Genomic DNA, 205,533 nt, shown 5'->3' with positions numbered 1-205,533 from the left:
TAGTTATAGCTCTCAATGCATGACCTCACAGGGCTCAGGCCCTTCACTGAACTGTCTTGAGGCTTTGTGACCTCTAGGTGCAGTGGCACTTCCTAAAAGCTGGAGTCTAGTCTCCAAACACTTTACCGATGGAAGTGTTAAATGCCCATTTGTACAACTAAAGCTTTTATTGTTTTCTGTTCAGAAACTTCTAGAATGTTCAAAAATTCTCCTATGTTACTGGTTTGTTTAAAAGTCAAACCTAGATTGCAACTGATTTGTAGACCAAGGGTAATGGATACCCTTCATGGTGGTATTAAAGTTTACCCATCATAGTCCTACACTTTGATATTACTTTAACCATGCAATAATAACAAGGTATTCAGAGATATTAGTGCCTCCAAGAGAAAGAGGATGGCTCTTCTCTCAGTTAGGGGTTGACTTCAGCTATATGTAACAGAAAAGTTGTACAACAGTGGTTTAAACAAATTAGATAACACAGAAATACTATGAAGGTCCCAAGTCAACAAGACTCCAACTTTAGGATGAGGACTTGTTCTCAGATTGTCAACATTTTAGCCAGAGCTCCAGCTATAAGGTCTACAAATTTCAGGCAAGAAAAAGAAGGGAACAGGATTAAAGCGCTACATCTAGCTGAGTTAGCACTGTTCAAAGAACCTTTCTGGAAGATCCATTCAGTGACTTCATGTGTATTATTGGCCAGGACAGTGTCACATGACCACCCCTACCTGCTTGAAACCTGCAAAATGCATGCTGCACAAAATAAAATTAAAGCTGTTAAATGTAAGACAGGAAGAAAGAAAGAGTGTTAGCCAGGGAACCAGCAGCCTCTGCCACAGATGAGATAAAATGATCACGGTAATCTACATTTTTCCCTGCAATCAACAAAGATCTCCATCTCCTTTTTATAGGATATACTTGCTGGTACTTTCCCCCAGACCATTGTCTTTACATAGGTTTAAAGATGGTTACATAGGCTCAAAGATGGTTCCCAGGAAGTTAGTGGAGTGAAGGGAAATGCTAGGAGTGTCCTCTTTCTAAAATAACCATGACATGATCTCAAAAGAAAAATAGCAAATCCTTTGCAGTTACCCACACAAACAATAGTACTTGAAAACATTGTAGATTTTAATAAGATTTTGGGCAGTCCTCATATGCACAGCAGAAGTGATCAACACTCCACACCATTCTCTGCTCCTTTCCTGGTTTGTGTCTTTTCCATTCAGGTGCATATAGGAGATGGGATTATCTATGATGTGGAGCAGATGGTCCTCTGGTCGGCTCTTCCAGTAGAATGCAGTCTATTTCTGGAGCTCCGCCTCCAGATAGTGCTCTCTGAAAACATTTGCATTTCCTAAACTGAAAGGGTGGCCTGCATTTCTACGAGATCTGCCTTCTACTTGTAGATGTGGCTGACACATTTACTGGTTCCCATATTCTCTTGTCTTATAGTATACATCTCTCTCTACATTCAAATGGATTCTGAGAATATATCCCATCAGAACTTAAAGCACCACCGACAAAGTGGAGCTAGTCAACATCAAGAATGAGTAAACAGCAACGACAACACTTGAGATCTTTTAACAATCTGAAGCGAAGTAGAAAAGGAATGAAGATGTAAGAGTTCAAAGAAAAAGTCTTCACTTTATATTCTTAATGAGTTAAAAGGAGATGTGGAAGCTATATTAAAAAGTTGAGATAAAAAGGGACGGTGGCGGGGGGAGGAAAAACATAACAGTCAGGCAGGCCTTGGTGGCTCACGCCTGTAATCCCAGAGCTTTGGGAAGCTGAGGTGGGTGGATCACCTGAAGCCAGGAGTTTGAGACCAGCCTGGCCAACATGGTGAAACCCTGTCTCTACTAAAAATATGAAAATTAGCCAGGGAATTCTAAACTTAAATTCCCTGGCACGGCCTTTTCTCCTCTGTCTTGCTTTGAAATAAACATAAACATTGTATTGGTTTTCTACCAATGCCAGAAAAAACCTTAGTGGCTGAAAACAACACATAATTTTTATCTTACAGTTCCGAAGGTCAGAAGTCGGAAGTGGACCTCCGTGGGCTAAAATCCAGGTATTGATAGGGCTGTGTTCCTTTTGGAGTCATTAAGGAGGGTCTGTTTCCTCACTTTTCCCAGTGTGGTTCTTGGAAGCCACTGTATTCCTTAGTTTGAGGTCTTCTCCTTTATCTTGAAATCCAGCAACATCTGGAGTGCAGTGGCGCAGTCTGGGCTCACTGCAAGCTCCGCCTGTCGGGTTCACACCATTCTCCTGCCTCAGCCTCCCGAGTAGCTGGAACTATAGGCGCCGGCCACCACGCCCGGCTAATTTTTTGTATTTTTAGTGGAGACGGGGTTTCACCGTGTTAGCCAACATGGTCTCGATCTACTGACCTCGTGATCCGCCCACCTCGGCCTCCCAAAGTGCTGGGATTACAGACGTGAGCCACTGCGCCCGGCCTCTTCTTCCGCTTTTAAGGACTTGTGTGATTATATCGGGTCCCCCGGGATAATCCAGGGTTATCTCCCCATCTCAAGGTTAGCTGATTAGCAACCTTCATTTTCCTTTGCCATGTAAATGAGCGTATCAACAGGTCCCAATGATTAGGATGTGGACATCTTTGGGACCAATATTCTGCCTACCACAGACGTGAGGGTTGGAGTTCCAGCACCGTATTGGCATCTGAGCCAAAGCTAGTGACCATATACCTCTAGACTTCTTGTTGCATGAGGAAAATAAACACCTGTGATTGCAATTTGTGTTACTTGCAACTTCACACATCTCTAAAAGATATAGACTCAAACATTAGATCTTTAGCCAAGGGCTAGTTATTTTCAAAAGGCAAGATGAGGCCATTTTCAAATCTGCAATTCTTAGAAAATTTGCCACTCAAGTCTGTTTTCCAGCAAGACGCATTACAAATGTGCGCTGAACAATTAGGAGATGAATAAGCAATTGCATTCTTCATTAGGGAAGATGTGATTGAGAAAAAGTGGTTATAATCGCTTAAACTATCTAAAATTGTAGGATAAATAAAACACAAAACAAAATATAAACTTGCAAATCATGAATCAATAGTAAGAGGAAAATTAAGTAATTGAGGGTAATTATGACGACAAAAGTAAAATATCATATGTAAGTATAATAAGAAAGTCTGTTTTTAAAAGAACATTTTAAATATCCAGGTTGACATAATGCAAAATACAAAAGAGAAATAGCAAAGACAGGGATGTCATCAGTGAAAAATTCCTTGACATCCATCAGAGGAAGTCAATAGTTATTGCAGACATAATTAGGTAAAAGAATTTTAATGTTCTAAGATAATCATGAAAGATTATCTTTAAAATAGGGTGTTAGCCTCACAAGTCATGGATAAAAGATGCAAGCAAATGGACATGGTTCCTTCATCCAAAAGCAAAATAGATAAAAGATAACAAGAAAGCCTGAAAATGTAGAAAGCATAATTAAAGTGACAGATGTCAAACCAAGTACAAGGTCTTAATAAGCATAATATTCCAAAACAATTCTATGGTAAGTCATTGGAATAAGTACATCCTGAAATTTCTTCATGTAGCAAAAAATTTCTCTCCCATTTCATAATATACATAAATGTTGTCTATTGTATTTCTGGAAACATTTATGTAAAAGAAAACACAATTTTTTTGTGCCTTATATAAAAGAGACACAATATTTTGGGGGCACTTGACCATTTCACTTTTCAAATAGCAATGCAACCATCAGTGACAGTACAAATGAATGCTGCTAAAATTAAGTGTATAATTTTGAAATATTTAAATCATGGAGTTTAAATAAACATACCCACACACATAATTGGAGGGAGGGAATTGCCATCCCTACCCTGTTTCCCACCTTTTCTCTTCTCCTCCTCTTCCCAAGGAGAGACAGGAAGGTGATGCTGACTTGTCTATAAAATTGATTAGGCTCTTACAAGCAATAATTTCAAACTTCATCTGAGTCTTGAAATCATGAAAAGGCATATAACTTGGAAATAAGCCCACTTTTTATTTATTAGAAACTTAAGAAAATGCAGTTTGAAAGTGGGACACCATTTTAAAAATCATGGTATATTCATATTCAAATTCAACAAAAATATAGGCATAAAATTTTAATCACTTTAAGTGAAGACATGAAATTATTTATTTTCATATTGGAAAATAGAGTAAATTCCTTAACTGGATATATTCCTTCCTTCAAAGTAAATTAATGAAGAAGAGACATTTGATAGATAATAAAAATCTAAAATATAATTAGTGTAAATTACAGAAATTTCCCCTGTTAACTCTCATTAAATCCCCACTGACAACTCCAACTCCCCTTCCCTTCTCCTGCCACAAATCTTTTAATTGCCTGGAAGAAGTTTTTCTGATACTGCTCTTGATTATAGCGTAAATTACTAATCTTATTGTGGGCAAGGTGGGCTTCACTAATTGTTAGATAATTAGGTTCCTCTTCCTTGCAACTTTATTCTGTACTATTTATGAGAATTAATAGGTGGACTTGGGAGTTGTGCTTTTCTGAATCATCATGACCTGTTGGATACTAGAAAGAATAAAAACTGGCATATTTATGACTCACATTGGTTGCAGGACGAGGAAGAAGAATGGATTTAGTGTCACCCTATATTATTCTGCTGGAAAACCAGAGTAAATTGAATAACTCAGAATTACCCCAAACAGACTTTAAATGCCAGACTAATTTAACTCCGGTCCATCCTTAAAACATCAGTTATCAGCCCAGAAGTTAACCATCACATACACGGTCAATTGATTTTCTACAAGTGTGCCAAGACTATTCAGTGGCAAAGGACAATCTTTTCAACAAATCTTTTCCAGGGAAAACTGGATATTCACATGCAAAAGACCAAAGTTGACCCTTATTTTATAGCATATACAAAAATGAACTCCATTTTGGAGTTCACAAAAATAATCCATTTTGAAATGGATTAAAAAACCAGAACTTTAGAGCTAAAACTATAAAACTCTTAGAAGAAAGCAATTAGGAAAAATCCTCAATAGATTGGATTTAGCAACACTTTTATGAATATTATGCCAAAAGCACAGGGCACAAAACAAAAAGTAGATAAATTGAACTTCATCAAGATTAAAAAAATTTTGTGCATCAAAGGATATTATTAAGAAAGCAAAAACACGATCTAACAAATAGGAGAAAATAATTGCAAATTATGTATCTGCTAAGGAATTAATATCCAGAATATAAAATGAACTCCCAAAACTCAACAACAAAACACAAAGTGATTCAAAAGTGGTCAAAAACTTTAATAGACACTTTTGCAAAGCAGATATACAGTCCAATAAGTATGTGAAAAGATGCTCAGCCTCATTAGTGAAATGAAAATTAAAACCATGGGGTACCACTTTATGCTTCCTAGGATATAATAGCCATTATATATAAAAAATATATAATGACTATTATATAATATACACGATATATAATATAGTATTACATATATAATAGATATTATTATATTGTATATAATATATAATAGCTATTATACAATATATTGTATATAATAAAATATAATTTTTAAAAAAATAATATAATTAAAATGTTTTTAAATATAATAGCCATCATATTTAAAAAAACAGGAAGTAGAAAGTGTTGGTGAGGATGTGGAGAAATTGGAACTCTTGTACATCACTGGAGGGAAATGTAAAATGATGCAGCTACTGTGGAGAACAGCATGGCAGTTTCTCAAAAAATTGAACACAGAATTGCTATATGATCTAGCAATTCTATTTCTAGGTGTATACCCAAAGAAATTGAAAATAAGGACTAGAACAGATATTTGTACACCCATCGTCATGGCAGCATTATTCACAATGGCCTAGAGGTGGAAACAATCCATGCCCATCAACAGATAAATAGATAAAATGTTGTATACAAGCACAATGGAATATTATTCACTCATAAAAAGAATGTAATTTATTTATTTATTTATGTTTATTTATTTATTTTTGAGATGGAGTCTCGCTGTGTCACCCAGACTGGAGCGCAGTGGCATGATCTCAGCTCACTGCAAGCTCTGCCTCCCGGATTCACACCATTCTCTGGCCACAGCCTCCCGAGTAGCTGGGACTATAGGAGCCCGCCACCAAGCCCAGCTAATTTTATTTTTGTATTTTTAGCAGGAACGGGGTTTCACCGTGTTAGCCAGAATGGTATGTGTTCTGTATTAGTCTGTTCTGTGTCACTATAAAGGAATACCTGAGGCTGGGTAATTTATAAAGAAAAGAGGTTTATTTGGCTCACAGTTCTGCAGGCTGTACATGAAGCATAGTGTCCACATCTGCTTCTGGTGAGAGCCACAAGAAGCTTCCAGTCATGGTGGAAGATGAATAGGAGCCAGCAGAGAGAATGGGAGGAAATGCCAGGTTCTTTTCAACAACCAGATCTCGCATGAACTGACAGACTGAGAACTCACTCATTACTGCAAGGACAGCATGAAGCCATTCATGAGAGATTTGCCTCCATGATCCAAACACTCCCCACTAGGCCCACCTCCAGCATTGAAGGATTACATTTCCAAATGAGATTTGCAGGGGAAAAAGCATCCAAACTGTATCATGCTACAAGATGGATGGACCTTGAAAACATACTTAGTGAAATAAGTCACAGACAGAAGGACAAATACTGTGTGATTCCAGTTGTATCAGTGTCTTAGTCTGTTTAGGCTCCTAGAACAAAATACCATAAATTGGTATTAACAACAGAAATTTATTAACAACAAAAATTTATTTATCACAGTTCTGGAGGATGAGAAGTCCAAGATGAAGACACCAACAGCTTCAGTGTCTGATAAGGGCTCACTCCCTGGTTCACAGATGGTCATCTTTTTGCTGCATCCTCATGTGGCAGAAGGGTAAGAGGTCTTTCTTGGGCCTCTTTTATAAGGCCACTAGTCTAATATATGAAGTCGCTGACTACATGACCTAATTACTTCCCAAAGGCCCTACCTCTTATTAGCATCCACTTGGGGGCTGGAATTTCAACATACAAAACTTCAGGGGACACAAACATTCAGACTGTAGTGATCAGGTAGCAAGAGTAGGCAAATCTGTAGCAATAGAAAATAGAAGATACCAGGGGCAGAAGGAGGAGTTACTGTTTTATCTGTAGAGAATTTTTGTTGAGGATGCTGAAAAAATTTTGGGTGTAGATGGTGGCAATGGTTGTACAACATTGTGAATATATTTATGTCAGTGGATTGTGGTTAAAATGATAAATATTAAGTCATGTATATTTTACCGCAATAAAAAAATCTTAGTTCACAGGTTGCTGTTTCAATCACACTCACTCACAGAAGACTGTTTTTTCTTTCATCATGTTTCTAATTGTAAATCTGTATTTATTTGTGTGGTTTTTGACGATTGTCTTTCTCCTCCCCAGGACTGATGTTCCATAATGATTTCCAAGTCAGATTTGCTTACTTATCTACTAATAGTATCTAGCACATTGAAATAATTCAGTATAAAACATTTTTATTGAAATTAATATTTTTAGTAATAAGAAAGGAAAATAAAATACAATCTTGAGTAACACATCCATTGCAATTATCTAAATCTTTTCTAGCAGTTACATTTATAGAGTTGAATAATTTTAATAGGTCATTTAAAAATATAATTTGGCAAACGTGGCATGACTAGGCCACACACAAACACAGATAGAGAAATAAGTCTAATTATTCTATTGTTACATCACATAATTATCCACGATCAAATTATGGATTGTAGAAAGGATAATTATTCCTAATGGTCTCCAAAATCCATCATTTTCTTTAATTTTAATTTGGTGGCAATTGAGCAAGGCAGCTGATTACAAAGGGGCATAGCAATGCATTCCGATTTTACGTAATTCATTCTGAAGACTAATAGCGATGGTAAGTTAAAAAGTTTCCTACAAGAATCTATACATATCTTGTAATAGACTTCAAATAAGCTAAGTGAGTGGGAAGCATTATGAACTTTTATATCTTATAATTAGAAATAACTTTGTATGCAACTGACTGTTCTAAGAGGTCAACAAGAAAAAAAGGATGAGGTCTGCTCCTATTTTTAGTTTTCTTTTCTTATTTAAAACTAGACAATTTAAGATTTTAGAATAGCTTCCTTGGTGAATGCTTTAAACTCTGAACACTCAGAAGGATATTGACAAAATTTTATTCTGTAAGCATTTTTATAAAACAATTCTGCTTCCAGTTAAACACCTTTTTCTTTTTTAGTGTTAGTGGTAGTGGTAATGGTGGTGGTGGTGGTAGGGATGGTGGATTCAACACTCCTAAAAATGGGAACTTTCTGTAGTTTACATTAATTATATTGAAGTTGTTTTATTATATGTCAAATGTCTACTTTTGCTTCGTCTGTTTTATGAGTAATAAGTGTGTTCTCCAGTTACGTCACTCAGTCTATTTTTCCAAATGGAAACAAATAATTTCTTGCGTTTATAAATAAGTGACTAGGGCCTTTAAGACTTTTTGTTGGAACTCAGGTAAGTTTGTGTATGATTACAATTTGAGTCTTTCTCTGTGATCTAGGGTTTTTCCGTCTGCTAAATGCCATTGAATAGTAATAATAATAAAAAGGCTGCTAAGAAACTAGTTGGCAGAGAGATAAGCTGGTTTGTGAGACATTCAAGAAGTAGAAGTTAGTATAAAATGATAAAGAATGTTGTTGGTTTTTTCCTCTTAGTAGCTGGTTTGAAAGTTCTCCTTGGGGAGTGTTGTTTTATTTCATTTTGTTTTATTTGGAGGAAATGTGTTGGTAAAACATTTGGGGCAAGGGAGATTCCAGTGTGCATGCTTAAGTACTGCAAAATGCTCTCAAGTTGCCCTTTAAATCCAGGGACTACATCAGGTTGACTCACCTTTGTGCGTGTGTGTGTGTGTGTGTGTGTGGCCTGCATATATAAATGTGGGTATAATTGCTTAGGCAGAGCTGAGTTGCTTTACCTAATAATGGGGTGAGTCTTTAAGGTTTTGTGTTTAATTATTTTAAGGTTTTGTGTTTAATTATTTTTTAAATAGCAATTAGATGTGTATTTCATTATATCAAAAAAGTGAGGGCAGTCAAAGGGGATCACTCTTTTTTCTCAGTAAAATTTACTGATCAAAGGAGATCCAGCTATCAGCTATGCTACTTCAGGTCTCTGTGCTTCATCAGTAATTCTGGTGGGGACAGAGTGAGTGCTGACAACAGGAGAGTCATTGGTGGCCTTAAGCTGGGTTTCTGCAGGCTCTTATTCTACCAACCAAGAGGTCATTATGGTCATTAGTGTCACTCTTCCTGGAGTAGAACCCTGATGTGTGCTTCCTCAGGTGTCTTGTAGCAAAATCCATTAGCAATTATTTTTGCCTTGAGATATTAAAAGGCAACTTTCTTTGTAATCAATAAGGAAGCAAAAGTGTAAGCAAACAAGATTCCTGAACAAAGTATTGGTGGGTAAGGCTCACTTTTGTTTTCAGTACAGACAGGCATGCATTTTTAAGGAAAAGGTTCAGATAACCCTGGGTTATCTTTGTTTGGATAATGGTCATAATCTGTCATAATTAGTCATAATCATGTACCTCTGTTCATTTTCCCTAAGACAGCAAAATCACAATATGGCTTTGCCTGGAGGGCCACTTGGAAGTTTTCGTATGGGCTCTGAGATAGAGGGAGGAGGATCCGGGGCAGTGCAAAAGATGCAGTAAAGCTGGAAGATGAGGGAGGAGAAAAAGAGAGAAAAAGAGAGAGAGAGAGAGAGATATCTCCAGGGGTTCAGGTGACTAGTTCTCCCTGGTGTTTGCAGTCACAGATAACCTGTGTCACTTCCAGACCAAACAGCTCAATAGACAGGTGTGCTTTATCTTTGTTTTCTTTTCTTTTTACTCACTTGATACAAATGAGCAGAAGGATCTCAGAAGTTACATTTTTAAAATGACATATGGGAACAACCATCACAACTCCTTAGTCTATGAATTACTCCTTGGAGAGGCAACTCCCGTCAACCAAGAACAACCATTTAGCACTCTACATGAGCAAGAAATAAACTTCCATCATGACTGTGCCACTATGTAGCTTGGAGTTTGCTTATTACAGCAGCTAATGTTACCCTAACGAATATACCCTGTGTGCAAACTGATGTATGGAGGAAACAGAAACTGTAAATGTGGATTTAGGAGTATAGGGATCAAGGAAAGCAGATGTCTGAGTTGCCTTAAGAAGCCAGGAGATTGAACAGAGGCTTGAGTTGGATCCTCCTAAAACCTAAAGCTTTAGCCACTATTCCAGGACTCGTCCCATAATGTGTGCCTTGTAGGGATGGGAGGAAAAGAAAGCATGAAATGACACAAAACATGGCTGCCCCAGTCCTTGAAATGACGCAAAACATGGCTGCCCCAGTCCTTGCTTCTGTAGCTGATCATGAGTACTAAATTAATAATCAAAACGACCTTATTCCACCTCCTATGCCCTGTGTCCTCCACCAGCACCTTAGCAGGCCAGAGTTCTTTTCTAGTAGGGTGAATCATATCTTCATTCCCAGAGGATCTGAGTCCTTGGTCCTTGGGATCCTGGCTTCATTGAGTTGCTGCCGTGTTTACTATCTAGATACATTGAACAAGGGATGCTAAGAGGCACTCCAGGGAATTCTCTGGGTTCCAGGCATTGTTCTGCTTGTCACTATTATGGAACAGACACTGAATTTCCCATGAATGGTCATGGGGATCATTCATTCAAGCCCGTGAACACCTTTGCTGCCTGTTATTTTAGTAGCATGAGGAGCTCCAAATGCCAGAAGGCAATCTCAGCTTCCCATTTAATAGAACAATGACTTTATTTCTTAGTGGAAAAATTTCACCCTTGGACAGAAATTAATACAAGGTATGGGAAAGGAAGCAAAATTCCTTAAGTGGTCCACTTAAGGTGTGATAGAAAGAATCTATCCCTATCTCCACTCTTTGTTTCCTGGGCCTGAGTGTTCTGGCAATGAGAGATAAAGCAATACATTGTCCACTAGGTTAGGGCATATAACACTACTATAGAACAGTGCCTCAACCTCTCAGAGGGTGGTCTCCTCACTAGCCCATTGGCAGGCCATTCTGTCTTTCTACCAATCAAGCTGCTTCTAGGTGGTGTGGCACATGATATAACCAGACAATTCTATGGGCGTAAGTCTACGTCTGCACTTACAACACCATAAAATATATTCTTTGGTCAGAGATGATACCAAAATGATGAATAAGTCATTCAATAAGTCCAAGAATGATGGTGCTGGCAGAAACATTGTGGGTAAGAAGGAAAATTCTTCTTGAGAATATGTACATACTCCTGTGAAATTAAGTTATGTCTCCCTAATGATAGAAGGGATTCAAAGTAATCAGGCTTCTGGGAGATCTCCTTAAACACCTGAGTAATGGTGCTGTGATGGGGACTAAACTTCAGTATCTCCTTTTGCTGGTGCTGATAACCTCCGATTAGCCATGCAAAGGAAGTCCATGTCACTGAGCCCACGTAGCACTTCCATTGATGTCTTTGGAGCGGCCCTGCACATGGGCTCATGGAGAAAGTCCTGGGATGGAGCATCCATTCACTTTCTCACTAAGATCATTCATCCTCCTCAGCATGCTATTTCTTCCCCCCAAATTTTATTTTCTTCCTTAAGATATTCTAGCAGAATGCTCTTACTTCTTGTTCTAATATGAGCTTCTTATTCCCTGGTTTTACCACAGAACCAACATCCTGGCCATCCTGAGATTTAATTTTACTGAATTTTGGAGTTTGTTTCACTGTACTTTGATTTCTTATCTTCATCTTTTTTTTCCTTAGGACTACATTTTTTGTGTGTGCTGGAATTCATATTTTAATACATTTTATAGAAAAACTTTCATCTCTGCATGTATTAAATGGCTTTATTCTGTCTTAATGCTTTATTAATATTTCGGTTAGTTATAGTATTTGAGATGTAAAACATTTTCTTTTATAGCCTGACTGAAGTCCTGACTTCATTTACTTCTAGTACCTAATGTTGCTGGTATGAAGTCAGCTGCCAATCTGATTCAATTCTGCCCATGATAATTTGTTTTATTTATTTTTTCTGCAGTTTTTAGGATTTTCTTTTTATCATTTCTATTCTGAAGTTGTATAAGAATATGTAAAAAATATTTATCTACTGTGGTTACCTTTCCCCTGAATGCTTTTCATCCTTTTTTTTGTTTGTGATTTATATGTTTGCTATTAATAGCTTTCCTCCTGAAATTATCATTTAAGCAATAATTTTTAACTTATGTCAACTGTCCCTTATTCTTTTTCTTTTTCATTTTACTCTTTTTGTAAATAAATAAATACAATGTTTTCTCCATTTTTTTTTTTTTTTTTTTGAGACGGAATTTTGCTCTGTTGCCCAGGCTGGAGTGCAGTGGCACGACCTCAGCTCACAGCAACCTCCACCTAGGGTTCAAGTGATTCTCCTACCTCAGCCTCCCAAGTAGCTGGGATTACAGGCATGCGCCACCAAGCCCGGCTAATTTTTTTTTTTTTTGTATTTAGTAGAGATGGGGTTTCACCATGTTGGTCAGGCTGATTTTAAACTCCTGACCTTAGGTGATCTGCCTGCCTCCGCCTCCCAAAGTGCTGGGATTACAGGTGTGAGCCACTTCACCCAGCCTCAAAATTTTAAAAAAGAAAAATTAGACTTATAATTAAAGTTTTTGTCTTTTCCCAAAATTATATATGTTTCCTCTGGAGTCAATATTCTGTTTAATTATGTTGGTGTTTCTCTTTTATTTTGCTATATTAGTAAGGATAATTAATGCTACCTGCTATTACAAATAATCTCAAAATTCTTAGTGCCTTAATCCAATGTAAGTTTTCTTGTTTTGCTTTCACCTCACATAAAGGCCAATGCATGTCATCCTGGTCAGAGAGTTCTCCGGGGCAACTTTCCTATAAGGGATAACTCAGAGATGCAGGGCACCACTACTCTAGGATTCCCATTATTGCTGCAAAAAGTGAGAGAGGAGTATCACATGTAGGAGATTTTGTGTTTCTGGCCAAGCCTGGGTGGCTTATGTTTCTACTGCATTCCCCTATTTAGAATTGGTCATCAGGCCCAATCTAGATGCAAGGATACTGGGAAATGTAGTTTTTCTGTACTCCCCAGAGGATGATAAAATGGCTTGATAAATCTATAGAATTGTCTTTGCCAGAGCCTTTTGCTTTTCTTTTTAATCAAATGTCTGCAGATACTCAGTTGTCCAAGATGATTATGAATTTAGAAATGTTGATTATTACCTGTAACTGACTAACATTTCTTCTGATAGTAGTTTCCTTTTCCCTGCATACAAAGACTGCAAGATTTCTGTTTGTGGGTGTGGTTTGTGGACAGGCAGGCTGTGCTCTAAGATAAGCAAGCTGGCAGCCTGTACTCTGAAAGCCATTGCCCGTCTTAGGCTGATAGTTTATTCAGCCTCACTTTATAGGCACTTTCTTTACACGTACTCATGTGTGCAATGTGTGAATCAGCAGCCATTGGACATACAGTTCTTCAATCAGTTGTCTTACTTTAAGCACTTTCTCATGCTTTGACTACATCTCTAAGGGCTTATAGAATGCTGTAAAAATGACCCTGCCTCACCTGCTGCTTTCTCTTCTACCTGCATTGAGCTAGGCTCTTTTCGCTCTGATTTATATTAAATCACCTTGGCCATAGCCATCTCCGGTCTTTCAGAAACTCATAAAATCGTATTTATTTATTTATTTATTTTTTTTGAGACTGATTCTCGCTGTGTCACCCAGGCTGGAGTGCAGTGGCGCGATCTCGGCTCACGGCAAGCTCTGCCTCCTGGGTTCAAGGGATTCTCCTGCCTCAGCCTCCCGAATAGCCGGGACTACAGGTGCCTACCACCACGCCTGGTTAATTTTTTTGTATTTTTATTAGAGACAAGGTTTCACTGTGTTAGCCAGGATGGTCTCAATCTCCTGACCTCGTGATCTGCCCGCCTGAGCCTTAAAATCTTATTTTGTTAATATTCTCCATCCAGTATTTGACAATTATGTTCTTTTCTTCTCTTTTATACTTTTTCCTATAACATATTTCTATACTTTATTGCTTTTATTTTGGAGTGAGGGGAGATAAATGAGTTTTTCTCAGTCTATGATCTTGAACTTAAATTTTTCACTTAGCATAATATGATGTTCCATCCAATAAAACTATTTTGTATATCATTAAATAATATTCTAAAGTAAGTTTTGAAATATAAAAAATATTCCATTTTATAATTTACTATAATTTACCTACTAATTTCCTCTGGTTGAATATTTATTTCAGTATTTTCTTTCTTTCTTTCTTTCTTTCTTTCTTTCTTTCTCTTTCTTTCTTTTCTTTCTTTCTTCCTTCCTTCCCTGCTCTCTCTCCCCTTCCTTCCTTCCTTCCCTTCCCTTTCCTTTCCTTTCTCTTTCTTTCTTTCTTTCTTTTCTTTCTTTCTTCCTTCCTTCCCTGCTCTCTCTCCCCTTCCTTCCTTCCTTCCCTTCCCTTTCCTTTCCTTTCTCTTTCTTTCTTTCTTTCTTTCCTTCCTTCCTTCCTTCCTTCCTTCCTTCCTTCTTTCTTTCTTTCTTTCTTTCTTTCTTTCTTTTTTTCTTCCTTTCTTCCTTTCTTCTTTTCTTCCTTTCTTCCTTTCTTTCTTTCTTTCTTTTCTTTTTCTTTCTTTCTTTCCTTTTGATGGAGTCTTTCTCTGTCGCCCATGCTGGAGTGTAGTGGCGTGATCTCGGCTCACTGCAACCTCTGCCTCCCGGGTTCAAGCGATTCTCCTGCCTCAGCCTCCCGAGTAGCTGGGATTACAGGCATGCGCTGTCACGTCCAGCTGATTTTTATATTTTTAGTAGAGACGGGGTTTCACCATGTTGGCCAGACTGGTCTTGAACCCCTGACCTCAGGTGATCCACCCACCTCGGCCTCCCAAGGTGCTGGATTACAGGTGTGAGCCATCACGCCCAGCCAGTATTGTTTTTCACAATTAAAAAACTCTGCAATGGATATTCTTGTACTTGAGGTGTTAGATGTCTAATTATTTTCTTGGATCAAATTCTTTGAAGCAAGTTTGCCAAGTCAGAAAATATTTGCTTTTTTATGACTTCATGTACGTATAGCAAATTGCTCTACAGAAATACACACCCTACTGCCTCACAGGCCATCAGCAGTAGGCATTAGCATTTTAAAAAATCATTAACAATTTATTTATATACCAGTAGCACTTACTAACTGGGTGCCCTGGTTGACTCAACTGTAAAACATGGTCTAGGTGTTGGGCTGTTGTAAAGATTAAACATATACCTCATACATGCCTATCATAAACTAAATATACAGTACATTTTATTTTTAAAATGACAAATTACTTTTAAAATGAACCACCTGCCTGTCTCTCAGGTTGGTTGGGAGGAATATATTAGATAATATATGTAAAAATACACAGAAGTGGTATATAAGTAGAGTATAATTGTTGAGTATTATTATCCTTTCTCCCAATAAAGGCCTCTTAAATGCGAGAGTAACCTAAATCCCAAGGCTCTGGCTAGGACACAGTGACAGCAAGCAAATCATGTGGACAGCATCTAAGCTTCGGGGCAGGTGGTCTGATTGACCCATTACTGAACAGGATCAAAGAGAACAACAAAGGACTGACCTCAGGGAATTTACTTCTCCTTGGCCAAGCATTCAGATTTCCATTTCATTGCAGATTTCCTTTTCATTACAGATTCAGCTGAGCATCTGCATGTAAGCAATTTATCCATAAGACTGCTGTCCTCTCTTTCCTGTACACCATCGCTGTGGCTAAGTGGTTTTCTACTCACCCCCACTCCCACTGTGTCTATATATGAATATGACAAAGGTACACAGAGGCCAGATTTCTGGTCTACTCAAGCGCTCTGAGGATTTTGATCTCAAGCTGGCAGGGAGGAAGGACAGAGCTTTGAAAAGAATAAAGTGAGCAGAAGTAGGGTGATATTGTGGGTAAAGGGATAATCTTGGATACGGAAAGGTGAATGTAAAATTAAAAAGTTAGGTCCAGAAATTGGAGGAAAATGGAGAACTTGGGTTGAATAAGTGGATTGATTGTCCAGCTGTGCCTCTGCTTTGACCTTTTCTGTGACCTCAAGATCTTTGGGATAAAATATTGACTACATGGATAATTTTATATTAAAACCCTTATTTTTTTCCTCCTTTCTTCTTTATCCTTCTGATTTTTGTGTCCTGAAGTCCACCCTAGCCAGTTAAATGAAGCCATAGTTTTCCATTGACGTCCAGTCTAAAATACATTTGATTAGGAGTATGTGTCACTAGACTCACTCCAGCCGTCCTTGTGTCTTACTTATTTTCCTACATCTGTGCCCCAAAATAAACTCTGAACATCCTCCATGTATTGCTTTATGAAGTAAATGAGTCAAGCACTTGTTCAAAGCAATGATGTTCTTTCTGAGTTTATGTCAGTTAGGTTATAATTTTTCTGCTAGGAAGAGATGTTAAATAATTGCAGCTCAAACAACCTCCCCCCAAAAAAGGTTTTGTTTTTTTTTTTCTTTTTTGTCACATGAAAGAAGCCCAGAGTGAGGCAGTCTTGAGCTGTTAGGAAGGCTGCAGGGCAGTTTTGGCAAGGTGGAAGTTTATTTTCTGTTCACATAAAAGCCTGAGTGTAAGTACTTCAAGTAGCTGTAGCAGCTACATCAAAATCTAGGACCCAGAACAACGGTCTGCTTTGCTCTCCTTGGAGTACTAATAGCAGCCCAAGGCTGAGTGCAAGCTATCCCTCTAAGATACCAGAAAGCGGAATAGAGGAAGAGAAAAAGAATGGACACACCGTACTAAAAGATTCTTTTTAGGACTCTTAGTGAAAGTTGCACACAACACTGAACCTTATATTCCTTGATCAGAACTAAGTCAATGACTACACCTGAATATAAGCAAATCTGAAAAAAAGTGTTATCATTTTTTTATTCCAAATGTCCCTGTCCAAGCTAAATTTAATTTTGGTTTATTAGAGCAGAAATTGGAGAACAGATACTGGGGGGGACAAGTAGCAGGTTTTTGCCACGACAGGATATTTTACTTGGTAGATAGCGTAAAAAATAAATTGAAGATGTGATAAAGTCGACTGTTTTAAGAAAAGCAGAATTTTATTCCAGGGGAAAAAAATCAAATTATAAAAGAGAGTAACTGTAATTATATCTGTATGACCTTGTGGTGAACAGTTATTTATGAAGTCCTAATAACGTAAACACAATTTGTTTCAACTTTTAGAATCAATTTATAGACAAGGCATGAAAATACTTGATTATGCTACCTAATAGAATGTAAATATTATCAACCTTGACAATGTGAAAGTAAAATTGCAGATGACGAATTTATTGCATGGAAGGAAATAAAAGAAACAAAGGAAAGGTTGAGGATACCAATATCATCATATTGTGAAGTGAAGAGTCAAGAGATACTACGGATTTTTAAAGGATCAAAGAATAAAGATGTAAGGATATATGAAGTATGAATATTGCTTAGAGGTACACAGCCAATTAAAAGTGAATCTTATGAATAGTGATATAATTGTGTGGTAGCATTGAGGCTTAGTTAGAAGAAGGGATAAGTAAACTAAATAATTATCTATTAAGGCTATCCCAACAAACTCTGTCCCCCTTCCCAGGGGAGGTGACACCCCATTGTTCAATATGGGAGTGAAGAGGATAGTTCTGTGGATTGGTGATGGCTTCATTTAACTGGCTAGAGTGGACTCCAGGACATGAAAATCAGAGGGAGAAAGAAGAGAAGAGGAAAAAGAACAAGGCTCTTAATATAAAATTTTCCATGTAGTCAATATTTTATCCCAAAGATCTTAAGGTCACACAAAATGTCAAAGCACAGGCACATCTGGAAAATCAATCCACTTATTCAACCCAAAGTTCTCCATTATTCTATAATTTTTGGACCTGATTTTTAAATTTTACATTCATCCTCTTAGTTAAGAGGATGTCACTGTGATCTAATTAGATAATATAAAAGGTGTACTATAGAGGTATAGATAAACACATGAATAAATAAATAGTATTTAATGCAGGAGAATTCCTCTTGTTCAAGTATTCATAGCGGATTAAGCCAGGCTAATGTAACAAATCATTTGAACCACCCAAACTTACAAAATGACCTTCCAGTTATCATTTGTCTCCCTACACGTCTCTACTCCAGGAAAATAATGTGCTGACTGAAGAGCCCATCCCCAGAATCAGTGGAAATAATATTTTTCATTATGGAATTTTAAATTTATAAATTGACAGTCTAGTTTATACAGCAACCTTTTCTTTGAGCTTGAATAGACGATGAGAAACTGATCAAGTGAGGAAAATTGCTTAACAACTTTAGGGCTCATTACTTTAACCCACAAATGTAATGAGTTGACCTTAATGAACTATGAAGACCTTTCATTGTGAGAATGAATGAATCTATGGACTCATGGTGAACTGGAACGATTTAACTAGAACAATGCTTCCTAATATAATCAACCAAAGAGATGATTTTACTTTTTATGTAAATATAATTCAAAGGCTCCCAGATGGTAATTGTTTTACTTATTCAGTCTAGAAAAACAGTGGCTAATGCTTTGTAATAATGTCCTGTGTTAAGAGCCAAGTGTCCTCCCGCCTGCAGGCCCTGTTGATGAGTGCCACTCCTTTAATGAGATTCTCATCATGACTCATCCTCTCTGTGTCTACCACTCTGCCTTCAGTTGGAGCCTGCTCCCAAGGTTCTCTCCCTTGCCTATGTGATCAGTCTCACTTGTACCGACTGCTTTTTTTCTGTTCTTTTTTTTTTTTTTTTTTTTGCTTTTTTTATTCTTTTCTATGTTTGGCACATTCAGATGACATTTTATCTGGTCATATGTGTCCCAGAGGTTACAAACTTACTTATCCATCCTTAGCACATCTCATGAATTCTGCCCATGTCTCACAAGCTATTTGCCTCTGCACTTGTTTCTTTACCCTCCTTATTTGCCTTCTTGTCTCTGTAACAGGTTCTAACACCGCAGGATGGGCCCTGGTAGGTGTTGGGGGACTGACGTGCTTTTGGCCATAGCTACCACCCTATCTCTGCTTGTCATTCTTTGAGGTCTGTGCCTTTAATGTCTACAGACCCCTTGAAATCTATGACTTAACAGTCTCTGTCGACCTATTTTGTCATCCAAAGATGATTCAGTAACTGATACGTGTTCTTTTCTCTTTCCTTAATCCTTATCTTCTGATCCTTCACTTTTTCCATTATCCCAATTAACCACACCCAGAGGCAGTGCACTGGACCCCCATCCTGGCTGTTTTGACTTGGTTCTTTTGAGCCATCCTGTTGGTTGCACCCAGTCTCATCTGTATTGTGGATCCCATTATGCAGTTAATGTCTGCTGTGTTGCACACGGTGTTCTCTTGTTTTCTCAGTGTTTTTCTAGATTCACATCCTTGCCGTATCTAAACCATGATTTTTCTTTTTGGATACTAAAATTTCTACTTTTCTCTACCACTGAAAGCTTTGGAGTCAGACTCCTGGCTTGGTAGCTTGGTTCAAATACTAATCTTGTTGACCATGGGCAGAATCCTCAAACTCATCTCTGACTCAGCTTTCTTATCTGTGGGGTAGAGGTGATAACATAAGCACCTATAGCAAAGGGCCTTTATCAGGATAAAGTTGAATTAAACACACACAACACTAAGAACAGTGCCTGGGAACAAGAAGAACTAATAGATTTCAGAGAAACTGCAGTGTCTCTGCACAGTTGTGACGCAAATCCCTGCTGCTCTTGCTGTATGATGGGAAATAATAGTGTGTAGATTAAACACACGAACTTTGTAGTCAGTCAGCATTAGATTGGACCCAGATGCTGCCTGTGTGGTGTGACTCTGGGCAAGTAATTTAGTCTCTCCAAGCTTCAGTGCCTTCAAGTGTTAAGTGGGACAAATAACAACTGCCTCTCAGGATTATGTAGCTTTATTTTAAGGGTGATAATGTTAAAAACAACTAGATGGCACCTGGACACAGCAAGTATTCATAATATAATGTTATCTGTTAAGAATAAAAGAAATTATCCATCCTTTATGTCTCTTTAGTCTACTAATTTTTTCTTTTTTCTATTTATTTATTTATTTATTTTTTTTTTTTTTGAGAGGGAGTCTCTCTGTTGCCAGGCTGGAGTGCAGTGGTGCGATCTCGGCTCACGGCAACCTCTACCTCCCGGGTTCAAACGATTCTCCTGCCTCAGCCTTCCGAGTAGCTGGGATTACAGGCACGTGCCACCACGCCCAGCTAATTTTTGTATTTTTAGTAGAGATAGGGTTTCACCATGTTGGCCAGGCTGGTCTACTAATTTCAAAACTGATTTGGAACTTTCTTTGTCATTTATTTTCAATTTGCACATAAACTTTGTTGTTTTTCATAAGACACCTCTTTTGTAACTCCTTACTTTCCTAAATTTTTTTCCACATTTCTTTTGTCTCAACATCCCTTAGTCAGTGACAATTCAATTATAATATAGCACATTACTTTTAACAGAGCACAGCAGGATTTTAAGCAGAGATATGAAGTAAAACTTTCTCACATCCTCATTTCTCTTCATAACATAGTCACAAATAAACATACCTGACAGGTCAAGTGATTGTTGCTGCTGGTATGACTCACTGCAATCCTTACGTTTGGATTCTTAGGGTGCATGTATGAGAGAAAGTGTGCATATGTGTGTGTATGTAGGGGTGTGTGTGTGTGTTTGTGTTTGTGCACACGTATGCTGACCTCTTGCTCCTTGAACTTGATTTTCCTTCTTTGATGTATCTTGCTCTGGGAGTGACAGCAACCAGACACCTCAGTCCTTATTCTGACTTTCCTCTGAATGGTTCCTCTTTTTGCTGCCCCAATGTTTCCGTTATCCCAATTAACCACTCCCAGAGGCAGTGCACTGGACCCCCATCCTGGCTGTTTTAACTTGGTTCTTTTGAGCCATCCTGTTGGTCACATCCAGTCTCATCCCTATTGTGGATCACATTATGCAGTTAATGTCTGCTGTGTTGTACACGCTGTTCTCTTGTTTCTTCAGTGTTTTTCTAGATTTACATCCTTTCCCTATCCAAACCATAATTTTTCTCTTTGGATACTAAAATTTCTACTTTTCTCCACCAATGGGCTCTCCGAAACCAACACCGCAGGACAGGCCCTGGTGGGTGGTGGGGGACTGATGTGCTTTTGGCCATCTCCACCACCCTATCTCTGCTTGTCATTCTTTGAGGTCTTTGCCTTTAATGTCTACAGACCCCTTGAAATCTATGACTTAACATTCTCTGTTGACCTATTTTCACATCCAAAGATGATTCAGTAACTGATTAATGTTCTTTTCTCATTTCTCTTTCTCTGGTGTTTATTTATGAGGACAGCCTATCTATTGAGTAACGCTTTAGGATCTTAAATGTTACACCACATGGGACAAAAACTGCATGCCTTTGTCTCACAAGACAGATCTTTTTCGACATTTAAAAAAAATTTCCAGCATATTCAATCCACATAGTATCACTCTTTCTGGGATCATCCATTCACATCATTCTTTCTTTTTCTTTCCTCTCATTCTGACTGCTTTTTGGTGCTATTCTCAATAGGTATTTACTATAGACTGAAGCAAAGGAATTGGAGTTTGAGCCTAATGTTCTGAATTCTCTTATTTACCTGCTCAAATAAGTAAAGTGGAGTGCAAGTTGGACTCATAATTGGTGGTTCTCAATACATAGTCTAAAAATACATGTACCTCAAAAATATAAACACTGCAGATCAAAGATTATCTTGACACTTCTCTTTCTTGCTGTCTTTTCCAGAAATAACCATTGTTATCAATCTTGTGTGCATTTTCCGGTCCCTTTTCTCTCTACGTATTTGCATTCTCTACTAAAATAAACTTCATGGAAATGGATAGTTGGCACCCCATTACTCTTGGTTAAAAGAATGAATGTGTATCTGTGTGTATGTGTGTGTGGGCACATACATATATATATACACACACACACACACACATATATATACACACACGTATGCTAACTGCTTTGTGTATGTTTTGAATGTGTTTTGATATAAACCATATTGCTTTGTACATATTACTTGGCAACTTACTTTTTTCACTGAACAACATACCTTGGGGATATTTCCATGTTACCACATCTTGTTCTATTTCGTTCATTTTAACTGTTGTTAAAATGTATGTTATGGATATTTATCTGTCCACTTCTCTACTGATGGATATTTACATATTGCCTATATTTTGCCCTTTATAAGGCTATAACAGAAGTCCTGGCAAAATTTTCTGCCCACCTATGCGTGTATTTTTATGGAATTGTTTCTTGGAAGTAAGTTGTTGAGTCAAATGTTATGTGCAGGTTTTTTTGTTTGTTTGTTTGTTTGTTTGTTTTTTGAGATGTAGTCTCGCACTGTCGCCAGGCTGGAGTGCAGTGGCACGATCTCGTCTCACTGCAACCTCCACCTCCCGGGTTCAAGCAATTCTCCTGACTCAGCCTCCTGAGTAGCTGGGACGACAGGCATGCGCCACAATGCCCAGCTAATGTTTGTATTTTTTTTTTTTTAATAGAGACGCGGTTTCACCATGTTGGCCAGGATTGTCTCGATCTCTTGACCTCGTGATCCACCCGCCTTGGCCTCCTAAAGTGCTGGGATTACAGGTGTGAGCCCCCGCACCCGGCCATGTGCAGTTTTAATAAACATTGCCAAATTACCCTCCACAAAGACTGTTGCAGTTTACTTTCCAGCTGTGCATGAGAGCATGTTATTTCCCTACATGCTTGCCAACATCAGATATTATTGATTCTTTTAATTATGCCAATCTGGTGGGTGAATTGGTGGGTTTTTAAAAACATTACATTCAACCGATCATTAGATCTAGCCTCTTTCTGTATGTATGTTGGCCTTCCTCAGTGCAAGTCTATCTTTTATGCATTTTCTCTTCTTTTCCTATTTCAGAGGAAAAAAGTTCCCCTTTCTTGATTTCCAGTAATTAATCCTCATGCCTCTTTGTTTCTCAAATATCTTCTTTCTTTAGCATCTTCAATTTTCCTGTCTTTATATAGTTCTTCCTCTTGGCTTTCTGTATAATCAGACTATAAATATGTTGGAATAAAAGACTGTATTCAACTCTACCATTCCCTTTAACCTCTCCCTTGCTCACACTGCTCCTAAACTTGTCAAGTGAGTGCTCTGAATCTGCTACTCTCACCTCTCTAGTCAATGACATCGGTGAGGTCATTCAGTCCTAATTTTACTGAATTTTTAAAGTTCTTTTAAATCCTGCTGCCACTTCTTTGTACCCACAGTCTTCTCTGAACTTCCAAGATACCATCCCATTTCTTGTCTTCCCTCTAGAACTACTTTCTTAATTTCTTAAGCTTACTTTTCCCCTCCTTTTACCTATAAGTGTGGATGTTCAACAGTTTTTATTTTTGGATCTTTGTTCCTTTTTCTTCACTTGTTGCTTTGGAGATCTCATCCATTCCAAACATTTCAACTATTTTCTCTCTGCGGATGACCCCTGAAGTCAGTATTTCTAGTCCTGGTGTCTCATTAAAAATCCAGTTTTTCACTTGCACTTTTCTGATTGAATTGGACTCAATGCGACTTCAAGGTCAGAACGCCAAATGACATTTAGTATCTTCCTCTCTCTCAAACTGAATTCTGTGATTTTATCAACTTTTTTTTTTTGTATGTAATGAGAAAGAGAACATCTTACTTTTCAAGTAGTGAATTCTCCCTGGATAGAGACTAATTTTGTCTACCGAATACTTTGATGAGTCACTTTTGATGTAGGGGAATAGGTGAGAGGGCAACCTCAGGAAGGACTGAGCTTGTAGAGAAACAGGTGGCTATGCAACTGCTTTCCAAGTGGGGCTGATTTGCTGTTACACTTTTGTTTCACTGGATACACTTTCAGGAGCTGAATTGTCTGGGGCTATAATGAGGATGGCAGTGGCTGTGGAAAGAAAGAGGAGGAAAAAGGTAGCTGGCAACCAGAATGGAAATTTGGCAAAAGAACAGACACGTTTAAGAGGAATTTTATGAGGCTCTGCCCTGCTCCACTGCATGCATGATATACTTGCTTACATATCTCTCTGGAAAATCTTCAGCACAAAACCTTTTCTTACTGATTGATTGTGATTAATTGTGGTTAATTAGTTAAAATGTGACATTAATTATTGACATTCTCTTGCTTAAATTTTCTCAGTGGTTTTCTATTGTCCAAACACTGTATTAAAAATAATTCTTTCTTTTAGGCCTTTATTAAAATGCACCTGACAAACAATAGACATCTTTAAAATGTACAATTTGGTAAGCTTTGACATACACAAACACCTGGGAAACCATCATAAAACTTAATGTAATGAACTTACACATCACCTCCAAAAGTTTTGTTGTGGCCTGCTATTTATTTATTTATTTAAATTTCAACTTTTATTTTAGATACAGGGAGAACATGTGCAGATTTGTTACATGGGAATATTGCCTAATACTGAGGTTTTACTGAGGTTTGTACTGAGGTTTGAAGTACAGATCTTGTCACCCAGGTACAGAAGATAGTGCCTGATAGGCAGTTTTTCAAAACGCTTCCCCTTGTCTCTCTCCCCCTTCTGGTAGTTCACAATGTCTGTTGTTCCATTGTTTATATCCATGTATGCTCAATGTTTAGTTCCCACTTTTAAGTGAGAACATGCGATATTTGGTTTTCCGTTCCTGGATTAATTTGCTTAGGATTATGGCCTCTAACTGCATCCATTTTGCTGCATAATTTCATTTTTTTAAGGCTGCATACCATCCCATGGTGTATATGTACTATATTTTCTTGATCCAGTCTACCATCGATGGGCACCTGGTTTGATTCCATGTCTTTGCTATTGTGAATAGCCTTGTGGCCTTTTATAATTCCATCCTTCTCTCCATGCTATTCCCAGACAAACACTGGTAGAGTGCTTCTTCTATTACTATAGGTTTCTTTGTGTTTTCTAGAATTTAATATAATGCAATTATAAAGTATGTACTCTTTTTTGTTTCTTTACTTTTATTCATCATATTATTTTGAGATTTATCTATATTGTCTTAAATTTAAATAGTTCATTCTTTTTATTGCTAATTTTCCTTTGTGTGGATACATGACAATTTCATCATTTGTTCACTCATTAACTGGCAATTAGATTTTTTCCAAATTTTGACTATTACAAATAAAATTGTTATGAAAATTTGTGTCTTTGTGTGGACCTGTGCCTTTCTTTTTTTCTTTTTTTTTAGACGGAGTCTCTCTCTGTCTCCCAGGCTGGAGTGTAATGGCACAATCTCGGCTCACCATAACCTCCACCTCCCGGGTTCAAGCAATTTTCCTGCCTCAGCCTCCCGAGCAGCTGGGACCACAGGCATGCGCCACCACGCCCGGCCAATTTTGTATTTTTCCTAGAGATGGGGTTTCTCCATGTTGGACAGGCTTGTCTTGTATTCCCTACCTCCAGTGATCCTCCCGCCTTGGCCTCCCAAAGTGCTGGGATTACAGGCGTGAGCCACTGCACCCAGCAAACATTTCATTCCTTTAGTGTTATCTTTTCACCATCTAGTTTTAAATGTTGATGAAATTCAGCTTTTTTCTTTTATGCTTCATGCTTTTTGTGTTCTATTTAAGAATCACTAATAAGCCCAACATTATTGAGATTTTCTCTCATGTCTTCTTCTAGAAACTTTATAGTTTTAGCAAATCTGCTTAAATGTATAATCCATTTTGAGTGAGTATGTGTTGGTGGTATAAGGCAAGGTTGAGGTTTATTATTGTTATTTTGCATATGGTTAGCTAACTGCTCCAGAACCACTTACTGAAAAACTATTCTTTCCCCAGTGAACTGCCTTTTCAGCTTTGTTGAAAGTCAGTTGTCCAAATATGTGTGGATCTACTTTTGGATTCTCCATTCTGCTCAAAATTTTTTGACATAAAGTTGTTTATAATATTCCTTTAACATTCTTTTAATACCTGTAGATTTTGTAGCAGTACCTTCTCTCTCATTCCTAATATGAGTAATTTATATTTTCTCTCTTTTTTCCTGATTAGTCTGCTAGCACCCTATCGATTTTACTGATCTTCTCAAATAACAAATTTTTGGTTACTTTGGTTTTTCTTTACTGGTTTTGTGTTCTCCATTTCACTAATTTCTCCTGTGATATTTATCACCTTCTTTCTTCAGCTTAATTTTAGGCTTAATTTGCTCTTCTTTTTCTAGTTTATAAGGTGGAATCTGAGGTCACTGATTTGAGAACTTTCATTTTCTAGTGGCAAATTCAAGAGGGCTCCACTAAATCACTCCTGTTTAGTGATTCACTGGAAGGACTCAAAGAATTCAAGAAGGCCACAATACTCACAGTTTATTAGAGTGGAAATACAGATTAAAGACAGTGAAGGGAAGAGGCTCATAGAGCAGGGTTCAAGACAGCGTAGGCATGCAGCTTCCAGTTGTCCCCAGTAGAGTTGTGCAAACAGCATTTATTTCTCTCAGCAATGATGTGTCACAGTATGCATAAAGTATTTACTTTTTTTTTCTCAATATTACTTTAGTTATTGGTGGTTTCACACAAATTTTGAATTTTTAAAACTAGCCTGAGCTTTGTGTCCAGAGTTTTTATTGGAGGTTTGTCCAGAGCTTTTTACAGGGGTTTGGATACATTAATACACTGTGTAGCCTAAGGTCCCCACCATAAATCATTGTTAGCATAGGCTGTCTGGTATGGCCCAAACCCTCCCAGATAAACAAAGTTATTTTAATCAGGCAGGACATTCCAAGTGTTTAAAAGTTATGATCCAAAGCCTAGGGAAAAGGGAGGACCAAAACTTTCTTTGGGCAAGGTTAATCCTTTACTGTACACTAATGTAAATATTTTAGTGCTATGAGTTCTCCTCTGTGTACTGAATTAGCTGCATTTCAAAAATTTTTGATATATTGTGTTTTTATCCTGATTTACTTCAAAATACTCTATAATTCCTCCTTTGATTTATTCTTTGACCCATAGGTAGTTCATATACATGTATTTATTTTCCAAGTATTTGGAGATTTCCCAGATTTTTCTACTATTAATTTCTAATATAATCCCACTGGAGAGAGACAACGTAACTTGTACTACTTGATTCTTTTTTTATTAAAATCGAAAATGAAAGAGAAGATATTACAACTGATACCACAGAAATACAAAGAATTGTGAGACTACTATGAACAATTATACACCAACAAATTGGAGAACCTAGAAGAAATGGATAAATTCCTAGACACATACAACCTACTAAGACTGAATCATGAAGAAAAAAATCTGAACAGATCAATGATTGAGGAGATTAAATTAGTAATACAATTTTTCCCATCAAATAATAGCCAAGGACCTGATGGCTTCACTGCCAGATTCTATCAAACATTTAAAGAGAACTTGTGCTAATTGTTCTCAAATGTTTCCAAAAAATTGGAGAAGAGGGAGACCTTTTAAACTCATTTTATGAAGCTAGCAGTACCTGATCCCAAAACCAGACAGGGATACTACAAGAAAAGAGAATTACAGGACAATATTTCCGATGAATATAGTTGTTAAAATTCTCAACAAAATACCAGCAAACTGAATTTGACATCACATTAAAATGATCATACATTATAATCAAGTGGGATTTATCCCTGAGATGCAAGCACGGCTCAACATATACAAATCAATAAATACGATACACCATATTAACAGAGTGAAGAACAAAAACCATATAATCATCTCAACGGATGCAGAAAAAGCATTTGACAATTTCAACATCCCTTCATGACAAAAACCCTCAACAAATTAGGTATAAAAGAAATATACTTTAACACAATAAAGGTAATATATTACAAGCCCACAGCTAACATCGTTTTCAACAGTAAAAAGTTGAAAGCCTTTTCTCTAAGATCAAGATCAAGACAAATATGCCATCTTGTTACCTTTATTCTACATAGTACTGGAATTCCTAGTTAGAGCAATTATTAAAGAAAAAGAGATAAAAGGTGTCTAAATTACTATAAAAGTAAAACTATCTCTGTTTGCAGATGATATGATCTTAAATTATATAAAACTGTAAAGACTCTAGCAAAAAACTATTAGAACTAATAAACAAATTTATTAAATTTGCAGAATACAAAATCAACATACAAAAATCAATTCCATTTATGTACACTAACAATGAACTATGTAAAAGAGAAATTTAGAAAATGATCCTATTTACAAACACCAAAAGGAATAAAACACCTTGAGAAATAAATTTAACCAAGGAGGTGAAAGATCTGTATACTAAAAACTGTAAAACAATGATGAAAGAAATTGAAGAAGATACAAATACATGGAAATCTATCCTATCTTCATAGATCGGAAGGGTCAATATTGTGAAAATGTCCACACTACCCAAAGTCATCTACAGATTGAATGCAATGTCTATGAAATTTCCAGTGGCATTTTCACAGATTAAATATTGCTTTAGATAGCTAAAGCAATATTAAGAAGACAGAAGAAAGCTGAAGGCATCACATTTTCCAGTCTCAAGTTATATTACAAAGCTATAGTAATCAAAACAGTATGATATTGGCTTAAAAACAGACATATAGAATAAAGGAACTGAACAGAAAGCCCAGAAATAAACCCACACATATATGGTCAACTAATCTTTGACAAAAGCACCAAGAGTATGCAATGGGGAAAGGGTAGCCTCTTCAATAAATGGTGCTGGGGAAATTGAATATCCATATCCAAAAAAATAAAATAAAATAAAACTGAACCCTTATGTTACACTATATACAGAAAATCAACTTTAAATGGATTAAATATTTAAATGTAAGATCTGAAACTTCAAAAATTTTATAAGAAAACATAAAAAAAGCTCCATGACATTGGTCTTGGCAATTTTTTTGATGTAACAACAAAAGAACAGATAACAAAACTAAAAATAAACAAATGGTAACACATCAAACTAAAAAAGCTTCTGCATGACAAAAGAAACAATCAACAAAATGAAAAAGCAAACCATGAAATGGAAGAAAATTTTGTAAACCATATGTCTGATAAACGGTTAATATCCATTTAAAAAAATGGGCAAACAGCCTGTTTTCAAAGAACATATGTGTTTTCATTTTTTCACTTTTCCAAAGAGGATAATTAGGTATATGAAAAGGTGCTGAACATCACTAATCATCTTTTTTGACTATTCAACATTTTTCTAAAGTAGACACTCAAATGACCAAAAGGTATATGAAAAGGTATTCAACATCATTAATCATTAGGGAAATGAAAATCAAAACCACAATAAAATATTACCTCACATTTGTTAGGCTGGGCATTATCAAAAAGACAGTATTTTTCTTTCAGTATTTTAAAGATGTTGCTTTATTGTGTTCTCACTTGCTTTGTTTTCACCGAGAAATCTTCTGTCATCTTTATCTTGTTCTACTGTACAAAACATGTTTTTATCCTGTGGCTGCTTTTAAGATTTTCTCTTTAACACTAATTTTCAGAAATCTGATTATGATATTCTTTGGTATATTTTGTGTATGTGTGCTTGAGTTTTGTCAGGCTTCTTGGATATGTGAGGTTTGAGTTTTATTGACTTTAGAAACTTTTCAGTCATGATTTCTTCTAACAGTTTTTTCTTTCTTCCCATCTTGCTTCTCTTCTTTTAAAACCCCAGTTATGTTAGTTCACTTGAAGTTGTCCTGTAACAATTAATTGTCTGTTTCCTTTCAAAAATTATTTTATTTCCTCTATTCTCCATTTTTGGTTTGCCTTTGTTGCTATATCTTCCTAGGTTACTAGTATTTTCTTCTACATTGTCTAATCTATCATTAATCTCATCCAGCGTATTCATCTCAGATATTGTCATTTTCATCTCCAGAAGCTGGATTTGGGGCTTTTAAAAATATCTTCTATGTCTGCTTAACATTTCTAGCTTAACTTTTTTACTTTTAAATTAATTTTTTTTTTTTTTTTACTAATTCTAATATCTGTGTCAGTTTTTCCTTTCATTATATATTGCATTTTTCTGCTATTTTTGTATGCCTGGTAATTTTTTAATTTTATTCCATACATTGAGTTTTAATTTTGTGTTGGACTTTTTATTTTTCTATAAATATTTTTGAGCTCTGTTTTAGAATACAGTTACATTTCTCAAAATAATCTGATGCTTTTGTACCTGGCTTTAATCATTTGTTAGACGACAGCAGAGCAGCATTTAGTTTAGAGATCATTATTCTCCACTTCTGAGCACAAACACTTCTGAGCTCTTGTCCCAGTGCCCCATGAATTTTAATGTTTTTGAGTTTGGCTGGTGAAACTATACACTATTCCTGGCCCTACATGAAATTCAGTTACTGTTTTCTTTAATCCTTTGTGTTGTTATTTTCCCAATCTCAGGTGGTTTTTTCGCACTCATGCTCTTGTTAATACCCTACTGAATACTGAGGGTGGGCCCTCTGACAACCTCACAACTTCTCTCTTTGCCCACTTCTCTGCTCTGCTATCCTCAGCCCTGTGAACTCTACCTGCCTTATTCTCCTCTCAGCTGTGTCTCCTTGACTCGAGGAGTTTGATGGTTTCCTCCTGGATTTCCCCTCTGTGTGCCATGGCCTGGAAATTGTCTCAAGGTGGTAAGCTTGGTTTATTATAAAACTCACCTAATTTTTTCTTGTCCTTCCTTGCCTGATGTCTAATGTCTTGAAAACTGGTGCTTTATATATTTTGTCCCTTACTTTGTTTTCACTGGAAATAGAAAGTCAATTATTTTTAAAGAGATTTTTTAAATGGCACAAATACTGTTTTTTATATTTATTACATATTTACTAATGATATTCTATCTGTAATAGTCTGTAGTTGGTTTGTATCAGCTCATAGGACCCAGTTGTTAAATATCCAGAAATTCTGTGAACCAGTTGTTAGAAATTGTTGTTTGCTTGAATTTGGCCATGGTGGGAATATTTATATTCATAAAAGTGGTCAAAATGCTATAAATCCAGGCTTTTCCCTTTTTTCCTTTTTATCCCTCACAGGGAGCTGGCTTACCAATTCCATCTGGACTTTTTTTCATTTTGTCTGAAAGACATCCTTTAACATTTCTTATAGTGTGTGTGTCTCCTGGCGAAGAATTATTTTAGTTTTTGTATGTCTGAGAAGTTTGTTGTGCCAATGTTTTTGAAAGATATTTTCACTGGATATAGAGTACTAGGTTAAAAGGATTTTTTTTCTTTAAATAATTTAAAGATGTTTCTCCACACTCTTTTGCCTGAATTGTTTCTAGTGAGATGACTACAGTCATTCTTAACTGTATTCGTTTGTACATAGTGTGTCTTTTATTCTCTGGCTGCTTTTCAAGATTTTTATTTATTAGTTTTAAGCAATCCAATGATAATATATCTTGTTAAAGTGTTCTTCATGTTACTTGTGCTTGGAGTTCATAAAACTTCTTCAATCTGTGGCTTTTCCTTTCCATTAAATTTAAAGCTGCTTCAGCTATTAGTTATTCAATTTCTTTTTTCTGCATTAGTCCTCCAGTTTTATAGGACTCTCAATATTAGGCTGCTTAATGCTGTTCTACAGCTCACTGATGCTCTGCTCACTTTTTTTAAGTCAGTTTCTTTCTGTTTTCATCCTAGGTGATTTCTATTACCTTATCTTTAAGTTCGACTTGAGATATCTAATCTGCTGCTAATCCCATCCAGTATATTATAAAATCACATTCATTGTATTTTGCATCGAAAGAAGTTTTATTTCAGTCTTTTTTAGATCTTCCATGTCTCTTCTTAACATAGGTACACTCTCTTCTATCCTGCCGAACATATTGAATATATATTTAATAACCTTGTCTGCTAGCTCCGTCATTAATATCATTTCTGGATCTGTTTCTATTGAGTGTTTTTCTCCTTCTTATGACCCATATTTTTCTTTTTCTTTGCATATATGACTTTTTAAAATTGGATATCAGATATTTGAATTTTATGTTTCTAGCTACTGGATTATTTGTATCCCTTAAATTTGGGACTTTATTTTGTGATGCAGATAGATTATATAGAAACAATTTGATATTTCTGAATCTTGTTTTGAAGCTTTGTAAGTTGTATCTAGGACTGCCTTTAGTGTACAGCAAATTTGCCCCTCCCCACTGGGGTGATCCGCTTCTGAGAATTCTCCTCAATGCCCTCTGTGTTAGGAGGTCTCCCACTCTGGTTGATGGAAGCACCATCTTTTCCTGGCCCCGTGTGTACTTTGAGATGGTTCTGCTTGATCCATCAAGTGGTCTTTCCCTCCTCAGGTTGTTTTCTTGTACTCACTGGTCAGAGGAGTTGAAAAGTCACTGGGAGTCCAATGCACATTCCAGAGCTCTTCCCACCCACCGCTTTCTCCTCCCTGGGTCTCTTCCCTGGAATTTTAGCCATTTTGGCCTCCTCAAACCCCGAACACAAGTCTCCTTAACTCAGAGAGACTGCCAGGTGCTGTTTGGGCTTCTTCTCCCTATAATACCACCTGAAAAAGATCTCCAGGCTATAAACTGAGGCCATTACAGGGTTCACTTTATTCATTTCACTTCCCTCAGGGATCACGGTCTTGAGCCATCTGTTGTCCAGTGTTTCATATATTTTGTGCATTTTAATTGTTTCAGGTTTGAGGGTAAATTCAGCCTCTGTTACCCCATCATAGAATTCCCTCAGACACGGACGTGTTAAGCTTTAGGAAATTCTACTGTACCCTATCTTCATGGATTCTCTTCCTCTCCCTTTAGGTTCATCTTACTACTATTCTTCACCGATGTCCTGTACTTTCAGCCTCTGTACCTTTGGTCATTTCCATACCATTCATTCTTTCTTGCCTTTTAATGTCATTTTTATCAGTCTAAAACCCTATGACTTCTCAAGGACCATCTCAGAGTCTGTCTCTTATGTGAAAGTTACACTGAGCCTCGTACCTGAAAGTAATCTCTTTCATAAACAAACTTTTTTGGGCTTATCCTGCTTGGGTTTTGCTAAGCTTCCTGGATCTGTAGGTGGATATTATTTATCATGTATGAAACATTTTGCTACTATTTTAAAAATTATTGTTTTCTGCCACCACTTTCTCTCCTCTATATTGAAGACTCCAGTGATATGTGTACTAGGTGGCTTGATATTTTTTGAGAGTTCCCTGAAACCTCTTCCAGTTTTGGTAGTTGTTCAGCATTATTTTCCTCTCTCTTGTTTTGACAGTTTCTGTTGTCCTGATTTCATGTGCATAGACATTTTTCCTATAGTGTCTACTCCAATTTAAGCTCATCTAGCAAAATTTTCATTTCAGGTATTTTTCAGATCTAGAAGTTCTATTTAGCTTTTTTATAGTTTCTGTTTCATTCTTCACTATGTTGTGTTTTACTATAAATCCTTGAACATATTTAATAATAACCATTTTAATATATTAGCCATTTATAAGTCCCATTATTTTAATTCACCATCTCTGCCATTTCTGGGTTGATTTCAATTGCCTAATATTACTACTTAGCATAGACACATATTCCAGCTTTTAAGTATATCCAGTAATTTCTGACTGGATGCTCAACATTATGAATGTTACTTTTTTATTATCTGAATTTTGTTTTCTTCTCTCAAAGAGTGTTGAGCTTTATTCTAGTGGGCAGTTGACTTGCTTGCAGGTCAACTTGTCTGCTTTTCCTTTCAAGGGCTCTTCTAAGCTTTGTTAGGGTTAATGTATGGTAGACTTATTCTATGCCATTTGAGTCCCACTCTAAGTTATGGGCTTCCTGGGATACCTGTTAAATGTTCCAGGTATTCAACAAAGCTATTCTGATGGCTCAGAGCTGTATCTCTCTCAGCCTTGACCAAGATTTAGTAATTATTCATACTGTAGTTCACCAGCAGTTGTTAATTCCCTAGTATTTATTCTTTGCCTGCCTCTGTGGAGTTTCACCCAATGGATGCCAGCTTAGTATTTACCCAAAGACTCAATGAGACCGCACGAACACTGCGGGGCTCTTTCCGTGCATGGCCTCCTCTTCTCTGAGCTGTGTCCTCAGCTCAGTAAGAATTTCAGGGTGCCATGCTCTGCTTGGGTCCCTCTTGTCTGTAAAGTAACCCAGGAAATTCTGGGTAGAAAACGGAAATGATCACAGCACGCACCTCGTTTGTCTCCTTTCTCTTATGGATCACAGTTTTGTGCCATCTATTGTCCAATATTAGAAAACAATTATCTCATGTATATTGCCCAGTTTTCTAGGTGTTTATTATTGGAGGGTATAATGGATTGAATTATACCTGCCATCCCCCCAGAAAAAGATATGTTGACATCCCAACACTCAGTACCTCAGAATGTGACTCTGTTAGAAAATAGGGTCATTGCAAGTGTGACTAGTTAAGATGAGGTCATACTGGAGTACTGTGGACTCCTAATATGACTGATGTACTTGTAAGAAGACAGCCGTGGGAAGACAGAAACACACAGGGAAAATGCCATGTAATGCCAAAGGCAGAGTTTAAAGTTATGTAGCTGCAAGCTAAGGAATGTCAAAAATTGCCAGCAAATCACCAGAAGCTAGGAATAGGCAAGGAAGAATTTCCTTCCGGGTTTCAGAGGAAGCATAGCTCTGCTGATACCTTGATTTTAGACTTCTAGGCTCCAGAACCATGAGACAATAAATTCTGTTGTTTTAAGTCACCCTGTTTGTGGTACTTTATTACAGCAGCTCAAGGAAAATTACGAAGTGGACGGATTGAGTACAAATTCCTTCATCATAAGTGGAAGCAGAAGTTCCTAACTCTTTTAGTATTTGTCATCTGAACTACTTTTCTATCTTTTACCTCCTCCAATAGATAAGTTATTAGAAGGCAAATATTACTTCTTGATTTTTTGTTTTCCATCTATCTAAGCTTGAATTTTATATACATGTAAGGTAGATGTGAAATTCATGGGCATCAAATATGGGTGGGTAAAATATAATTTTGTTTTCTATAATTAAAATTATTCTATATCTAGATCCCTGTTGCATTGGGGTATACATGATTAATTCAGGGATTTCTCAGACAATTCATGCTTTTCTCCCTTTCCTTTTCTCCCCGGGTGGTGTCTAAATTCCAGGGTGCTTATAAAAGTGCTTATCAAAGCATTGTGAGGAGGTACTTGGTCTTTGGTCATCGTTTAACTTTCCTTCATGCCTCTTATTTGCACCGTCATCAGCACCTGTCCCCACTGATATCTGCTGATCCTCGGTGTGTCTGTCTGTCCTTCTGGTTGTTTTGATCCACGGCGGGTACATTGTGCCTTACACATTTCAAACACGATGCCTCTTCAGGATTGATGGCTTCTCTCAGTTAATCTCTTTTCCTGCGAATGAGAAAATGACTATTCCTGATCTATCCTGAGATCTTTGGGGATTCTTGGAGACTACCTCAGGTCCCTCTGTTAAGACAGATTCTAGAGCCATGTGTTTTTTCCACTGCTGCTCTAATAAATTACTACAGACTTAGTGGCTTAAAACAACACAAACTTATTATCTTATAGTTCTATAACTCCGAAGTCTGACACAGGTTTCACCAAGTTAAAATCAAGATGTCAGCTAGGCTGCATTCTTCCCTGAGGCCTCTAGAAGAGAACCCATTTCCTTGCCTTTTCTAGCTTCTAGAGGCCACCTTCATTCCTTAGCTCATGCCCCCTTCTACCTCCAGGGCCAGCAGCATGGCATCTCTCTTGCCTGCTTCCATGTCCACATCTCTTTCTTTGACTCTCTTCTGCTTCCCTCTTTCATGTTGAAGGACGCTTGTGATTGTATGGGGCACACCTGATTAATTCTGACTACTCTCCCTGTTTTAAGGACACCCAACCTTAATTCCCCTTCGACCTTAATTCCCCTTTGCCATGTAATCTAACACATGCACAGATTCTGGGGATTAGAATGTGGACATCCTTGGGAGCCATTATTCTGCTGACCACAAGTCATTTCTACTTACCAGTCTCTAGCCAGTATGACATGTAGGGACCCAGGACCTTGTTCATCTCATTCTGGAAATAAGCGCAATTTTCCTCTGCCATCAAAACATTTGAATTTCCATTTCTTCTCTTTCCACCTCTCTCATCCCTTTCCTTGATCAGGATGTGGATAAGAAGAGTTAAGTCACAATTCAGGGCATTCAGGAGCATCTCATTGGCTGACTCTCCCTTCTTTCCATTAGCCCAGGTAATTTTTAACTCTTTTGTAGAGGAACAAATAAGCTTTGCAAGTATCTTCCATTCCTATTATATAGGACTATATACCAGTTTTAAAATTAAAAAGACAAGTTAGTTCTTATTGCCATTCTCTTCATGTATAAAGCTTTCTCTTGTTGGCAGCGATTCATTAAGAATCTAGTATGGAGGGAAAAAGCTGAGGACGGTAACAAAAAGATTTTAAAAGAGGCTTGCCAGATAGGTGGACACGTTAAGATGACCAGGACATGTGAAGATGACAGTTTCAGCCAGCTTTCAATTCCGTAGGGCACCTCCAGACCTAGGCCAGAGGTACGGCCAGGATTCTCCCATTTGTAGATCTACTGCCACAGAGCAGAGGGATCATATCCCCACCCTCTTTTCCATACATGAATGACTTAAATGATTGAATAACTAAACAGTCTTGCAGATGGGGATGGAGACTGAGGAGATTTTTTTAAAGGCATCAGCCATATGGAAGGAGCTTCCAGCTACTGAGCTGTGACAATGATCAGGAGCCAGGAGCCAGCTGGTTACTCTGATCTGACTGATACATCTCTTCACCCTCCAATCTGCTGCAACATCTCTAAGAAGGAGGATTACATTGATGTCTACATGTGGTAATGACACTGAGCTGATGCAGCTGATGAGTGAAGTCAGGTCTCATAGGATATGCTGGTGTTAAAGACTGCCAGCCAAAGGAAAACATGATGTGGTACCCTTGAGAGCAGGAGCAATTCTCATTCTTTCTCCCTGTATCTCCCACCACCCCCGGTCCACTTTCTCTCCACCCCATCCCCACTCAGGACTAAATAAAAATTTCAAAAGCAGAGAGGAAAGAGAACAGAAATGGAAAGAAAGGGAGGAATAGGCTGTGTGCACATGTTTATTTTGGCCTCACTCTCTGCAATCCTAACATGCACAGATACTATATTATCAGATTTATTAAAAACTGAGATTGAACAACTGTTCAATGAAAACTGCTCTTGCGTTGGCTATAGCTATTTTTCATCATATGTTCCAAATGTTCACTGCAAGCAAACTACATTTACCACTTGATTTATCATTTAAATAAATGTTATAAGAGGATTAATTACATTTTGAAATGATAAAAAGCAAAACATTCCCCTATACATATGGTGTATTCAAATGCAAACAAAAAAATGTGCTACAGCCAAAACTGTCAGAAGCAAGAACCCCAACATTAACTTGGAATTGTGTTACTGTAGCATCAGCAATAACAACAAACATATGACATCACTAGGCCCTGATGAAATGGGAAAGTGTTACAAATGCTTTCTTTGCTTAAAGCTTATTCTCCCTGTTCAGCCACTTTTACAGCTTTCTTTCCTGGGTTCTCATCTCAAACCGCTCCACCACATCCAACCCAAACTGAGTAATTGTTCTGAATATGAATCCTTCAGAGTACACAACATGGCAAAGACAGAGGGAGGAGGAGTTTCCAAGGGTGTGCTGGTGTCCTCCAGGCATCTGAAGGTCCTATGTCCCATTTTAGCAGAATGACATTTTAGCAGCTACCTAGCAGAGTCCCATGCTTAGCTATTATGAATCCTTACTATTATGAATTGGTGGCTTGACTGTGTTTTTTGTGGCTCTGTGGTCCCTTCAGACCCCACCTTCCACCCCATCCCATTGTAAATCTCCCAATCTTTGCTGCAGACATAGGAAGTCAAAAAAGAAAGAAAAAAAAAAAGCCAACACTTGTAAGAGTGCCTGCCTGCAGTGCACCAGGCAAAATGCATCTTTCAACAATTTTTAGATATTGTCATCATTATTTTCACTTTATAGATAAGAAAATTGAGAATCAGGGTTTGCTTGAGAGTTCCCAAGCCAGCAAGAAGCAGAGCTGTGAAATGAACCCAAATCTATATGATTCCAAGGCTCTGTGATGTTTCCTATTACTCATGTTGCATTTAGAGGATAAATTAGATCTAGTTGGGCCATTAGAGACATGTGGAACAGATTCTAACTTTGATCAGTTCAGGAGTTAATTCTGCCTGTCCAGGTCTCAAAACCTGTCTGCCAAGGATGAAGATTATGCAGGTGATCCCTCTGGCTGTCATAGAAGCTTCCTGCCCTCAGAACTGAGCATTTCTGCTTTGATTACCCCAAAATACCTGAATCTCTTGAGCCCTATCCTTTCATCTCCCAGGTAACATGTCTAGCTCTAGTTTCCAATTTCAGATAAACTAAAATCCTTTTTCATCCTTCTATCAGTATCACAGTTTCTCTGAAGCTTTCCCAGGCTTCTGATGTCTCCTGGGGGAGCTAGAGAGTTACCTCTAGTTTACAGGTAAATAATGAGTCATTAAATATATTTACATACCAGGATGTCAGCAGGAATGCAAAGAAGATAACAAGTGCAGAGTATAGCTGGTTCCCAGGGAGGCTGGGGGTGATTCACCACACTCTTAAAAGAAGACTAGCCTAATTTCCTCCCCAGCTCATGGGGTAGGATTCCTCTGCTCTGGCAGCAGATCTCCCAGAGGGAGCAGCCTGACCACATCACTGGCCCAGAAGAGGAGGCGTCTGTCCCCAGACTAGCTGAAGGAAAGCCTGGCTTGGATGATGCTCTGCTCTCCCCTTGCTCTTCTCCTGGGCACTTTCTTCGGTGGGTGCCCTCCTGTCTGGCAAGCCTCTTTTCTCATCCTCACCCTCACCCCAATCCCATGAATGCAGAGTCTGAGCTGTTGGTTTGACACTCTTTAGTCTATTCCTCTGATTGTCTGGAACAGATATGGGAATTTAGCCTTAGGGGCTGATCTGATGATTCTTGGTTCTCTCTGTCTCCTGGGAAGGAGTTTGTTCTGTTGGTCTTCCCTGGCCCAGGGATGCTTTGCATCCTTGGCTCCCCCAGTCTGCTCCCCATGATGGATTCCAGGTGCCTGTGCCATGCAAGAGCTTGAGCTGCCCCTCTTTCTGGGGAAGGCAAGCCAGGCTAGGGTGCTCCTCTGTAAATGGCACTTTGTCTTTCCCACAGGGGTCAGATCTCAGACTATTCATCAATGGCCAGCGACCCTGGTGCAGCCTGTGGGCAGCCCGCTCTCTCTGGAGTGCACTGTGGAGGGAAGATCAAACCCCGAACTATACTGGTACCGACAGGCTGCAGGCGGGGGCCTCCAGCTGCTCTTCTACTCTGTTGGTGTTGACCAGGTCAGCTCTGAGGTGCCCCAGAATCTCTCAGCCTCCAGACCCCAGGACCGGCAGTTCATCCTGAGTTCTAAGAAGCTCCTCCTCAGTGACTCTGGCTTCTATCTCTGTGCCTGGAGTGTCACACTGAGCTGGGTGGGGCAGACATCTGTGCAAAAACCCCACCCTCTCCTGAGCCCTAACCATGCTCCCCAGGAGCCCTCACTCAGGGACTGGGTGGAGGATATTTGTAACTAGGTTTCTGACTGCTGGCCAATGTGAAAGCAATGGAATAAAGCTAGAATTCTACAAAAGACTCTACTAAGTTCTCAGGGAGAACAAAAAATTGTATGTGTGCAGAACCTGTGATTTGCCTGCACATAGTCAAGTTCTCAATGTATGGATGTCCCGGCCTAGGCTACCATACTCCAGCCCTCAAGGTGTGCTATACCTTGCCTGATTTTCTAGTCTTCCAAATTCCTCTATGTGTGCCCTGGGGAGGGGGTTAGTGCATATATGGCTGAGAGAAATAGGATATACCTGTGGCAGGAGGTGAACTGGTGAACAAACAGGAGGATGCCAACTCAGGTTACTTAATGGGTTAATTTCATCACCTGTCATTGATCTTTCTGCTGAGACTAGAAATTCTGGGGAGGCTGAGACCTGAGGCTTTGAGTCAGGCAAAGAGGCAAGATGTTCAGGAGACTGCTCTCATTCGAGGCAGAAGTGTGGTTTTGTTAGTATAGGTAACATGCACTTAGGCCGGACATGGTAGCTCACGCCTGTAATCCCAGCACTTTGGGAGGCCGAGGCAGGAGGATCACCTGAGGTCAGGAGTTCAAGACCAGCCTGGCGAATGTGGTGAAATCTGTCTCTACTAAAAGTACAAAAATTAACCAGGCGTGGTGGCAGGCATCTGTAATCCCAGCTGCTTGGGAGGCTGAGGCAGGAGAATCACTTGAACCTGAGAGGTAGAGGTTGTAGTGAGCCAAGATCATGCCACTGCACTCTAGCCTGGGTGACAGAGTGAGACTCTGTCTCAAAAAAAAAAGTAAAATAAAATAAAAATAAACATGCACTTAGAAATTTTGGTGATGCTTTAGGTTTTAAAAAATGTCATGTTGTACTATCTTAGAGCCCTTCCTTTGTAGCAAAGACGGACAGATGGTGATCCAAGAGATACGCAAGAAGAGGACCGTGTGTGTAATGGTTGAGCTCTAAAAAAGAGAAATCACTTGGATGGAAATGAAGGAGAGGAAAGGGCTGATGTGGATGGCTGGGAAGAGGTTCGATGGTTACCTTGGCAACCGAGCTTCCTTCCTCATCCCCATCCTTCCCTAGTCCTTGTTCTTAAAAAGATTTTCTTTCTAATGTCCCTTCCCCTCCACAAGGGGGCACAAGATGTCTTAAAACACTCCATTCCGGGCATCATTTAACCTAGATCAATCCAGACACGTGTATATTTCTAGTATCATTTAATCTGAAGTCGAAAATCTGAGATGTAGACACAGAGTGATCAAGAACATATGGAATAATGCCCAAGGGTCCCTACTGAACTTTAAGGATCACCTATGTATTAAGCAGCTATTATGTGCTGGACACAGTGAGCCATTTTGAGGATTAAAAAGAAAAATAAAATATACTCGAGATGGTGTTGGGCATAGTCATAGCATGATTTAGTCAAAGCACTTGATTTTTTTAGTCTAAATTTGCTAGTTGTTATGAACTGGACCTAGTTATTTAATCTTACTAGCTTTCAAGTTTTTCCCCACCTATAAAACTTGCCTCATTGAATTGTTAAGTATATTAAATGAGATGGTGTTTATAAAGCCCTATTACAAGCTCTAATTTTCAACAGGTATTATTTTCCGCTCCTTAAGCTTACAAGATTTTTTCATTACAACTTACCCAAGGGGAAGACTTAGTTAAAAAATTTCAAATCATAAACTACAAGTATGTAATCAATATTAATATTTAAAATGCTAAACATGCTTGGATGGCAAAACTATGAAACTTGAACCCTATGCTGTGCCTATTCAGATGCTGATTCTCTAGGGGCTTTATACAGCTTCAGAATCCTCATTAATAGAGAAATGTCTCAGGCAATCACCCCTAGTCAAGCAGAATTAGTAGAGACTCGAGGCAGATTTTTCCTTCCTGTAATATACTGCAAAAATTCTGGAAAACTTCACAAAGGACATAAAATTGTAGCTAAGTTTAGCTCTTTAGGAGGCTAATAGTTATATAAGCAAAATGACATTGCAAGCAGGAGAGTCAGTTTGTGTAGAAATATGCAGGTCTACGTGAATATTGTAAGTTTTAGAGAATCTGAAGGAAAAAAAGTCCTGATCATTGCACAGAGCATCCTAGAGGCAGGTGAGCATTGAAGGAGAGGCTTGAAAGCCACCCAAATTCAGCAGAACAAATTAACATCCTCCATGTTATCTGCTCTTATTCATGCAAGACTGTTCATTCCCATAACTGTTTCCATACCATCTAGGACTCAGAAATCCACAGTCATTATAATTCCAGGGGACAAAGGAAAGCAGTTTAGGATGACCGATCCTGTTCAGACATGCCGTCTCTTGCCAAGAATTCATCAAACTCACTTGCCCCTTTAATCAGATGAGGCTGTCTCTTTTCTAGGAGAGCTTCCAGGATTTGCATCTGATTTTGCAGATGTGCCAGGATGACTATTTCCATATATCTCCTTCCCTAGCCAGTTGCACATGGAAGATTCGGGGCCACACGCTGGTGGCCAGAGGCACTCTCCCCAAGATGCTTCACATAGATCTCAGCCACCCACAGGACTCATAAGGAGATACCCTTGTGCCTCTAAATAGATCTCAGCCACCCATGGGACTTATAGGGAGTCACCCTGGGGCCTCTGGACAGCTTGAGTAAGATGAAGAATGCCCGGGGTTGGGAAGCTGGTAACACTAAAATTAGGCGACTTCTTATTTTTGCCCAGGATTCAGTGGTTTGGGATAAGAATGCTACAATCTCTTGAGCTCCTGCAGAGCAGGCTTGACCTATTATATACCTGGTAATTTCCCACTCCCTACTTTGGGGGTTTCTGCCTCTCTAGTTTTTCGTTCTGTCTTGCATTATGTTCTTCTAAGATGTGTTAGAAAATATTCATCACACAGACCTTACAGGCTTTAGCAACTAGAGGATAAAACTACGAGGAGCCAGTCAATGCCGTGCACAAACACTGGCTCAGACATCCAGGGACTGTCCGTTTTGCAGTCTGTTGGTTATCTAGGGCTACCTGTCCTGTGACTCATCAGCACCTCTCATTACATGAGTGGAAGGAAGTAGGAGGATACATGTGGAGGGGGTGGAAGGGAGTTTGTGGGGAAGGTGGGAAGAGAGAGTTGCCTGAGTGATGTGGGACCAGAAGGGATCCCAACTGGGTCAGAGCAGTTATTGCAGCTGTTTTTCATTCTCCACTATCTTCATGGTGCTCACTGTGGCCTTTGATCTTGTGCATAACCTCCAGCAGGTGTACAGATGTGTTGGGGGAGGGGAGGCCTGCACATGGATCTGGGATACCTAGATTCCCCTCTAGAGACCCTGTCCCCTCCCCTCTGAAGTTCTATTTCTACTGCCAGGATGCTAACCAGGGGCCCAGGTAGAAAGAGCAGCATAGGAGGGGGTTGGGTGCCGGATGCGGTGAGGTGAGTGTGGTTCTCATGATGCTCTGAAGGTGGGTGGGTGGAGGGAGCGACTTTCACAGGCACCCCAGATGTAGGACCCAGTAAATGTCAAACCACATCCTGTTGTGACTCTAAGAGATGGAGCTAGGGCAGGTGGCTGTTGTGGCTTGGTGCTGATGTTACTCAGAGATTAACAGCAGATGTTACTCAGAACCCCCATTCCTACCCCAGTTGTCAGCTATTACCTAAAAGACCCCGACTTACGTCTCATTACTTCCCACCTTTTGATTCAGGGCCACTCTTCTTTTTAACACAATTTTCTTGTCATTCATGGTCCTAGACCTCTTTGCTGGAGGAGGGCCAGGGAACAGGTGTCAGGGCTCCAGGTGACTCTTGTTAACTGTGGGACTCCAGTGCCAGTGCTGTCCCCTTCTACCATCAGACTGTCTGAGACTATGTCACAGAGAGGTATGATTTGAGGCCAGGAAGAGCTTAGCTTCTCTGAGTTCCCATCCTCTTGGTACTTCAGAGACTGCAGGCTTTGAAGCAGAGAATCTGAAAAGCAGAGTTTGAAGATTCTTAGAGATCACTTTACCCAATGTCCTCATATCACAGAGGTGGACATATAAGCCCAGAGAATAAAAATGAGTTGTTCAGAGCCATGCAGCTGGGGCCAGAGGAGGACCAGAAGCTAATTCTCTGTGTTTTAGCAGCTCCTGGACTTCAGACAAGGCTTGGGGAATGTGGGGTCTATGTTGAGCTGTGATCTTCCTATGAATTTCATGAATCACTCGTATAATAATAAATCAGGCAAGATGATCATATCTGAGATGGCATGAGGATAGAAGGATAAATATAATGAATCACAAAATTAGAATCCTGCAGAATCTTGATAGGTTGGAGAGATAAACTGAATAAACATGATAAACATTCTCTCTCTCCCTCCTCCCCCATCAAACAGAGAAAACCAACTATATGAACACAGGAAGGGGAACATGAGAAAGAAGGATATGTGAAAAAACACCCAGGGGGTGAGTCAAAGTGAGCTCTGTGAGTCAACGGGATGGTGAGCATACAAAAAGTAGATAAATTGTCCTAATGGAACCAACTAACGTATAAGATGTTGAGAAAGAGGAGGCAAAGTTCCCCCTTTACTCTTTGTAGGTCAGAACCCACCTGGTGCTAGATCAGGTCCTGTACAACACATTTTTAAAAAGATAGAAGGATAAAAACAAACTTTAATGTTTTCAGAAGGGAGTGGTTGGGCTATGGAAAGTAGGACATGCTCAAAACTGTGCCCTACAATAATAAAATTGAGAAAACTGAAAATGTTTTGCCTGAAAAAATCTTCAGGTTGGTAGTAGTTATAATAACACCTAATACTTACTGATATTGTTCTAAAAGCTTTACATGTTGTGTGGGTTAAATGAGATAAAACCGTCTTATGAAGTTGGGTTTGTAATTGAGCTCATTTTACAGCAAGGAAAACTGTGTCTCAGAGGTGATCACTTGCCCAGGGTCACATAGTTGATAAATGGCAGAACTAAGGCTTAAACCCAGGTCTCTGCATTACAACATCTTCTTTGCTATGATAATGTTTTCATCCATCCACTACATGCTTTTTTTCCATTCTGAAAACTCAAGTTTTAAAGTTGCTAATGATTCTGTCTCGCATAGATTTATGGGTTCTTGCCAGAATATGGGCACTCTGTTGCATGTAGACACCTGAGAGGGCTTTTGGGGGAATATGGGGTCCCAGAGATAAGTGAATAGCAACTGTAGGTTGGCAAAAAGGAGCTGAGAATTAGCTTTACATGTTGTGTGGATTAAATGCTCATATTCACAGAGGGCAGTTGAGATCATTGCAGAGCAAGCTGATAAAAATACGTTGGAAATAGTCACAGGTGTAGGCTTATTTTCAGATCCTCTTTGCTGACCTACAGAAGCCATTCACTCATTTTTGGGGCCCCATATTCCCCAAGAAGCCCTCTCAGGAGTCCACCGGCAACAGAGATAAGGACTATGGATAGAGATGGGACAGAAAGGCATGTAGTTGAGTCTATAGGAGAGGGGGATGGTGAATAGAAAATATCATGTCTGTTGGAGGGAGATGATTCATAAGTTCTGCCACAGTAAAAAAAATAAAAGGACAGGCAGAGATGTAGGGATGTTAAGGAACCCAGGAACTTCAAATTCACAAACACAGAGAGCAAGAAAAGAAAGGCTTCCAGATAGGAGGAAAGAATATTCAACCCTAGAATAAGGCAGGGAATATGTTGTGTTTCGAGTCTAGGTGGGTTGGGTAAAGTCTTAGGTTATGGGGTCCCAAGCCTCAGAAATCAGCTTTTTGGGAGCCATGGGAGTTTGCCACAAGCAATGGAAATGAACTGTGATTAAAACTGTTGGCCATGCTTCATGCCATTCTGTACTATGAGTCTTCTTATATAGCATAGGGGAGTTTCTAGGACATGGTGAAAGTGAACCTGGTGATGGGTCTAAGATGTCAGTAGAGAAGCAGAAAATGGATTCACTCATGGGTCCGTGGCAAAGCTGAGTTCACCTGTGGGTTTTAGCCATTCCCATTATCTCCACCAGCATCTCCCAACACCCCTAAATGAAAATACGGCTAGACATCTTTGCTCAGTGTTACCTGAGGAAGAAGCAAAAACACATTTTTGTTTTCACTATGCAGCTTCAACAGAGGTCTCAAAGCACCAATATTCCATTCCCACATTCATTTATAACCAGAGAAACCTCACAAAGATTCTCCTATATAGGACATTTGGGGCTGTGTGTCACACAGACTGTTAGGGGCTTATGTCAGTCTATCCCCACCCCTCCTTTCTGGGACATACAGAAGAAAAATGAGGCAATGGCTCAGGGAAGGAAATAGAGACTTTAATATCTATTAGGATCCGTTGCCCTTATCTCAAACTCTTATTATGAAATCACTCCCTTGAGAGAGAAAAAGCCTTTTTCTCTTGGATGGTCCCAGCAGCTCCCGACCATCCCCACTCCCCAACCTTATGTAGCCCAGCAATGAGCCTAGTAGTAGGAAAATCTCTATGGGTACTGGTGCTGATGGGAAGATTCTTCCTCTCAGGAAGTGATGGTGACTGGAGCTCTGGGATGCTCACGGGAATCCCATTTCCCCCACAAAGAATTTATTTTATTATGCGACCAGTTGGATGACCCCCTTTTTCTTCCAATGTCCCAAATAAATCTGTAAAGATCACAGGTGAAGTTCTTCTCTTTAAGAGCTACCCCATGGTAAGTTCAGCAAGAACTTGGGTACCCTGGACATTCTTCCAGAGGTGCTTTTTTTGTAACTCTTTTCAATAAGTAAGCATGCTTTGCTCTGCACTGGGTGTCACCTGTGTAGGATGCTGTTGTCCCTGCCTTGCCCTATATTCCATCCACATGGTTTCTTCATAGGATGATGCTTAGGTCAGCCCTGAGGTTTGAACCAGTCAACAAGTCCAGGTTGGTGTGGAGTCCCTTTAGTACCTCCCTTTGCAGGAATAATGCTGCACTCAGAAACTCCCTCAGAGCCTCTCCACTGGAGGGGCCTTGTGACCATTCCTGGTTTACTCCTCTTGTTCCAGCATCCCATGTGGCTAGTGGCCCCTTTCATTCTCAATGGTGTCTCAATTCTTACAGTAAGTGATATGATTGCCCCACATCCAACTCATCTTTTCTCAGTGTTACCTGAGGAAGAATGGAGAGGATACCCAGAATTGGCCCAGAAGAATCCACTTCGATTCTAGAGAAAGAGGCAGGTAGAGGCAGAAGAGATTCACTTCCCAGTGCATGCGTGCTGAATGTTGGGGGTGTTGTTTGAGAGAGACAAGGAAATGGCTGTAAAAACTTGGGAAGAGGAACCTTCCCTGGGTCAAGTAGGGTGTCGGGAGGACCAGATGGAGCTTGAAGCTCTCTCCATCTCTGTCAAGTCCCCTGGACTGAGAGGGTAAAATTCACATGGCCTTTTATCCTCCAGAGGAGAATTCATTCACCTTGGTCTGGTTGCAAACTCTAGGTACCAACAAGAAACTCTTCCCACATCCTCCTACCTGCTAATGCCTCCATTTTCCACGTCCCCAAGATGATGGCCACCAAACTAGCAGACACCATCTTTCTTCTACAAGGTGTTTCCCCCTCCCCACCTCCACTCTGATCTTGCACTACAGCTGCTCAGCCCCTCACAGCTCTGCCCACACAAACCACTATCCTCCAATACCCCAGTCCTAGCCTGCGCCCTCTAGCCCCTACAGCTCTGCTGTCTCTGAAGTGCTTCCTTGTTCCCTCAGCTGCTCATCTTCCTATCCTACCTTTGTGAAGAGCCACAAGGATATGCTTGCTGCCTCCACGCAGGTCTAAGGAGTGGGAAGCATGCTTTGTGAATGGTGGTCTAGGGCCTGAAGCCTGTCCCCTTTGTTTTAGGCTTTTCTTAGCCAATATAAAAACAAACCAGCACATATGTAACAACAATAGCCAACAAAATACTATACTGCATTTTGAGCAGTCTAGAGATAGTTACGACTGATGGAAATGACCGGCATGTGATGAGTTTCCTGGGTCCCATCCCTGCCGTGGGCACATCCTTTCCTGGTCTTTGCAAGCTGCCACCAGAGAACCCTCTTCTCCAGTTCCAAGATCCCCAGTGTAGTGGGAAGAAGAGTGTTCCCCCAGAATTCAAGCCCACACAGAAACTCAGAATGCGACCTTATTTGGAAATAGGGACTCTGCAGGTATAATTGGTCAAGATCTCTCAATAAAATTGTTCTGGATTTAGGGTGGGCCCTAAGTCCTAAGACCATGCCTCGAAAAGAGAAAGGAGAGGGGAGCTTAAATGCAGAGACACAGGGAAAATGCCATGTGAAGACAGAGGCAGAGATTGCTGCGATGCTGGCACAAGCCAAGGAGTGCCAGAAGCCACCAGAAATGGGAAGAAGCAAGAAAGGATTCTCCCCTAGAACTGTCATACAGGATGACCCGCTGACATCTTGGTGTTGTATCTTTGGCCTCCAGAACTGTGAGAGAATAAGTTTTTATTGTTTTAAGCCCACCAGTGGTACTTTGTTACGGCAGCCCTGGGAAACAAAGACACCAAGACATTAAGGTGTCTTCAGTGTGTTACCGTGGGCCCTGCCTGGAGTTTGGGAGAAGCTGCTCTAGGATCACCCAGATACCAGGAGCAAGCCCACCATCCTGGCCACTACTTGGAAAAAGTTTCCAGAATTTCCATCTTCAGCAGAACATGCCACAGTTTCACCACTTATAAGTAATTTGAACTGTAATCTTCAGTTTCCACATCTATAACATGGGGAAAATAATACCTGCTCCTGGGATCATTGTGCAGATGCAGACAGCACAGGTAGCAGCATCCAGCCTGAGGCCTGAAGCAAGCAGGCTCTCAACAAAGGGCTCCCTCCTCTTTCCCATCCTTTCTCTGCTTTCAGACTTCACTTCTCTATCCTGACAGTCTTCCTCAACTAACTTCGACTGGCCTCTCTCAGCCCCTCTCACTGTTCTAGGCCTCCTTTTCTTTAATCCCATTCCTCCTCTTCCTCCATGTAGTGTTTTACCACAATGCATTCAGCCTGTATGCAGAATTTACCTTAGCAGGATAACTGTCTTTGCCCAAGTAGGAGCAGCTAACACCTTGTGTTTGGAGTGGTTTGGTTTCCATTCAGCAAACGAAGAAGCCCATTGGAAGGGCTACTCTGAACATAGCACTTCAGCCCCCACTGGGCCCTATGTCCCATTGCTCCTGACTTGGTGTGTCTCGCTCCTGGGAAATCACCCATTGCCAGGCTTTACATATCAGTTGTCTCAACTCTGCCTTCTCTAGTATTTCAACCTAGACATGCAGAGTAGCACTCAATTTTAAGCTCAAATCCTGAAACAAGATAAGCTGGAGGTGTTAAGACTACACACTAATAAAACTAAAGGTATAACAGGTAACACTTTAATCTGGAATTGGGAAATGACAAGACATTGTAACCCATAGGTCTGCCCGCATCCTCTGTCCTGCACTGGGTAAGGGCTTATGGTTTGCTGTGTGCCTTCCTCTCTGTCCTCATCTTGCTGGTTTTCCAAAGCCCAGACATTGCCCTTCAGACTAACCCTCCAGTGGGGACCCACAATGCCTGGGTATGGAAATGGTGTTTGAGGACTTCCATCAGGATGAACAGGAGAAAGCAGCATTGGGTGTAGAGAAAGAGGGCTAGTAACTTCAGATACCCAAGGGAATGCTGCTTTCCCTAAATCAGAAGGTAGGTCAGTGATGAGCAGAACTCCACAGACACTCCTGAAATGCAACCAGGCCCAACACACCATTTTTTATTGGTTTAGCCTATTTCATACTTGGGGGTTGGGAGCTCAATCTTCAGGGAAACAGAAAAAAGAGGGAAGTATTCATGTAAGTAGGAGATGAAAAGCAGAGTGAGAATCACTTTTAGGAACACAGATTGGGAGCAGGTACAGGAGAATCCTGGGTGAGGATGAAGAATGATCCGGGATGGTTTTGGAGCTAGCCTCAGGAATCCTTTCTCTTGACCTGCGGAAGAGAGAACATTTTCAGGGTTTCAGAGGCTATGGCACAGCAGGAGTAGGGCAGGGGAGGTGGGCTCTGGGGCCTGATTTGAGTAGGGCTCGCTGGCTGTCTCCACCCTCCCATGATGCATTCTGTGATATTCCCTGCATTTTCTCCCCAGTCTGGCTTCATTATGGTTTCATTGAGATGATAGGATATATTAGGCTGTGCTCTGGCTCTGAGATTCCTTTATGCCCATGTGTGATATTCCATCCCCTGCCCCCATCATCTGCCCTATCCCACCCTTCTCCTTACCATGGCCATCAGCACGAGGGCACTGACCAGCACGGCATACAAGGTGGCCTTCCCTAGCAAGATCTCATAGAGGATGGTGGCAGACAGGACCCCTTGCTGGTAAGACTCTGTTGACAAGAACAGAGAGCATGTAGGTACCTGTGCACAGGTGGCTCTGGCCTCCCTCACGCCCCTGTATCTGTGGATTCTCCATGCCCTGGTTCCAGAGCAGAGACGGCGAAAGATAGAGAGAAAAAGGAGAGACTCACTTACCGGAGGTGAAGCCACAGTCTGAAAGAAAACAGGGGGAGAAAAATGGATGAGAGAATGCTGCTTTGTAAGGACACTGAGCCTTATATCACAGACTCACAGGCCACAAACACATGCATATCAGATAGTACAAAGTCAGCCTCCTTTGATAGCCCTGGTTCTGTCTCCCTCATGCTGCTCCAGTGCCAGCGACGTAGTCACTGTGATCTTAGGAAACCAGGACCCCAGAAGGGAATGGGACGCACACCACTCAGATGATGAGCTGTATGGCTGTTCCTCAGGGACACCTGAAAGCTGAGCTCTAAGGTGTCAGGATCTGAAGGAAGAATGAGCTTGAGGTGCTCCATTCAGCCTCTATGCTTCTTGGGGAGGAAGTGCACACCGTGCTTTGCTGACCCTGTGAACCTTGATCGTCCCACCTTGTCCACTCTGGCTTTCTTCTGGATCTAGTCTTGTCCACTACCTGGATCTTTCCATTTCCCCTGGTAGCTGGTCTCACCTAATCTCCTCCAGGCATCTCCCCAGGCCCCACTCACCTGCTCTACCCCAGGCCTCAGCGCTGACGATCTGGGTGACGGGCCTGTCCCTGGCCTCGGTCCACTCGTCATCCTCCGAGAGCCCGTAGAACTGGACTTGACAGCGGAAGTGGTTGCGGGGGTTCTGCCAGAAGGTGGCCGAGACCCTCAGGCGGCTGCTCAGGCAGTATCTGGAGTTATTGAGGGCGGGCTGCTCCTTGAGGGGCTGTGGGTCTGTGCTGACCCCACTGTGCACCTCCTTCCCATTCACCCACCAGCTCAGCTCCACGTGGTCGGGGTAGAAGCCTGTGGCCAGGCACACCAGCGTGGCCTTTTGGGTGTGGGAGATCTCTGCTTCTGATGGCTCAAACACAGTGACCTCGGGTGGGAACACGTTTTTCAGGTCCTCTGGAAAGGGAAGAGGGAATGGGGCTAGGGTTGCTCTGAGAGCTGTCTGGTCCTGGTAGGGGCTCTGTGTGTGTGTGTGAGAGAGAGAGGGCCGGGAAAGGACCATAATGAAGCACAGTTATGTTACTAGGTCCTCCTTGCTTTGGGGTCACCAGCCTATTCCTCTTTGATGGTTCTACCCTTTCCTTGCCTGTCTTTTGTATCCACCCTGTGAGTTGGCACTGCCCATTGTCTGTCCATCCCCCAATTAGGCACTGCCTAACATTCCAGGTGATGTCTCCTCATTGCCATTATTTGATTTCCTCTCTATAAATAAAAACTTGCCTACCTACTTCTCACCATTTTATGTGGTAGTTTTTTAACTGGAGCAAAGGGATTGGAACCAAAAAAACAAGATCCAAATCCTAGAACTTCCTTTGTCCACCAACGAGATTTTAAGACAGAAATTCCTATCACTTTTTTCTGCTTGTGAAGTAATAATCACCATTCTGACTTTGCAGAAACTGTGTGAAGGTTAAATTATGTACGAATTCAAAAAGCCACCTCCCAAGCAGGTTATTTATACCAAGTCTAAGGTGCTCAGGAATGAAGGGGAATCTGGGATGAGGGAGACATTTTGGAACTGGGGGCTTTCTTTAGATTTACAGATGGCCTATTTTTTGCATTCACATGAGGACATCCTTTGGTTTTACAGTGAGTTCATGAGAATGTGAGGTTTTTTCTTTTTGTGGTGCATGAAGTCATCTTATTCATTCCTCTGCCTCCAGATACCCCTGAGTTTTCTCAGCTCAGACAGATAGTCATCTTTCCTTATTTCAAAATTAGGGACTCTTCAACCTTCTGTGTCCCTTTGCATCCAAATATTATATGTAGCTTTCTCTACTAGCAAGTTTCCCAAATAAACATCTGATATCATCAGAGTAACTTCTTGCTACTAGTTGTGTTGATACAGTTTCTGTCCTGAGCATCTCCTTTGTAGATTCTTAGGGATGACATGTAAATACATCCCCTTTAATCCCTGAGGACCCTTTACATTTGGCTGAATCACTTCTTTTGGACCTGCCCTCCTATTCATCTTATCTTGTTTTTTTTTTCTTTTTCTTCCTATTGATTATTTTTCATTTCTGAGCAACTCTATTAAAATGAAGAAATATCAGTCTTAGAGGAACCTATTCCGAATCTCCTGGACAATGGAGAAAATTTACTCTGACATTTCTTCACATTTGTATGGATGTGACCTCTTTCCTGGATCCCCATGGGGCCTCCTGCTAGAAGGGCCCCCTTGCTTGGTTTAGTGCTCTGCTGTCACCATGTTGAAATCCTAAGTCATTTTTTAATAAGAGCCCCCGCATTTTCATTTTGAGCTGGTCCTGCTTCCCATCATGTCAGTTTCCCTTCCTCCCCACAACGCCTACCTTGCTAATTACTACTATGCTTCTAAGTCTTTACTGGCTGGGCTGGGGCTGAGGTGGTAATATCCTAACTTCTATCTGCAGAACTTTCTTTCTTTCTGCTCTCAGCCTGCTTATTTTCACTCTCATCTCAAAAACCCTGGCTCTGGGAGTCTACCAGCCCTCCAGAATGTACTCCTTTGATTTCTTCATTTAGCAAACACTCAGTCCTCATTGTAAAAATTAAAAATGTTCCTTGACCATGCATGCTGTTCTGTAGAATAGTTATTGATGCAACAGGCATGGCGAACACCAGCCGCCTCTCACTACACATCAACACACTGTCTGTGCATGAGGGCAGGGTCAACTCTTCTTCTGCATTTGTGAGTCCCTGTGGTGTGGGGCTTGTCTCTGTGGGTGTAAGTGTGTGTACTAGTGAGCTTCTGGTGTAAGTATGTATACTAGTGAGCTTCTGGTGTAAGTGTGTGTACTAGCAAGCTGAGGGTGTGTGTGTACTAATGAGCTTCTGGTGTGAGTGTGTGCTAGTGAGCTTCTGGTGTAAGTGTGTGTACTAGTGAGCTGCTGGTGTAAGTGTGTGTACTAGTGAGCTGCTGTTGGCCTGTGCTCTACTTGTGGGTTGGATTCACCTTAGGCAAAATTGTGATATTTGTCTCACATCTTCCCAACCCACCTCTGACACAGACACAGCCTTACTCCATTTCCACACTTCAGATCAGGCCCATCTTTTGGCACTGGGCTGACGCTGCCCCCTGCCTCCCCAGTGACCTCCTAGGAGGATGGGGAAAAGAAAAGCCTCCCCAGTGACCTCCTAGGAGGATGGGGAAAAGAAGAGCCTCCCCAGTGACCTCCTAGGAGGATGGGGAAAAGAAGAGCCTCCCCAGTGACCTCCTAGGAGGATGGGGAAAAGAAGAGCCTCCCCAGTGACCTCCTAGGAGGATGGGGAAAAGAAGAGCCTCCCCAGTGACCTCCTAGGAGGACGGGGAAAAGAAGAGCCTCCCCAGTGACCTCCTAGGAGGACGGGGAAAAGAAGCATTGAATTACATCAATAATCTGTGCACTCTACATGGTGATTCTCTTTTCTTCTTCACAACAATAGTAAGTGGTAGGTATTGTTCATTATATTTTACAGTTGAGGAAACTGAGGTTCACACATTAATTTGCCCAAGGTCACCACATCACAAAAGAACCAGAGGTTCGAACTCAGCCTTTATCTGGTTCTAAAGTCTGGGTCTTTTCTGTGCCCCAGCTGACTGCAGAAACCCCACATGTCCTCTGGATAGGCTTCACTGTAGCTGAGTCCCATTACACCCAGCTTAATGACAGCCTAACTAGAAATGGTACAGGTTAATATACCGATATTGTGAGTTCTCTTCTCTGGCCTCAGGGCAGTTGTCACCAGGTAATGTTTAGGGTCCCTTTTCAGCTCTCAGGGCCTAAATCTTCCAGAGAATTTTCCTCATCTCACAGGCAAAAATGTCTGCATTTTAATATGTGTTTGTGGCGAATGAACTCCCTGAACATCTGGGCTGTTTAACCTAGAATACTTAGTGTGCTAAGGGAGATTTCAGGATAGTGGAGGGAGCTACATGGGGGCAGGGGTGGTAAGTGTACCCCAGTGGCTGAGGTTATGTGCCCTACTCTCAGGTCAGCACCTCTTTGCTGACCAGCCCGTGGGCAAGCATGAATGCCGTGCCCTCACTCTGGATCCAGGGATCTCTCGCTTAGGAGGAACAGGAACCAGGAACAAGGAGTTTTAAGTCGGATTAGAGATCCACACTGCTGAACAGTAAACTTTCATTCTTTTCTTTACTGACTCATGTTCATCTCCCTTTTTGGCTTCTCTGTTCCACTTTTGTTTGGCAGGCTTTTTCTTCTGTGTTCTACTGCACCCTCGGCTGCAGGATTTCTGCCCCCTAACACCCACCCGCCTGCCTGCAGTGCTGACCCTTGCCCACCCGCGCTGTTGCCAGCCCGCTCAGCTCTTTTTGTCTACGAACTCCTACCCATTCCCCAAACCAGGATTTCCCTTCGTCCTCTCCAGTCTCGCCTCTCCCAGAGTCCTAACAAATCCTCTCCTTCTCCATCGTTCACCTTCTCTCTAAACACCCCAGAAAAAAGATTAAAAGTGGCCTCGCCCTCTGCTCAGCTTCCCGGACTCTTTGAGCACCTCCCCACCCCCTCCCTCTTCCCCAGTCTTTTCCCAGGAGCGGGGAGGTGACGTTGCAGAGCTGACCCCGGACACCCAGCTCCTCCAGCTCCGGTCCACCCTCCGACTCTGGGGACCGAGGGGCTGGAAGGTGGGGAGACGCCCGAATCTCACCTGTGACCGTGAGCCTGGTGCCCGGCCCGAAGTACTGCTCGTAGGAGCACGGAGGTGCACCCCCGCATGCAAACCTCTAAGGCTCCCCGAGCTCCTGCCCACCCTGGGGACCCAGCGCAGGTCTCCCAGCACAGGGCGGGACCGGGTGCCGCGAAGCAGCAGCCGCCTTCCACCTGAATCCCGCCGCCCGGGTGGTCCCGCGAAAACTCACCCAGCACGGTCAGCCGGCTGCCGGCCCCGAAAGTCAGGACGTTGGCCCCAGAGCACAGCTCGGGGACTCCCCACAAAAACCGGACCCAAGCCGCCCGCGCCCGCGCCCCTGCAGACCGCACTCACCGAGCACCAGGAGCCGCGTGCCTGGCCCGAAGTACTGGGTCTCCTGGTCACGGCCCCCGAGCCCCGCACAAAAACCCGAGCGCAGTCTCGCCCCAGGTCCCCCGGCGGCCCCAGCTTACCCAGCACTGAGAGCCGGGTCCCGGCGCCGAAGTACTGAATGTTTTGGCTCACAGCCCCGAGACGCAGCACAAAAACTGGCCCTGCGATGTCCCCGGCGTCCCGGAGCCCCCTCCCCGGTTCCCGGGCTTCTGCGGGAGCCCCTGCTTACCGAGCACTGTCAGCCGGGTGCCTGGGCCAAAATACTGCGTATCTGTGCTCACAGCCTGGAGGCCCAGGACAAAAACCGGTGCTGCCCGCTCTGCTGTCCCAGACTCAGCTCGGGTCCTTCCCACCGCTGAGAGCCCCATCGCTCTCCCAGCACCCAGAACCAGGAGTCCTCGGCCCAGACGCCCAGAAGCGCCTCTCAGCACAGCCCCTCTCGGAGTGGGGCAGCTGCTCACCTCTGCCCATCCCGCCCTCTCGGAGCGCTCCGGAGCCCCAACCGCCTCCTTACCCAGCACGGTCAGCCTAGAGCCTTCTCCAAAGAACAGCTCCCCGGTGTTCGCACAGCCCTGGGGACCCTGGTGCAAACCCCGCTTTCCTCGAGGAGGGCCCTGGATGGCCCAGTGTCCACTCCCCTAAGAACAGAGTTCTGGGGTCGTCCAGGCTGTGCAGCCCACCCTCTCTCCCACCTGGAGCCCCCTTCTTACCTAGCACGGTGAGCCGTGTCCCTGGCCCGAAGAACTGCTCACTGTAGGAGCACAGTGGGAAGGGGCTGCCCAGAATTCCTTTTCCTTCCCCACCTCCCTTAGCACAGACAGAGGGCACACCCTCCCTCTCTTTCCTGAACCTCTCTCTTCCTGTCTGGAGTTAGCAGGACACGATAATCTGGATCTTGCATGAGGTCACCACCAATTTGCAGAGGAGAATCCACTTGGCTTGGGGACAACACAGTGGATTTGAAATCTGAAGGGGCATTGGTGGTACTGAAACGGCTGGAGCTGGGCGATGTTGCAGGCTAGACCTTGCCTCTTCCTAGTTATATGACCTGTAACCTCTCTGATCTCAGTTTCCTCATTGGAAAGATGGGACAATATCTTTCCCTCAGGGTTTTCGTCAGTTCTTAATAAATAATGCATGTGCAAGTACTTTGTCAAGAACAAGTTTTATTAAAAGTGCTGAGTGATAATTCCACTTTGCTGTCTTGGCCTTCTTATTTCTAGGAAGCTGAGTCTGGACAGGGAGATGGACAGGTGCTTGCTGGGTTGGGGGACCCTGCAAGACCACAGCTGGTACCAGCCCCAGAGACCTCTTCCCACCTGGTAGCTGCATTCCCTGGGCTGGGTGGGGATGCTTACTGCAGCAGGGTTTTTTGTAAAAGCACCTCCTCTACCTGAATCATCGTGCCCGCCCCCCCACTAGTCCCCACAATGTTACACCATGATACAAAAATGTTTCCTCCCTGCTAGTCCCCCTCCCCCAACCACTGGGCAGAGGCAGGAAGCACAGGTGGCAGAGGTTAGTCTGATTGTGTGGAGCTTGGAAAAGACAAAGGCAGTGAATTAAAATGGGAAGGGCTTGGGGAAAGTCACAGTGATGGTAATGGTGGGGGGCAGAGAGGTCCCTTCTTGGAACATGCATCACCCTGAGCAGACCATCTATGTCACTGGGTCTCCCTGGTGGGGCTCACTGTGCCCACCTGCTCAGACTGGCATTTATAGTGAAGTGGGTGGGAGGAGCGAGGGGTGGCAGGCAGCTCATAGGAAAATCCACAGAGCAGTTGATGGCACCTTATGACAGGAGGACAAACAATCCAGAAACGTCTATAATTTCCCTTTGTTCCATTGCTTCCTGAACAAAGTCTGAACTCCATATTCTTCATTTACTCCACAGGTGTTTAGTGAACATCCACCATGTGCAGGCTCCAGGCTGGTTACATGGAGGTAAGTTTATTCCCAGAGTGGCATGCACCAACCTGCCTTTCCAGCGCCAATTTTGATCACTCCCATTTCTGAACCTTGCAACCAGCTAAACGGGCCTACCCAGAGGTACCTAGCCATGTCATTAGGGCTTTTGTTCATGCCTCTGACCAGCATGGCCATTCTCTAGAGCGAACAACTGAGACCAATTCTTCCTTTGAAGAGATTGCCACCTTCTCAGACTCTTTCCTGATTATCCCAGTGAGAAATTGAGGGCCACTCTCTGACTGCATTTTACTAAGCAGTTCATGTTGCTCTTTCAAAGCATGGACTTGCATTTGGCCCTTTCTGTTCATAATTGAGTTGCTCTGTAAATAGATAAGCTTCTTGGGGCCTTTAATTTGGGTATCTTAATTTTCTTGGAAGTTGATAACAACACGTCGCATGGATACGTGTTTAATGAGTGGATGTGTGTACATGCGTGTAAATATAAACGTATATATACACACGTGTGCATACATGCACACATGCATCTTTGAATGCATGTATGTGTTGCAATAAAGAGGGAAGACTATGTGGTGTAGTCCTATAAATGGAAGGGTAATGACTATTTCAGGCAGGACTTATGGTGATGATTGCCCTGGATTGGGTCATTTTGGGCTCACTCATTTATTCATTTATTTATTCGTACATACCTACGTGGTGTCTACACTAAACTGAGGTACTATACTATAGCCCTGGGATACTATCTTAAAATGCATCCTTGTTAACAAGGAATTCATAGTCCCTGGGGGTGTCAGACAAATAAAGAGGTAGTTTCCAGCAAGTGTGATGTATCACAAAGAAGGTTATGCACAAGGCACTGTGATAGCAAAATAAAGGTGTATTTAATCCAGCCTCAAGGGAGGAAGAGGTAAGGAAGGGGCAAGAAAGGGCCAGAGAAAGCTTTTTGGAGGGGAAGACATTGGAGCTAAATCTTTAAGTCTAAACAGGAGTTATCGTGGGGAGAAGAGTACTTTGTCACCCCAGGAGGAAGAGCATGTGCAAAGTGGCCTCAAAGAAGAAGCTCAGGGGCTTCAGGGATGAGAGAAGTGAGGAGAGTGTGGAAGGAGACAAGGATAATCATCGGGTCTTCTGTGCCACCTTTAGGATTTGGGACTCCATCACCGTGGTGACAGTGAGACAACAGAGAGCTTTTGAAGGAATTCTAGAAGTAGGAATGGGGCTGATTCTCAGTTTTAGATACCTTTATTTTCTAACCTTCCAGGAATGATTAGGGGACATTTTCATTCTGGTTTAATTCACTAGAGAGAGATTTATAAACAGATTGGTAACTTAAACTGGAAGACACATCTTCCATTGAAAATAAGTTTGCAAGTCAGAGCCTCTCTTCTTCGGAGCTGGGAAATCAACTTGGTGAACCAATGAAGATGAATGGAGTGCTCAATAAGAAAGCTGCAAGGAAGGTGGGTGATGCATATGGAATCCAGCTTTGTTAGTCACGGGGACATGGCCAGCTGGAGGGTGAACACACCTGTATAGGTTGGCTTTTCCTCTGAGCACGTCTTTCCTGGGCAGAACAGTATAGTTGGATATAGAAAATTCCTATACTCAACATCTGTGTCTCCCTAGACTGTTCTAGAAGTAACCTCTTCAGCTCCTATCACTGCCTTTCACATTGAATTAACCTCTGCTGTTGATCTCAAGGTGGGCCCCTCATCCCTCTTATGTGGAGTCTGCATTTTCCTTGAATGCCTCTTGTTTCTATCCTGTCTGAATGGGGAGAGTCACAGGGAGTTCAGAGACAGCCAAGGAGCTATCCAGACATTCACAAGTCAGAGTCAGGCCAGACCAGAACACTTTTATTGGTTTAGTCACTTAGGTATGCTAAGGTCCCCCTGGGTTAGGGAGATTTCAGCCGTGAGCGTGCAGGTGTGCATGCACATAGGGGGTATCTATTGGGATGCAGAGAGGTGAGAGCCGGTCTTCAGAAGCACTGGCAAAAGAAGAATGTGTATTGAAACCACGATGGGTTAGAAGCTCCTAACTCCACTTCCAGGGCTGCCTTCAGAAATCCTTTCTCTTGACCTGCAGAAGAGAAAGTTTTGGGGGTTATTAAGAGCCAGGAGTTGTGAGGATTGAGAGGAAGTAGTATGGCCCATTGACCACACAAATAGTAAGGCTCGTCACAACATCCATTGGGTTTTCAGGTGACTCCAGCTTCTCCTTCCCAGCATGACCCTTCCACTGTGATCCTACAGAGGTGCAAGTTATCTTCTGAGGCACCTGAATGAAACCTCTTCCCTCCCTACTGCCCAGCTCCAATCCTGGCAGGGACTCTACACTTCTGGGCCTGAGATGCTTGGTGTCAATGTGTCACCTCCAGCCTGCTGGCCCCATCCTGCCCTCCTGCTTACCATGGCCATCAACACAAGGGCGCTGACCAGCACAGCATACAGGGTGGCCTTCCCCAGCAGGATCTCATAGAGGATGGTGGCAGACAGGACCCCTTGCTGGTAGGACACTGTTGGCAGGGAGGAAGGACAGGTGGGTACCTGTGCACAGGTAGCTCTGGTCTCTCCCACCCTCCACCCTCCAGTGTCTGTGAGTTCTTCATGCCTTGATTCTAGGTCAAGAACCACGAGAGAGGGAGAGGAAAAGGAAGGGCTTACTTACCCGAGGTGAAGCCACAGTCTGAAAGAAAGCAGGGCGAGGAAAATAAATGAGAGAACTTATTTTCATAGGCAATTAAAAGTAAAGTCAGATTTGCAGTTGGCACAGACTCCAAGCCCAGACCAGCTTCCTCTGACAGCCCAGCACCTCCTTTCCTCTGCCATGCCGATGTCAGCCACATTGTCCTTGCAATCTATGGCATGTGGCAGCACTGAGGGGACTGGGGGGCACCACCCAGATGAGAGTTACACAGGCCACATAGAAAGAGGACCCAGCTGCTTGGCTCTGTTGGGCTGAGAATCTGGGAGAAGAATGAACCACAGGTGCCCAGTTCTCCTTCATGGTGTGCGCTGGTTCCTTTCTTTTTGGATCTAGCCTTGTCAGCTACCTGGATCTTTCCATTTTCCCTGGTAGCTGGTCTCACCTAATCTCCTCCAGGCATCTCCCCAGGCCCCACTCACCTGCTCTACCCCAGGCCTCAGCGCTGACGATCTGGGTGACGGGCCTGTCCCTGGCCTCGGTCCACTCGTCATCCTCCGAGAGCCCGTAGAACTGGACTTGACAGCGGAAGTGGTTGCGAGGGTTCTGCCAGAAGGTGGCCGAGACCCTCAGGCGGCTGCTCAGGCAGTATCTGGAGTCGTTGAGAGCGGGCTGCTCCTTGAGGGGCTGCGGGTCCGTGCTGACCCCACTGTGCACCTCCTTCCCATTCACCCACCAGCTCAGCTCCACGTGGTCGGGGTAGAAGCCTGTGGCCAGGCACACCAGCGTGGCCTTTTGGGTGTGGGAGATCTCTGCTTCTGATGGCTCAAACACAGCAACCTTGGGTGGGAACACCTTGTTCAGGTCCTCTGGAAAGGGAAGAGGGGTTGGAGCCAGGCTTGCTCTGAGAGATGTCTGGTTCTGGTAGGGGCTCTGTTTGTGTGAGAGAGAGAGGACTGGGAATGGGCCGTAATGAAGCACAACTATGTCATTCTAGGCCCTCATTGTTTTGGGGTCACCATCCTAGTGTCTGTTGCTCTCTCTCCACTTTGCCCCTTCTTTCTATGCTGTCCCATGGATGCACATTGCCTACTGTCTCCCCAGCTTCCTATGGTCACATTATATCCTGATTGTCTTGGCTGTTTTTACTGAGGTTTGTCTGATCATCTATCCAAATAATTTATCTGTGTATCTTTATTTTTCAAAGCCTTGCTTGGTGCATGGCTATGTAATCCTGAAACTTGAGGTAGGAAACTCTCATTAGTGGTATAATTACAATAACTAAATTGATTTTTTCTAATTATAATTTTCCTTTTTTAAATCAAGATGTATATATTTGTCTCGTGGGGTAGTGACACATATTAGAATTAGCTTTTCTTTTCTAGAAAAGACACTTTTCCATTACATCTGACTCCCCCACCTGCCCAGCACCTTTTTAAAAAATTTTATTTTCTTGCATGTAACCCTCTTTAAAGAGTCAAAGCTGGTCAATATCTGATGGGATGGTCCACATTTCCTCCTCCCCTGGGGCACAGGAGGGTGTGGTAGCTTGTCCAGGATGGCTGAAATCCCATGGAAGCTGATGGTCATGGGATTAACCCTTTCTTCTCTCAGAGTGTCCAGCAACCCTGCCTGGCCAGGATTGGAATCTGTCCACAGTTAAGCTTTGCGTTCTCAAAAGTAGTACAGGGTAGACCACTGAGTATGAATGAACCACAAAGTCCAAGGGCCATTTCAGTAGAAAGCTCACACTGCAGAGCTCTGGACCCTTTCACGTGCTTGACAGAGGAGAGGAAGAATTTCTGGGATTATTGGAATGAATGATTTCATCTGAAGACACATGAGGAGTGGAAGAAACCACAGTTTACCATGTCCTTTGCTTGGCTCTGTTCCAACCATGAGAGTGAGCTTTTGGTGCAGAAATGTGGCAAGTCTAGATATGGGTTCTTTATCCAAATTTGGGAAATGTTTTTGATGGGAAAATTGAGATGCAGTTTTGGAAAAAGGCAAACCCTGTGACCTAGTGATCATAAACAACAGGAATGAAAAGGATTGTCACCACAAGTTGAATCCTTTACAAAATCCTTTACAAAGGATTTTCATATAAGTTAGTCCCTTCTGTTTCTATGTCTTAGAGAGAAGGACACAGCTTAAGTTGCTTTTCAAATTGCACACCTCTCCCACCACAGCCCCTTGAACCCAGGCCTTTGAATCTGGTGATTTGTACTTTCCACTCAACATCTTGGTGTGTGTCCCCACCTACGTGAATGTCTGCCCAAGCCCCTAAACTTTGGTAGACCCTATGAGTCCCATTCCTCCACCCTTGTCTATGTCTCCATCCTAGACCTCATGCCATCCCAACCCCGCTCCACCGCCTGTCTGCTTCCTCCCCAGCATGGGGAAGGTTGTACTAGGGCTTCCTGGTGGGGCCTTTACCCTATTATTCTAGCATAGATTCTGAGGCTTAAGAAAATGGAGTCTCGGCCGGGTGCGGTGGCTCACATTTGTAATCCCAGCACTTTGGGAGGCCGAGGCGGGCGGATCACAAGGTCAGGAGTTTGAGACCAGCCTGGCGAACACAGTGAAACCCCATCTCTACTAAAAATGCAAAAAGTAGCTGGGTGTGGTGGCAGGCACCTGTAATCCCAGCTACTTGGGAGGCCAAGGGAGAATCACTCAAACCCAGGAGGCGGAGGTTGCAGTGAGCCGAGATCGTGCCACTGCACTCCAGCCTGGGCGACAGAGCTAGACACCATCTCAGTAAAAAAGAAAATAGAGTCTCCTACCCATTTTGTCTTCTTTATACCTTATCTGTTGCTAAGATAATGTCAGTTTCCAGTTGTAACACTCTCTTCAGACCTATCTCCCAAACACCTGCCAAGCACAGGCACCTCAGAGACTCCCTGCAGCTCTCCCAATGCTGTGACAGGGACTTCTGCCCTCAGGCCTCAAGAGCAGCCCTGAAACCACCCGTCTCCCCAGCCTGGTCCTGCCTGGCTCATGAACCTTCAAATTACCTCAGGAAGACATAGATGCACCTTTTAAGACTGGTAGAGAAAGAAAGAAGGAGGGAGATAAAGACATGAGCAGAGTTCTGTGCTGGAGGCTGGCAGGGGGGAGAAAACATAGAAGACAGAGCTAGTCACCAAATGGAGTCAACAATGCAGTAGTGGAGTTAGAATCAGAAGGAAAAAAATGGAGAAGATGCAATTTAAAAAAGGGAAAGTAAAACAATACATCCACTAAGAAAGTAGAGATGAGAAGAGTCCTAGAAAACAATGAAAAGAAGAGTGAAGAAACACACAGCCCTGAAGACTAAGCAAGGAGCTCTACAGCTAAGGAGCTGCAGGCAACACAGCAGAGCAACAAGCTGGAAGAGCTCCGGGGAAGGGAGGAGAGGGCACAGCGCTCCAGGTAAGAAGGGGTGACCCTGACCTCCATTCTTACACCCAATTCCCTTCCCAGCAACTGATCATTTCAGTCAAACCCAGGCACCCCTGAGTCAAGAGTGGAGCCCCCATACCTGTCACAGTGAGCCTGGTTCCATTCCCAAAGTGGAGGGGTGAATTATAGGAGCACAGCTGCAGAAGCTTAGATAAAACCCACCTGGAGATCTCCAGCCAGAGGGCAAGTCTTAGCTCCCTGACAGCAGGATGGCTGCTTTTCTCTGCCTGGACCAAAGGGATTCTGTTAGGAAAAAGGCCTAAGCATACTGTGCAGCATAAGGCACAAGAGGAAGAGGCTTAGGAGAGGCAGAGCCATGCACATAAGAGGGAGGATGAGCCGAGAAGGGAGTGAGGAGGCAGATTATGGACTGAAGACTTAGAGAAGACAAATAGAGGAGTCAACCAAGACACACCAAAGGGAAACGCAGGCACAGACACAGCTCTTACCCCACGGGGTAAAAGATTTTACTCAATCCGCCTCACCAGCACCGGGAGGAGAAGCAGAGAACTCTGCCTTCAAGGGACAATGGCCATACCACCCTGATTCTGCAACTTACCTAGGATGAAGAGTCGAGTCCCATCACCAAAATGCTGGGGCTGATTGCTACACAGTGCATCATGAGTGTGGCAAACCCCAGAGATGCTGGTGTGGGCCCTTCCTTCCAGAAGCTGCTTCCACACAGAACTCTTGGTGCCCCACCACACACTCCACTGACCCACATTTTATGAGCTTTTCTTGGCTGTGTTCTCAGTCTCTGCCCTCCCCAAGGGGTCCTCCTGGAACTCCGACCTTATGATACACTATCCCGAAAGAAGCCTTTTACATACCCAAGACAGACAGCTGGGTTCCACTGCCAAAAAACAGTTTTTCATTAGTTGCACAACATTAAAGACTAGGAGGAAAACTGCCACCTGCTGCCTTCCACTCCTGCCTCCCCAAGTCCACTTGCCAGGTCCTCTCCTGTTCCTTAGTAGATTTTTAACCCTGGTGGGTAGAGGGGTAGACAATGGTACAACCCAAAATGCAGTGGTCAGCAGACCAATTAGGCCCCGTGTGATCCCCCAAGTTCCCTCTTCTGTGACCTTCTCCTTTCTGTGTAAGGGAGAGAAATGGCAGGACCGTGGTGGTAAGGTCAGAGGCTCTTTTATCTGTCATGGCCATGACCGGCACCCTTCAAGGAGACAGGAGATGTTCAAGGTGACCTCTTCCAAGCTGAGTCTACCCATGTCTCAGTAGGGGAACCTAACTTGGCACAGGCAGTCTACAAAATAGTGGAGAGGAGAGGGAGGCTATCCCCTCATCATCTGCCTCATAGGTCTTCCTGATAAAAATACATTTTAACCTAAGCACCAGAGACAAAGGCTCCGTCTGGATTCCAGCCCCTTTTTGCAAGTTCCCAGCTGTCCAGCCTCAACTTACTCACCTACAACAGTAAGCCGACTTCCCTCTCCAAAATATACGGTGTTTCCAGAACACAGCCTCCCAGGGCCACTTCAAAACCTCCCAGTCTCTGCTGAGCACAGCTGGGATTCAGGCAGAGATTGGGAAATCATGGAACTCTTCCCTCACAGGGACAGCAGCTCTGCTTCCAGTACTCTGTGTTCCCTTCCAGAACTTGCCCAAGACCCGGGCAGGTGACAAAAGGAGACACAGAGTGGCCTCCTATAAAATCCAGCACAGGAATATACGAAGAATCTACAGAGAACCTCTGTCAGTGAAGCAGATAGATGGAGAGGTTTCGTGGCTCATTAATTACCCACCGGGCTTTCTCTGGGCTTTCCTATCTCAGGGAACTATGAGAAGAGGCACCCTTCCCTTCCCTCTTCTGCTCCATCACCCTGAGCTCAGCTCTGACTCTGCTCAGAGCCTCTGGGAAGCCTGGGTGGATTCGCCCTCACAGGGAGCCTCCCCTGAACTCAATCCCGGGACATGAGATGATGTCTCCCTTAGTCTGGCCCCAGGAGCTGGGATCTCTGTTCTCTTTGACATTTCCCAGGACAGAGTCCTCCCTCATCGCACCCCTCCTAGAGACCCCCAGCCTTACCTACAACGGTTAACCTGGTCCCCGAACCGAAGGTGTAGTCATAGTTAGCACATAAGAATACAGCCACTCTAAAAGGGACACTGTGGACCCCACTTTTCGCTATGACGGATCTGCAAAAGTACCTGAAAGATGTCTTACCTACAACTGTGAGTCTGGTGCCTTGTCAAAAGAAAGCTTCAGTGTTCACACAGTGACAGGGGTCAAGGTGAAAATCACATTCAAGGCATAGAGAGGGGAGAGGGCCCTGGCTAGGGTGGAGGACAGTGAGCTAAGAAATCTCCTCCTGTGCTTCATGGGTATTGCACAGAAGAACATTTTGACTTTTGCTTTTTAGGACCATGGACCATGGAGAACGACAGAGTCCATCCACAGGGTCCTAGGTCCCTTTCTCAAAGGATGCCCCATTCAAATGCTCCCTCTGTGAGGGTCCATCGAAACGGAAAGTACGTGGCCTGCAGAGGACGGCAGGGGCCCAGAACGTATGATTCCATCTACAGATACCCCTGACTTCTTCCCGAGTCCTCTCGAGAGGTGGTCACCTCCGATGAAACTTCCACCTGACTTTGTCTCAATTTTGTGGGGATCGGGACCCTCCCTGAGTCCTCCACTTGCGAGGTTCCTGAGGCAGTCTTCTTATGTCTGAGCTCTCTCTGCCTGGGAAGCTTTAGTTCTCAACTGGGCCTGTCCTTGTCCATGGTCTTGGTCTGACATGTGATCAGGAGTGAGGCAGAGGCATTCTGAACCAAATTGCATTAAGACTTGTGACCCAGGAGGAAAGAAGAGGGACTCTGGGAGTTGGGACCGCCAGAGATGTTTTTGTAAAGGTTTCCCATAGAGTTGAATCATTGTGGCCCCCTGTCCCCACAATGTTACAGCTTTGTACAAAAACAGCCCCTCCCATGGGCCCGCCCCCAGAGCCTGGGAGAAACCACCAGAGCAGCTGCTCCTTTGAGGGGAGTGGAGGGTGGGTGACATCACCCCCCATTATGCAAGTTTGTGGTGGGGTATGGACCAGGCCGGGGGCTTCCTTCTGACCTCCAGGCACTGTCCTCAGGATGTTTTGAGCTCCTTAGAGTTGGGTGTTTTTGTAAGGCTGTTTGGCAAAGGGACTGGTCTTCTCTAGTACCCACCCCTCTCCAAGCTGTCGTCACGTTGGGGCACCTCCTTGTAGAGAAGCCACAGCCCCGTCACTAACCTGGCCCTGCCCTGAGGCTGTGTGTCACTCGGAGGGTTTTAAGCTATGACTTAAAATCCAGAAAAAAAAAAAAGACAAACTTAACTACATAATGATGACACACTTGCATGGTAAAATATAAACAGAATCAAAATATACGTAACAATCTGGGAAAAATATTCCCAGTTCTCACCATCAGGGCTAATCTCCTCAACATACAGTGAACTCCTAAAAATCAATAAGAAAATAATCCAGCAGCCCAATAAAAATAGGCAAAGAGTAAATTGTTCAGAGAAAAATAAATCCAAATGGTACCTAACTATCAGGGGAAAAAAAAATCACAATAAGAAATATAAAATAAAAAAACTTCATCAACATACACTGTTTACAAATTTGACTGACAAAATTGAATTATATGCCCATCAGTAAGGGACTGGATAAACTGTGATATGTTCACACAATGGAGTAATATTCAATGCTAAAAAAGAATCAAAATATTTTATATTGCTATGGAAAATTCTCCAAGATACGATATTAACCCGGAAAAGAGAAAGTCTCAGAATAGCATAACTAGATGCCACCTTTGTCTAACAGAGGGGGGAAAAGAAGAATTATACTTTTGTATTTACTTTATTTTGTATACATTTTGTATACAGAAACACTGTAAAGATACAACAGAAACTGACAAGAGTGATGACCTATTAAGAATGAGTGGAGTAGGCCGGGTGCGGTGGCTCACCCCTGTAATCCCAGCACTTTGGAAGGCCAAGGCAGGCGGATCGCCTGAGGCCAGGAGTTCGAGACCAGGCTGACCAACATAGCAAAACCCCATCTTCACTGAAGGTACAAAAAAAAAAAAAAAAAAATTAGCTGGGCGTGGTGGCAGGTGCCTGTAATCCCAGCTACTTGGGAGGCTGCTGAGGTAGGAGAATCACTTGAACCCAGGAGGCGGAGGTTCCAGTGAGCCAAGATCGCGCCACTGTACTCCAGCCTGGGCAACACAGTGAGACTCTGTCAAAAAAAAAAAAAAAAAAAAATCAAAAGAAAGAAAGAATGGGTGGCGTAGACAGAAACAGAGCGGAAGTAAAAGTTACATTTCCCAGTGTCAACGTTACTGGGTTGTTTCCATTTTAGCGTCATATAGCTCTATTGTCTACTGAAAGTCAAACTTAAGTTAACAATTTTAAAAATCAAGAAAATTTGGATTTAAATAAAATATGCTACTTTAAAAACCTACTTGTGCACTTTACAAAGTCATTTTTTTTGCCAAAGAAGTTCATGTATGAAGTTGTGTACGAAGTTATGTAGTTATGTAGTTATGAAGTTATGTAGTTATGTAGTTGTGTATGAAGTTATGTAGAATTTATGTAGAAGTTGTTTTCTTGTCCTGAATTTGCTCAGTGGGGACTTAATCACTTGGACAACTGTGAAAAATGCAGATTTCTGAGTAGTCTTCATGACCTATTGAGTTAAAATCTCCGAGACTGAGTTTACTTATTTATTTATTTAAATAAACAACCAAACAGAAAATTACCCTGGATGTTTCTGTAACAATGCCAGGCTTGGGACCCACAGCTTGTCTCCGACTAGAACAGGGCAGAGGTAAGCCATGGTGAACATCAGAGGGCAGTCTAGGACTGCCGTAAGTTTGGTGCCAGGCATGGCCCTTAGAACTTAGGGAAGAAAGAAAAAGAGGAGATGGTATATTCACGGCATTAATAGTGACGGACCTCACAACACGCTACCAAATGCCTGCATAAAAGGTTGATTGCAGCCAGGTGCAGTGGCTCATGCCTGTAATCTCAGCACTTTGGGAGGCCGAGGAGGGCGAATCATGAGGTCAGGAGTTCGAGACCATCGTGGCTAACACGGTGAAACCCCGTCTCTACTAAAAATACAAAAAAATTAGCCGGGCGTGATAGCGTGTGCCTGTAGTCCCAGCTACTCGGGAGGCTGAGGGAGGAGAATCTCTTGAACCCAGGAGGCGGAGGTTGCAGTGAGCCGAGATTGCGTCACTGCACTCCAGCCTGGGCGACAGAGTGAGACTGTCAAAAAAAAAAAAAAAAAAGTTGATTGCTTTCATCCATTGGAATGTGTCAAAGCCTCTTCCCAGTACCTTTCCTAATTGAAATACACAGTTTATTTTGATCTATTTCTGCATGTTTTCCTGCCTTACTCCCCTCGTTTACTTATCAATAATTCATCCTCTAAGTTAGAGTCTTTTAATCACCTAGTGGGGGCCCTCATCCCGACTGGCCTTATAAATAATAATGTCACTCTGTCTTGGCATCATGGTTTTTTAAAATTCCGATGGAGTTTGTCCCAGTTTTGCCTCTCTGGACGGTATGCCCAAGCGCATATGCAGCGTTTTTTCCATAAAAGCCCGGAAGACCAGTTAGGCAGGTATCAGGTTGGGGTTATTCATCCATAGGGGCAGCAGGGGGCAGCCTTTCCTTATTTTTTAGACCTAAGTAACTGCAATCTGAGCTCCGCCACTTGAGGGGGCGAGAAGAATGCAGCAGCTCGTGATGGCGTGAGAACGCGGAAGGGAGCAGGGTTACTCCTGCGCCTCTGTTTGGGGGGCAGGTGGGAGACCGGGAGACACGCAAAGAACATTTCACGTGTGCAATTCTTGAAAGCTTTCCATCATGTTCATTTCAACCTAATTTCCTTGTTCTCAGGTGAGGAACTGAAACCCCAAGAGGCTAAAATGAGTTGCCCAATGACCAATAAGCACCGCGCCCCCAAGACTCTTTAAATTCAGGAGATGCCGCCACACCCTGCCCCTCCGTGAAACCGACCTTCTGTGGCCAGACTGCCGGGCTCCCAGCAGCCCCGTAGCGTGGCTAAACCTCTTAAACTCTGTCTCTTTATCTGTAAGCTAGGAACAGTAATAATACCTACCTCATGGGGTTGTGAGAATTGCATGCGATAGTGCGTGTCGGGGTTAATCATGTTGCCAGAAGAGTCAGTAAAAATGTTAGTGACTGAAGCCGGGCTCGGTGGCTCACGTCTGTAATCCCAGCACTTTGGGAGGCCGAGGCGGGTGGATCACCTGAGGTCAGGAGTTCGAGACCAGCCTGGCTAACATGGTGAAACCCTGTCTCTACTAAAAATACAAAAAATTAGCCGGGCGTGGTGGCGCTTGCCTGTAATCCCAGCTACTTGGGAGGCTGAGGCAGGAGAAACGCTTGAACCCGGGAGGCGGAGGTTGCAGTGAGCCAAGATCGCACCATTGCACTCCAGCCTGGCGACAGAGAGAGACTCTGTCTCAAAAACAAAAACAAAAACAAACAAAAAATAGTGACTGTTGTTTTCAGAGAGATATTGTAACTGCCCAATAGGTTCACCTTGCCTGCTGTATAGACAGAACCGATTTATCAAGACAGGGGAATTGCCATAGAGAAAGTAATTCAGCCAGGGCAGGCTGTGTAGGAGACTGGAGTTTTACTATTACTCAAATCAAATCTTGCCGTCTCCCCAGGAATTTGAGGATTCGAGTTTTAGAGGATAATTTGGTGGGTGGAGGGGAAAGCAGTGAGTCGGGAGTGCTGATTGGTGGGGTTGGAGATGAAACCCCAGCTGCTTTCTTGTGCTGAGTCGGTTCCTGAGTGAGGGCCACAAGACCAGATGAGCTAGTTTATCAATCTGGGTTGTGCCAGCTGATTCATTGAGTGCAGGGTCTGCAAAATATCTCAAGCACTGATCTTAGGTTTTACAATAGTGATGTTATCCCCAGGAGCAATCTGGGGAGGTTTGGAATCTTGCAGGCTCCAGCTACATGACTCCTAAACCATAATTTATAATCTTTTGGCAAATTTGTTAGTCCTATAAAGACAGTCTAGTCTCCAGGCAAAAAGGAGGTTTGTTTTGGGAAAGGACTGTTATCGTCTTTGTTTCAAACTAGAAACTAAGTTCTTCCCAAAGTTAGTTCAGCCTATGCTGGGGAAGGAATAAGGACAGCTTGGAGGTTAAAAGCAAGATGGAGGCCGGGCGCGGTTGCTCACGCCCATAATCCCAGTACTTTGGTAGGCAGAGGCAAGTGGATCATGAGGTCAGGAGTTTGAGACCAGCCTGGCCAACATGGTGAAACCCCGTCTCTACTAAAATACAAAAAATTAGCCAGGCATGGTGGTGCGCACCTGTAGTCCCAGCTACAGGGGAGGCTGAGGCAGGGGAATCACTTGAACCTGGGAGATGGAGGTAGCAGTGGGCCAAGATCGAGCCACTGCACTCCAGCCTGGCAACAGATTGAGACTCTGGCTCCAAAAAAAAAAAAAAAAGAAAAAAACCACAAGATGGAGTTGGTTGTGTCAGATCTCTTTCACTGTCTCAGTTACAATTTTGCAACGGCAGTTTCAGTACTGGCCTAGGGATGTCATTACCATATCCAATCTCAAGTTTTCAGCGGGCATCAGAAGACCTGGAAGATATGTTAAAATGCAGGTTGCTGTCTGGGTGTGGTGGCTCACGCCTGTAATCCCAGCACCTTGGGAGGCCAAGGGGCGGGCAGATCCCTTTAGCCTAGGAGTTTGCGACCAGCCTGAGCGACATATGAGATTGCCATCTCTACAAATAATAATAATATTAGCTGGATTTGTGATGTGTGCCTGTGGTCCTAGCTACTTGGGAGGCTGAGGTGGGAGGATCATTTGAGCTTGGGAGGTCAAGGCTGCAGTGAGCAGTGATCATGCCATTGCACTTCAGCCTGGGCAACAGAGCAAGACCCTATCTCAAATAAAAAAAGATGCTGTTTCTTGGGCCCTGTCCCAGGAGATCTGACTCGGTGGGTCTGGGGTAGGGCCTAGCTTTTGTGTTTCTCCTAAATTCCCAGGTGATTTTGGTGTTGCTGGCTTAGGGACCACTCTTTGAGAACCATTCTTCTGGAAAGGTCTTTCTTTTCTCAGCACATGTCCCTCCACTCCATGTTTATTCCTCCACTCACTGGGTGCTTATTACATCCTAGGCTTTGCTTAATCACTGGCGATATTGGGATATGTAAGACAAGATGTACCCGCTCGAGGAGCACACAGTCGATTGCCAGGATGGACACATCTATTGCAACTGAGCACCTGAGCAGGACTAGGACAGAGGCAAGCAGATACAGGAGGAGGACGGCTGCCTCAGACCCGACGGAGGACCCGCAGGGCCAGACCCAAGGGAGGTGGGGACAAGGAAGAATCAGGAAGACTTTTCTGAAAAGGGTGAAGGGGAGGTTAGGAAGGGCTTCCAGTCTGAGGGTGCCATAGTGTCCAGAGACAGAGACAGGAGGTGCATGGCTTGTTGGATGGGCCACCAGGGCTTCTGAGCAGGGAAGGGGACAGGGGAGGGGAGCAGTGAAGAGGCATGAGACTGGGAGTGGGGGCAGGGGTGGTGCCAGGAGAACCCTACGTTTCCCTAGGGAGCTTGGATTCTCGTTTGATCACTGTGGGAAGGTAGGGAGCAATGCCATAACCAGGAGCTCTCTGAGAGCAGTCGTCTTGCCGCATGGAATGGGACAATTGGGAGGAGCCCCTCAGGAGATGCAGGGAGGCAGGGAATGGGTGATAGTGACAGGGGGCTGGAGAAACATCAGAGGTCAGCGCTGACGGACTTGTCATCACCTCAGACCACAGTCGTAGCAGGATGTGAGGCGGGGCACAGAGAGCGTGGGCTTTGAAGCCAGGCAAATGAGGAGTCAACCCCAGACCTACCGTCTGCTGGGCTTGGGACGTGGGTAAACTAATAAGCCTCTTTGAACCTGTTTTCTTATCTGTACCGCTGGATTAATAACCACTCCCGAGGGGAGGGAAAACTAAATGGGAAAATGTCTATACATAGGAATAGTGTAAACATGTTGGCATTATTCTGTGGAGGAATAAAAGGCAGACTTCTCAAGAACACGAGGGATGGAGACCCAGGGATTTATCTTCTCCCCTGCAGACACAGGAGCCAGTTGTTGGGCAAGAGGGCGAGCAGAATCATCTCCAAGCAGGACATCGGCTTGTGGGGAGTACAGACTGGGTTAGCAGGAGCACATGTGGAGAGGGGCCTCCGAGGAAGCTGACACGGTCAGTGCTGGGGTTTCCTTGCATATGTTTGCTCTGGGTACAGAGAGGACCCTGTGTAGTCAAAGGCAGCAGTGAGGTCTTGCCAAGCATGCCAGTGTGTCACACATCAGCACATTGGGAGCCCACAGAAGTGCCAAGGCCAAGAAACCTCTTTAAGACCACTGCTCTGGAGGGTAGAGGAGGAGAGGAAGGAGAAGGAGGTGGCAGTGCTGTGATGGAGGAGCAGGAGCAGGAGGGGCTTGCAGAGGAGATGGTCCGGGCGGTGTGTGTGTGTGGGGTGGGTGGTGTTCCTGGTCCTCCAGGTGCTGCCCAGCCCCTGTCAGCCAGGGGTGAACCCCCATGGGATAAGCCTGCGTGGTACAAACAATCCAAGCTACACCTGTGACACAAAACACTGCTGTAGCTCTGGCTGGTGTGGGCCACCATCATCATCCTCCTGAGCTGCTGCTTCGTCTGCTGCCACCGCTGAGCCAAGCACTGCCTTCAGGCCAGGCAGTGGCAACAAGAAATCAACACGATCACCTGTAGGAAGCCCATGATTACTTAGCGCTGCCGTTTTATCTTCAGTTTGTTGCCAAACTATTTACCACCTTGTTATGAGGGAGTGGTTTCCCGACCTCCAACTCTTCCCCAACCGTATAGTGACTTCCAGCTATGGGATGTGGCCCTTAAGGTGGCAGTGCCCCTGGGACTCCCGGGGGGCACAGAGCATCCCCTTGTCTGGGCCTAGCAGAAGCAGCACAAGACCCCCACACATTGCTGACCCTGGGGCCTCTGACACCAGCTGACACAGCAGCCACCAAAGACCTGGGAATGGAGCCCAGTGTCGCTGTGGCCAGCCTGGGGGATTTGGGCCGAGGAGCCTTCCTGTGCAAGGGTTTAGAATATACGGAGCAGCTGCTGAATGATTACAACTCTGAGCATGACAGACTATCCCCTCCCCTCCCCAGCCCCTTCCCCCCAAGCAAAGAGAAGATACCGTGTGTGCAACTGGGGCCAACATGACGATGGCCCCAAAGCATTCAACATGCTCATCAGTGATGCTCTGGATGGCCCCCTGGACGTCCATGACAGTTGCCCTGTGCAGTCACCTGGTGACAAGGAGGAAGGCCCCTGCCAGCCATGCAGGGAACGAGCTTGAGAGTCTGGGCATCCACACCTACCACGGCCCCCAGTCCCTGCTGCTGAGCACCATGGATGAACAGGACTCTCCCAACCTCTAGAGCAGCAGCTCCCAGCCAGAGCCGGCCGTGTCTGTGCCCAAGACCTTGGCAAAGCAACCAGGGCTGGTTGTCCCCCTTTGTTTTCTCTTATCTCCTGCATTTTTCTCCATCTCCAGGTACAGCTTGGGATGTGGATGCCTCTCGCCACACAAAAACACTTGAGATTCATTCCTGATACCCCAATTCATCCCAATATCCCCCCTTTTAAAGTCAGATCTCACCTACCTGTTTTGGGTCAGAGAAATGTGTGTTTTAAAATCCCCGAGGAAGGAGGCAGGGACTGAGCCCTCAGATGATTATTGGTGAAGTGGATTTATGGTTAATTTCAGTTTAAGAGAATGTTGCTGTGTCTCTGCCTAGGACAGGCAGCCCACTGTGGCCCTGGGTGATGAAGGAAGCCCACAGAGGCCCAGGGTTTGTCACCTGTGGCTGCCAGTGTCTGCAGAGCCAGAATTGAGCTAATCCCATGAAAGGATCAGCGCTGATAGGCAGTTGTATGGTAGGTTGATACGGGGCTTCTTGATCTCTCAAATTCCAGGTCACAAGATCAATGCATGCTTGAGGGGCCCCTTCCCAGCAGGCTCTGGTGGCTACAAACTGGTTCATGTGTGGAAGATCTTACCACTTTACCTTTGGTTTTTCTTTGAAAAACAAACAACGAAGACAGAGGAAACCAAGAATTCTACCAGTGGGCAGTTGATAATTCTCTTCAGGAAAAGGAATATTTGTGGCTCTTCCCCACATTGGCCTTGAAAAAGCTTGGCTGCAGAGTGGCTATTATTACAATGTCAAAACAATAGAAGATGCTGGTGGGGCTGCAGAGGAAATGGAACACCTATACACTGTTGGCCAGAGTGTAAATGAGTTCATGGAAAAATTAATGCAGAAAGCAGTTTGGAGATTTCTGAAATAATTTAAAACAGAACTACGATTCCACCCAGCAATTCCATTACTGGGCATTTACCCAAAGGAAAATAATTGTTCTGCCAAAAAGACACACGCTCTTGCACGTCCATCACAGCACTATTCACAGTAGCAAAGCCATGGAATGAACCTAGGTGGCCATCAGTGATAGACTGGATAAAGGAAATGTGGTACATATACACCATGGAATACTATGCAGCCATGAAAAGAATGAAATCATGTCCTTTGCAGCAACATGGATGGAGCTGGAGACCATAATCATAAGCAAATTAACATAAGAACGGAAAACCAAATATCACGTTCTCATGTGTAAGTGGGAGCTAAGCATTGGGTACACACGGATATAAAGATGGGAAGAGTAGACACTGCAACTACTAGAGGGAAGAGAGAAGGAGGGTGGATAGAGCTGAAAAAATACCTATTGGATACTATGGTCACTGCCTGAGTGATGAGATCATTTGTGCCCCAAACCTCAGCATCACACAATATACCCATGTAACAAACCTGCACATGTACCCCATGAATCTAAAATAAAAGTTGAAATTATTTTTTAAAAATGGGGTCTGGGCCAGGAGCGGTAGCTCATGCCTGTAATCCCAGCACTTTGGATCACTTGAGGTCAGGAGTTCAAAACCAGTCTGGCCAACATGGTGAAACCCTGTCTCTATTAAAAATACAAAAGAAAAAAAAAAATTAGCTGGGCACAGTGGCGGGTGCCTGTAATTCCAGCTACTTGGGAGGCTGAATCACTTGAACCCTGGAGGCGGAGGTTGTAGTGAGCAGAGATCATGCCATGGCACTCCAGCCTGGCTGTAGTTGAGCCAGAAGGATATGTTTTGTGTGAAGGCTGAGGTGGGGGTTCTTCAGAGCCTCTACGAGCAGGAGGGCCTAAGCTGTGCCGGTGGACAGAGTTGCAGTTTTCTGCCTCTTTACCCTTTGGTCTGGACCCATAGGTTAACAGTACCAGCCTCCATCCCAAGCACACGCTCTGCAGGACTTCACATCTCACGGTTCCATGTGAGCAAATGGACTGGGAAAGCTGTGTGGCCTGAGAAAAGGCAACCCCGTGGCCTGGCTCTCACACAGTATTTTGTCTTGGATTTTGAATAAGCACTTTTTTTTGCTTCTTTTGTGTTTTCGGTGGTGGTGGTGGTGGTTTATTTTACACTGACCACTTGGAAGAATTCCCATTGTTATCTGTGATTTTCATGCCCTATTTCTGCTGGCAACCCTTCACACTGGGGTGACTCACTTTCCTGTGTAAAGAGTCAACGTGGCCCAGGTAGGAGGTGGAAGCAGCCATCTGGAAGGCCATTGGGATCCTTATGTCTGTCTCTTGGCTTCAGGTAAGCAGCTGGGCTTTGATAGGAATGATCTGAATGAAGACAGAAAACACTGGAAACTAACACTCCTTGCCCAGCCCTGTTTATATGAAGCGTTTGGTTCTCCCTTGACTCTTGAGTGATGATGATATTCAGATGAGGCATTGACATTGTAGTAAGAAAGGGAAAAAACTGTATCTGTCTTGTCTATCAACTGGATATATATCTCCCAAAGCAGACAAACCCAAGGCTGTAAGGTGAACTAGGGTCTGCGTTTGGACTTCATAAAAACAAAATCCATGTTGAAAAAAGTGATGTTTGTATGTATTGACGTTCTGGGTGACCCGTGTGTATCTGTCCATTGTGTGCAAGCCCTGAGCCCTGTTTTCCTCTGAAGATAGTGAGTGGTAGCCATCTCCTCACACAAACCACATGTCTGGAGCCCAGATGGCCCTCTCGATGTAATTGATCTTACACATTTACTGTTTACCAAACAAGTATCTGATGCATACTTGGGTGTATTCCACAGCGTGTGGACTGCAGTCCCCTGTGTTTGCCAGGAATGCTGTGCTCCATGTAGAGGTTTTCCTCTACTCCTCACTGCAATTTGCACGCTGCTCCGTGGACACTTGGAGGCCTGTGCTCTGTTCCCTGTAACTGGAAATGTGCTCTGAACTTGTCTGTCTCCCTTGGCTGCTCCTGGCCCTTGTTACCAGCTCCCAGGGGTGTCCACAACCTCTTGGGACAGAAGGTGAAGGTGGAATTTCAAAGAGAAGCTTGCTTGGATCTTCAGTGACAAGCTTGGATGAGCTACGGCCCAACATGGGCCCTCTCAGAATTGCCAGGAGGAGGATTTGGCAGGTGCTGCAAGTGCCATGAAGCCTGCCTCCCTCTGCTGCATCCAGTGGGTGCAAGCCAGCCAACGTGTGGTCAGAGTGGCTGCATGGTGTCACAGCCCTCAGATCTTTCCTTCCACCTTTTTTAAAGAGTCCCAAATAACTCACTTGAAGTGTCTCAAAGACAAGCAAGTTTTATGAAAATGAATCCTTCCTCAGTTAATTGATCAAATGGATGAATCCCGACCCTCTCTAGTTTCTTTCCCTGGTCAGAGTGGGGAGCTGGTGTTAGCTGTGGGATTCACTGCGGTGTCCTACCCCAAAGGCAAAGAAGATGAAAATGCAGCGTGAAGAGGTGGGCTTGATTCCCAAGTCACAGTCTGGCTCCTGCTATGGCAGGTGGAACATCTCTCTAGCCTGCTCACAGAGATGGAACTAGGGAATTGAGGGAAGAGTTAGGGGGCCAGGGAGATTTATTTGAGTCTGATTTTCCAGGTGAAGGAGAAGGGAGGGCTTGGTCGAAGGTTTGGTGCTGACACATTCCTGGGAGAGGCACGTCATCACCAGCAGCATTTGTCATTATTGTTGTATTTTAGCAAGAAGATTCAGCTGGTCAAATATTTTGGGCCACCTCGAAGATGCTGACACATTTTCTGTGCTGTGATTGTTCTGAAGGCAGAGTATCTCTAACTACTCTGAGAAGCCCAAATAAAACAATAGCCCCTGCCAAAGACCACCTTTCTGAAACACACGTTTCTCTAGAAAACAGTGACCCCCTTTCTCCCAAGCTTCTTATTTTTGGATTCCACCTCTTTGTATGTGCTAATCTAGCATACCATGGAACACATTTGGGAGCTGGAGGCTCTGCTTACGTTTAAGGGGGAGAGCCCTGTCTGACCTGAGGTTGGAGGATGCTCTCCAATGTGAAGAAGTGTGAGGGAGCAGGCACAGACACAGGCAGTGAGAGCAGGGTCACTTTATTGGTATAGAGACTGCAGAGGGACCAGAGGCTTTAGCTGTTGGCAGCTATGGTGTCCTTAATCCAGTCCACATAGTTGTAGACCTTGGTGTAGACTCCAGGCCTGTTCTTCTGGGCACAGCCATAGCCCCAAGAGACAATTCCTTGGAGCTGTCCATTGGAGACCACAGGGCCACCAGAGTCACCCTGGGGAGAAGAAGGGACAAGTTGTATGAAGAGAGAGGTGGAGGAGGAATATAGCTACATTTACTCTGAATCTTAAAAGAGCCCTTTCCAGCCAGCTCTGTGGCTCCACGTCCTTCTCACGGTGGCCCATTCTCTGTTCTTCCTAAGCAGACAGCATGCAGCCCAAGGGAGCCTTCCTCACTTCACCATGTGGGCACTGCAAGGAGACTCCTCTGCCCTGCCACCTTGGGAGTTCAAATCTTTTTCCCGGGTGGGGCCTGGGTATCAGTGGGAGCCTCAGCATGGGAAGGGGTCAAATCACCTGGCAGGAATCCTTGCCTCCCTCGAGGAAGCCCACACAGAACATGTTGTTGGTAATCTTTCCAGGGTAGGAGGCTTCACACTCAGCCTGGGTCAGCACAGGAGCATCCAGGCACTGCAGCTCGTCTGGGTAGTCGGCTGTGAGGTTCAGGAAGAGATCAAAGAAAGAAATGTGGGTTAGGCCAGAGAAAGAGACAATAATCTAGGATGGAACATTGAAGAGGAACACTGCCCCTGGAGAGGACTCCAAAACATAAGTCCTGGCAAGGGACTCTGGCTTTTAGTTCTCAGAATCATTGTTGAACCCCTCCCAAGAAGTGATCATATCAAGTTCTCCATTTGTCCTGTCTTTTGATTTTAGGAGCCACGTCCTTGTGAATTTGCATCTCTCTGGTGCCCAGTGCAGAGCCTGTGTGTAATGGGCACTAGAAATGTGTCTTAAGCCTGGAGGCGGGAGGATTTAAGTTAAGGGGCATGGTTTGTTCTGGAAATTGTGGGATGGAGGGAAGTAGAAGGACAAAGGGTCCCACTCACCACCAGAGCTCAGAGTGTTGCCCCAGCCGGAGATGAGGGACTCGGTGCCAGCAGCTGGAGGGGCGGTGGGCAGAGAGATGGTGGACACGCGGGCATTGATGACGGCAGGTGTGGAGAGCTTGATCAGCAGGATGTCATTGTCCAGAGTCCAGCTGTTGTATTTGGGGTGGCGGATGATCTTGGCTGCATTGATGAACTGCTCATTCCCCTCCAGAACTTCGATGTTGTGCTCTCCCAGTCTCACCTGGATGCGGCTGATGGGCAGGGCAGGCATGGTGAAGACCTTCTCCCACAGCCAGGGCACCCCTCCCACCTTCCCAAGGGTCCTCCACCTCCCTGCTCATGGACAGCTCCTGAGGCATGCGGTGGGGTGTGTGGCCATATCGCATGGGCAGGAGAGGGATGTGGGTCAGTGCAGGTGTGAGACCCAAGACCTTTCTGCTTCAGAGGTTGGTGGTAGTGGGGTAGGGAAGAGTCAAAGGGATCCCACCAGAGGCTGCTCCTCAATCTGCCTTCCCAGACTCTTTCCCATAATCTCCATGGTCACTAGCACTGTGGGCACAAGGAGCTCTTTGAAGTTTTCCCAGCATTCTTCACACCAGGCCTTTGCTAACTGTGCACAGTGCCTGCTCCTCCCTCCATTCTTGGCCTGGTGAGCACCACCCTTCTGTGTAATCTAATCCAACGGTAGCCATAGTATTAGCATCTCCTGGGAACTTGTTAGAAATGTAAATTCTTGGTCCTTGTCCCCACCTACTGATCAGAACCTTGGGGATGGGACCCAGTGATTTGTGCCTTAACAAGCCTGCAGGGTGTTCTGATGCATACTCAGGTTTGAGTTCTTGGTGTAGGCAGCGATTCTCAGCTCTGTCTATACACTCTACAGTTATCAGAGGTAGAGTGTGAAATACTCACTGATATTCACACCCTCTTCCTGAAAATTTTGGGTTGATTGGCCTGGGATAGGACACAGGCATCAGTATTTTTAAATACTCATTCTTAGGTGGCTTTAATGTGTAGCTAACCAGCAAAAGTTCTTGCCTGCTTTTCTCACTAGCTCTGACCACCCCAAGATCATCCCTGCCTGCTTTTATGACCACAACCCTTGCTGTTTCATGGATTTGTCTGGGTGTGAGAGGTTCCTGTCTTGTGTTCACTCTCTGCTCTGGAGAGTCAGCTGCTGCCAACAAGTTTTCTTCTCCACTATCTCTCTCGTCCATCCTACCCAACCTCAGTACTTCCCTGGGCTGAATCCAAGCTCTCCCGGGCAGCCTGGCTGGGAGCTTTGCAGTCAGGGGCCCCACACTTACGACTTGTAGCAGTGACCTGCTGACACCACCCACTGTTCGCTGATGAGGGACCCACCGCAGAAGTGGTACCCAGAATTCAGGGACACCTGGTAGGGGACAGAATTCTCCTCACAGGTGTAGCCCCCAACGATCTTGTCATCATCATCAAAGGGGGCAGCAGCTGGAGTGGAGACGGGAAGGGAGAAGGCAAGTCAGTAGCATGTTAGGGGTGGTGCTCCCAGCCTGTGGCTGCTTCCTGCTAATTAGAAAACCTTATCAAGCACAGTGAGGCTAGGGAAGGAGGGGAGTGCTGCCAGCCCTGGTGATCAGCACTGAAGTCTCCCAAGACTCTGTGGCTCCCAAGTCTCTGTGTCTGCAGGGCACATAGCTAGGTACCCTGTGGGGGTTCAGATCTCTCCTGGGGTCACCAGGCTGAGGACGCAAGTAATATCCTCACAATGCTTCCAGTGGGATAGGAGTTGGGATGTGGCTGACTCACGCACTGAAGGCTTCTCTCTTTTATTCACTACCTGTGTACTCCACCTGGCTATTTAAGCCCCGGATTGTCAGGCTACTTTGGCCAAGGTAGGAAAACCCCCTGGCTGTATAGACTTGGCCATGACCAGCTTCCCTCTCAGCTCAAATCTGCCCAGTGAGGGCAGAGTTGAGGGAAGCCCCAGGCTCACTTTTGCAGAACAAAGGTATATGTTATTATGGGCCAAAACAACAGCAATTCTTAACCTTGGCTGCATGCCTAGAAATGTTAAAAATCATCTGGGAAGCTTAAAAGCCCAGAACACAGGCTGCACCCCAGACAATTGAAGTGAGAATTTCTAGAATTGAGTGTCTTGCATGAGTAATTTCAACCTCCCCAGGTGCATTCGAGGTTAAGAGCAGCTATAGTGGTGCTATTGTGGTGCTGTCAGAGCCAAGCTTGAAGCCAGCTGCTTCATTTCATGGGCCAGCCCCACCTGGTCGCCCTTCCCAGCTTCTCCAACCACAGCTCGGATATGGATGAATAACAGCAGTGGGAGTGAAATCAAGGAGAAGATGGAACAAGTGAGGCTTAAAAAGAGCCCAAGGAGGATGGGAAGAAGAAATAGCAGATGGAGGAAATAGAATATCAGAGCACAGTCAAAAGAGGAGAGGTGGCAAGAATGGCAGGGCATGTGTCTGCCAGGGAAGAGGTGGTTGAGGCCTGAGGCAGGGCGTGAAACTCACCAGCAGCTGCAACAAAGGTAAGGATCAGAAGTGGATTCATGGTGGTAGAGTGTGCCTGATTGGTGGTGGAGAACCCGTCTTTATACCTCCCGAGGATGGGGAGAGGAGGTGTCTGTGAGGTGAGGGTCACTGCTCCTCCCAGCACAAACACACCTGCAGCTTTCCCCTTCCTATGGTCTTGCATCAGTATGTTTGGCCACTCTGTGGGTTTGTGACTCACAGGTGATAAGGAAACTTGCCTTCTGACAGCAGAGAGGGAGACCGGCTGTTTCCTGGAAGGATGCTGATATGGGAAAGACAGGGGAAGCCAAGCCCCATATCACACAGCTGGGCTTTCTTAGGCCAAGGAGATGAGGGTTAGAAGGAGGGAGAATGGCCTGGCTGTTTAGGAATCTTTTTTAACTATTGGGGATGTATTTAATGTACTTAAGGAAGGGCAAGCGTTGGTAGCAAGCTTGGCTTTTTAGTGTCCTGGAGCCCCCAGGAGAGGAGCAAAGTCTTATCTAAGGCTTATTCCTGTGAATATGAAGATGCTTCTCTCCAGTCACTCAGCGGGAAGGTCAAATCCAAGGCTTTGGGGAATGAGAATTCCAACATTAAGGGGTAAGGAGAAGACAGACTCAGCATTCCATAGGATGCTAGGCTTGAAGATGGCTCTCCTTCCTAACGAGGCATAGGGATGAGAAGAAGGAGGGGGCACAGGTTAGGAAGGAGCTTACTCAGTGCATCTGGAGGATGGAAAACCAATGGCGCACTCCTCCCCTTCTTCAATGTGAAGACATTTGTCTCATGTGCATCCTGTCGTAGGTTCTTTTTATGCAGCCTCATGGTTGTCCTTGCAATCTGCACTCAGGATGATTGAAACTGACCCACCTGCTTGGGGCTGACAGCCTGAACCAGAATGACATGCCCCCAATCAGATGTCTGAGTTTGGACCATGGTAAATCTGGGTTACAATTTGATCTGAGAATCAGCAGTAGGTAGGGATTTGAGCACATGATAAATGGGTGACATATTGGGTTCAATAAGGAAGATGTGGAGGGGTGAGTCTAGAATTTTCTATTTTAGATGTAGTGAGATTATACTTGGCTCAGTACTAAGTGAATCTTTCTAGAGAATATCCTGATTTGGGCCCTACCAAGGCTACTAAGATACAGTTGTGTAATTGACTGAGGCACAACCTGGCCAGAGCAGTGTGGAGATGGAGATGCTGTCTGTGCTCAGGTCTAATGATATAAAGAAAGGAGGAGCTTCCTTATGAGGGTGCTTTCCCTTCTCAGCAACTCTGAGCTGATGTTGGTGACGGGCAGGAGTGAGCAGAGTTCAAGTTTGAATTCTTTGAAAGGTAAAAGAAGCAGGGATGTTCTGGAGACAGTGAGCAAAGTGAGAAAAGCTCAGAAACTTGCTGATGAAATCGGACATGGCCAGGGGGCTAGAGGGAGGAAGCGAATGGAAATCAGAGGTAATTGGAAAAAAAAATGCCAAAATGTGGTCCGTGAAGTTGAGAGAACACACAGAGTACCTTCGGGTTCAGCTCCTGGCATGGCCGCTGAGGCAGCTTCCCCACAGCCAGGAGACCCACTGCTTAGAGACCCCCTCTCCACCCGGTACCCTCTCTAATCACTAATAGGCTGATACCTAACACTGCTATGCTTAGATGGGGCCTGGTGCCTGACTGCTTTACAGGAGTTTTCACGTAAGCAACAGTGGCACATTGCTCTTTGTTTATGCTGAGTTTCACAGTTTAACTTCACACCAACGTGCTAATTGTGACTTGTGTGGAGCAAAATTATTTCCATTTATAGAGGAAGAGACTGAGATTCAAAAGGCGTCTGTCTTGCCCAAGAATACAGATCTTGGCAGAGCTGCCCATAAGGCCAACGGAAGCCATGGAGAGCATTGTGAAGTGTGGGAATTGCTGCACATGGCATCTAAAAGGAGATTTATTGAGGATCAAGGCAGAGGTCCCCAGAGGAAAAACTGTACATCTGATTCCTTCCTGGTGCTTTTCTTCCTGGCAGAAATGGATGATTGAATTCATCTTTCTCCTGGCATCTTGTCTCAGAGCCTTACCTTGCCACAGTTCCAGACCCATCCAGGCCATGACTGCCATGTAGATGACACACCTGTCTGCTCACGAATAACTGGCTAAGCCTGAGGTAGGCAGGTTTTGGAGCATTGATAATATGGGGTTTTCCTGTGTTGTCCCTAAACATGTTGTTTCATTTTGTCCCCTTGTCATGGGGTCTTCACAGAACTCCTGCCTTAGAGGATAAAGAGAGCCTCTTGCTCTAGCAACTGTAGACACCATTGTGCACTAAACAGGGAGGTGAACCTTGGTAGAAGATGGAGAATTTTTTTGGAAACGGGGATTTTTGGATCAGTGCTTGTGGCTCTGACTCTCTTTCTGAAAGGTAACACCCAAGAATATGAGGATTTTCTGTATCTAGAGCTTGAAGACTAGCCTTCTCCAGTATTTTGTGCTCTTCCTTAAGCGATCACAGTTTAGCCTGAGGTCAGCTTTCTTCAAAAAGGAATGACCTTACAGGCAGAGAAGACAGCTATAGGTGAAGAGTGTTACCTCATACTATATACTCAGATGTGTAGGATAGGTTCAGATCCAGCTACCCATTCTCAATTTGGAGGACATGTCATTCTTGGTACTGTTCATTCTGAGCTATAGATTTCTTTGTCTACTCTAAGACATCTTTCTGGCTTGTGTTTAGTGTTTAGCATGCCAAACCACTATCTTTCAATTATGATAACAGTGAATCATTTCTGTGTGCTTACTATATAGCACATAACTTACTATACAGCATGTAACTCATATAAGTTAAGAATGTTTTTTTCATTTTATCATCACAAACACCTATGGAATTGCCCACTTTACGGATGACCAAATGAGCTTTCTGAAGGTGAAGTGACTCTTCCATCTCCCAGAGCAGCAGCTCCCAGCCAGAGCCAGACCGGCCTGTACTCATGACCTTGGCAAAGCAACCAGCACTGGAAAGAACCATGAGAGAAGCTTTTAATGTCTTTCAGCCACTTTATTGCCCTTTTTTTCTCTTCTCTTCTCCTGCATTTTTCTCCATCTCCAGGTACAGTTTGGGATGTGGATGTCTGTACCTACATAAAAACACTTGGGATTCATTCCTGATACCCCAATTCATCCCGATTTTTCCCCCTTTAAAGTCAGATCTCACCTACCTGTTTGGGTCAGAGAAATGTGTGTTTTAAAATCCCCGAGGAAGGAGGCAGGGACTGAGCCCTCAGATGATTATTGGTGAAGGGGATTTATGGTTAATTTCAGTTTAAGAGAATGTTGCTGTGTCTCTGCCTAGGACAGGCAGCCCACTGTGGCCCTGGGTGATGAGGGAAGCCCACAGGGGCCCAGGGTTTGTCACCTGTGGCTGGCAATGTCTGCAGAGCCAGAATTGAGCTAATCCTGTGAAAGGATGAGCGCTGATGGGCAATTGTGTGGTAGGTTGGTATGGGGCTTCTTGATCTCTCAAATTCCAGGTGACAAGATCAATGCATGCATGAGGGACCCCTTCCCAGCAGGCTCTGGTGGCTACAAACTGGTTCATGTGTGGAAGATCATACCACTTTACCTTTATTTTTTCATTGAAAAACAAACAATGAAAGACAGACGAAAACAAGAAATCTACCATTGGGCAGGCAAGAATTCTCTTCGGGAAAAGGGATGTTTGTGGCTCTTCCCCACGTTGGCCTTGAAAGAGCTTGGCTGCATAGTGGCTATTATTAAAATGTCAAAAAAACTGAAGATGCTGGTGAGGCTGCAGAGGAAAGGGAATGCTTATACACTATTGGCCAGAGTGTAAATGAGTTCATGGAAAAATTAATGCAGAAAGCAGTTTGGAGATTTCTGAAATAATTTAAAACAGAACTATCTTTCCACCCAGCAATTCTTTACTGGGCATTTACCTAAAGGAAAATAACTGTTCTGCCAAAAAGACACATGCTTTTGCATGTCCGTCACAGCACTATTCACAGTAGCAAAGCCATGGAATCAATCTAGTTGGCCATAAGCAGTAGACTGGATAAAGGAAATGTGGTACATATACACCATGGAATACTATGCAGCCAAGAATCTAAAATAAAACTTGAAATTATTTTTGTTTAAGGTAGAGCCTGGGCCAGGAGTGGTGGCTCATGCCTATAATCTCAACACTTTTGATCACTTGAGGTTAGGAGTTAAAAACCAGCCTGGCCAACGTGGTGAAACCCTGTCTCTACTAAAAATACAAAAAAAGAAAGAAAGAAAGAAAGAAAGAAATTAGCTGGGCATGGTGGCAGGTGCCTATAATCCCAGGTACTTAGGAGTCTGAATCACTTGAACCTGGGAGGTGGAGGTTGTAGTGAGCAGAGATCACGCCACGGCACTCCAGCCTGGCTATTGTTCAGCCAGAAGGAGATGTTTTGTTTGAAGGCTGAGGTGGGGGCTCTTCGGAGCCTCTGTGAGAAGGAGGCCCTAAGCCGTGGAGGTGGACAGAGTTGTAGCTTTCTGCCTCTTTGCCCTTTGGTCTGGACCCACAGATAAACAGTACCAGCCTCCATCCTGAGCACACGCTCTGCAGACTTTCACATCTCATGGTTCCATGTGAGCAAATGGACGGGAAAGCTGTGTGGCCTGAGAAAAGGCAACCCCATGGACTGGCTCTCACACAGTACTTTGTCTCGGATTTTTGAATAAGCGTTTTTTTTTTTGCTTGTTTTGTGTTTTTGGTGGTGGTAGTGTTGTTATATTTTATACTGACCACTTGGAAGAAATCCCATGGTTATCTGTGATTTTCATGCCCTGTTTCTGCTGGCAACCCTTCTCAGTGGGGTGACTCACTTTCCTGTGTAAAGAGTCTTAGTGGCCCAGGTAGGAGGTGGAAGCAGCTGTCTGGAAGGCCAATGGGGTCCTTATGTCTGTGTCTTGGCTTGAGGTGACCAGCTGGGCTTTGATAGGAATGATCTGAATGGAGACAGAAAATAGTGGAAACTAACGCTCCCTGCCCAGCCAAGCCCTGTTTATATGAAGTGTTTGGTTCTTCCCTTGACTCTTGAGTGATGATGATATTCAGACGAGGCATTGACATTATAGTAAGAAAGGGAAAAAATGTATCTGTCTTGCCTGTCTATCTATCTACTGGATATATATCTCCCAGAACAGACAAACCCAAGGCTATAAGGTGAACTAAGGTCTGTGTTTGGACTCCATAAAAACAAAATCCATGTTGAACAAAGTGATGTTTGTATGCAGTGAAGTTTTGTGTGACCCATGTGTATCTATACATTGTGTGTGAGCCCTGAGCCCTGTTTTCCTCTAAAGATAGTGAGTGGTAGCTGTCTCCTCACACAAACCACATGTCTGGAGCCCAGAAGGCCCTCTCAATGTAATTGATCTTACATATTTACTGTTTACCAAACAAGTGTCTGATGCATACTTGGGTGTATTCCACAGCATGTGGACTGCAGTCCCCTGTGTTTGCCAGGAATGCTGTGCTCCATGTAGAGGTTTTCCTCTACTCCTCACTGCAATTTGCACGCTGCTCCATGGACACCTGGAGGCCTGTGCTCTGTTCCCTGTAACTGGAAATGTGCTCTGAACTTGTCTGTCTCCCTTGGCTGCTCCTGGCCCTTGTTACCAGCTCCCAGGGGTGTCCACAACCACTTGGTACAGGAGGGGAAGGTGGAATGTCAAAGAGAAGCTTGCTTGGATCTTCAGTGACAAACTTGGATGAGCTATGGCCCAACATGGGCCCTCTCAGAATTGCCAGGAGGAGGCTTTGGCAGGTGACACAGGTGCCATGTGCTCCCTCTGCTGCATCCAGTGGGTGCAAGTTGGCCAATGTGTGGTCAGAGTGGCTGCATGGTGTCACAGCCCTCAGATCTTTCCTTCCACCTTTTTTAAAGGGTCCCAAATAACTCATTTAGAGTGTCTCAAAGGCAAGCAAGTTTTATGAAAATGAATCCTTCCTCAGCTAATTGATAAAATGGGTGAATCCTGACCCTCTCTAGTTTCTTTCCCTTGTCAGATTGGGGGCTGGTGTTAGCTGTGGGATTCACTGCGGTGTCCTACCCCAAAGGCAAAGAAGATGAAAATGCAGCGTGCAAATCTAGGCTTGATTTCCAAGTCACAGTCTGGCTCCCACTATGGTAGTCAGAACATCTCTCTAGCCTGCTCACAGAGATGGAACTAGGGAATTGAGGGAAGAGTTAGGGGGCCAGGGAGATTTATTTGCATCTGATTTTCCAGGTGAATGAGAAGGGGTGCTTGGTCGAGGGTTTGGTGCTGACACATTCCTGGGAGAGGCATGTCATCACCAACAGCACTTTTCATTGTTGTATTTTAGCAATAAGATTCAGCTGGTCAGATTTTTTGGGCCACCTCAAAGATGCTGACACATTTTATGTGCTGTGCTGTGATTGTTCTGAAGGTAGAGTAGCTTTAACCACTCTGAGAAGCCCAAATAAAAATCAATAGCCCCTGCCAAAGACCAACTTTCTGAAACACACGTTTCTCTAGAAAACAGTGCCCCCCTTTCTCCGAAGTCTTATTATTTTTGGATTCCATTTCTTTGTATGTGCTAATCTAGTGTACCATGGAACACATTTTGGGAGCTGGGGGCTCTGCTGACCTTTAAGGGGGACAGCTGTGTCTGACCTGAGATTGGAGGATGCTTTCCAGTGTGAAGGAGTGTGAAGGAGCAGGCACAGACACAGACAGTGAGAGCAGGGTCACTTTATTGGTATAGAGACTGCAGAGGGACCGGGGACTTTAGCTGTTGGCAGCTATGGTGTCCTTAATCCAGTCCACATAGTTGTAGACCTTGGTGTAGACTCCAGGCCTGTTCTTCTGGGCATAGCCATAGCCCCAGGAGACAACTCCTTGGAGCTGTCCATTGCAGACCACTGGGCCACCAGAGTCACCCTGGGGAGAAGAAGGGACAAGTTGTATGAAGAGAGAGATGGAGGAGGAATATAGCTACATTTACTCTGAACCTTAAAAGAGCCCCTTCCAGCCAGCTCTGTGGCTCCACGTCCTTCTCACGGTGGCCCATTCTCTGTTCTTCCTAAGCAGACAGCTTGCAGCCCAAGGGAGCCTTCCTCATTTCTCCATGTGGGCACTGCAGGGAGCCTCCTCCGCTCCACCACCTTGGGAGTTCAAATCTTTTTCCCGAGTGGGGCCTGGGTATCAGTGGGAGACTCAGCATGGGAAGGGGTCAAATCACCTGGCAGGAATCCTTGCCTCCCTCGAGGAAGCCCACACAGAACATGTTGTTGGTAATCTTTCCAGGGTAGGAGGCTTCACACTCAGCCTGGGTCAGCACAGGAGCATCCAGGCACTGCAGCTCGTCTGGGTAGTCGGCTGTGAGGTTCAGGAAGAGATCAAAGAAAGAAATGTGGGTTAGGCCAGAGAAAGAGACAATAATCTAGGATGGAACATTGAAGAAGAACACTGCCCCTAGAGAGGACTCCAAAACATAAGTCCTGGCAAGGGACTCTGGCTTTTAGTTCCCAGAATGATCATTGTTGAACCCCTCCCAAGACGTGATCATATCAAGTTCTCCATTTGTCCTGTCTTTTGATTTTAGGAGCCAAGTCCTTGAGACTTTGCATCTCTCTGGTGCCCAGTGCAGAGCCTGTGTGTAATGGGCACTAGAAATGTGTCTTAAGCCTAGAAGTGAGAGGATTCACTTTAAGCGGTATACTTCGTTCTGGAAATTGTGAGGATGGAGGGAAGTAGAAGGACAAAGGGTCCCACTCACCGCCAGAGCTCAGAGTGTTGCCCCAGCCAGAGATGAGGCACTCAGTGCCAGCAGCTGGAGGGGTGGTGGGCAGAGATATGGTAGACATGTGGGCACTGATGATGGCAGGTGTGGAGAGCTTGATCAGCAGGATGTCATTGCGCAGAGTCCAGCTGTTGTATTTGGGGTGGCAGATGATCTTGGCTGCATTGATGAACTGTTCATTCCCCTCCAGGACTTCAATGTTGTGCTCTCCCAGTCTCACCTGGATGTGGCTGATGGGCAGGGCAGGCATGGTGAAGACTTTCTCCCACAGCCAGGGCATCCCTCCCACCTTCCCAAGGGTCCTCCACGTCCCTGCTCATGGACAGCTCCTGAGGCATGCGGTGGGGTGTGTGGCCATATCGCATGGGCAGGAGAGGGATGTGGGTCAGTGCAGGTGTGAGACCCAGGACCTTTCTGCACCCAGGCGGTAGTGGGGTGGGGAAGAGTCAAAGGGATCCCACCAGAGGCTGCTCCTCAATCTGCCTTCCCAGACTCTTTCCCACAATCTCCACGCTCACTAGCACTGTGGGAACAAGCAGCTCCTTGAAGTTTTCCCAGCATTCTTCACACCAGGCCTTTGCTAACTGTGCATAGCATCTGTTCCTCCCTGCCTTCTTGGCCCGGTGAGCACCACTCTTCTGTGTAATCTAATCCAAGGGTAGCCATAGTATTAGCATCTCCTGGGAACTTGTTAGAAATGTAAATTCTTGGTCCTTACCCCCACCTACTGATAAGAACCTTGGGGATGGGACCCAGTGATTTGGCCTTAAGAAGCCTGCAGGTGTTTCTGGTGCATACTCAGGTTTGAGAGTTCTTGGTGTAGACAGTGGTTATCAGCTCTGTCTATACACTCTACAGTTACCAAGGTAGAGTGTGAAATACTCACTGATATTCACACCTTCCTCCTGAAAATTTTGAGTTAATTGCCGTGGGATAGGACACAGGCATCAGTATTTTTAAAAACGCTTTCTTAGGTGGCTTTAATGTGTAGCCAACCAGCAAAAGATACTTTCCTGCTTTTCTCACTAGCTCTCACCACCCCAAGATCATCCCTGCCTGCTTTTATGACCACAACCCTTGCTGTTTCATGGATTTGTCTGGGTGTGAGAGGTTCCTGTCTTGTGTTCACTCTCTGCTCTGGAGAGTCAGCTGCTGCCAACAAGTTTTCTTCTCCACCCCCTCTCCCATCCATCTTACCCAACCTCAGTACTTCCCCTGGCTGAATCCAAGCTCTCCCGGGCAGCCTGGCTGGGAGTTTTACAGTCAGGGGCCCCACACTTACGACTTGTAGCAGTGACCTGCTGACACCACCCACTGTTCCCTGATGAGGGAGCCACCGCAGACGTGGTACCCAGAATTCAGGGACACCTGGTAGGGGACAGAATTCTCCTCACAGGTGTAGCCCCCAACGATCTTGTCATCATCATCAAAGGGGGCAGCAGCTGGAGTGGAGATGGGAAGGGAGAAGGCAAGTCAGTAGCATGTTAGTGGTGGCGCTCCCAGCCTGCGGTTGCTTCCTGCTAATTAGAAAACCTTAGCAAGCACAGTGAGGCTAGGCAAGGGAGGGAGTGCTGCCACCCCTGGTGAGCATCACTGGATGTGGCTCCCAAGTCTCTGTGTCTGCAGGGCATGTAGCTAGGTACCCTGTGGGGGTTCAGATCTCTCCTGGGGTCACTAGGCTGAGGTCATAAGGAATGTCGTCAAAATGCTTCCAGTTGGATAGGAATTGGGATGTGGCTGTCTCACCCACTGAATGCTTCTCTCTTTTATTCATCACCTGTCTACTTGCCCTGGTGATTTGAGCCCTGGATTGTCAGGATACTTTGGCCAAGCTAGAAAAACCCCCTGTCTGCATAGACCTGGCCATGACCAGTTTCCCCCTCAGCTCAGATCTTTCCAGTGACAGCAGAGTTGAGGGCAGCCCAAGGCTCACTTCGGCAGAACAAAGGTAGACGTTATTATTGGCCAAAACAACAGCAATTCTTAACCTTGGCTGCATGCCTGGAAATGTTAAAAGTCACCTGGGAAGCTTAAAAGCCCAGAACACAGGCTGCACCTCAGACAAACGAAGTGAGAATTTCTAGAGTTGAGTCTCTCGCATGAGTAATTTTTCAACCTCCTCAGGTGCATTCGAGGTTAAGAGCAGCTATAGTGGTGCTATTGTGGTGCTGTTGGAGCCAAGCCTGAAGCCTGCTGCTTCATTTCGTGGGCCAGCCCCACCTGGTCTCCCTTCCCAGCTTCTCCAACCACAGCTCAGATATGGATGAATGACAGTGGTGGGAGTGAAATCAGGGAGAAGCTGAAACAGGTGAGGCTTAAAGATAGCCCAAGGAGGATGGGAAGGAGAGATGCCGGATGGAGGAAATAGAATATCAGAGCACAGTCAAAAGAGGAGAGGTGGCAAGAATGGCAAGGCATGTGTCTGCCAGGAACGGGGTGTGGTTGGGGCCTGAGGCAGGGCATGAAACTCCTACCAGCAGCTCCCACAAAGGCAAGGATCAGGAGTGGATTCTTGGTGGTAGACTGTGCCTGACTGGTGGTGGAGGACCCGTCTTTTTATCTCCCGAGGATCGGGAGAGGAGGTGTCTGTGAGGTGAGGGTCACCACTCCTCCCAGAACAAACACACCTGCAGCTTTCCCCTTCCTATGGTCTTGCATCAGTATGTTTGGCCACTCTGTGGGTTTGTGATTCACAGGTGATAAGGAAACTTGCCTTCTGAGAGCAGAGAGGGAGACCGGCTGTTTCCTGGAAGGATTCTGGGATGGGAAAGACAGAGGAAGCCAAGCCCCATATCACACAGCTGGGCTTTCTTAGGCTGAGGAGAAGAGGGTTAGAAGGAGGGAGAATGGCCTGGCCGTTTAGGAATATTTTTTACTATTGGGGATGTATTTAATGTACTTAAGGAAGGGCAAGCATTGGTAACAAGCTTGGCTTTTCAGTGACCTGCAGCCCCCATGAGAGGACGAAGGTCTTATCTAAGGCTCATTCTTGTGAATATGAAGATGCTTCTCTCCAGTCACTGTGCGGAAGGTCAAATCCAAGGCTTTGGAGAACCAGAATTCCAAAACTAAGGGGTAAGGAGAAGGGAGACTCAGCATCCCATAGGATTCTGGGCTTCCAGATGGCTCTCCTTCCTACCAAGGCTTGAGGATGGGGTTGTTTCAAAGAAGGAGGGGGCACTGGTTAGGTAGGAACTTACTCGGTGCATCTGGAGGATGGAAAACCAATGGTGCACTCCTCCCCTTCTTCAATATGAAGATATTTGTCTCTCTCATGTGCATCCTGTCATAGGTTCTTTTTATGCAGCCTCACGGTTGCCCTTGCAACCTGCACTCAGGGTGATTGAAACTGACCCACCTTGGAGACAGTGAACAAAATGAGAAATGGTGAAATTGGACATGTGCAGGCAGCTAGAGGGAGGAAGCATATGGAAACTAGAGCGAATTGGAAAAAATACCAAAGTGGGACCCGTGGAGTTGAGAGGACACACAGATTACCTTCAGGTTCAGCTCCTGGCATGGCTGCCAAGCCAGCTTCCCCACAGCCAGGAGACCCACTGCTCAGAGACCCATCTCCACCCCATAACCCCTCTAATCACTGATGGGCTTATACCTAACATTGCTGTACTCATATGGTGCATGGTGCCTGACAGCTTTACAAGAGTTTTCACGTAAGGAAGAGTGGTATATTGCTTTTCATTTATGTTGAGTTTCACAGTTTAAATTCCCACAAACATGCTAATTGTGATTTGTGCAGAGCAAAATTATTTCCATTTATAGAGGAAGAAACTGTGATTCAGAAGGATTCTGTCTTGCCCAAGAATACAGATCTTGGCAGAGCTGACCATAAGGCCAACGGAAGCCATGGAGAGCATTGTGAAGTGTGGGAATTGCTGCACATGGCATCTAAAAGGAGATTTATTGAGGATCAAGGCAGAGGTCCCCAGAGGAAAAACTGTACATCTGATTCCTTCCTGGTGCTTTTCTTCCTGGCAGAAATGGATGATTGAATTCATCTTTCTCCTGGCATCTTGTCTCAGAGCCTTACCTTGCCACAGTTCCAGACCCATCCAGGCCATGACTGTCATGTAGATGACACACCTCTCTGCTCACGAATAACTGGCTAAGCCTGAGGTAGCCAGGTTTTGGAGCATTGATAATAGGGGCTTTTCCTGTGTTGTCCCTGAACATGTTGTTTCATTTTGTCCCCTTGTCATGGGGTCTTCACAGACCTTAGAGGATGAGAGCCTCTTGCTCTAGCAACTGTAGACACCAGTGTGCACTAAACAGGGAGGTGAACCTTGGTAGAAGATGGAAAATTTTTTTTAAAAAAGGGGATTTTTGGATCAGTGCTTGTGGCTCTGACTCTCTGTCTGAAAGGGAACACCCAAGAATATAAGGATTTTCTGTATCTAGAGCTTGAAGACTAGCCTTCTCCAGTATTTTGCACTCTTCCTTAAACAATCACAGTATAGTCTGAGGTCAGCTTTCTTCAAAAAGGAATGACCTTACTGGCAGAGAAGATAGCTATAGGTGGAGACTGTTACCTCATACTGTAGACTCAGATGTGTAGGATAGGTGTAGAGCCAGCTGCCCAAGCTCACTTTGGAGGACATGCCATTCTTGGTAGTGTTCATTCTGAGCTATAGATTTCTTTGTCTACTTCTCTAAGACATCTTTCTGGCTTATGTTTAGTACTTAGCACACCAAACCACTATCCTTCAGTTATGATAACAGTGAATCATTTCTGTGTGTTTACTATATAGCATGTAACTTACTGTACAGCATGTAACTCATATAAGTTAAGCATTGTTTTTTCATTTTATCATCACAATCACCTATGGACTTGCCCAATTTATAGATGATCTAATGAGCTATCTGGAGGTGAAGTGACTCTTCCTTCTCCCAGAGCAGCAGCTCCCAGTCAGAGCCAGCCCTGCCTGCACTCAAGACCTTGGCAAAGCAACCAGAACCAGAAAGAACCACGAGAGAAGCTTGCAATGACTTTCAGCCACTTTTCCCTCCTTTCTTTCTCTTCGCCTCTCCTGCATTTTTCTCCATCTCCGGTACAGTTCGGGATGTGGATGCCTGTCCCCACACAAAAACACTTGGGATTCATTCCTGATACCCCAATTCATGCTGATTTCCCCCCCTTTAGCGTCAGATCTCATCTACCTGTTAGGTCAGAGAGATATGTGTTTTAAATCCCCGAGGAAGGAGGCAGGGACTGTGCCCTCAGATGATTATTGGTGAAGGGGATTTATGCTTAATTTCAGTTTAAGGGAAAGTTGCTGTGTCTCTGCCTAGGACAGGCAGCCCACTGTGGCCCTGGATGATGAGAGAAGCCCACAGAGGCCCGGGCTTTTATCACCTGTGGCTGCCAGTGTCTGCAGAGCCAGAATTGAGCTAATCCCCTGAAAGGATGTGCACTGATGGGTAGTTGTATGGTAGGTTGCTATGGGGCTTCTTGATCTCTCAAATTGCAGGTGACAAGATCAATGCATGCTTGAGGAGCCCCTTCCCAGCAAGCTCTAGTGGCTACAAACTGGTTCAGGTGTGGAAGATCATACCACTTTACCTTTGGTTTTTCTTTGAAAAACAAACAATGAAAGACAGTCGAAAACAAGAATTCTACCAGTGGGCAGGCAAGAATTCTCTTTGGGAAAAGGGATGTTTGTGGCTCTTCCCCACACTGGCCTTGAAAGAGATTGGCTGCAGAGTGACTATTATTAAAATGTCCACAAAATAGAAGATGCTGGTGAGGCTGCAGAGGAAAGGGAATGCTTATACACTGTTGGCCTGAGTATAAATGAGTTCATGGAAAAATTAATTCAGAAAGCATTTTGGAGATTTCTGAAATAATTTAAAACAGAACTACCTTTCCACCCAGCACTTACTTGACTGGGCATTTACCTAAAGGAAAGTAATTGTTCTGCCAAAAAGACACATGCTTTTGCATGTCTGTCACAGCACTATTCACAGTAGCAAAGCCATGGAATCAACCTAGGTGGCCATCAGCAGTAGACTGGATAAAGGAAATGTGGCACATATACGCCATGGAATACTATATAGCCATGAAAAGAATGACATCATGTCCTTTACAGCAACATGGACGGAGTTGGAGACCATAATCCTAAGCAAATTAACATAGGAACGGAAAACCAAATATCACATTCTCATGTATACTGGGAGCTGAGCATTGGGTACCCATGGGTTTAAAGATGGGAACAGTAGACACTGCAACTACTAGAGGGAAGAGAGGAGGGTGGAAAGGGCTGAAAAACTACCTATTGTGTACTATGATCACTGCCTGAGTGATGAGATCATTTGTGCCCCAAACCTCAGCATCACACAATATACCCATGTAATAAACCTGCACATGTACCCCCTGAGTATAAAATAAAATTTGAAATTATTTTTTAAAAAACGTGGCCTGGGACAGAAGAGGTGGGTCATGCCTGTAATCCCAGTACTTTGGATCACTTGAGGTCAGGCGTTGAAAACCAGCCTGGCCAAAATGGTGAATCCCTGTCTCTAGTAAAAATACAAAAAAAAAAAAAAAAAAAAAAAAAAAAAAAAAAATTAGCTGGGTAAGGTGGCATCCACCTGTAATCCCAAGTACTTGGGAGGCTGAATCCCTTGAACCTGGGAGGCAGAGACTGTAGTGAGCAGAGATCATGCCACGGCCCTCCAGCCTGGCTGTAGTTGATCCAGAAGATGTTTTGTGTGAAGGCTGAGATGGGGTCTCTTCAGAGCCTCTGTGAGAAGGAGGCCCTAAGCCGTGGCGGTGGACAGATATCAGCTTTCTGCCTCTTTGCCCTTTGGTCTGGACCCATAAGTGAACAGTACCAGCCTCGATCCTGAGCACACGCTCTGCAGACTTTCACATCTCATGGTTCCATGTGAGCAAATGGACGGGAAAGCTGTGTGGCCTGAGAAAAGGCAACCCCATGGCCTGGCTCTCACACAGTATTTTGTCTTGGATTTTGAATAATAAGCATTTTTTTTGCTTCTTTTGTGTTTTTGGTGGTGGTGGTGGTAATTTATTTTACACTGACCACTTGGAAGAAATCCCATGGTTATCTGTGATTTTCATGCCCTATTTCTGCTGGCAACCCTTCTCAGTGGGGTGACTCACTTTCCTATGTAAAGAGTCTTAGTGGCCCAGGTAGGAGGTGGAAGCAGCTGTCTGGAAGGCCACTGGGATCCTTATGTCTGTGTCTTGGCTTGAGGTAACCAGCTGGGCTTTGATAGGAATGATCTGAATGGAGACAGAAAACACTGGAAACTAACACTCCCCGCCCAGCCAAGCCCTGTTTATGTGAAGCGTTTGGTCCTTCCCTTGACTCTTGAGTGATGATGATATTCAGACAGGACATTGACATTATGGTAAGAAAGGGAAAAAAACGTATCTGTCTTGTCTATCAACTGGCTATATATCTCCCAAAGGAGACAAACCCAAGGCTGTAAGGTGAACTAGGGTCTGCGTTTGGACTCCATAAAAACAAAATCCATGTTGAACAAACTGATGTTTGTATGCAGTGATGTTCTGGGTGACCTGTTTGTATCTGTCCATTGTGTGCAAGCCCTGAGCACTGTTTTCCTTTGAAGACAGTGAGTGGTAGCCATCTCCTCACATGAACCACACATCTGGAGCCCAGATGGCCCTCTCAAGGTAATTGATCTTACACATTTCCTGTTTACCAAACAAGTGTCTGATGCATACTTGGGTGTATTCCACAGCATGTGGACTGTGGTCCCCTGTGTTTGCCAGGAATGCTGTGCTCCATGTAGAGGTTTTCCTCTACTCATCACTGCAATTTACATGCTGCTCCATGGACACCTGGAGGCCTGTGCTCTGTTCCCTGTAACTGGAAATGTGCTCTGAACTTGTCTGTCTCCCTTGGCTGCTCCTGGCCCTTGTTACCAGCTCCCAGGGGTGTCTACAACCACTTGAGACAGAAGGTGAAGGTGGAATTTCAAAGAGAAGCTTGCTTGGATCTTTGGTGATAGGCTTGGATGAGTTACGGCCCCAAGCTGGGCCCTCTCAGAATTGCCAGGAGGAGGATTTGGCAGGTGCCACAAGTGCCATGGGGCCTGCCTCCCTCTGCTGCATCCAGTGTGTGCAAGCCGGCCAACGTGTGGCTAGAATGGCTGCATGGTGTCACAGCCCTCAGATGTCTTTCCTTCCACCTTTTTTAATGAGTCCCAAATAACTCACTTGAAGTGTCTTAAAGGCGAGCAAAGTTTATGAAAATGAATCCTTCCTCAGTTAATTGATCAAATGGGTGAATCCTGACCCTCTCTAGCTTCTTTCCCTTGTCAGAGTGGGGAGTTGGTGTTAGCTGTGGGATTCACTGTGGCATCCTACCCCAAATGCAAAGAAGATGAAAACGCAGCGTGCGGAGCTGGGCTCGATTCCCAAGTCACTGTCTGGCTCCCGCTATGGTAGGTGGAACATCTCTCTAGCCTGCTCACAGAGATGGAACTAGGGAATTGAGGGAAGAGTTAGGGGGCCAGGGAGATTTATTTGAGTCTGATTTTCCAGATGAATGAGAAGGGAGGGCTTGTTCGAGGGTTTGGTGCTGATACATTCCTGGGAGAGGCACCTCATCACCAACAGCATTTGTCATTATTGTTGTATTTTAGCAATAAGATTCCACTGGTCAGATTTTTTGGGCCACCTCGAAGACGCTGACATATTTTCTGTGCTGTGATTGTTCTGAAGGCAGAGTAGCTCTAACCACTGTGAGAATCCTAAATAAAAATCAATACCCTCCCCCAAAGACCACCTTTCTGAAACACACGTTTCTCTAGAAAACAGTGCCCTGCCTTTCTCCCAAGCTTCTTCTTATTTTTGGATTCCATCTGTTTGTATGTGCTAATCTAGTGTACTATGGAACACATTTTGGGAGCTGGTGCCTCTGCTTACCTTTAAGGGGGAGAGTCATGTCTGAACTGAGATTGGAGGATGCTTTCCAGTGTAAAGGAGTGTGAGGGAGCAGGCACAGACAGAGACAGTGAGAACAGGGTTATTTTATTGGTATAGAGACTGCAGAGTGAACGGGGGCTTTAGCTGTTGGCAGCTATGGTGTCTTTAATCCAGTCCACATAGTTGTAGACGTTGGTGTAGACTCCAGGCCTTCTCTTCTGGGCACAGCCATAGCCCCAGGAGACAACTCCTTGAAGCTGTCCGTTGCAGACCACAGGGCCACCAGAGTCACCCTGGTGTGAAGAAGGGACAAGTTTTATGGAGAGATGGAAGAGAAATACAGCTACACTTACTCTGAACCTTAAAAGACCCATTTCCAGCCAGCTCTGTGGCTTCACGTCCTTCTCACCGTGGCCCATTCTCTGTTCTTCCTAAGCAGACAGCATGCAGCCCAAAGGAGCCTTCCTCACCTCTCCATGTGGGCACTGCAGGGAGCCTCCTCAGCCCCGCCACGTTGGGAGTTCAAATCTTTTTCTCGGGTGGGGCCTGGGTATCAGTGGGAACCTCAGCATAGGAAGGGTTGGTCAAATCACCTGGCAGGAATCCTTGCCTCCCTCAAGGAAGCCCACACAGAACATGTTGCTGGTAATCTTTAAAGGGTAGGAGGCTTTACATTTAGCCTGGGTCAGCACAGGAGCGTCCAGGCACTGCAGCTCGTCTGGGTAGTCGGCTGTGAGAATCAGGAAGAGAACAAAGAAAGTAGAAATGTGAGTCAGGCCAGAGAAGGAGACAATAATCTCAGATGGAACACTGAAGAGGAACACTGCCCCTGGAGAAGACTCCAAAACAAGTCCTGGCAAGGGACTCTGGCTTTTAATTCCCAGAATGATCATTGTTGAACCCCTCCCAAGAAGTGATGGCACCAAGTTCTCCATTTGTCCTGTCTCTTGATTTTAGGAGCCAAGTCCTTAAGACTTTGCATCTCTCTGGTGCCCAGTGCAGAGCCTGTGTGTAATGGGCACTAGAAATGTGTCTTAAGCCTGGAGGTGCAAGGATTTAAGTTAAGGGGCATGCTTCATTCTGGAAATTGTGAGGATGGAGAGAAGTAGAAGGACAAAGGGTGCCACTCACCCCCAGAGCTCGCAGTGTTGCCCCAGCCGGAGATAAGGCACTGGGTACCAGCAGCTGGAGGGGCGGTCGGTAGAGAGATGGTGGACACACGGGCATTGATGACGGCAGGTGTGGAGAGCTTGATCAGCATGATGTCATTGTTCAGAGTCTTCCTGTTGTATTTGGGGTGGCGGATGATCTTGGCTGCATTGATGAACTGCTCATTCCCCTCCAGGACTTCAATGTTGTGCTCTCCCAGTCTCACCTGGATGTGGCTGATGGGCAGGTTAGGCATGGTGAAGCCCTTCTCTCACAGCCAGGGCACCCATCCCACCTTCCCGAGGGTCCTCAATCTCCCTGCTAATGGGCAGCTCTGGAGGCATGGGGTGGAGTGTGTGGCCATTTTGCATGGGCAGGAGAGGGATGTGGGTCAGTGCAGGTGTGAGACCCAGGACATTTCTGCTTCAGAGGTTGGTGGTAATGGGGTGGGGAACAGTCAAAGGGATCCCACTGGAGGCTGCTCCTCAACCCACCTTCCCAGCCTCTTTCCCACAATCTTTACAGTCACTAGCCCTGTAGGCACAAGGAGCTCCTTGAAGTTTTCCCAGCATTCTTCACACCAGGTCTTTGCTAACCATGCACAGTGCCTGCTCCTCCCTCCCTTCTTGGCCTGGTGAGAACCACTCTTCTGTGTAACCTAATCCAAGGGTAGCCATAGCATTAACATCTCCTGGGAACTTGTTAGAAATGTGAATTCTTTGTCCTTACCCCCAACTACTGATCAGAACCTTGGGGATGGGACCCAGTGATTTGTCCTTAAGAAGCCTGCAGGTGTTTCTGGTGCATACTCAGGTTTGAGAGTTCTTGGTGTAGACAGTGGTTATCAGCTCTGTCTATACACTCTACAGTTACCAAGGTAGAGTGTGAAATACTCACTGATATTCACACCCTCTTCCTGAAAATTTTGAGTTAATTGCCCTGGGATAGGACACAGGCATCAGTATTTTTAAAAACGCTTTCTTAGATGGCTTTAATGTGTAGCTAACCAGCAAAAAGTACTTGCCTGCTTTTCTCACTAGCTCTGCCCACCCCAAGACCACCCCTGCCTGCTTTTATGACCACAACCCTTGCTGTTTCATGGATTTGCCTGGGTGTGAGAGGTTCCTGTCTTGTGTTCACTGGCTGCTCTGGAGAGTCAGCTGCTGAAAACAAGTTTTTTCTCCACCACCTCTCCCATCCATCTTAGCTAACCTCTGTATTTCCCTGGGCTGAAGCCAAGCTCTCCCAGGCAGCCTGGCTGGAAGCTTTGCAGTCAGCAGTCCCACACTTACGGCTTGTAGCAGTGACCTGCAGACACCACCCACTGTTCGCTGATGAGGGAACCACCGCAGAAGTGGTAGCCAGAATTCAGGGACACCTGGTAGGGGACAGAATTCTCCTCACAGGTGTAGCCCCCAACGATCTTGTCATCATCATCAAAGGGGGCAGCAGCTGGAGTGGAGATGGGAAGGGAGAAGGCAAGTCAGTAGCATGTTAGTGGTGGCGCTCCCAGCCTGTGGTTGCTTCCTGCTAATTAGAAAACCTTAACAAGCACAGTGAGGCTAGGCAAGGGAGGGAGCTCTGCCACCCCTGGTGAGCATCACTGGATGTGGCTCCCATGTCTTTGTGCCTCCAGGGCACGTAGCTAGGTACCCTGCCAGGGTTCAGGTCTCTCCTAGGGTCACCAGGCTGAGGTCATAAGGAATGTCCTCAAAATGCTTCCAGTGGGATAGGAGTTGGGATGTGGTTATCTCAGCCACTGAATGCTTCTCTTTTTTATTCATCACCTGTGTACTTCTGCCTACTTGAGCCCTGGATTGTCAGGATACTTGGCCAAGCTAGGAAAACCCCCTGGTTACGTAGACCTGTTCATGACCAGCTTCCCCCATAGCTCAGATCTGTGTAGTCAGGGCAGAGTTGAGGGCAGTCCCCAGGCTCACTTCAGCAGAGAGTGGTAGATGTTTTTATTAGCCAATAGGACAGCAACTCTTAACCTTGGCTGCGTGCCTGGAAATGTTACAAATCACCTGAAAAGCTTAAAAGCCCAGTACACAGGCTTCACCCCAGACAAATGAAGTTAGAATTTCTAGAGCTGAGTCTCTCGCATGAGTAATTTTTCAGCCTCCCCAGGTGCATTCAAGGTTAAGAGCAGCTATAGTGGTGCTATTCTGGTGCTGTTGGAGCCAAGCCTGAAGCCTGCTGCTCTATTTTGTGGACCTGCCCCACCTGGTCTCCATTTCCAGCTTCTCCAACCACAGCTCAGATATGGGTGAATGACAGTGGTAGGAATGAAATCAGGGAGAAGGTGAAAGAGGTGAGGCTTAAAGAGAGCCCAAGGAGGATGGGAAGGAGAGATACCAGATGGAGGAAATAGAATATCAGAGCACAGTCAAAAGAGGAGAGGTGGCAAGAATGGCAGGGCATGCATCTGCCAGGAAAGGGGTGGGTGGGGCCTGAGGCAGGGCATGAAACTCACCAGTAGCTCCCACAAAGGCAAGGATCAGGAGTGGATTCATGGTAATAGAATGCACATGTCTGGTGGTGGAAGGCCCGTCTTTATACCTCTCGAGGATCCAGAGAGGAGGTGTCTGTGAGGTGAGGGTCACAGTTCCTCCCAGCACAAACACACCTGCAGCTTTCCCCTTCCCATGTTCTTGCATCAGTATGTTTGGCCACTCTCTGGGTTTGTGATTCACAGGTGATAAGGAAACTTGCCTTCTGAGAGCAGAGAGGGAGAGTGGCTCTTTCCTGCAAGGATGCTAGGATAGGGAAGACAGGGGAAGCCAAGCCCCAGATCACACAGCTGGGCTTTCTTAGGCCCAGGAGATGAGGGTTAGAAGGAGGGAGAATGGCCTGGCTGTTTAGGAATCTTTTAACTATTGGGGATGTATTTAATATACTTAAGGAAGGGCAAGCATTGGTAACAAGCTTGGCTTTTCAGTGTTCTGGAACCCCCATGAGAGGAGCAAAGTCTTATCTAAGGCTCATTCTTGTGAATATGAAGATGCTTGTCTCCACTCCTTCTGCAGGAAGGTCAAATATAAGTCTTAGGGGAACAAGAAGGGATAAGGAGAAGAGAGACTCAGCATTCCATAGGATTCAGGGCTTCCAGTTGACTCTCCTTCCTACCAAGGCTTAAGGATGGGATGTGTTTCAAAGAAGGAGCAGACACAGGTTAGATAGGGGCTTACTCAGTGCATCTGGAGGATGGAAAACCAATGGCGCACTCCTCCCCTTCTTCAATGTGAAGACATTTGTCTCTCTCATGTGCATCCTGTCATAGGTTCTTTTTATGCAGCCTCAGGGTTGTCCTTGTAACCTGCACTTAGGGTGATGCAAACTGACCCAGCTGCTCGGGGCTGACAGCCTGAACTGGAATGACATGGCCCCAATCAGATGTCAGAGTTTGGACCATGGTAAATCTGGGTTACAATCTGATCTGAGAATCAGCAGTAGGTAGGGATTTGAGCACATGGTAAATAGGTCACATATTGGGTTGAATAACAAAGATGTGGAGGGGTGGGTCTAGAATTTTCTATTTTCGATGCAGTGAGATTATGCTTGGCTCAGTACAAAGTGAATCTTCCCAGAGAATATCCTGATTTGGGCCCTACCAAGGCTACTAAGACACAGTTGTGTAATTGACTGAGGCACAACCTGGCCAGAGCAGTGTGGAGATGGAGATGCTGTCTGCGCTCAGGTCTAATGATGTAAGGAAAGGAGGAGCTTCCTTATAAGGGTGCTTTCCCTTCTCAGCAACTCTGACCTCAGGTTGGTGATGGGCACGAGTGAGGAGAGTTCAAGTCTGAATTCTTTGAAAGGTAAAAGAAGCAGGGATGTTCTGGAGACAGTGAACAAAATGGGAAAAGCTCAGAAATTTGGTGTTGAAATTGGACATGGCCAGGAGGCTAGGGGGAGGAAGCAAATGGAAACCAGAGGGAATTGGAAAAAATGCCAAAGTGGGACCCGTGGAGTTGAGAGGACACACAGAGTACCTTCGGGTTCAGCTCCTGGCATGGTGGCCGAGCCAGCTTCCCCAGAGCGAGGAGACCCACTGCTAGGAGACACCCTCTCCACCCCATACCCCCTCTAATCACTGATGGGCTTATACCTAACACTGCTATATTTAGATGGTTCATGGTGCCTGACAGCTTTACAAGAGTTTTCATGTAAGCAACAGTGGTACATTGCTTTTCATTTATGCTGACTTTCACACTTTAACTTCCCACAAACATTCTAATTGTGATTTGTGCAGAGCAAAATTATTTCCATTTATAGAGCAATAGACAGATTCAGACGGATTCTGTCTTGCCCCAGAATACAGATCTTGGCAGAGCTGACCATAAGGCCAAGAGAGGCCATAGAGAGCATTGTGAAGTGTGGGAATTGCTGCACATGGCATCTAAAAGGAGATTTATTGAGGATCAAGGCAGAGGTCCCCAGAGGACAAACTGTACATCTGATTCCATCCTGGTGGTTTTCTTCCTGGCAGAAATGGATGATTGAATTCATCTTTCTCCTGGCAGCTTGTCTCAGAGCCTTACCTTGCCACAGTTCCAGACCCTCCGGACCATGATAGCCATGTAGATGACACACCTCCCTGCTCACAGATAACTGGCCAAGCCTGAGGTAGGCAGGTTTTGGAGCTTTGATAATGTGTGTTTTTCCTGTGTTTTCCCTGAATATGTTGTTTTGTTTTGTCCCCTTGGCATGGTTTCTTCACAGAACTCCAGCTTAAAGGATAAGGAGAGACTCTTGCTCTAGCAACTGTAGACAGCAGTGTGCACTAAACAGGGAGGGGAACCTTGGTGGAAGATGGAAAATTTTTTTGGAAAAGGGGATTTTGGGATTAGTGGTTGTGGCTCTGACTCTGAAACAGAACATGCAAGAATATGAGGATTTTCTGTATCTAGAGCTTGAAGACTAGCCTTCTCCAGTATTTTGTGCTCTTCCTTAAGTGATCACAGTATAGTCTGAGGTCAGCTTTCTTCAAAAAGGAATGACCTTACAGACAGAGAAGATAGCTATAGGTGGAGACCGTTACCTAATTTTGTAGACTCAGATGTGTAGGATATGTTCAGATCCAGCTGCCCAAGCTCAATTTGGAGGACATGTCATTTTTGGTACTGTTCATTCTGAACTATAGATTTCTTTGTCTACTTCTCTAGACATTTTTCTGTCTTCCATTTAGTGCTTAGCTCACCAATCCACTGTGCTTCATTTATGATAACAGTGAATTATTTCTGTGTGCTTATTATATAGCATGTAACTTACTATACATGATGTAACTCATATAAGTTAAGAAAGTTTTTTTCATTTTGTCGTCACAACCACCTATGGGATTGCCCAAGATGATCAAATGAGCTTTCTGGATGTGAAGTGAATCTTCCATCTCCCAGAGCAGCAGCTCCCAGCCAGAGCCAGCCCTGCCTGCACTCAAGACCTTGGAAAAGCAACCAGAGCCAGAGAGAACCATGAGAGAAACTTTCAATGACTTTCAGCCACTTTGTCCCCCTTTTTTACTCTTCTCCTCTCCTGCTTTTTTCTCCATCTCCAAGTATATTTTGGGAGGTGAATGCCATTCCCCACACAAAAACACTTGGGATTCATTCCTGATACCCCAATTCATCCTGATTTTCCCCCCCTTATAGTCAGATCCCACCTACCTGTTTGGTCAGAGAGATATGTGTTTTAAAATCCCCGAGGAAGGAGGCAGGGACTGTGCCCTCAGATGATTATTGGTGAAGTGGGTTTATGCTTAATTTCAGCTTAAGAGAATGTTGCTGTGTCTCTTCCTAGGACAGGCAGCCCACTGTGGCCCTGGGTGATGAAGGAAGCCCACAGAGGCCCAGGGTTTATCACCTGTGGCTGCCAGTGTCTGCAGAGTCAGAATTGAGCTAATTCTGTGAAAGGATGAGTGCTGATGGGCAGTTGTATGGTAGGTTGCTATGGGGCTTCTAGATCTCTCAAATTCCACATGACAAGATCAATGCATGCATGAGGAGCCCCTTCCCAGCAGGCTCTGGTGGCTACAAACTGGTTCAGATCATACCACTTTACCTTTGTTTTTTCGTTGAAAAGCAAACAATGAAAGACAGATGGAAACAAGAATTCTACCAGTGGGCAGGCAAGGATTCTTTTTGGGAAAAGGGATGTTTGTGGCTCTTCCCCACATTGGCCTTGAAAGAGCTTGGCTGCATAGTGGTTATTATTAAAATGTCAAAAAAACTGAAGATGCTGGTGAGGCTGCAGAGGAAAGGGAATGCTTATACACTGTTGGCCAGAGTGTAAATCGGTTCATGGAAAAATTAATGCAGAAAGCATTTTAGAGATTTCTGAGACAATATAAAACAGAACTACCTTTCCACCCAGCACTTACTTTATTGGGTATTTACCCAAAGGAAAATAACTGTTCTGCCAAAAAGACACATGCTTTTGCATGTCCGTCACAGCACTATTCACAGTAGCAAAGCCATGGAATCAACCTAGGTGGCCATCAGCAGTAGACTGGATAAAGAAAATGTGGTACATATACACCATGGAATACTACGCAGCCATGAAAAGAATGAAATCATGTCCTTTGCAGCAACATGGATGGAGCTGGAGACCATAATCCTAAGCAAATTACCATAGGAACAGAAAACCAAATATCACGTTCTCATGTATAAGTAGGAGCTGAGCATTGCATAAAAATGGATATAAAGATGGGAAGAGTAGACGCTGCAACTACTAGAGGGAAGAGAGAGGGAGGGTGGACAGGGCTGAAAAAATACCTATTGGGTACTATGCTCAGTGCCTGAGTGATGAGATCATTTGTGCCCCAAACCTCAGCATCACACAATATACCCATGTAACAAACCTGCACATGTACCCCATGAATCTAAAATAAAATTTGAAATTATTTTTTAAAAATGAGGCCTGGGCCAGAAGCAGTGGCTCACACCTATAATACTAGCACTTTGGATCACTTGAGGTCAGGAGTTCAAAACCACACTGGCCAACATTGTGAATCCCTGTCTCCAATAAAAATACAAAAAAGAAAAAAAATTAGCTGGGCATGGTGGCATGCACCTGTAATCCCAGGTACATGGGAGGCTGAATCACTTGAACCCAGGAGGCGGAGGCTTTAGTGAGTAGAGATCATGCCACGGCCCTCCAGCCTAGCTGCAGTTCAGCCAGAAGGAGATGTTTTGTGTGAAGGCTGAGGTGGGGGCTCTTCGGAGCCTCTGTGAGAAGGAGGCCCTAAGCCGTGGTGATGGACAGAGTTGTAGCTTTCTGCCTCTTTGCCCTTTGGTCTGGACCCATAGGTGAACAGTACCAGCCTCGATCCTGAGCAAATGCTCTGCAGACTTTCACATCTCACAGTTCCATGTGAGCACATGGACTGGGAAAGCTGTGTGGCCTGAGAAAAGGCAACCCTGTGGCCTGGCTCTCACACTGTATTTTGTCTTGGATTTTTGAATAAGCATTTTTCTGCTTGTTTTGTGTTTTTGGTGGTGGTGGTGGTGGTGGTTTATTTTACACTGACCACTTGGAAAAAATCCCATGATTATCTGTGATTTTCATGCACTGTTTCTGCTGGCAACCCTTCTCAGTGGGGTGACTCAGTTTTCTGTGTAAAGACTCTATGTGGCCCAGGTAGGAGGTGGAAGCAGCCATCTGGAAGGCCATTGGGATCCTTATGTCTGTCTCTTGGCTTGAGGTAACCAGCTGCGCTTTGATAGGAATGATCTGAATGGAGACAGAAAACAGTAGAAACTAACACTCCCTGTCTAGCCCAGCCCTGTTTATATGAAGCATTTGGTTCTTCCCTTGACTCTTGAGTGATGATGATATTCAGATGAGGCATTGACATTATGGTAAGAAAGGGAAAAAATGTATCTGTCTTCTCTGTCTATCTATCTACTGGATATATGTCTCCAAAAGCAGATAAACCCAAGGCTGTAAGCTGAACTAGGGTCTGCATTTGGACTCCATAAAAACAAAATCCATGTTGAACAAAGTGATGTTTGTATGTATTGACGTTCTGGGTGACCCGTGTGTATCTCCATTGTGTGCAAGCCCTGAGCCCTGTTTTCCTCTGAAGATGGTGAGTGGTAGCCATCTCCTCACATGAACCACACATCTGGAGCCAGATGGCCCTCTCAAAGTAATTGATCTTACACATTTCCTGTTTACCAAACAAGTGTCTGATGCATACTTGGGTGTATTCCACAGCATGTGGACTGTGGTCCCCTGTGTTTGCCAGGAATGCTGTGCTCCATGTAGAGGTTTTCCTCTACTCATCACTGCAATTTACATGCTGCTCCATGGACACTTGGAGGCCTGTGCTCTGTTCCTTGTAACTGGAAATGTGCTCTGAACTTGTCTGTCTCCCTTGGCTGCTCCTGGCCCTTGGTACCAGCTCCCAGTGGTGTCCCCACCCACTTGGGACAGAAGGTGAAGGTGGAATTTCAAAGAGAAGCTTGCTTGGATCTTCAATGACAAGCTTGGATGAGCTACTGCCCCAACATGATACCTCTCAGAATTGCCTGGAGGAGGCTTTGGCAGGTGCCAGAGGTGCCAAGGGGCCTGCCTCCCTCTGCTGTGTCCAGTGGGTGCAAGCCAGCCAACATGTGGCCAGAGTGGCTGCTCAGATGTCTTTCCTTCCACTTTTTTTTAAGGAGTCCCACATAAGTCACTTGAAGTATCTCAAAGTCAAGCAAGTTATATGAAAATGAATGCTATCTCAGTTAATTGATCAAATGGGTGAATCCTGACCCTCTCTAGTTTCTTTCCCTTGTCAGAGTGGGGAGCTGCTGTTAGCTGTGGGATTCAAGTGGCATCCTATTCCAAAGGCAAAGAAGATGAAAATGCAGCGTGCAGAGCTAGGCTTGATTCCCAAGTCGCAGTCTGGCTCCCGCTATGGTAGGCGGAACATCTCTCTAGCCTGCTCACAATTATGGAAATAGGGAACTGAGGGAAAAGCTAGGGGGCCAGTGAGCTTTGCTTGAGTCTGATTTTCCAGGTGAATGAGAAGGGAGGGCTTGGTCGAGGGTTTGGTGCTGACACATTCCTGGCAGAGGCACGTCATCACCAACAGCATTTGTCTTTTTTGATGTATTTTAGCAAGAAGATTCAGCTGGTCAGATTTTTTGGGCTGCCTCAAAGATGCTGACAACACTTTCTGTGCTGTGATTGTTCTGAAGGCAGGGTAGCTCTACCCACTGTGAGAAGCCCAAATAAAAATCAATACCGCCCCCCCACCCACCAAAGACCAACTTTCTGTAACACACGTTTCTCTAGAAAACAGTGTCCCCCTTTCTCCGAAGTTTTTTATTATTTTTGGATTCCATCTATTCGTATGTGCTAATCTAATGTACCATGGAACACATTTTGGGAGATGAGGGTTCTGCTTATCTTTAAGGGGGACAGCCCTGTCTGACCTGAGATTGGAGGATTCTTTCCAGTGTGAAGGAGTGTGAAGGAGCGGGCACAGACACAGACAGTGAGAGCAGGGTCACTTTATTGCTATAGAGACTGCAGAGGTACTGGGGGCTTTAGCTATTGGCAGCTATGGTGTCCTTAATCCAGTTCATATAGTTGTAGACCTTTGCGTAGACTCCAGGCCTGTTCTTCAGGGCACAGCAATAGCCCCAGGAGACAACTCCTTGGAGCTCTCCGTTGCAGACCACAGGGCTACCAGAGTCAACCTGGGAGAAGAAGGGACAAGCTGTATGAAGAGAGACAGAGGAAGAATATAGCTACATTTACTCTGAACCTTAAAAGACTCCTTTCTAGCCAGCTCTGTGGCTCCACATCCTTCTCACGGTGGCGCATTCTCTGTTCTTCCTAAGCAGACAGGATGCAACCCAAGGGAGCCTTCTTCACTTCTCCATGGGGGCAATGCAGGGAGCTCCTCCACTCCGCCACTGTGGGAGTTCAAATCTTTTTCCCGAGTGGGGCCTGGGTATCAGTGGGAGCATCAGCATGGGAAGGGGTCAAATCACCCGGCAGGAATCCTTGCCTCCCTCAAGGAAACCCACACAGAACATGGTGTTTGTAATCTCTCCAGGGTAGGAGGCTTCACAATCAGCCTGGGTCAGCACACAAGTGTCCAGGCACTGCAGCTCATCTGGGTAGTTGGCTGTGAGGATCAGCAAGAGAACAAAGAAAGTAGAAGTGTAGATCAGGCCAGAGAAGGAGACAATAATCTAGGATGGAACATTGAAGAGGAACACAGCCCCTGGAGAGGACTCTGAAACGTAAGTCCTGGCAAGGGACTCTGGCTTTTAGTTCCCAGAATGATCATTTTTGAACCCCTTCCAAGACGTGATCAAAGCAAGTTCTCCATTTGTCCTGTCTTTTGATTTTAGAAGCCAAGTCATTGAGACTTTGCATCTCTCTGATGTCCAGTGTAGAGCCTGTGTGTAATGGGCACTAGAAATATGTCTTAAGCCTGGAGGTGAGAGGATTCAAGTTAAGGGGCATGGTTTGTTCTGGAAATTGTGAGGATGGAGGGAAGTAGAAGGACAAAGGGTCCCACTCACCACCAGAGCTGAGAGTGTTGCCCCAGCCAGAGATGAGGCACTCAGTGCCAGCAGCCAGAGGTGCAGTGGGTAGAGAGATGGTGGACACGTGGGCATTGATGACAGCAGGCATGGAGAGCTTGATCAGCAAGATGTCATTGTCCAGAGTCCAGCTGTTGTATATGGGGTGGTGGATGATCTTGGCTGCATTGATGAACTGCTCATTCCCCTCCAGGACTTCGATGTTGTGCTCTCCCAGTCTCACCTGGATGTGGCTGATGGGCAGGGCAGGCATGGTGAAGATCTTCTCCCACAGCTGGGACACCCATCTTACCTTCCCCAGGGTCCTCAAGCTCCCTGCTCATGGGCAGCTCTGGAGGCATGGGGTGGGGTGTGTGGTCATATCACATGGGCAGGAGAGGGATGTGGGTCAGTGCAGGTGTGAGACCCAGGACATTTCTGCTTCAGAGGTTGGTGGTAATCGGGTTGGGAAGAGTCAAAAGGATACCACCGGAAGATGCTCCTTAACCCTCTTTCCCAGCCTCTTTCCCACAATCTCCACAGTCACTAGCACTGTGGGCACAAGGAGCTCCTTGAAGTTTTCCCAGCATTCTTCACCCTAGGCCTTTGCTAATTGCGCACAGCGCCTGTTCCTCCCTCCTTTCTTGGCCTGGTGAGCACCACCCTTCTGTGTAATCTAATCCAAGGGTAGCCATAGCATTAGCATCTCCTGGGAACTTGTTAGAAATATAAATTCTTGGTCCTTACCCCCACCTGCTGATCAGAACCTTGGGGATGGGTCCCAGTGATTTGTGCTTTAACAACCCTGCAGGTGGTTCTGAGGCAAACTCAGGTTTGAGAGTTCTTGGTGTAGGCAGCAGTTCTCAGCTCTGTCTATACACTCTACAGTTACCAGAGGTAGAATGTTTAATACTCACTGATATTCCCACCCTCTTCCTGAAAATTCCTGATAATTGCCCTGGGATAGGACACAGGCATCAGTACTTTTAAAAACTCTTTCTTAGGTGACTTTGATGTGTAGCTAACCAGCAAAGGGTACTTGCCTGCTGTTCTCACTAGCTCTGCCCACCCCAAGACCACCCCTGCCTGCTTTTATGACCACAACCCTTGCTGTTTCATGGATTTGCCTGGGTGTGAGAGGCTCCTGTCTTACGTTCACTCGCTGCTCTGGAGAGTCAGCTGCTGCCAACAAGTTTTCTTCTCCACCACCTCTCCCATCCATCTTACCCAACCTCAGTACTTCCCTGGGCTGAAGCCAAGCTCTCCCAGGCAGCCTGGCGGGGAGCTTTGCAATCAGGGGCCCCACACTTACGACTTGTAGCAGTGACCTGCTGACACCACCCACTGTTCGCTGAGGAGGGAACCACCGCAGAAGTGGTACCCAGAATTCAAAGACACCTGATAGGGGACAGAATTCTCCTCACAGGTGTACCGCCGAACGACGTTGTCATCATCGTCAAAGGGGGCAGCAACTGGAGTGGAGATGGGAAGGGAGAAGGCAAGTCAGTAGCACGTTAGGGGTAGCGCTCCCAGCCTGCGGTTGCTTCCTGCTAATTTGAAATCCTTAACAAGCACAGTGAGGCTAGGTAAGGGAGGCAGCGCTGCCACCCCTGGTGGGCATCTCTTCATGTGGCTCCCAAGTCTCTGTGTCTGCAGGGCATGTAGCTAGGTACCCTGCAGGGGCTCAGTTCTCACCTGGGGTCACCAGGCTGAGGATTCAAGGAATGTCCTCACAATGCTTCCAGTGGGATAGGAATTGGGATGTGGTTGTCTCACCCACTGAGTGCTTCTCTCTTTTATTCATCACCTGTGTACTTCCCCTGGCGATTCGAGCCCTGGATTGTCAGGATGCTTTGGCCAAGCTAAAAAAACCCCCTGGCTGCATAGACCTGGCCATGACCAGCTTCCCCCATAGCTCAGATATGTGTAGTCAGGGCAGAGTTGAGGGCAGCCCCCAGGCTCACTTTGGCAGAACAAAGGTAGACGTTGTTATTGGCCAATAGAACAGCAATTCTTAACCTTGGCTGCATGCCTGGAAATGTTAAAAATCACCTGGGAAGGTTAAAAGCCCAGTACACAGGCTGCACCCCAGAGAAATGAAGTTAGAACTTCTAAAGCTGAGTCTCTGATATGAGTAATTTTTCAACCTCCCCAGGTGCATTTGAGGTTAAGAGCAGATATAATGGTGCTATACTGGTGCTGTGGGGCCAAGCCTGAAGCCTGCTGCTTCATTTCGTGGGCCCGCCCCACCTGGTCTCCCTTCCCAGCTTCTCCAGCCACAGCTCAGATATGGAAGAATGACAGTGGTGGGAGTGAAGTCAGGGAGAAACTGAAACAGGTGAGGCTTAAAGAGAGCCCAAGGAGGATGGGAAGGAGAGATGCCAGATGGAGGAAATAGAATATCAGAACACAGTCAAAATGGGAAAGGTGGCAAGAATGGCAGGGCAAGTGTCTGCCAGGAAAGGGGGTGGTTGGGGCCTGAGGCATGGCATGAAACTCGCCAGCAGCTCCCACAAAGACAAGGATCAGGAGTGGATTCATGGTGGTAGAGTGCCTGACTGGTGGTGGAGGACCCGTCTTTATACCTCCCAAGGATCAGGAGAGGAGGTGTCTGTGAGGTGAAGGTCACCACTCCTCCCAGCACAAACAAACCTGCAGCTTTCCTCGTCCCAGGGTCTTGCATCAGCTTGGCTATATTTGGCCACTTTCTGGGTTTGTGATTCACAGGTGATAAGGAAATTTGCCTTCTGAGAGCAGAGAGAGAGAGCAGCCCTTTCCTGCACAGATGCTGGGATGGGGAAGACAGGGGAAGCCAAGCCCCGGATCACACAGCTGGGCTTTTGTAGGCCAAGGAGATGAGGGTTAGAAGGAGAGAGAATGGCCTGGCTGTTTAGGAATCTGTTTAACTGTTGGGGATGTATTTAATGTACTTAAGGAAGGGCAAGTATTGGTAACCAGCTTGGCTTTTCAGTGTCCTGCAGCCCCCATGAGAAGAGCAAAGTCTGATCTAAGGCTCATTCCTGTGAATATGAAGATGCTTCTCTCCAGTCATTGTGGGGGAAGGTCAAATCCAAGACTTTGGGGAACAAGAATTCCAACACTAAGGTGTAAGTAGAAGGGAGACTCAGCATTCCATAGGATTCAGGGCTTCCAGATGACTCCCCTTCCTACCAAGGCTTAAGAATGGGATGTGTTTCAAAGAAGGAGGGAGCACAGTTTAGGTAGGAGCTTACTCAGTGCATCTGGAGGATGGAAAACCAATGGCGCACTCCTCCCCTTCTTCAATGTGAAGATATTTGTCTCTCTCATGTGCATCCTGTCATAGGTTCCTTTTATGTAGCCTCACAGTTGCCCTGGCAACCTGCTCTCAGGGTGAGGCAAACTGACCCACCTGCTCGGGGCTGACAGCCTGAACCAGAATGACATGGCCCCAATCAGATGTCAGAGTTTGGACCATGGTAAATCTGGGTTACAATTTGATCTGAGAATCAGCAGTAGGTAGAGATTTGAGCACATGGTAAATAGGCCACATATTGGGTTGAATAATGAAGATGTGGAGGGGTGAGTCTAGCATTTTCTATTTTAGATGTAGTGAGATTATGCTTGGCTCAGTACAAAGTGAAACTTCCCAAAGAATATCCTGATTTGGGCCCTACCAAGGCTACTAAGACACAGTTGTGTAATTGACTGAGGCACAACCTGGCCAGAGCAGTGTGGAGATGGAGATGCTGTCTGCGCTGAATTCTAATGATGTAAGGAAAGGAGGAGCTTCCTTATGAGGGTGCTTTCCCATCTCAGTAACTCTGAGCTCAGGTTGGTGATGGGCAGGAGTGAGGAGAGTTCAAGTCTGAATTCTTTGAAAGGTAAAAGAAGCAGGGATGTTCTGGAGATAGTGAACAAAATGGGAAAAGCTCAGAAACTTGGTGTTGAAATTAGACACAGCCAGGGGGGCTAGAGGGAGGAAGCAAATGGAAACCAGAGGGAATTGGAGAAAATGCCAAAGTGGGACCCGTGGAGTTGAGAGGACACACAGAGTACCTTCGGGTTCAGCTCCTAGTATGGCCGCCCAGCCAGCTTCCCCAGAGCCAGGACACCCACTGCTCGGAGACCCCCTCTCCACCGTGCACCCCCTCTAATCACTGATGGGCTCATACCTAACACTACTGTACTTAGATGGTGCATGGTACCTGACAGCTTTACAAGAGTTTTCATAAGCAACAGTGGTACATTGCTTTTCATTGATGCTGAGTTTCACACTTTAACTTCCCACAAACATACTAATTATGATTTGTGTAGAGCCAAATTGTTTCCATTTATAGAGGAAGAGACTGAGATTCAGAAGGATTCTGTCTTGCCCAAGAATACAGATCTTGGCAGAGCTGACCATAAGGCCAACGGAAGCCATGGAGAGCGTTGTGAAGTGTGGGAATTGCTGCACGTGGCATCTAAAAGGAGATTTATTGAGGATCAAGGCAGAGGTCCCCAGAGGACAAACTGTACATCTGATTCCTTCCTGGTGCTTTTCTTCCTGGCAGAAATAGATGATTGAATTCATCTTTCTCCTGGCACCTTGTCTCAGAGCCTTACCTTGCCACAGTTCCAGACCCATCCAGGCCGTGACTGCCATGTAGTTGACACACCTCTTTGCTCAAGAATAACTAGCCAAGCCTGAGGTAGCCAGGTTTTGGAGCTTTGATAATATGGGTTTTTCCTGTGTTGTCCCTAAACATGTTGTTTCATTTTGTCTCCTTGTCATGGGGTCTTCAGAGAACTCCTGCCTTAGAGGATAAGGAGAGACTCTTGCTCCAGCAACTGTAGACACTAGTGTGCACTCAACAGGGATGTGAACCTTGGTAGGAGATGGAAAACGTTTTTGGGAAAGGGGGTTTCTGGATCAGTGCTTGTGGCTCTGATTCTGTGTCTGAAAGGGAACAGCCAAGAATATGAGGATTTTTCTGTATCTAGAGCTTGAAGACTAGCCTTCTCCAGTATTTTGCGCTCTTCCTTAAATGATCACAATATAGTCTGAGGTCAGCTTTCTTCAAAAAGGAATGACCTTACAGGCAGAGAAGATAGCTATAGGTGGAGACTGTTACCTAATTTTGTATACGCAGATGTGTAGGATAGGTTCAGATCTACCTGCCCGAGCTCAATTTGGAGGACGTGCCATTCTTGGTACTGTTCATTCTGAACTATAGATTTCTTTGTCTACTTCTCTAAGACATTTTTCTGGCTTATATTTAGTGCTTATCACACTAAACCACTGTCCTTCAATTATGATAACAGTGAATTATTTCTGTTTGCTTACTATATAGCACATAACTTACTATACAGCATGTAACTCATATAAGTTAAGAATAGTTTTTTTTTTTTTCATTTTATCATCCCAACCACCTATGGGATTGCCCATTTTACAGATGATCAAATGATCATTTTACAGATGATCAAATGAACTTTCTGGAGTTGAAAGTGACTCTTCCATGTCCCAACGCAGCAGCTCCCAGCCAGAGCTGGCCCTGCCTGCACTCAAGACCTTGGAAAAGCAACCAGAGATGGATAGAACCACGAGAGAAACTTTCAAAAACTTTCATCCACTTTTTCTTTCTTTTTTTCTCTTCTCCTCTCCTGCATTTTTCTCCATCTCCAGGTACAGTTCAGGATGTGGATGCCTGTCCCCACACAAAAACACTTGGGATTCATTCCTGATACCTCAATTCAACCCGATTTTCCCCCCTTTAAAGTCAGATCTCACCTACCTGTTTGGTCAGAGAGATGTGTATTTTAAAATCCCTGAGGAAGGAGGCAGGGACTGTGCCTTCAGATGATTACTGGTGAAGTGGTTTATGCTTAATTTCAGTTTAAAAGAATGTTGCTGTGACTCTGCCTAGGACAGGCAGCCCACTGTGGCCCTGGGTGACGAGGAAAGCCCACAGATACCCAGGGTTTGTCACCTGTGGCTGCTAGTGTCTGCAGAGCCAGAATTGAGCTAATCCCTTGAAAGGATCAGCACTGATGGGCAGTTGCATGGTGGGTTGCTATGGGGCTTCTTGATCTCTCAAATTCCAAGTGACAAGATGAATGCATGCTTGAGGGGCCCCTTCCCAGCAGGCTGTGGTAGCTACACACTGGTACAAACTGGTTCAGGTGTGGAAGATCTTACCACTTTACCTTTGGTTTTTCTTTTTTTTTCTTTTCTTTCTTTGTTTTTTTTGTTTTTGTTTTTTTTTTGTTTGTTTGAGGCAGAGTCTGGCTCCGTTGCCCAGGCTGGAGTGCAGTAGCGTGATCTCAGCTCACTGCAAGCTCTGTCTCCCAGGTTCACGCCATTCACCCGCCTCAGCCTGCCGAGTAGCTGTGACTACAGGCACCTGCCACCACACCCGGCTAATTTTTTGTATTTTTAGTAGAGATGGGGTTTCACTGTGTTAGCCAGGATGGTCTCTATCTCCTGACTTTGTGATCTGCCTGCCTTGGCGGCATGTAGTGCTGGGATTACAGGCATGAGCCACGGCACCCGGCCGGTTTTTCTTTGAAAAACAAACAATAAAAGACAGATGAAAACAAGAATTCTACCAGTGGGCAGGCAAGAATTCTCTTCTGGAAAAGGGATGTTTGTGGCTCTTCCCCACATTCGCCTTAAAAGAGCTTGGCTGCAGAGTGGCTATTATTACAATGTCAAAAAAAAAAAAAAAATAGAAGATGCTGTCAAGGCTGCAGAGGAAAGGGAATGCTTATACACTTTTGGCCGGACTGTCAATTAGTTTATGGAAAAATTAATGCAGAAAGCAGTTTGGAGATTTCTGAAATAATTAAACACAGAACTACCTTTCCACCCAGCAATTACTTTACTGGGCATTTACCCAAAGGAAAATAATTGTTTTGCCAAAAAGACACATGTTCTTGCACGTCCATCACAGCACTATTCACAATAAGAAAGCCATGGAATCAATCTAGGTGGCCATCAGCGGTAGACTGGATAAAGGAAATGTGGTACATATACACCATGGAATACTATGCAGCCATGAAAAGAATGAAATCATGTCTTTGCAGCAACATGGATGGAGCTGGAGACCATAATCCTAAGCAAATTAACATAGGTATGTAAAACCAAATATCACGTTCTTCTGTATAAGTGGGAGCTGAGCATTTGGTACACATGGATATAAAGATGGGAACAGTAGACACTGTAACTGCTAGAGGGAAGAGAGAAGGAGGGTGGAAAGGGCTGAAATACTACCTATTGGGTACTATGCTCACTGCCTGAGTGGTAAGAGCATTTGTGCCCCAAACCTCAGCATCACACAAAATACCCATGTAACAAACCTGCACATGTATGCCCTGAATCTAAAATAAAAGTTGAAATTTTTTAAAAAAAAAATGGGTCCTGGGCCAGAAGTGGTGGCTCATGCCTGTAATCCCAGTACTTTGGATCACTTGAGGTCAGGAGTTCAAAATGAGCCTGGCCAACATGGTGAAACCCTGTCTCTACTAAAAATACAAACAAACAAACAAACAAACAAAATCAGCTGGGCATGGTGGCAAGTGCCTGTAATCCCAGGTACTTCGGAGGCTGAATCACTTGAATCCGAGAGGTGGAGACTGTAGTGAGCAGAGATCATGCCACGGCACTCCAGCCTGGCTGTAGTTCAGCCAGAAGGAGATGTTTTGTGTGAAGGCTGAGGTGGGGGCTCTTAGGAGCCTCTGTGAGAAGGAGGCCCTAAGCCGTGGAGGTGGACAGAGTTGCAGCTTTCTGCCTTATTGCCCTTTGGTCTGGACCCACAGGTGAACAGTACCAGCCTCGATCCTGAGCACACGCTCTGCAGACTTTCACATCTCACAGTTCCACGTGAGCACATGGACTGGGAAAGTTGTGTGGCCTGAGAAAAGGCAACCCCATGGCCTGACTCTCACACAGTATTTTGTCTAGGATTTTGAATAAGCATGTTTTTGCTTGTTTTGTGTTTTTGGTGATGGTAATGTTGATTTATTTTACACTGACCTCTTGGAAGAAATCCCATGGTTATCTGTGATTTTCATGCCCTGTTTCTGCTGGCAACCCTTCTCAGTGGGGTGACTCAGTTTTCTGTGTAAAGACTCTATGTGGCCCAGGTAGGAGGTGGAAGCAGCCATCTGGAAGGCCAATGGGGTCCTTATGTCTGTGTCTTGGCTTGAGGTAACCAGCTGGGCTTTGATAGGAATGATCTGAATGGAGACAGAAAACAGTGGAAACTAACACTCCCCGCCCAGCCAAGCCCTGTTTATATGAAGCGTTTGGTCCTTCCCTTGACTCTTGAGTGATGATGATATTCAGACGAGGCATTAACATTATGGTAAGAAAGGGAAAAAATGTATCTGTCTTCTTTGTCTCTCTATCTACTGGATATATGTCTCCAAAAGCAGACAAACCCAAGGCTTTAAGGTGAACTAGGGTCTGTGTTTGGACTCCATAAAAACAAAATCCATGTTGAGCAAACTGATGTTTGTATGCAGTGACTTTCTGGATGACCCATGTGTATCTGTCCATTGTGTGTGAGCCCTGAGCCCTGTTTTCCTCTAGAGATAGTGAGTGGTAGCCATCTCCTCACACAAGTCACATGTCTGGAGCCCAGATGGCCCTCTCAAGGTAATTGATCTTACACATTTACTGTTTACCAAACAAGTGTCTGATGCATACTTGGGTTTATTCCACAGCATGTGGACTGCAGTCCCCTGTGTTTGCCAGGAATGCTGTGCTCCATGTGGAGGTTTTACTCTACTCCTCACTGCAATTTGCACGCTGCTCCGTGGACACTTGGAGGCCTGTGCTTTGTTCCCTGTAACTAGAAATGTGCTCTGAACTTGTCTGTCTCCCTTGGCTGCTCCTGGCCCTTGGTACCAGCTCCCAGGGGTGTCCACAACCACTTGAGACAGAAGGTGAAGGTGGAATTTCAAAGAGAAGCTTGCTTGGATCTTCGGTGCCAAGCTTGGATGAGCTACTGCCCCAACATGGGCCCTCTCAGAATTGCCAGGAGGAGGCTTTGGCAGGTGCCAGAGTTGCCACGGGGCCTGCCTCCCTCTGCTGCATCCAGTGGGTGCAAGCCAGCCAACGTGTGGTCAGACTGGCTGGTGGTGTCGTCACAGTCCTCAGATGTCTTTCCTTCCACCTCTTTTAAAGAATCCCAAATAACTCACCTGAAGTATCTCAAAGTCAAGCAAGTTTTATGAAAATGAATCCTTCCTCAGTTAATTGATCAAATGGGTGAATCCTGACCCTCTGTAGTTTCCTTCCCTCGTCAGCATGAGGAGCTGGTGTTAGCTGTGGGATTCACTGTGGCATCCTACCCCAAAGGCAAAGAAAACGAAAATCAAGCCCAGCGTGTAGAGCTGGGCTTGATTCCCAAGTCGCAGTCTGGCTCCTGCTATGGTAGGCAGAATATCTCTCTAGCCTGCTCACAGAGATGGAACTAGGGAATTGAGGGAAGAGTCAGGGGGCCAGGGAGATTTATTTGCGTCTGATTTTCCAGGTGAATGAGAAGCGAGGGCTTGGTCGAGGGTTTGGTGCCGGCACATTCCTCGGAGAGGCACGTCATCACCAACAGCATTTGTCATTATTATTGTATTTTAGCAAGAAGATTCAGCTGGTCAGATTTTTTGGGCCACCTCGAAGCTGCTGACACATTTTCTGTGCTGTAATTGTTCTGAAGGCAGAGTAGCTCTAACTACGGTGAGAAGCCCAAATAAAAACCAATACCCATCCCCCACCCCAAAGACCACCTTTCTGAAACAGGTATCTCTAGAAAACAGTACTCCCCTTTCTCCCAAGCTTCTTCTTATTTTTGGATTCCATCTCTTTGTATGTGCTAATCTAGTGTACCATGGAACACATTTTGGGAGCTGGTGCCTCTGCTTACCTTTAAGGGGGACAGTCGTGTCTAACCTGAAATTGGAGGATGCTTTCCAGTGTGAAGGAGTGTGAGGGAGCAGGCACAGACACAGACAGTGAGAACAGGGTCACTTTATTTGTATAGATACTGAAGAGGTACTGGGGGCTTTAGCTGTTGGCAGCTATGGTGTTCTTAATCCAGTTCACATAGTTGTAGACCTTGGTGTAGACTCCAGGCTTGTTCTTCTGGGCACAGCCATCGCCCCAGGAGACAACTCCTTGAAGCTGTCCATTGCAGACCACAGGGCCACCAGAGTCACCCTGAGGGGAAGACGGGACAAGTTGTATGGAGAGTTAGAGGAGGAATATAACTACATTTACTCTGAACCTTAAAAGAGCCCTTTCCAGCCAGCTCTGTGGCTCCATGTCCTTCTCACGATGGCCCATTCTCTGTTCTTCCTAAGCAGACAGCATGCAGCCCAAGGGAGCCTTCCTCACTTCTCCATGTGGGCACTGCAGGGAGCCTCCTCAGCCCCGCCACCTTGGGAGTTCAAATCTTTTTCCCGGGTGGGGCCTGGGTATCAGTGGGAGACTCAGCATGGGAAGGGTTGGTCAAATCACCTGGCAGGAATCCTTGCCTCCCTCGAGGAAGCCCACACAGAACATGTTGCTGGTAATCTCTCCAGGGTAGGAGGCTTCACACTTAGCCTGGCTCAGCACAGGAGCATCCAGGCATTGTAGCTCATCTGGGTAGTCGGCTGTGAGGATCAGGAAGAGATGAAAGAAAGTAGAAATGTGGGTCAGGCCAGAGAAGGAGACAATAATCTTGGATGGAACACTGAAGAGGAACACTGCCCCTGGAGAGGACTCCAAAACATAAGTCCTGGCAAGGGACTCTGGCTTTTAGTTCCCAGATTGATCATTGTTGAATCCCTCCCAAGACGTGATCACAGCAAGCTCTCCCTTTGTCCTTTCTCTTGATTTTAGGAGCCAATTCCTTGAGAGTTTGCATCTCTCTGGTGCCCAGTGCAGAGCCTGTGTGTAATGGGCACTAGAAATGTGTCTTAAACCTGGAGGCGAGAGGATTTAAGTTAAGGGGCATGTTTCATTCTGGAAATTGTGAGGATGGAGGGAAGTAGAAGGACAAAGGGTCCCACTCACCACCAGAGCTTGCAGTGTTGCCCCAGCCAGAGATGAGGCACTTTGTGCCAGTGGCTGGAGGGGCGGTGGGCAGAGAGATGGTGGACACACGGGCGTTGATGACTGCACGTGAGGAGAGCTTGATTAACATGATGTCATTGTTCAGAGTCTTCTTGTCATATTGGGGATGGCGGATGATCTTGGCCGCATTGATGAACTGCTCATTCCCCTCCAGGACTTCAATGTTGTGCTCTCCCAGTCTCACCTGGATGCGGCTGATGGGCAGGGTAGGCATGGTGAAGACCTTCTCCCACATCCAGGGCACCCATCCCACCTTCCCAAGGGTCCTGAAGCTCCCTGCTCATGAACAGCTCTGGAGGCATAGGGTGGGGTGTGTGGCCATATCACATGGGCAAGAGAGGGATGTGGGTCAGTGCAGGTGTGAGACCCAGGACCTTTCTGCTCCAGAGGTTGGTGGTAGTGGGGTGGGGAAGAGTCAAAGGGATCCCACCAGAGGCTGCTCCTCAACCTGCCTTCCCAGCCTGTTTCCCACAATCTCCACAGTCACTAGCACTTTGGGTGCAAGGAGCTCCTTGAAGTTTTCCCAGCATTCTTCACCCCAGGCCTTTGCTAACTGTGCACAGCACCTGTTCCTCCCTCCCTTCTTGGCCTGGTGAGCACCACTATTCTGTGTAATCTAATCCAAGGGTAGCCATAGCATTAACATCTCCTGGAACGTATTAGAAATGTAAATTCTTGATCCTTACCCCACCTAGTGATCAGAACCTTGCGGATGGGACCCAGTGATTTGGCCTTAACAAGCCTGCAGGTGTTTCTCATGCATACACAGGTTTGAGAGTTCTTGGTGTAGGCAGCAGTTCTCAGCTCTGTCTATACACTCTACAGTTACCAGAGGTAGAGTGTAAAATATTCACTGATATTTACACTGTCTTCCTGAAAATTTTGAGTTAATTGCCCTGGGATAGGACACAGGCATCAGTATTTTTAACAACTCTTTCTTAGGTGGCTTTAATGTGTAGCCAACCAGCAAAAGGTACTTGCCTGCTTTTCTCACTAGCTCTGGCCACCCCAAGACCACCCCTGCCTGCTTGTATGACCACAACCCTTGCTGTTTCATGGATTTGCCTGGGTGTGAGAGGTTCCTGTCTTGTGTTCACTCTCTGCTCTGGAGAGTCAGCTGCTGCCAACAAGTTTTCTTCTCCACCCCCTCTCCCATCCATCTTACGCAAACTCTGTATTTCCCTGGGCTGAAGCCAAGATCTCCCAGGCAGCCTGGTGGGGAGCTTTGCAGTCAGGGGCCCCACACTTACGACTTGTAGCAGTGACCTGCTGACACCACCCACTGTTCGTTGATGAGGGAACCACCGCAGAAGTGGTACCCAGAATTCAGGGACACCTGGTAGGGGAGAGAATTCTTCCTACAGGTGTAGCCCCCAACGATCTTGTCATCATCATCAAAGGGGGCAGCAACTGGAGTGGAGATGGGAAAGGAGAAGGCAAGTCAGTAGCATGTTAGGGGTGGCGCTCCCAGCCTGCGGTTGCTTCCTGGTAATTAGAAATCCATAACAAGCACAGTGAGACTAGGCAAGGGAGGGAGCTCTGCCACCCCTGGTGAGCATCACTGCATATGGCTCCCAAGTCTCTGTGTCTGCAGGGCACATAGCTAGGTACCCTGCGGGGGCTCAGACCTCTCCTGGGGTCACCAGGCTGAGGTCGCAAGGCATGTCCTCAAAATGCTTCCAGTGGGATAGGAGTTGGGATGTGGTTGTCTCTCCTACTGAGTGCTTCTGTCTTTTATTCATCACCTGTGTACTTCCCCTGGCTATTTGGGCCCTGGATTGTCAGGATTCTTTCAACAAGCTAGGAAAACCCCTGTCTGCATAGACCTGGCCATGACCAGCTTCCCACATAGCTCAAATCTGTGCAGTCAGGGCAGAGTTGAGGGCAGCCCCCAGGCTCACTTCAGCAGAGAATGGTAGACATTGTTATTGGCGAATTAGAACAGCAATTCTTAACTGAGACTGCATGGCTGGAAATGTTAAAAGTCACCTGGGAAGGTTAAAAGCCCAGAACACAAGCTGCACCCCAGACAATTGAAGTTAGAATTTCTAGAGCTAAGTCTCTGGCATGAGTAATTTTTCAACCTCCCCAGGTGCATTCGAGGTTAAGAGCAGCTATGGTGGTGCTATTCTGGTGCTGTCAGAGCCAAGCCTGAAGCCTGCTGCTTCATTTCATGGGCCAGCCCCACCTGGCCCCCTTCCCAGCTTCTCCAACCACAACTCGGATATGGATGAATGACAGTGGTGGGAGTGAAGTCAAGGAGAAGGTGAATAGATGAGGCTTAAAAAGAGCCCAAGGAGGATGGGAAGGAGAGATGCCGGATGGAGGAAATAGAATATCAGAGCACAGTGAAAAAAGGAGAGGTGGTAAGAATGGAAGGGCATTTGTCAGCCAGGAAAGGGTGTGGGTGGGGCCTGAGGCAGGGCATGATACTCACCAGCAGCAGCCACAAAGGTAAGGATCAGGAGTGGATTCATGGTGGTAGAGTGTGCCTGACTGGTGGTGGAGGACCCATCTTTATACCTCCTGAGGATCCAGAGAGGAGGTGACTGTGAGGTGAGGGTCACCACTCCTCCCAGCACAAACACGCCTGCAGCTTTCCTCTTCCCAGGGTCTTGCATCAGCTTGGCTATGTTTGGCCACTCTCTGGGTTTGTGATTCACAGGTGATAAGGAAACTTGCCTTCTGAGAGCAGAGAAGGTGATCAGCTGTTTCCTGCAAGGATGCTGGGATGGGGAAGACAGGGAAAGCCAAGCCCCAGATAACAGAGCTGGGCTTTCTTAGGCCCTGGAGATGAGGGTTAGAAGGAGGGAGAATGGCCTAGCTGTTTAGGAATCTTTCCACCTATTGGGAATGTATTTAATGTACTTAAGGAAGGGCAAGCGTTGGTAAAAACTTGGCTTTTCAGTGTCCTGGGGCCCACATGAGAGGAGCAAAGTCTTATCTAAGGCTCATTCCTGTGAATATGAAGATCCTTCTCTTCAGTCAGTGTGCAGGAAGGTCAAATGCAAAATTTTGGGAATGAGAATTCCAACACTAAGGGGTAAGGAGAAGGGAGACTCAGCATTCCATAGGATTCTGGGCTTCCAGATGGCTCTCCTTCCTACCAAGGCTTAAGGATGGGAAGTGTTTCAAAGAAGGACGGGGCACAGTTTCTGTAGGAGCTTTCTCAGTGCATCTGGAGGATGGAAAACCAATGGTGCACTCCTCCCCTTCTTCAATGTGAAGACGTTTGTCTCTCTCATATGCATATTGTCATAGGTTCTTCTTATGCAGCCTCACGGTTGTCCTTGCCACCTGCACTCAGGTGATGCAAACTGACCCACCTTCTCAGGGCTGACAGTCTGAACCAGAATGACATGCTCCCGATCAGATGTCTGAGTTCGGACCATGGTAAATCTGGGTTATGATTTGATCTGAGAATCAGCAGTAGGTAGAGATTTGAGCACATGGTAAATGGGTCACATATTGGGTTGAATAATGAAGATGTGGAGGGGTGGGTCTAGCATTTTCTATTTTGGATGCCGGGAGATTATGCTTGGCTCAGTACAAAGTGAATCTTCCTAGAGAATATCCTAATTTGGGCCCTACCAAGGCTACTAAGACACAGTTGTGTAATTGACTGAGGCACAACCTGGCCAGAGCAGTGTGGAGATGGAGATGCTGTCTGCGCTCAAGTCTCATGATATAATGACAGGAGGGGCTTCCTTATGAGGGTGCTTTCCCTTCTCAGCAACTCTGAGCTCAGGTTGGTGATGGGCAGGAGCAAGCAGAGTTCAAGTTTGAATTATTTGAAAGGTAAAAGAAGCAGGGATGTTCTGGAGACAGTGAACAAAGTGAGAAAAGCTCAGAAACTTGGTGTTGAAATTGGACATGGCCAGGGGGCTAGAGGGAGGAAGCAAATGGAAACCAGAGGGAATTGGAAAAAATGCCAAAGTGGGGCCCATGGAGTTGAGAGGACACACAGAGTACCTTCAGGTTCAGCTCCCGGTATGGCCGCCGAGCCAGCTTCCCCAGAGCCAGGAGACCCACTGCTCAGAGACCCATCTCCACCCCATAACCCCTCTAATCACTGATGGGCTTATACCTAACACTGCTGTATTTAGATGGTGCATGGTGTCTTACAGCTTTACAAGAGTTTTCATGTAAGCAACAGTGGTACATTGCTTTTCATTGATGCTGAGTTTCACACTTTAACTTCCCACAAACATGCTAATTGTGATTTGTGCAGAGCAAAATTATTTCCATTTATAGAGAAAGAGACTGAGATTCAGAAGGATTCTGTCTTGTCCAAGAATACAGATCTTGGCAGAGCTGACCATAAGGCCAACGGAAGCCATGGAGAGCATTGTAAAGTGTGGGAATTGCTGCACGTGGCATCTAAAAGGAGATTTATTGAGGATCAAGGCAGAGGTCCCCAGAGGACAAGCTGTACATCTGATTCCTTCCTGGTGCTTTTCTTCCTGGCAGAAATAGATGATTGAATTCATCTTTCTCCTGGCACCTTGTCTCAGAGCCTTACCTTGCCACACTTCCAGACCCATCCAGGCCGTGACTGCCAAGTAGATGACACACCTCCCTGCTCACAAATAACTAGCCAAGCCTGAGGTAGCCAGGTTTTGGAGTATTGATCATATGGGGTTTTCCTGTGTTGTCCCTAAACATGTTGTTTCATTTTGTCTCCTTGTCATGGGGTCTTCACAGATCTCCTGCCTTAGAGGATAAGGAGAGACTCTTGCTCTAGCAACTGTAGACACTAGTGTGTACTCAACAGGGATGTGAACCTTGGTCGGAGATGGAAAATTTTTTTGGGAACGGGGGTTTCTGGATCAGTGCTTGTGGCTCTGATTCTGTGTCTGAAAGGGAACACCCAAGAATATGAGGATTTTCTATATCTAGAGCTTGAAGACTAGCCTTCTCCAGTATTTTGTGCTCTTCTTTAAATGATCACAGTATAGTCTGAGGTCAGCTTTCTTCAAAAAGGAATGACCTCACAGGCAGAGAAGATAGCTATAGATGGAGGCTGTTACCTCATACTGTAGACTCAGATGTGTAGGATAGGTTCAGATCTACCTGCCCAAGCTGAATTTGGAGGACGTGCCATTCTTGGTACTGTTCTTTCTGAGCTATAGATTTCTTTGCCTACTTCTCTAAGACATCTTTCTGGCTTGTATTTAGTGCTTAGCGCACCAAGCCACCGTCCTTCAATTATGATAACAGTTAATTATTTCTGTGTGCTTACTATATACCATGTAACTTACTATATAGCATGTAACTCATATAAGTTAAGAATTTTTTCTTTCATTTTATCATCCCAACCACCTATGGGATTGCCCATTTTACAGATGATCAAATGAGCTTTCTGGAGGTGAAATGACTCTTCCATGTCCCAGAGCAGCAGCTCGCAGCCAGAGCCAGCACTGCCTGCACTCAAGACCTTGGAAAAGCAACCAGAGCCAGAAAGAACCATGAGAGAAGCTTTCAATGACTTTCAGCCACTTTGTCCCCCTTTTTTTTCTCTTCTCCTCTCCTGCATTTTTCTCCATCTCCAAGTGTGTTCCCCACACAAAAACACTTGGGATTCATTCCTGATACCCCAATTCATCCTGATTTTCCCCCCTTTAAAGTCAGATCCCACCTACCTGTTTGGTCAGAGAGATATGTGTTTTAAAATCCCTGAGGAAGGAGGCAGGGACTGTGCCCTCAGATGATTATTGGTGAAGTGGATTTATGCTTAAAATCAGTTTAAGACAATGTTGCTGTGACTCTGCCCAGGACAGGCAGCCCACTGTGGCCCTGGGTGATAAGGGAAGTCCACAGATACCCAGGGTTTGTCACCTGTGGCTGCTAGTGTCTGCAGAGTCACAATTGAGCTAATCCTGTGAAAGGATGAGCACTGATGGGCAGTTGTATGGTAGGTTGCTATGGGGCTTCTTGATCTCTCAAATTCCAGGTCACAAGATCAATGCATGCGTGAGGGGCCCCTTCCCAGCAGGCTCTGGTGGCTACAAACTTGCTCAGGTGTGGAAGATCATACCACTTTACCTTTGGTTTTTCTTTGAAAAACAAACAACGAAAGACAGATGAAAACAAGAATTCTACCAGTGGGCAAGCAAGAATTCTCTTCGGGAAAAGGGATGTTTGTGGCTTTTCCCCACATTCGCCTTGAAAGAGCTTGGCTGCAGAGTGGCTATTATTAAAATGTCCACAAAATAGAAGACGCTGGTGAGGCTGCAGAGGAAAGGGAATGCTTGTACACTATTGGCCAGAGTGTAAATGAGTTCGTAGAAAAATTAATGCAGAAAACAGTTTGGAGATTTCTGAAACAATTTAAAACAGAACTACCTTTCCACCCAGCAATTCCTTTACTGGGCATTTACCCAAAGGAAAATAATTTTTCTGCCAAAAAGACACACGCTCTTGCACGTCCATCACAGCACTATTCACAGTAGCAAAGCCATGGAATGAACCTAGGTGGCCATCAGTGATAGACTGGATAAAGAAAATGTGGTACATATACACCATGGAATACTATGTAGCCATGAAAAGAATGAAATCATGTCCTTTGCAGCAACATGGATGGAGCTGGAGACCATAATCCTAAGCAAATTAACATAGGAACAGAAAACCAAATATCACGTTCTCATGTATAAGTGGGAGCTGAGCATTGGGTAAAAATGGATAGAAAGATGGGAAGAGTAGACACTGCAACTACTAGAGGGAAGAGAGAAGGAGGGTGGACAGGGCTGAAAAAATACCTATTGGGTGCTATGCTCAGTGCCTGAGTGATGAGATCATTTGTGCCCCAAACCTCAGCATCACACAATATACCCATGTAACAAACCTGCACATGTACCCCATGAATCTAAAATAAAATTTGAAATTATTTTTTAAAAAATAGAGCCTGGGCCACAAGCGGTGGCTCCCACATGTAATCCTAGCACTTTGGATCACTTGAGGTCAGGAGTTCAAAACCACACTGGCCAACATTGTGAATCCCTGTCTCTAATAAAAATACAGAAAAAAAAAATTAGCTGGGCATGGTGGCATGCACCTGTAATCCCAGGTACTTGGAAGGTTGAATCACTTGAACCTGGGAGGTGGAGGTTGTAGTGAGCAGAGATCACGCCACGGCACTCCAGCCTGGCTATTGTTCAGCCAGAAGGAGATGTTTTGTGTGAAGGCTGAGATGGGGGTCTTCGGAGCCTCTGTGAGAAGGAGGTCCTAAGCCGTGGCGGTGGACACAGTTGTAGCTTTCTGCCTCTTTGCCCTTTGGACTGGACCCACAGGTGAACAGTACCAGCCTCGATCCCAAGCACACACTCTGCAGACTTTCACATCTCACGGTTTCATGTGAGCAAATGGACTGGGAAAGCTGTGTGGCCTGAGAAAAGGCAACCCCATGGCCTGACTCTCACACAGTATTTTATCTTGGATTTTGTATAATAAGCATTTTTTTTTGCTTGTTTTGTGTTTTTGGTAGTGATGGTGGTGGTTTATTTTACATTGACCACTTGCAAGAAATACCATGGTTATTTGTGATTTTCATGCACTGTTTCTGCTGGCAACCCTTCTCAGTGAGGTGACTCAGTTTTCTGTGTAAAGACTCTATGTGGCCCAGGTAGGAGGTGGAAGCAGCTGTCTGGAAGGCCATTGGGATCCTTATGTCTGTCTCTTGGCTTCAGGTAACCAGCTGGGCTTTGATAGGAATGATCTGAATGGAGAAAGAAAACACTGGAAACTAACACTCCCCGCCCAGCCAAGCCCTGTTTATATGAAGCGTTTGGTCCTTCCCTTGACTCTTGAGTGATGATGATATTCAGTCGAGGCATTAACATTATGGTAAGAAAGGGAAAAAATGTATCTGTCTTCTCTGTCTCTCTATCTACTGGATATATGTCTCCAAAAGCAGACAAACCCAAGGCTTTAAGGTGAACTAGGGTCTGTGTTTGGACTCCATAAAAACAAAATCCATGTTGAGCAAACTGATGTTTGTATGCAGTGACTTTCTGGATGACCCATGTGTATCTGTCCATTGTGTGTGAGCCCTGAGCCCTGTTTTCCTCTGAAGATAGTGAGTGGTAGCCATCTCCTCACATGAACCACACATCTGGAGCCCAGATGGCACTCTCGATGTAATTGATCTTACACATTTCCTGTTTACCAAACAAGTGTCTGATGCATATTTGGGTGTATTCCACAGCATGTGGACTGCGGTCCCTTGTGTTTGCCAGGAATGCTGTGCTCCATGTAGAGGTTTTCCTCTACTCATCACTGCAATTTGCACACTGCTCCGTGGACATTTGGAGGCCTGTGCTCTGTTCCCTGTAACTGGAAATGTGCTCTGAACTTGTCTGTCTCCCTTGGCTGTTCCTGGCCCTTGGTACCAGCTCCCAGGGGTTTCCACGACCACTTGGGACAGAAGGTGAAAGTGGAATTTCAAAGAGAAGCTTGCTTGGATCTTTGTTGCCAAGCTTGGATGAGCTACGGCCCTAACATGAGCCCTCTCAGAATTGCCTGGAGGAGGCTTTGGCAGGTGCCAGAGGTGCCATGGGGCCTGCTTCCCTCTGCTGCATCCAGTGGGTGCAAGCCAGCCAACATGCGGCCAGAGTGGCTGCTCAGATGTCTTTCCCTCCACTTTTTTTTAAGAAGTCCCACATAAGTCACTTGAAGTATCTCAAAGGCAAGCAAGATATATGAAAATGAATCCTACCTCAGTGAATTGATCAAATGGGTGAATCCTGACCCTCTCTAATTTCTTTCCCTGGTTGGAGTGGGGAGCTGGTGTTAGCTGTGGGATTCACTGTGGCGTCCTACCACAAAGGCAAAAAAGACGAAATTGCAGCGTGCAGAGCTGGGCTTGATTCCCAAATCGCAATCTGGCTCCCGCTATGGTAGGCAGAACATCTCTCTAGCCTGCTCACAGAAATGGAACTAGGGAATTGAGGGAAGAGTTTGGGGGCCAGGGAGATTTTCTTGAGTCTGATTTTCCAGGTGAATGAGAAGGGATGGCTTGGTTGAGGGTTTTGTGCCGACACATTCCTGGGAGAGGCACATCATCACTGACAACATTTGTCATTCTTGTATTTTAGCAGTCAGATTCAGCTGGTCAGATTTCTTGGGCCACCTCGAGGATGTTGACACCTTTTCTGTGCTGTGATTGTTCTGAAGGCAGAGTAGCTCTACCCACTGTGAGAAGCCCAAATAAAAATCAATGCCCCCTGCTGCAAAGACCACCTTTCTGAAACACACTTTTCTCTAGAAAACAGTGCCCCCCTTTCTCCCAAGCTTCTTCTTATTTTTGGATTCCATATGTTTGTATGTGCTAATCTAGTGTACCATGGAACACATTTTGGGAGATGGGGGCTCTGCTTACCTTTAAGGGGGAGAGTCGTGTCTGACCTGAGATTGGAGGGTGCTTTCCAGTGTGAAGGAGTGAAAGGGAGCAGGAACAGACACAGACAGTGAGACCAGGGTCACTTTATTGGTATAGAGACTGCAGAGGGACCAGGGGCTTTAGCTGTTGGCAGCGATGGTGTCCTTAATCCAGTCCACATAGTTGTAGACTTTGGTGTAGACTCCAGGCCTGTTCTTCTGGGCACAGCCATAGCCCCATGAGACAACTCCTTGGAGTTGCCCGTTGCAGACCACCGGACCACCAGAGTCACCCTGGGGGGAAGAAGGGACAAATCATATGGAGAGATGGAGGAGGAATATAACTACATTTACTCTGAACCTTAAAAGACCCCTTTCCAGCCAGCTCTGTGGCTCCACATCCTTCTCACGGTGGCCCATTCTCTGTTCTTCCTAAGCAGACAGCATGCAGCCCAAGGGAGCCTTCCTCACCTCTCCATGGGACACTGCAAGGAGACTCCTCAGCCCCGCCACCTTGGGAGTTCAAATCTTTTTCGCTGGTGGGGCCTGGGTATCAGTGGGAGACTCAGCATGGGAAGGGGTCAAATCACCTGGCAGGAATCCTTGCCTCCCTCGAGGAAGCCCACGCAGAACATGTTGCTGGTAATCTTTCCAGGGTAGGAGGCTTCACACTCAGCCTGGCTCAGCACAGGAGCATCCAGGCACTGCAGCTCGTCTGGGTAGTCGGCTGTGAGGATCAGGAAGAGATGAAAGAAAGTAGAAATGTGGGTCAGGCCAGAGAAAGAGACAATAATCTCGGATGGAACACTGAAGAGGAACACTGCCCCTGGAGAGGACTCCAAAACGTAAGTCTTGGCAAGGGACTCTGGCTTTTAGTTCCCAGAATGATCGTTGTTGAACCCCTTCCAAGACGTGATCACAGCAAGCTCTCCATTTGTCCTGTCTCTTGATTTTAGGAGCCAATTCCTTGAGAGTTTGCATCTCTCTGGTGCCCAGTGCAGAGCCTGTGTGTAACGGGCACTATAAATGTGTCTTAAGCCTGGAGGTGAGAGGATTCTAGTTAAGGGGCATGCTTTGTCCTGGAAATTGTGAGGATGGAGGGAAGTAGAAGGACAAAGGGTCCCACTCACCACCAGAGCTCGCAGTGTTGCCCCAGCCAGAGATGAGGCACTCGGTGCCAGCAGCTGGAGGGGCGGTCGGCAGAGAGATGGTGGACACACGGGCATTGATGACGGCAGGTGTGGAGAGCTTGATCAGCATGATGTCATTGTTCACAGTCTTCCTGTCATATTGGGGGTGGCGGATGATCTTGGCCGCATTGATGAACTGCTCATTCCCCTCCAGGACTTCAATGTTGTGCTCTCCCAGTCTCACCTGGATGCGGCTGATGGGCAGGGCAGGCATGGTGAAGACCTTCTCCCACAGCCAGGGCACCCATCCCACCTTCCCCAGGTTCCTCAAGCTCCCTGCTCATGGACAGCTCTGGAGGCATGTGGTGGGGTATGTGGCCATATCGCATGGGCAGGAGAGGGATGTGGGTCAGTGCAGGTATGAGAACCAGGACCTTTCTGCTCCAGAGGTTGGTGGTAGTGGGGTGGGGAAGAGTCAAAGGGATCCCACCAGAGGCTGCTCCTCAATCTGCCTTCCCAGACTCTTTCCCACAATCTATATAGTCACTAGCACTGTGGGCACAAGGAGCTCCTTGAAGTTTTCCCAGCATTCTTCACCCCAGGCCTTTGCTAACTGTGCACAGCACCTGTTCCTCCCTCCCTTCTTGGCCTGGTGAGCACCACTCTTCTGTGTAATCAAATCCAAGGGTAGCCATAGCATTAGCATCTCCTGGGAACTTGTTAGAAATGTAAATTCTTTGTCCTTACCCCCACCTACTGATCAGAACCTTGGGGATGGGACCCAGTGATTTGTGCCTTAGCAAGCCTGCAGGGAGTTCTGACACATACTCAGATTTGTGTAGGCAGCAGTTCTCAGCTCTGTCTATACACTCTACAGTTACCAGAGGTAGAGTGTGAAATACTCACTGATATTCACACCCACTTCCTGAAAATTTTGAGTTAATTGCCCTGGGATAGGACACAGGCATCAGTGTTTTTAAAAAGTCTTTCTTAGGTGGCTTTAATGTGTAGCTAACCAGCAAAAGGTGCTTGCCTGCTTTTCTCACTAGCTCTGACCACTCCAAGATCATCCCTGCCTGCTTTTACGACCACAACCTTGCTGTTTCATGGATTTGCCAGGGTGTGAGAGCTTCCTGTCTTGTGTTCAGTCTCCGCTCTGGAGAGTCAGCTGTTGCCAGCAAGATTTCTTCTCCACCACCTCTCCCATCCATCTTACCCAACCTCAGTAGTTCCCTGGGTGGAAGCCAAGCTCTCCCAGACAGCCTGGGTGGGAGCTTTGCAGTTAGGGACCCCACACTTACGACTTGTAGCAGTGAGCTGCTGACACCACCCACTGTTCATTGATGAGGGAGCCACCGCAGAAGTGGTACCCAGAATTCAGGGACACCTGGTAGGGGAGAGAATTCTTCTGACAGGTGTAGCCCCCAACGATCTTGTCATCATCGTCAAAGGGGGCAGCAACTGGAGTGGAGATGGGAAGGGATAAGGCAAGTCAGTAGCATGTTACGGGTGGCCCTCCCAGCCTACGATTGCTTCCTGCTAACTAGAAATCCTTAACAAGCAGAGTGAAGCTCGGCAAGAGAGGGAGCTCTGCCACCCCTGGTGAGCATCACTGGATGTGACTCCCAAGTCTCTGTGTCTGCAGGGCCCATAGCTAGGTACCCTGCGGGGGCTCAGATCTCTCCTGGGGTCACCAGGCTGAGGACGCAAGGGATGTCCTCAAAATGCTTCCAGTGGGATAGGAGTTGGGATGTGGTTTTCTCACCCACTGAGTGCTTCTTTTATTCATCACCTGTGTACTTCCCCTGGCTATTTGAACTCTGAATTGTCAGGATACTTTGGCCAAGCTAGGGAAACCCCTGGCTGTGTAGTCCCGGCCATGACCATCTTCCCCCATAGCTCAGATCTGTACAGTTGGGGCAGAGTTGACGGCAGACCCCAGGCTCACTGTGGCAGAACAAAGGTAGACATTGTTATTGGCCAATAGAACAGTAATCCTTACCTTGGCTGCATGGCTGGAAATGTTAAAAATCACTTGGGAACCTTAAAAGCCCAGTACACAGGTTGCACCCCAGACAAATGAAGTTAGAACTTGAAGAGTCGTGTCTCTGGCATGAGTTATTTTCCAACCTCCCCAGGTACATTTGAAGTTAAGAGCAGCTATTATGGTGCTATTCTGGTGCTGCAGGAGCCAAGCCTGAAGCCTGCTGCTTCGTTTCGTGGGCCAGCCCCATCTGGCCTCCCTTCCCAGCTTCTCCAACCATAGCTTGGGTATGGATGAATGACAGTTGTGGGAGTGAAATCAGGGAGAAGGTGAAACAAGTGAGGCTTAAAAAGAGCCCAAGGAGGACGGGAAGGAAAGATGCCAGATGGAGGAAATAGAATATCAGAGCACAGTCAAAAGAGGAGAGGTGGCAAGAATGACAGGGCATATATTTCCCAGGAAAGGGGGTGGGTGAGGCCTGAGGCAGGGCATGAAACTCACCAGCAGCTCCAACAAAGGCAAGGATCAGGAGTGGATTCATGGTGGTAGAGTGTGCCTGACTGGTGGTGGAAGGCCTGTCCTTATACCTCCCAAGGATCGGGAGAAGAGGTGTCTGTGAGGTGAGGGTCACTGCTCCTCCCAGCACAAACACACCTGCAGCTTTCCCCTTCCTAGGGTCTTGCATCAGCTCAGCTAAGTTTGGCCACTCTCTGGGTTTTTGATTCACAGGTGATAAGGATACTTGCCTTCTGAGAGCAGAAAGGGAGACCGGCTGTTTCCTGGAAGGATTCTGGGATGGGAAAGACAGGGGAGGCCAAGCCCCAGATCACACAGCTGGGCTTTCTTAGGCCCAGGAGAGGAGGGTTCAAAGGAGGGAGAATGGCCTGGCTGTTTAGGAATCTTTTTAACTATTGGGGATATATTTAATGTACTTAAGGAAGGACAAGCGTTGGTAACAAGCTTGGCTTTTCAGCATCCTGGGGCCCACATGAGAGGAGCAAAGTCTTATCTAAGGCTCATTCCTGTGAATATGAAGATGCTTCTTTCCAGTCACTGTGGGGGAAGGTCAAATCCGAGGTTTGGGGAATGAGAATTCCAACACTAAGGGGTAAGGAGAAGGGAGACTCAGTATTCCATAGGATTCTGGGCTTCCAGATGGCTCTCCTTCCTACCAAGGCTTAAGGATGGGAAGTGTTTCAAAGAAGGAGGGGGCACAGTTTCTGTAGGAGCTTTCTCAGTGCATCTGGAGGATGGAAAACCAATGGTGCACTCCTCCCCTTCTTCAATGTGAAGACGTTTGTCTCTCTCATATGCATATTGTCATAGGTTCTTCTTATGCAGCCTCACGGTTGTCCTTGCAACCTGCACTCAGGTGATTTAAACTGACCCACCTTCTCAGGGCTGACAGTCTGAACCAGAATGACATGCTCCCGATCAGATGTCTGAGTTTGGACCATGGTAAATCTGGGTTATGATTTGATCTGAGTATCAGCAGTAGGTAGAGATTTGAGCACATGGTAAATGGGTCACATATTGGGTTGAATAATGAAGATGTGGAGGGGTGGGTCTAGAATTTTCTGTTTTCAATGCAGTGAGATTATGCTTGGCTCAGTACAAAGTTAATCTTCCCAGAGAATATCCTGATTTGGGCCCTACCAAGGCTATTAAGACACAGTTGTGTAATTGACTGAGGCACAACTTGGCCAGAGCAGTGTGGAGATGGAGATGCTGTCTGCACTGAATTCTAATGATGTAAGGAAAGGAGGGGCTTCCTTATGAGGGTGCTTTCCCTTCTCAGCAACTCTGAGCTCAGGCTGGTGATGGGCAGGAGTGAGTAGAGTTCAAGATTCGATTCTTTGAAAGGTAAAAGAAGCAGAGATGTTCTAGAGATGGTGGATAAAATGGGAAAAGCTCAGAAACTTGCTGATGAAATTGGACATGGACAGGGGGCTAGAGGGAGGAAGCAAGTGGAAACCAGAGGGAATTGGAAAAAATGCCAAAGTGGGGCCCATGGTGTTGAGAGGACACACAGAGTACCTTCGGGTTCAGCTCCTAGTATGGCTACCGAGCCAGCTTCCCCATAGCCTGGAGACCCACTGCTAGGAGACCCCCTCTTCACCTCGTACCCCCTCTAATCACTGATGGGCTCATACCTAACACTGCTATGCTTAGATGGTGCACGGTGCCTGCCAGCTTTACAAGAGTTTTCATGTAAGCAACAGTGGTACATTACTTTTCATTGATGCTGAGTTTCACACTTCAACTTCCCACAAACCTGCTAATTGTGATTTGTGCAGAGCAAAATTGTTTCCATTTATAGAGCAAGAGACTGAGATTCAGAAGGATTCTGTCTTGCCGAAGAATACAGATCTTGGCAGAGCTGACCATAAGGCCAATGGAAGCCATGGAGAGCATTGTGAAGTGTGGGAATTTCATCTAAAAGGAGGTATCTAAAAGGAGATTTATTGAGGATCAAGGCAGAGGTCCTCAGAGGACAAACTGTACATCTGATTCCTTCCTGGTGCTTTTCTTCCTGGCAGAAATGAATGATTGAATTCATCTTTCTCCTGGCACCTTTTCTCAGAGCCTTACCTTGCCACAGTTCCAGACTCATCAAGGCCATGACTGCCATGTAGATGACACACCTCTCTGCTCACAAATAACTTGCCAAGCCTGAGGGAGCTAGGTTTTGGAGCATTGATAAAATGGGCTTTTCCTTTGTTGTCCCTAAACATGTTGTTTCATTTTGTCCCCTTGTCATGGGGTCTTCACAGAACACCTGCCTTAGAGGACAAGGATAGACTCTTGCTCTAACAACTGTAGATACTACTGTGCACTAAACGGGGAGGTGAACCTTGGTAGAAGATGGAAAATTTTTTTGGAAAAGGGGATTTTTGGATCAGTGCTTGTGGCTCTGACTCTCTGAAAGGGTCTGAAAGGGAACAGCCAAGAATATGAGGATTTTCTGTATCTAGAGCTTGAAGACTAGCCTTCTCCAGTATTTTGTGCTCTTCCTTAAATGATCACAAAATAGTCTGAGGTCAGCTTTCTTCAGAAAGGAATGAACTTACAGGCAGAGAAGATAGCTATAGGTGGAGACTGTTACCTCATACCGTAGACTCAGATGTGTAGGATAAGTTCAGATCTAGCTGCCAAAGCTCAATTTGGAGGACATGTCATTCTTGTTACTGTTCATTCTGAACTGTAGATTTCTTTGTCTACTTCTCTAAGACATCTTTCTGGCTTGTATTTAGTGCTTAGCACACTAAACCACTTTCCTTTAATTGTGATAAAAGTGAGTCTTTTCTGTGTGCTTAGAGTAAGTTATATACCACATAACTTACTCTACAGCATGTAACCCATGTAAGTTAAGAATGTTTTTTCATTTTATCATCACAACCACCTATGGTCTTGCCCATTTTACAGATGATCAAATGAGCTTTCTGGAGGTGAAGTGACTTGCTCAGGGCCACACAGCCAGGAGGTTTTAAAGATGGGATGTAAATATGGTGGTCTGACTCTAGGGCCTCCATGCTGTGCAATAGGGCATTCTGCTTTGCCTCCTCCGAGCTGATCCTTGGTGCAGCCTCACTGAGGTGGTAGGCAGCAGATATTGTTCTCTCCTTTTTACAGATGAACAATCTAAAGCTCAGAGGTCAAGTGTCTTCTTCAGGGTTACTTGTCTAAGGAAAGCAGAGATCATACTAGAACCTTCCCTATTCAGACAAAGTTTGTTCCCCTTCATGTTGCTACAGAGTTGAGTCTTTCAGACCTCCTAGTAGCCTGCAAACTGTCAGATTCCAAATTTTTTTTTTTAACACTTTCTTCTCCAGATCCCACCAGATCTTTCTCCTACATTCTTACTGAACTCCTCTTTGGGTTCCAGTATCCTTTATCATTCCCCAACCAGACTGTCAGATTTTAGGCTGTCTTCCCCCCAGACTCCCAGCTCCTCTCCTCATCCATTTTTTTTTTCTAAGCTACTTATCTCCCCCACAGCACAATTTCTCTTTATCCAATCAGGAATTATTTTCGTTACTATATCATCCTAGGAATCATTGAATCTGGAGAGTGAAGGGAGTGCTCTGTGTGATTCGGAAAAGTCTGACTTGTAAGATGGAGTCGCGGAGCATGAACTGGTCGAGGCTGATCAGCTAAACGAAGTAGCCCATTCCTCCCCGCCTGCCTCCCACCCCTCCTCTTGACTGCCTCTTGCCCCTCCTTCTGCCTGCCCAGCTGCTCCCCACCTTGAAGCCATGGAAGACATGCAAGTTTTATGCCCAGAGGGAAGTTTATAGTTCTGTTTATTCTTCAGTCTTCCATGTATGGGTAAGTGGGGAAGCCTCTAGCACTTGAGACTAAACCTACAGTATTTTAAGGATACATTGATTGCTGTAATATAATGGTGAGTCTTTCTGTTCACGTTTCAGCCACTCCTTGACCACTCTTTTGTTTGGCCTATTAGAGTGGCTTAAGTGAGTCCAGGCTCCCTTAGATAAGAAGCAGAAGAAAGCCAGGACAGAGTGCAGGAGAAACATCCATGTAGGTTCTTATTATTGTAACATCTAGAATCTGTTTCATGATACTCAGAGTTTAATATATGATGTACGCATTTATTTTTCTAAATTATGCTAGCTCTAGACTGAGGCTCACAAGCTAGGTTTGGTGATAAATCCAGTCAACTGGGTTCCTTCTACTCATGTAGCTTATAAAAGTCTAGACTGTGTCATCCATTTGGAAGGCAGCCAATGGGTCAGTCATTTCCTCAAGATCATCTTGGCCAGGAGGGCCTTCAAAAGGCTCCTAAGGCTCAGAACTGAGTGCTCCATCCACACAGGCACCAACATAATTCCAATTGAGAACCTTCCACCCCAGGGCCACTGTGTTTGAGCAGGTTCTGCACTTTGCCTCTCTGTAGAACCCATATCATCTGTTCCATTTCCCAGTCTTGGGTAAGGCAGCAGAAGGGGGTTGGCGCATGACATGTGTACCTTTCTATTCAAATACAAAGCTTGTTATCTGTAGTCCTCCTACAGTTCTGTAAAACACTGGAACTTATTCTTCCTATCTAGCTGTAACTTTGTGTCCTTTAATCTTTTTGTATCCTCCCCCCAACTAAAACATAAATTTAAAACAAGAATAAAAAATATAAAGTCTGAAGTGCTTATTCCTTTCCTGTTAGAATAATCTAGTTAATTTTCTTATGGGCTTAGATTATCTAAACTCAAATGCTTTTGTAGAGTTTTCCTCCAGGGAAATCCACTGCAGCTGTATAAATTTTCCTCTTATCTTTGAAATATATTTATTTACTCGCAAATATTTATTGCATTCCTGGAGCGATATTCCAAGAGTTCTTCTAGGTTATTTGGAAGCAGCAATGAAGAAGACAGAAAAGGTTCTCATTTTCAGTGCATTCATGGGTGCATGTGCATGCATTTATGCACATATGAGGAGGTATAGAAATGGGATGCACATACATTGCTTTCAGTAAATGATGAGTACATATTACTAAAATAGGATACAGTGATAATATAATATGGGATGACTGCTGAAGTGCTGTTACATAGAGTGGTCAGGAAGGGTCTCTTTGGGGAGGTGGCATTTAAGTTAACACCTGAATAAAAAAGAACCAGCCATCTGCAGGTAGAGTTAGGAGGGCTTTCACGATTTCCTTCTGAGTCTGCAACAGAAATAATTCAACGCACACAAACAATTGCTATTTGAAATTAAATAACCCTGTCATCTAGCCTATGGATATATATACCTTGTCATGGGTTTTGATTGTATGAAGGATGGTCATCAGTATATTGAACTATTCTTATTAAAATTAATGTAAAATATTTTTGACATGAAATGATATTCATGAAATATTGTTGGGTTAAGGGAATAAATTCTAAAACTACATACTGTATGATCTAATTTTATTAAACTGAGCGATTTTGACTTTTTTATTTTGATAATATGCATATTTTATAATACCACAAATTTTTGTATTTAATTAAAATAGCTAAAAGAGAAACAATTGTAATAATAAAATTTTCTGAGAGAGGACCATACTTATTCTTGAGGAAGGAATTGCTAGTGGTAAAATATGTTTTTATAGTGAGAAATATGGTTAGGTAGCAACTACACTAATTGCATATTTTGTCTCCATGTGCTTTTTATACAGATAATTGCATCACTTTCTTATTAAAAATACCTACATTTAAAAACTCACTATTATTCTTATTTTCTATGGAGAAATTAAGGCATGGAGAAATTGTGTAACTTGTTAAGGTTACACCTAGTGTTAAAGCAGAAGAACCAAGTTTTAAACTTAGGTCTGTCACTTGACAAAGTTCAAGTTCCTAACCACAGTGCTTTACTGCTTTTAAAGAGGCAATTTTGTAATATAGGAAGGTGCTTCATAATCCAAGGCTTCACTGTAGGTAAATTTGTCAACTTCCTATGGTAATGGGAGCATCAGGCAGGAAGGTAAGCTAGCACTGAACCCATGAGATAAAACAGGTATACATGTACATTCCTGTGACCTGGAAAATTAGTACATGTGGAAACTGGAGAAGGCCCATGGGACCTTACGTGGACCAGAAACTAGATAGGAATCACTGCTTTATAAAGTGAGGTACACAAAGAAATACACAGTTAGTGAAAGGATGAGCTAGAAAACTAATCCTAGAAGCAATTAACAAAGAATATTATTTATCTTGGTCTTGGCTTTGGGTGAAGGATATTAAAAAATTTCCTCCGAATATTCATGGTCGCTGAACAGTCAGCCCATTGGGGTTTGAGATAGACATTCTATGACCAAGAAGATATATACTGAGAATTATAAAATAAAATGATATTAGGTCTGTAGCGCCCCAATTTCTTGACAGAGACAAACATGAATATTTCCTAGAAAACCCACTTTTACTCCAGTATTTAGAGAATTCTGAAAGATGAATTCACATTAACTTACATAATGTACAAGGAAATAGGCTACCCTGAGTGAGAGCCAGCAGACCACTGAAAACCAGATGCAAAAAGGCATCAAATGCTGGCATTGTCAGAGAATAATTTCCACTAGATGCTTAATATACTTATAAAAAGAAAATAATTTTAAAATACACAAGGAACAGATGCTTTCAAAAATGTTCACTCATATTTGTAAATGACCCAAGTGGATTTTCTAGAAATAAAAATTAATATAATTTAAATGAACAAAATCAGTTGAAAGATTAAATTAGAGGCTTACTGGAGCTGAGGTGTGAATTAGTAAACTAAACAGTAGTTTTAAAGAAATTACCCAGATTGTAGCATAGAGAAGCAAAAAGAAGAAAAATATGACTGAATAGGTAAGGAGACTAGATGATAGTATGAAAGAAAATTGAACATAAGATATAGCTATACTTCTGGACTTTTCTTCTTCAATAAAATGTGGACAACAATCAGGTATACCAATTTAAGTTTTGGCCCCAAGAGGATTTCCCTTCACCACTACCTTTCAGAACCATACTTGGTCAGACTGTAATTATCCTTCCAGAATAACGTGAAGACCCATCTAAAAAAATGAGCTCATGTTTCTCAACTGGAAATATGGAATTTCCATGAAAGTTGGGTGTGGTTTGAAGGTAAGAGGAGAAAAGTATGAGTGGGTACCATGAGACTCTGAGATGTGCTCTTGAAATTGAATTGTGCCTTTTTCCAGCTGTGCTTAAGTATGGTCTTGATTATGTATTTTCCATTTAATAACAGAGAGAATGCTCTGGGCACAGCCAAATTTACAGTTTTGCAGATCAGATAATACCTTGTTCTGAATGCCATTATGAGGCATCCATTACAGAGCCAGAAGCAACTTTCCAAAAGAAGAAGGGGGATCGTTGGCTGGTAAGAGTATGGCTTTACACAAAAACTCTGCACCTGTCTGCAGGGCAATTCTCCAGCTGGCCTTGGACAAACTAAGTACTCCCCTATTTCTTGCTTGTAGTTCTCAAAAATAACCGTACAATGTTCTGGGAATGTAACATCCTGAGATAAGGAGGAACTGGCCAGAACAGCCAGGGTTCTGTTCCAGTCCCTTCTAGAAATAGAATGTCCTTCAATGCTTTGCCAAGCATGTCAAGTTGCTCTAGGATATAAAACCCAGGGTGGCTGCTCTCTGAGGTCCCTCAGTGGCAGTGCAAGTAGGGAAGGCACAGACAAGATTTCATCCACCCTGGGCAGCTTTCCTGAGCCTAGTGGGACTGGCTTTCCCTGAATCTTAGGCCTCTGTTTTCCCTTGCTGCCTGTATGTAAGTAATAAACACTCCTCATGTAATTTGTGTGTGTGAGCATTCTTTCTCTCTGGGATCTGGAAAGCAACAAAAGTATAGCCCAAGATGCAATGGTCTCAAGTGCAAATCAGGGCACAGCAAACCTGTTCCACACTGCCTTGTGATTCTCATATTGGGGAACGTCAGGCGCTCCATAGAGCATCAGTATCTACCATAGGCTCTTCAAGAACAACTGGGTCTGCTTAGTCTATGGCCCAAGCAGCAGGAAGCTTTCATCATGGGCTTGTTCTGCCACAGAACCCTCTCTTGCACTGGCCCCAGCTTTACAGATTACATAGTAAATGGAATAGAGTAGCACAATCAAATGCAGTATATCCAAAGTTTAATTCAAAGTCCAAAGACTAAGCATTGCACCTCTTTCTCCGTGGTAGATGATCTAAGGTGCAGCAGCTTACTTCTTACATCTGGACCACTCCAAAACTCACCAGTATAGAAGATTCCTGAACTTTGCAGATTTTATATTGGCCTGGGATGCATGTGTCATATTCTCATATTGAATCATCTAGAGGGCTTTATCATTCTTATTCACTGAGAATAACCAGATGTCATTAATGTAATGTACCAGCTTTGTTTCAAGATGACTAAAGTTCTTCCAAAATATATTATGGTAGAAAACCAGCTAAAAAGATCCTTGAGATTAAACAGTTAAAGGCTATTACTGACCCCGCCACTTGAAGGAAACTCTATCTGATTGTTTTTATTGGGTATTTCTGAGCACCCTTCTAGAAGAAATTTTACGCTCAGCTTTCCAGGATCCACTCTTCCTACCTGTGGATAGAACACTCCAGCTAGCCCTACAGATGCTCTCCTCATTCCCAGTCTATCCATTCATACCCATGTCCACCCACAAGCACAGAAACAGCTGTGTCTGCCCAAGAGCTGTGGTTTCCTCCTTCTGTCCCACCTTGGCAGGGCCTTCAGGCTCATGTGAGAGGAGCTGGGTAGGAGAGAGCTGAGGTTCTTGCTCAGATCTTTGATCTGTGCCCCGCACTGTGTCTTCAACGCTGCAGAGGTATATGCCGCTGTCTTCAGGGCTCATGTTGCTCACAGTCAGAGTTGAGAATGTTAGGTTTGGGCGGCTGATGGGAAACTTGTCAATGACAAATCCACTCTCATATGTGGCCTCAGAGCCCTGATTTGCAGTTGCAATCAGTGTCAGGCTCTGTCCAGGTTGCTGACGGTACCAGAACATCATGGTGACTTGGCTATCGACTTGACACTGGATTGTCAGGGAGGTTCCACGTTGACAGATATCCCTGCTTGGCTTTTGAGAAACGACAGCACTGAACACAGAGCCTAGTTCCAGAGAATTATTCATGAGGACCGACAAGCTTGGGGTCAGACATCTCCCCAGGCATGAAGGTCTCTGCTTTATCTCTCCAATACCACCTCAGCTCCCAAAGGACCCCAGGGCACTGCCTCCTTTTTATTGTGCCAACAATTACTCTGTTATGATCCTTTAATCTAACATATCCCCTTCATCTTCTGTCTGGTGGCTTCAGACTCTCTGGAGAGAAAGTCTTTCTACCTCTCCACCCAGTGTTAACATTAACCCCAGACTCCTCACAAGACAAGACTCATACCTAGTCCCAGGAGAAGGAGCAGGAGACTCAGCATCTTCAAGTGATGGCCTCTCTCCTGAGAAAAGGCACTAAGAAGTGAAACTCAAGTTCATCTTTCCTTCCTACAGCGTAGTTCCTTCCTACTTGGTTCCCTTCTCTAACAGGTGGTTGAGTTTCTGCATGATATGCAAAAATCAGTCTTCCCCCTGGTGGAACTGTGTGGCTCTTCACTCAGGATGAGTCTTCATGCACAAGCCTCACAGCATGCACCAGCCACTCATCACCATTCTCCCATCACTTTTCCATCTGTCATTACTGAATACCAGTCTGTGCTACTGTCTGGGTGTAGAGCAAAAAGTGGGGTGCAGAATTGACTTCAAAGAACTAAAGATAATATGTTAGAATATAAGGGAACTTCATAACAGTATTTCAACTTGCCGATGGGTCTTCATGGTTGTCCCAAACTGAACTCATTCCTCCCCCAACACATACACACACCAATAAACGGGCTCTTATTCCTCAATTCTCCTCTCCCAACAAATGGCATCCCTGCTCTTCTTGCATGTTAGGCTCAAGAATTCCATAAGCCTCTTTTTTTCCTCACCTACCTTATTTGTCAATTCACAAATTAAATGCATTGTCTCTTATATCTCTTCCCTTGTTTCAGTTATCACAGTCATAACTATTTTTTTTTGTCTTTGCTTAATTCCTGAATACTTGTAATACGGTTTCTTCTATTCTAATTCAACTCAGTCTAGGCCACGAAACAGATCATGTTTGTGTAAAACTTGACCACAATGGTATGACCTTTTTCCATTATCAAGCTGATTTCTCGTATCATGTAACTGCTTAAAATAGTTCATTTTTGCATAAAAGGGGAGCTAAGTTTTTGAGCACTTACTCTACTTTTCATACATTTATTTAAGTCTATTTTTTGGTTAGGCTATTTATTATTGTCACACTATTTTTACAGATTAGGAGATTTTACAGATAAGACCTAGAGACCTTAAATAACCTATCCAAGTTCATGTAATCCAAGAGTAAGTAACAGAGTCAGGACTCAAATCAATGCCTATGTGATCACAAATCTCAAGTGTCAATATCAACACTATCAAGTATTGTCTGACTCTTGCAGTTGCCTGTGCCTTAGTAAAGTACAGTCTGGTGGGTAACTGAGAATGATAGGCCTAACACTCTAAAGAATACTAGGAAACTCTAGAAAGACAGCCTTGCAAAAACTAACCCATCTTATTTATTTGATTCTGAGATTCTCTCTATTATAAGATGTTCTGTTAAATACCTAATCGTTACTTTGGGGTGGTGTTTAGTACTACCACATTAAAGGTGAAGATTGATTATAGGACTTACCCATATTTCAAAGAAAATATAATTGTGAAAAACAATTTACTTTATAATGGACAAAATGTGACGCCTTAACAATATTTCAGTAACTTGTTCATATGAGGAGTGTGTGTGAAGCCTTTACATCTTATTGGACATGCCACGGACAGTGGCTCAAGATAAACTCTGCTAAGTAGAAGTAGTAAAAGGTATAGAATACTTCAGTTTTTCTTGACATGTAGGTATATTTTTAAATCTTTTAGTCAAGTGTATCAAACTCTCTGCCAAAATAACCCAGCATCTTTTTCATTTTGTTTATCCTAAAAGCTTCTGAAAATTAACAAATGATCCCTATTCTTTACTAAATTCCAAATCTTTGCGTCTTCATCAGTATTCTCTTTGTTTGGAAAAAAAAAAAAAACAGCAAACATATTCCCCTCCCTTTTCATGCTTTTCAAACTGCAGTGGTCTCCAGATTTTTCTCTCAGGGAATGTTATGGATACTAAACTCTCATTTAATTTTAATGTGTTTATTTATTGAATTAATACATGCACCTGGTTAATGATTCAATTATAACAGAGAACAAAAAGTAAGTTCCTTCTCCAGAGACAGTCTTGTAAGTATTTTGCTACATGTTCTTATAAATAATAGTTCTTGCTTGTTCAAGTTTATGTAAATCTGACTCCTCCTTCTTTTACACAGAAACACACAGCCCAAACCTTCCTGTACTTCACTTCTTTAATTAGCAATGTGGTTCTTATCAGCATATTTCAAAGTTGATTTTATTAAAAAATACACAGAATCGTGCCATTATTTTCCATTTTATTATGAGAATTTTCAAACATCTATAGAAGCTGAAAGTATTATACAGTGAACATGAATGTACCCACCGCCTAGGTTCTGGATAAAACAGTTAACTGCTTTACTACATAACTATCCATCTCTCCATCCTTCTATTCGTCCATCAATCCATCTAATTTTTTAATTCATTGAAAAGTCAGTTGAAGGCATACTTCACTTCTAAGCAGTTCAGTGCATGTATAATTAACTGGAGTTCAAGGTGTTTTTCAGGTAAAATTTGCATACAGCACCATGCACAAATCTTGAATACCGTTAAACAAGTTTTGACAAATGCATACACTGTGTAACCTACCAAATTATAGAATATTACCATTATCTCCAAAGTTTTCTCATGCCTTTAGTTTTCCCCACTGGTAACTCCTTAGGGGCAACTAGTGTTCTGATTTTTTCATTATAAATTATTCTTTTCTAGAATTTTATGTAAATGGAATAACATCATACACTCTTCTGTGCAAAGTTTCTTTCACCCAGAATAATGTTTTTAAGATTTGTTCAGGTTGTGCGTATTAATACTTCATTCCTTTTTGTGGCAGTGGAATATGTCACCATATGGATATACTACCGTTTGTTTAGCCACTCTCCTGTAGATGGACGTTCAAGATGTCTCCAGGTTTTGGCAATGATGAATTCACTTTCTGTAAACATTCCAGTTTAAGTCTTTTTTTTGTAGATTTATGCTTTTATTTCTCTTAAGTAAATACTTAGGAGTATAACTGCTGGCTCATGGGGTAGATGATCAAAGGGGTTTAATTTTATAAGAAACTATGAGAACTTTTTCCGAATTGGTTGTACTATTATCCACTTTCACCAACAATATATGTGAGTTCTGGGTCTCCAAATTTTTGCCAGCATTTGGTGTTGCCAGGTGGTTTAACTTGAGTGGGTATGTGGATGGTTAGTGGTATCTCATTGTGGTTTTAATGTGTATCTTCTATTTGTCTGCCCTTTTGCCAGTACCACATTTCTTTGATTTTTGTGGGTTTATAGTAAGTCTTGAAGTCAGATAATGAAAGGACTCCAAGCGTGTTCTTTCTAAATATTGTTTTGAATATTCTAGAGTGTCAGGAGCTCAGAATAGCTGAAAAAGAGTGCTGAGGACTTAGGTACTCATTTTAACATATCAGTCTTTTTAAAATTTCAACTTTTATTTAGATACGGGGGTACATATGCAGGTTTGTTACATGGGTATATTGCACCCAGGTAGTGAGCCAATTAAAGCAACAAGCCCAAAAGGAAAGAGTTAAGTCTTTAATTACCTCCTTCAATAGTGTAAGCAAGAGTCTAAAGCCAGAGAAATTACTGACTCCCCTGTTCCATTTTTCCCTGTGGAAATGGCACTGGTCAAGTGTTAGTTGGATTAGCACAGACATGGAGTTGTCTCACTGTTGGGGAGCCCTGCAAGGAGAAAGTGGAAACTCATTGGGTACTCAGAGTGGAGAAAAATGTCTTTAAGCCTCTCTCTTCCTCTCCTATTAGGAGGCCTTGACAGAGGCACCTGAAGAAGACCTCTACATAGGCCTCAGAAAAAGAGACCTAAGAATGAAGGATCCTGAGCTGGCAATATAAATATGCACAATTGCGTGACCAGCCAGGGGGTCCTTGACTGCAACTCCCTTCAAAGACTGCAATGCATTGGCTGTGCACCAAGTCTGGGGTGGGCAGAACAGCCTCTCCACACCTTGTAAACCAGCCAGGTAAAGCCTTTGTAATTAATTATCTATGGCCTGAAACATCATACATAGGCTTCTAACCAGGAGCGGGACTTCTCATAAATTCTTTGTGTGTTCATATTCCTTCTAGAATCAGCTTTTCAGTTTCTTAGAAAACAAAAACAGTTGAGATAACAATTGAGATTTTAATGACTGTAGAAAAAATTTAGGGAGTACTAGTTTTAACATATTTAGTCTTTTTAAAATTCCCACTTTTATTTTAGATACAGGGGGTACATTTAAAGGTTTGTTACGTGGGTATACTGCACCCAGATAGTGAACATAGTACCCAATAGGTAGTTTTTCAGCACATGTCAACCTCCCTCTCTCTTCCCCTTAAGCAGTGCTCAGTGTCAATCATTCCCATGTTTACGTTCATGTGTGCTCAATGTTTAGTTCCCACTTGTAAGTGAGAACATGTAGTATTTGGTTTTCTGTTCCTGCATTAATTTACTTAGGACTATGGCCTTCAGCTCTATTTATGTTGCTGCAAACAACTTGATTTCATCCTTTTTTAGGCCTGTGTGGTATTCCATAGCATATATGTTTTCTTCATCCAATCCATCATTGATGGGCACCTCGGTTGATTCCATGTCTTTGCTATTGTGAATTGCATGGTGATGAACATATGAGTGCATTTTGGTATAATGATCTAGTTTCCTTTGGATATATAATCAATAATAGGATTGCTAGGTGGAATGGTAGCTCTGTTTTAAATTATTTGAGAAATCTCCAAACTGCTTTCCTCAGTGCCTGAACTAATTTACATTTCCACCAACAGTGTATAAGCATTCCTTTTGGGTGGAGTGTTCTATATTTGTCTATTAGTTTCAACTGGTTAAGTGTTGAGTTTAAGCCCAGCATTTCTTTGTTAGTTTTCTGCCTCAATGATCTGTCTAACACTGTCAGTAGGGTGTTGAAGTTTCCCACTACTATTGTTTGGTTGTTTAAATCTTTTCATAGGCCAAGAAGAACTTGTTTTATGGATATGGGTGTTCCAATGTTGGATGCATATATATTTAGGATTGTTAGTTCTTCTTGCTGGATTGTACTCTTTATCATTATAGTAATGCCCTTCATTGTTTAAAGTCTGTTTTATCTGATATAAGAATAGCAGCTCCTGTCCTTTTTTGTTTTTCATTTGCATGATAGATATTTTCCCCTCTCTTTGTTTTGAGCCTGCGGGTGTTGTTACATGTGAGATGGGTCTCTTGAAGGCAATGATGGCTGGGTCTTGTGTTTTTATCTAGTTTGCCACTCAATGTCTTTTAAGCAGGTGTTTAGCCCATTTATATTCAAGATTATTATTGATGTGTGTGATTTTGATCCCATACCCATGTTGTTAGCTGGTTGTTATGTAAACTTGATAGCGTAGTTGCTTCGTAGTGCCTGTTGGCTATGTGCTCAAGTGTTTTATGGCAGCAGGTTCTTTAGATTCCATATTTAGCACTCCCTTAAGGACCTTTTGTAAGGATGGTCTACTTAAAACAAATTTCCTCAGATTTGCTTGTCTAAGAAGGACTTTATTTCTCCTTCATTTATGAAGCTTAGTTTGGCAGGATATAACATTTTTAGTTGAATTTTTTCAGGATGCTGAAAATAGTCTCCCAATCTCTTCTGGCTTATAAGTTTTCTGCTGAGAAATCTGTGGCTAGCCTGATGGGGTTTCCTCTGTTTGTGACTTGACCCTTCACTCTAGCTGCCTTTAGAATTTTTTTTCTTTTACCTTGACCTTGGTGAATCTGATGACTATGTGTCTTGGGGATAGTTGTCTCATATAGTAACTAGCCAGGGTTCTCTGTATTTCTTGGAATTGAATTTCAACCTCTCAAGCAAGATGAGGCAAATTTTTTGGTGTTTTTCAAATATATATATTTTTGAAATTGCTTACTCTTTCTCCTATTTTGGGAATACCAATGAGTCATAGATTTGGTATCTTTACATAATCCTATATTTCTTATTTCCTTTTTTTTTTTTTTTTTTTTTTTTGAGACAGAGTCTCGCTCTGTCACCCAGGCTGGAGTGCAGTGGCACTATCTCGGCTCACTGCAAGTTCCACCTCCCAGGTTCACACTATTCTCCTGCCTCAGCCTCCTAAGTAGCTGGGACTATAGGTGCCCGCCACCACACCCAGCTAATTTTTTTATATTCTTAGTAGAGACAGAGTTTAACTGTGTTGGCCAGGATGGTCTCGATCTCCTGAACTCATGATCCACCAGCCTTGGCCTCCCAAAGGGCTGGGATTACAGGTGTGAGCCACTGTGCCTGGCCAGTTTTGTTCATTTTTTTAAATTCTTTTTTCTTTATTTTCATCTAAGTTGATTCAAAGAACTGGTCTTCAAGCTCTGAGATTCTTTCCTCAGCTTGGTCTATTCTGCTGTTAGTACTTCTTATTGCATTATTAAATTCTTGTAGTAAATTTTTGAGCTCTAGAAGTTTATTTTGATTCTTTCTCAAAATGGCTATTTCATCTTTCAGTTCTTGGATCATTTTACTGGGTTACTTGGATTCCTTGGATTGAGTTTCAACTTTCTTCTGTGTCTCAATGACCTTCCTTTCTATCCAGATTCTGAATTTTGTGTTTGTCATTTCAGCCATTTCAGACTGGTTAAGAACCATTTCTAGGGAACTAGTGGCCCATTTGGATGTAAGGGGATGCTGTGGTTTTTTTGAATTGCCAGAGTTCTTGTGCTGATTCTTTCTCATCTGGTAGGGTTGGTGTTCCCTTAACTGTGGTGTAAGTTGAGTATGGTCAGTTGGGTTAATCTCTGGATGCTTTCGGAGGGCCAGGGCTCTACAGAATCCGCGTATGTGGGTGAATTCTTGCACCTGGTTTCACATCCTGCATATATTAGCACGGTAATTTTAGTGTTGTAGTTTGTGCTGTGATCCAGTAGAAGGCGCTTAAGAGTAATGGCCGGTAGCTAGGCTAACACCCAGCTTGTGTGGCTCTTGTACTTTCTTGTTCACAGGCATGCTCTGAGGCGGGTGGGGGAGAGAGATGGCCCCCTCACAAGGTTTGCTTCTAGGACTTCTGGAGAGCCACCGCCAATCCCTGGCACTGCACCTGCATTTCTTTTGTTAGGTGTTCCAGGCTGCAGGGGACTCCTGAGGCAGAGGCTGCAACAATCCATGGACATTATTTATATTTCTATATTTTAAAACTGTCTTTCATTTCCCTTAGCAACTGTTTTTAGTTTTCTGTACACAAGTCTTGCATGTTTTTTGCTAAATTTAAATATTTTATGTTTTTTAATATAAATTCAGGTTTTAAAATTCAATTATCCAATTGTTTATCGTTAGTATACAAAATATAATTTTTATATGTTGTAATAATAACATATGAACTTACTAATTTGAGTAGTTAATATATAGATTTCTTTTATTATTTGCATGTAAGTAGTCCTTTCATCTCTGAAAAAGGTTTTCTTTATCTTTTGATCTTTAGCTTTTTAGTATTTTTCTTGTCTTTATGCATCAGTACAATATGGAATAGAAGTGGTAAGGGTGAACATTATTGACTTGTTTATGATCTTGAACATGTTTAATATTTAAGAAATAAAAATGGGAAGACGTTTAATATTTCTGTCATTAAGTGTGACATAAGCCGTTGGTTTATTTCAGGTGCCTTTATTAGATTGAAGAAGTCCCTTTTTTACCTAATTTTCTGAGTGTTTTTATTATAAATGAGTTTGGGATTTTACCAAATTTTTTCTATCTGTACGTATAATCAAATAGATTTTTAAAAATGTGTTAACAAGATTAATTACATTGATCGATTTTTAATATTATACCAAACTTGCTCCTAGAATAGACTCTATTTAAATATTTGAATAATATTTTTAGATTCTGTTTTGATTTTTATTTATTGGGCTTTTTGCTATACCTCTTTAATATTTTCAGGGCTATTCTGGAAAATAAAGAATGATACTTTTAAAACTATTTGTCTACTTACTATATTGTAGAAGTTTATTTAAAATATAAGAAATTTGCAACTAATAGATCTGTTTTTCCTACTTCCATCCTTTAAGTTTTAGTGTCATTCTGTATTACATGTATTTTATATATCCTATAATACAATGATGAAGTTTTTACTTTAACTAGTCTTACATATGATATACAATTTTTAAGACTCTTTAATATCTGACTGCATTTCACTACTTCTTGTGCTCTTCATTTCTTCCTCACAATCCAAGCTTCCAACTGGTATTATTTCTTTTTTACCTAAGAGAATTCCATTGCCATTTACTATCATATGGTTCTACTGTCGATTAATATTTTAATTTTTATTTATAGTCAGATAATTTTACTGTGGTATTTTAATTTTTTGCTGAATATTTTATATCAAATTCTGGGTTGACGTTTTCTATTCCTTGTAGCACCTTAAAGCTACACTTCCCTTCTCTTCTGGGATTCACTTTTTTAAAATGAAAAATTATCATTATTCATGTTATTGTTCCTGTTATGTATGATTTTTCTCTGGCTGTTTGAAGATTTTGTCTTCTTTTCTAGTTTTGGACAATTTGAGTGTGATGGGCCTAGGTAGGTGTTCTAAAGATTATTTTTCTGAAATTCTTTTTATGTCTTTCAATATACTTTTTAATTAGGCTTTTTTAAAAAATATCGTTTTTTATCCATGCTTTTTTATATCTCTTCTTCTTTCACTTTTACTCCAATTTCACACATTTTGTACCTTTTGATATTTTTCTAAAGATCACTGAGGCTATTAATTTTTTCATATTTTTTCTCCTGTTTTCTAGATTTTGTAATTTCTATGGATATAACATTAAGTTTCTGAATCTTTCTTCTGTCATCTCTAATCTGCTAGAGATTTCATTTAGTGAGATTTTATTTAATTTTCAAAAATTGCAGTTTAAATTTTAAATTTTTCATTTATTTTTAATAGTTTTCATTATTGTTATAAATGTTCCTATTTTATTCATAATAAGAACATTTTCTTTTATATCCTTAAACATGATTATAATAGCTACTTTAAATTTCAGTCTAGTAATTCCAGCATCCAGGTAAACTCAAAATTTGTATCCACTAATGGCCTCTTCATTCAAATTAGGTCATGTGATTTCTTTTCTTCATAAGCCTAGTAATTTTTGCATTGTATCTTGGACATTGTCAACGATATATCTAGATTTTGTTTTATCCTTCTAAGGATGGTTGGATTTTTGTTTTAACAGGCATTTAACTTGGTTGGATTTATACTTCAAATTCTGTTTCCTATAGCTGGCAACAGCTGAAATCTCTATCCAGTTATGTTAGGTTTAACACTGCTGATTCCAGTATTCCTCTCACATGCATAGTTTAGGCATCAACCAGAGATTCAAACAGAATTTGTATGGAGAATATTGGGTTGCTCTTTTTTGGACTTTCCCTTCTTGGATGTCTTTCCTAACTCTACAGCTGGCTTTTTAATGGGTTTCTATTTGACTGGGAACTACTTTCCAGCAAAAAGCTACAAAAACAGAAAACTTACCTTTCATCCAAGGGTTGACTTCCCTGTAGTTTCTACCAGCTATTGGTTGCTTTGCTGTCCCTTATGGTAAGCTTTAAAAATGTTTGTCCTGGGGGGAGGAGCCAAGATGGCCGAATAGGAACAGCTCCGGTCTACAGCTCCCAGAGTGAGCAACACAGAAGACGGGTGATTTCTGCATTTCCATCTGAGGTGCCGTGTTCATCTCACTAGGGAGTGCCAGACAGTGGGCGCAGGTCAGTGGGTGAGTGCACCGTGCGCCAGCCGAAGCAGGGGCGAGGCATTGCCTCACTCGGGAAGCACAAGGGGTCAGGGAGTTCCCTTTCCAGGGGTGACAGACGGCACCTGGAAAATCGGGCCACCCCCACCCGAATACTGTGCTTTTCCGACGGGCTTAGGAAACGGTGCAGCAGGAGACTATAGCCCGCACCTGGCTCAGAGGGTCCTATGCCCACGGAGTCTCGCTGATTGCTAGCACAGCAGTCTGAGATCAAACAGCAAGTCGGCAGCGAGGCTGGGGGAGGGGCGCCCGCCATTGCCCAGGCTCGCTTAGGTAAACAAAGCAGCCTGGAAGCTTAAACTGGGTGGAGCCCACCACAGCTCAAGGAGGCCTGCCTGCCTCTGTAGGCTCCACCTCTGGGGGCAGGGCACAGACAAACAAAAAGACAGCAGTAACCTCTGCAGACTTAAATGTCCCTGTCTGACAGCTGTGAGGAGAGCAGTGGTTCTCCCAGCACGCAGCTGGAGATCTGAGAACGGGCTGACTGCCTCCTCAAGTGGGTCCCTGACCCCTGACCCCTGAGCAGCCTAACTGGGAGGCACCCCCCACCAGGGGCAGACTGACACCTCACACGGCTGGCTGGGTACTCCAACAGACCTGCAGCTGAGGGTCCTATCTGTTAGAAGGAAAACTAACAGAAAGGACATCCACACCAAAAACCCATCTGTACATTACCATCATCAAAGACCAAAAGTAGATAAAACCACAAAGATGGGGAAAAAACAGAGCAGAAAAACTGGAAACTCTAAAAAGCAGACTACCTCTCCTCCTCCAAAGGAATGCAGTTCCTCACCAGCAACAGAACAAAGCTGGATGGAGAATGACTTTGACGAGCTGAGAGAAGAAGGCTTCAGATGATCAAATTACTCCGAGCTACGGGAGGATATTCAAACCAAAGGCAAAGAAGTTGAAAACTTTGAAAAAAATTTAGAAGAATGTGTAACTAGAATAACCAATACAGAGAAGTGCTTAAAGGAGCTGATGGAGCTGAAAGCCAAGGCTCGAGAACTACGTGAATAATGCAGAAGCCTCAGGAGCTGATGCGATCAAATGGAAGAAAGGGTATCAGCCCTGGAAGATGAAATGAATGAAATGAAGTGAGAAGGGAAGTTTAGAGAAAAAAGAATAAAAAGAAACGAGCAAAGCCTCCAGGAAATGTGGGACTATGTGAAAAGACCAAATCTACGTCTGATTGGTGTACCTGAAAGTGACAGGGAGAATGGAAACAAGTTGGAAAACACTCTGCAGGATATTATCCAGGAGAACTTCCCCAATCTAGCAAGGCAGGCCAACATTCAGATTCAGGAAATACAGAGAACACCGCAAAGATACTCCTCGAGAAGAGCAACTCCAAGGCACATAATTGTCAGATTCACCAAAGTTGAAATGAAGGAAAAAATGTTAAGGGCAGCCAGAGAGAAAGGTCGGGTTACCCACAAAGGGAAGCCCATCAGACTAACAGCGGATCTCTCGGCAGAAACCCTACAAGCCAGAAGAGAGTGGGGGCCAATATTCAACATTCTTAAAGAAAAGAATTTTCAACCCAGAATTTCATATCCTGCCAAACTAAGCTTCATAAGTGAAGGAGAAATAAAATACTTTACAGACAAGCAAATGCTGAGAGATTTTGTCACCACCAGGCCTGCCCTAAAAGAGCTCCTGAAGGAAGCACTAAACATGGAAAGGCACAACCGGTACCAGCCACTGCAAAATCATGCCAAAATGTAAAGACCATCAAGACTAGGAAGAGACTGCATCAACTAATGAGCAAAATAACCAGTTAACATCATAATGACAGGATCAAATTCACACATAACAATATTAACTTTAAATGTAAATGGACTAAATGCTCCAATTAAAAGACACAGACTGGCAAATTGGATAAAGACTCAAGACCCATCAGTGTGCTGTATTCAGGAAACCCATCTCACATGCAGAGACACACATAGGCTCAAAATAAAAGGATGGAGGAAGATCTACCAAGCAAATGGAAAACAAAAAAAGGCAGGGGTTGCAATCCTAGTCTCTGATAAAACAGACTTTAAACCAACAAAGATCAAAAGAGACAAAGAAGGCCATTACATAATGGTAAAGGGATCAATTCAACAAGAGGAGCTAACTATCCTAAATATATATGCACCCAATACAGGAGCACCCAGATTCATAAAGCAAGTCCTGAGTGACCTACAAAGAGACTTAGACTCCCACACATTAATAATGGGAGACTTTAACACCTCACTGTCAACATTAGACAGATCAACGAGACAGAAAGTCAACAAGGATACCCAGGAATTGAACTCAGCTCTGCACCAAGCGGACCTAATAGACATCTATAGAACTCTCCACCCCAAATCAACAGAATATACATTTTTTTCAGCACCACACCACACCTATTCCAAAATTGACCACATACTTGGAAGTAAAGCTCTCCTCAATAAATGTAAAAGAACAGAAATTATAACAAACTATCTCTCAGATCACAGTGCAATCAAGCTAGAACTCAGGATTAAGAATCTCACTCAAAACTGCTCAACTACATGGAAACTGAACAACCTACTCCTGAATGACTACTGGGTACATAACGAAATGAAGGCAGAAATAAAGATGTTCTTTGAAACCAATGAGAACCAAGACACAACATACCAGAATCTCTGGGATGCATTCAAAGCAGTGTGTAGAGGGAAATTTATAGCACTAAATGCCCATAAGAGAAAGCAGGAAAGATCCAAAATTGACACCCTAACATCATAATTAAAAGAACTAGAAAAGCAGAGCAAATACATTCAAAAGCTAGCAGAAGGCGAGAGATAACTAAAATCAGAGCAGAACTGAAGGAAATAGAGACACAAAAAACCCTTCAAAAAATTAATGAATCCAGGAGCTGGTTTTTTGAAAGGATCAACAAAATTGATAGACCACTAGCAAGATTAATAAAGAAAAAAAGAGAGAAGAATCAAATAGATGCAATAAAAAATGATAAAGGGGATATCACCACCGATCCCAGAGAAATACAAACTACCATCAGAGAATACTACAAACACCTCTACGCAAATAAACTAGAAAATCTAGAAGAAATGGATAAATTCCTCAACACATACACCCTCCCAAGACTAAACCAGGAAGAAGTTGAATCTCTGAATAGACCAATAACAAGAGTTGAAATTGTGGCAATAATCAATAGCTTACCAACCAAAAAAAGTCCAGGACCAGATGGGTTCACAGCCGAATTCTACCAGAGGTACAAGGAGGAGCTGGTACCATTCCTTCTGAAACTATTCCAATCAATAGAAAAAGAGGGAATCCTCCCTAACTCATTTTATGAGGCCAGCATCATCCTGATACCAAAGCCTGGCAGAGACACAACCAAAAAAGAGAATTTTAGACCAATATCCTTGATGAACATTGATGCAAAAATCCTTAATAAAATACTGGCAAACCAAATCCAGCAGCACATCAAAAAGCTTATCCACCATGATTAAGTGGGCTTCATCCCTGGGATGCAAGTCTGGTTCAATATACACAAATCAATAAATGTAATCCAGCACATAAACAGAACCAAAGACAAAAACCACATGATTATCTCAATAGATGCAGAAAAGGCCTTTGAAAATATTCAACAACCCTTCATGCTAAAAACTCTCAATAAATTAGGTATTGATGGGACGTATCTCAAAATAATAAGAGCTATCTATGACAAACCCACAGCCAATATCATACTGAATGGGCAAAAACTGGAAGCATTCCCTTTGAAAACTGGCACAAGACAGGGATGCCCTCTCTCACCACTTCTATTCAACATAGTGTTGGAAGTTCTGGCCAGGGCAATTAGGCAGGAGAAGGAAATAAAGGGTATTCAATTAGGAAAAGAGGAAGTCAAATTGTCCCTGTTTGCAGACGACATGATTGTATATCTAGAAAACCCCATTGTCTCAGCCCAAAATCTCCTTAAGCTGATAAGCAACTTTAGCAAAGTCTCAGGATACAAAATCAATGTACAAAAATCACAAGCATTCTTATACACCAATAACAGACAAACAGAGAGCCAAATCATGAGTGAACTCCCATTCACAATTGCTTCAAAGAGAATAAAATACCTAGGAATCCAACTTACAAGGGATGTGAAGGACCTCTTCAAGGAGAACTACAAACCACTGCTCAAGGAAATAAAAGAGGATACAAACAAATGGAAGAACATTCCATGCTCATGGGTAGGAAGAATCAATATCGTGAAAATGGCCATACTACCCAAAGTAATTTACAGATTCAATGCCATCCCCATCAAGCTACCAATGACTTTCTTCACAGAATTGGAAAAAACTACTTTAAAGTTCATATGGAACCAAAAAAGAGCCCGCATCACCAAGTCAATCCTAAGCCAAAAGAACAAAGCTGGAGGCATCACACTACCTGACTTCAAACTATACTACAAGTCTACAGTAACCAAAACAGCATGGTACTGGTACCAAAACAGAGATATAGATCAATGGAACAGAACAGAGCCATCAGAAATAACGCCACACATCTACAACTATCTGATCTTTGACAAACCTGAGAAAAACAAGAAATGGGGAAAGGATTCCCTATTTAATAAATGGTGCTGGGAAAACTGGCTAGCCATATGGAGAAAGCTGAAACTGGATCCCTTCCTTATACCTTATACAAAAATCAATTCAAGATGGATTAAAGACTTAAACATTAGACCTAAAACCATAAAAACCCTAGAAGAAAACCTAGGCATTACCATTCAGGACATAGGCATGGGTAAGGACTTCATGTCTAAGACACCGAAAGCAATGGCAACAAAAGCCAAAATTGACAAATGGGATCTAATTAAACTAAAGAGCTTCTGCACAGCAAAAGAAACTACCATCAGAGTGAACAGGCAACCTACAAAATGGGAGAAAATTTTCGCAACCTACTCATCTGACAAAGGGCTAATATCCAGAATCTACAATGAACTGCAACAAATTTACAAGAAAAAAACAAACAACCCCATCAAAAAGTGGGCGAAGGACATGAACAGACACTTCTCAAAAGAAGACATTTATGCAGCCAAAAAACACATGAAAAAATGCTCACCATCACTGGCCATCAGAGAAATGCAAATCAAAACCACAATGAGATACCATCTCACACCAGTTAGAATGGCAATCATTAAAAAGTCAGGAAACAACAGGTGCTGGAGAGGATGTGGAGAAATAGGAACACTTTTACACTGTTGGTGAGACTGTAAACTAGTTCAACCCTTGTGGAAGTCAGTGTGGCGATTCCTCAGGGATCTAGAACTAGAAATTCCATTTGACCCAGCCATCCCATTACTGGGTATATACCCAAAGGACTATAAATCGTGCTGCTATAAAAACACATGCACACGTATGTTTATTGCGGCATTATTCACAATAGCAAAGACTTGGAACCAACCCAAATGTCCAACAATGATAGACTGGATTAAGAAAATGTGGCACATATACACCATGGAACACTATGCAGCCATAAAAAATGATGAGTTCATGTCCTTTGTAGGGACATGGATGAAATTGGAAATCATCATTCTCAGTAAACTATCGCAAGAACAAAAAACCAAACACCGCATAGTCTCACTCATAGGTGGGAACTGAACAATGAGAACACATGGACACAGGAAGGGGAACATCACAGTTCAGGGACTGTTGCGGGGTAGGGGGAGGGGGGAGGAATAGCATTGGGAGATATACCTAATGCTAGATGACGAGTTAGTGGGTGCAGTGCACCAGCATGGCACATGTATACATATGTAACTAACCTGCACATTGCGCACATGTACCATAAAACCTAAAGTATTATTATAATAATAATAAAAAAAAGAAAAAAAAATGTTTGTCCTGAGTTTATATTTGTTGCTTGTGGGAGCATGGGTCTTATAAGAATTATGATGCCATTACAAGAACTGCATCAATCTTTTTAATGATTTGAAAAATCAGCAGATTTTTGTCTTTTGGTTTCTACCTATATTTGATATTGCTGAATAATCTGGATTCTTTTTAATGGAATCACCTTCTCCAGGATGGATCTGGATTTTTGACAGGCCGTGCAAACTGATACTACAAAATTGTGGATGAGTTACTCAGATGTATCATTTAATAGATCCATAGTCTACATTTTGGCACTATTTGAAAATGCAACCATGGAATCCCTCTGCTTTAGTCTGGGCTAGTTGCTAATTAGTTCCACTGCCCAGCTTTTATCCTGGCACTTTTCTTTCTTATTATTCTGAATGAGAGTTTCTATTTCCTGGACCCCATTTTTTTTTCTTTTTGGTTTGTTTTCTCAGTTTGCTGAGACATACTAGCCAGTAATTTCCTAACAAAGCTTGAGATGGAGGTAAATGTTTTGGATCCTAACATAATTAAAAATGTCTTTTTATTTGCATTTTATTGATATATTGGGTTAGTAGAGAAATCTAAGATTAAAATGATTTTCTATCGGAATTTTATTGATATTTCTTGCACCTTTTTTTTGGAATTCAGTGTTGCTGTGTAGAAATGTGATGCCATTCCACTTTTGCATTTATTTATTGCTTTTCTCTAAGTATAATTTTGATTTTTAACATTTTCTCTGTCTTTTGTAGTTTAGAATCATTTAATCCCCAGTGTTCTGAAATCATGAAGATATGCCTTCATTTCAGTTGTTTGACATTAATCAGCCAACAGCAGACATTTTAAAATATGGAGGCTTATTTTTTTTTCATTTCTGGGAACTAATTTTTATGGTATTATTTCTCTGATAATTAAAAAAATTTTTTTTCTTTTTTCTGGAGTTTCTCTTGGACAGTTATTGACTCTCCTTTATTCACCCTTCAAGTCACTTATATTTTCTTTCATGTTTTCTGTTATTTCACTTCTTGAACATTTTGTTCTATTTTCTGGGATGTTATATGAAGTTTTCTTTTGACTCTTATTTTAAAAATTTATTTTGGCTTTCTTAAAGTTTCTCCCCTTTATCTTATTCTGTTTTAAGGATGATGTGTTTCTTATATCTGTCTGGGATAGAAACAAGAATTTACATGATTACTACTTAGAAGTCCACTTTTTTTCTTTGTTTTATATGCTTGCGTCAATTTTCTTTGTTCCCACTATTTATTTAATTTCCTTTCCTTTTTCTGTTTCTTGTTTTTTATTTTCTTTTTCTCTTCTTTCTTTTAATGTCTGTCTCCTTTTGATTTCTCTCTATGTTAGAAACTTTGTATACTAGTGATCTTTGATTGTATATTGATTTTTAAGAGTAAAGCACTAAAAACCTGACTGAAAGCCTGGTAATATGGATGGTACTTGTTTGCTAGGAGATTTTACTTGAAGAGATTTGGCAGGGAACCGGTTGTTTCATAAGGGACACTGAAATATCAGTATTTGTAAGTCCCTTTTCGGGGGGTGCTCAATTTCTTCAAATAAAAATATATTATTATGCTACTGTGGGTATAGTTACCTACTTGTTCTGTGCCAAAGGTAGTGGAGAGGTATTGAGAGTTAATTCTTCATGGGTCTCTGACATTTCTGCACAACTTATATCAACTTTTCATTTGGACTATCTTGTCAAGAATGTTTATATAGCAATCAGCCTGGAAGACAGAGATAACATCTCCCTCTGGATCTGTTTGCTGTCCAGGATAATGAACACAATGTACCCCCATGAGACAAAGATTGATCAGGTTTGGGAAAAGCCACAGCATCCAGAAACTGCTCTGTGTCACTGTTGGGGAACTGGGCAGAGGGGCAGGCACAGGTCATTTATAGACATATGAAGCTCATGCTGCCTGCTGTGTTGAGAGTATTAAAAATACTTTGTCTGTAATCCAGCAGTCTCTTGTCTTCTGCTAGCATCCATGGAATGCTGTCAAGCTCTTAGCTTGCAAGTATGATAAAATCTCATATCATTAACAGTTCTCAACAAGAGAAACTGGATAATTGACTATATGAGACTATATATTTATATATCAATTATTCTCTTTGTCTTTAGCCCTGCATCTCATATCACTCTTGATATGCCATGTAATTCCAAGGCTTGAGATCTTCTTATTTAGTTTCTTAGAATAAACTTTTAGTTTCCTGTCAAAAAGAAGAATGTTGGCTACTAGTATTTGATGTATTGCTTAGATGGTCTGTGAAGGGTGAGGGTGAGGGATATCTGTTTAATTTATAAACTAGTCATCTATAACTCGATTTTCTGCTTTGGGTATCAACTACACACACTCTCTCTGGTCATAATTTTTAATAAATAAAATGGAAGAGACAGTATAAGCAAAATTTGAAGAAGGACAAATATAGCTTTAATGTTCAGATATGGGCAAGCAATTGTTCTACACCTAGAAACTGTAAGTTAGTAAATTTAACATCAGCCCTCTTCTTATCCTGCCACTCTACACGTGCATAAAATATATTCATAACTGAATATTAAATATGCAGATTTTTGAGCATTTGTAAAGCAGAATGGCAATAATTAAGAAGTAATATGAGTTCATTGAGGGCAAGGTCTTCAGAACACTTAGCTATTGTTTTTAGACAAGAATGTGATGTATGAGACCCATCACATGTCAGAGCATCTCAAATCACGGGCTCTGGCATTACCATGTAACCATTTGTCTGTCTAATGTTACCATTAACAGACTATAATTATTGGCTTCTTTTCTTAGGCAGGTAACTGTATGGTATCTGGCAATGTGTATCTCATCCAAGATACTTGACTATACATTTTCAATATATACTATGTGATATGGTTTGGCTGTGACCCCATCCAAATCTGTACTTGAATTGTATCTCCTAGAATTCCAATGCATTGTGGGAGGGACCCACAGGGAGGTAATTGAATCATGGGGGCCGGTCTTTCCTGTGCTATTCCCATGATAGTAAGTCTCATAAGATCTGATGGTTTTATCAGGGGTTTCCACTTTTGCTTCTTTCTCTTTTTTCTCTTGCCGCCACCATGTAAGAAGTGCCTTTCACCTCCCGCCATGATTCTGAGGCCTCCGCAGCCCTGTGGAACTGTAAATCCAATTAAACTTTTTCTTCCCTGTCACAGGTATGTCTTTATCAGTAGCATGAAAATGGACTAATACAGAAAATTGGTATCAGTAGAGTGGGGTATTGCTGAAAAGATACCCAAAAATGTGAAAGCAACTTTGCAAGTGGGTGACAGGCAGAGATTGGAACAGTTTGGAGGACTCAGAAGAAGACAGGAAAATGTTGGAAAGTTTGGAACTTCCTAGAGACTTGTTGAATGCCTTTGACAAAAATGCTGATAGTGATATGAACAATAAGGTCCAGGCTGAGGTGGTTTCAGATGGTGATGAGGAAATTGTTGGGAACTGGAGCAAAGGTGACTCTTGTTATGTTTTAGAAAAGAGACAGGTGGCATTTTGTCCCCACCCTAGAGATTTATGGAACTTTGAACTTGAGAGAGATGATTTAGGGTATCTGGCAGAAGAAATTTCTAAGTAGCAAAGTATTCAGAAGGTGACTTGGGTGCTATTAAAAGCATTCCATTTTAAAAATGAAACAGAACATAAAAGTTTATATAATTTTTCAGCCTGACAATGCAGTGGAAAAAAAAAAACTCATTTTATGAGGAGAAATTCAAGCCAGCTGCAGAAATTTGCACAAGTAGCAAGAAGCCTAATGTTAGTCCCCAAAACCATGGGAAAATGTCTCCAGGCAATGTCAGAGACCTTAATGGCAGCCCCTCCCATTACAGGCCTGGAGGCCCAGGAGGAAAAAGTGGTTTAATGGGCCAGGCCCAGGGTCCCCATGCCATGTGCAGCCTAGGGACTTGGTGCCCTGTGTCCCAGCCACTCCAGCCATAGATAAAAGGAGCCAACATAGAGCTCAGGTTGTGGCTTCAGAGGGTGGAAGTCTTGGTACCTTTCATGTGGTGTTGAGCCTGTAGGTGCACAAAAGTCAAGAATTGAGGTTTGGGAACCTCCGCCTAGATTTTAGAAGATGTATTTAAATGCCTGGATGCCCAGGCAAAATTTGCTGCAGGGGCGGGGCTTTCACAGAGAACCTCTGCTAGGGCAGCACAGAAGGGAAATGTGAGATTGGAGACCCCACACAGAGTCCCTACTTGGGTACTGTCTAGTGTAGCTGTGAGAAGAGGGCCACCTTCCTCCAGACCCCACAATGGTAGATCCACCAATAACTTGTGCCATGTACTTGGAAAAGCCACATGCACTCAATGCCAGCCTGTGAAAGCAGCTGGGAGAGAGGCTGTACCCTGCAAAGCCACAGGAGTGGAGCTGCCCAAGACCATGGGAACCCACCTCTTGCCCCAGCGTGACCTGGATGTCAGACCTGGAGTCAAAGGAGATCATTTTGGAGCTTTAAAATTTGGCTGCCCCACTGGATTTCATACTTTCATGGGGACTTGTAACCCTTTTGTTTTGGCCAATTTCTCCCATTTAGAATGGCTGTATTTATCTAATCCCTGTACCCCCATTGTGTCTAGGAAGTAACTAGCTTATTTTGCAGGTTCATAGGTGGAAGGGACTTGCCTTGTCTCAGATGAGACTTTGGACTGTGGACTTTTGGGTAATTGCTGAAATGAATTAAGACTTTGGGGGACTGTTGGGAATGTATGATTGGTTTTGAAATGTGAGGACATCAGATTTGGAGGGGCCTGAGGCAGAAGGATATGGTTTGGCTGTGTATCCACCCAAATCTCTACTTGAATTGTATCTCCCAGAATTCCATGTGTTGTGGGAGGGACCCAGGGGGAGGTAATTGAATCATGGGGGCCAGTCTTTCCCGAGCTATTCGCATGATAGTGAATAAGTCTCATGAGATATGATGGGTTTCTCAGGGGTTTCTGCTTTTGCTTCTTTCTGATTTTTCTCTTTTTGCCACTATGTGAGAAGTGCCTTTCACCTCCTGCCATGATTCTGAGCCCTCCCCAGCCATGTGGAACTGTTAAGTCCAATTAAACCTCTTTTTCTTCCCTGTCTCGGGTATGTCTTTATCATCAGTGTGAAAACAGACTGATACACTATGTAATGATTATACATCCTTCATTACATTTTCTCTTTCTTTAAAATATCTTATGGCCTGCTTTTTAATGTTTTCATTAGTGAATAGTACCCCTTCAGTGTTCCAAGTTAAATAAGACAGCATCCATTGGATAGAACAGGTACCAGTTTATTCTACCGAAAGCTTGAGCATAAAGGAAATCTCCCTAAACTTTCTGCCATTGATGTCTGAGTGAACTGAGCCAGTTCTGACGCCCTCAACAGAGGGCAGACGAAATCTATGTTATATCTAGGTGCTTGTCACTGCCCTTTATAGGGAATGATGGGATGAAGAAAACCCATTGACTCTTAGTTTCTTGCTATTTCTGTTTTAATGAATTGAAATTAATTGAAGAAGATCTAGCACAGATGAGAAGACATTTCCCAATTTTTCAAGCCATACAAAAGTGGCTAGGTCAGTTAGGAGGATACTGGAAAATTGAGATAATTTAATTTTAGCAGCAAATTTTCAAAGTTGTCAATGTTAATCTTATGATATGATGGTGACATGGGAGATAAATGATGATACAGTGTATCTACAGCTGGTTTAATTGTGATTATCAAAGAATGTTGTAAAACACACAATTAATATGACTATGTCCACTTGTCTGTCACTAACAACACCCAGTTTCTGCTCTCAAGCCTTCATCCTTCTACTTCAAAATGGAGGTGTTGGAAGTTTGTGCTAAGACATTAAAAATGTCTTTGGTGCTATGGCTATCTTGCTGTTACAAAGGTAGAAGGTAGAATTCCCTGGCTGTGTGGATTACATCTTTCCCTAATGGTTGGGCTTGGGACCCATTCAGCTGAGGATGGAAATATACCTATCTTGGATTCAATTATCTTATTATTTAAAAAACAATATAGAAACATGCCTTTTCCACTAACTTTTCAGCTGTGTGGTTATAGGAAAGTCATTTAAATTTAGGTTTAATTACACTTCACCTATTTAAATTTATTTTTAATTAGGAGAAAATAATACCTGTATGTCAGGGCTGCTGTATTTTATATGTATAAACTACCTGTGATATCTCAGTGGACTCTAGAGAAAAAAAAATTGCTTCCTTCTCTAAATTTTCCTTGTTCCCTGCAGGAAGAGGCCAGACCTCTTCCCAGCCATGTCCCAGCAAAGAGCCCTGTTTATACTCCCATTCAACAAAAAATAATTTATTTTGTTATATTTTCCCAAATCACATAATTTAAAACATTGCTTAAAAGACATAAAACCAACCCAAAGGCCTATCAATGATAGACTGGATAAAGAAAATGTGGCACGTATACCCCATGGAATACTATGCAGCCATGAAAAGGAATGAGATCGTGTCCTTTCCAGGGACATGGATGAAGCTGGAAGACATTATCCTCAGCAAATTAACATGGGAGCAGAAAACCAAATACCGCATGTTCTCACGCATAAGTGGGAGTTTAACAGTGAGAACACGTGGACCCAGGGAGGGGAACAACATACACTAGGCCCTGTTGGGGGTCAGGGGGCGAGGGGAGGGAGAGCATCAGGACAAACAGCTAATGCTTATAGGGCTTAAAACCTAGATGGCAGGTTGATAGATGCAGCAAACCACCATGGCACATGTGTACCTATGTAACGAACCTGCACATTCTGCACATCTATCCCTGAACTTAAAGTAAAACAAAATAAATAAATAAATAAATAAATAAATAAACATTGCTTACTTAGAGATTTAGAGTATCAATTTTTATGTTCTGTGAATTTGTTGGTCTCCTAATGTGATGTATGTTTATGTATGTTTAGTGAAATAATGGTTTACATTTTCTGAATTATTCTCTGTACCCTCATGGTAAACATCCATGATCTATTGTGTGCCTTTAAAAGTCTATTATGTGGGTCGGGCGTGGTGGCTTACACTTGTAATCCCAGCACTTTGTGAGGCCAAGGTGGGCAGATCACGAGGTCAGGCATTTGAGACTGGCCTGGCCAACATAATGAAACTCCATCTCTACTAAAAATAACAAAAATTAGCCAGGCATGGTGGCATGTGCCTGTAATCCCAGCTACTCTGGAGGCTGAGGCAGGAGAATCACTTGAACCTGGGAGGTGGAGGTTGCGATTAGCCAAGATTGTGCGCCTGCACTCCAGCCTCAGCAACAGAGCGAGACTCCATTTCAAAAGAAGAAGAAGAAGAAGAGGAAGAGGAAGAGGAAGAGGAAGAGAAGAAGAAGAAGAAGAAGAAGAAGAAGAAGAAGAAGAAGAAGAAAAGTCTATTCTGTAAACTGTGAACTCCCCCAGTGAACACTTTTTCATTTTTTTTTCTAAATTCAAACCTCGTATCCCAATCTACAATCCTTTTGTCCTCTTTAGATGTCTTCTGTTACTCACTTTGATGTTTGATACTCCATCTCTACTGATTTTCATTTTCATTTTTTTATGTGTTCTTCCCCTCTCCCTGGGCTGCATTTTCTTAGCAAGGTGAGGCTGTGTTGGAGGGAGCAGGTGGTAACCATGCCAGAAGGGAAGCTGAGTCTGGCATAGCACTCTTTCTACCAGGGACTCAATTGGGGTGATGACCCCTGTGATGGAAATGGTCCCACATAGCCCTGGGAATGGACACAAAGTGCTGGTACCTGTTCCCATCTCTTGCAGTTGATCTTCTGAGTCTGGGCAATACTTGCTATAAGAAACAAATAATCTGTGGGAAAATGTAGGACTCTCAGAAAACCTGAAGTTTCACTGAATATGAAAGTCTGTAGATACAGTGTTCTGTTATTTAACTCTTTTCCTGTTCAGTAAAAAAAGTGCGGCTCGCTGCCGCATTCCTTTAATTTGACATAAACACGCCCTTTGAGGCTGAAGCAAATTTGACTGATAATCAACATGAAAATAAAATATAAAAACTGTTCTTGGAATTATTTCTAAACAGAACTTGCCTCTAATCCTAACGTCACAGAAATGTATATAATAATCAGTATTCGATAATTTTTGTGTGTAGGAAAATTTCAAAGCACAGAACAACAGAAAGTGAAACATCACATTCCACACAAAAATATTGCTGTTCTCTGCAGATCTTGCCATCCTCATCATTGTGTGAGCAGCAAAAGTTGCAGTGACCAGTTGGGTTTTGTTTCTTTGATGTTGGTGGTAATGCTCTTGGGGAAATGTCTTCCAGGCGGGCCAAGAGGTGTGACATCATCAGAGCGTGGACGACCTCAGAGACGTTGCTGCCCTGGCTCACAATGCTTTTTCAGCATCCTTTTAATCAATGTCAGTCTGAAGTTTCTATGGCTAATCGTGTGCTCAGAATTCTCCTTCTTGAACAGGATGTAGGAGTTAAGCACTGTAATGTTTAGAAGGTGGAGAAAGAATTTCTTGTGTCAAACCTTGTGTGTTATCTCAGGGGAAACGCTGCAGCCGCAAGCACCGCTAGCGTGTATTCGTGGGGCAAAAGGGAAAGGATTTTAATGATATTCTGGGAAGATATGCTTTCTCTGTTCTGGATGTTGACCTCAGCCAGGAGAATTGTGATTCCTGTCTTTCCTCAGGGAAAGAATCTTCCTCTTCCTTCCGGTAGAATCTCTCACAGAAACATTTGCAGGGTATTTCTTCCTTTTGATGGTTTCTCTTCCCTCATTTACTTGTATTCAAAATCAGCTCAAGTCCTGTCTCACACAAACTTAATCTTGAATATTGTAATAGACATTCACTTAATTTTTTCTCTGACTTCTTCCACACAAAAATTTAGCACTGAATCAAAATATGTTTTCAGATGCCTGTTTTGTCTTGCCAGTAATAATTGTGCAAGTGCTCTGCAGTTTGGGATTTCTAATACGCTTTACATTTATTTGTATTTCCAAAGCACTGTTAATTTTTACTGACAGAAGAGCATATGTTTTATTCTTAAAGACAGACAAATACACACTTTTTCCAGAAGATTGTGAGTGCAGTTATAACCAAATTCCTAGCACCTTCTGCAGCATAGTTTAAACCTTCTGTGATCAGAATTTTTTTCCAGCAAAATATGATTGATCGGAGAACCTGGAGGAAGATGTGTTTTAATCAGAGTTTTTCTCTTTCTAAATTGAATGAACAGAATTCAAATTCCACAAACTTTCTCTTGAATCAGCACACGGGCAGTAAAAATCATCGAAAGAATTTAGAATATGTTAATGTCCTCTAGTGAAAGTTCAACCAAGAGCAAAACACTAAGCAAAGTAGAAAATGCACAGTAAGAGAGACAAGGATAGAAAAGGGAAGGTGAAATTAATTAACGAAATGGTAGAACAGGGCTACGGTGTGAATATGCAAGAGGACTTCTCCTCTTTGTTGGGACTCGTGAATTTACAACACATTGGATTGGGGGAATTAAATCTAGAACAGTCCCTGACTTGTAAAGGGGTGAAAAATAATACCTCATTCTCTCCTTGCAAAGAAGTGTGCTTATGGAGCTAGTTTCTCCTTAGTGGCCACTTTTTTTCTATTTAGCATGAATGTGCCATTGGAGCCAGCACCAGCCCTGAGTTAGGGCCCCTTCTCTCTTACGTCTGCTCTTTTTGTGCAGAGAGGATGTGGCTGTGCTGCGCTGTGGATAAACTGCTGGCACAGAGGTACATCGATGTCTGGTTGGTGCTGGCGGACTCCAGAATCAGGGAGAAGTGCCCCTTCTTCTCTCTAGAGACACTGTACCCCTCAGGAACATCTCCTTGTTCTTTCATTTTAACATCATATGAGAAATAGATCAGCCGTAGCCCCAGACCTGGGTCTTGTCGATACCAGAACATTCTTTCATGGTCCATATCCTGGACACATTCCAGAAACACTTTCTCTCCCATCCTTTTGACTAGATATCTCGAGCTCTGGGTTACTTTCACATCTACGAGGCCTGTGGGAGACAGAAAGCGGGCGAAAAAGAGGCCATCAAGGAGCCTGAGGAGAAAAGAGCTTTGTATACAAGACCTCAAAATAGTAGGACAGGGGTTGCCACCAACATCCCAGACCCAACAACTCCCAGGACTCACCTACAGCCAGGAAACAAAAGGCCACGTGACAGAGGAGCCTGATTCCCATGGCTGCTTTGAAGAAAGAATAGGTCTTCTCCCAGGACCAGGCTGTGGGTTGATGGTCTGTGATGTCATTGTCCCAGCCCACACTCATAATCCCCCAGCCATTGTCTAGACTAGAAAGGGTCTAGAGGTGCTAGAGAGTGAAGGATATCCCTTGTGCTCATGGAAGTGTCACTGTGTGTATGTGCATGTATAGAAAATAGTTGACACAGCGGGCCTGAGTCTGCTGGCCTTAGAAGGGCCTGCTTGCATGGTTGGCTCTTGATTTGCATCTGCAAACTTGAATTTTGGGAGTGTTCCCACCATAGTAACTGGTAAGCATGGCTTAGTGTGCCTAGACTGCTTGCACAAACCATGTGGGTTAGGCTGAACACTTGCTTTACGTCAAGTCTGGAATTATGCTGCATGATAGGCAGAGGGTGCCAATGTGATCAGTTGAATTATTTTGCAAGGGCTGCCATAAGTCACCACACACTGGGTCATTTAAACAACAGAAATGTATTTTCTCACACTTCTGGAAACTAGACCTCCAAGATCGGGGTGTCAGCATGGTTGGTTTCTCGTGGAGCCTCGCTCCTTGGCTTGTAGATGGCTTCCCCCATGTCTGCACATTGTCTTCCCTCTATGCATGTTTGTGTCCTAATTTCTTCTTATAAGGATCCCAGTCATATTAGTGAGGACCTCATTTAACCTTAACCACCTCTGTAAAATCCTTATCTCCAAACGTAGTCATATTCTTAAGTACTGGAGGCTGGGATTTCAACATATGAATGTTTAATGACACGATTGAGCACCTAACACCAGCAACTGAAATTATTGGAGGTGCTGAGTCTCTAATGAGCTTCCCTGGGCAGAAAGGTTGTTCTCACATTGCTGCATTTTCATTGTCGGGGTGAGAGTGTGCTCTCTCGCGGAAGAGAACATAAGGAAGTCTCACGTGGATTTCTCCAAACTCCACTATGTCTTTGTTCTTTGTGATCATAGTATTCTTACTACATATTTGTGATACATCTTTGCTATGAGTACAAGGACACGCCGAGTCCCATGAGTCCTTCTGGTGAGTCTCAGTCTTTGAAAGTGAAGGTAATTTTTTTCCTGACCAACTGTGATTAGGAAAACCTTACCATTTTCTCTCTCTCTCTCTATCTCTCTTTCTCTCTCTCTCTCCTCACTCTAAAAATATATTTTATTGAGAGCAGTCTTAGTTTCTCATACAATATACTTAATAATTACTACAAGTAGCATATTGGTTAATAGGGCAGGCTTTGGAACTATGCTGCCTGGGTTTGAATCTGGTTCAAATCCACATGTGTAGGTTCATGTGAGTGCTCACGTGTGTAGGTTTACCCGATGGGGTTGGGGAGATCGTGGTATATCAGTAATGGGGTGGTAGATGTGTTCAGCCCCAGGTGCAAGTGATAAAGGGTGCAAAGCATTTTAAAACCATCATAAAACCCAAGTGAAATGGTTTTGCTTTTATTATCACCAAGTGCCAGGAATTCTAAATACTTTTGGTGATAAAAGACTCCTTCAATGAAAGATTTGTCCTTATGTGACTGGCTCATTTCACTTAGCCTTATGTCAAACACAGAGAAGCAGAGAACAGAATGATAATTGCCAGGAAAATGGGAGAAGGAAGAGCTGAGTTGCCATTCAATTGGTGTAAAGTTTGAATCGTACAAGATAATTACATTCTAGAAATCTGCTGTACAACATTGTCCCTAGAGTTAGCAATATCATATTGGACATTAGTTTTGTTTAAAGGTTAGATTTCATGCTAAGTGTTATTCCCACAATAAAAAGAAATCTCATCAAGTAATTTTGGTACACATCGAGAACCACTGATCAAAACAAAAGGGTCAGCTACAACTGACCACTATAGTGGTTGACCACTAAGCAACCACTATAAGTGTGATGCTTATAGTGCATTTTCCAGTAATACTTTACTTGTGGTTATTTTGCTAACATTATTCATTAAAACTTTTTAATGGTCTAAACAGGTTTTGATACAGTATCCATGCATAGTATGAATCAATCAAGTCATACAATAGTTTTTAAGTTGTTTGCAATAATATAAAATAGTTATCAGAAGTATTCAGACTATATTCCTTAGTTTTGACATTACTGTGAATATCTAGTATCTAATCCAACAGACTTGGCCTTATGTCATTATGCCTCAATCAAGCATAATGACACAGCTACCCAACACAGACAACTTTGAACTTCAGTTTCACCAGACTATTTGCTTACACAAAGAGCTTTACATCCATAAACATTCTTATCTTTAGTACAATTTTTTTTATTCTACAAGATGTGAAGTCTCAAAGCTTCTGTTGGCGAAATCTGTAAGTGCATAGTGTATCCTAACCTGCTTAAATGAAAAGTATAAGACTAAGATTAAAATTGTCCCCTGAGACACAGGTAAACAAAAAGGGAAGCATGTGGGGCCCCAGAGAGGATCCCTGAAGACCATAATGTAGAACGCAGCCTTCTCTAGTAGGTGGTGTGAGGGGGGCACTGGATTGATGCAGGTCAATTCTAATAAAGAGCCCAGGCTGAGGAAGCCCTATTGAAACAGCCAATGAGAAGGAGGGGAAAGAGGACATTGGCACCTACGTCTCACAGGTGCACCGTGATCTGGGGATAGATTTCTTTTTTTTTTTTTTTTTTTTGAGACAGAGTCTCATCCTGTCACCCAGGATGGAGTACAATGGCACGATCTTGGCTCACTGCAACCTCTACCTCCTGGGTTCAAGCAATTTCCCTGCCTCAGCTGGGATTATAGGTGTGCACCACCACGCCTGGCTAATTTTTTGTATCTTTAGTAGAGATGGGGTTTCACCATGTTGGCCAGGCTGGTCTCGAACTCCTGACCTCATGATCCACCCACCTCAGCCTCCCAAAGTGCTGGGATTACAGGCGTGAGCAACCGTGCCAGGCCAGGGATGGACTTTTACAGTCTGGGGCCCTCAAGAGTTCCATAAGTCTCAGTGCAAGGAGCTGGGAAAGGCTCCTAAGTGCTTCTGTGGTGGCAGTGGCTTCCTCTGGTAAGGGCAGGCTCAGGAAGGTAAGACCGTCTCTCCCCTTGTGGCAGCCTTTTCTGTGCAGAGAGGAAGTGGCTGTGCAGTGCTTCGGGTTAACGGCTGGCAGTGTCTGCGAAGGGCTGGATGTCTGGAGGTTGCAAGAAATAGAACTTAAAGTATATATATATATAAAAAAAGAAATGCTCAGTCTCATCTCAAGAGACACAGGTCTATTAGAGACTATTTGTTTGTACTCTAAGCACCAACTGAGAAATAGATTAGTTGGAGCTTCATTCCTGCCTCTTGTCTGGCTCAGCACATATCGGTCATAAAACATATTCTGGTTGTAATATAGAACTTTCTTTTCTAACTCTGAGTCTTGATAAACTGAAATTTCAGTGATGCCAGCATTCATGGACATTGTGGCTAAAAAGAGAGAACTTAGGAAATATACTGATGTGTAACCCCCAGAAAAAGGCTTAATGTAGGGTTTAGCAAACCGAGTTCAAGGATATCATACCTGTACCCGTGATCTACCTATTCCAAAGAGGCAAAAAGCTATAGAACAGAGAAGTCAATGGCTGGTGAGTTCATGGTGGTGTCTCAGTGCTGGTGTTAGCTCTGTTCAGGCTGTTAGAAGAACACACAGCAGAGAAATAACCCAGTCAATGATTCAAGGAAATCGTCTTGGAGGAAGTGACTTCTAAATTGGTCTATGAAGGAGAATCTCCCCCATTCCTGGAGTCTCCCAGTCCAGACCTTTCTGTACATTTGCACCAGCAGTTTATCCACAGTGCTGCATAGCCAGCTGCAGTCTGCACAAAAAGAGCACCTGGAAGAACAGATGAATACCAGAGAGAGAAACGGTATTCTGGGTAGAGTGACTATTGTAGATAAAGACCCAGGAGTGAGTCAGCAGTGGACACATTTGGGGACCTGCGAGAAGTAGGATGTTTCTGGGGTAGATGCAGGCAGTTGTGGTAGTTGAAGGATAGGGGAAGTCAGTGTTAGAAAGGTGGGGGATATGCAAAGGTCACATCATGGAGGGGCTGAGAGACTTGCAAACTAACATGAACTTGAGACTTTAGCTAGTTAATAGAAATAAGCCAAAGGGTTTTAAGCTTGAGGGAGTGGTTGTGGGTGGGGGCAGGTTGCCGGCTTGCAGGTAGGGTGGCTACTTGGAAGGTGATTAGAGGGATCCAGGTGAGATCAGTGAAATTAGAAAAGTTAGTAAAATTTGTGAGGAATTTAGTACTTAGAAAAATGCAGGATGGGGTGGTGGATTCGGTGTGGAAGGAGAAAGTCAGAGAGAGAGTAAAGATCAGTCTTGCATCTCTGGCTTGGGCATTTGGACCATCTGCTGAGAGGAAGAAAATAGGAGGTGCTGGGTTTCATAAATAACTCCATACATGGTTTTCCTCCAAGTGACAAAACCTCCAGAATAAACGGGACCTGGAATACAGAACCAAATATTGTTGAGACCCATTAGATTGTAAATGGAGTCTTCAGTTTGGGCAACAGTTTAGTTGAATTTAAAGATTTAAGCCCCACAAGAAGAAAGATGGGAGAGTGTACCCTGGCACTAGACCTAACTCAGTTAGCTTGTCCTGCCCAACTTTGAAGCCTCATTGGTACAGCAGGTAGAGGATGGACCCCTGGTTCCGCAGAGTGGCTGCATTGCAGAGTCTCTGAGGCTGGCGAGTGGGCAAGGGCTTCTGTGGGATGATGGAGGAAGTTTATCCTGTTGGTCGGCGAGGGGTCTTCTGAAGGAGGAGTCTCCTTGTTCTTGCAGCTACCCTCTGTTTTTGTGCAGAGAGCAGCTGGCTATGCAGCACTGTGGATAAACTGCTGGCACAGAAGTACAGAGAGGTCTGGTTGGGGCTGGGCGACTCCAGGATCAGGGGGAAATTCCTCTTCTCTTTTCGAGAGACGTTGTACCCTTCAGGAACATCTCCCTTATCAACCACCTCAACATTCATTGAATAGTAGATCTGCCTTAAGCCCAGTCCTGGGTCTTGTCGATACCAGGACATATACTCGTGGTTCATATTCTGAGAACAAGTCACTTTTAACTTCTTTCCAGTCACTGTGATGAGATATCTTGGGTTCTGGGTCACTTGGGCTTCCAAGGGGCCTGTAAAGGAAGGGGACAGAGTCAAAGGCAGCGCTGAAGGGGAGCTCTAATGCTTAAGCCTTTAGGAGATGCCTTGGGCTGAGGCCTACAAAATAAGGCCAAAAGTTGCCCATGTGTTCTGGGACTCACCTGCTCCTAGAAGGCAAAGAACCACATAGCCAAGGAGCTGGGGGCCCATGGCAGCATCAGGCAGGCGTCTGCCAGTTCTGGGGGCTCCAGTTGGTTTCTGTAATGTCTCCACCTCTTCAGCTATTTGGGCCTCAGTAACATTTTTGGGAGAGAAACCACTCCCACTTCAACTCAGAGGGCTGAAGTGTACAAAGGCAACACAGCCAACTCAGGCTGAGGACATTTGTAATCAGTGTCATTTTCCTTAATCTGTGTGAGGCTGCTTCTCTATACATGTGCCACATTTTCTTATTAATACAGTCTTGTACAAATTGTCAAATATTTATGTATTTTGGATCTCAGAGTATAAAGTGGTGTAACACATTTGATTATCACTTAGAAGTGTGAGAACATAAAGCTTATGCTATTGAAAGCTGCATTATCTTTTTTTTTTTTTTTTTTTTTTGAGAGAGTCTCTGTCACCCAGGCTGGAGTGCAGTGGCATGATCTTGGCTCACTGCAACCTCTGCCTCCCGGGTTTAAGCAATACTCCTGCCTCAGCCTCCCCAGTAGCTGGGATTACATGAAAGCTGCATTATCATATATTTTGAAGTCATTTCTACTCTGGCAGAAAAAATTTCAAGTATATCCCTGACTTCATTTATCCACTGGTATATATTTTTAGTCACTACATTTTAAAAGAGTCTAAGGTGTAAAATCTCAGATTCACATCATAGATTATTTTGCTAGTCTATCGCTGTTTAAAATCCAAGACACCCAGCTTCTTTGCTCTTTAGCAAAATTGACTTAGTCATCATTGCTAGAGCTAGCAGCTGTTTCCACCAAAGATGGCATCTGGAGCATCTTTCTTCTTTTCCCCTTCTCTGTTCTTCTCCAGAAGAAGCTGGTGAAAGGCAGAGGCAACATCTGCTTCCTGCAATAACCTCAGAGTCTTACCAGCCAGCTCTGCTTCCTGCCTGCTTTTGGTACGTGCTTTGCTTTCTTGCCACTCCACAGCTTGCTGTACGTGGAAGGTATCTGTCCCTGGATATCGTGTTGTAGCCAGGCAGTGTTTGGGGCCAGGAGTGTCAAGCTTCTCTTAGCTCTTCCACCAGCTGCTGGTACTGCTCTCTTTTCTGCCTGAATATGTTCTTCCTACATTGAGGTGACTTTCCTAGGATTCCCCAGAATGCCTTCCTCCTCGAACACCTTTGAACTTTTCTTAATTTTTTAAATTAAGGTATAGTTGAGAATAAAAATTGCATATATTTACAGTGCTCATTGTGATTTTTGACACATGTATACCTTTGAATCCTTCTTGTACTTTGTAGGAACGAATGTATTCCTGGATGGCGGAATAGAAGGAGGCTACCCCATTCTTCCCAAAAGCTTCCTACCACAAGTAGAGCCTCACAGAGCCCGTCATTGTTTTTGCCAAATCACTATCAACTCCAGACAAGAAGGGGCCCCCTTCCCGGTTTTCAGGGCTACTCTCAAACCTCAGAGATGAGTTCCTTGCCCCCAGACCCCTTCATGGTGAGAGGTGCAGCTCTAACAGTTTCCATTCCATGCATTAAGAAAGGAGTGATTGCTATCAGGACCTTAGCTCTGATCTAAGAGGAGTATTCTCTCTTTTTCTATTTCTTCACCACTGCTTTCTGGAAAAAAATGTAGGGAGAGAGCTTGGCTCTACTTCAGCCACACGTGTTTGCATTTTCCTGGCAAATCCTCCATATCCTAGCTGTGAATTCGGGTGTTCTTAAGAGAGGGAAAACAGCTTTCATTCTAAAAACCCACCGCAAGTAAATGATTTCATGTTACTTAGTAAACCTTGACATCCCAAATAGCAAAATCTTTCAGAATTTACTCACGTCCACATAGCTCACTATTAGTGGATATTGGATTTCTCAACATTCCGTGGTGTTTTCAAAGTTGAACAGGTACATAATTACACTTCAGAGTATTATAATTTTTCCCAATCTCTGTTCATATTAGATTAATTCAAGATTTAGGAGGTAGCTAATTCTATATTCTGTCCCTCTACCAGCTAATTCACTCTCCTCAGCAATGTGGCTTCTCCTGTGTTCCTTTGACTATGAGGCTATTCTGCTCTCTTGTTTCCTTTTCTACATCAACCAAGGTACTAAAATGATGCTGTTAGCCTGAGGCCCCAATAGCCTTACAGTAGGAGCCAGTTGTTTGACTTTCCCACCCTTCCTTCCTACAACCTTCCCTCTGATCTTTTCTACCCAATTCCACCATATTTAGGAATTCTAGAAACTTATTCTATTCCATTTCCCTAATGTAGGGCAGACTCCTATGTCCCTAACAGAGGGAATGGAAAGTAAACAGAACCCTCTAGATGGCTGGGCACTCTGAAACATCTCTTTCATCTTTGCATTTTAATGAAAAGCATTTCATTCTACGCCATGCCATCCCTTCCTCTCCTTCATACTTTTTCGGTCTTTGCTCTCTTCCTTCTCCTTTTAGGGACTGCTCATCCACCCAACCGGGGCAACAGTATCCCGATAAAAGTAATTAAGCTAATACCTACTAAACTGATGAACCATTTCCTAAAAACCCCTGTAAGAGAACCTATGCCTTGTCCCTTTAAATATAAAGCAAACTTTTTTTGTTTTTTTCTATGTGATTTTGAGCCCAGCAATAGACTGCGGAATTCTCACCTCACTTCAAATTCTATTTCAGTTATGCTCAGGCTATTTTCGTTCTGAGAGTCACTCCAGTTTATGTATTTTCTTGTACTATATGATTAACTTTTGAAAGACCCCAATGAGAGATATTTATATATCAAGTTTTTAAAATTGATAATACAGTATTCAATTTTATCAAACTTTCCCTCCCACCATTATCTGAATTTTAATGTTTATATTACAGGAATATGTTAGTGCCCTCTAGTGGAACATCAGAGTGGTGGGCTGAATGGTTCCTTAAAGATGTCCAGGTGCTAATAATCCCTGCAACCCGTAACAGCTGTGGATGTTCAGTTAGATGGCAAATGGGAATTAAAGCTGCAGGTGCAATTAGGGCTGCTAATCAGCCGACCTTGAGATAGGAAGCAGTTTGTGGATTATCCAGGTGGGTCCAATGTAATCACGCAGGTCCTTAAATGTGGAGATCCTTTCCTGGCAGTGTTTAGAGGGAGCTGTGAGTATGGAAGTAGGGTCAGAGCAACAGAACGTGCTGCCTTTGAAGATAGAGGAAAGCAACCCATAAGGTAATAAAATCAATTCTCCCCTGTAGCCTTCAGAAAGGAACCCAGATCTGCCGAAACCTTGATTTCGGCTGGGTAATACCTATGTTGGTTTCTGAACTATCGAACTGTAAGGTGATACATTCGTATTGTTTTAAGCCACTAAATGGGTGGTAATTTGTATAGTAGCAGCAGAAAACTAATACAACCACCAAGACCAAAAATGTATGGCCAAATGTGTAAGAGGGCAATTAGGATGAAAAGAGTAAACGTGTAAGATCGGAGTGCAGGGTCTTTGGGGCATCTTGAGCCTGTGTGGCGGCTCATAGGTCAAGTCGCTTCACCCCTGGGGTTTGTCATATCCGCTCAGAGAGGATGTGGCTGCACTGATAGGCTGCTGCTGCAGAGGGTCTCAGAGTCTGGTTTAGTGCTGGATGATTTAAGGGTTGGGAAAGATGATTATTTTTTCCCTTTTTTCTTTTTGGTTGGAATGACTATGCTGACTCAGGGCATCTTTTTCAAAGCTGCCAACTTCAGAAGAATAATTAATAGATAAGTTTATCCCCAGCCCTGAATCTTATGGATTCCAGAAAGTTTGGTCTGGTTGATAATCTGAAAACATTTGGATACAACTTTCCTGCATCATCTCAGGGTCTGTGTTACTTTGACATTCATGAGCCCTTAAAAGAAGGATGCAGAAAAGTGACTACATAGCCCCCCAGGAAACTCATGTGAAAGCCACGAGGAAGAGCCTGTTCCCAGAGCCTGGACACACCAGGACGGTGATTATCCCATGTGCTTTCTGAGAATACCTGCCCCTGTGAGCCACAGGCCACACACAGATGAGTGTCCCAGCAGCTTCTCTCCAGATTAGGTCATTTCCTCACAGAGCCTCACCAAGATATGCACTTTTAGACCAACTCAGTTCTAGAAGAAATGGTTTTTTTCTGTTCTAAATATTTTCTAACGGTTTTGTTCTCCAAAATACATCTTTTAAAATTTGTTGAGTTGGTTTCTTCTGAGGCCTCTCTCCTTGGCTTGTAGATAACCATTTTTTTTTTCTATACCTTTTTTCTGGTCTTCCCTCTTTGCATGTCTGTGTCCTAACCTCCTGATAAGGACACCAGTCATATTGAATTAGGGCCCACCGTAGTGACCTAATTTTAACTTAATTATTGATGTAAAGACCCCATCTCCAAATATAGTCAGTCACACTATGGGGCACTGGGACTTAGGGCATCAACATATGAAATGAAGAAGGTAGCACAACTCAGTCCATAACAATGGAAATAATAAAAGTACTTACCTTACATATTTGTTGTGGCAATTAAATGAATTGCCATGAATAAAGAGGTTAAAGGGTTGCCATGCGTACAGCTATTCAAAATATTTTCTCTACTGCTGCTTCTATCACAATACTTTCTTATGTCAGTGCCAGTCTATGTGTTAAACTACTCACGTACTGTTTCATTCAACTCTCACCCACTTCTGAGAGGCTTATTTACTTCATTTTATAGATGTGAAAACTGAGGGCTTAGAGGGCTTAAGTCACTTTTTAAAGCTACTAAGTGCCAGAAACTGACTGCAAATCCTGCACTCTCAACCATGATGTGTAAATATTTCCATTTCTCTACGTGCTTTATGGTAAATGTGATGGTGAATTTACCGCTTGACAATTTGACTTTTCAATTTCTTTTGGGAATTATTTTCCAATCACTCCAGTTTCTACACCTAAAACAGAATTAATACACTTTCCTTTGCCTGTGTTGTCTCTTGGTGTCATCTTCAAGTTACTGGTGGAAGGTATCTTATCAGCAGTGAATCTCTGCTGGTCTGCAGCAACCTCAGTTCTTGCCTCTTCGGAAGAAAATTCCACTGAGGGTCATACAGCAGAAAAAGCGACCAAGACAAGTTTTAGAGCAGGAGTGGAAGCTTATTAAAAAGGCTTTAGAACAGTAAAGAAAAGAAAGAACACTTGGAAGAGATCCAAGCAGGTGACTCAAAGAACAAGTATGGCATTTAACCTTGATCCTGGGACTTCATAGGCGGCCATCTTGTGCCCCTTTCAAATGATTCTCCCCTTAGGATAGGCTGCCGGAATGCTCAGCGCCCTCCTTGCGCTTCGGAAGTGAGCATGCGCAGTGTGTTTAGGAAGTTGTATGCATGCCCATCTGAGGCTTTCCCTGTTTCTGTTGGAGTGCCCCTGGAAGGTCCTACTCCACCCTTTTGTCTCTCAATGCACATACCTGTGTTCACCTGCCCAATACCTGAGATTTTATTGGAAACCTTCGTTTCTTCTCCTTGGTGCCTGCATTCAACTGACACTTTAATGTTAACAGCTGTGGATCAACAAGAGATTGCCCCTCCCTATCTCAGGCTGCTAAATTATGCATTATTTTTAATGAGGCCATGTTATAATCTCTGAACCAATACCAGATTGTCTGACATTCCTGGTCGGTGGGGGGAAGGGAGCCCTCTCCTGCCCCACTCATGTCTAACTAACCACCTGTAACATCCAGGTACCCCATGCTGTCTCCCCACATTCCTTGCAGGCTCAGAGTGAACTTCCCAAGCAGGATTGGCTTTGTTTACATACTAAAAGCATGATTTCCATATCAACGGCAGGAATCTGTTACCTTTCTTTTTCTACCCTTCTGTAGTTTTGCTTTTAGATTATTATTATAGTAATTTTAGTCAAACTGAATGTGTACTTGTATCTAGGTTGGCATCTTAAATTGGAACAAATATCATTCTAAATGTGTTCACTTTCTAAACATTCATGTTTTATGTATAGATTTTTGTGAATAGTACATGGTTTTAACTGTTTAGACACTCCTACAGAAACAAACATCATAGGATATAATTCTCTTGAGGGGCAATGTGCTAATTTCTTGTGCAAAATGGGTTTCCATTTTTATGCTTCCATTGTGTGGGAGGGAAGCTGGACAGTGAGTGAGCTTCCTCTCTGAAATTTCTGATGACAAGAATGGTTTCTGCTCTCCTGCTGTTCAGAGGGTCACGTTCTGTGTTTTTTGTCACAACCTCCTTACCTTCCTCGGTGACAGCACCTTCATGACTGGGTGCTACTTAGCAGGGTCCATAAACATTATGCTGGCAGGACAAAGGAAGGAATTATTCCCAGGATGAATAGTCTCCCTGAGGATTGAAACAGCTGTAGTGTTCCCTGCTGGAACATTTTGATCTCAAACTTGCAGAGATGAGGAATTTGTAGAAATGGAACCTGCCAAGAACAGAAACTGGCAGAATCTGTCACAAGAAAAAGGTCCCAATCAGACTCCAAGAGAGGGTTCTTGGATCTTGTGCAAGAAAGAATTCATTGGGAGTCTGAGTAAAGTGAAAGCAAGAGAAATAAGAGAATGGCTCTTTGGAGAATGGCTACTCCAAAGACAGAGCAGCCCTGAGGGCTGCTGGTTGCCTATTTTTATGGTTATTTCTTGATCATATGCTAAACAAGGGGTGCATTATTTAAGCCTCCCCTTTTTAGGCCATGTAGGGTTATATCCTGATGTTGCTATGGCATTTGTAAACTATTATGGTGCTGGTGGGAGTGTAGCAGTGAGGACGACCAGAGGTCACTCTCATGACCATATTGGTTTTGGTAGGTTTTGGCCGGCTTCTTTACTGCAGCCTGTTTCATCAGCAAGGTTTTAAGGACCTGTATCTTGTGCTGACCTCCTAACTCATCCTGTGACTTAGAATGCCTTAACTGTCTGAGAATGCAGCCCAGTAGGTTTCAGCCTTATTTTACTCAGCTCCTATTCAGGATAAAGTTGCTCTAGTTCACATGTCTTAGACATTTCCTCCCTCCCTTTTGTAAGAGAACCCTTAATCCTAAGGTTGTAGAGGGACAAAGATTTATCTTCTGTAACTTCTTCAGGCTGAATAGGGGCGATGATATTTCTGCCTAACTATTATGGTCTCTTGTGTTCAGGGTAGAGAGGAGCTCAGTCAGAAAGCTTCAGTATGATGAAGGCCATTCAGAACTCTTGAGTCCTGACAAAAGGTGATATCTGAAAGATTAATAAGTATTCAGTTTAAGAAAACATTTAGTAAACTTAGTCTGCATTCCTACACAAAGAGTAAAACAGCAATATAACAAAATAAGCAAAAGTATCCCAAGTAAACTAAATTAGAAGGCTCTTCATGAACTGGGCAACTACTGGAACCAAGCTGACATGAGGTGGCTAGCCAATTCCAGTACATGCCCAGAGTTAGAATAAAATCCAGATTTTTACATTACCAAAATGCCTTGTTTTTTCAGAGTAGCAGGCAAAGATCACCGGTTGGTTCATAGGAATAAGCAGGGTTAGCCTAAACTGCATAAACAAACTTAACAACTGATGAGATTAGAATTTAATAACAAGTGTAACATAGGTCTTGAAACATAATATTCTCTCTCCTGTTTTCCATTTTCACTAAAGATAAGTCATGATAAGACCAATTTGCTTTATTATACTTGGCCTGATTATTTGTATAAAGTACAGCAAGAATAATTATTTTTCACATAGACTTTTAACACTGGCTTTGATGGAACTTTGTTTCTTAGAAGGAATCTTAGATAAGACTGTTTTTGAGCCGAGCCCTACCATGGGTTTGTACCCTCAAATACCTATGAGTTGAGTAAATTCCTCTCTTCTTGGGGTCCCAAGATAACTTGGGGCCCCTGGACCTGTTAGAAGGTGACATTGTTTACTTACCATAGGTCAGAAATAATGTACATGGACTGTTGTAGCAAAGGTCTGAGGCCAGTTCCCCAAGGGGCTTTTATTGCCTTGGCAAGTCAAGTTTGATTCCTTAAAGGAGAGTATACCATTCCATCAAAGTCTTGGTAAAATAACCAGTTTCTCCAATTGTGTCTTGTTACCAATAATAATAATAATAATCAAACAAAACAAAACCAAAACAAAACCCCAACAGATTCTTATTATACTCATGCAAATAACTATATTGCCATAAATTAATAATACTCACAACGAGTTTCCAAAATCTGGAGAAATCAAGTAAAGAGAAAAAAATATGCTCTCAATTTTGTTCACACAAGTGTACTTTACTCAATTGCTAAAAGCTATAATAGCTCAAAAGTTTCCTGGACTCTGAAACACAAAAGATCAGCAACATTTTACACAAAAAGTTAAAAATGTTACTTTAGACTTTTGCTAGTTTAGTCCATGCAGTTAACTTCTGTTCTGCTTGATATTCATGAACATTTCAGCTCTCCCTGAGTCCTGAAAGGTTTTCCTCTGTTCTGATGTCACAATGTCCAAATTTATCAGAAAATCTGCATTTAAAAGCAGTTTTCTAGAGTCCTACAGTTAATTCTAAACCACATTTTACAGAGAACCAAAATGAGACAATTGTCTGTGGATGACCAAAAGTCTTAGGACAGCCACAACTAAAGCAAAAATTGACTAAAAAATGTGGTTGCCTCTGTGGCATGCAATGATTTTAATTGACAATTATTAATAGCATACACTAAATCATATCAGGGTTAAAGAGGTTTTTTTTTTCAAATAACTTTGGAACATGTACCAGTAACACATTTATACAAATACAGCCCAAAAAAACCAAATGCCATTTTGTATTTGATAATGCTTCTTGTATGATTGTAATATTAAATAAGTCAAACGTCACTGTTGTATTCATACATTATTGATGTCAAACCCAATTCTTAGTAAAACCGTATAGACAAATGTATTCAATCTTAATGTTGACCATAAGGTAAGGTTTTTATAAACCTTTTATAACCCTTTACAAGTTTTTGTTAAAGAGTAGAATAGTGCTTTTATTCCAATGTTCAGTTTCTAGAATAACTGAATAACACCCCTTTAATTTTAGCCAATGTTTGCACACAGAATCTCTTTTACAGTTATTTTTTCACAAGCCTTCCACAGCTTTCTTGAACAGTCAGCTTCATCCTAACTTGAAACGATCCTTTAATGCTTTAATCTAGGCAAAAATCTAAATTCCCACGACTTTATATATATATATATATTTTTTTTAATGAAAAATGCATTTCACTTTCTTTACACAATTTGCGTATAAAACTGTTTTTTCAGTAGTATCAATTACATGTTATAATGTTGACTCTTACCAAGGTTTTTCACCAAAAGTTGCTAAATTCAGGATTTTAATTACATACTAGGTGTGGAGCCTAGCCTGGGACGCACTAGGCAGAAGTCCAGATAAAGGCTGACTCCAGCATAGCTACGGGGCGTGGCTAACTCCACATGTCCCCAGGTCTTATCTAGAATCTAATGGCTTCAAGGTAGGTTAATTGAACAATTTTCAAAAGTTAAAGAAGCAGTTTATGACCTTCAAGCATTTAGCAATCTTAACATCTGTCCTGCCTAATTTAAGCCAAATGTTTATATTTTTGAAGATATTTTTATTTTACCAATAATTTTCAAAACTGTCTTTATTTCTGGAAAATTGAAGTCACATGAACTAAAAGGCATTACACTTTTTACTTTTCTGACAAAATATTTGATTTAAGCTGTCATTACTAAACCCATTAATCAATGCTCTTTTAGAAATAAACATCACATACACATAATGCATGTAAATACATACACAGAAGAATATAAAAAAACTCATCCCCTGAGGCAGGAATTGAACCCTGAACACAGGATGCCATTGTGAAAAGAGAAAACATGGCCACATGGTTACAGCTTCAAGCTCCCAAGGACACGCAAGACAAGAAAAAAATCTCATCCAATTTTTCTCAGGAACCTGCAGCAAAGTTTGTAACTGACCAGTTTGCTGGTCTGTCTTGAAAAGCGGTTTACAGGTGTCCTAAACCAGTGTTCTATCATCAGGTATCCCTCTTCATGACAGAATAATACAGAAAAACACACAAAGCACATCAGATTTGCTACAGCTTAAGTCTAGCTTCAAAAATCCTTTCTTCCATTAATCAAACTTTATAGGAGATAAACAGTTATTTTTACCATTAATTCAACCAGTTTGCACAGAGAAAAAGAGGCAGAAAGAGAGAAAGAGGAAAGCATTGCCTGAGGCAGGGTGGGGAAGGGGAGGCACTCGGAGACACCAGAGAAAGACCCACCCATTTCAGTGACGCTGAACAGTTCAGGTGGCCGCATGATGGTTGTGAAGGATCTTTTCCAGCATTCCCATCAGCTCTCAAGTTTTCTGTTTTAGGGAGAAAATAGTTCCCCATGTCCCATGATCCTGTACATGCCTAATCCTGTTACCCACAGCTGTCAGCAAGGAGTTCAAGGCAGATTAATCCAAAGAGAATAGCAGTTAACATCCCGTAGTGCAAAACCCGTTCTTAGCCCAAAGGGACTTTACCAAGACAGACTTTCTAAGAAGGGCCACTAACCCCCTAAATCTTAGAAAGGAACTCTAATCCTCCTAAATCATGCCTCTAAGCCAAGGTCATTCAAATGTCCTTGCCTTTTATTAAGAGGGGCCTTTAACCCTCTCTGTCTTAGGAGCGACTCTAACTCCTCTAAGTTGAGCCTCTATCCCAATCCCATTCTTTACCTGGGTAGGTACTCTACCACTTACCCAAAGTTGTCCAATCAGTGCTGCAGTCTATTTCCTTGGGTGGGGGGGGGGGGGGGTCTCCTTAGTATCATCCCTTCAGGGTTTGCCAGGAAGATGTTATGGTACCCCAACAGTTACCCAAAGTTATCCTTTGGTTACAGGGTTTTCTCACTACAGTCCCTTCATCATCACCAGAAAGCTGTTACAGGAAAGGCTCCTTATCCAGACCCCAAGAGAGGATTCTTGAATCTCAAGCAAGAAAGAATTCAGGGGGAGTCCATAGCGTAAAGTGAAAGCAAGTTTATTAGGAAAAGAATAAAAGAATGGCTTCTCTATAGATAGAGTAGCCCTGAGGGCTGCTTGTGGCCTATTTTCATGGTTATATCCTTTTATATGCTAAACAAGGGATGGATTATTCATGCTTCCCCTTTTTAGAACATATAGGGTAACTTCCTGATGTCATGGCATTTGTGTCATAGCACTGGTGGGAGTGTAGCAGGGAGGACGACCAGAGGTCACTCTTGTGACTATTTTGGTTCCGGTGGGTTTTGGCCAGCTTCTTTACTACAGCCTGTTTCATCAGCAAGGTCTTTATGACCTGTGTCTTCTGCTGACCTCCTATCTCATCCTGTGACTTAGAATGCCTTAACCATCTGGGAATGCAGCCCAGTAGGTTTCAACCTTATTTTACCCAGCTCCTATTTAAGGTGGAGTTGCTCTGGTTCACATGTCTCTGACAAATCCACCCTTAAAAGTGGCATCATCTGATTCAAACTCCTGCCTTTGTACTTTTGCCTCTTAGGCTACTTCCCAGCGCGACTTCCTTCATCAGCTGCCTTTTTTTCAGCTCCTTGGAAATAAAGCCTTATAATAGTTTTCTCTTACTGCTGTATCCTATTACTGCAAACTTAGTGGCTTAAAACAACACAAACTTATTATCTTACAATTCTTTTGGTTAGAAGTCCAAGGTGGGTCTCATTGGCACTTTGTTCTTTGGAGGCTCTAGGATAGAATGTTTTTTTTTTTCTCTTCTAGCTTCTAAAGGCCTCCCACATTCCTTGATTTGTGGCCCCTTCCATTATCTTCAGCCAGCAACAGCAGGTAAAGTCCTCACATCACTCTCACCATAGTCACTTTTATGTACCTATGTGTTTACACTGAGCCCACCTGCATGAGTCAGGATAATCTTCCTGCCTCAAGGTTAGCTAATGAGCACACTAAACTATCTATAAACTTAATTATCTTTTATTATGTATGGTAACATATTTACAGGTTCTGAGGTTTAGGACATAGACACCTCTCGGAGTAATTATCTTACCTACCAGTAGCCCTTAGAAAAGGAAGGCAAGGGTGGTTAAATTTAAGAAATGTACTTTGGAGGAAGAAGGAGAAAAGAGGCAAACCCAGGATCAAATCATTGTAGACATTGCTGATTTTTTTTTCTTTAACAGACACATAATGAACACCTGTTAAATATCGGGTGCTGTTTCAGACCCTGAGAATAGAGGCATAAACACAAAAGTCAGCATCCCTGTTCTATATTAATTGTGTCTGATCATTCATTAAACATGGATGTCATGCATAGGAGAAGATTCTGCGGAAGGAATAATGGAAAGGCATGTCTTTTGACCACATGGATTTTGTAGGCCCATGGTAAGATCACTATACCAATAAACATGATAATTTAGTATTTGCAGAAAGGGAGAATTGTGTAAGGTATGGAGAATACAGGGAAAAGAGTCTATAATATTCTCGGGAAAATGGCACATTTCATGTAGTGCTATTGTTTTAAGTTATATTTGAAAGGAATTTGCAGGTGTGCCATGGAAGGGAAATACTATGCACAGCATGTTTGGAGATAGAGTTCAGTGTGTGACTGGATTTCATAGTAGGCTTGTAATCATAGAAACCTTTGTATATGTTACACAATTTTTTTCACCCACTCATCTTCTTCCTAGATGGATTTAACCCCTCCCCACTTTCCACTACACCCAGGGCTCTCCTGGCCCACAGCAATGTAGGAAAGTAGAAAATGATTTAGCAGATTGAAGAAGACAGAGTTTGTCAGCATGCTATACACAGGTGTACTTGAAGACTTGGTGAATACATAGAGACAAAGGGGTGACTATATTGTGTGTGTTTCAATCAGGCTGGGTATGATCTGGTCATTTGATTTTCACCTCCTCCTGGACGTGTCTGGGATTCTGAAGCACTGTCCCATTCTTCCTACTCATAAGAAGCAAGTCTTTTAGAATATGAGTGCTATTATTATTCAGGTAGGGTAGAGCTAATGGATGAGGAGACAGCTGCCACTGAAAATACAGTTTGTTACCTATGATTCCCAAGAAGAAAGGGGCATGGCACACTATGCAGGGCCATACAGGCCCAGTTTTTTGTTTGTTTGTTTTTCTTGAGATGGAGTCTTGCTCTGTCGCCCAGGCTGGAGTGTAGTGGCATGATCTTGGGTCATTGCAACTTCTGCCTCCCAGGTTCAAGTGATTCTCCTGCCTTGGCCTCCCAGGTAGCTGGGATTACAGGTGTGCACCACCATGCCCAGCTGATTGTTGTATTTTTAGTAGAGATGGGGTTTTGCCATGTTGATCAGGCTGGTCTAGAACTCCTGACCTCAAACTGATCCACCTGCCTTAGCCTCCTAAAGTGCTGGGATTACAGATGTGAGCCACTGCGCCTGGTCCCAATTTTTTTTAAGGCCTGAAACAAATTGTTTGAAACCCAGTCATACTCTGTCATCTTTGTCCCAGTTAAAGCTTCTCCCTATGTGGTTGTCAGCTATATGGTCTATTTCTCATTCCCCTGACCCAAAACCCAACACACTCCAGAGCTGCTGACCATGATAAAGCCTAATGGCCAATGCTAGAGTCCTGCAAGTAAGTTTTCTCCTTCTGAAATGTTTTCTTTAAAGTAACTGACCCATCATCCCCATAGGAAAGCTTAAGGAATAGTTCCACTGGTCCTCACCCACCCCCTCCTGCCCTTGCCTGTACCCTCCCTTCCCTCCCCAACTGGATGAGCTCCCTGCCATCTTCACACTTCTCTTAGGCCTCTCTAACCCCTTTGGGTTCTGTGAGTAATAAATTTCTTCCTTTCATGCATTTTGTTTTCACTTCCTCCACTGTGTCTCACCTGACACTCACACCTGAATTTAACTCCCCCTCCCCCGAGTCAGAGTTCTCCTAGAGAGTGGCTATATTGGTTTATGGCTAGTCTAAAAAGAGAGACCTCAAGACCAAGTTAGAAAAAAATCACAGCAATAAGAATCCCAACAGTGGGTCAGAAGATAGAAGGAGTAACAGGAAACATTGGCAAGAACCTTTATTGTGGTTTTCACTGAACAAACGAGTGAGGCAGGGTAAGCAGGCTAAGTAGGCTGAGCATGGGCTAGTTTAAAATTTTGAGCAGGCTCCAAAGTGTAGGGATTGTCTCAAGTTGTTTAGTACCTGGCCCTGTGGTAATTAGGTTAGAAGAATAGGGGCTCAGAGTGTGAGAGCCCAATGAACAAGGTGGTTTGGAGTAGAGGCTTTGGATTGGTTGATTTGATATGAACAGCATGCTCTAGGGAAAGTAGTTTGCTATCCCTAGGAATGAGTTAATCCTGAGAGGGTCAGTCCCTCCAAGATCAGCAAGTCCCCAGATGTCAAAACATCAGAAAATATGGATGTCAAAAAACATTAGAAAATACAGACAATAAGAAGGCATGATTAATACAGTATGTCCTCCTCAGCACCCAACTGATATGGTTTGACTCTGAAATCTTACCTTGAATTATAATCTCCATAATCCACAGGTGTCAAGGGTGGCACCAGGTGTAGGTAATTAATCATGGGCGCAGTTTCCTCCATGCTGTTCTCATGATAATGAGTGAGTCTCACGAGATCTAATGGTTTTATAAGCATCTGGCATTTACCCTGTTGGCACTCACTCCGTCCTGCCACCCTGTGAAGAAGGTGCGTGCCTCTTTTGCCTTCGACCATGATTGTAAGTTTTCTGAGGTCTCCCCAGCAATGTGGAACTGTGGATCAATTAACGTTCTTTGCTTTATAAGTTACACAGTCTCGGGTATTTCTTCATAGCAGTGTGAGAACAGACTAATACACCAACTGTAATGGTCTTACTGTGGGAGGATATCAAAGCGACTCAAGAAGAAAAATATAGAACTCTTTGACACCATCCTAGACTCTAGTGTGAACTTGACATGATAATACAGTGCTATTTTTTTCTGGTAAAGGACTAATTTTCCTTTTCTCAAAATATTAAAGGGATAGTCATAAGTTTTTTTTCATTTTAATAAACTTAGATTGTATATATTATAGACCATGGGGGAGCCACTGAAGAATGCTGCAGAAAGAGTGATAGAAATAGATCTTTGCAATTTGGAAGATTATACTGGGTACAATACTAATACTAGATTAGATGAAATGAGGATTAATAAGGAACTAGAGAGATTAATGAGACCTTTTATATTTATTTGGTAAGCTAGCAAAAAGGGCATAAACATGTCAGTGGTTGCAGTGATTGAGATAGTAAACAAAGAACTAAGATATTTAGGCGTTATAAATGAAAGTGCTTGCATAAAAATTGGATGTACAGGGCAAAAGAGAAAGAAATGTGGCATGACTCTGTGTTCATATATTGTACAAATAAATGACTCCGTCAAGTCAGGAATTCAGAGGAAATGCATTTTGGGAGGGAAATATGATATGAGTTTTACCTTTAGGTAGAAGTGTTCAGTTGGTGTCCTGAATAAATTTAAGTTCAAATTTGGAATCAAAATGGAAAGTATAGATCTTGAATTCGTTAATCCATGAGTGGTGATTCTTGTGTTCCCAGTCCCCATCATAGAGTAATGAATAGCAACTACCTCATGGAAAGAGAAAGGAGAAAGGACTGCTACCTTCTCAACAATTCTTCTCTCTGAAGGTATCTTTTCTTTGCTCATTTTCTTCTCTTTCTCCATCAATGGAATTGGGTGGCAATTCATTTCTGTGAAGCTCATCAGTATTTGAGGTATCCTGAGTTATCTCAGTTTAATTGTAGAAGGTGAATTAATTCACAAGAGGAGAAACTATTTGCTGTTCCAAGACTTTAATCGGTTTCTGTATCATCCCACATTTCTTCTTCAGGAAGTTTTCACCAACTTGCTGATAATAGTCACAGTAGATGTTCTCCTGTTAACCGGATTCTAACAGACATTTCTTTTTTGAGGCTTCTTCTTGAGGTTGAGCCTAGTTTTCCACTCACTGGAATTTCAAAGGATTGTGCTACCTCTCCCCAAATTAATCAACTGATAAGTAAAAGTATTTCCATGGTTAAGTTACCTCAAAATTTATAAGGACAAAGCTAATTATATATCTCTTTTCATCTGACAACTAAGTTTATTCTCTTCAGAAAAGTGCTCTCCACACTCACTCCATTCTGCCTTTCCACTTCACTGCTCCTTCATTGGCAACTGTTCTGGTTTCATCTTTTTTCTCTTTTGTTAACTCAGGGACTAAAACAATTCTGTTTCTTGTCTTGAATCTCCAGTGTTCTTCCAGTAAGAGCCAAATCTATTCTACCTTCTTGCCTTTCCTTCCTAGAGCTGGTCTCTGCTCCATTTTAATAAAGACCAATTCATTCTACTTCTGTACTGTGTCCTTGATTAAGTAGTAGTAAGAAAATCTGATGCACTGCATGGCCAAAACTCTGAACCATCTCTTGAATAGTTTTGAATTCTAATTTAATGTATTTGATTGTATGCTCTCTGAATTTCTATTCCTGACTTTCCTGGCATTTGATCTCCATTGATATGGTAGGCAGAATTTCAAGAATGACCTCCAATGACTCATGCCCTTGTATAATGTCCTTCACTTTGAGCATGAGTGGAACCTAAAAATATGAGATGTCACTCCAGTGATTATGTTATATTATTTGACAAAATAAATACTATTCAGGTTGGCCTAACCTAATCACCAGAGCCCTTTAAATGCAGAGTTTTCTGTCTTGAAGCAGAAGTGGGTATCAGAGGGATTTTAAACATGAGACAGATTTGATGTGCATTTGAAGATCCAAGGGACCAGAAATAAACTGCAAGGAGCTAATGACCAATCTCATTGGCTGTCTGTGACAGCCAATAAAAAATGGAGACCCTAGACCTGCTGTCACAAGGAACCAAATTCTACCAATACTAGGAACAATCTGGGAGGAGGAGCCAATCTCCTGATGGGAATGCAGACAGCTGACCCCTTGATTTCCACCTTATGAGACCCTGAGAAAAATCCAGCCACACTTTTCTTGGACTTCAGACATACAGAACTGTGAGATAAGACAATTGTTACTTTAACCTGCTGAATTTGCAGTAATTGGAAAACTAATATAGGTGGTTATCACCCAACATGCATCTTTGGGGAACTATTCAGTAAATCTGCTGTATCTCTAGCCTATCTATTCAATGCCATGGATATTGATCTTAAAAGTTACACCTGCATCTACCCAAGTGAGGTTCTGCTCCTCAATAATCCCTGTAAATAAACATAGTTCATTTCTCTTAAACACACACAGTTACACACATACATACAAAATAACTCTTCTCTGTGGGTGATCCTGAGCCCACACAAAGTCTCCATAATGTTTACTACCCTCTTTTACTGCTGCTGAGGCCTTGTGCCACTGAGGAGGTCTTGCTGTCACTGTTCTCATTTTCCTAAACAACACGATTAACCATTGAGACCACTTTGAAGAATCTTTGAAGGGTATTTGCAAATCTGTGGGTTTTCTCTTTACTTGATTAAAATTCAATTTCATTCAAATTTTCCTATATCTGTGTCTGAAAGTTTGTCTAGAAATGTGCTGTGGTTTGAATGTGTTTCTTCTAAAATTCATTTTGAAATGTAATCCCCATTGTGGCAGTATTAAGAGGTAAGAAGTGATTAGGTCATGAGGGTTCTGCTCTCATGAATGAATTAGTGACTCATAAAACGGCTGGGGAACTAGCTTAGGCACTTTTCCCATGTGATGACATAGCACTCAATGTGCCATCTTGGAAGCAGAGACCAAGGCCCTCACCAGATATTGAACTGAGTTGCTTTGTTCTTGGGCTTCCGAGCCTACAGAACTGTGACAAATTTATGTTTGTAAATTATCCAATCTCAGTTATTTTGCTATAGTAGCACAAATAAACCAAGAAAAGTGTTCATATTGTGTTGATGCCGTATAGTCTAGTGGGATATTGACAAGAAGGGTTTGATAACAACCAAAAAGATGTCCTAGAAGAACAAAAATGGAAAGAGGGAAGCAGGGCATATCAAATTTAGGGAAGGGCTTTGGTATACTCTTGTGTAAACCAAAAATAAAATCCTAAGCCCCACAACCAACTGTGTGGACCCCTTCTCTTGTCCAAGAGCATTCCAAAGTTAACCTGAAAAACCAGTTCAGGTCTTAGTGGGAAGTGGGGTCAGACATGCCTCATTATACCCTCTTCACTTTAGAATTCAGGCACAACCAACCAGCATTAACATTAGAATGGAGACCTTACAAGTGACAAAACAGACCCTTTATAGCAATAAGACACCAACATGACTCATAGCAGGCCCTGAAAAAAATCAAAATATTTTACCCCAAAGCATATTTTTTGACATATTTTTAAATGGCCCTACAAAGCTGTGTATCATGAGGAAAATCTACATTCTGTAGATAATTCTTTCCTTTTCAGGTTTTTTCCCTGATCCAGGAGAGAATTATGAGTCTGGCACCTTTTAAAAGTCTGATTAAGAAACACAGTCTCTTCTCCCTGAAGCCTGCTCCCTGGAGGCTTCATCTGCATAATAAGAACCTTTGTCCCCACAACTCAGACACTCCTTTATATTGATTTCAAATCTTTAGATGATAACTTAACTCTTTCAACCAACTGCCAGCCTGAAAAATCTTTGAATCCACCTATGACCTGGAAGCCCCCTCTTTGAGTTGTCCCACCTTTCCAAATTGAAACAATGTACAGCTTACATGTATTGATTGATGTCTGATGTCTCCAAAAAACCAAGCTGTAGCCTGAGCACCTTGGACACATGTTCTTAGGCCCTCTCGAGCCTCTGCCTCTGGCCACGCTAACTCATGTTTGGCTCAGAATAAATCTCTTCAAATATTTTACAGAGTTTGGCTCTTTTTTTTTTTTTTTAATTTTATTTTTTATTTTTTATTATTATTACTATTATTATTATTATACTTTAGGCTCTATGGTACATGTGCGCAACGTGCAGGTAAGTTACATATGTATACATGTGCCATGCGGGTGCGCTGCACCCACCAACTCGTCATCTAGCATTAGGTATATCTCCCAATGCTATCCCTCCCCCCTCCCCCTACCCCACAACAGTCCCTGAAGTCTGATGTTCCCCTTCCTGTGTCCATGTGTTTTCATTGTTCAGTTCCCACCTATGAGTGAGAATATGCGGTGTTTGGTTTTTTGTTCTTGCGATAGTTTACTGAGAATGATGATTTCCAATTTCATCCATGTCCCTACAAAGGACACGAACTCATCATTTTTTATGGCTGCATAGTATTCCATGGTGTATATGTGCCACATTTTCTTAATCCACTCTATCATTGTTGGACATTTGGGTTGGTTCCAAGTCTTTGCTATTGTGAATAATGCTGCAATAAACATACGTGTGCATGTGTCTTTATAGCAGCATGATTTATAGTCCTTTGGGTATATACCCAGTAATGGGATGGCTGGGTCAAATGGAATTTCTAGTTCTAGATCCCTGAGGAATCGCCACACTGACTTCCACAAGGGTTGAACTAGTTTAGAGTCCCACCAACAGTGTAAAAGTGTTCCTATTTCTCCACATCCTCTCCAGCACCTGTTGTTTCCTGACTTTTTAATGATTGCCATTCTAACTGGTGTGAGATGGTATCTCATTGTGGTTTTGATTTGCATTTCTCTGATGGCCAGTGATGTTGAGCATTTTTTCATGTGTTTTTTGGCTGCATAAATGTCTTCTTTTGAGAAGTGTCTGTTCATGTCCTTCGCCCACTTTTTGATGGGGTTGTTTGTTTTTTTCTTGTAAATTTGTTGGAGTTCATTGTAGATTCTGGATATTAGCCCTTTGTCAGACGAGTAGGTTGCGAAAATTTTCTCCCATTTTGTAGGTTGCCTGTTCACTCTGATGGTAGTTTCCTTTGCTGTGCAGAAGCTCTTGAGTTTAATTAGATCCGATTTGTCAATTTTGGCTTTTGTTGCCATTGCTTTTGGTGTTTTAGACATGAAGTCCTTGCCCATGCCTAGGTTTTCTTCTAGGGTTTTTATGGTTTTAGGTCTAACATTTAAGTCTTTAATCCATCTTGAATTGATTTTTGTATAAGGTGTAAGGAAGGGATCCAGTTTCAGCTTTCTACATAGGGCTAGCCAGTTTTCCCAGCACCATTTATTAAATAGGGAATCCTTTCCCCATTTCTTGTTTTTGTCAGGTTTGTCAAAGATCAGATAGTTGTAGATATGTGGCATTATTTCTGACGGCTCTGTTCTGTTCCATTGATCTATATCTCTGTTTTGGTACCAGTACCATGCTGTTTTGGTTACTGTAGCCTTGTAGTATAGTTTGAAGTCAGGTAGTGTGATGCCTCCAGCTTTGTTCTTTTGGCTTAGGATTGACTTGGCGATGCGGGCTCTTTTTTGGTTCCATATGAACTTTAAAGTAGTTTTTTCCAATTCTGTGAAGAAAGTCATTGGTAACTTGATGGGGATGGCATTGAATCTGTAAATTACCTTGGGAAGGATGGCCATTTTCATGATATTGATTCTTCCTACCCATGAGCATGGAATGTTCTTCCATTTGTTTGTATCCTCTTTTATTTCCTTGAGCAGTGGTTTGTAGTTCTCTTTGAAGAGGTCCTTCACATCCCTTGTAAGTTGGATTCCTAGGTATTTTATTCTCTTTGAAGCAATTGTGAATGGGAGTTCACTCATGATTTGGCTCTCTGTTTGTCTGTTATTGATGTATAAGAATGCTTGTGATTTTTGCACATTGATTTTTGTATCCTGAGACTTTGCTGAAGCTGCTTATCAGCTTAAGGAGATTTTGGGCTGAGACAATGGGGTTTTCTAGATATACTATCATGTCATCTGCAAACAGGGACAATTTGACTTCCTCTTTTCCTACTTGAATACCCTTTATTTCCTTCTCCTGCCTAATTGCCCTGGCCAGAACTTCCAACACTATGTTGAATAGAAGTGGTGAGAGAGGGCATCCCTGTCTTGTGCCAGTTTTCAAAGGGAATGCTTCCAGTTTTTGCCCATTCAGTATGATATTGGCTGTGGGTTTGTCATAAATAGCTCTTATTATTTTGAGATATGTCCCATCAATACCTAATTTATTGAGAGTTTTTAGCATGAAGGGTTGTTGAATTTTGTCAAAGCCCTTTTCTGCATCTATTGCGATAATCATGTGGTTTTTGTCTTTGGTTCTGTTTATATGCTGGATTACATTTATTGATTTGCGTATATTGAACCAGCCTTGCATCCCAGGGATGAAGCCCACTTGATCATGGTGGATAAGCTTTTTGATGTGCTGCTGGATTCTGTTTGCCAGTATTTTATTGAGGATTTTTGCATCAATGTTCATCAAGGATATTGGTCTAAAATTCTCTTTTTTTGTTGTGTCTCTGCCAGGCTGTGGTATCAGGATGATGTTGGCCTCATAAAATGAGTTAGGGAGGATTCCCTCTTTTTCTATTGATTGGAATAGTTTCAGAAGGAATGGTACCAGCTCCTCCTTGTACCTCTGGTAGAATTCGGCTGTGAACCCATCTGGTCCTGGACTTTTTTTGGTTGGTAAGCTATTGATTATTGCCACAATTTCAGCTCCTGTTATTGGTCTATTCAGAGATTCAACTTCTTCCTGGTTTAGTCTTGGGAGAGTGTATGTGTCCAGGAATTTATCCATTTCTTCTAGATTTTCTAGTTTATTTGCGTAGAGTTGCTTGTAATATTCTCTGATGGTAGTTTGTATTTCTGTGGGATTGGTGGTGATATCCCCTTTATCATTTTTTATTGCATCTATTTGATTCTTCTCTCTTTTTTTCTTTATTAGTCTTGCTAGCGGTCTATCAATTTTGTTGATCCTTTCAAAAAACCAGCTCCTGGATTCATTAATTTTTTGAAGGGTTTTATGTGTCTCTATTTCCTTCAGTTCTGCTCTGATTTTAGTTATTTCTTGCCTTCTGCTAGCTTTTGAGTGTGTTTGCTCTTGCTTTTCTAGTTCTTTTAATTGTGATGTTAGGGTGTCAATTTTGGATCTTTCCTGCTTTCTCTTGTGGGCATTTAGTGCTATCAATTTCCCTCTACACACTGCTTTGAATGCATCCCAGAGATTCTGGTATGTTGTGTCTTGGTTCTCGTTGGTTTCAAAGAACATCTTTATTTCTGCCTTCATTTCGTTATGTACCCAGTAGTCATTTAGGAGCAGGTTATTCAGTTTCCATGTAGTTGAGTGGTTTTGAGTGAGATTCTTAATCCTGAGTTCTAGCTTGATTGCACTGTGATCTGAGAGACAGTTTGTTATAATTTCTGTTCTTTTACATTTATTGAGGAGAGCTTTATTTCCAAGTATATGGTCAATTTTGGAATAGGTGTGGTGTGGTGCTGAAAAAAATGTATATTCTGTTGATTTGGGGTGGAGAGTTCTGTAGATGTCTATTAGGTCCGCTTGGTGCAGAGCTGAGTTCAATTCCTGGGTATCCTTGTTGACTTTCTGTCTCGTTGATCTGTCTAATGTTGACAGTGGGGTGTTAAAGTCTCCCATTATTAATGTGTGGGAGTCTAAGTCTCTTTGTAGGTCACTCAGGACTTGCTTTATGAATCTGGGTGCTCCTGTATTGAGTGCATATATATTTAGGATAGTTAGCTCTTCTTGTTGAATTAATCCCTTTACCATTATGTAATGGCCTTCTTTGTCTCTTTTGATCTTTGTTGGTTTAAAGTCTGTTTTATCAGAGACTAGGATTGCAACCCCTGCCTTTTTTTGTTTTCCATTTGCTTGGTAGATCTTCCTCCATCCTTTTATTTTGAGCCTATGTGTGTCTCTGCATGTGAGATGGGTTTCCTGAATACAGCACACTGATGGGTCTTGAGTCTTTATCCTATTTGCCAGTCTGTGTCTTTTAATTGGAGCATTTAGTCCATTTACATTTAAAGTTAATATTGTTATGTTTGAATCTGATCCTGTCATTATGATGTTAGCTGGTTATTTTGCTCGTTAGTTGATGCAGTCTCTTCCTAGTCTCGATGGTCTTTACATTGCGGTATGATTTTGCAGTGGCTGGTGCCGGTTGTGCCTTTCCATGTTTAGCGCTTCCTTCAGGAGCTCTTTTAGGGCAGGCCTGGTGGTGACAAAATCTCTCAGCATTTGCTTGTCTATAAAGTATTTTATTTCTCCTTACTTATGAAGCTTAGTTTGGCAGGATATGAAATTCTGGGTTGAAAATTCTTTTCTTTAAGAATGTTGAATATTGGCCCCCACTGTCTTCTGGCTTGTAGGGTTTCTGCCGAGAGATCCGCTGTTAGTCTGATGGGCTTCCCTTTGATGGTAACCCGACCTTTCTCTCTGGCTGCCCTTAACATTTTTTCCTTCATTTCAACTTTGGTGAATCTGACAATTATGTGTCTTGGAGTTGCTCTTCTCGAGGAGTATCTTTGTGGCGTTCTCTGTATTTCCTGAATCTGAATGTTGGCCTGCCTTGCTAGATTGGGGAAGTTCTCCTGGATAATATCCTGCAGCGTGTTTTCCAACTTGTTTCCATTCTCCCCGTTACTTTCAGGTACACCAATCAGACGTAGATTTGGTCTTTTCACATAGTCCCACATTTCTTGGAGGCTTTGCTCGTTTCTTTTTATTCTTTTTTCTCTAAACTTCCCTTCTCACTTCATTTCATTCATTTCATCTTCCAGGGCTGATACCCTTTCTTCCATTTGATTGCATCGGCTCCTTAGGCTTCTGCATTCTTCACGTAGTTCTTGAGCCTTGGTTTTCAGCTCCATCAGCTCCTTTAAGCACTTCTCTGTATTGGTTATTCTAGTTATACATTATTCTAAATTTTTTTCAAAGTTTTCAACTTCTTTGCCTTTGGTTTGAATATCCTCCCGTAGCTCGGAGTAATTTGATCGTCTGAAGCCTTCTTCTCTCAGCTCATCAAAGTCATTCTCCATCCAGCTTTGTTCCATTGCTGGTGAGGAACTGCGTTCCTTTGGAGGAGGAGAGGTACTCTGCTTTTTAGAGTTTCCAGTTTTTCTGCTCTGTTTTTTCCCCATCTTTGTGGTTTTATCTACTTTTGGTCTTGATGATGGTGATGTACAGATGGGTTTTTGGTGTGGATGTCCTTTCTGTTAGTTTTCCTTCTAACAGAAAGGACCCTCAGCTGCAGGTCTGTTGGAGTACCTGGCCGGCCGTGTGAGGTGTCAGTCTGCCCCTGCGGGGGGGTGCCTCCCAGTTAGGCTGCTCAGGGGTCAGGGGTCAGGGACCCACTTGAGGAGGCAGTCAGCCCGTTCTCAGATCTCCAGCTGCGTGCTGGGAGAACCACTGCTCTCCTCACAGCTGTCAGACAGGGACATTTAAGTCTGCAGAGGTTACTGCTGTCTTTTTGTTTGTCTGTGCCCTGCCCCCAGAGGTGGAGCCTACAGAGGCAGGCAGGCCTCCTTGAGCTGTGGTGGGCTCCGCCCAGTTCAAGCTTCCCGGCTGCTTTGTTTACCTAAGCGAGCCTGGGCAATGGTGGGCGCCCCTCCCCCAGCCTCGCTGCCGACTTGCTGTTTGATCTCAGACTGCTGTGCTAGCAATCAGCGAGACTCCGTGGGCGTAGGACCCTCTGAGCCAGGTGTGGGCTATACTCTCCTGGGGCACCGTTTCCTAAGCCCGTCGGAAAGGCACAGTATTCAGGTGGGAGTGTCCCGATTTTCCAGGTGCCGTCTGTCTCCCCTGGAAATGGAACTCCCTGACCCCTTGCGCTTCCCGAGTGAGGCAATGCCTCGCCCCTGCTTCGGCTGGCGCACGGTGCGCTCACCCACTGACCTGCGCCCACTGTCTGGCACTCCCTAGTGAGATGAACACGGTACCTCAGATGGAAATGCAGAAATCACCCGTCTTCTGCGTCGCTCGCGCTGGGAGCTGTAGACCGGAGCTGTTCCTATTCGGCCATCTTGGCTCCCTCCCGAGTTTGGCTCTTTTTGTCAATACTTGTGAGGTAACTTCTCTTATTTGGGGTGAGGAATTTTGAGGGCAGGATTTTCCTCTTTGGTATGTACCTTTTTGTGTGTGGAGAGGATGTGGCTATGCAGTGCTATGGATGAACTGCTGGCATAGAGATACACAGATGTCTGGTTGGTGCTGGCAGACTTCAGGGTCAGGGGAAAAGATGCTACGGTATTTCGAGAAACATGATACCCCTCAAAGACATCTCCTTTCTCAATGCTCCCAGTGCCAGGTGAGTAATAGACCAGCTTCAGTCCATACCAGTATATACCACAGTCCATACCACTGTCGATACCAGTATATTGCAACATGATTCATATTCTAGGAACACTGTAGAATGAATTCCTTTCTTGTCCCAATGATTCTGTGTCTTGGGAATTGTTGAGGCCTGTTGGGGGGAAAAATGGATGATCAAATAGAGACAGGGCCTGGGAAAGAGGAGACTAATGTGACTTTTATGAAGAAACATTTTATAGTTAGATCCTGTGAATTCAGTAATAGGGATTCCTCACCTGTGCCCAGGATTCACCTGCTCTTAGGAGACAAATGATCACACAGCAGAGAAGCCTGTTGCTCATGGCAGCACCAAAAGCAGGATGTTGCTTGGTGCTGTGACAAACTTAGTCCCTGATACCAGCACTTTTCATTTACTTCCTGGCCAGAGAAACAACACTCATCTCCCACACTGCCAATAGCTACATAACTGCAAATCACGTAGCCCAGGCATGTGCCATGGTAAAAGCTTTGACCTCTAACAATACCCAGAACCAAAGATTCCTCCCCTTAGAAACAGGAAGACCAAGACATGACTGGAACCTGAAAGCCAGACCTCTTTAAGTAGTGAGGGGTCCATTGGCCCTGAAGATGCCCGGCTAAAATGTGTCTCAACATATCTTACCATAGATAGTCATATTTGAAGCCCTCCAATCAGACCCTACCAAATCAATATTCTTAAATCCTTTCCCTTGCTCTCTGATCCCTTAAAACCTGCCCTAGACCCCAAATCAGGGAAACAGATTTGAACCCAGTCTTTTTTTTGCTGACTGGTTTTTCAATAAAGCCTTTTCTTTTCTCAAAAGCTGGTGCCATAGTTATTGGCTTCTGTTTGCAAACCCATCTGCTTGATAACAAATATAGGTCCCCAATGTGAGGCCAACACCTGCCAAGGCACTGTAGCCCCTCAGTGGGAACTAAAGTTTCTTCACTGACCCTGAGTGGTGCTACCTAGACCAGTTTATCCAGAGGCTTAGCTGTGAGGTCCTTATTCTCTGTCATGACATTTCAGGCCTTTGAGTGCTACTTTCTCTTTTGAGGAAATAAATTACTTCTGGATAAGATGTCTTTTGGAGTCAGTACCTTGTTAATATGTGCTTACACCTTAAATTGTCTTTGGTCTAGGACTGTAGATTAGAGTCCTATTTTTGTGTAGCTTCATGGGTTTGAATCCTACCCTAGGGAGATCCTGGTTAGATTATTTCAGTCCTGGCTTTGGGTTAGGGTCCAAAAAAATAAGTGCAATAGTAAGGTGCTGTAACTGTTAGAATATTCAATTTGGCTTGGTTTTGGTTTTCCTTTGTGTTTCTGAGTTTTTGGTTTGCATAATTGTTCATCCTAACAGAGGTTAAAATTTTTGATGGTTGTGACAAGAACCTCATTAGAAGTTTATTTAAATGAAAGTCCTTAGATTCCAAAGATGAAATACATTGCTTTCTCCTGCCCTTTTAGGGTATTCCTAGGTGACTAAGAGTCTGGCAGAGGTGTTGAGGCAATTGGCTTATGATGTAAAGTGATTTTATAGGCAATCCCACCATAAAAGCATACCCCATTCCTGGGTTAGAACTTCAACAGCTCATCCAGGAGGAGCACACAAGGGGCCTTGGTAACCCCAACATCTCAAGCGGCCCAATACCATCTGGTGTTTAGGACCCTCTGAAACACATAAGAGGGAATATCCAGCCCATTGGTGATTCTCTGAAGAGGAATCCCCATAATCGCAACACCACAGACCCACAACACCTCCTTTTTACAGGGTCTTGTTCCAGTCATTTCAGGTAAAACTCTATACAAAATGGGAAACTTTAATAACAAGCTTGTCTATAGTCTTTTAAGATAAAACTCCCCACAAATCAACACACCACATGCCACAGCTTACAGATAGCAACCAGTAATGATGAGACCCAGGGACTTCTATATACTCTATTAGCTCTTCAACATTTCCCACAAAGAAGTGCAGATGACAACTGGTGTGGAAAAGTGACGCATAGATTTTCTAGTTGACCATGGAGCTACATACTCTATCCCAAACACAAGACAAGTCCCTGTCTTCCCAAAGAACACTGCTATTACTGGTGTATCTGGGGAAACATCCTTGCAAGCCTTTCCTTCAGCCACTCAAATGCCGTAGAGGAAAAACCTATTAAACCTATTTAAATATAGCTTCCTATATATGGCTGAATGTCCAATACCTTTGTTGGGATAAGACTTGCTAACAAAATTAAATGCACAAGTAATTTTTCACCAGAATGAGTAAATTTTAAGGTGTCTCATAAACAAGCCTGCACCCTCTAAGTTGCCTTATTACAGGTAGAAGAAGGACCACTGCCTGAAATCCCTAAAGAGGCTCTACAAAAACATGCCTGACTTGACAAATCAGTTTTTGAAATACCCAGACCTGGGAATGTTTACCAATGTGAACAGCTTCATGGATCAGGGTCTCTGAAAAGCCAGATATGCAGTAGTGACTTACCAGAATATCTTAAAAGCTGAGGCTTTCCCACCAGGTATCTCTGCCCAAAAGGCAGAACTTATTGCCCTCATACGAGCTTCACACCTCAGGACAAATAAAAAGGTAAGCATTTATATAGACTCCAAATATGTCTTTTTGGTAGTGTATGCAAATGGAGTCATATAAAAGACATACTCACTAATCTCATAAAAAGTAAAATTAAACATACAAGAGAGATATTAGACTCAATTTTGCTGTCAAAAAAAATGGCCATAATGCACTGCCCAGGACACCAAGAGACTGATAGCTAGATAACTAAATGCAATAATCTAGCTGATCAGGCAGAAAAACATACAGCCAGGACAAAAGAGCCTGAAACAAAGGCTCTGGTACTTATTCCAAGTATGAATCTGTCCTTATTTAAACCCAGTACTCAAAGGTAAATCTAGAAAGAGAAAACAAGTAGCGATTTCATACTCATATTCAAGACTTGGATAGGGAACAGTATAAAACAAGAAGTCTAGATTTACAATGAACAAGGAATAGTTCTTATCCCTGAGCATTGGATAAAGGATTATTTCCCAGTTACATCAAAAACTCATTACAGAAGAAATACAACCTATCATTAGCTACCAAAGTTTGTTGTCAGGCTACACATACAAAAGACTATCCGAAAGGTTGTCCAAGATTGTCTTATTTGTGCTACAGAGAATCCAAAGACAGGACCTCCAGCAGGCAAAGGGGTCTAAACCTAAGGAACAGAAACAAGACAAGATTGTCAAATAGACTTTGCAGTTATGCCAGGAGCTGGAGGAAACTATAGATACCTGTTGGTACTTGTAGATACCTTCACTAGATGGGTCAAGGTCTTTCCATGTCAAACAAAAAATGCATCTGAGGTAACTCAAGCTTTATTAGAAGACATAATTCTTTACTTTGGATTGTAAATTTCAATTCAAAGTGACAACAGAGATACCAGACTTACCTAAGACATTTATGGAGCTCTTAGGATACAGTGGAAATTAAGTACCTCTTAGAGGCTCCAGTCTACTAGAAAGACTGAAAAGATAAACAATATCTTAAAAAATATACTTGCCAAAATGTGTCAAAAACCCAATTTAACATAGGATAAGGTCTTGCCACTTGCCCTGCTTAGAGTAAGAATGGCCCCTAAAAGCAAGCACCAGTTTAACCCCTACAAAATTCTATGTGGGACAACCCTTAAGACTAAATACTATTTTAATATTGAAAATGATCATGATGGGTAAATGCATTAGATGCTATAAAATGTGTACGGTCTCTGGATATAACTTTGTCTGCTATACATAATTACGCTTCTAGCTGTCTTAATGTTTCCTATAGATGTTCCTTTACATTGTCTAAGTCTAGGAAACTAAGTACAACTTAAGACCTAGAAAAACCACTACCCTGAAGACCAACTACAGTTCAAACAGATTAGGCCCTATGAAGTTCCTTTAGTGATCCATTCAGCAATAAAGTTAAAAGGGTTGAGGCCCTAAATTCATCATTCATAGGTAAAAGTTATTCCCATTTTCAGAAGATTCTTCTTGGCCCCTGTAAAATTCCCAAACAGGTCATGCCCTTCACAGATAAGAAAAGCCAAAGGACCAAACTGACCATATACCAGATGGCTGTGGAGGCCCACAACCAGCTTTTCCACCCAGGAACTCACTTGGAAACCCCTAATTGATCTTAAGTTACTTTTTAAAAAATGCAGTAAGACCAAAAGGGCTCCTGGCTCTCCAGATAAGTGGAAATCCATTTCTGTCTCTAAAACCAGCCTCCATCTGATGGAACTGCGAGGGCAGAAACAGGAGACAATTAGAGACAGCTTGCCCAAGATATCGGGCAAGGCCTGTATTAATGCAACTTAATTTTTACCTTGTTGTCATATATATTATTCTATGCTATTGAATTAATCATGTCTACCTCCTTGATTTAACCTCAAAAATATTATTTAGGACCTTATAGCCCTTCCTTGGGTAGAGTTTATTTTTTTCTGATCCTTTTTTTTCTATCAGCCAAATATCTCCTCTCAGGGAAACAAAACAATTTCCTCTGTTAAAAATGCCCACAATTTTCCTCTATCATATCTTTTTGCTTGCCTTACCTCAACATAAAAGGATAATTTCTTTCCTTCTTTTTTTTTTTTTTTTTCCTTTTTCAGACAGAGTCTCACTCTGTCATGCAGGCTGCAGTGCAGTGGCACGATCTCGGCTCACTGCAACCTCTGCCTCCTGAGTTCAAGCGAACACATCTGGCTAAATTTTGTATTTTTAGTAGAGACGGGGTTTTACCATGTTGGCCAGGCTGGTCTCAAACTCCTGACCTCAAGTGATTCATGCACCTCAGCCTCCCAAAGTGCTGGGATTACAGGCATGAGCCACCACGACCAGCCAAAAAGATAATTTCTTGATAAAAATGTCCCAATCTCTACCTACCTCACAAAATCTATCTAAATGTTAGAGATGTCATCAAAAACCCTCCTCTGCACTTGATGACACTGATCTGCTGCTTATCTCTGTGACCAACTTCTCTAAAGTGCCTAATTTTCTGGTGACCTGTGATAAAAAACCCACAGGTATAACCTATAGGGTCAGATTTGCTGGGGGAGGATCATTAGTTCCCTGTTTTCCATTAACATCCCCTGCAAAGACCCTTGTGTTAACAGTTATAAAACTGTGAGGATAAAGGGGCCCATGCCCACAGAAGCCAGACATTAGCTAATGCAGAAACGGAAATCATCTGTTTACTTGACACACCTACTTTCCACTTCCTGTTTTCTAACCTCTGGTCCAGGAGATATACACTGATGTGTCCTCAAACTGTAGATCTACATGATTACGTCAAGATTTAAATAAAAAGAACCTAGTATACCTTCAAGGACTGCCCTCTTCCCTACCAATTTGTAAGTTAGATAACTCCTTCTAGACTCCTCTATACTCTGACTCCTACTTTGACCAAATCCTAAGTAAAATTCCTGAAACTGAGAACTTAGTTGTTAACATATCTGGTATTCTTTTTTTTTTTTTCTTGAGATAGAGTCTTGCTCTGTCCCCCAGGCTGGAGTGCAGTGGCACGATCTCGGCTCACTGCAAGCTTCACCTCCTGGGTTCACGCCATTCTCCTGCCTCAGCCTCCCGAGTAGCTAGGACTACAGGCATCCACCACCATGCCTGGCTAATTCTTTGTATTTTTAGTGGAGATGGGGTTTCACCATGTTAGCCAGGATGGTCTCAATCTCCTGACCTCGTGATCTGCCTGCCTCGGCCTCCCAAAGTGCTGGGATTACAGGCATGAGCCACCACACCCGGCAACATATCTGATATTCTATCCACCTCCTCAGGATATGTCTTTGTCTATGAAACAAACGACCAGCCCTGGGACTATGAATGCCTTGACAGCTGATGCCCCAAAGACATCTGTTTACTAGGGTACTTAGTCACTCCTTTCTCTGTCTGTGACATTAGTGATGCTGGGCATTAAACTAATACCATAAAACTGTTCACCATGGCCAAAAGATCTATGCTAAACCTCCTCCCAGTTAAATATTTACCAGGTGGCCCACCAGATGGTGTAGGATTTTTCTTTAGACAAACTCTGTT

The 205,533-nt window shown here is 43.4% G+C and overlaps 6 protein-coding genes and 3 gene segments (V, D, J or C); 1 reads left to right on the top strand and 8 right to left on the bottom strand.

Annotated features, from left to right (window-relative positions):
* Window positions 1-38,726: 38,726 nt before the first annotated feature.
* Window positions 38,727-39,714, top strand: LOC129041639 (T cell receptor beta variable 30-like). The segment is given in 2 exon segments: window positions 38,727-38,938; window positions 39,308-39,714. Coding segments are annotated over 2 exon segments (453 nt in total).
* A 9,717-nt stretch (window positions 39,715-49,431) lies between these two features.
* Window positions 49,432-168,943, bottom strand: LOC129040065 (T cell receptor beta constant 2-like). The segment is given in 7 exon segments: window positions 49,432-49,674; window positions 49,966-50,072; window positions 50,218-50,235; window positions 50,751-51,137; window positions 55,206-55,261; window positions 168,467-168,758; window positions 168,895-168,943. Coding segments are annotated over 7 exon segments (930 nt in total).
* LOC129040069 (trypsin-2) lies at window positions 77,796-81,408 on the bottom strand. Its single transcript, XM_054493957.2, has 5 exons — window positions 81,345-81,408; window positions 80,145-80,304; window positions 78,835-79,088; window positions 78,302-78,438; window positions 77,796-78,000 (listed from the first exon to the last, which is right to left on the bottom strand). The coding sequence occupies exons 1-5, from the start codon at window positions 81,382-81,384 to the stop codon at window positions 77,848-77,850; spliced, it is 744 nt and encodes a 247-aa protein (XP_054349932.1). The 5' UTR covers window positions 81,385-81,408; the 3' UTR covers window positions 77,796-77,847.
* Window positions 88,132-92,428, bottom strand: LOC129040071 (trypsin-2-like). The gene is made up of 5 exons (XM_054493960.1): window positions 92,347-92,428; window positions 90,429-90,588; window positions 89,123-89,376; window positions 88,586-88,722; window positions 88,132-88,284 (listed from the first exon to the last, which is right to left on the bottom strand). Exons 1-5 carry the CDS (start codon window positions 92,426-92,428, stop codon window positions 88,132-88,134), a joined length of 786 nt encoding a protein of 261 aa, XP_054349935.1.
* Window positions 98,183-102,500, bottom strand: LOC129040066 (putative trypsin-6). 4 transcript variants are annotated; one of them, XM_054493948.1, is made up of 6 exons: window positions 101,704-101,743; window positions 100,520-100,679; window positions 100,125-100,166; window positions 99,210-99,463; window positions 98,672-98,808; window positions 98,219-98,371 (listed from the first exon to the last, which is right to left on the bottom strand). In XM_054493948.1, the coding sequence occupies exons 1-6, from the start codon at window positions 101,741-101,743 to the stop codon at window positions 98,219-98,221; spliced, it is 786 nt and encodes a 261-aa protein (XP_054349923.1). The 4 variants fall into 4 exon arrangements, with proteins under 4 accessions (XP_054349924.1, XP_054349923.1, XP_054349925.1 ...); XM_054493950.1 differs by having other exon boundaries at window positions 100,137-100,139; XM_054493949.1 differs by lacking the exon at window positions 100,125-100,166 and having other exon boundaries at window positions 98,183-98,371; window positions 101,704-101,827.
* On the bottom strand, window positions 108,767-113,071 carry LOC129040070 (trypsin-2-like). 2 transcript variants are annotated; one of them, XM_054493958.1, is made up of 5 exons: window positions 112,990-113,071; window positions 111,069-111,228; window positions 109,757-110,010; window positions 109,217-109,353; window positions 108,767-108,919 (listed from the first exon to the last, which is right to left on the bottom strand). In XM_054493958.1, exons 1-5 carry the CDS (start codon window positions 113,069-113,071, stop codon window positions 108,767-108,769), a joined length of 786 nt encoding a protein of 261 aa, XP_054349933.1. The 2 variants fall into 2 exon arrangements, with proteins under 2 accessions (XP_054349933.1, XP_054349934.1); XM_054493959.1 differs by lacking the exon at window positions 112,990-113,071 and adding an exon at window positions 112,258-112,297.
* LOC129040068 (serine protease 1) lies at window positions 119,732-123,326 on the bottom strand. Its single transcript, XM_054493956.1, has 5 exons — window positions 123,274-123,326; window positions 122,087-122,246; window positions 120,777-121,030; window positions 120,237-120,373; window positions 119,732-119,936 (listed from the first exon to the last, which is right to left on the bottom strand). The coding sequence occupies exons 1-5, from the start codon at window positions 123,311-123,313 to the stop codon at window positions 119,784-119,786; spliced, it is 744 nt and encodes a 247-aa protein (XP_054349931.1). The 5' UTR covers window positions 123,314-123,326; the 3' UTR covers window positions 119,732-119,783.
* On the bottom strand, window positions 130,328-133,866 carry LOC129040067 (serine protease 1-like). The gene is made up of 5 exons (XM_054493954.1): window positions 133,827-133,866; window positions 132,643-132,802; window positions 131,342-131,595; window positions 130,802-130,938; window positions 130,328-130,505 (listed from the first exon to the last, which is right to left on the bottom strand). Exons 1-5 carry the CDS (start codon window positions 133,864-133,866, stop codon window positions 130,353-130,355), a joined length of 744 nt encoding a protein of 247 aa, XP_054349929.1. The 3' UTR covers window positions 130,328-130,352.
* Window positions 168,944-173,698: 4,755 nt separating the features above from the next.
* LOC129040076 (T cell receptor beta variable 27-like) lies at window positions 173,699-179,198 on the bottom strand. The segment is given in 2 exon segments: window positions 173,699-174,096; window positions 179,165-179,198. Coding segments are annotated over 2 exon segments (432 nt in total).
* Window positions 179,199-205,533: the final 26,335 nt, after the last annotated feature.

The sequence above is a fragment of the Pongo pygmaeus genome, chromosome 6 (assembly GCF_028885625.2).
Source record: "Pongo pygmaeus isolate AG05252 chromosome 6, NHGRI_mPonPyg2-v2.0_pri, whole genome shotgun sequence".
Lineage (NCBI taxonomy): Eukaryota > Metazoa > Chordata > Mammalia > Primates > Hominidae > Pongo > Pongo pygmaeus.
This window is presented reverse-complemented; position numbering and strand designations above follow the sequence as displayed.

Excerpts from the sequence above, each read along its gene's own strand:
- LOC129040070 (XM_054493958.1), bottom strand. The coding sequence starts at position 113,071 with ATGCACATGAGAGAGACAAATATCTTCACATTGAAGAAGGGGAGGAGT. Across the intron at positions 111,229-112,989 it reads CCATCCTCCAGATGCACTGA|TTGCTGCCCCCTTTGACGAT; the intron begins GTAAGCTCCTAC and ends TCTCCACTCCAG. Across the intron at positions 110,011-111,068 it reads GCAGGTCACTGCTACAAGTC|CCACATCCAGGTGAGACTGG; the intron begins GTAAGTGTGGGG and ends CCTGCCCATCAG.
- LOC129040067 (XM_054493954.1), bottom strand. The coding sequence starts at position 133,866 with ATGAATCCACTCCTGATCCTTGCCTTTGTTGGAGCTGCTG. Across the intron at positions 131,596-132,642 it reads GCAGCTCACTGCTACAAGTC|CCGCATCCAGGTGAGACTGG; the intron begins GTAAGTGTGGGG and ends CCTGCCCATCAG. Across the intron at positions 130,506-130,801 it reads GAGGCAAGGATTCCTGCCAG|GGTGACTCTGGTGGTCCGGT; the intron begins GTGATTTGACCC and ends TCTTCCCCCCAG.
- LOC129040071 (XM_054493960.1), bottom strand. The coding sequence starts at position 92,428 with ATGCACATGAGAGAGACAAATATCTTCATATTGAAGAAGGGGAGGAGT. Across the intron at positions 90,589-92,346 it reads CCATCCTCCAGATGCACCGA|CTGCTGCCCCCTTTGATGAT; the intron begins GTAAGTTCCTAC and ends TCTCCACTCCAG. Across the intron at positions 88,285-88,585 it reads GAGGCAAGGATTCCTGCCAG|GGTGACTCTGGTGGCCCAGT; the intron begins GTGATTTGACCC and ends TCTTCTCCCCAG.
- LOC129040066 (XM_054493947.1), bottom strand. The coding sequence starts at position 102,500 with ATGCACATGAGAGAGACAAATGTCTTCACATTGAAGAAGGGGAGGAGT. Across the intron at positions 100,680-102,418 it reads CCATCCTCCAGATGCACTGA|CTGCTGCCCCCTTTGATGAT; the intron begins GTAAGCCCCTAT and ends TCTCCACTCCAG. Across the intron at positions 98,809-99,209 it reads CAACACTGCGAGCTCTGGGG|CCGACTACCCAGACGAGCTG; the intron begins GTGAGTGGCACC and ends TGATTCTCACAG.
- LOC129040068 (XM_054493956.1), bottom strand. The coding sequence starts at position 123,313 with ATGAATCCACTCCTGATCCTTACCTTTGTGGCTGCTGCTG. Across the intron at positions 122,247-123,273 it reads TACCTTTGTGGCTGCTGCTG|TTGCTGCCCCCTTTGATGAT; the intron begins GTGAGTATCATG and ends TCTCCACTCCAG. Across the intron at positions 120,374-120,776 it reads CAACACTGCAAGCTCTGGTG|CCGACTACCCAGATGAGCTA; the intron begins GTGAGTGGGACC and ends TGATCCTCACAG.
- LOC129040069 (XM_054493957.2), bottom strand. The coding sequence starts at position 81,384 with ATGAATCCACTTCTGATCCTTACCTTTGTTGCAGCTGCTG. Across the intron at positions 78,439-78,834 it reads CAACACTCTGAGCTCTGGTG|CCGACTACCCAGACGAGCTG; the intron begins GTGAGTGGGACC and ends TGAACCTCACAG. Across the intron at positions 78,001-78,301 it reads GAGGCAAGGATTCCTGCCAG|GGTGACTCTGGTGGCCCTGT; the intron begins GTGATTTGACCC and ends TCTTCTCCCCAG.